Source organism: Oreochromis niloticus, linkage group LG7 (genome assembly GCF_001858045.2).
Source record: "Oreochromis niloticus isolate F11D_XX linkage group LG7, O_niloticus_UMD_NMBU, whole genome shotgun sequence".
NCBI classification, from domain to species: domain Eukaryota; kingdom Metazoa; phylum Chordata; class Actinopteri; order Cichliformes; family Cichlidae; genus Oreochromis; species Oreochromis niloticus.
In genome coordinates this window covers 53,746,148-54,029,588 of record NC_031972.2, presented here as the reverse complement: position 1 = coordinate 54,029,588, position 283,441 = coordinate 53,746,148, and the positions used below count along the sequence as shown (strand labels likewise).

At 39.2% G+C, this 283,441-nt stretch overlaps 1 protein-coding gene and 4 long non-coding RNA genes across 10 annotated transcripts; 2 read left to right on the top strand and 3 right to left on the bottom strand.

The window, feature by feature from the left end:
• Positions 1–3,975: 3,975 nt before the first annotated feature.
• On the bottom strand, positions 3,976–53,993 carry LOC106097876 (uncharacterized). 2 transcript variants are annotated; one of them, XR_003221092.1, is made up of 3 exons: positions 53,800–53,993; positions 53,406–53,559; positions 3,976–4,392 (listed from the first exon to the last, which is right to left on the bottom strand). It is a non-coding gene; the product is annotated as an uncharacterized LOC106097876 (long non-coding RNA). The 2 variants fall into 2 exon arrangements; XR_001223934.1 differs by lacking the exon at positions 3,976–4,392 and having other exon boundaries at positions 53,088–53,559.
• A 12,312-nt stretch (positions 53,994–66,305) lies between these two features.
• Positions 66,306–163,131, top strand: LOC102081862 (uncharacterized). 3 transcript variants are annotated; one of them, XR_003220697.1, is made up of 6 exons: positions 66,306–66,426; positions 67,541–67,621; positions 85,256–85,349; positions 130,047–130,153; positions 161,852–162,051; positions 162,160–163,131. It is a non-coding gene; the product is annotated as an uncharacterized LOC102081862 (long non-coding RNA). The 3 variants fall into 3 exon arrangements; XR_003220698.1 differs by adding an exon at positions 83,855–83,948 and having other exon boundaries at positions 161,852–163,131; XR_002062991.2 differs by having other exon boundaries at positions 161,852–163,131.
• Positions 163,132–182,899: 19,768 nt separating this feature from the next.
• Positions 182,900–193,584, bottom strand: nr2f2 (nuclear receptor subfamily 2, group F, member 2). Of its 3 annotated transcripts, none has more exons than XM_005470779.4 (3): positions 192,471–193,584; positions 187,426–187,953; positions 182,900–185,271 (listed from the first exon to the last, which is right to left on the bottom strand). In XM_005470779.4, the coding sequence occupies exons 1-3, from the start codon at positions 192,508–192,510 to the stop codon at positions 184,997–184,999; spliced, it is 843 nt and encodes a 280-aa protein (XP_005470836.1). In that variant the 5' UTR covers positions 192,511–193,584; the 3' UTR covers positions 182,900–184,996. The 3 variants fall into 3 exon arrangements, with proteins under 3 accessions (XP_005470836.1, XP_003440452.1, XP_003440451.1); XM_003440404.5 differs by lacking the exon at positions 192,471–193,584 and adding an exon at positions 188,965–190,230 and having other exon boundaries at positions 187,426–187,971; XM_003440403.5 differs by lacking the exon at positions 192,471–193,584 and adding an exon at positions 188,965–190,226.
• Positions 191,667–196,345, top strand: LOC106097875 (uncharacterized). The gene is made up of 2 exons (XR_003220818.1): positions 191,667–191,968; positions 192,056–196,345. It is a non-coding gene; the product is annotated as an uncharacterized LOC106097875 (long non-coding RNA).
• LOC112847326 (uncharacterized) lies at positions 195,997–203,332 on the bottom strand. Its single transcript, XR_003220819.1, has 2 exons — positions 200,716–203,332; positions 195,997–198,566 (listed from the first exon to the last, which is right to left on the bottom strand). It is a non-coding gene; the product is annotated as an uncharacterized LOC112847326 (long non-coding RNA).
• Between the last annotated feature and the right edge of the window lie 80,109 nt (positions 203,333–283,441).

Below are 283,441 nucleotides of genomic sequence, written 5' to 3'. Positions count from 1 at the left end.
CTCTACTTATATGCACATATGGTACGCACACACATACACACCTAAGCCCCTCTTCAAAGTGTTGTAATTTAAGGAATTATTTATCAGTATATTTTCTCCTGGGACAGTTACAGATATTTGCAGAGGAAGTCACTGTGCAATATGGTCCCTGAATGCGGTGGGGAAAATCCCTGGATGTTTTACAAGCCTGCTAATGAACATTTCAGCCACACAGCAGTTAACATTGTCTGATCATATTCTTTCTCCAGTAGTAGTTGTTGTTGTGCATGGTGTGGCAGTGATGTCTTCATCAGGCTGTCAAAAAGGAAGTGCCTGCAGCTGTGGCGGATCCCCCCAGAGCCTGTCACACTCCTTGTTTCCATGGCAGTCCTTCAGGCAGCACCACAGGCAGGCTGTGTGCAAGGACCCATACAACCTGTTTTTTCAGCAGCCGCTCTTCTGATGTTCAGCCCTGGAGCGGGCGTCAAACTACCAAGTGCAGAGAGGGAGAGAGAACACTGCACCCTTTGTCGCAGTTCTGTGTTGCTTTACAAGGAGATGCATAGAGAAAAAAACAAAACAGAACACAAAACTCATTTAAATAAGCCAGTGTTCTCAACAAATCCTTAGTAATTGTTACTGTTACAATGCCGTTAAGGTTCTCTGACCTCCCCTCTGACAGACATAATGCGCATGGGAGGAAAAACCAACAAAAGCACCGCTCTTCGTTGACTTACATGTGTTAAAGCTCTTGTGCATGTGTTATTTGGTCTCTTTGTACCACCGGAGAAGCAGGTCATCAGTGGAGATCACTGGCTGCTCTGCAATTCCCAAATGGCCTAAATTATTACGGCAGAGGTTACGATTTGCCTCTAAACAGAACACACCAATGCACCAAATGGAACATGACCTGTTGTGCATCAGCTCAGTTGTAAAACACAATGCAGAACATACTGGGGTTGCTGCAGTTAGCGACTGTTTAGCCCAGTGTATATTAACACGTCTGGATGAGACTGCATTGGGAGTTTTTAAAATGATGCTGTAGCCACCTTGAGCTGTTTTCCTCCAGATTGCGCCTTAACTAGCTGGCACATTTCTTTAGTCTCTCCTGATGAAAGACATAAATTATAGTAACCAGGACTGATGTCGTCTCTGGGAATACGGGCGGCAATGTAAGTGAGATAACAACAGAGAGAAAAATGGTCGCTAATAGCAGCTGTTTGCACTAGCTCCAGTTTACTAATAATTCATTTTGTGGCCCACAGTACACGCTGGTGTTAAGAGATGGCAAAAGCCATAATTCTTTATAGCATCAAGAACTGAAGATGGCCTTTAAGAGCTGAAATTAAATCATTGGCCTTTAAAAGCATCTCTCCAAGGGGCGAGCTGCATTAATAAATTCAACTGATTCTGCTTTAATATTATTCAGAGTGCATTAAAATGAAGACAACAGCTGGGATCATGGCCAGTCTCGAGAGCATTGCTTGGGCCAATGAGTGCCGATGAGATGCAAAGCATGTCTAAGCACAACCTTGCGTTGTGGACGTGGAGGGGGACACAAGGTCTCAGTGCCGTACAGGTGCGGGCCTGACAGTTGCTGTTCCTGGATCAGAGGTTGTGCTATACTGACACTGGTCACAGGACAGCCAGTGCCTGCTTCAAAAAACAATGTCAAGTGAGCCACCCGGCTACCCAGCCAATCAGGCCAGTTGCTGCCAGTATCATGACAGCACTGCTTAGGAGAGCTACAAGGATTTTCACACAATAAACGCTTTGGTTTTACAGTCACTGTTTGGAATAGTTATGGGGTCACTTTGTTATGCTGAAAAATGGAATGGAAGTGTGTGTGAGAAAAAAAAAAGCAGCACTGCAGTTTTGTTAAAAGAAAAAAAATGAGCGGAAATAAGTGTTAAGCTTTCTAACATTTGGTGTTACATCAGTGCTCTATAGTTAGCACGAGCCCGCGCGTCAGGAAACAATACAAAGAATAATTGAACTGCATATTTCATTCTAATTAACAGTGATATAACGCAATGTGACTCTCAGCCTCCTGAGGAAAGAGCACCATATTTTGTTTGATGAATCTGCTCAAGCCACCGCTAGTCTCGCCGCTAACCCCTGGGGAATCAGGTATCATTAGAGATATGAACAGATCTGCTTTTTGTCTTGGAGAAAAAAAAAACGGGGGGAAAACACATTTCCTCAGCGCTGGCACACGGGTGAATGCGAAAATGTTCAATATTAATAGCCTTTCATCAAGGACACAATTAGGACACCTCTATTTGACACATTCTATAGGTTCAGAATGAATATGAATATATGGTCCCAAGGAAGGAGCCACTGGCTGAATAACAAAGTGAAATCATCAGGACACCGAGCAGAATGAAGAACACACAATATGCCAGGTGGGCAGCTGATGTATTTTGATTCAATGTGAATTTAAAAGAAGCAAGAGATTCAAAGTATATCAATATTAGCCTGCTTTCTAATTCATGGCCCAGGGCAAGTTGTATATTTATCTAAATTAGCACACATGCTGCTATACAAACACATGAACGCAACACACATATTAAAGGGACCACATTACATTCTGCTGTACTGAGTCGTAACACTTTGAAAGTACAAGACTTGTGTGTTTCAGTATTTTAGTCCCTTTTCAGAGAACAAAAAAAACTATTAAAACCCAACACTGGTCATGGATCAGTCAGAGGTTCACAGAGAGCACATTTGATTAGTGAGTGCAGTTAAAGATATGTAATTTTCTACACCAGAGGTTCGTGGTGCTGACTGCAAAGTGAAGGTGTGAAGAGGGCTTTGGTGAAGTGAGGAGACTAATCACACGTGCATCACCCCTGAGCACTGTCTCCTCTGAGCTCTGCCACATTATGACACCGTAGAGTCATGTAGCACACAAGCACAGTTAGGCCCATTAACCACAGCAGCTAATTATCGGCTCCTACAAGGTCTTCAAGCTCTCAGGCAATGCATGCTCTCATTTCTGATTAAAAACATAAATGCATTCAGGAAAAAAAAAAAAGAGGATCAATTACATGAGGCAGAAAAGATAACAGCCCTGTACCAGAGTAATTAGGCTGGGTGTTTCATCAGAACCGCTTATTCTGTGATGAAGGTTTAAAGAGTCCAGTGGCAGAAACACCACAACTGTGTTTGTTTTATTTATGATGCTGCAGTGTCACCCACCGGGGCCCAATTAGCCTGCGACTGATGCCTTGGAAAGAATCTGTCTGCTCTGCTTTTGACAGGAAATGAAAGGTTCACTTTGCTCTGTCCTTCTTGTGACCTGTGGGCTTCAACCTGTTTAAGGGCCAACTGGCCAGCAGGGCTGACTTGAACATGTCGTCACAACAAACTTCTTCTCCATTTTTTAGTTCATTTGCCTGCATGTATCATACCACTTCACAATGTCAACAGACGGTGCTGTGGGACTTACTTCGCCAAAAGCATCCGCTTCTCTCCTGGCCGATTTGATAGCGACGTTCGACAATGTATGTAACAGCACTCTCACCGTTCCCTACCCACATGAGGGAGCACCACCATAAGGAATGAGCCTGATTGGCTTGAGCTCCTACACCAGTCTCAAACCGTTTGTCAAAGTAATTTTCTTAATTAACTGTGATGTGCTCTGATTAGGATAGTATTTACCAATTTACATCATATCAGGCAGCACAGGGTTTAAATTGGCTTTCATGAACGCAGTGCATATGTTTTACGGCAGTAGAGTGAAATAAAGCAGTAAATGATCTCGTCAAGCTTTGATAGGGTATTACAAATAGGTTAGTCTGAGATTTCTTTTTTCATTTTGGTGAGCTCGGCTTCTCCTTTCAGTCTTAATAACAATAACAACCATTCTTAAATCTACTGTATTAGCAATGCCTCACATTTTCCTCTTTTCCTCCCTATTAGAACAACACAGCGCTTCATGTAATCCTTGAATAACTGCACACACGCACGCACATATGCAGGCGCACACACAGAGACACACACAGACAGATGTAGTTTATTAGTTTCAATAGGCAAATGAAAAAGAATGTCTATGGTCCTTTAAGCAAGCAGCAAGAGACCAATTAGCAAGTATCTCTATTCAATTTCTCCATATCTCTACTTAGTGAGTGTGAGGGAGAGCGAGGCCTGAGAGGAGGAGTTTGAGCAGCACAGACAGGAAGAGAGAAAACAAAGCCATCATCTCCCAGTGCTTGCCCCCCTCTCCCCTCTCCTCTGCAGCTCCAATTACTGGCTTCTCTCCCTGCCATCAGTATGCAGCAGGGCCGCTCCTCTCCTCCACTCGCCCCAGGCCATTGAATACGTTACCTCTGCTATGGGGCTCGGGGCTCAGGGGCACTGCGCCCCCTAACCCCCTGGATAATTTGGGATTCCTGCTCCTGCCTTGGAGAGCTGAAAACAAATAAAAGACCCAGATAAATATAAAAAATAAGGTTGCCTCACAAATATCCAGAGATCTACTGATTTATTGATTTGTTCATTCCACCACTTATTATTTGTAAATCATTACTGATCTGCAGCCACCCACACCTCCATCTGAAACCTATGCGAGGAGAGAAGACTGCACTTCATTCAGGCACTAGTTGAAGCGGAAGCGGATGAAAATGTGTTTTTTAAAAATGTGTTTTTCTTCCTTTAAAAAAGTCCTGAATAACAACAACAACTGGAATTGTCATTTTGAAGGGCATTACACAATTTCAATTACAGCTGAAAGTACTGTTCATTTATAATTGTTCATTGTTATTGTTCTATTTTGCTAACAAGTGCTTCCAGTAGAAAAACAAAAACTTTCTTAAATTTTCTGCAAAGAAAAAAAAAGCAACCTTTTTGTTTCTATAACAAAAACCAGCACCAGGTGAGAATTACCACTTTCATTCTTTTACACCCCAAAATCTGCCCGGTGCACTTGAGGCGAGTCTGTATAGCTGGTCAAACTAGACTGCCTCTGGCTTAGATTTCTCTTCCATCTCCCCGTCTTTGTCCATGTTTCAGATCGCTCACAGCTACCGACCACAGAACTCCTATTAAAGCGCTTCAGGTTTCATGAGTACTACAGAAAGCCGCGTTTTAAAATCCCTTTTAAACAAAAACTAACAAAAACGGCAAAGTATGACAACCTGCTAGTCTGGCTCCCCAGCATCACTACTTACATCACTATCTCAATGCTCAAGCGAGCCTGAATGTACCAAAAATGCCCACAATCATAAAATGAATAACAAAATGTTTCTCTGCTGATGTAAAACTGTAAAACAGGTTGGGTATTTTTTTGGTCTCGAGCCTTTCATGTTGACAAACACAGCTACACTGTAGTTCTCATGCTGCGGTCTGTGTCCACAGCTGCTCTCTTTCCACTTGTTCTGTGAGCAGATGCATGCTTTGCTCTTTTGCATAGAGCCGCATGACTGAATTGTTTTGGAGATAGGGATAACAATGAAATGCAAAGAAATGGGGTGGAAATTGTACCATGAAAAAGACGCTCTTCCACTTCACTGTACAGCTTGAGGTCGTAAAGGAGAGCAAAAACCCCAACGCGGGCCGTCCGAGTCAGATAGCACTCACATTGCACGGAAACCGCTCCATTCTCCTCGTAGTGACACCAATGCCTGTTTAATATGCTTCTGTTTCTCAAAGAAAACCCCAAAACTGTTGCTGTAAATGATTACTAGATTACTTAATGTAGCGCTGAATCAATTCTCAAATGTGTCTGTCCCTGGTATACGGAGCAAGGCGGGGTGGCGGAGCAGAGTGAGACAGTGAGCATGATCGAGCCATAGGGGAAATTATGAGACTATTAAGGAGACACTGTTGTTACTCTTGGCTTCTTACAGGGTTTTGCCAGTGGCTGTATCTCCATTTTAATACAGCAGTTGGCAGCAACTGGTCATGCAGTAGTGAAGCTGCTAGCCACTTGATTTTAAATTGTGATATTGTCAAATAATGTGTTCACCAAATCAGCTATGATGTAATGTTAGGTGAGGTAATCCACTTACAATGATTAAGATGCCCTGTTTTCTTCTTTCTTCCATTACACTGCAGCAGAAGATTCTAGTTTTAATTCCACTGCTTGTTGAATGTAACCGAGTGCTGCTCCATAATGGCCCATGCATAAGAAATTATGCATTTAAAACAAACCACATACAAGGCGGAATTTGACAAGCTCATAAAGTATCATCTGCTTAAATGCCTTATGACAATGTAAGATTAATGACCGTCCATTCAGTGCTAAGCAGCAGAGGTAGAAGAGGCACCTGCTCCTCAAAGGCCACCTCTAATCGTTCTCATCTGGACTCCCTGCTGACATACTAACCTGCTGTTCTTAGGGAAAGGAGATCTGCCTCCCAGATCCTCAAACACTTTCCTGGGCCCGCCGTATTACTTTCCTAATTCAGCCCAGATGTGACGTCCCCACTCTGCCATCCTGTTTTTTTCCCCCGCTCTGGTTCACCTCATTCCCACCTGCTAGCTGACCCGCGGACCCAAGGCCCAGACTCTCATTTGGTTTGCCTCTCCAAGTAAAGTCATGCTCTTTGAATTGCAGCAATCTTTTTTTCCTCCTTTTCTTTTCTTCCTCAGCCTGGGCGACTGTAGTAAAGTCCAAATAGTGCACACAGGAATCTTCCTGCCATCACATGCTTGCATTCCTATTGTTGACTCTATAAGAATTCCCTTGCTCAATCCACTAACACTTATTAATTTTTCCATATAGATGGCTAATGACCTTCCTATTGACTCCATTGTGTTGGGCTCCAAAGATCACTACTTGAACAACACTTTATGAATAAGCAACTGTGATTTCTGTGTTGCTCTGTTGGGGGTTGTTCCTCTGTTCTTCATACAAACATCTTATGTTGTTGAATATTTTGCAATTGTTATTCCAAAAAAGAAATGTTTTGCTAGTAAGGGACTAAAATGAGATATTATTCAAGCAATGTCACCGGTGGATGATGAACACCATCAGCTAGCACTGACCGCCTGAAAGACTTCTCCTTTAATTGGATTGCAAGGCTTCCCAGGCTGATGGACATGTTTGTCTCTCAGGACCACTGAGCGTCTGCCTCCACTGGATGGGCCCCAGTAAATAATCTCTCTCCCCTAAATGCTTACCGTTAATTGTGTTTTTTTTCCCTCCTTCTTGTTGAGATGCGGTGGTGTGGGGGCGTGGGGTTGGGGAATAATTAAGACAATGCCTTTGCGCTTCACTTTGGAGGCAGGGATCCCACCAGAGCAGAGGCAGGTGCCTCTTACTGGAAGAGACTCGCTGACAAGACCTGCCAATCAAGCCTGTGGAGCTCTCAATTTCTTGAGCTCTTAGGTACTCTATTCCCTTTAGTCCGTTTATTCCAAACACCGTTTTAAAATGCTGGGGATTAAGCAGGTAGCAAACAGGTCCAGTCTGTCAGAGGGAATCAGTGTTCCCCAGCCTACGTGAACATTGTCTTTCTCAGCCCATCTACAGCTGCACTCACAACGAAATGGTTTTTTGTCTTAGAGTTGATTAGACGTCTCATATTTTTAAGGGAAAACTGTTATAGCAGAATTCAAATCTTTGGCAAGAAATTTTTGAGCCTTCATAAACCCAATTGGAAATAACGATATCTTTTGTTTTCAGAGGTTTTATCCATTAACAGAGAACGCCAAACCGAGTCAGTCCTTCGTAAATGCTCAACAATGCTTCTGAACTTTCTCTGCGTTCTTGCAGCTGAGCATTTGCATGGAGAGTAGTACAAAGAGTCTTGAGGAACACAGAAGGAGACTACTTTTTGTTATTCTTATACCTGACCCGGAGGGCATTGTCAAACTGTGCAGAACCGTGTGGACACAGCATATAGTATAATAACATAATCAAGGCAAAAATGTAATGGTACTGAAAAAATGGTGTATCTCTTTAAACTTGCTCCTCATCTAGTAGACAGGCTGGAGAGAGGTGCCAGCAGCTATTCATGATGAGCGGGAAAGCAGGTCATGGAGTCACGGCCACTAAGAGCCGCTGTGCTATAGAGTGCCAGTGACAGGCTTGTACAAGGCCAGGGCCTCATCTGGCTGCAATGCCAAAATTTAGACACTGAATATGGTTTGCTGTGGATACAGCTTTACACACACACGCACACGCACAAAAACAAAGAAAGAACCCTATCTCTGTCACATAACCACATGCAGTTGATTAGAAATAAAAGAAACAAAACCTCACTGAATTTAAAATCACTGTCTATAAACTGTATGTTTGTCTCATTCTCATTTAACTTTTTTTTCCAGTTCATTTTTATTTTTGGAAAATGGGCAGCTGCGCACTTTGCTCAAAATGTGATCTGGAAGTTAAGCAAATGGGAGAATGGTTCTGAATTCCCCGGCAACGATAGCCACTCGTCACACAGACAGGAAATGGACAGCCACTTTGGAGAAATTCAATTCGGTTGTCGGACACTGTGAAAAAAATTGAATCATGCAGACATTTGAGGTGATTTAATGGTGTTAACATGCGCACAGTGGAACTCCACTGCTTGCACTGCACAGGCTGTGGATTATTGAGTTCGGTGTAAAATCAGTCACTTCTCCAGAGTCCATTTGACTAGGAGAAATGGATGGACATTAGCAGGAATTCTGAAAGTGGCTCATTTTTTTGAATAAACTGGTGATGGATCTCTCTTCAGGCACAGTTTTAACAGCTGCTTGAGATTGACTGGATCACACTTCTGTGTTGTCTTACTTCAAATGTATTCATGTTACATTCAGATTTTTTTTAAAGTTACCACTTAATTTCTGATATTTCACAAAAATGGTCAAAAACGATGCCAATATTCTGAAGATCTGGTGTGTTCTGTATATAAATATTGTAGATATTTCTATAGAGCATACTACATATTTTCTACCTGCTATGCAGCAATATGGACCCAAAAACAATCCATGATGTCATCTGGGACTTTCATGTTGTTTATGTATGTAATGCATTTTCTCCTGCCATGCTCTGCATTAACAGTTGTTATGTATCCTTGCTAGAAAAATTATGGCCCAAGACTTCTTGGCTTAAAATGCAGATGATAAATTTTCCTCTAATCAGTACAGCACTTCCTCTGCCACTCTGCTTACCTTAGGCTAAGCAGGGCCAAAGCCCTGCTTTCCAGTGAATGGAAATATTTGTTGGCTGGTTTTAAAACACTTTTGTCTCCTATAGTAATGTGTCAGGCAGATGGACCGTAAGGGGCTGCTAGCAGGATTTTTTTTTCTGCGGTGCTATATCTACATTGTCCAGCCAAAATTTTGTCAAAATTAGAAAATTATGCAAGACAGTTCAATGGAATATGTTTTTTTTCTTATTGTATAGTAATGCATACAATGTGGTTCAAGAATTAGAGCTGGTCTTCCACTAACCCAAAGATTCTGATTGGATCTTGAGCTCTTCCAGTCCACTTGTATCCTTGGGGAACATACCAAACCCCTAAAACTGTCCTCATGTATGTCACTGGTGTGTGTTTGATAGTGAAATTCCTCCAGGAATGTGTGGGTAAACATGACATATAGTGGTTGATAAGACTAGAAAAGTGTTACATGTGGTTTATTTGCCATATATATTTCATATCCACTGTTTATATATGCATAACACACTTGCTCCACTGGTCAGAACTATATAGGAAATAGAGGTCTCTCTATAGATCCAGTTTGGACATTAAAAGACTTCCCAACACTGGCAGCTGAGTGATACTTAATAAAGATATTTTATTTTTCAAATTAAAAAAAAAACATAAATAGTTTCTATTTTTAATACTTAAATCTTCTTCTGCTTTTCACAAGGAGAACTCGCAAACATAGTCCCTCTTTGATCTCATAATCCTGTTTGAACAACATGTTTCTCTTTCATTTTGAATGTCACTGGGACCTCCAGAGTTTTCTCAACAGTGTGCAACCAGATAGTTTGACATGGCGTTTTACTTTGTGCACTTCAGCAAAGAAATATTATTAAACAACAAATGAATTAATTCTTTGTAGTCCCCGCTGGTTATTGTCAGGTTAAGTTTGTCAGGTGTTTGACATTAAGCGTTTTGTCCTCCTCACCAGAGGAGATACGAACAATGTCCATTTCTAAAGACTTCCTCATTAGCTGTGGAGAGCGTGGGAGTGCTGGTATCTGGAAACAAGCTTTAGCTGACTTTTTTCAGACTACAACAACATCCTTCTCCCTATGCTCCATGCACATGTCCTCTCACTCCGTGCATTATAACCCTGATGAGCTGACCACATCCTTGGAACACTTCACAAGATAAATAATTGAACTCTCAATAGCCCTTGATGGACAAAAATTGCTCCTCCAGCTGCCACTTCTTCTTTTGCTTTGTTCTCGAGAGCAACAACAACAAATGGGCCTCTGCAGAATCCCACACTAAGAAAACACATTTCACAATGATAACACATAAGAGCTGGGGTTGCATTACTCTCCTGCTCTGATGATTTGTGCCATTAGAGGTAGCCTATGTGTTGTACAAATAGTAATAAAGAAGCCTTCAAAAGAGATATGTGATCTTAAAAGAGTGTTTTATGCTGGCAGATGACTGATGTCACTATCATCAGTTATCTGTTACCACCTAACTTGTCTTTTCAGCAATCAAGAGAGGAGCCAGACAAAGGTTTCAGAGGCAGAGAGGAGTGCCTCGAACAATAGGTGGCAGTGTGCTACCACAGAAGCCAGCTACAGTATCCTCAAGTTGTTTGAATCCAGTCTTGGCAGAGGAAGGCTTGAGGCTGTTCTGTGGATTTAATTAGACAGAAACAGATACTCACATGTTCATTTCTCAGCTGCCTCCCATCCATTTCTTTACAGTCTGTTGGGGAAAAACGCTTTATGGTCCAATTGTAACTTTAACTGTGAGCACAGAAAGAACCACACATTCACAGTGAAAAGCCAAGTGTTAAGACCTTGTTTCACACTTCCTAGAGGCAACCATTACAGCAGGTAGAGCTGTCAGAATCACAGGCCAACTGTTAAAATACACAAAAGAGAGGGCAAAGACTTTGGACAAAGAAAGTACATTTTTTCCGAAAAGTCTTGAGGTATCCTCCTGAATGAAGACCACACCCATGGCACCCCAAACAAAGACCTCTTAGGCAAGTTTGTAGCATGACTTTAAAACACAGATTAAAAAAATAAAGTAATATTTGATCTTACTTGTATTATTTCAAATTCTAGGATAATGTTGTGATTATTAAATACTTTGCTGAAATAAAAAAACAACAACAACAACAAAAACAATGTCTTCATTTTAATTTGATCTGACAGTTGGGTATGCTAACATAATGCATGGTAACATATGTGACAAACGCAAGCAAAGGAACAAAGCACGCCAAGAAAAGATTAGAGTATAATTGAATGAGAAGGAAAATGCGGCTGTGTTAGCCACAGTGGGGGTACGAGGAGCTGAAAGAACAACATTTAGGCTATTGGTAGTTGAGAAAGTGGCGTGGCCTACCACTAACCTTCACATCTATATTAAAAGCAAGGTGTCACTGCATGCAAATTAGATGTAGCCGGGTAAAGCACTGTTAATGAACCCAGCCATTGAACTCCATACAGCAGGCTTGTCGTTAGATAGGTGCACCATAAATAGTCCATTTGGCCGAGAGCCAGAGGGAGAAGCTAAGGCAGAGTTACTAGCAGTAGGATAGGGCCTTTATTGTGTTATGACAGACAGAGGGGACGATCAGACAGGATAGAGATATGGGCTTTCCTTTCCAGATTAATTAAAGAAAGGATCAATTAACAGTGATGAAAACCATGGCAGCATACTGACTAGCTGATAGGCCAATCAAGCCTTGAAATGCAGAGTAGTTGGCATGTTTTATCTCTCCAAACTTAATTGCAATTTTCCAGGGGGAATGACGTGATCAAAATGGAGGGGTGAAATTAGCTCCACATGAATAAAGTATTTATTTGATGCATTTGTTCTGTGATTTCAGGACTAAGTATGTATTGTGTTCGTATAGGGCACAGGAGTTTCTCTTTCCACAATTTATTCTTCCCCTGCCTGCTCACCTTTATCATGGTAATTGTGAACATGAGTCCAACCTCAACATTAGCTTTTGCTGAGTAGGAAAATGCCTTGGCTAAGGGCTATTTGTCCCGCATTGCCCAATCATGCCAGATGCATGTGGTTATACAATATGGAGCATTCATGAATTCATTTGCATATCAGGAGATGAATTTCATACACCCATCACTACTGCAGATTCGAGGCAATAATGACTTTACAGGAGATGAAAGGAACCAAAATTCGTTGGCTCACTGGTGGGAGCAAAATGGACGCACTATGTGCAAAAAGTTAAAGAAGATGTATACATGAATATAAAGAGGGCTTCTGCTAGGGGTAGTTCGACCACATAAAATGTAGTTTACAGCTAGTGTGTCATCGTCTATCCCAACAAGTCCAAGGTTGATCAAATTCACGTTTAAAAAAGGAACTTAGACACTTAAAATGCCTTAAAACCAAGCTCCACCGCGCCGTTAAAAGCAGTAAATTAACCCAACAAAATCAAGTTCTACTGGTGGTCTTTTGAATGTTACCATTTGATTGTTTTTAATAATTTATCCAGTTATTATAACAATATTAGCTAAGATTAAACACATACACATTGCTCATTACCTTGGGAACACAGCCCACCAAAAGCTCATTTCCTGTTGAGGAAGACTGCCTAACCCCGATTGACCCTCAGATATTCCCATTACCATGGGCCAATGTTTAAGGGAATCTTATTGAGCTACCTCAGCTGGAATACCCACAACTGATTTATGAGCAGAAGACGACTCTGCTTTTAATGATTATCTGTTTATTCTGCCCTCCTCACAAATCAGAATCAGAAACAAGGAATTATTATTCAAATGTGCCTAAAAAAAGAGCATGGGAGAGAGAGAGGGGGGGAAATCAAAGCAATCACACCATTTGAATCTTCATCTTGATGAGGAAAATTAGATTTAAAAATAAAGATGAGCAAAGAGAATTTTTTGAAATTCTCCTAAGGATTTTGCTAATGGGTTTATTTTCAAGTTAGTTTCTCAGCTGGTAACATTTCTAAAATCTGCTTATGTGCTAGCAGTAAGTGAAAAAAAGACAACATGCTTGACTCCTTATACAATCTGTAACTAATTAATCTAATCCCTGTCAGTCTTTAAACAACACCCCGATGGAATATATGCAGTCCACCTGTTCCTGTGATACTTTTTCTTATTAGCGCCAAGCTGTAGATTCAATAACCTCTCGCTTTTTTTTTTTCTGGAGGTTTATGACCATTATGCACAACAAGAATTCTGAGATCTGTGCCGGTAACAGTGCTAGATGGAGGAGAAGCTTAAGTGAGTCTGTCATGGTAATTATGGTGGATAGTTGAGGACTATCAGGTCCTTAGCTCTCTCACTGCCAGTCTGATCTATCCCGAACATAAAGAGTCTCCAGTGTGCCTGGGGGGAAATTGAAAAGATGCACTTATCTACCTAATGGCAATAGCTCAGGCAAATCACATGCATTGTATGGCAAGGAATAACTATGCGAGGCATGAGTGTATTAGCGTGTGCTCTGCGGCCGTGTTGCGCTTCATGTTTGATTATCCATCAGGCTGTGTCTAAATGTGAATACTATTGCAACCAGCTGACTGGGTATTGCCACAGAATTGTCATTCATTTTATAATTTGCTAACTGACAATCCAGGCAGTGTTTGACAGGAAGAGAGTCTGAAAGCAGCAGTCAACATCTCGCAGCACCCATATGAAACAGCAATGCCTGTTTTCTTCTTATTTCTGCATGTCGGGCGACAGCTTTCAGAGCAGCATGATGCCACTGAAACACTGAAAATTAACTTAGCTTGACTGTAGTGGGGAAGGGGGATTCGGGGATTTTGCATTCAGGCTTCAGATGATCAAAAAATGTTTACCTCCATGCTAGTATTGTATGTAGTTAAGAGATGGGGTTTTTTCACTCGTGGTAATGGTTTCGTAGCACATTATCTCAAGTATATAAGTTACTAAAATGAGACAGTGAGACTCTATGAAACCAGAGTAAGCCAGTAAATCTAATGTGTTTGTGCACGGACATCAATGGTGATGCAGAGCCGTTTTACAGTCATTTATCTGAAAATGGCAACATAATGTAATAACATTTGGGAAGCAACTGTTTTGATTGGGATGGGACACCATGCCGAGCTGCAGTTACATGCTGAAAACACAATATTAGTGTCCATCATTTGAGGTAACTAACAGGGTTTCAGTTTCAGGGTTTTTGGGAAATCAAATTAGTCTGCCAGACATCCAATTTGCGTTTTGGTTAAGTCAAATGTAGCCGCTGCTTAATATGCTGGAGGCCACAAGACGAGAGGAGAGTGGCTCATCTGCGTTACATAACACAAAAATGTGCAGCTCTTGCTGTGAAATGGAAACTTTTATTTTGCTAAGAAAAGAAATGACCTATGCTTTATGTACCAAAGACCTTGTAATCAAAAGGTTCAAACGCACACAGCGAGCGGCTCAGCTTCCTTTCTGTGAATAATACATTTCCATTAAAAAGGCTCATTAAAATAATTGTTGGTCAATAAACGAGTGAGAGTAGATGTTAGCCTCCAAACATACAGCAGGATTGTCAAGCGTCTATGGTGAGCACACAGTTCTTCCACAGCTAAATCATATCAGATGGACTATTGACAGCATCCTGTCAATAGCTGAGCCCTTGGAGGGTTAGCTATTTGCACATTGACTGATTGACTGTTTCTTAATAGACACATAATTGGTGACAAAGACCTTCCAATGAAGTGTCATTTGCCAGAGCATTTGTGATAATTCACAGCCTGTCCCATTTTCTGTTGGACACAGTCCCAAAGTAGGGACTGTGATGAGTAACATGAACAACTAGACAGTGTCACACTGACAAGAGAAAATTATAATAAAATATCTGAAGCATGGAAATAGCTGAGAAATATCTGAGCAGCAAACATGACAGACATAAGACAAACAAACCGCTTGCTGGTATAGAATCCATAGATGGGAACGTGGAAAATGCAATATGGCATTTTGAAGCTTTGACCTGATATGGTATTATTCACTGACAGTAATATTACATGCTATTTCCTTTCATTCCAGTCTGTGGACAATGTTGATGGATAGTAATTTTCACATGGCACTTTTGTTTACCTTATTTATCTGCTCCCCTGTCAGCCACAGCCTTCATTGGGGAACCAGAGCACTTATAGATGGCTGTGGGGTTTGCACTGTAGTGCAGACATTTAAAAAAGAAGATTAAAAAAAAATAGAAGAAGAAGAAACGCCCCTCCTGATCCTGCAGCATTTCATGAAGGCATTGCTTTTCAAACCAGCTGCTTGGAGGATTTTTAACATCTATTAATGCAGAATTACTCCAATTACAAGCCTTCTTTGCGCCAAGGCCCCCATCCACTGCTTGTGTTAGATAGTGCACACCTCTGGGAGCCAATCACAGCCTTCACAGCCACTGGCAGCAGATGTAAGCAATTTACTTCTGATTTCTTCATATTCAGTGTGAGACGAGCTCCTGGTGACCCACGACCCTGGAGCCTGCAGGATTCTAACCCTATCAAATTAAAGCTCTCTGCTCACTTATTCCCTAGCGCTCCTCTGGTGCTAAGCAGCCATCTCGCTGCATAGCAACGCCGGTCGGGCGTGCTCGCTCATACGCCCTGCCTCATCAGCTGCTATTAGGGAAAATATACAGTGCTCTAATTGGATGAGATTCAGCTAAGGAAGTGCAGTTAAAGGTCATTTTCCACCGTGTGCCTCCTGCTCTTCAGAATAATTTCTGTGTCCTCCGTCTTTGTGAGCTGTTAAACAATAGGGCCAAAGTTACAATCCTTTCTCTCTTCTCCTGACAGAGTGCCACAGGCCGTGATGAGCAGCAAGTCCTATGAATCATGTAAACAACATGGCCAGACACCGACTGACGTGAGCTATGTCAACTGCACATATCCTTTACTGCCTCCCTTCAAAGTGTCCTGATGCCCATGTCGTAACCTCGTTGTTAGCCAATTGCAGAAATTTGCAAAGGTTGGCAAAGACTACCTACGATTATAATTAGTATACACCTTCTGTAATTTCTCTTCATCTTATCAGGTTTAAAAGCTGCTCTGGTATGTTTCTCTGTTTAATATTTTATATAAAAATGGCAAAAAGGTGAACAAACATTTGCAGTGTTGTTGCTCAGCTAATATCATTCTTTCAGATGTGAAAGTAATAGCTCTGCATTGTCATAGGTGATGTGTTTCCTGTAGACAGAAGCACAGTCGCCAACACAGGCTAAGAAAAGTCACTCGACATTAACAGCGGTTAAACTGCCAAATAATATTTGAGGCAATTTCTAGTTTATGTACAGAAAATAGTTGTTATCTGGACCCTGTAATTACTGTACTTGCATCAGAACTGTTAATGAACAATATCTCAGCATTAGCACATCGAAAGCAATTGCGTCTTAACAGTCAGTTTAAAATCATCTTGAAGTTTGGATTTTATGCTAAAGTTAGTGTTACTTACTAGCAGACAGAGCCTAGAAGGATTTCTGAAGCCACTATAACCAGCTGGTGACCTCTGTTACTTTGTTTAAATGCACATCAACATTTGATGCTATGCACTATAAATCCCTCATAAGATCCACAAGCCTCTTAAGTCACGGGCCACTTCATAAATAAATGATATTCTCTACTGAGGGGCTTGTGGCTCCCGTCTTGTTCAGTTCACCGGCTTGTGATGCAATAATGATGAACACAGACCTCCAGCTCTTTCACTTAGTGCTCTAATTTATAGGGGGACAAACATGAGGATCAGCATGCAGAATCAATGTTTGAGCATTTAAGTGAGCATAAACACAATTGCTTAAAAATAAAAAGGGTTATTTTCAGTGCTATTTAGAAGTATGTACTAGTATTTCATTTAGACTAACAGTAGGTAGTGCTTGATATGTAGATATGTATATATAAAATATAGAGTTGTTTTCTCCCACATGGTCATAAGATTGATGTAAACTAAGAACTCTTTCAGTAATATAATAATGTGGGTGTAAGATGTTATATTTAATTCGAAAACATTTATTTTGTTGCACAACTGAAAACCCATAACTCAATGTGTACGCTTTTCTTTTACCACTGCTCTACATAAAATGTGCAAAAATGTGTTGTTTTTAGCCTCTCCCCGGTGTCTGATTTGGCCTGTGCTGCAGCCTGGTTAGCTCCTTCCAAGTAAATGCTGTAGTTTTGTGTGAACTCACAGTAGTAGGTGATTTTAGAGGCTCCCTGTCTGCCAATTTTACAGCTGGAAGGGCAAAGGCCTTTTGAGCGCCACTGGAAAACTGAGAGACATTCACCGAATGAGAGGGCTGGGCCCTGGGTCCCACAGCTTCTTCCACCTTTTGTCCTGCCTGAAAGGCCTCACTGCCTGAAACGCATCACTTGACGCCCAGTGTTTGCTGTTGGGAAACCTGATTAAAGGGGGTGAGACATACACATACACAGCCTAAGCCTATCAATGACTCTCACAGCCCCCCAAGATACTGTATTTGTCCTTGCAGCTTGGGTGCTCAGAGTGAATGCTGCCGTCCATTGATCTTTGTCTGATAAAGCCGCTGGCGTGGTGTGCATGGTGCCTTAAGGGTTTCATTCCACTCAGGCGAGTCCATTTCAGCGAGCTGTGGTTGAGCTAATGTGGGACATGCTGCGCCAGTCACGGCCTTTGGGATTTGGCCTAAGTGCTGTACGTTGTGATGCTTTGCTCTGAAATTCTTAAGCATAGGAAGCCTTGAAAGTATTTTACACTTCTTTAACAATCCCAAGGAATTTCTCTCAGTCTTCTAGGTGAGTGAAAACAGAGCTAAAAATCGATATGAGATTGATTAGAAGATTCAGTTTTATTATTAAAAAAAAAATTAGTCTCACAGAAAGGAAAGAAATATTTTTTTAGACACTCCAATCTATCATGTAGCATTAAAGAGTATATTCCATCCACAGAGTGTCTCTTTAAAAGAAAGCTGTATATCTGCTGAGCAAACACTTCTGTCCAGGACATCTGACAGATGCTCTTTGAGTTCTATTGGCTTAGATCCTGGTGCCTGTCACCTTTCACATCTCAATGGGCCCAGAGGTGACCTCTCTGTTCCCTTGGAGCTCCATACGTTATTGGTCCTAACACAATCAAATGCACGTTCAGCATTTGGGGGTCGAAGCAATGGCAGCCACTAAGGTGCCCTTATGCACAGAGAGGGCCAACTCATATGACCTCTAGCACCTGAACCATGACCCTCATTTATAAGCAGGTGGCCTCTGCAACAACTACATTTACACGGGGTCAGCTAAGATCCATGTACAGCAAACAGCTCTAAAAAGAGGACAGATCTTAATCGTATAGTGTTTCCTAAGAGCCCAGACATGGCTATACATCTGCGGCATAAGAGAAGAGGGTCACAACTGGGCCTGCAAGTGAAGAGGATTCAACAGCACCATCCTTAAGACAGGACACAAAACATTTTACACCATGCATGTGGACACATACCTGAAGTCAATTATGAAGAGAGTATAGTTTAAAGCTTGAGTTATAAAATGCCACTGTTAATAAAAGCTAAGTGCTAATTGTTGTAATGTCAGCAGCATTTAGATGAACAAACTGAAGGGGAACCGACCACACACCCAACGGAGTTTTATATCACCTTACACGGTTTCTCAACGCAGATTCAACCTTGATGAAAGCACCCGCATGCTGTGTGATGAAATTGTATTTTAATAATGCTGTACGTCTAACAAAACAGACATTGACCATCGAATGTACACATGTTGCAAAACAATATGTAAATATGCTTTGTCGCTAATAAGCGCTAACCATGTTTCAGCCATGAACCATAACCTCCTTTCTTTTACAAACAGCAATGCCTGAAATGTGATGGCACAGAGACGTTCATTGTTTCTCACTGACCAGCCTTGGCATACAGCTGTGGTGAAACAGTACCCTTATTGCTGAGACATCTCAATAAAAGTACAAAAAAGAAAAAGAAAAAAGGGGGGGGTCCTTTTGCTTTGACCTTCTGGCAGCTCTAATAGGCATAAATAGAAATGACATAATGCACCGTTTTATGGTTAATCAAATTCCCAAAGAACAGAGAATCAGGGAGCAGCTTTAGAGTTGACAGATGTAGCTGGACATTGTTCATTCACCTTACACTGAGTGATTAGCAGTGAAGCTTTTTTTTTTTTAATGTATTTTGGTCACATTTATTAAAATCTCCAGCTGGCATTTATTAAGACTAGTCTGAAGTATTAAAGCCATACCTCGTGGTTTCTTAACTGAGAATATTTGGTAAAATAAATGTCTGAATAGAGAAGGAATTTCATTTGATTCACATTCTGCTTAATACTTCACACCCAGAAAGATTCACCTGTCATCTGCTACTCTGCTCATAACACATTTATATAGAGACGGACAAAAGGGAGGGAAAGAAAAGAGGAGGATATGGAGCGAGAGAGAGGGGAAATAAATTGAGAGAGCGACGGAGAGAGGGAGAGAAAGGGAGAGGGAGGTCATAGCGACCGTGTGATGGTCGCTGACACGGGAGTTCAGACTGCGGTCAAGGGAAGCAGTTGAAGATGTAGCAGACACACAGGCAAGGCTCTGTGTGCAGGTGCCCCCTCGCTGCCCCGCTCGCTTTCATCCCCCATCCACTCCCACATTGCCCCGCCAGCCCCGCCTGCTATCCACCAATCAGGGCACAGGGGGGCGGCGGCACAGTGGGGACACATCAAAGCGTTCTCTCGGTGAGAGGCTCAGGGCTGATGCTGGCACAACACAGAGGAGCACAGAAGAAAGCAGGGACGGCCAGTTAGAAAAAAGGAGTCCAAATGGAATGGAAAAAAGGAGTCCAACCAGAACAAAACATTTCATTCTCTTCACAAACCAGCATTATGCCAGCCATGCATCCAAAAACCCAGACACATTTTTCTCACTGCCTTGAGCCAATGGCCCCCTTGAGTATGTGAACAAGGGGGATAATTTAATTAAGAAAATCCAATCTTCCAGTTTGAGGGAACAAAGTTAGATTTGAATGAAAGCAATATGTTCCCTCCTTTCTTTTTTCAAATTAAAATTTCATAGCTGAAATCAAAGCGTTGCTGAGGTGCCCCCCATCTCTATTGAGTGTATGCTTTTAGAACAGATGTGATGATGAGAAAAACTGCTAGTTTTTCTGTGTCCTCAAATCTAATTAAAAAAAATATTTACAACATTCTGCTTCTCCGAAAAAGAATGCAATGGTCTGTAGGTGAATAAAATACCAAAAAAATGAATTTTCAGCCCTAGAAAGAAAGAATGCAAGGTCATACCTTGTATCTTTGAACTGGAAAAATGGATAAACAGCAGCTATGAATAAAAATTAATAGATATATCCAGTCTCCGATCTTGTCATTAAACTGTGAATTTTATAGGATGCTCAAACTCATACCAAGATATAATAATGTCCTCTCTCTGATGTATGACCCTTCATGTTCGCTCAAAACTTATAATGACTTTCTTTGTGAAAGCCCTCAGAAAGAGGAGAGCTTTCTAAATGAGAAGCACCCCCTACAATAATGCTGAGCAGCCCGCACAAACTATGAGCCTCATAATACGAGTGTGTCAAGTCCCTAAGTGAGTATGATGCACAATCCAGCAAGCTTTTGCATATGTTATGAAGGATAATAGGCTCCTATGGGAGAAGAGGCTGAGGCCTAAAAGTGAGTATGACTATAAAAGTGCTGTGAAGGGGATGCACACTACATGGTAAAGTGTAGAAGGAGCCACGATGAACAAACACCACTTTGAATTATGAACTACACTCAGGATTTAAAGCGGCTCTTGTATACACAATAATAACAGTTTAAAGGTTCGGCGTTACCTTCCCTAAGGCGGTGTCAATAATTTGAACAAAATGACACTCAAAATACAAAGAAAGGGAAAAAGAGAAGAAAGGATTCTGATACCCTTGCTCAAAAGGAGATCATTTGATTTACTAAATGCACTCTTTACTCATCTTTTCCCCAATGGAAGCCAAACATGAAGCGCAACATTAAGATCAATACTTAACAAAAACAACAACAACAAAACAACACCCTTGTGACTTTGTTGGATCAAGCTGCAAGGAAGCACGGCTGCTGTTACCATCCCCACATCACTCACGTTCTTAGGCCTGTCAATAAGATGAGCGATGCCTCAAATTCCAAATGTTTGAATTCAACCTTTCTCAGGGAAAAAAAACCCCAAACAAAAAAACCCCGACACATTTAAAACATTAGGTCATTGGATGTGTTACAGCACCTTGATGACTGGAGGCGCTGGATGAAGACAGTGCTTTCATCATCTCTTGCCCTGGGAAGAAACTATAATGCTCTATTGACTGATGGCAACCCCTTGTTGATCATTACAGGAGAGAGGACATACAGGTGTGGAAACATGAAGTCTTATTGATGGAAATATCAAAGCCATAGACAGGCGTCGTTGACCCTTTCATGATGTCAACACTCAGCTCTTGCTGCTGGGCACTGTTTAAGTCATAATATAGACATGGCATCTCAACATAATGAAAACTTATTGATGCCCTGTGCTGCTGCAGCGATGAAACTGACTGACTGCACAGAGCTATTATTTGTACTATTCAGGTCGTTTGACATGTGTCAATGCATCAGAATGAAAGGAAGGTTTTATCTGACTGGTGTCAATCACTTTAAAGCACACTGCACACAGTTTGAAGACAGCAGTGGTGCCGAAGCCCGAACAATGAAAAATGTGGCAGTTGTGACAAATCTCAGGATTTATCACTGAACAATAAAACAGAGCTGCTCAGCAGGAAATGGGACACATTGAACACATGTTCCATGGTGTGTGCAATCTCATGTAAAGACCCAGCTGACATTCTGGCAGCATCCTCCTTTCTGTTTTCACTTGCCGTTCTCTGCTCCTGTGCCAGCTTATCCTGTGTGTGGTCTTTGCTGTGACTTGGCACTGTACCTTCGCGGCTCAGATTACCACATTCACATTCATTTCATTCAACGCTGTAGCTTTTGTGTGTGTGTGTGTGTGTGTGGAGAGAGGGCAAATGCAGGGACACGGACACACAGGCAAGGTCAGATCTGAAAATGCAGTTTAGTAAAGTGAGAGGTATCACTGTGGTGCGGTGGCCACATGGCTCACCGGCATGTATTTGGGATGACCTTCCCATTGTTCATGAGCGGGACTGCCCTGCCCCTGGTCTGGGTTGGGTCTGTGCCCGCAGCCAACCTCATCATACACTCAGCTTCTACCTATCCATCTTCCCTCATTGTGCACAGAGGTGACAGCTGGCATTCAGCTGTTTATAAAAGGCCTTTAAAAAACATGCAGGGACTCCGTACTCGGCTACATTAAAGTAATTAGCTGCCAAGCTAGTAGAAAGCACCCCCCACCAAGTGCCAGCAAGACTGCGGATTGAAGTCGGCATCCTGTTTGACACATCTGGGCAAGGGAGAGTAATGAAAACAGCTGCTTCTGCCCATATGGCATCCAAAGGCTGGCAGCGTGGCGGTGTGCTATGCCAACCTTAGGCAAATTATCCATCATTAATCCCGAGATCTGACCAGCATACGAGTTGCTGCTAATCAAAACATCTGGGGATGGTGGCAGAAGAAGGGGGGGAGGCTTCACTTGAAAGGGGTATATTTTTGTGTGTGGAGTCATTGTAACAAGAGACTATCCATCCATCTATCTATCTATCTATCTACAAAAGCCTGTTGTTTTATAAAATCCTTGCTCTACAAACATTCACCTAGAGAAATCAATTCCCGGCTATTCTTTGATTAGCTGCAAATTGCCCTCACATTTGTTTCTGCGTTTGTCTATTGTGTGTCCTTTCCGTTCATAGGCTGGCCTGTTCAAAACCAGGCTTCAAATTCCCTCAGAAAGTCAGTGACATTAAAATGTCCTTTGATGTGCCTTCCCCAAGCAGGGAGCACTAACAGTAATAGTGATTCTGTCACTTAATGCTTTTCCGGGGATCAATAGCTCTTAAATGCTAAAGTGGGACAATTAAAAATAAATAGGAGGTTGCTCTAGTCTAAATCAGATTATACATTGCTGCCCCTAGCAGGTCCTCAAAAGCACAGTATGCCTCCTCAGCGAGTCATCTGCACAGCACCCTGGTTTGTGACTGATGCATATGTAAGTGAGGATGAATTGGAAAGACACAGCTCATTTTTGTTTTCTTATCCTAACAGACACCCTCTCAGACAATTAACACAAGGAATTAGAGAAGAAAATGACTCATAAAAATGCAATACTATGCACATACCTTAGGCTGAGTAAACACTACAGAAAAAAACATTAACAAAAAGCAATTAATTGGCAAACGACAAAGAATAACATGGCTGAGATTATATTGGCTTTTGAGGATCCGTCAGCCCGAGCCATTGCAGTGAGGTTGCACGTTGGCTTCATCTCCCTTGTGGTTGCTTCCGTAATGTCAACTCTGGCAGTAATACAGCTGTAACTGGAAGCAAAATGTGATGAGAACCCGCTCTTGACAGACATGACCAAACCCAACACAATTAGCTAGCGACAGCAGGTGCTGCCTAACTCCGTTGAGTTAACATGTCTCAGGTTTCCTTGTAATGGCCACAAAGTGATCCTAACTTTCAATTAACACATCCCCAGCCTCCACCGCCATGGCCAGCCAGTCATTTCCACATCCCCGCCATTAGCTGCGTGGGAAGCACTGCTTTGGCACAGGCGAGCTGTGTGCATACTGACTGTGAACAGTTTTCACAAAGACGCTCATGTGCACACACCCCCACCACACACACACATGCCACTCCACTCTTTAGAGTTTTAAACAAACACCATTCTTCAGAGTTTTGCACCACAGATTTGGAGCAAAAGCTAAAGCTTTAGGAGGCTGAATATCAGTCTCTGTCCAACACAAAGGGGAAGTACTGATGTTACCACTCCAGACTAAATCAGGATAAATGGCTGGGTCCTCCAAGGAGAAGACAAGGCAGGGGCGGCACTGCTGAGTGCACAAACACACATAGTGCAGACACCTTCCCATGCACGGGAAGAGGTTGATCTTCACTCAATAGTGCACCATCCATCACTTCACGTGACTCCACAACAAAGGCTTAAAAACCACATAGCTGTCATGGAAGCACCTCTGTGACACAGTGCCAGGGGAATTAAATGGCACAAATGATTACTCGGGTAAGGAGCGGGTTGCTGTCGAACAACAGTATTGTCTTTAACTTGCTCTTTGCTCTCCATCAGTGCAGAAAGAATAAGTGTTCAGCTCTGTCATTTCAGTCTATTGACCTCTAACAGGCTGTACCTGAAACAACAGACTAGAGGTGAGGGGTTTAAGCATAACCTCCAAACCACCATGTACATGCAGCCTGATGAGTGACATCGCTCTATAAAGTGTCATTTGCCATGTCACTCAAAAGATACACCATCCATATGGATGGATAAGCATCCTTTCTAGGTCACACATGCTCCATCTACGGTTTGGGACAAGAGTTTACTTTTCAAGATGGAAATCTTTTTTGAATAGAAATGATGTTTTACTGCAATTAAATATATGAAGCATTTAAGTTATGAGTATAAGATCTGAAACTTACATCCTTTTTCAAAGGAAATTAATGAAGTTTTATTAAATCACCTACAGAGAGACTATGCATAAAAGCATTTTATCACCAAGTAAAGCATTTGCTATACAACAGTTGATTTCTTGTGCGTGATGCCATGAGCCTCTTCTGGTCTCAGAGGTACAGTACCCAGTAGCACTTCAGTCATACTGGCTCTATCACAGTTTTGACCTTGTTTGAGGGGCAATGAGCGTCATCAGGAGCTCCCTTACCTTCCCAGGGACACAGTAAAAATGGCAGGTCCCCGCAGAGTCTGAATAAACATGTGCTTTAGTGAAAGTTATGTGTAATTTGCACTTTGCCATCTTAACTGTAGTTATTACTATTTTAAATGGATACATCTGTCTATGTGAAGTCTTTCATTACCTCCACTCATTACCAGCACATCGCAGTGCTCCCCAAGGACACGCCTTTTACGTGCTCATTCGCTGAAATCTGCTTTAATGTTCTGAATTTGACGCTTGGCTCAAAACAAATTTGTCTGAAGCAATTAAAAAGTATCACCTAACAAACAGCCCCTCCTTAATGGTATGTTTTACATTAGCTTTTCTCTCACTGTCTGGAAAACATGTACAGGACTACATGTTTGACCTCGCTTTAAACCGCATCTCTGGCACGAATAGATTAAAACGCTTACTTTTGATTTCAGGAAAGAAAACGCATAAAGCTTGAAGCCATGTTTTGATTAGTACGCATCCATTATTTATGCCTTCTCTCATCATTTTCAGCTGTCATGATGTCATTGTGCTTTTCTGTTATAGAATGAAGCATATTTTACAACTTAACGCCAGAATTATAAAAGGGAGATACAATTGTTCGAACTTGGACACCTGTATTTTTCTTTTTTAATTATTCCGTTTTTTGCTCAAATGTAGAGCTAAGTTGTTATGGTATGCACCTAATTATACTGTAATTATATTTGCTTTTGTTTCCAATTTAAATAAGTGGGTTAAAAAAGAGGACTGAGGAATACGGACCTGGGAGAATAAAGTCTATAAATGCAGATGGGTCATATTTATTGCTTACATTCAGATCCTCAAGTTGTCTTTTGTGGGGTTACCCATAGTTTTTGTAATCACAGCTGAAACCCAAATGCCGCACAGCACCATGACATCTGATGTCTTAACGTGCGTGTGCATCGCGCCACACTGCCATGCTCAATAAAATCCAGGTCAACATAACACTGGTTGAGACTAAAAGTAGAAAGAAAGGCCTCGGTTTGTGCAAGTGGACAGAAATTTGAGCTTCCCAGGAATGCAAACGTTTTAGAAGTCATGAAGAAAATGCAGCTGTTGCTGATGAAATCAGTTGGTTCCAGGCCTCATTTAAAGGTCAGAGTTGACTGAAATGACAATTTACACAGCATAGGCTGGCGATTCAACATATGCCTGCACTTAACATGATTGCATTTCGAAGGTGGCTTTTAGTTCATATTTACTTTTGGGAGAGTCACTCGAGTACAGTCCAAAGCACCAAATGGCTGTGTTTAAAATTACAAAAGCATGCTGGAAATCATTTGGGTCACAGGATGGGGCTTCAGTTGCAAGCAGTTTAGTCTTTGTGCCTTCATCCCCACCTTACCCTTGATTTTTGAGTGAATTACGGGCTTCCTTTAGAAAATACTTTCCCTGTTTGTTTAATATTGTTTGTACAGCTGTAATACTCAGCTGCACATACCTGATGGCAAACTGGTTTAGCATCTCCTCTAATCCAGTGCCTCATGGAAGTCACTGGCTGTGGCACAACTTTGATCCAAAAAGTAAGACTAATTCCTGCATCACTCAGAGGGGGCTGAGAGGGATTTGAGGGCGGTTGTGTGTCGAGTATACAGCAGCCAAGTAAAGTGCAATTAGTCCAATTCAAAGGTTTGCATATAAGATGATGTTTTATGATTAACATAATGCAGCTTCATAGCCAAATTCAACAGAAATGTGGTCAGTTACTCAACAGGTAAATGCCTATTAAACTGAAAAAGTTATCATATTACTTATATATTATGTACAGTATATTATTAGCTACTTTACATTTGTTGAGTCACAGAAGATGCAAAACTTAACATCCTCAATATCTATATGATTTAACATGTAGCCAGACTCTAGCTTAAACATCCATATCAGATATGTCAAATATAACTGTGAGCACAATATTCATTTAGCACAAAGCCAACAACCTCCTGTCCCTGAACCAAGTTAACATGTAGCATATACTGGGCCATAACAAGACCAAATTAATATGGACCCTCATCAAACTGCATGTAAAAGAGCAATGAAGCACAAGTAATCCTAGAACCTTTAAAAAAAATAGTACAGCATTATTATAATTGATAACTTTTTGGTTGCAACTCCTTACACTAGAATTACTGCAAAGCATCACCACAATAACTTATTTTAACCTGAAGTGAAAGTTTCCTATTAGCGCTCCTGTCGCTTTTATGCTTTTTTTTGTTGTATTTTTGGATTATATGTTTCTTATAAAAACATATCTTTGCAGAATGGGTTTGCAGGGGCTTATGACACACCCACCAGTAACCTCATGCTGTCAGGCAATTGCACCTCATTGGAAAAAGCCTGATGAAATAAATGCTGGCTGCTGACTCCTCCAATTTCATGGCACTCCTCATTGTCACCCCGAGTGCCTTTCCCCAGATTGAGATATTTGCAAACTGTCATCTCCTATAAATAGCTGTCTGGTCTGATGCTGCCTGTGCCCCTCTAACTCTGATTCAGAGCTGCTTTGGTGTAACATTTCCTCATTCTCCTCAGTTTGTCAGTTAGAAGTCAGAATTGTTGCTAAAGAAGAAAAAAAAAGGCAGAGTGACAGTGGCTGACGAGTGATGGAGCAAAAACCCTTTTAAACAACACACTGGTACTCGCATAGCTATGCTCAAACCTTTCCTCACTTCATATCCAGCGCTGTCACTCACTTCCCATGACTCCTTATCTGACATGCTGCAATCTTTGAACTCCATTAGTGGAAGCAAATCCCTCTCCCTGTCTTAGGGATAAAATGGGCTTTGGCATAGTTCCATGCTGAGATTAAAAGTTGTCATGTCTTGTGTGGCCACAGAGGTAGAGTAAGGCTTCATGGCTTAGGATGATATCTGGCAGGTTATTATTTCATGCACATTCTCTTCTATATCAGATGTAAAACAGATAAGAATGATCTAAATTTGTATTTTTTTCACATTGTAATGTCAAATAAATTTAAATATAGTTTCTGTGACTAAAACAAACTTTCATTTCCCATTGTCCAATCACATCAACATTTTTGGGCATGCAAGGTATTTTTTGGATATAGACAAACCAGTGACTTAAATAACTTATAAAACTGCCATTTATTAGCATTATTTATTCGTTCTAGAAAGAAAATACAAAACCACCAGCAACAACTAGATTTAATTCGCTAAAGGGATCTATAGGTTCAAATAGTGTAATTGTTTTTCGTAATATTGTATCTGGACATTTTTTTCCTCCAATTATGGCACTGTGGTGGCTGAGCAGAAATGCATTCCTTTATCAAATATGGAATAAAAGTTTAAAAAAACCAAGGTTCATGAGAACCCATGGAAAATTAAGTGCATAACAGCTGCTTTGGTGACCACCAAAATGGATTCTCTTTTTCTACTTTTCCAGCCAATATCTCACTGTCGTAACAGGAAATGCAGACACGCCGTTAGGCAGCAACACAGGCCTTTATGAGCTTCGTTATTACCACTGCTGGCCCACTTTTAATAGCCATATGATCCACCCAGCACACAATGGGCTGTGCCTGATAATATCATAACCAAGTATTTACCATGGAGCCGTTTAAGATTTCCTAGATAAAGCTGAAACACTAGAGCAGCAAATTTGTTAATATCATTAAAAGATGTTACCAGTAACTGAAGCTGAGAGAATATGATCCCTCAAGGCCCAGGTCTGTGGAAATAATTTATAATGTAACAGCTATAAAACATGTACAAGTTATCAGGTTCAAGACCTGTCCCAGTATCTGAAGGCTCCTGTTACACATGGCACTGCCTTTTATACGAGTGGTAAAACAATTAAGGGAAATGGATTTTCCACTGTCTACATGTCAGAAATCAGCCTCCCAAGTCTGTCATAAAAGCTCCAATCAAAGTAAGTACATTTAGAGTGAGTGACACAACAACTCATAAAAACTTACTTCTTTTTGAGCACAAGCCTTTCCCGCTGTACCTTGGCGATGGTAGCGAAGAACTCGTGTTTTCATATAGATTTGCCACATGCGCCATCTGTTTGTGTCCCTCAACACTTAACGGTACAAACTCACATCTATAATAAGTTGTGAAAAGCTTCATATTTAATTACTTATTAAATCTGTCCTAGACTAAGACATCAAGGTTGCTGTGACAATACAAATGGCTTAAAGTGCATATCTACCAGTGTGTCTAAAGTCTGCAAAAAATGTAGAAACACAAAATAAGGCATATTAGCCGAGCAGAAGAATTAAGAAAGAGATGGTCACTGAAGCTGCCATAGTCTTTAGTATCTCCTTTATTGTATTCATGGTGGTAATATGATATGTCACACTGTTGCTAATACACTTCTGTACGCTGTCATCTGGCTGTAATGCTTATCAGGCCTGTGTTGATGATTTGCCCTCTTGTCAGGGCCAATTATGCGTGGATGTGTCATGGTGGCAGGCTGTTCCACTGCTATTACTGGTGCAGAAGGATGACGTGAGGCAGTTGCAAGCTGGCTGGCCTCTTTACCCCACCCCAGGTCTGCAGGTGCTGCATTCAATTTTCCCTACTGTAGGTCGGTGTAGGCCGAGAACCCATTTTCAGGTTGACGTTAGCATGGGATGTTCTTGCAACGGTAGTGAATTATTGACAAATATAATAATTAATATTTGATCTATTTGGTGTTCATGGTCATGCCTGTAAAGCCAATGAAAGACTGCAAAACAATAGAAAAATCTGAGTATTTATTTATTTGAACTATTTATTACAATAATGTCCATATTCCAGTTGAGTGCAACCCGAAGAATTCTTTTCATAATAAATTCATATGTAAGTTTCAAATATTTTTTTTTTTTAATTTTTATGCATATGGCTTACAGCTCAAGAAAAACAGAAATGAGGTATCTCAGAATATTATAATATTTTCTAAGATTAATCACAAAAAGTCTTTACAACACTGAAATGTTCAAAATCTGAAAAGTGGTAGGATTGTGCCACTGCTGAGGTGTTACTGAAGTATGTAGAATGTAGCTTTGACTGTTTCCTTCGGCTCATCTGTATTTTTGGGTTAGGTGTCAGGAAGTCAGGAAATTCTCATCTGCCTCTCCACAATATCCCTCAGGCCAGGTGAGTTAGCCAGCCACTGAACCACAGTAACATTGTCAGTAAATCATTTGGTAGTAGTTCTTGCACCGTTGGTAGGTGAATTCTAAAATCTAGTGGTAGACAGCTGTGTTGACTCTAGACTTAGTAGGCTAACCAGCATGAATGCCAACAGAAGACAGTCTGACAATCTTCACAGACTCCAGAAACTTTACACTGGACTTCAAACACCTTGGACTTTGGACCACTGAGCAACAGTCCAGTTCTTTTCCTCATTAGCCCAGGGAAGAGACTCCTGACTTTATCTCCGATTCAGGAGGGACTTGGCATTAGGAATGTCACAGTTGTAGCTCATTTCCTGAAGATGTCAGTGTGTGGTGGCTTCTAATGCCCTGACACCGGCATCAGTCCACTGATTGTGAAATTCTCCCAAGTTCTTGAATCGACTTTCCTTGGCAAGTGTCTCAAAACTTCAGTCATCCCTGTATCTTGCCCACCTCTTCCCACCATACTTCATATGTTTCAACAGACCACTTTGCAACAAACCAGCCTTTTTAGCACTGATGTTCTGAGGCTCACCCTCATTGTGGAGGTGTCGATGAAAGTCATCTGGACAACTGTCACGGCAGCAGTCTTCACTGTGATTGCGTTTGTGTGTACTGAGCTAAACAGAGAGACAAGCAGCAACATTAAATGAGTCTAATATTAAATAAATACATCCAGATTTTCTGATTTTCATGAGGTACGAGCCTAAAGGTTAGCCCTTCAGAATAAAATTATGAAATAAGTAAATAAATGACTTTTTTAGTTGTTGAGCTACACCAGCATAGAAACATTCCTTATGGACGAGTACATATAACACTAAATAGTAATATGTATATGGCGTGACTTAATTTTTTTCTTTTAATTTCATGGTTTATGGGAGTGCTAACAATATGCAACATTTTTCCCTAATTAGTCAGTCTGTTAAGAATATAGCCAGTAAAAATGCATCCATTATAATGTATGTATATGCAACGCTCTGTATGAACATGGTTTATCTAAATGATATTGCCAGCTATAATAATACTTGCCATTGGGGGCAAGGATATGGGACATAAGCTGTCAGTTCTACCTTAGAACTTTGCAGGTGTTGAATTGCTTTTAGACCACGATAGTCAATTTCTGGACTAAGACTTTGTAGTGTTTCCCTTTAAGCTTTGTTTGGTTCAGAAACAAGACAGTTTCCCAAAATAAAACTCCTCTCAGTGACCTTCCCTTTCCACCGAGTAGAGCAAATCCCCATTCTCTCTGCCAACAAGGACTCATTACTCCCTGTTTTAAAGAGAGCTTTCTGGTCCAGGAGGCCTCATTACAGCTGAAAAAGACACCCATGGGACATGCAAGGAAAACAGTGAAGACCCCCCCTTGAGTAATAAGCCTGCAAACTTCTACACAAGACTCAGTGAAGAACTTACAAACTGTAAAGCGAGCAGCCCCCTGCTGTTCCATAGGAAAGGTGTCTTTGAGGTGTGCAGATTGTATGGCTCAGTAGTCAGGAGAAGTTCCAAATGCTCACAAACTGATTAGCGCTGCACATCGGTTCAAGACAGCAAAGCAGATACTCTGACACTACTGATGCCTTCACTGTCAGACATTGCAAAGAAGAGTGTACTTTGAAGCATTCCTTTTGGGCAAATGCCACTACTAAAATGCCGTTTCTGTCCTATCCAGTAGTCAGAATAAATCAAGAACTCAGCACTCAGAACTCCGCAAACCAGCTTCAGCAGTTAAACATTCATCTTGGTGAAAACAAAGACTGATATTATTGATAATAAATAAGTACATATGAAATGAGAACATTCGAGCCATTTGAAACTACAACAATTACTGCATCAAGAAATTTTAGAAGGAATTATTTTTAGTCCATGTCTATTGAGTGACCTTGTGGGCAGGACTGAAAACACAGCTGTTCCTTTCTTCGGACAAAAATGTTATCTGAACTAATAAACTTTGGGCAGCAGTTTACTTTAAGAGAAACATTAAGGGACCAAAAAACTCACAATTGAATTTTCCCACAAAGTCTTGCAGACGTTTTTTGTTTCAATATTGCTGCAAGCTGTGATTCCCACGTGAAAGGCAACAACATGCTGCCTCTTCCTGTCACTCACTGCTTAAGAGAGGGAGCCTGGTACGTTTATGTCATGACCCTATGCTCCAGGCAAGTGTATCCACCCACATCCAACTCCATAGTGTCTGTTATACTGTCTGGACTTATTCACTCCAACACTTCTACTTTGGGCCACTCAGCAAAGTAAACATAGCTAGCTACGCAATCTGAGGAACTAAGTCAACAGTTCTTCAAATATTTCTTCCAAATAACTTTGGCTTTCCATTACAAATATTCAAATGAGCGGTGTTGTGTGTGCGTGTTTTTCTGGCTTTTTTACATTAAAAGAACAAGAAAGACAAGAAAAACAAGTTTTCCTATTTTTAAGTTTAAGGTCTGGCCGCTTTTCCAGATGTGATGAGTTTTGGATGACTTCAGTGTCTGCGGAGGTCAACATTCCCAACAGTTAACACAGCAGCAGATGGCAACTGCATAAGATTTAGTAACACATGTCAACCGAGGCTCCCTTAAGGGAGTTACCCGGCCCATTTATAGCATCAACTTCAATCTCATCTGCAACAACAGCGAGGTGACTACAGCTTGCGCGCCTCATGCAAATGCAACATTTCTTTTTTCCCCTTCAACTCTAATGCAGTGTTATTTATAGACTTTTCAGATTTTCAAATATTTGTTTAGTGTTTGTTGTCTTGGGTTTCTAACCACAGGATATATACATGGAAAGATGCTCTAAATCACCATGGTATCATTATAGTAATACATATACATTTGGTTCTTTGTCCTTTATAAAAGAGGTTACATCAGTATAGAAAAGTAGCATGATATCACTTTTTGGAAAGTGTTTGTTTGATGTGTAACTTTTACATGGTTGGACATTGTTGAAGCTTTACAGTAAATGTACAAAGAAGACAGGTAAAGTGAATAATATAGGTGGCTACCGATCAATTCAATACAATACAGTGCTCTGCTGGGAGGTCTTGGGTCCTGAGGTTAATTAAAAAAAAAGATTTTGACTTTTTACTTTATTTGTTGTATTTATCACTGGTAAAACTACACATTCTACCAAAAAAACAAAAAAACAAACAAAACAAAGCTTAAAAACAAACAATAATTTCTACAAAGATGACATGATTTAATCACTCATTTATAATTCTTTCACAACTCTACAAACTATAATAACATGACATTTTTACATCATAAACACTGCAACATGGGATTGCAATGTGGTTGCTATGGCACCTAATAATTAGTTCTGTTTATGGCACTGACTGCATGCAAGTGACTCCGCACATGAGCTAAATCCACATACTTCCACAGGTAGTGTTGTGTCACACGGGACTGTTTATTGACGGGCCTTTAAATGTTCAAGTTGTTTCAATTGATCAGCCCTGTAGCTTGCGAGCTGTGACTCAGAGGGTGCAGAAGAGCTGCAGGGCAGGGGAACTTAAGAGCCATTAGGCACAAGTGAGTGCACAATCGTTGATGTGAACTGATTATTGTGGCTGGTCAAGCTTTAAAAAACACTGATCGCGGTGATTATCTTTTCACTGGGAGCACTCAGAGTGCACTGACACTGGCAAAACATTTAAGAAATGTCCAGGATGAAGTGCAGCTGGAGAGTGTTCCTCTCACCAGCTTGGATCAATGTGCCATGGTCTACTAGGGTAAGTGCCTTGCTGTTGACATGAGGTCATCCTCATTTTCCTAAACATATTAACCCATGAGTTGTGATGCCTACTATGGGCTGAGCTCTAAATTTTAAAGTAATCAGTCCTTTTGCAGAGACTACCTACAGCACATAAAATGTACAATTCCACCTTCCTGTGTGGCGTTGTTAAAATGTTGAATCTCCTAACTTATTGCGAGGCAGGAGATAAAAATATTGAATCAGGAAGGATTTCCACAACTGTCATCCTCACAGTAAGATCCCTTTTAAAGCCTATTTCACCCCAGTCAGAGACACAATATTGCAAGATGGATCTAAAATGCTATATGTTAAAGCATATAGTGTGTTACTTTTACTACACTTTACCACACTTATCAGTTTATAGGTCTAATGGAAGCCACTGTGAGTTATTTCTGTAATAAAAAAGCAGGTTTTTGTTTGCTGTGCTGTCAGACTTTTTGTTTATCAATACACATAGCAAATTCTGTTTGAGTGACAGTGCATTGCAAAATGCCAAAGTTGGAGAGAGCTTTCAAGTGGAGGGAAATTGAGTATGCAAGACTGACACTGACTGATTTAGCAAATGTCAAGCAGTTATCTTGAGCAACAAGAGCCACAATCATAATCGGAGAGGCTCACTTTCAAGTAGCTGTTGAAAGAGAAGATATTTAAAAAAAAAAAAAAGATGTTTCATCTACTTTCCTGTTCTGCTCGAGTCCATAATTCTGAAGATTTCTGCACTTCTGTTTTCATAATGATAGATATAACCTTGATATTCCAGATTCCTTGAATCACATGACTGAGAAAAATATCTGCACAAACTTTGGATGCCACCTAGAAAAATGTGCACAACAACATTCAGTATATTTGAGCTGTCACCGAGTTGTCAGCGTACAGTGATGCTGACAATTGATTCATGTGCAAATGTCTCTGCTCCCCCGATGGCAGTCAGAGTATATAAAACTCACTTTTCTCTCTGTGAGAATGACAGGATGCAGTGAGTCAAGACAACAAAGCTGTCACAAACAGCTGTCTGCACTGACAATTATCAGATTTATTTATTGACAATGATCGGGCAGAACCACTTCATAAAAAGCATCGTCTGAAGACAGGGACATCCTCTCCTGTTAGACAGGATGGACAACTATGATAATACACCACACACTTACACTGATAGGATGTTGTCAATCACCTCCGCTTTGAAAGGCTATAGACTGATGGCTGAAAAATTCTTTGAGGCACTCGTTCATTACCTTTCACCATCCTCTAAGAGGAAAGAGCTCCCAGTCAAGTCAGTGTGAAGCAGCAGATATTGAACTGGGTCACAGAAAAATAATGTTCAGCTAAGTGAATTCAGTGAAAAATAGGCTCAATAATGAAGATCTACTGTGTTAAGCCCATAATGATCAAAAGGCTAACACATTACAGACCCACACTCACCTCAGTGTCATACCTGCTCTCTGAGGACAGCTATACATGCATCTCAAAAAGCACAGAGTGTAGGCCACCACCCTTGAGTGGCTTATGTACTTCTGGTCACAAATGCAGTGCCCTGCGGTTAATTTAATGATCTCTCTATCCAAAACCCCCTCTGAAAGGTGAGAGTAATAACACTTGTAACCCTGCTTGTTTGGTGGAGAGCAGCGAATGCATGTGACTTGGCTGTGGGGGACATGTGTTAATCCGAACAGCCCGACAGCACTCACCTCTATTCAGAGGCAATGGCCCTTCATGTCTCATCATTTCTTTGCTGTGCCCCACTGCTACCCATTACATAAAGAGGCTGCAGTGTTTGTTCACTGCCGTAAGTGTTGGACCTATCTGAGAAAGTTCATTTGTATTAGTGGATGCACACAGCATGCTCTGGCACTCACTCCTTATGGGATGGATGTATACTGAGGGCCACCAGCTGATTTGGGTAACAAGGTTTTTCAAAGAGCAAATATTTGGCTTGAGGTAGCTTCCAAGTGATGCTGAATAAGAAGTATGTGATGAGTTATCCGGTATTAGATTTTGGCTTTGTGTCATCACAAATCCTACAGTACTTGTGCAGATAATGTTAAACACAGTAATATTTACAGTGATGCCCACAACATTTGAATACGCATTTCATTTCTATACTATACAAACTATGCCATATAATATTTTGTCATTCAAGGTACAACTCCCTGGACAATTTACTCTCATTTGCCATCTGTTCCTTTGAAATGCAGTACAAATACTCCTAAAATTAGAGGTTAAATCATTCAAATTATTACCACCGCTTTCTGTCCAATACTAATTCTATTCAAATAATATGGAACAAAGGCAGAGATGTGAGTTTTAATTTCATCATTCAAATCAGAAAGCTGCGTACAGTTGACAAAGCTGTTCTTACCCATCTTGTGTCACAAGGAGTGATCACTATTAAGAATACCAGGGACACATGCATGTGTAGTATAAATACACAGCTGCCGCTCTTTAAAAGTGAATGTTCACTCAGACAGTCCATCATGTGTTGCCCAGCTCTATTTGCAGTGAGAAGACTGAGTTTCTTGAGCAAATGTCAGGAGTGCACTGTTCAATAATGAAAAGCATCAGCCACAGATGCAACGCCAGTGCCTCAGAAGTCAATTAGCCCTCAGGTGCATCTACAGTATCTACAGTACCATGTTTTCACTTGTGTCTTAAGGGCTATCAAGACAGAGCAGATAAAGAGTGCCACCAAAGTTTTGAATGTAGCTGCGTCTCCTACTCAGCAGGAGTGCACGGGCGAGGTCTACACAGCCTGTGAGTATACGGTAATGCTTTGAAGCCCACGTATGAGCAGAAATTATGCCTGTGGTCTGTATATGGGCCATTTTGTGCGTGAATAATCTCGGGTGCTTGGAATGCAAATTTCCCAGTGTTGAAAGTCTAACTGACATTTTTAATGCATATTCCTAGATCACAAGCAGTTGATCCATCCTTACTGTCAACCGCATATTCATCGTGACACTACTGTTTCAAATCTTTCTGTTCCAGCATTCACAGCCCGAGAGGAAGAGAGCTTTTCTTAAAACTGTTAGCTACCATCTCGCACATGCATTCTGTCAAGGCGGAATTTGTAATTATCATAATCATAACATACGGTATTTTTCTCTGAAAGCCACAACTTTAAAAGAGTCACTGTCAACTAACATACTCACTTTATGGATCGTATGAGAGTAAGCCTCACAGCAGTGAGTGGGCCCTTTAAATCCTATCAAACTTTATTTAAACTTTTGGGATTCTTGTCTGACTTTTGTCTTGTGTACTTACGCTAAGAATGCATCTGCACTGAAGAATAAAGAATTGAGGAGTAAATGACATTTAATGAGGCAATCCTGTCCATCTAATGCGCTACAGCATGCTACAGCTAGTATTAATGGTTTTAACGGTTTTCACTGAAGCTCTAATAATACGTAAATACACTGTACATCCATAGAAGACATTTGTTGCCTCAGGCTTTAGTGTATTTCATTTGTCATCTTAACTAATAGTGACACTAAAAAAGGATGAATGTGAACACATTTATAGGCTTGCATCACAGGGGTATGTGATAGTGAACTATTGTGCACATAACCAGGACCCTGAAACTGAAGCAGTTAGATGAAATTAGGTCACCATATAGCCTAATTATCATGGACACCTGGGCTCTTCGTCCTATTGTAATGTGCTCAAATGTCTTCTGCAAAAAAGTTCCGCACTTCCTTTTATGCAGCATTCTTTCCCTTTTGACATCATAGAACTTTTTTTGCAAAAACATTGGATTTTCAGGTAGCTTAGTCAGGATGAAGAGTAGCATCAGCAAGTCTGAGGCTATGATTGTCTCCCATAGGTAACAGATTTTACTAATAGGCTATGAAAGTGGAATGCAACAAATAACTGCATATACATGCATATATATGTAAGACAATATTCGGGCATCTTTTTTTTTTTAGCTGATTTTACCTTTATTAACAGTGTCACAACAGTCCATTCACTGCTTAAGAAAGTTTGTAGTGGCAGAGAAAGGACTTAGTACATCTAATACATTGCACTTCAGTGACTTTCTTCTACAGCTATATGGATTGGTAAACAAATCATTCTCAAATTATGCCGGGATGGCTCATTTTCTTATTGAGTCCCAGGTGCCGTTATTTTAATCATTACCTAATTGTCTGGCTGCTCTATCGACAGCATAGAGGCCTCCCACTCTGATTCTGCTGACACTGGCAGGGCCTCCAAGATCTGGGTTAACCTTTCGATGTCCATTGACGCTACACAGGCTGATGATGATTGATCGAGGTGGCCCTTGCTGTTAGATAATACCTAATCAGCGTTCAGAGTAATTTGTGTAAATGAGACCTCATTATTGATGGTAGGCAACTTTAGGAGCTTTCGTGCACGCTGAATCTAAACAGGGATTGGATCAGCAATAAAACTTTGCTCTGTGCCTTCTGCATCTCCTGCTTGAGATTGAGGGCAGGCGGGCTGGTTGAACTGTTGAATGGCAAATAAGTGGGAGAAGATGAGTTGACAGAGTGCACACAGAGAATGACAATAAACTGCATACCGTACTGAAGGCTTACTACAGTGCTTTGATGTATTGAATGGGCTGACTATTCACACTGTTGCAAACAATAATAGCAATATGGTTATTAGACAAATAATGCCTGTGCTGCCTGCAGTTTTTCTTCACATTTACATATTCCTCTGACTTAGATTTGTTCCTTCTTATCTTAATTGAGCTATCTGTGGTGAACCAGGGGAAAACTATTTTCCTTTCCATAAGATGACTTACTCTCAGAAACCATTCTGTCAGCACCTTGGCAGAATAAGTCCATGCAGGGTATTAAAATGATAATGGAGCGTGTGGGTGCTTGACAAGCCAGCTATCAGAGAGATTATGAAAAGTAACTATTATATTCACTTCTTCACAAATTTCATATCTGGTGAAAATGACCGCCAAAAGACAGACAAAAGTCAGCATCTGGCCAGCAGTCTCCACGAATAACGAGCATACACCAATATAATCGTATACTGTACCAGCAATTAACTCCTGATAAAAACATCTGTCTTATCATCTGGTTGATGTAGCTCTGATTTTATTATTCAGTGATGGTCACGGCAGTATTTGAAAATCAAAGTTAATACTTCTGGTGCTGCTGCTTCTGAGATGTTGATGTTGGAGGATGGATGGTTGCCCCAAGGACATGGCCCCGTCCTGGCCTCTGTAGAGTACGCTGCACCGCGGCAAGGCCCAAGCTTTGACATGACGACACTGGGCCTTGATGATGATTGATCGTGTTGTTTTCTTCATTACTTTAAATCCAATCAGTGCTTGCTGTAATTTGAGTAATGATAGCTCATTATTGGCAATTGCAGAGTTTAAGGGCTTCTTTATTTTGCCCCACCCAGTGGACCCTTTGGGACGGCATTAAAGGATCGATGATTTTCCTCTTTTTGCATACGTCCTGTTTCAACTGTGAAGTTCAAATGAATAGCCTGCTTACGACGAATGCGCCTTCAAAACATTTCAAACAGAAAAAAAGGAGCCGACCTTAGTTAAGTAGAGGCTGAAAATCTGTGTGACATAAAAATAAACTGTTTGCTGCTAGGAAATGAGAGACAAGTGGGGCATCACACTTTAATTTGGTCAATACATTTTAAATGAGAGGGAATAGTTTGAACCTATCAGTAGATAACGATGCATATTTTAAATCTCATTTCGGTGTAATTAAGGTAAAAGGAAGCTAACTAAATATGAAAATACAAAATTCTAAAGACTTTATTTCACAAACTATAATGAGCAACTCATTAAGCATACAACACTTCAATTACGCTGATTACTACAGCAGATGTACTTATTTTTAATAATTTCATTAATTATAGACTTGAAAATCCTGTAAAGGAGTGGTTTAGACTTATATTCCATCATTATGCTCAAACCCGAAGCCACTGGCTTACCTTTTTTTCCTGCATTTGAACACAACTGTTTCATTTTTACATTTTTAAATCTTGTTCTTGTTAACTACTGCCAAACAAACGCTGTGATTTAGATAGATATCTGATCAAAAACAACAGTCCGAAGGTCTGACCGTGGAAAAGAGAACACAAATTGCTCACAGAGCTTCATGTGTTTTGAAGTCCGGCTGAATGCTTATAAGCTTTGACACACATTTTATATTGCTGATGATCTGCTGCCGAGCCTACCCATACAGATTTGACTATAAAAGGCAAATAATCAAATAATGGCGTTGTTGAAAAGGATATGCAAATTACAAAATATGACAGATTAATTAGAATTAGTGTGCTGAATTACAAAGTGACGTGACATCAAGCTATGATAGAGACACATCTGAATGTCAGCATTCATTGAAACAAAAAGATACATTTTTAAAGCTGAGTGCTGAAAATTTTGACATAGTCAATAAAACATATGATAGTAGGTGGTGACAAATTAACATAGATTTCTTGGAACAACTATGTATTTTACTTTAATTTATTTTCATTGATTTAATTTTAGTTTATATGATCTTTGTTTGTTTTATTTATTTGGCAGTGATCCTTACATTTAAGGGGAAAAGTGCATCCAAACCATGGCAGCAAAATGCCCCCAGAAAATAACAGAGCTACCAGATCCCCCACTGTAGGGGGTCAAAGGCTCATGTTTTCCTTTAATTTGTCGCCTGCCTGTATGTCTAAATAAAACTGTTTCTGTGGTAGATTGGTGTCATATATTCTTGGATGAGGAAACCAAGGTGATGTGACCTTTATAATAAGTGCTGTGCGGGTGTTTAACAAAACAATCACAGCACAGAACATTTCCAATTTCACTGTATACCAACAATCAATCATAGGTCCAAAGATGGGACATAGCAATAAAGGCACCTGCGAAACCCTTAATGAGCCTTTTTAGTGCTGGGAGACACAGATGCTGAGAGAGACCAAAGCAAGGGAATTGTAAAGAAAGGTCATGCCACAACTTTACACAGTCCGATCAGAATCAATACAAAATTTGGAGATAGAATATCAGCAATCCTCCAGGAATCAGTGGCAGATAGGGTCATAAATCATGCTAACCCTTTATTATTACTCATGTTGCTCTTAAGGTCGCAGCATGTGCGCATGACAATTTCTCAGCATGTCGCAAAACACATATTAGAATATCAGTGTAAAGTGTGTGTACTAAACTATTGCTGGATCCTTTTTTCCTGTGTTGTTCTTTGCTTTGATGCCACCACAATGACCCTACTATCACACACTGTTATGAAATTTGCTCCATAAAAGAATGCTGTGAGACACATAAAAGAAACTACAGCAGTGAAGTCTGTAACAATTCTTGTTTGTAGCTTTGACAATGTTGATCCTGTGAGGCACTAATGCCCTGAATTAGAGCAGATGAATGGGCCACTCTGCTGGTCTTGACAGGGTTTCACTAGCCATCTAGTCTTTCCCTTTTCATCTTATTCCCTTTGGTGGATCTCTGGTCCAAATGTTGTCCCCTTTCTTCTAGTCTCAATTTCTGTTCATCAAAAGAAAGGTGAACATATGTCCAAATCTTGTGGCCTCAGCCACAACATACTGTGTCATTAGAGCTAAAATGGGAGGGTTTTGCTACCAGACACACACACTCACTCACACACACACACACAGATGCTCACATGTGCACACACGTATACACATAGACTCAAGTGTACCATAATTGTGGATAAAAACACAGAAATGTACAGCACATATAGAGTTACAAGCGTGTTCTCACACACCTGCACGGACAAGAACACATGTCTGACAGACGCCACACGAACACACGCACGCACACACGTACACACACACACACATACAGAGTTATTTGATGTTCCCCCTGTTTGAAGCCAAATTCTTGTTATCAGTGCTAGCTATATACAGTGCTCCATTTCCAAGGTTTCTGAGGAGAGTCCAGGGCTTTCATCTGAGAGTCATCCTCTATACAGAAGCCAACAGTCTTAGAACCAGTGACACACTGACTGATGGTTAACATTTCAAAACCCTCGCCTTATATTAATACATGACAGATACAACTGAAATACCAGGTGAGCCGATACCACACACAGGCACTCGGACGCAGACAAAGACATAAGAATGTACATGCTCACTCTCACAGAAACAAGAAGACTAATGCAAATCGGACTCCCCCTGCCCTTGATCTTTAGATATATTTAGCTTTTAGATGTCATATATCAACGCTTTATTAAGTGTTTCTGCCCCCTACAGCGCACCTCAACTAATAGCACCCCTCTTTTCCCTGCGTTAACACCCACTCCTTGTAGCTGTGTGGAGAACCACTTACAGACGGAGTAGGTAGATATTAGCCATTAAGCTTGGTTGCTGCCATTTCCTGTCTCCTATCAGCAGAAGCTTGGACTTTGAGCACCAAAGACTTGGACTCGGTGATAAAACATCTGGGGCGTGGAAGCGAGCATGTTTTTTCTTGTAGTTAGGATGACTTTTCAGTTTCCTTCATTTATATAAAGTATAGAAGGACTAACATACTGGCTAACATTACGCGCTATATAGTTTTTGTTTTTTAATAAAAGACAATTAAGAAATAAAAAATACTCCAAATGTCTCTTAAATGACTGAAGTAATAAAATATTTTTATATAAACTCACCAGCCATTTCATCAGTTTCGCATTGAAGCAACTCAGTGCATTCATGTAAACAGTTTTCAGTTGTTTTGCTGCCCAACTAGGATTTTCCTATGTAAGTGTCTTTAGGGTTTACAGTCAGCTGTAATTCTCTGTTTAAAAATGTCATATTGACATCAGAAGTCAATAGGAGGCAACAATAACCCAAATAACCACTCATTAAATTTTTTTTTTTAAGTTATACAGAAGGGCATCTTTTAGTATACATGCCAAACCTTGAAGCAGATCGGATACAGCTGCAGAAGAACACAAAACTGAGGCAGCAGCTCACACGGGCTAATAAAATTGGACACTGCCTGGGCTGATGGGTCTCGATTTCTGTTGGTAGAATATTTTAGCACAACAGCAATGGGTCAATGCTGTCCTGTCAGTGTTGCAATTCTCAAGGCAAAAGGGAATCCAAACAAGGTACTAGCAAGGTGTACGTAATAAAATAGTCAATGAGTGTATATCCAACTGCGTAACATATATTAAATTATCCAACATATTTTCCTGTCATTACTTCTGAATTTATAGGACATGTAGAACAACATAATTCTTTTTTTAATTAAAAAGCAATTTATCCTTCATTACATTTAAATATGCCAAATATACTGGATTCAAGTAAAGCAATGCCAGTAAATTAAATCTTTGTGATTTTGTAGAGAATGTGAAAGAAAAATAATCTGTATGTATGTAGAACAATAATCTGTTCAGTTAAACTCAGTGACTTAGTTATCTGTTGCTAACCTTAAATTCAGATGAGTTAAGTCAAAAAGATGTATTCTGCATCAGCAACTCAAAACCATGCTACATTTCTTTTATGAAGGAGATTCCCTGACAGAGGCTCAAATAGGACAGGATATTTAATGCGATAGTTTCATGTCAGAAAACTGTTAAACTATTCAGTCATGCATAAGTCAAAACTGAACTTGATTTCACTTCAGTTTTGCATAAAGTGTTTTTCCATCTCATTAATAGCTTTCATAAAAAGTGTTGTGAACAGACTGCAGCCTTAAATTCACACCACTATCTCTAACTTATCATAACTTCAGCTTATAGATATCGTCTGACAGTTTTTTGGATCGTGAAGACGCCGGGGCCTTTGAGTCAGATGTACTAAATTAAAAGTATATTAGTGTTATGAAATGTGGGCCACATCTCTACTGCCTCTGAAATAATTAAGCTTATATCATTCAGCTGACAGAAGGATTAGGATCATATTTTAAATCCCCCCCAGCATGGAACAATTTGAGTCAGGTTAAAGAAATAGCAAACAAGCCATTTAAAACCTTGTGCCTGACCTCCGAACTTATGTGTAGGAATGCATAAATCAAAGGCTGTGGTAGCACCAACCTGAGCTCTTTTGCCTCCTCTCTGCATTGGGCTGCACTCGGCAACAACAGTTCTTATTATTATCTAGACTTCAACACAAATTCTTTCAATATGTGCATGAAAATGGTGAGTGAAAGACAGAGAGAGAAAGAGGAAGAGAGAGAGGACAGAAGTGGGGGTTGAGGGTGTACTTAACTCTACTGTTCTAAAAATGTTCACTTCCTTTTTGAACACATATTTGATTTACTATTTGGCAGGATTTCAATGCACTTTTACCCTCCATTTTCAACAGAGGAGGAGTTAGCTGACACTCTCAATTCAGAACTCCACCAAAAGCTGAGGGGATCCCTGGAGAATCACTCATTCATTCAGCATTCCCATCAGCCCATTAGACTGGCCATCAGCCAACATAACTGCTTCCTGTTTCTCTAAGACACCTTTTTTCATCCCTACTTTAATTCAGTTGTTTTTCAAAGTTCCAAGAGGGAGACATAATAGATTACTTTAGCCCAAGGATTCGTACATTTAACAAACTGAAACTGAACAAAATACCAGAAGAGTGGTGCATTCATTCCCGCATCTCATTGCCTACTCAAAAGCACGGAGATTGGATTGCGATTTGAATCTATGGCACGAACTACACTGGAGTTCTTGCCGAAGTGCCTCAATACGCAGTGTAAGTGAAAAAGCAAAGGGTCAGGATTTGTAATTGCATTTCACAGATAAAACTATTCCACTGGCTCTCTCTTTGAAAACCAGATCAGTGACTGAAAGTAAGTACCCTGTTGTATCCTACACAGAATTCGTATTTAAATATTTGTCAAATGTGGCGTATATTGACAGAAAACAGGCTTAATCGCAATCATTTACTCAGATTTGTAACCTCACTGTGAATGAGTTTCACATTAATTTTAGTTTACAGTACTCCTCTATTTCCTATATGTGGAAATCGGTGGAAGATTGCCATTTCACACGTACATGTAAAAGTGAAGTGTAGAAGGTGAAAATGTAGACACAGGATAGTGTTTTTATACATGTAGGGCATAAATTATGTCCGATCGTGCAAGCTTGATGCCACCGTTGAACAGCTAGTCAATGGAGAGGGCAGGGAGAAGCAATGGAGCGATGTAATGTGTAATCTTACTACTCAATGGGCTGTGCCCAGCAATGGGCCTCTGAATGCTGGAAGTGTCAGAGAGATAAATAGCAGAGTGTCCCCCTCGAAAAACATGATTAATACCCCGCCTGGTGACGCTGCTGAAGATGAAGTGGGAGCAGCTGGCTCAGGCAGCGTAGGCACGCAGGGAAAGGTGGGAGGGGGGACGGGAGCGAACGCAGCGGAGCAGAGAGGGCAAAGAGTAGGACACACTGGCAACCAGGGGAAAGGAAGGCAAGGCAAGGGCAATCTGGGCCACCATAGGCACTGGGACCTCTTCCTCTCCTTATTTCAAAATGTACACAGCTTTAGTCTTCTTTTTTCATGATGTTTTATCGCTTAACACAAAGCAAAACAAAAAACTTTCTGTTCTTGCTGGTTCATCGTTTCCATGTTGCCCCCTAAAAACTGAAGCCTGTGTCGTTTAAGTAAAAAATCTTACAGGAAATCTGGGATATTAGGAAATTAATCTCAGTTCAGTTAAAAAGCCCAACACTTCATGACATATATAACAAAGTACCCCACTAACACATGACACTCAACTATTTCCATGAGTGTTATTAGCACGAGTGTGTGCAGGGGTGAGGGCTGAATGTGATACTACTACAGCTCACACTGTACATCTTTAATGCAAATTTCAACCACCCTCCCCTAAAAAAAGAAAAAAAAAGCACATTTAGTATTGTTTAGCATCACACATGAGCTCTAAGACAACTCCTGTGCCAGCATACACCTCCTGATTGCTCCTAAACAAAGTTTTCTGTCAGGAAGTGAAGAGTCCAGTTACTGTTAACTACAGTGTCCCCTGCTGAGTGGGACCTGCTTTAGTGGTAACAGTCGAAACTCTCAAAATACGGTACAGAACACATGGAGTTGTTAGGTCCATTCTGTTGTGTAAGTAAACATGTCGAGGGGTGGGCTACTTTTTCATGGTTCAGGGGCCCCAACCCTCCCCTCACACAATTAACATTTCCAGTGTAATGAGATGATTGATATGCTGGAAGTGTGTGCTTTAAGGAGATATTAATCATTCCCTCTGGTAATTTTAATCATGCGTTCCATCATCCCCAGCTGCTGAGGATCACCTTCCTAGCAAACAAAGGGCGGCCACGCCACTTGCATAGTCATTCTGTTCTAGTTTAACTTTATTTTATGCTGGTTCCTCCCATCTGTTCGCACAAGCCTCCACAGCCCACGTTGCACGTTGACAAGCTGGGGAAGCAGTGTGTGGGTGGGTGATTGTATGAGAGTGAGTGTGTGTGTGTGTGCGCATGTATGTGTGTAAACTTTAGAAACACAGGCATCTTTGAAATGGTAAATCTAATCCTCCAGGTCCGTGACTAGTTGGTACACCGCCAACAGCCACCTCCACTAACACATACAGTAATGCATACAAACAGCGGGCACACATACACACAGACTCTTACAGACACAATCCGTGTGACACACATACACACAGAAACATATACACAAGCACATATACCACATGGTGTGGGCAATATGTCAGAGCAAAGCATAATTTGGCATTTGAACTAGTCACTATTATTGGAAGTCTGAAGAAATGCTGCAGGGAAGATTTATTTAGATGACAAACAACTTGGAAACTCTTTTTTTTTTCCCTCGACTGCATGAAAGTCAAAGAGACTTATATATTCCCTAAACACTGATTAGTTCATGTTGAGTGCCTCCATTGTGCTGTACTGTACATCTGAATTGTTGTTCCGTGTTTTTACCAAAGGCTATACAAAATTTGGAAGGGTATTCTACAATCAAAGGCATTTCTCTGATGGTTTTTATTCAGGTGCAGTGCTGCCACAGTCAAGGCCACAGGAGAGCAAGTGGTCACCCTGCAATGCTTTATAAGACATACAGAACAAATGTAGTTATACAAAAGCAAAAAAAGAAAGAAAGAAAGAAAATATAAAAAATTACAGTCTTAGTGGGAAAATACAGAGCCGACGTATTTCTGTGAGGTGAAGCGTAAACTGTGAATAGAATGGGTAATAGTTAAAACTGTGATACTTAATTATAATAAATCTTAAGGAATAAGAGAATTGTCACAGAAAATTTTATGCAGATTCACTCAGAGATATTTTAATATTTTTGACTTCATAATTACACTAACCAGCCTCTGTTTTGCTACATGAAATTGTGAAGAAAACAGAGCTCTGGCTCTAAGAGACTGCAGGAAAAAAAATATGTGCGCTCAAACCTGCCACAGCTCAAAACAACCGCTTGACAAGTGTCCTAAATACACGCTTAATCATGTACAAAATTAATGACATCCAGCTGACAGATATTCCATCATCAATGCAGAAGTTTTTGAAAGTTATTGAAGGGAGCTGTGCACAGATTAGCATTGCTTGCATGCAGTCAGGGGCCAATGCAAAGTAGATAGGTTAATCCCCAGGACGAGTTGATAGGACACATCTCTAAACGCACTGAGCCTCGCTGCGTCTAAAGCCCATTAATTGCACCCAATACGAAACAAGTAATTTAATTTTACATCAAGTCCAGCCTCATCTGTTATCTGTGGCACACTTCTGTAGAGTACATAAAGGTAATAGGGGTTTTCAGGGGCTATTCCCCACTTATTATCTAATAATGATGAATGAATACGCCGGGAAGTGACAGCTGTTTGGATGTTTTGTTGGTGGAAAGGCATCTATTTGTAACTTTCCCGAAAATCTTTTCTGGTTCACTTTGAGGACGAGAAGGAACTTCAGAGCTCTGTCTGTTTTAAATGAAAATGGGTAAAAATTTGGGCATTTAATGTAAGGCTAAAGAGCCAAGTATGAGAAAATGCTAAACAAAGGGATCTTTTATGACTCTGTCAGGTCTGGTATTGTGAAAATAATGTGAACGTTCTTGCAAAAGTTTTACCAAAGTCTTTCTTAAAAATATCTTTATCTACACTATTTAAATGTTGACAGAAGTTTGAGCTTGGCACAGACTGTCTGTGTAACTTTTTTTTGGCAAAAAATGAAAATAAAAATAAAATAATGAAACGTGTTTATTTTTTTTCCTGGTAAAATCTATAAACAAGCTAACAGAGAGTGAGTATGTCAAAGATCAATACTTGAGATTTCTAGGGCCAAAATGAATACGAAGCAGATTGTGTAAGAAACCTTTAACTTGGCAGGTGTGTTTTCATAGGCTACACAGCACCATTATTATTACCAGGGCAATGCTTTATTTAAAACAAGTTTTTCAGCACAGCGCATAAGGAGAATAACTTCCATTCAAAAGCATTTCGCATTTTATTATGACTTCATGCTTATCACCGGTCTAAATGGTGTTGATAGAGTGAAGTACCTGAGAGGAACTGTTATGTGAAAGGTGCTTGTAAAGAAAACATGACGACTGCTGGCTGGCCCTCTTTATTTCCACCTTGCTTTTACCCTGGTACTCCTGCTCCACTGCATGACTAAGAGACAATTAATCCTAATAATCAGGGCCTTAGCCATCATTCCTCATTCTGGCAGGCCTCTTTTTCCATAGGGGCACAGAGGGAGTGCCTGAGCCATGGCTCTCTGCTGCACAGATGAACCTCGTGCAGATGTTGAATGAGCAGCGTGGTTAATAGCTTAGCCTTCTTATGGCCTTCACACATGTACAAAAATGGAAAACTGAAGGTGGCATTTTATCATGTCATGTCTACAACTCAATGAGCGACTGACTGGACTTGACGTACATTTTTGCTCTAGTATTCTAAGCGGTGTCATACTTACTGCAAAAGAAAAAAACAACAACTTAGAAACAGGCAGACATGAATGTGGGCATCTGATAAAGCTTGCTGTAAGCATGGCTTCACCGGCAGTTTTAGCCTCAGTATTCAAAGGTTTAGTTATTCGTGGGAAAAATCAGCAAACATGCATAAATAATAAGTTATTCTTCAAATACATGTAAAAATTGGTTTTATTCTATATTTTATCAACATCAACTTAAGTTTTATTGTGATTTAATATTTCCTTCTGCAGGTCATGGTGGATGTTGAGATTTGCACTGTCCCAATGTAGACTTCCAGGTTCAGTTTGGATCCAGATTTTGTTAAGTATTTAGTGGAATCTGTTCTTCCCTTTGCGGTTTTTCTGTGCCACTGAATACTTTGAATACTTTTTGAGTCTAGCCCAAAGGTTCAATTGAAATGTTCAGTCTGTCCACAGCCCATGTTTCCAAAACCACATTTTTCCAAATATTGCTGACTTGAGTCTGGCTGAAAATGAGGTTGAAGGTAATTTTTTCTTCTAATAACTTTTTAAGGCAAACCCTATTTGTGCACCATTGCTACACAGTGCTACGGTGTAATTGGGTAGGTTGTTTTTTTCTGTCTGTTATGTGGATTTGCAGTTTTATGTAAAAATTTTCTTCTCTTTCAGAACATGTCTTTACTTCCCCCTAGATACCCTTATTAGTAATGGAAACTACGAGTAGAAGAATCGGCTTTGTAAGAGTCATTCAGGTTAATTTACAGCTCCAGTGTCAGACGATTACAAGAGCCTGTGGTTGTGAAAGTTTGAAGAGTAAAATTTATTTAATTTTTTATATTGTAATAATAGTTTTTATCAGTACTGTATAAACTACTTTTCAATAAAAGAAAAAATACTAATCTATATTAGAGCTGGGCGATAGAACGATAACGATATGTATTGCGAAATAACTTTTTCTCGATAGAGAAATTAAACTATTGTGATAGGCTTCATCTCTCTTGCGCTCTTAAAAAAAAAAAGAACAGCCAATCCAAATTAAGTAGCGCAGAGCCGAACCAATCACAGCCGCAGCGTCACGTCACGTGACTTGTTAGGTACAGCACAATTGCCAAGCCGCACGTGTGTATTTGTTTGGGAAGCAGCCAGCCGCCGTGCCGCCCGGGTAATGGAGGAAATGAGTGTGCCGACTAGAGAAAAATCAACCGAGAGCGTGAGCGAAGGTTATCGAAGAGAAAACAGATGATGGTTCCAATTCCGGAGAGATTGTCGAACGGAAAGGCCATAGAAGTTTCGTAGTGTGAAGGCATTTCAGCTATTTCAAGTCTGACAAAAAACAGAGTAGCGCGCACTGTAAATTGTGCCGAAAGCAAGTCTGGAAATACAATAAAGCGGTGCATGCTCAATCTCTGACTGAAAGCGCTAATTCGTCATTCGGCTTTTGTCAGACTAAAGTAACTGTTAAAACTGTTTGAGAAGCTAAGCTATACAACAAGGAGAGATTGAGAATTTCCTTTTAGTTCTCAGTTTATTTGATATTAAGTTAGTCAATTTTGTCTGTTCTTCTGTAAAACAAACTAAGATTTATTTTTTTAGAATTAATATTTTGTTTCTAAGTGGAATTGACAATTTAGCAGTCTGTTTTGTTTGTTCTATTTTGAAACTTAAATGCTTTAGCGGCTGCCCTTTGTGTAGTTTGCAATATTTGCCTTTATTTATCTGAAAAAGTCTCATGTTCCTTAAGTACATCTGCCCTGTTGAACTTATTATGGGAAATAAATATTTAAATCAAAACAAGCTGCTGATTATTTCAAATATAGTTATTTGGCTGATATATATCGTTATCGCCTGAAAATGAAAAAAACATGTCGTGATATGAAAAAATCTTATATCGCCCAGCTCTAATCTATATGCAATGTAAGCCAAGTGGTACACCAGCTTATACAGTACATACCTTTCCACTGAGGAAACTGTATGTGCACATGCCCAGGTGTTCGCGTGCTTTTGTCAACAGTGGCAGAGCACAGCAAGAACTTTTGTGCTTCACAACAGAGAGGCAGTGATGCAATGTTTGACTTAACTGTACGGGGACCTAATCTTCTCAAATTACAGCCAAATTGACTGGTGAGTGCCAAAGTCCCAGTGTGCGGAAGCGAAGGGAGTGCCATGACCGCGGCAGACAGGAGGCCCAGGCAAACAGGCAGGTGCTAAGGGGCTGCTTCAGATGCAGAAGAAGAAGATCCCCTTCACAACACAGCAATTACGCTCGCCTCAAATTCACTAAGCTGGAGCACAGTGTGTTCTAACAGCATCTCAGCAGCACGCACAGCATCCCACACAACAAGCTCATTAGGCCAGCACATCCTCCCTCTGATTCAGGGTGGAAGAATTAATGCAAGAGCACCTGGACTCTGAAAGCCATCCATCCAGCTACATACAGCTGGCCACACTCAGGTTATGCATTATCTTCTTTAAAAATGTGCAATGTGGCCTCCACTTTTAGTTTTAAGCTACACCTCTCTTTTTCCAGAGTGCTATGTGAGGGGAAGGCATATTAATCACACTCAAAGCCACTAATGCTAACAATCAGTCAACACAGTTGGCCAGGCTCTCCATCTCTAGTGACAGGATGGTTTGTCCTGAGACCTGCTGATTTGTCCTGCTATGTCTGCCTCTAGGACAAAATCCACAAAACCTTTTCCTCCAGCAATACCCCTAGATCATATAATACTCTAAACTGGTTAAAAGCTGAAAATGTTATAATATATTTAATGTACAAAGTAATTCTAACTGAAATAAAACACATCTAAGTAATAGAAATACCATTTTAGTGGTTAAAAATATTCATTAAAGTCCAAAAAAACAGTTTATTACAAGAGTAGATGCAATTTGGGGAAACTAATTTGTGTGTGGAGTGATTTTTGACAACATGGATACAACATATGTCAAATAGCCAAGTTTTGAGAAACAAACAGCTGTCTAGTTCAACTGAGAGGAAACTGCCTACTGAGCAAGATGATCTCTCCCTGAGTGTCATCCACCAGCAGCATGAGGCAGAACCAGCATGTTTGGATTCCTACTGTACAACAAGAATATGGCTCTCTTGTCAACTTCAAGCTGACAAGTGTAACACTGACACAAATTAATACAAAAACGAACTGCACAAATAGCTCCAATTTACAGAAAAGAACAATTAAGTTAAGCAGGAGTTCTACTGAATGTGTTGAGCGCACGTACCTGACGTGCACATGCCGTTGAATGTTTGTGTGTGTGTGTGTGCATAGTTGTTTATATAAATCTTGGAGTGTATGTTCTGTTTGTTTTGGGCTTTTTTTCCTCAAACAGCAATGCTAATTATTGGGCTTCAGGTAGCGTAAAATGTACAGCTGTGGTGACTGTCAGTGCTCGGTGGACTATTGAGCTGCTGTACGACATGACAGTGGGTGGTGTTTCTCGCTTTCATCCTAAGAATTGCCCGGTGCTGTTGTTGTCTTTTGCCAATGTCAATCAGCAAGTTTCTTTTGAAGCACGATGCAAAGAAGACTTTATCTGCACACACGCTTTATCTCTGTGATTGTCTGGAAAACTTGTTGACCCCATTCTACCAATGTGTGTCCCAAAAATCAGAATATGCCTTTAATGTGTCAAATATGGTTTTGTAGTTAGCTGAGGTATGACTGAACCTTAATGTTTACATTTTATATAACCTCATATTCACGGGTAATAGCCAGATGGTAGCAACAGTCTGTGCATAACACTTTTAAGTGGGGTCTGCCAGCAACAGCTGCATACTATGTTCCACTGCTCTAGATAACTACATATCATAATTTCTTAATAAAAATATTTCGTTACTCTCATACCAATGTTGAGCCAGATTGCTGGCACTTGAAAACAAACTTTATGGACCAGCTTGATGTCAACTTCGATTACTTCTTTTCTGATGAAATACAGATGTTTGAGTCTCCACTCAAGCAGATTAAAATGTAACATTTGGAGTCATGTTCTGTCAAGGTAGAGTTAACATACACTGAGAGCTTTCGTTAGAAAGATATTTGTAGGTCTATTTTGTATCAATAAATTGCTGCCTTAAAAATAAGCAAACACAAGTTTGTCCAGAGCACAACAATTCTGACTCCCAGGGATGTCAATTATAACTTACTATACAAAACTTTTACAATGTAGCTCATCATAACCGCAACATACAGTAAAAATGTGGTGTGCATTGTTACTGAACGAATGTTAATTGCATTTGCACTCATTATTTTCATTCAGTAGTCCCACCACCAGTTGGGATAGATCTATTCAGCAAGTTGTATGAGTTGTACTGTCACTGACTGTAATGGGCAGCTTGATTTGATTTATGTTTATGTAACATAATCAGACCCACTAGTTGGTCTAGATAAGCTACAAAATAGTGGACCAGTATTTAGATTCGAGAGGTAGGCACCAAAATGTGTGTGATTACCAGGAAATAGCTGGAGGCTTTGACAGTGATTGTAACACTCACTATATTTTGCAATACCGGAGCACAATAAACAACTTAAAAGACGGCATTTACTGCATGCTGAAATAAAACATTGCCATCAGTGGCATATGGTGTAAACCTTAAACTGCAGTAGAAATGTGATTCCAAACAACAAATAAAAACAAAAACAAAAAATGCTACTACAAAGTGGGTATCGGTAGGATTTATGCAAAAAAATAATAATGTGATAGCGTAAAGTATTTAGTCAAATCTTAGAGCAGTTGTTTCTTTGTGGCTGCACCCAATGGTATTAGTCAACAACAGTTTGTGATCTATGTTAGTCCTACCACAGCCGATAACTTCTCCAACAGAAGAGAAGGAATAGGTGGCTTCCTTCTCAGGTAGATGGAAAGGTCAGGTTCACCACCTCCTAGGCAAAGGAGGAAATCCAGGTCCCAACTCCAGGGAGATCCAAAAGGTATCCAAAGACAAAATTCCAGCCTGCATAACAATAACACCCTTATTGCACAGTCATGGCATTACAATCATCTACGACCACATTTCAATGAGAGCCACATTTTTGTTTGCCTCTAAATTTCACAAATTTCTTATATGGCTGTAAGTACACATAACTTCTCATACACACCGAAAAAAATGTATTTAGCCGTAACATCGGCTGTCATGCCAGCACTATAGTTAGCTACATTAGCTTAGCTAAACTCTAACTCGATAATCATTTACCAAGAAGTTCAACTTTATCAAGCGTGTTGGTTGGCGCCTCGGTCACTTCTGCTTTTATTTTTAAACACTTTCAGAGATGCAAAGAGCTTTGTTTTCACTTTGTGAACTTGCTTCTCAGTTCTCTACTGTCCTATGTGGTGTGTCCTCTGCTAGGAGAGGGCGGGCCAAGTTTCCTTCCCTCCAATCAGATCCCGGTAGGCCGTGTAAACCAAGAAATTGAAAACTTTTAAAATTGAACTTAAAGAATAAATAAATTTACCAAATAACTTATAACTTATATCCAAATGTGTAATACACTCATTAATGAAAACAAAACACATAAAATATTGTACTCTGTTTCTACAGGGCTACATTTAGGGGGTTTTTTTTGGAGGGGGGGCATATGGATTATCACATGACTCTCCAAGCTGTATCCAAAATAGATTAACAGATCATCTAAGGGGATTGTTTATTGCTTTAACTGTATGCTGTAAATTCCATAAATATGAATGTAGCCTCAATGACATCACCCATCAGTTTGTGGAACAAACCAACCTTAAATACTTGTGCAACACTCAACTCAATCAAATCACAATGCACACCCATAGAGTATTGACTAAGTCCCTTCTTTATTGCCTGTTTTACAGGATGTAAATGGACAGAGCTTTTGTATTCTGTCTGAGCACTCAACCTCTCTATACAACATCAGAGAACAACTTGGGGTTAGTGTCTCGCCCAAGGATATTTGTCATGCAGATTTAATCAGCTAGAAATTGAACTACAGTTTACTACCAGTCTTCCAATTAGTAGAGGACCTGCTCTACCGCCTGAGCTACAGTTACCTGAGCTAGCAGTCCAGGTTAACTTACAAAAATATTGAATAAGGCTTAAAAATGCCATTTGAGGACACAACTTCAATAAGAGTAGGGTTGTTTTCCAAGGTATCTTCTATATGCATTCTGTGGTTTAGCCATGGTGGAAGTCAAAGATATTTGTCTCTCTAACCAATTTCTGTTATTGGGACAAATGCCCATGGGAATAAAGATCTCCTGAGTCCTCCACTGTCTCCGTAAAGAATGAGGTCAACTGAGACATGCCTTCCCCCGGTGCTCTTTTTCATCCCTAGATGTTTTAAAATGCTCTACATGTGGGAAATCTTTGGCTGAATTATTGAGGTCTAAAGAGCCCTGTAACCAACTTAGGTGCACTGAGGGACAGTTACATAAAGGGAATTGCATGTCTGGTTTATAGGAATTATGAATAGACAAAAAGGCACTAGTCATGTGTCAAAATAGACAAAATCTGCATTAAAAAGACTTTTGTTTCTAACTAATAGTTGGCAAATTTTAAAGCATGACCACAACTGTAAACATTCAGTTGTTATTCAAACCATGATAATGAAGCTCCTCTAACTTTAACAAATTAAACCCAAATCACAACCTGGATTTTGTCCATCCATCTATTCCCTTCTGCTTATCCAACTCAGGGTTGCAGGGAGCTGTCCTAGGTGGGGTACACCCAGGACAGGTCGCAAGTCTGTTGCAGGGCTAACACATTGAGACAGGCAACCATTTGCACTCACATTCACACCTATGGGCATCATCAATTAACCTCACCCCACTAACTGCATGTCTTTGGGCTATGGGAGGAAGCCAGAGTACCTGGAGAGAACCCATGCAAACACAGGGAGAACATGCAATCTCCACACAGAAAGACTGGTGATGGAATTGAACTCAGGACCTTCTTGCTATTTGTAACTACTTTGAAAAGCTCAGACAGATCATGTTGTCCTGCCAACAAGTCCGTGAAAAATACTTCCTGTGTGGTGTCCAGGAGGGCAATTTCTGTGTATTTCATCATTTAATTTGGATGCTTTGCATGAGACATTAGCAGCAAGGATGGGTGTGATGGGGCTTTGGCGTCCAAAACACTATTTGTTACTGTTTTAAATGAGCCAGCCCTCAGTCAGGCGTTTTGCGGAGAGTAACCTTCTAACTTTCTAACTCAGCAATCACAGCCCTCTAATGAGCCACCACTCCACCCATTGCTGAATACATAGTGGATAAAAAGTTGAACAGGGTTGAAAAGGTTCATCTGACAGTGAGAGCCTGACAATTTTAATACGCTGTGATGCAAAGAGCAGTAAGTCTGTAGAGCCCCATTAGTGGTTTCAGCCAATTAGTGGTCTCAGCCAATAATCATAAAACTATAGTTAATAATGGATCAATGGATGCTGGTTGATGTTATTTTGGAGCACTGCAACACACTCATCCATTACATAATGTCTGTGAGCATAGAACTATACTGTACAGTGAAGGTTTTCTTTTTTTGGTGTTTGGGTTTAAAGATCATTTAAGGAATTTTGTTCTACTGTAAGTCACGCGGTCCCATTAATTAATGGATGAGGCAAGTATGTCCAACACAATTATTATTTTCTGCAAAATTCACAGTTCATTCTAAGTCACACTCATAGAGTCAAAGTGCATAACGGGGCGAAATTAAGGGAAAAAATAAGCTTAAAAAGAGGGTAGATGTAAAACAAAGCATATGTAGCCAAGCAGGACTGAAACTCACTTGGATGATTTTGTTGCCCCAGGGAGAGCAAACACTAAAATGCTCTTTGACCATGAAATGGCCCTGCCCGGTAATGGTGGTTAATGGCTGTACGGTGCAGATATGCTGGGTCTAGGCAGGCAGGAGACCTAACAGGGGCATCCTGACTGCTCCAATAGGTCCTGGTAAAGGAAAAGGGTTTTGCTTAAAATTAAAAGAATTCGCTGTGGTGGATTCTGGTCTCTATATGCAGCTGGTAATTTAAATTATTTTATTTTATTTTTTTCTAAAAGGAGAAGAAGAAGCCATAACTTTGGTCCAAATGTGAGAAACACTTCTTGACACATAATGCAGTTTTTCATATCAAACCTGTATTACTCAATATATTTAAGATATTAAATAATTACAAAGTAAAACGCAACATTATTTTCTAAACAACATTTAAGGAGTAAAATTAATGGTTTTAAAGACTTTAAACAACTAAATACTGCCTCATATTGCTTACTTCAACTCCCCTGGAGTTGAAGTAAAAATGACAATTGTACATATGGACTTTCTGTGTATCAGATTAAGCTTGATTGACTTGACCTTTTCAGATTATACCCTGTTTTTTACCCTTTGTCCTTTGACTCTATGACTGTTGAACTGCAGTTAATGTAAGTCATTCCTTGTGTTCAGCAACACAATGACTTAAAATGCTTCTGACTGATATATTGCCCTCATCACCACAAGGTTTCACAAATGTGCCCTCCAGCTGAAATTCCGAAAGAGCACAATCCAAGGCAAGACTTCTGAAAAGCAGTGGCCAGATGAAGTTACTCTTATGAAACCATATGGCTTTATGGCATTTGACAGTAAAAAGGTAACACGCGTATTGTAGCCTAAAAGTGTCTCACTCTATAGGTCAATACAAAACAAAAGACATTATACAACCAGCTTTAAATTTGGTAGTTTCAAATACAGATGTTTCAAAATACATCAGGTTGAAATACTTAATTATTTGACTTAATATGTGATCTTTCAGCACTGAAATGGACCCAGATATATCACAAATGTTATTGATTTGGTAAGCTTGTTTTAATAACAGCTTCTGTTTGCAACACTACGTCTCATTTTCTAGCTGTTTGTCTAACCACAAATTAGACTGTCCTTTTCATTTTGTGCCTGGAGTCCACTATCCTGTGGAAAATATGTATTTAGCAATTAGGTGGTAAAAGGCTTCAGTATGTTCAACATCTGAAGGGTGTACTAGAGAGCTGGGTTTTCTGTGTCTTAGCTGTTTTGACAAAACCTAAAACCCAGAAACTTAAAGTCAGAGATATCAGGCATCAAAACAGTGATTATCAACTTTCTACTGTTAACCTATGGCTTCTTCCTCAAACTCTGTGTATACTCCTAAACCATTCATTTGACTCAACTTCCACACAACATGGACTGAATGGGTCCTGCTTTCTTCAGTCAAACTCAGTGAAATGCTTGAACTTGTGGACTTTAAACTCGTGATGTTTAAATGTGATATTCAAGAAGAACATTTGGATCTGATACGATCCTGTAATGAAAAAGTTGTGGAAATCACACCGGCTTTTATCTAAATCAAAGTAAAATAAACGCTACTTATTGAATAATCTCTATTAAATATGGTACAACAGGCTACTCAGTTTTCAGATCTGTGTTATACAATGCCAGTAGTGTACATTCTCTACCAATTCATTTACCAATTGGAAGGTTGGTGGTTAAATCCCTGGCTGTTCTAACCTGTATGCAAAAGTATCCTTGGGCAAGATACTGAACCTGGATGTGTTTATCAGAGTTTGAAAATTAGATAGAAAACTTAGAAGCAGACAAAAAAAGTCCTTGTGTGAATGAGACATGTTGTATGGAGCGCTTTGAGCCCTCAAGTAGAGTAGGATACCAGTCCATTTACCATAAACAGATTTGACAGCACAGTATTTTATCAAGATTTATAGATGTTCTGTATCACCAGATGAATATATGCAAATTTCAATGGAGACACCAGACATACCGTTTGTTGGTAACTTAACTGCTAGTGTATCAACAGGTTTGCAATTAAAAAACATACTCCCTCAGTTAAGGTTATATTTTGCCATTCGATCAAACTGTCAGTATAAAAGAATTTGTGAAAATATTCCATTTGCTACGTTCTCTTAACACAACCTGCTCCAGAGCAAAGGCATTTACTTTGAAGTGTGATTGATGGTTTAGCAAGGTATGATCAGCTTAAAGCCAGAAATGTTTAGTGTCTCAGTATAACAAAGTGGCTTTCTTTAAACCTTGATTACTACAGTAACTTATGCTCAACACATTCTATCTAATCTAATCTGGAGCCGATTATAAGATAATATAAGATAATATAAGATAAGATAAGATAAGACTTCATTGATCCCACTGCGGGGAAATTTGTGCGATATACAAGAGCGATACACATTCTCAGGTAGGGATGGGTATCGTTTAGGTTTTATCCGATACCGGTGCCAAACCGGTACTTTTGAAACGGTGCCGGTGCTTAAACGGTGCTCAAACCGGTGCTTAAAGAATGGAGAACACAAAATTGGTCCAAAAACCTCTCATGTTCAGCTGTTTTTTTGTAAAAAGATAACAATGTTAGCCTTTTCTGCAGCTATAGGGCATATATGGTATCACTCTTGGCTGGAAGCAGTGCTTAAACAATGGAAAAAACACAAACTTTGTCCAAAAACCTCTCATGTTTAGCTGTTTTCCAATTTTTCTTTGGTCATTTTAGCCTTTTTGGCCAGGGTGAAGGGAGTATCTGCCATCAAACAAGAAGACAGCCGCATGTAACTACAACGGTGTTTGCTAGTTCACCTTACATGCATTAATGTAATAACGCGGTTAGCCTACTCAACGTTACATTACAATTACACACGAACAACATGAAGCTACTCACGCAGAGGAGAACGGCTGCTGCTGCCATCATCATCATCGTCATCATTTCTGCTACACTGGCAGGGCTAGGGGCCAGGACTCTACTCTTCGGGTTTTTGGGGGATGTTGCTAACTCCGGGTCCGATAACAGGCACCACACCCGCAGTAGATGTGCACGGTGTGAGGTCTCGCAGCAAGCTATCAAACACGGCGCATTTCTCGGCTTTAAAAAAAACGCTATGCGTCACCAGGTGTTTCATCGGATTGGAGGTGTTACCTCCTTTGACAGTATCACAGTATCAGCTTAAAGCACTTGTTGCAGGCTGCTGAGTTTGCATCTTTTGCTGTGAAGTACAGCCAGACTTCTGACCGCTTTGCCTTGGGCATTTTTAATCTGTAGCTCTGCTCTAAAAGAACGTGCGTACCTGGGCCCGCCTACTATCCTCGGAAACGTAAAATGATTGGCTAGAATTGGCTCAGGAAAAAAAAAAACCACCGAAATGTGCGCTGCTTTTCGGTCTGGTTACTACCGTTTATGTCAGAACCGGTGCCATCATGGCACCGGACACCGGTACCCATCCCTATTCTCAGGGAATACAGTTTATATATACAACCTGCTGAGCTGTACATTTGTAATAACACGTAATGAAGCAATGCAGTAGCTTATAGTTATAGTAGCACCGACTATTCATTAGCTCATTGTATTTAGCAGTCAGATTGGTAATATTGTACACTAATTGTGCAGTCATGTCAAGTTAAAAGCACACCCCTTTGTTTATGATTTAGGCTACCATATTGTTTCAGGCATATAAAAGGAAACAATGGCTCAACAACACCTTACTAGCCTATTGCATCTTCATAGCTCAAACCTAATCACACAAAACTAACTTAGCTGCCCTACAAAAAGAGTCTGGCACTCTGTGCTGAGTTGTGCTGTACCAAATAATGCAAAGACTCCTATACACTGAGTACACATTATTCTGTTCAAATGGATTGGCTGTTAAAACAAAACAATGACTGGAAAGACTCAGTTGAGTATTGGGGAAAAAGTAGCACTGGATGATAACATAGTCTTGGTTTATAACTGTTAATGGCCTAAACAAATGGTGTAACATTGTTACTGGTTAGACATGCTATGAGGAACCAATAAAACTATGAATTTATAAATGTCATGATTAACCAAACAGTTAAACAATCTTATACTTGGATAATATTATGGAAAGTAATAATACTTATTGTCATCAAGTGAAGAATAGATTCACAATTCTTCAAAATTACTCATAATCCTCTTTGCTATTCTGTAATAAAAAAGATATTTAAACAACAGACAAAGATTTGGTTAGATTAATGAACCTTTTACCAGCTCTAATTTCTTGTCTTGATTTTCAGTATTTGCTTCATTACTGTGTTAAAAAGTGCGGGATTATATTGTCTATAATATCGGATTTGTGAAATCAGTGCCTTTGTTTTCAACACACAGACATACACTTGCATATGTCTTAAATCCCTGAGTTTTGCAGCACTGTAAAGGAAATCCAGTTTTAATCAGATTTGACAGTGAGTCACGATAAGTAACAGAGTCATCAGCTGAGGCGCGTGAGGGAAAACGAAGACAACTGAGGGTTAAGCTGCAAGCCTCTTCACACAAACCTTGTCCGAGAAATCTTTAGTGGACACAGTGACAAGTGAAATATGGGGTCAACTATCAGTCATTCATCAATGAACCCATCCTGTCATGATTTGAATTTTGAGTACTAGCCAATATTAACCTTCATAACCCCAAGTCGCATTGGACAGCTTGGCAATGCCTCTGACTGACAGGCACAGTATCAAAGTAACTGTTTGGTGTCAGTATAATAAATGCTTTCAGTCACATAAAGCTATGGATGAAATGGTACCGGCATGATGATATTAGCTCGAAGAGCTCCTCATAAAAGTCTTATCCTCATTACTGGGGCTTTGGCTGTACTGTAGCTTTACAACACCAACATAAAAATAAATACCTTTTATTAAGGATATTCAATCCATACATGCATACAACTTCCTTAGCGTTAGGTATATAGGGGTGTGGTGTACCCTGGACAGGTTGCCAGGAAGGATATTCTGAAAAAGTAAAAAATTGTTACAAAGTTTTGCCTCATAGGCTGTATTTCCTTTGTGTTCTCACAGACAAGCCAAGCTACTGAAAGCTATGCTGAAGCTCAAGACTATTTAATGTAATCCATTTGGACAGAATCATGTGTACTCAGTGTATAGGGGTTTCCTCTGTGACCTCTGCTGACCTGAGAGTTCACTGACCTTAAGTAAGTCTGAGATAAAGTTACATCTAGTGGGAGCTGGGTATCCTCTTACTGCCATCGCCTTGTGGGAAATGACTGTGGTTGACACAAGGAACCATGACATCTAACACTATATACTGCGAGATACATGATCATCAGGCTCCAAATGTAAATGATAGTTTTATCGTGTTTTTCATCTTTGTACAATAATAACTTCAGATAAGTTTTTCCCTGCTGAAGTTGAAAATGGCTGATCTCCTTTCCTGCATTTAGCTGGACATTATTCTCTGTTGGTAAATTACTCCCTTTGGAGAGTGAAATTAACCTAGATTTCCATATCAAAGAATTATGAATTAAGCCATTTTCTCTGCCCTCCCATTTTGCTGAAAAGAGAAAGTGGAGGGAGTATGCAGAAGTGGCCTGCAGTGATATGCGGGCCATACAGAGTTCCTTTCTTACAGGAGCAACACTGTAACAGAGAGAATCAGCAGCTTTCAACTGAAGCGAAGAATGAGATCACTGGGCTTTTTGTGCAAGGTCAACTTCGAAGCAAGACACATCGTGTTTAAAATTCAGTCGTATCCTCACCAAGCACTTGAAACACACTGTGCCAGCCAGGGAACCTGCTTGCCATTATGCAAAGAGGCGGCAGGCTTAAAGTAAATACGTAATCTTAATGAATGCTGAGATCTGTGGAGGTGGGAGTGAGGGGAGCCCAAGTCAAGTAGAGAAGGGTCAGAAACACAGGGTGAATAATCCTGTGTCAACAAGACACAACTAGCTCTCTCCATCCCAATGTGTAGCCATGTTTACAGTGAGCAGAATTCAAACGTTTTCTGACATCTGACATTGTTGTTCAACAATAAACCAAGCAAGTGACTGCAGGAAAAAATCTCAGAATTTACGTTTTCATCTAAAAAAGATGTTACTGAACACCAGGCGTTATTTGGAGTGTAAAAAGGGGAAAAACATAATTCGAATTACTGATTGAGATAAGACATGTTTATGAAAAATCAACAGATGCTAATGGATACTAATAACGGGAAGTAATCATTTTTCTATCTGTTAACAATGTGGTATTTTACTGTTAATATTTGACTATAAAATGTTAACAATATGTTTATTTGGGTCATTAAAGAGCCTTCTTACATTTACTTATTTGTCTTGTACATCGTGACCTTTGTCACTGGCCCCAACTTATCTCAGATGCATGGATTTAAAAGAGGAAGACAGCCATTAGATGACATGTCACACAATATAGGGGTCTTCTTCTGGCCCTGTGCCTGCTGGCTGTGTCCTTTGCTTTGCCCACTTTGCTCTGCAAGACTGCCAGGACATTGAGCCTGACACATCAGAACTGCTGCTCTCTTGGTGCCCTCTTTCATTCGCACTATCACAGAGTCAAAGCCTGCAGAGACGAAGCTGTCCAGAGACTGAGCCCTGCTGGGTTTGACTGGGCCAAGATCCGATCAAGCCTCGAGGAGAGGGTCATCCTCTTCCCTGACTTCTACTTGCTATGATCTCTGAACCAATTCTAAAAAGGCCTCTGACTTGATTTGAGCAGACAGTCCCCCTTGAAAGCTGCCTTTGGTTTGGCTTCTGTAGCCTGGAACGGGAAGAGCAGGGTCAGGCTACACACAGGCAGGAGAAGGCTCAAGCAAAAGCAGTGTGAGGGGGAAAAAAAGAGCTGATAGCCATGCTCCAGGTGCAGATGGCACACTGTTTTATGTGTGGCCCCAGCGGATTATGTCAGCGAAGCTACTGGAGGCATATAACATGCAGAGATCACACAAAAACATTGTCAACCAAAATTCAAAGATTCATTAACAAAGGTCATTTCCATGACAGCAAATACCTAATAGACAGCCAAGACTTTTGAAGCCACAATGAGGATATTATAAACAGGCTGAATGAAAAAAACCTTGAAACGAGGATCAAAATTATAATTTTGCAGTCCTACTGGGTTGTAAAAATCATTATACCGCTGTTCAGAAATTTGTTAACAGCAGTTGCAATGGTAACATAAAATCCTTTATCACATCACACCGACATATCGAATTTATGATACATTTAAACAAAAAGAAATAATTAAAATGGCAGTGAGACTATTTTACATAAAGTACAAATTATTAGCTAGTAGTGATACTATTTCTACATATTGGGTTGATATGATCGAGGCGGACACTGCCCCTAAGGAGCTGGGGTTGCAGCAACCCTTAAAACCAATAACGGTCAGAGGTCAGGATAGGGGAAGCAAAGATCCAAGTCCCATCCTATTGTGTGACATGTTTCCTTCGCCTGCTCGCCCCAAAGGCGTAGTGTCAGGGTTAACACTTCAAACACTCAATATCTTCCCAAAACACAAAGGACACAACTGCTTGCCATTCACATCATTTCTTCCAGGAACAGAGATATGGATCCATCCCAAAGGTCACTGCCAGCTGAAGTTTTAATGATTAAGCAAAGCTTTGTTGTCTGACTTTTTTCCTGTAGCAAATCTACTTTTAGGTGCAAATTGAGTAGTTTGTTCACTATTATGGTATAAAATTGAGGCACATTTTATATGTCAGCTTTAAATTTGAATAGATGTCATTTGTGGCCGACCACAATTTTATAATTTGAAGGTAGATGATAAAATCAAATGTCAAAGGGGAATATATATATATATATATATATATATATATATATATATATGTTACCAGATAAAAGAACACATCATCTCCACAGAAACAACTTTTTTTTGTTACCATAATGCCCTAATGCATATCTACATATATAGTATTATTGGTGCTTGCCAAGTAGAATAATCCAGGAATGACTCAAACAGTAATAATGTATAAATGTGCAGAGGGCAAATTGAGTGGGTGACTATAACACACCTACATATGTTCTTGAGTTCTTTTTTGCTAGTAAGTGTTACAGCTTTCTCGGGAACTTTCCTCATTCTGCCACTCCTAACTCATGAATATTCTGCCGGCAAACATTTCAGAGCGCTATGCTGCTATCTAACTCTCGTGAATCAGTCAAAGAGAGAGACAACTGTCCACAGTAGAGTCTGTTACACATTCATGAAATCATGCACCATAACACAGATTAATCTCACAAGACTGAGATAGGATTTAAAGAAGGCAGAGGTGATTCAGGTATCAATCTGGTTAGCTTTTATTTATTCATAATTTTTTTAGCCTGCTGCTGTTTACTCTGGATGTAACTCAAAGGAAGCTCCTCTTTCCCTAGAATGTGTTTCTGCTCCTGAGGTGGTGATAAAACACCTTATTCTAAGGGTTGGTGAATACTCACTGTCCCTGGTGTGGGTGCTGATACCGATAGCTGCAAGCCCAAAACTAAAGGAAACTCCATATATACAGTTTACTTGCACCCCCCCATTTTCTGTACAACCAAGTGGATAAAAAAATAAAGAAATAAAAAAAATCTCACAAGTGTGGTGGATAAATATATAATTGTTTGTTCAAGTGTGTTTTGCACAGTATGAGACCTTCCGATTGCTGCACCAAGTAGAATGCACTGCAGGCAGTCTCTTGAGGGAAGGTCTCATTTTCTGCCTCCTGCCGTGAAATATTCAGTCCGGCCTGAAATAATATGGGACTCGTTTCAAGGCTTAGCACTTTTCAAATATGCTGGCAATAATGGACAGGGCATCAAATGAAGCACAGCCTCTCACAGAAAGGGGAAAGAAGGTTTTGAATCCACAGCCAGGGTTTCACATAACACCATAGACAGCTGAAGTGCTCTCTACATATACAGTGTAGTGATTAATTATTGGGGGGGGGTGAGCCTATAATTTCTAGTCAACACAGGAAATTCGGTCAGTTAGTAGCAGTATTATTTGGTTTTCAAATATAAACACTGTAAATGTATATTGCAGTTTTATTTTTAAATGCCAGCCCAGCTTCAAATTATATTTCCATATTTCTCTTCTGCTTTTTGCATATCATCAAGGAATCTGAATTTCATTCGGCCTTAAAAAGAAAAAGGAGCAAAATCAAGGGTGCGCCATAAATGCACAGAAATGGAGTGCGGAAGAATGTTATAGGAGGGGGCGCTTTAGTGAAAGGATTCAAGAATTTAACAATCCCACATCCTCTCAGCTTGTCCTTCATCTCTAATAATCAAGCTTGGCCACAGAATATCCCTCTGGATGGGAAAAAAACATGTTCCCTGTCCGCCTCTCACTCATCTTTAGACTGCCAGTCTTGGGTCTTTTCTCTTGAAGTCTTCTGTCACATTTATGACTTCAAACACTAAGCACAGCCTTTTTTTTAAACTGACTGCCATGTCTTTAAAGCTGGATATCTTTTTTGCACTACATTAGCATGAGATGAAGGGGACTGTGTCTGATGCAAAGGGAGCCCTGAGAAGGCTAGACCACAGACACTGTGAACTGTTATTTGTTACCGTACACCATACACCAAAGGCCACCTAAACAAGCTCTACCTAGTTTCAGCTCAGGTGAAGGCTAAAATGTAGGTCCATAGTATTCCCAATACTCTTGTGCAATGTAAGACAGAAAGCAACGCTTGCATTTGTTATGCATAGCTTATGTGTCTGTATGTAGGTCCAACTATTACTTATTATTAATTGTCTTCAATAGAAGTATTAAAGAAGGTTTTGCTATCTATCTATCTATGTATGGTTTAAAAACTGGAGAAGCACTTTGTATCGTTCACGCACAGCAGACTGCAGTGACTGAGACCCCACGGTGAAGCTGGAGCTCTTGAAACCGGAGCGTCCACTGAGTGGCGCCGCAGCCCGCAACTTCCACAACACAGGCAGGCAGCCTGCTCTTCCCCCCCGCTACACGCTGCGGGCTAATCCGCTCACTCACTCCGTGTTGGGTTACAGTGACAAGGGCCCTGTCTGAACCACGACTTTTAGAAAGATAATATTACAGGTAGGTGCAAGCCACGGACCGTGTCACTATCGATAGACAAATTAAGCATTGAAAAACAAGACCATGACCCAGAAATTCTCGCTTTAATCGGGTCACCGTGCTCGTTTTCATCACTGAGTGATAATGGCACCTCTCACTGTCCTTACCATTTGAAGTCCCCTAACCGCAACCTGTAGCTTTTGGGGCAGAGAAAATTGTCCAGCTGGACGCCTTGTATTGGTGCCTTTGTGTGTGTTTTGAGCCATTCCTGCCTGCTGATAGCTTTATTTTTTTATTATTTTTTTTTCTCATCAAGTTGAAGGTCGGTCCCTTCTATCTAATAAGCTGCAGTAAGGAGAACAGCTATAATCAAGGATGTAGCCTCTAATGTAACTTGAATGAAAATAGATGCGTTTAAAGAAATTCGAATAAACCCGTTGTCGGCTAATGTAACCAGCTTGTTTGCAGGCAGTTTTCCTCTCACTATATAAACTCATAGTTACTGCTGTTGAGGTGCAGGAATATTCGACTTATTTGAGTCAAATTTAAAGTTGCGCTGGAACAAGGTTAAATTTTTGCGCTTGCGTCTTTGTGTTTTTTTGTGTTTTTTGTTTTGTTTTTTTTACATTGGAAACAACTTGGAAAAGTCAGGTGCTGAAATCCTGGGATGCAAGCTGAAATCTCCCTCTGAAATAGGCCGAACAGAAAGTCTAGCTCCTACAGGGTTTTGTTCAGGGTTTCACGGAGAAAGCCCAATGCAAAGTGGGCCTACAGCCAACTGGGATGAATTCTAGGGTGGAACCTAAACAGATGGGAAATGGTATAAAGGTGAATACCAGGTCAATCTGAGCTTCACTGATAATGCTGTGGGCACTGCTCGTAGCAGTGTTTTAAAAGTTGACTTAAGAAAACAGATTGTATGGTCAGAATAAACTCTTAAGACCATATTGGAGCATTTTTTTCCAGGCTTCTTTTGTCTAGATTGCCACAGGCGGAAGCAGCAGACACCAAATGGTCAAAAAATTGTTATCATTATGTTTGTCTGGAAAATCAGCAGAATGGGGGTGTTGATTTCCAGCGGGTGGGTTTTCCTTTGTCCCTTTTTTGTTCTAACCCAGATTTTCATATTTAACAGGCTCACAGCTGATCCATCCTTCAGCACAAAACAGAGACAGTGAAGGTTAAAGCACTCTGCATGCATGGGACCATACTGCAGGTAATTAATATGTCAGCTCAATGAGGAGCTTCGTCAATACATCTATCACCATATGAACTTCTGACTGGAGTAGCTCATATGGCATGCCGCATAGAGCACAGACTGGGAGTACATTTGTCCATTAGTAAACACTTCATAGAGTGTGTTGTGACTGGGGAGGTAGCGCGGCTCCTCTCTGTCCAGTTGCAGTCATTTTCGCCTGTCACCTCCTCATCGCTGTAAAAACACTTGCTGTGGCTTGGTAGATTAACAGAGAGCCCCCTAATGGAGTAATTACACTGAGCCAAACATCTATTTTTCACCTGTGCTCTGCCATTATTCTCTGTCCCCTATCCACTCCATTGGAAGTCACTTACTCTCCTTACAATGAGTTATCATTGACTGCCATTTAGACGTTCTGGAGCAATTTGTCTTACTGAGGCCACGCGCTAGCCTCATTGCAAAGAACAATCATTCTCCCTCCAATATATAAAACATTCATGGGAAAAAAGGAAGAGAAAATGCCCCACAAACAGATAGTAGAGAGTGGCTAATAGATACTATAAAGGTGACAGACAAGGAAAATAATGTAGGCGATTACTGGAGCAGCACCACCAGTACAAAAGCTTCAGGGACTCTACCACTGGAAAAAAAAATCCTTTACGAGACAAATGTGTTAAATCGGTAGTATGCCAGATATTGGCGGTGGTAATTGTTCTTGGTGAGAACAAAGTATAAGTCCCAAACTAAATTCAATTTCTAAACATTTACCATTATAATGTTATCTTTCACTTACTGCCATATTTAGTTTGTGTTCTTCAATGGGGTTATGAATGTAATATTTACTGTAAAATTATGAAATTTCCTTTTTTGTTTATGTATCTTTGACTGACTGGCTGTTATTAACTTTAAGGAACTAGATGTTGTCCCATTAGTTTTTCTTTTTTCTTATGCAGTATTATAAAAACAAACCTTTTTTCCTCTGTAGGTCACTGTCTCCTACACAATAAAAGTGTGATTATAGTCCAAAATAAAGTGAATAATGTAGAAAATGTTAAGCTCAGTATGGAAGCCAGAGTAACTATAGTTGCTATAGCACAAACTGCTCATGGATAATGCACCTCTGAGTCAGATTGACACAGCTCTTACAAAGACAAGCATTTATTTTAGACACTGGGCTTCACTGTTGGGCACAATCCAACTCACATCCCACTCAGCTTCACTAGAAAGGGTTAATGGTGTTCTTAACTCGGTGTTTTGTTAGATTAGTCTCTCCCACTGCTTAACACAATGACAAATAACCATTATTCTTTTTCTTGCACTGATAATCAGGACAACTTAAACATTTCTTACTAGCAGAAGTGAAACCATTAATCCTCAGTGATACTGCTGATAAGTGGTGACTTTGGAGTAATGGCCCTGTCACCTTAGAAAAAAGAGAGAAAATTTGAACAATTAAAACAAGATGCCTATTACATTTTGTGCATCCCATCTATTTGTGTCATCAGGAGGCATCAGCCAGTGCTAATAGATTAAATAATAAAATGAAATTTTGTTCATTATTATAAAGGAAGATATCTTTCATGCTGAAAAATAATGTTTGAATGCAGTAATTGGCTTTTTCAGGGTGGAGTAAATAGAAAATATAGCAGTAAGTTTGTCTTTTTCTATTGTCTATATTGGCTATATTGCTTGGGTCAGCTTAAAAAATGAAACAATGAAGATTCCTGTTGAGAAAGCGTTAACCTTTCCTGACTTAAACCCAGGATGTAAAGTTATATGATATTCAACACAATCTTCAAAACTATTTACCTTTGTTTGCGTTTCATGCATATTAATAATAAATGAAATGTGTTTTTTCTTTATATCATGGGCATTATTAGTCAATTAATCTCTAAATGTTATTTTCAAGTTATAATGCCCCAAACTGATTAGTTTAGCTTCACTATTATGATAGTTATACTGTTTTTTTGTCTTATACTAAATTAAACCTCTGGTTTGCACTGTTTGTTAGGAAAAAAACAAAATTTGTTGCTTAATTTTGGGCTCTACAGCGTTTTAGACCAAAGCATTTGATGAAATCATTTGATAGCAACATAATCAAAGAAGCAAATTATTTAAGGTAAGTTGGAAAATTAATGAAAACCAAATTTATAGCATTGTTATGTGGCGTTACATACCAAACAGTGACTTAATCCTCAGCTAGGGTAGAAAACAATGAGGCAAAGATTCATTTGTAGACACTAATCTTTTTTTTTTAAATCTTTGCCTGCAGTACTCTGGGTGTAACAAACCATAACTGCGCCTCTCTCAGATGTGCAACATATGTTGTGGCTTATACTGCAGTTGTATGTTCCTAAGTTGGAGTAGTATAAAGTCTATATGAAAGTACTAGACACTACATCATTCACTATGGACCTTTTGAAAACATTCGTAATGGACTGTGAAACACAGTGATAACTGTTTAAATATGAGCTAACCACCAGTGCCATAAGGAAATATTCAAAGACTTACATAGGCTAATTGAAATTCTCACAATGCAATTATCTTCTCCATCATATATTCCATTTGCCAATATGGTTTTCTCCCAGACTAATCTGTTGTTGTTGTTGATACCCAGAGGTGTTGCACTGAAGGATGCTAATAATCACATAAAATTACGTTTTCTTTTTTTTATTAAGTGCAGTTTGACATTATATGCATTTCTTTTTTCATTTAACAACTTCAGATATCTTACATATAATATATATTCCCTTCATGACATTCTTTTCCTTAAATTAAGAAAAAAGACATCAATTTCACTGTACATTTGTTGATACTATATTGTTAGCCTCATTGACAGTTTCGTGATAACCGACACAGTCACATTCTCTTGGGTGTAATTGATTTAATATTAGAATAATATGAAAACATGCCTGCTTAATTGCTCAGGGCTGTTCAAGATGGGAAAATCTGTTCAAGTTTGAGTTTCAGTCATTTTTATTCTTGTTTATTTCATTAAGTACACTGGCATTCACTGAGAGTCAAAGTAGAACTAATTAGCCAGTTGAATATTTGTGAGTTAGCCCATACCACCCTTAAAACAGATGGGGAAGAAAAATCTGCTTACCACCTGATTAATCTTTATGTGTAATTAGTTTTATATATAAAGAAAGAAATCTTGTCTAAAATCATATCTAAAAGTGATGATTGATAATAAAAGTGAAATATAAAACATCTAAACAAATATACTAGGTTCAACAGCATCCCTTGCATCTTTCCTGTTTGAAAATATAGCAGCTTTGGAAGCCATTATAGAACCTGTTTTGAAAATCTACCTACCATTACATACAAAACTTGTATTTTCATACTTCTTAATGTCTTTTTATTATATAATAATATTTGTGACATATCCAGCACATATTTTGTACCTTCGTATTCAACAAGCCAAACTCATGATTCTTTGCTACCAGCACAGTTCCATGCACTCGATACTTAGTATTTCTATAGCGGTAGCTATGTTTTGATCAAAGGGGTTCAGGGGCCTGAGTTTCAAATCCCCCAAAGCCCATTTTGGCTACTCTTTGTTTAGCCCATTGGCACTCTGACCCCATGCTTCTCAGACTTTGAACTCAAAGCTTGGAAAAGCCGTATCGCTTCTTTAAACACATTATCAGTGGGCTAGGTTTTAAGAATATCACTAATCATCTTAAGGTTTTAGTGCAGTGTAGCAGTATAGTTAAGAGACGGGATCCATTTACTGGCATGGGCACTGTAAGGAATTTCCAATGAAATCCATGATAACGTAATGGCAGCAAGTGGTTTGTAAGTTTATGTATTCAGATTAAAGTAGCAGTGTGGGTGCAATTTTGTGGAAAATACAGCATATGAATATCATGGGGCATGACTGTATCTGCTTAGCATCTTCCAAGTAGCATCTTAACACATGGTGCCCAGCATTTTTTTCTTCTTAATTTCACTTACTTTCCTCTGAAATGGATCCAGTAGCCTTCAAAGTACAACACTAGAACTTTGCCCTTATCCAAATCACATAGAGTGTTTTCTTGCATATTTCCCATTTCATCTTCCATCTCCAAAACTAAAAAAATCAGTGTACTGAAACCAGATTCACTAATGCAAAAACAGTCATTAAGACAAAATTTAACATTTAGCATACTTTGTGTAACAGGTTAATATCGCTTCCTACACATCAGAGAACTTGGCTTGGATTTTAATGCCAGGCCAAGTTTGAAGTTTAATATTTTTTGTATAACTGTCAAGAATTTGACATGGACCTTTTGAAAGGGTATCCTTCACATATTTAGATAATATACTGCAAGCTAATTGACCTATTTTTTAAATCTAATTTGTGAATTTAGAGTTTACTTTTTATCTCTGGATGTAGAGTATAACGTTTTCCTCTCAGCAGTCTAAATTTTATATTTTCTTTTGACTAAAAATGTATTTTTCTACTTCTATTAACTGTTCCATAACTTTTTAAAAAATGACAATGGGGAGGTTTGTTTTGAATTTTTTTTTATTTACAAATCAACTATAATTTTAGCATTTCTCTGGTCATTTTTCTAGTGTGTCATCTACTCATAATAACAGTTTTTAGTGTCTATATTCATTTTTTTTTTTTAAATTTCCTTTTAACCTAAAGTGGGACCATACTATGCTTTTTCAAAAGTCTAGCGACATGTTACATTTCTAGTTTTTACCAGTTGTCCTAGGTTAATGCAAAGCCTTGTTTTAACCCTCTCCTGTTTGCCATGTTAACTATTTCTTTCTGCAGTTGTGGGTGTTGTCTGAGTCTTGATTAAAATGTCAGCAGCTTGAGTATCTCGGCATGGATTTAACAATTAGGAGAGCATCATTCTGAAGACAACTTTGTATGCTAGCACAGGGCTTGTCACTAAACAGTATATATGGAAAGTGTGTAAAGTGCGAATAGTCCCCTAAGATGGTGCCTTCAAACTGGATTTTATTGTGATAGCCAGCAGGCACGAGTTGCTGCATAAAGTCAAATAGCCATACTTTGTTCGTGATAATAGTCGCAAGAAGTCAGTGAGAAAATGAAAATAACCATCAATTTATTTGTGACCTCAGTAAACAGTTTTCTGAGGTGTTTTCATTATATGTGAATATTTGAATTATGCTTCCATTCCCACTCGTCATGCCTGGCTGCAAAGGACCAACCAAAATGACAAACCTGAAGTTTCAGGGTTTTTTTGCAATTTGTATCATCAGACAAGCAACCCACTGCACTTATGGTGTCACAGCTTCACTAATCTAACAGGAATGTAAATAAAGAACAGCACACAAAACTGAATTGTACAGATGGTGGAAAAAACATGAAGAATTTAGCATGACAGACTAGGCATAACAGTGTATAAACCCGGCTCAATCCCGAAATGTCTCTGACAAGCCCACATGGGAAACAACAGTATAAAGTCTACACTTCCTGCAACCCTTCCTAGTAATTAAAAGCCTTGCCATTTGAGTTAAAATGTTTTGTCTTAATTCACTGTTATACTGAAGCAAAGTAAAAACAGAATTATTGTTTGCTGTGTAGTTGTATCTAATACGATTGGTTAGGGGTATGTGAATATATCATGTTAAAGAAATGTCATGTGATTTGTCTGTGAAGGTTCTCAGGTCATGTGATTTGAAAAAAAGGCAGATTAAAACAAAACTAGATATAGTAATTTTGAGATACTCTCTTAAACTTTTAAATTTCATATCACAGGCTTGATTATCCTACATTTACATCCACTCACATTATTTTTTTCACTGAAACAGATGATGGTCTTTGTGCACTTAAAAAAAAATGCGTACATGAACGTACGATTACATGCAAGTCTCTCTTGGCCCTTTCACTCGACTCACACCTCTTGAGTCTCAACAGGCCCTATGATTAAGATTTGGCACCTTGAATTACATTGTCTTCATCTAGAAATATTTCAACTGCATTTCTGCTGCTCTAAAGGGAGCTGAAGATAAAGGAGAAGAAGGTAAAAACACATCCTGTTGTGTGAATCCTAGAGAAGGCCTTGAACCCTGCCATTCATCCCTTTCACTTCATCAGCTGAGTCTAATTGCCAGAGAGGACAGGATACCCAGGACCCAATTGTTCTTTATCCTCTTTGGAGCCTCTGAGGCATGAAAAGCGAAAGGCCTGCTTTTGATCTTTTTTTTTGTTAGTTTTTTTCTGTCATCCCCTACTATCCTTTCCCTTAGAATGAGACACTCCTTTCACACTGTGCCCCCTTCTTCATCCACGCAAAATAATTATCAAGCTCTGCTTCATCAAATAATGGTGGATATTGGAGGTCATGATTGGGAGGGCCAGAGGTCTGCAGGGTGGCCCTACGATGTGGTGAAGCGTCCATCTAATCTTAGAGGCAGGATCCTTAACTGTGGCTACCTTTATATACCTTGACCCTCGGTTTTCGTTTGTCTGTCCTAATGAGACCCTCTCATGCAGCCAGTGCTATAGAGGTCTTGCAATGGCAGGGTTGGGAGGCCAAAGTACAATGAGACGTAGGGCTGGGCTGAGACAAGGGCACATCTGTGCTATCTTATTAAGCCTTGGAAAAGAGCTCATGCGTTTCAACGGCCCATGGGCTCTGAGAGCAGATCTATTGACACCTACTTGTCCTCTGCGGTTAACACCTTTCTGTGACGAAGGAGGCACACCCAAGTTTTTGTTAGAAGCAGTTGCTGGCATAGCATTTAGTATGGCAAATTATTTAACAGGCTTTGGACGACCGTATGTATAGATGAAAGATGAAAAAAAGCAATTTAGCAATAATAAGACAACCCTTCGATCTAGAGAAATGACAAAGATGTAAGAGCCAAATTTTGCAAAAAGAAATAGTTTTCATAGCTGAAAATTGTGGATGCCAAAATATGTCTGAATACACAATTTTGCTTGTTTGTTTGTTAATTCAGAAGCATATTTAAAATATTTGTATTTGTTACTTAAGGACTAGTTGCTATCCATGTCCTAAGCATTTGTAGAAATCTTGCAGAAATTTGACAGAATAAAATGCTTACTAAAAGTCTAGCTGAAAAAAAAATCATATCTTGACGTACTTTGTGAAAAAAACAATAACAAAAAAAAATAATGGGACATAGGATAACAACCCTAACGATCTGTCTACATTGCAAAAGGGACAGCAGGATATACTATAAGTAGACAAATGACAAACAAAAACACAAGTAGGCAAACAAAAACCTTTAAGCAATCATGTTAAGCATGCCTAACATCTGAGCACTGTGTGAGAACAAAGCAGGGCTCCTGTCAGTGCATCGATCCACTCCTGAAGGCACACATCCATAGCTCTCTGATTGCTCCCTGCCTCTTGCGTCTATCTCTCTCCCCCGCGCCTCTAACTCTCTGCTCTGGCTCCTTTCTGAGAGTGGGCTTATTGATCTAGCCTACTTCGTTGGAGTTAACTCACTGATAAAGCCTGACCAAGGGCTTCCAATGGCCTAAAAGAGTTTGGAGAGCTGGCGAGAAAGGTCATCGGAAAGAAAAGTCTTTATATTAACAAAAATATTTTGTCCTCATGTTCATTCAAGTTGGTTTATTAACTGTACAGACTCAGGTTTTTCCAGTTGTAATGAATTCTTGTCTTCCTATGTTGACGAGGCTTTTAATTGTTGGCAGCTTAACAAAAAGATAAAATGAAACAGTATAGTTACTCATCTTAAGCCATTAACCCTTATTAGATTTGATTAACCTTTCGTATTATAGTTCTTATGGAAGAGTTAGGGTTACTGATTTGAAAAGTGTTATAATGCCAAGTAGACTGGTTAGAATCTTAAAATTTAGCATGATTTGGGGATCTTGAACTTGATAAAGTTATTTATTTTTAAAACATGTTTTAGTTGAGTTGGTAGTAGGAAATCAAATAAATATATAGTATGAATAGAAACCATAATTATTTGGTTCACCTGCTTACTATTTACATTTCATCCATGACTGTACTGATGCGATTGCATTATGTATGCATCTAATCAAGTGGTTAAATCTACCTTCTGAATGCACTGTACTGACTCTTGCAATGGTTTTGGCATCGTTGTGCAAGGCATTTGTCATTCTCTCGTTCCAGATAACTCACACACATCATACAACAGGACTTTTACAGTGAATATATTGAGCAGATTTCACACTGTAGTAAATCAGTAGCTTCAGTGATTCATTCATTCATTTGTAAGTGCAGCTGAAGTAGTTTGGCACAATGCAGGAGTTACACTCCTTATGTAAAAAAAGAACTTGGATCTATAAAGGACTGTGTTTGCTATAATAAAGTAGAGGAATGCTATTGTAATTCAGCTTTGGTCAGTGACCAGACCAGGCTGGTAAAAATAGCATTTGCAGATGAGTTATTGAGGCTTTTCATTTTAATCAGTGGTTTATTCTACTATAAGCCACCTCTGGTATGATTCACTAGAAATGAGGAAATAATTCATGATAAAATAAAGATTTAGAAATATTCTTACAACTATTTTTAAGTGTATTGCAGTCCTCAAAATAATAAAAAATTGTCTACAATTTTCTCCAGAAAGCTTACACAATGATCTCAAAAATCAGTGTTTCTTAAAAAATGTGACTCATGTTTTGTGTGTCAGTATGTGTAATCGTGTCTCCAGAGTGTGATTACATTGTATGTCAGTTTGTGTATATTTTTGCAAGTGTGTTGTGCTGTCATGTTTGTGGCATTCCATGTGGGAGGGTCTGTTGATAAGTAAGCCATCTGTAGTGTTCTGCCGAACGACATGTTGTAAAGCGCGATTTGAGAGTGTGGAGAGACTTGACTTGACAAATCTTGGCACATAATGAGACAGAAGGGAGTAAAGGCAGAAGTCTGTCCAGAGATAAACAATTAGATTTGTCCCTGAGGTAAAGGCCATGCAATGCAAGGACTCTCAGACTAACAAAATCAATATGGCTTCCAGTAAGAACACTCAGGGGGTAGAGTGATGAAGAGGTTATCATTCATTTCTCAGATTAGGACACACATACAGAATGAAGAACAGTCTCGCTTTAAAAATCAATATGATCACTGGCATGAAAGCTGCTTGTCAGTGATGGATAGATTTGAAAGTATGCATCTGCTATTCAACTGTCTGTCAGATATAGTCGGTGTAATGAGACGTGATAACATAGATCAACAGGGGATACTGAACTGAGCTAGTCAAGCCAGTTTTCGTCAGCAGCCAATTGTGAGAGGCTCTTAAAGGAGACAGCACTGGGGAATCATATTTTCACACCCCCATATAAAACCATAATGGAGCATGAGCCAAAGACGGAATGGGCAGTCCCTTCACATTGCATCCCCTCTTAGGCCCTGCCCAGACTTGCAGGTCTAATCTAACATCTCACCACTGTTCCCAGCAGGGCTCACAAGGGTAGCACTGCCAGGGCAAGGAGGGTTGGACTGTTAGAGGAAGGGTGTCCCATGTTGCGCATGGACTGGCTTTAAAAACGACAACAAAAAGAGACAATGAATGGTTTTGGGGTGGGAGTGGGGGCAACCGCAACTTGTGTGCAACTGCTGTTAGACAGGGAAGTCTCCTCAGAGACGCTGAGTCGCTGACCATAAAGGTGTGAGTCTGCGCCGCGGCCAGCCTGTCACCTCATCTCCATGGAAACAGTGACGTGGTACCCCAGTGGGCTTGTTTCTGCTGTGGCCTGGAGGAGCAAGATCACTTGGGGATGTAGCCTGGCCCTCACCTGGGCTTCGGGGGGCCGGGAGGCATAGCTTTGATGACCTTCAACAACCTGCCAGTCTGTCATCGCGGTCTGGGGAATAACGTGAAAAAAAAAAATCAGCTAGGGATTTGTGTAAAGACATTGTTCACTGGGCCATTTTAGCTTTGGATGAGGTTCTTTGTTCCAATGGGAATCAAAGCTAGTGAAGTATACTTTTCACGCCATTTCTTTCCCCTGTATTACGTTTGCCATAAGATTTTATATAAGATTTTTATATATGAAAATTTAATAAACTTAAATTCTTGGCGATTTATGATTAAACATTTTGATTGAAAATTCAATTCAATTTTTTATATTTAAACTGCAATATAAAACAAATTCCAATAGAATGCACGTCTGGACACAGTACAACCAAACAGTTTAGTCTGCAACATTTTTATTATACGAAATCTATCATCATCAAAATACTAGGGCACTCTCAAAATGTAATAGATAAATCAGTTTTTCTTAGTGGAGATGGAGCTTTAACTTCACTGTTGATTAAAAATGCTGATCTTATTATTTATATATTAACTGTTTAAAAAGTGAATTCTAGAATCTATTGATATTGTTGATTATTTGTTTTCTTAGACCAGAAAACTCAATAATACACTAATTTCCATGAAAATTCAAACAAAAGAAACCCCACACACATTGTCCACATTCACAATTGAAAAGCTGGATTTTGTAACTTTAGGCATTATTTATTTAAAAATGAATGATATGATAAACCAGTTTTTATATGTGTTGCAAAATTTATATATAATTGTCTTTTAAATTGATCATTGCTTTTTAACTTTTGCCACTCTATTTAAGAAATATATTTTGGTTCCTTTTTGTGGTTTATAGAATAAAACATCACAAAAGAGGAATGCATAATAGAGAAACTTGCTATCTTCTTCTGTTTCAGGGATGTGTACACCACAGTAGTAAAAAAAATTCAGCATGATTAGATACATAATCAGGAACATCAGAGTAATTTCAGTGTAGTGTTATAGACTATTGTTGGTATCACTGTGATAAATTATTGCCAAATGGAATCTCAAATCTTCTTCATTTGAGTGTAAAGCAGCGCCATCCAAACCATTCCCTGGAGACACTTGTGTTGTATTATCTGACAAACCAGTACAGGAGATTCTGTGGAAAAATCTGTGCTTTCTTCCTTTCAGCCAAAAAGAAAGAGGGTTTTGAATGGAGTGGTGATTCTTTATGCAGAGCTGAGACGCGACACCTACCAGACGGTGAGAGATGGCAAGCCCTAATAATACAGAGCTGTACAATGGTTCTGACAGGCGAGCAATAAAGCAATCAGGGTCCCAGGCATTCCAAATCTCTTTACCGCCCACCCTCTAACAGACTGAGAGATGGGCGGATGACCTGTGAGCTGTCAATCATGGGGGATACCTGCTGGAGCCTGATCAGGGAGAACTGAGGGCACCAGTCCATCAGATCTGTTTTCACACTCCAGACACTAACATTGCAAGCATAACCACAGACACAAAAAAGCTGCACCGCCTCGCTCTTAATTAGGAGATGTGTGTGTGCGTGTGTTGTTTGGGGGTGGACTTGTTTGGTTTAAATGGGTATGGGAGTGTCTTAGATATAGGGGGGATAGTAAGTGGAATCCCAGTGAGACAGAAAATAACCTTTTCCCTTGATTTAGGAATCAGGCATTGATCTGTCATGCTGTTTTGTACAAGTAAGAGCTCTCTCAGCATTGCTTCTCTGTGTGTATATGCAGTGTGTGTATGCATGTGTGTTATCGGGGGGGTGGGGGGCTTGTTCATTAGCTATCTGTAGCCCATTCCAGCAAATAGATCACCATAATTCTGTGGTTAGTTAATGGCTTTCTGGTGTTTCCTCTAGAGTCTTCCTGTCTGAGGGCTGACTGCTAAAACTCCTCCACGTTTTTTTTTCTCTTTTTTCCAAGTGGGGAGTCTTGTGTTCTGCTGCCTAACTCAGAAAATTGGCTTCAGCCAGTGGCCAAGTCTGCGAGCAGTCTGGCCACATGGATTCACATTAGAGAAGTAAAAGCAACATCACAAAAAACATGCTGATCTGACATACTGTCTCTCTGACTGGAATCATATTGGATCTCCACATTGAAAACCTGTCAGTAAAAGGATATTTTCTCACAATAAGAGTTTATTTTTCATTGTTCTCTTTCTCCCTGGAAGACTTTGAATTTTAAATTTAACAAATTTAACAAGTTCGACATTAAATACATAAAAGTGAGACGTTATATGAATTTGGTCTTATTTATAGTTTTTGTTTATTGTCTTTCCTTGGATGGAACTAATTGCAATACTTTTTTCAGATTCAGTATAAATCACTGACACTCCATCAGGCATTAGTATAAAATGGTCTGAAAATACTTGTCAAACTATTTGGAAGAATGTTTAATCATAAAATGGGTCGATGGCAACATTAACATGAAATGTTATTTATTTGGAGGAGAAACCAGAGCTCCCAAAGAAAACCCACAAAAACTTTTGAAATCCACACATGTCAGCATCTGGGCTGTCATCAAGTATTAATAAATCTGTAAATGCTTTGACAGGTCACAATTGCATCTTGATTGATTTTGTTTTTTGTAAACTTTTTCCCTAGAAGAGCATTTTTAGACTTTTGTGTCCTGCGCTTGTGTAGTGTGGGTTTGACTTTGAAAAGCAATGCCAAATTCTATATTTCAAGCGATGCCTTTTTCTTTTGATGTTTGCCAAAAAAACTTAAATCAAATGAAATTGATTTAATTTGAATGTAAGCCACAGAAAATCATCATCTAATTTAATGGCTCACTTCATTATTAGTTTGTTTTAGCTAGGTTTGTTATGGCTGCCCATATAGACTGATAGCATATTGATCCCAGTGTCTTCATTGATTTTGGTTATAGGTCCAATTCTTTATTGATTGATTTATTTATTCTTGGTCATTTTTCTGTTTGAAAAATACAAACCTACACATGTTTTCAGTGTCAGCATGACTATTGTATTACCTGAAGTCAGAACACTGTGAAGAAACAGAAAAACAAAACGAAACATATAATTCATTCAGATTTCCAAACGCTGTTTGCAGGTTCCAAGTGCTGTTTGAAGAACCTGCCGGTATTTATTTAGAAATGTATACACAATTTGTTACTGCTTTTTAGCTAAAACTGGATCTTGAGTCCCATCTATTGTTATCCCCACCCAAGGACTGGTGATTGCTAAGAAAGGCATTATGTTTTTGGGCTCTGTCCATCCCATTTGTGTGAATGCAATATCCCAGGAATGCTTGGGATAATGAAATGAGGAAATCTCTTTAAATTTGGCCACAAGTGTCCAAGGGCTCAAGGATGAACTGATTAGAATTTAATCATAAATTGTCTACTAGAAAAAAAAAGAGTGATGAATGGAAATAATAAAATATTCTATCCAAAAGACCAGAGGCCATCCAAAAAAGAGACCAGTCACAACAGAGTCGGTAACATCTTTCACATTTGGGTGGTTATTTAATTTATAACAATAGTACTAGGTGTCTACCTTGAAGCTTTATTGATTGTGGATATCTTATAAAATATAAAACATATGATGTATTTTAGAATTTTGTGTTTCTTTATAAAGAACAACGACTTCATGTACAGCTTTGTTGGCCAGGCAAACACATAAATGGAAGGTTTTTTGTTTTTGTTTTACTCAGCAAATAGACACACTGCTATATACAGACACACATATACATTACATATGCAGATGCATTATATGTACAGAAACACAAAATAGAAGCATACAACCCCAAGCAAATAATTGTTTGCTCTGCACATACTTAATTGTTTCCTCTTTTGACTTTCCTTTACTTCATATCAACTATACTCGGCTGTTTCTGCCAGCAAGTCTACATAAAGCAACTGTGCATTATGCGTTCAAAGAAAAATATCATGAATCACGTTTTTAATTGTCCATGCTAGGTAAATGGGCCTAGGTCTAGTATTTAGAAGGCTATAATAAAATACTGCATAGAATAAGTGTTGTATTATATGTTGCCAAAATAAGGAGTGCAATGTCAGTGATCTTGTTTTAATTCTACAAACTCATTAATTACTACTGATTTAATTCCACATCAAATCATTTTCTGACTGAAGATTTCAAGGTTGCTGATGTCAGCATCACCACAGCTGGCTGTGACAGCTGTGATGCCACTGACATTATACATTTACATCACTGCCACACAAAATCCACTGAAGTCTGAAAAGCCTAATTTGTAAAAGTGAAGGTTGCTAGTTAAGTTCATCAGTTGTTGAGAACCAAGATGGCTGTAATAGGAGTTGTCTTCTTGCTTTTGCTTGTTGACAGATTGCCTTTTGATTTGTCTTTAGCTAACTTTAGGTGTGAAGTTACTTTGAGATACAAAGCTGATTTCCTGGTTATGAATGCAATATATCTGGTTAAGCTAATATCCTGTGGGACTGGTGGCGGCTAACCAACCGGACGCAGTGGTGGTAGACAAACAGAAGAAAACGGGCGTAGTGATAGATGTAGTGATTCTGAATGACAGCAACATCAGGAAAGAACACGGGAAGCTTGAGAAGTACCAAGGCCTCAGAGAAACGCTCAAGAAGATGTGGAGGGTGAAGGTAACAGTGGTCCAAGTGGTAATTGGAGCAGATCCCAGGAACAACATCAGAGATCAAGGTCCAGAAGAGTGCAGTCTGTTACAATAAATGCAGGCAGTTTGTGCTATGGTAACGTTACTGCAAGACTCGCTTTCAGTGTTACTCATATGTCCAGTAGGTTGTGTAACCTGTTATACATGGTACCTTGAGAGCCTGGACCTTCCTTGGAGCATGTCGTTGGGAAAAGAATGAGTGAAAATATGTTGATTCTAGACAACTACTGTACCTTTGTCCAGAGCAAAAGTACAGCATTCTGCAAAAGACTCAAGACACCTCTCATTTCTTTAAGTGGTCTTAAACAATTTGTCTCCAGGCTTTCTGGGGCTTTCTTTCAAAGTTTTCCTTTGTACATTGGCTGCTTTTTCACTAATTTTCAGTCTAGTCATGTAGTGTGACCATTTTTAGAGGAATGTTTTTCATTCATTTAACATTGGCCTATGAATCATCAAACCATGAAAAAGCACCTCACTCATGGATGAATATGTTTGGTGTCTGCACACAACAGGCAACTTAGCAAAGAGCCAGTTTCAAACTGTACTTTATCTTTAGTTACTTTGATTACCTAAAAAGATTTGTTTCAATTTCTTTAGTTCAATCTATGAAAAATGCCAGTGGTAACACAGTTTGACAGGCATAAAATATTTTTGCCCAACAAGTGGTTCCCCCAAAATTGACAGTGTGTACTGTAAGTAGAAAACTGGCAAAAACTAGAAACTCTGGACAAAAGAAGCGGTGGCAGGACTAAAGACTGCCTAAAGCAGATGAACAGTACCTGAAAGTCATATCTTTAATAAATGAAGCCTTGTCAGAAAGGGTCTTAGTGAAATGATGACTGTCAAGAAGTTATTTTAAAGTAAGTAAAACAGGGAGAAGTGTGCCAAATAACACAAGACATTGATGGAAAATGGGTAGCATGAGGTCTTAGAGAGTGATGAAACTACATTTCTCCCGGCCTCCTTTGTAAAACTTTTTTATGAAAACACAGTTGAGTCACTGTCATAGTTTGGGGCTGCATTTCAGCCAATGGTGTTGGGGATCTTGTCAAAACTGATTGATTAATGAACACAGAAAAGTATCGTGTGATTTTTCCCCCCATGTAACACCATCTGGAAAGGGTTGATTTGCAGCAACTTTATTTTACAGCTTAACAATGATCTCAAACATTCTGCCAGTGCAGTAAAAACATATCTGGATTTGAAAAAGAAACACAAACAAACAATACCAGTTATGGATTGGCCTCCTTTAAGACTACTGAAAGAAATGACAAGAAAGCTTACCTAAAGAGGCAACACTGAAAACTCTGTCAGACTCTACTTACCTTCTTAACTCATTAATGTTGCTTACACGCTTCTGTTCCTCTGCAGAGAGCTGCTGTTTAATACAAACTGTTAAAGAATTAAGAGTAGACACTAACTTCAGCTACTGCACTGAAAAGATGATAGATATCCATTTTTGGGAAACTGCGGGTAACAAACATATGCTGAAGCAATGAAAGATTGAGGAAGACAAATGCATTACATGTTTATCACTTTTGTGCATGTCACATTGTTGCTATGAAATGCATTGGTGCATATAAATACCAGATCATATTAACATTATATCCTATGTGAACAGTTGACCTAAAAAATTCTGCCTGCATTGTATCTCAGCCATTTTTGACAGTGGATGATTAGTTGTGCAGAAGTCTGTACTTAAAATGTCCCAAAGGTTTGCTTTCAGTTCTCCTTCACCTCCTTCTGTCTGGGAAACTACATGACTTCTAAAGTCTGATGTCCAAGTTTACCATGCAAAGAAAGGCTGGTCTTTTTCCTTCCAGTTTTCTGATGTCATCCTGTTCTGAGAACCTGTATTTGATCTTCTGCAGCTGGCAGACCAGCTGATATGCATTTTATATGCCAGTGAAAAGGAGACTTTACTGGACCATTTACCATCTGACATCACGCTGAAGTCTGGTTGAGGTACATCTGTCCATTGACAGCAATGTTTAAAAGCACAGCAAGTTTTTCACATTTTTAAGTCATGCTATATAACTAAACTTATATGTCTGCATATAATGATTTTACCTGATCTCCAGACTTTCTTTAGTTTACTGCCAATTTATATGGTTATTTTTAAAAATACAGTGATTGCTACTTTATTGCTAAGTGATTCTGCATATTTTTCTAGGGTTTCACAAAATGTTCTTTGTTAAATGTTGGAATGCATTCCAATATGTAGAGGGGTTGAACAATTAATGATAACTTTGTAATGAATTATAATTGTACCCAAGTCAACTACTCTGATTAAAGGCTCTAGTGAGCCAACATGGACAAAGCAGAGAAAAAAAGACAAAAAAACAAAACCAGTAAATATCTGGGGGAAAAAAAAAGTAGTTTATGAACTGGTCCTGGCTGTTCTCTTGATATAGGTCATTGTCATCATTTTTCCATTTCTTAAGTTCAGCGTGAACACACAGCAAAACAAATAAACTTGAATGAGTTTCCCAACAACAGCATCTCTTTATTGGCAGCTGATACATGAATAAGAGGTTGTCTTGGCTGGAAAAAAAAAAAGGAAGTGCTGAGGCGTTGCTGGACCTCCAGACCTTTTTGACCAGTGGCGTGTCATCCCTCACTTTGTCATGTTTAAGTAAAACCAATGCCCATTTAAAGCAGCATCCATCAGTGTTAGTTGAGAACAATGACAGATTGCCTTTCTGCTACAATCAAAGCATCTGGATCTGTTCTCTACTCCCCCTCTTTTATTTATGGTAAACAGCCTGAATAACAGCTGGGCAATGGGATTTTACAAGTTAATCAATTGTTTGTTTGGAGCCACTGCGATGCCCCATATCCAACCATCTGCGAGTTAATGTTAATTTACCATGCTAATTTTTCCAGAGGCAACTGCATATCTATTGATTACTTCTTAAAAGATTTGTCTACACTTAGCATTATGAAATACTTAATTTAGAAAATTGCACTTTTTAAGTATCTACATTGCAAGTGTGAGTATGTTTAATTTTGTTTCTAAGATATCAATTTTTAAGCCATCGGCGCAACTAAAAACACAGGAAAGAGAATCCATCTGGTGCTAATAAACTTATACAAATGGTCCAGAACAACCACAGAAGTACAAAAGCATCCCATCCACATTTTAAACAGCACTGGGATGTCCTGAGGGTCATGTTAAGTTTCACTCACTGGTGGTGCATGCAGGTATGCACTGTTTATCCTGGACACTGTGAATCCTGTTGAAGTGAAGCTGTCTTTGTCTCTCCTCCCAGGTATTTATGCCTTTGGCAGGGTCTTGGTCTTTTGTTTCGCCCTGCTCCTCTTCAGCTCCACAAGGCGGCCCATGTGAACACAGGCCCCTCAAAGGTCAGTCATGAGTATCCCCTAACATGTATTCACATTATTGGTCTTGTACAAAGTAGTCATATTAACACAATTAATAATAAAAAATAACTTTTTAATTTCTAATAATTTATTTAAGTTTTACAATATTGTATTTTAAAAATATTTTGAAATACAAAAAATAAAAAGCACAGATAGCGTGAACATGTTTAGGATCCTGTTTATTTAGTGTAAACCATTTTGGTTTTAAATGTGCTACAGACATAAAATTTGCTTACTTATTTAGCTTTTTACTCACCAGAACAACATCAGCACAACAGAAGAAGAATGTAGAAACATAAGCATCCAGTTCCTTCCATGTGCAACCGTTGCTAAGAAATATTGTTTAGGATAGCAGACAATGATGATCGCAAACACAGTCGTGCTGTAGAAAACTCATACATAAACAATTGAAAAGCAAAACCTTAACTTAAATTTAACAGTATTATTTTATTTGACCATGTTGTCTTGGCAGCCTTGAGCCAATGTTCGGATAGGGCACCATTTACAACTGTGCTGTGAGCACTTGTATTCACCTTTCCTGTTTTCCGGCTGCAGCACAGAATCCACACGCTACTTTATTTATAATCCAGCCAACCTCAATGTGTAACTCTTGCCCCATACTCTTGCTCGCATCACACAGTGAGGTCACTTCCCTCTGCACCTCCAACACTGCTCTTGCATTCCAACATGGCTCTAGGACAGCAGCCCAGCAAAGCTCTATACTCCTCAAATCACAAAGAGGCCCAGATCAGAGCAATGCTGGATGTGAGCCAGAATCCAGGCCCTCACAGCCCAGGCAGCTGGGGGCAGCCTATAATAAGTGGGAGACAATGAGAACTAGCACACCTCCCACGCTTTGCATGTGGATGTCGACTCGGAATTGAAATTAAATGGTTTTATAGGTTTTCCATAGGCCACCCTAATTACGAAAAGATATAAAAACCACTAGCGGGTTTAGCAAATGTATAGTTTAACACTGTTATTATAAGAGATTATTTATAGTACAATTTAAGAAAATATGCGTTATTCATTTCTCTATACTGAGTTTTAAAAGGGCAAAATTGAGGGCATTGATTAAAAACAATACACATAAAGACAAAAAAAAGTTTGTTTTTTTTTTAACTTTTTTTTTTAATTCCAAGGGCATTTTTAGTATTTTATGCATCAGACTTGCTTTACTGTAAAACCTGGCAGCTGAATATTTTCTATTCTCCAGCATTTATATGGGCGTGTGTGTTTTTTTTTTCCACATGGGAAACTAGACATATTAAAGGTATTCTGTTTTAATGAATAATAATGAACAGTTCACTGTGATGTAGATGCTGGTGGTGCTTTAATGGTCCCTTGTAGCCTCTTAAGCCTTTGGTGATAAATCTTACGCAGGCTCACTCGTATAACTAAAACCCAAACCTCATTCAACTTCACATCCATCAGTGTTTGGCTCAAAGCGATGACAAAGCACTTTCAATTACACCAGTAACTGACTCTGGAAACAGTTCATAGCAGGGTCCAGCCTCGAAGACTAGGGGGAAAACACAAGGGGGAGGGCAGAATGGCTGGTAGGGCATCCGTTTGACTCGCTCCCAAATAATAAAAAGGGTTGTGTGACTTGGGGACACAAGGGATGCCGCCAGCATTGGGAACCCAAGGACAATTCACCTATTTTGTGTGCTGTCACCCCTGTAGTCTGATTTATGGTCGGGACATCCTTCCTATGACCCATTCTTCCATCAGCTTGGTGCTATAAGGATACTCTGGTGATTAAAGGCTGAAGTATCAAAGCGTCCTCAGTCAGGGCCCTTGTCTAGTACCAGAGGGGCCTTGCGCTGCTGAATGGGGAGCGTGGCGATTGGGAGGGAGAGCGTTGCAGCAGCAGAGGAGTGCCATTCTTAACCCAGAGCACCAGAGGATAGAAGAGCCTTTTGAGAATCCATCAACTGTAAATGCTTCATTCCATAATGTTGGTGTTTTCTTTTCCATTTTTCCATCCCAATTTGTAATTATATTATGTCGAGTGTGTGCTCTCTAAAAGTTAACATGGCACTGTTTAATTGGAGTGATTTTACTCATAATTGCATGATCCTCTCTACCACTTTTGGCTTCCACTTTGTTTGAATAAGCAGGCTAATTTCAGAATCCATCCTCAAAATTAATCAGTATAGCATACTTAATATTGAAGTTCACAAATGAAATAATTGAGAAAATGTAAATCTGCTTTGAATAATGGGAGCCTTAATCGTCAACAAAAACAGTATCCTAAACAATGACAGCACCACTCCGGGATAAGGCATCAACAGATAAGTGATGCTAATTTCTCTCTTTCTCTCTTTAAAATGCCTTTATTACATAAATAAAAACAGAGTCTGATTCTCCAGAGTGCCTGATCTTTTTAAAGCACCTCTGACTCCAACCCCCCTGATGAAAGGCCCACACTAACATCAGGAGTCCAGAGCCTTTACTCTCTAACTTCAGGCAATTATGACACAGAGGAGATCTTTGCCTTCTGCACTCCAAAAGAAGAAGAAAAAAGGCATCCCTTTTTTCTAAGCTTAGTTGTAAAAATAAGCTTGCTCTCCTCAATTGCAGTCACCCCGTGCCCTTTGCAATAGCAGCAAGGATGTATCGGAACAAGCCATGGGGCAAAACAAATCACTTGTGATTTACAGAATTATAAAGATTTTAATAGCTGCAATGTTTCTCTCTCAGATTGGTCTTTATTTCCAGGAGTCAAAGTTTCCTGGGTGCCGCAGGCTTTTGAAAAGCAGTAATTGGCCAACAGAGAGACTTAGGATCTCCCTGAGTGATTGAGGGTATTTGTTGCTATGAACTTGAGGCTATCACTCTAAAGATCACAGGTTCAGGTTCTTAGAGACTGCAACTTGTCAAGCGCAATTCATTTTGCAGCTGTGGAAGTCAGGATACTTTTCCGCGCAGTTTTGTTTAAAGTTTTAACCTTTCTCTGGAACTTGATGGGGGTTCTCTTGCTGATTAGTAATGTTTGCAAATAATTCAGAGTAAAAATATGGTCCTTGGGTTTGTGACCTAAAGACCTTTCTGAATTAAAGCAGAGTAGCTATTATAAGGAGAAAAATGAGTATAATTCTGTTGTGTACGAAAAGAGCATCCTGAAGGAACAAAAGACAGATTTTTGAAGTATAATTAAAAATCGTTTTTTATTTTATTTTTTGTTACACTGTAAATGAAGCAGCCCACCAGTTTTACCATAATTATACACTACATACAGTTGAATTTAAAAGCCATGCATAACTACATACATAACTAAACAAGGAAACTAACGCTGTCGCATAAAATAAATACAGAATTAGGCAAAATTGACAACTATTAAAAATTCAACAATTTAGAAAATATATCAAAATATATTTAAAAAAATACTGTTTTCATCATATAGAGATTACATAGAGATTTACACACTTTTTAAATCAGTTAATCTAATTCATTGGAGAAATGTATTTGTTACTCTTTTTAGATAAACCGATAAATGATACCTCACACATCTGCAGAACAATCCCTTAATGTTGTTCTGTTAGGAAAACAAGTCTGGCAGTAGCTTAGCTATATTAAGGAAAACCACCAGGGAGGCATAATCGAGTTTGACTCTCTACCGGTGGTCTCCTTGTTAGTGTTGCGAGTGTCAGAACTGACAGTGCAGGTAGCTCAAATGCCACTTAAGGTTTTAGCTTCAGTGGCTTTTGGAAAGAAATGACCGTGACCTGTGTAGCTTGAGCCCACATCCCACACCCTTTCTGCCTGACAGCCGCTCAATGGCAAGTGTCTGCCAGCATGCCGAGGGGAACGCTGCCAAGCAGCCGGAGATAGAGATGATTACCACATCCCTCTCTCCCTCTCAGCCTGTTCACTGAAAACTGATACCTACTAACAAACTGCTGTCAACATGTTAGTGAGGCAGAGAGAGTGAGAGCAGTAGTATGTGAAGACAGAGAAAAAAAAGGGGAGAAAAAGAGATGTGTGGGAGAGTCAATGTGAGGAGTCCAAACAAGTTAGGATTAATGACATTGAAACAAGTTTTTTTTTTTTCACTCTTTCAGAGCTAACACTGTTGTGGCAGACTTGAAGAATGCAATCAACACCATAAAGAAAAGTTGGGTTCGGTAGGCATTTACCTACAGGGTGATGATCAAATGATGAATGTCAGACAGTGTAGTCGTAAGGTCACAATTTGTCAGGCTGCTGTGCTCATCATACAAATGCAGTCATAAATTCAAAGTTAGGAGAAATTATTTCTCATGTAAAACTTTTACCTTTTTTTTTTTACTACTCTAACAATTATAATTTCAACACAATGAATACTACATTGTCATCGAGTTTCTGTGGTGTTGTGCAGATATGCAAAACGCTTCAGACCTTTAGTCCAGTCACTTAAAACTTCGTCTTTCCCGCTGAGTGGAGAATAAATGCAGTTCTTCCAAGGAGGAGTTGTAAATGTCATTGTTTTTGAATAAATCCCCCACTGCGCCACTTTGGAGTCTCACATTTAAGTGAAATAAAGGAAAAATCACAGCTGACATATATTTTTCTAATTGTTGCAGAAGGGTTGGGGGGCAGAAGCAGCATGGAGTAGCTTGAATCATTGGTAATTATAATATTGCTTGCTAATTACAAAAGATTTTGATTGTCTGATTTTGAGCAGAAGGCCTATTTTAGCCACTGTCTTAATACACATTTGTTTTTGAAGATTGGAAATGACAATTATGATAATGTGCGTCGCAGCATGAAATACCTTTGTCAAAGACTGGAAAGGAGGACATGTTAAGTCCACATATTTCTTACAGAGATTCTGTGAAAATGCTATATAAAGACATTTCAACAGTCTATTCTTTTTATATCATTTAAAAATCAAGGTATTTTATTCTAGGCATGTTTTTAGGACTCTATAGATTTGTTGGAGACTAGTGTGACAGGTTCCTTAAAAAAACAAAAGGCACTTTTTGATATGGCATCCAAAGGGTTTCAAGTTTTCTGCTCTTAAAAAACATGTAGATTGCATTAGAAAGCCCTGCTTTGTTTTCAAAGGATCGTGCAGTTCAACTTTATTCTGCAGTTTGGCCCTGCAGAAATGTCTGATATTCGTATTTTTTTAATTCAGTTATTATGTTGGATGAGAAAAATAGAGGACAAGAAAGAAAAAAAACTGTCTGCATTAATTCACTCTGGAACTTTGTTGAGCAACAAGATAAGTATTTCTCTAAAAATCAATTTTCGAGAAGAGACGATGGAAACAAACCTAAGTGCTAGTTTGAACCAACCCCATAAGGCTTCCAGGGAAACCACCAAGCCTAAGAAGCACTTTATTAGCCAGCGGGGGGTGGGGTTGGGGGGGGTCAGGAGGACCAGCCCTATCATTGATTGAGGTTGGAGGATGCATCCACAGCTGCACTTTCTCTAAATTTCTAAGAGTAAATATGCACCTTTTGAAGTGGGGGGTGCCTAGGAGCACTCCTCTGCACAGATTGTGTGGGTTTCTGTGGGGAGCTGTAGTTACGGGAAAGATCAATGGACAGGGCATTAGGGGGAAGAGTACACTACACTGTCCAACCCTCAAGCCTGCAGAACAACTCAGCAGCGCCTACATGGTCAGAATTATTGAGCTCAAGGCAGTTTAATTCTGTACAGTGTTTTGTGAGGCTGAACGTTTTCAACCAGTTACTAAATATATGGGAGAAAACTATGAAATATACTCTGAACTTGACATACAACTTACATTTGGTTCATATTGTTTTGCTTCCACTTTTTTTTTGTGGTCGCGATGTTGAGAAAATCCTTCAAGTCTGGAGAATGAAATGGTCTTTGAATACTTTCACAGTGGCCCTGCATGCTCATGCTTGTAAGGTCATTTGGATTCCTGCTATATGCGTAGTTGTACATTTGTTTTCAGTGTTAGTTTTACAGACATTGTAATTTTTTCGTTTTGTGTAAGTAGAGATACTCCTAATCAATTCTACAACTTTTACAGCAAAAATTGCGCAATATTTTTGACTGGAATAGTATTGTGTGTGTATAATTACTAACTGGAAAATGCCTTGGCCCATTTTGTGAAAGCATGGAAAAACCCATATCCTGCGCATTGTGTGGGTGAATATGTGTACTTGTGGCAGGCTTTAAGTGCATTAGACTTGTGCTGATTACACAGCTTCCATATTGTGGTTTGTAAAGACTTTGGAAAAGCCTTTTGGGGTAACCACACTTCCAGATGAGGCTAATCTGTTTGTGGTTGGTACAGAGTGATAAGTGAGCAAAGTTTGTTTTTAAGCCTTTTTCTCCCCCACTTATAACTCAGAATAAGCCTCAAACTCAAAATTAAAATATTAAAGCCGAACTAAGTAAACATTCACATTTAAGTCGGTGCAATTAAAACGTCTTTTCAATTGTTATTTCATTCTCATTTAATTTTAATGCTTGTCCCTAGGTGAGAATGAGAGTACCAAAATATAATTTCCTTACAGTGTCAAAAGTGTTTGCGCTCCCAGATGTCGCCAAGATTTGGCTCCACCAGGCTCGGAGATGTAGCCAGAGAGAGTTCGCTTTTACAACCCCTGTCACAGTCCACAAAACACTGTGTCACTCAAGCACAGCCTGTGTGGCAGCTCTGGCATTAATGGAGACGTTGACATCTTCCGACAGAGTGTTTATCTAATACTAATGCTAAGCAACCAGAGCCAGTCACCCCCACACGGAGCCATCCAACCCTGCTGCAGTTCTCAGCGTCTGGCAATCACACTAGTTTTCCCATTCATCCCTCAAGACTCTTTGAATTCATAACAATGATGTTGCCGCTCCTCTGTGTCATGTTTTCTTTTCTTTTTTCTTTTTTATCTTTAGCCAGATATCTTACCATCACCCACTAGACAGCCTGACTGCATCACGGGTGCTTAAAGCAAATATCTGATATTACAGAAAACATTACCTGTGAATGCTGGCTTGAATCTCCAGCTCAGGGCCTCCAACTAAAGTTGTTTACATATTTCTGCTGCGGTGTTATTCTCGGCCGTTTTTCTCTTCACCAACCCCCTCACACATGCAGACTCTCACAAAGGCAGATTCAAAGTCGTGTTAGCAATAAACACAAAATCTGCAAATTGTATCGACACTTCACGAAGGCATATTTAAGGAATATAGTTTTGCTTGGAATTCATTCATATACTTCATTATATACTGTAGTGCATGCTGCATATCATAAGTTCTGTTAAAAACAAGGAAAACTAAAGTTCTTAAGAAAATGTGAGCTGAAATAGTACATAACAGCAAGCAGTAGGTGTTTTGAGACACACGTACTGTGCAGTATACACTGCACAAAAGGCCACACAAATTCCTATATGTTACTATATGTATCAGAGACTGATGATGGGTTCATGAAGTGTATGGAGCTATCTTTAGAGGATTGATTTCCCATACTGCCACGCAGTTGGCTGCATTTATATTCCATGCCTGTGGCTCCGTGACCCCTGGTTCTCCTTTGATGTGGCAGGGAGAAGCATAAACCAGGATGAGGCAGAGAGAAAGAAGGCTGAGGGATAGCAATAGGTGAAGCAGTGTACAATAGGAGGGAGGGATAGAGATTTTTCTTGAGGTGCAGGTTTCTTGGAGGGCTGGGAGGAAGGAAGGAGGGAGTGTAAAAAGACCGGTATGAGTTTGCAGAGAGCCATGCGAACCAATGAAGCCATCATCTGACAGATCTGTGAGAGTTTGCACTAAGGGCAGGTTGGTGGTGGGTGGGCAGAAAGGAAGCTGGGCTGAGGGAATGGGATCGGTGAATGGTAGGGGGTTGGGAGAGGGCATGACAGTGGCGTGAGCTGATAGAGACGTCAGCGCTGCTTCAGTAATCTCAAGACGGCTGGCCGCAGCGAGGGGCCATCGAGGGGCCCACGAGAGCAGAGTCATGATAGAGTAGACCACCCCGACAACACTAGCAGGGGGCCCGGCAGTATGGACAAATCAAAGCAGGAAGAAGTAATTTTTGAGAAATTACAGAAATCTCCATGGAAATTAGCATGAAACACTTTCTAATCTCTTGCTTTTCACCATGGACGATAGGGGTCAGTGCCTCAAGTTCTCCAGCCCTTGCTTTCTCTTTTTCCCTCGCCCCATCCCTAATTTCATTATTCCCTCTTGATTTTTTTTTCTCTCTCTCCTGCTTTTTATGTATACTCATTTTACAGCCTGACACTCAGAAATAGCCCCTCCCTCCGCTCATATTCTTCAACCATTCATTTGCTTGAACCCTTTTCATTGACCACAATTAAACGTTTAGATTTCAAAAGCAAATCAAGGGAGAGCCAAGCCATGCCCTCAGAGTGACACAGGATCAAGCTGTTGGGCGCTTTGGAGTCTCAGATGGGGTGAATCCCCCAAGATGTGTCCTCTGCACCCTTCCTTTCGTTCTTGTGGTGTCTGTCAGAGCTCAGAACACTGTTCAAATGAATGGGCGGAGTGAGGCACCCTTGGTTGTGACCATGTGGTTATTGGTAATCAACAGCATTTACAGCAATACAATGAGTCCCTAAGCCATAATTCTTCTCATCACAATTGCGCTCGATTTCAATAATACAAGACAAAACGCACGTTAAGAAAATGGCTGCGGAGCCGTATTGTAGACATGCATACCCGATTTTCAAATTGTTCTGCAGTTTGTTTGGGTCCTTTCATACTTTTGCTGGCGTTAAATTAGTTTTGGTTTGATTTGCATTGAGCCTTTGCATTACAAATTTGTGCGTGTGAGTTTTCACAAGAGCATAGCAACACCTTATTTTCATGTTTGAATACAATGCAAAAAAGACTGCAGTCTAACTGACTTAGGAGAATATATTAATTATTATATTGTCATTACTATTGTTTAGAAACATGTATTATTATGCTTATTTCTATTTTCTTGTTAAATATTGCAGCGCAGAGTGTCATGACTATGGTCACGTCCATGATTTATTCTTTGTTGTTGTGCTTTGCAAATTGTTCTTCCTAATGTGTTCATTTCAAGGACAGAATATGGCATTTATTTAGGGAACATAAAATGGGAAAATCCTATTTTGATAGGACAAAAAAATATTAAGAAGGCAATATAGCTACATCTATGTCATTTGAAAGGTGAAAGAGTTTTTCGATTAATTGTTGGATAATAAATTTGAAAGATTTTGCTCTTGGCAAAAAGAATTAGTTCGTTTAAGAGCTATTCAAGGCATATCTAAAAGAGAGAAAAGAGACTAGTACAGAGAAGGGAAAAAAGTGCCATCTTCCTTTACTGTTATATGAAAATATAGAAGCAATTATGCAAATAATTGCATTCAATAACCATAATTACTATTTTTTTAATTCAACTAAGCAATTTTATGCACTTTTCTTGGGAATTCTTGTTTTTATAAAAAAAAAGAATCTTTTGGTTCATAGTCATGTTTAGTAATTCCGTCTTGTCACTGTCATCCTGACATGTTGGTAAACGATTTCCCCAATCTCACAATATGAAATTACTTCCACACGTCTCCCCTTTATTAAATAAAGATGCACGCAAATTGACAAATAAGTACATCAGGCAAAATAGAAATAATGAGCATTAGGGCTCAAAGTAAAATAAGGGCATTTGAGTTGCATTACACTGTATGCTGATTCATGAGGAGTAGCTGCAGTGTAACTTTGGTGAAGACTTAATTAGAGTGCTTGCTGAGTTGGACATTGCAATGACAAGTGGTAGAAATGTGTGTAAGATATAGAAACCTTTCTAACCTCTAGTTAAACCTTCGCTACTGCTCTAACAGTTTGCCCTCTAATTAAGCTCCAAGTTGGACTGCCTAGTTATTTCTTTAGAACTAGTCACAATTTTGCTAATTGCAATTGTAGAAAATGACAGTATTCTCCAAAATCATAATGTATGGTATTGTCCAACATATGTCACAAAGTAGCTGCAAAAATGATCCGCTATGGATAAAGAGAAAAAAACCCTTCTCTTTTGTAAATCTTTGATCTGTTTCTAAAATTAGTTTTAATAACAGACTCAGCTGTAGATAAAATATAGATCAGTTCTGAATCATATTTGTTTGCACAATCAGATGTTAAAATGTTTTGAGCCTTATATGTTATAGTATAAACTTTTTTAATAATTAAATGTTGTAGTTGAAATTTTCTGTGAAATTACTGCTATTTTTTCCCTGAGTTTTTATAAAAAGAAAAAGAAGATATAAAGCATTTAACCCAGAAAGTACAAACATTTGGCAGGGCCTGAGACACCTGCTCTTAGTTGCGGTTCTAGCATTAATAGATAGATGGCACTGCATGCAAGGTAGAGCAAAGGGCCAGAGACTTCTCTCAACCACCTTTCAGGGTCTCATTATCCGTCCGAAAATTAACCTGTCAATTTATCAATCAACGCCATCTTGAGTTTTCTGCCTCCTGTTTGGCGACTAGCATTACAACGACGCTGACACACTGATAACCAGGAGCTATGCGTTTGTTAGTGTAGTGAATGAGTGCATTATCACTTAAATGACTGCTATGAATCACAATTGCTGCCTGGCTGTTGATAAGAGGTAAATACACAAGCAATTTGATTTTAAACTATATATCTGTTTATGTATTCTTTTATGTGTCAAGAAAATAATGTCAGGGCCAGATGGACAGTATGTCTGCTTTGTTGCACACTGCTTTCTCTAAAAGTCTCACACAATCAATCTAAGGCGAGGTCGTATTGTCGACACTGAATTTTCCAGTTTACAACCGTTGCCACCACGCTGAAAAGGCAGATGTTTAGACTAAATGACAAGCTTAAATTTAATTTGCAGGAATTGCAGAAAGGAATACCAAATTAAATTTAAATTTAGAGAATCCTAATTGATCTCTGATATCAATATAATAATAATAATGATATTAATAATAATAATAACAGTTAAAAAAAATAAATAATCCTAAAGGATCTAATTTCTTTAGTCATCTTTAACACTGCTATTTTATTTAATATTAGGAGCTTAACACTCTTAGATATTGTATTTGTATTTATATATATTAAACAATACTGCAAGTCATTATTTACATCATTATTATGCATCAAAATTGTAATTTAACAATATTTCAAGGGCATTGTACACATAGCCTAATTCTTCTCTATTGACTTTGGAGTTAATGTTACATCTGCTCTTAGAAATATCTAAAAGGAAAGCGGATTGAAATATGTGTTTGCACGCTCAGCATGCTACACAGTTATAATAAGAACTGGGACATGTCTTTATCTCTGAATGGGTTTTAATGTGATAAGCTAAACTAGACCCTCAAAAATCCCTACCAAGTGCAACTGCGGGTGGGGGACCTCAGTTGCTTCGCTTCATTCTTCTTCTTCGCTGCTCTCAGGTCATTAGCCGCTACATGACTGGATCGCCCGAAAATGGAAGGACGTGAACAGAACCAGATAGGGGTTGTGAATAGCGGGAGGGACGCTTCTTTTTTCCAATTGTTGTTATTTGCAAATGGCCTTATTGTGCAGAGGTGTTAGAGAGGTGGGGGCGCTAGTGAGGAAAAACAGAGGAGAGTATTTTAAAATGCTGACAAAAAGACGACAGAAAAAAGAACACAACATCTGGTAATTTGTTTCAGCAAGCTTAGCCTAATGATGTAAGCAGATTACTTTCCAAGAGAGTGGAAAAAGGGGCATAGAGGGGTTTTTTTTTTCGGTTCCCTTTTTTTCTCGTGCCCCTTAATAGGTCTGCCCCATTAAAGGCTGAGGCAGAAGCCACCCCTATACCATCCAGTTTGTTCACGTTGGTGACTCTATATATGCTATTTGCTGCCATTTGATAATTCACATACGCAAGAAGTGGATTTTGACCAGATCAGAAAATTGCTTGGCACCCAGTAGGAGCTCGGGTTTGTTTTGAAGTCTTTTTTTATTGCCTTGAAAGGGGAAACTCCCTGACTATTGGAGGTGGGATGTAAGCCACGCGATGCTGTGGGTGCTCTGGGCCTGATTTGCTCCTTCTCCACAGAGAGCAGAGATCAGTGGTATGCCCAGATTGAAAGGGAGGGCAGGAACCTGGCGTGATGAAGGACACTGGCTTCCAGTCAATGTGTGGAGGAGACTGGAGGATGAAACACACCATTAAGACCAATTTAGAGTGTTGCTCTAAATTTCAGCAGGACTGATCGATCCTGACAGGAGGGCATCGTACTGCCTGCCAGATCACTTAAACCACTGCCCCTTGTCTCACGTTGCTTAATGTCATGTCATTGGCTATCATTCCCAGTCGAACACTGAGCTTCTGGATTTCGTTTCAATTACTACTTGTAGGATTACCTTTTATTTTTACACATCAGTAATCAATGAGGATTTTGATAATGTCATAATGCAATTTCAGCATTGCATTCTGCTCTCTTTTTTTCCTCTATTCTTAATCCAAAGTGAATTCCTCTGAGACTAGCTGTCCTGTTGGTTTATTGATTTTCCTACCTTGCTCTGTGAGCATTGGACAGATACTCGAGAGCCATGTAAGAAAAGAGACTATACCTTACTTAAGGGTTTAGCCATCACGCAACGGAGGCAGTTTGCATGATAATAACAACAGCCGAAAATGAAGCAGTGTATTCATAGAGTACTTTTTTCAACGCAGATCAGTTCTTCACAGAATCAAATAAGACATATAACCTAAAATGGCACACACACAAAAAAAAAATTCTACATTTTAGTAGCAAGGGAAGAATAAGACCTTGAAACGTTAACTACAAATGACACAACGCAAATATAATGAAATATAAATTAAGAAAGAAAAAAGCTGCACAATAAATAAATGGCATTTATTAAGCTTTCATTATTAACACTAGTGCCTTTTGCAGTTTATAAAGAAATATTTTCTCCTGTATAGGAGCTCTGTATTGTTGTTATTATTGCAGTGCAACTATCTGTCAGTGCTGCGCTGACATTTTATATGCCATCTATTTATTAGTCGGGCTGTTCATTGAGGCAGCTCAGGTTAAGTATCTTGCTCAGTGTCTGACTGGAGATATTGAACCTGTAGCCCTCTTGTCCCAAGTTCAGTTCCCTAACCACAACCAGTTTGCCCCTTTGAAGGATGAGGTCTCAGGAAGAGTGGTGCTATGTATACCACACAGACAGTGATCTATTCTGTGTCTGATATCATGTTGCTCCATGTCACTGACTGATGTTACCTCCATCCCCCCACCCAACCCCACCCCACCCTTGATGATTAGATCCATGACTGTGCCTACTGTCCTCTTATAAAATCAGCCTGTTTCTTTTAACCCACAAGATGCCAAATCCTTTGTCAGAGGGAAAAGGGTGAGCAAGTGAATGAGTGAGGAGAAAGGGGAAAACGTGAAGTTATTTTAAAGGATGTTATTGCTTCAGTGCGCGCTGTCTTTCCGTCCTTGACAAATGTTCTTCATCTGAGCTGGTGACATGTCCCACTGTATAAGTGGGTTATGAGCTAGAATATAAGTTATGTAAGTCACAATGCTTTGAGACATCTGCTAAGCACATTCATATGTAATGAAACATAATGTAATAAAAATAATGGCAGGAGCATAGAAGATTTATTTCCCATTATAGGCATCCTTGCTATGCTTTATTGCAAGCTTCCAAGAAACAACACAAGGATTTTTTTTTATGGAAAGCTGGTCTGCACACACTCACCGTAAAACTTCAAAAAAAAAAAATCATGTCTTTTTTTTTGACATGGCCTTAAGTTTGCATCTGCACATGCAATACAGTGATAATGTCCACATGGCAACATAGAGCATCACAAATGTTGGATATTGAACCTTATAACAGCTATAAGAAGTAAGTAACACAAATCAAATATCATTTTAACAAAACTGCACAAATATTCAGATACTGAGCCTGAATTTCGGTTTGGTCCATGATGAGGGAGGTGAACTAGTAGCTCAGTGTACCTTTAATGATTCGCCTGGTGCGGATCTTCGGGGGCTGTCTATGCCACCAGCTGAGGCGTTAATACAAATATAGCAGATAATTTGTGAGCTAACCTGTTTTTAAGTGGCTTTCTCCAAAAGTGTGACTGGCAGGTGGGGAAACATGGAAGAAGTAATTAGATATTTGCTGGTGCTGAACCATCCTGAGAATTCAGATTTTTCAGATGATACAACTTTCATGTCAAAAGATTTTGACAGTGGAGTAGTTTAATTGTCGTTCATTCATTTATTGAGCATCTTTTCATCGATCGGTCTGTTACAGTTGTTATTTCTTAAATAAAATACAAGTCATTCTACACAAAGAAGATCTCGTTAAATAATCTCATTAACTTTAGCTGTTTTCTTCTAAAAAAGAAATAGTAGGGCAATTGATAAAGTCTTAGCTCCACCTTCGCCGCTTCTCCATTTTGTAATCACAGGCAGTTTGGCAGCACAATGTAATTAGTTTGCACGCCAGATTTCCCATGAGCCCGAACCCAGCTAAAAGCCAATCCCTTCCTCATCAGCAGCCCAGAGACTAAACACCTACTTTATCTGGTTCCCCCAAGGCTGTCCATCCATGGGGAGTCAGGGTGCCCTCAAAAACATTTCCACTGAGGGCTCCAATGCCTCAGGCTGATATGGGTGAAACTTCAGATGGCAGATGGCACAGGGAAGGAAGAAGACTATATTTTTAAGTTAGAACTGCCAAACAAAAGTGGAACATCATATATCCTAGAGCTTTGTGTCCCAGGGCTGGGATTAAAGCATGAAATATATGTTTAGAGAAGCCACAAATGTCTTCATTTCGACTGGAACTTTAAATGATCAAAGTGCCTGATGTGTAGAGGCATGCTGCAGGGTGTTTTATTTATTTATTTATTTTACATTTTTACCAGTTGACAATAACCAAGAGAGTGTTTCACAGTTGGTTCAAATGTCATTATTGATTAACGGGTGAGCTATAGTTGGAGCTATTGGTTGTATGTGCAGTGCTTTATATTATATGTACGTCAGTATCACAGCATAATGTCTGCATAGCCTAACAGTCTTTGTAACTGAGTTTGGAAGGATGGAATCATGAAGGCCAGTCTTTTTTTTTTTCTTCTAGTTTACTCTTTTCATTGTAAGTATTTGTAGATATGCATACATCTGAATTACCTCTGCCAGTCAACAAGAAGTAATCGGGTAGTTTTTAATACCACTAGGCCCATCTGGGAGAAGGACCCTTTTCATTCGACATACTTGGCTGCCTGTCGCCTCACCATAATGGGCACACTGAACGAGCTCTGAAGCAATAGCCAATTAAATGCCTTGAAGGGGATGCCTCGAGGCCCTGCATGAAAGGCTTCAGGTGTGAAATGCTTGTTTTTCAAGAGTGCTGCAAATGTTGGCTGCTTTCAAGTTTGCTATTGCCCTGCTGGCTTCCCCTTCCAGCCCACCCCAGCAGCCCTTCTCATGTGGAGGAGGGTAGAGGGTAGAGGTGATGGGCAAGAGAAGACCACTTAAGTACAATTTTCTATTCAACGTTCCAAACCTGTGCACTCTCATGTTTTTCACCGCTGCCTCGTAACAGCGAACAGAGTTTCAGGTGATGCAGACAATAGCTTTTTAGCGCACAATGGAGAGAAGAGGAGAAGCTGAAGGGCAGACGGGGGGAGATATGGATGAGACAGAAAGTCTGCGCATGAATCCAAACTAAAGGCGGCAGTGGTTGGGTGATGGCAGGGTTGGATGGGAGGGGGCTTAAAAGGAGATGGATTGTTTGCTAATTGTGGTCATTTCTGACCAGAACACGATGGTTCAATGACTACTTTAATGCGTTATTGAATACAACAGAAACTTGAAATGTAATTGCGAGAGAAGCTTCTGTTTTAGAAATTTGTTTTCAGCTCTTCCACTGGAGGGAAGAATGTTCATTCACAGCTCAAGTGTAAGAATAGACTGCCTTGTCTCCGCGCAATAAACTGTTGTTAGCGCCATCATTTACATCTGAAGTGTTACAATCAGCATGAATTGAAGTATTTACCCAAACAGTTATATTTCTAGTGTCAATTCACCCAACATAGAAAAAACCCCCCATCTTAGATCATTTAGGAGGCACATTAAAGGATGCCCAAAGGCACTAAGAGGGAATAAATCCAGGGGATATTAATCTTATTAGGATCATACATCACCATGGTGTCAGGTGAGGAGACAAATGAATGGGCGCCTGTTTATCTAAGCTAAGCTATGTGGTTTACCTAGCCATTGCTCAGGACACATATTGCCACTAATAAATTGGTTAAGCCTGAACAGAATGATTGTAAGGAAGTTAAGGGACTGGCTTGTCTGAGCTCTTGCCACTATAGGCAGCCATTCTCACATCCCCCTTTTTATCAGTCCAGATTGGGAGTGCCCTTTCGATAAGATGAAGAGAGGAGAAATCAAAATAAATGGAGTCCATTAAAAACCTAATGCATCAACTGCTTGATGAAGTGATTAATACACAGGCTGGGATCGTGATTGATTAAAGCATTTAATCAAACGGTTAAAAAAGCTCAATTGGCAGTAGTGCATAAATGTTTTGCATTGCTTGAATGTATAAAGCGCTGCATAACATTTTTTTTTTCCTCTTGCAAATTGCAAAGCAGTGCTGATCTGTAACATTTAAATGAGTTATTTTGGGGGGTAAAAAGAAACATTTCTACATAAATCACAAATCAGAGCACAAGCATTCTCTGATTTGTGGGAAATGTGGCTTGCTCAAATTGTGACACAATTCTCCCCCATTAAAAAAAGAGCAGTGATTGACTTAAGTGGTAACATGAACTCATTAAAGATCTTTTAAATATCCCCGAGTACACTTGCAGGAGGCTTTCACTTAGTAATCGATGACTAAAATCACTTGCAAATTCTAAGCTGGTGGATGAGTGGGCAGTGACAGGCTGGTAGCAACATTTGTGAGACTTAAATGTCATTCAAATTCACTAATGCAAAGGGAAATACATAGAGCAGATTGACACGTCAAGCTCTGTAAAGTTCAAGCTTGATGTATAGCACATCGAGACAGGAAATTACAGATGTTGTAATTATCAGCAATGAGTGACCTCATGTGCTAAATGGTGGTGGGTTAAAGTACTTCTGCTGTGCTTTTAAGATGTGTACCACAAGGAAAGATTGGCATGTATCTGCAAATGGCATGCTTTTATTAAAATTAAATGGCGAAAATTGTGACAAAGTAATGCTAAGAATAATTTCCAGGCAGAATAAATTTAGCTTTTCATTCACCTTTATGAGAAAGAGAGTTGAGAAGAGGGCACGTTTATTCTGCTAATTGTTTTCTTGCTTGGAAATAATCAGTCACGTTTATTGTGTATAAAAAATGCACTGTTGCTGACCAAAGGTGGCACTGTGCTCCAAATTCAAACAGAGATAAATGCAACTGTTGTATAACACTTTGTTTATTTATAGACCTCAAACCTGCATGTACTAAGCTTCATGTGGCTTGTTGATGTTCATGGAGCTTTTTCTGTAATGGCCTACAGCAGTGTGAAAGAGGTAAACCACCAGAGTTGACTATAAGATGTATGGCGAGGCTATATTATAGGGATATCCTTGAATCAAATAGCGCTTCTAAATTATGTGTGCAATTTTCTGGATTTGAACCTAACTGAAAGTGTTTTATAAAAAAATAGGAATAAAAAAATGAGTCACGGAAAGGTACTGAAAGGAACTAAATACTGCACTTTTTTACTACACTAGATTTATGTTATAACTGTAGGTCCGGGGTACTTTCTGGATTTTTTTAATCCGAAATGTCAGATACATACTGTGCTGTATAAAGTAGTTAATATATCTTCATGTCAACCATCCCATCAGAAATATTAAGTAGATATGATTATTCATAAGAAAACCCCCAAAACAAAACAATATTAAACAACTTTTCCATAATGTGCACCTTTTCCTAACTTTTAAGTACCCATTTGAGTGCAATATCTTTGAGTTATTTTTGTGTCATATTGCTGTTAATAAAGTGGACCTGAATATTTTGAGGTTTCCTTGCTCTGTTCTGTGTAACCAGACATTTCTGTGTGTGACAGTGCCCCTTCTGCCAGTGGGCATTTTGAAATCCATCGACTTCTAAAGGACCACCGTCTTTGATCCTGCGTTCCCTTGTCCGTATAAAGACATTTCCAAAGACGCACAGAAATGCACATAACAAACATACAATACGATGTTCTGTGCTGTTTTTTCTACGTCTGTCTTTATCGTTTATCCTGAAGTGGATGGACACATCATTGATAGAGTTGTTTAACTAATAAAGACTAATTTGTGTTTCTAGAGTAATAATCATGTGACACTCAGTCGAAATTACCAGATTCAGTGCATGCTATTTAATCTGAAGTCTCCTAGAAATGAATAGAAGTCATATGAATGACACATGAATGACTTGTTAATTATGCAAATAGAGTGCTGCAGGAACCTGGTAAGTTGCAGGAACTCTGTCATCTAAAAGGGTATGGTGAGCGTGATAATGTAGCGGCTTGGCACGGCTCTCTTGATGTAATGACAGGTCAATTTGACTGGCTTTATGCTTTGCTCCCTGCTTCTTTTCTGTGGACGTGGTTAGGTTCCCCTGCCGCTTCCCCAACCCCCTTTTCTCGTGTCCCTTGGACTTTGATTTCTCCTTTGTTCCGCTGGCTCCTCTACTGACACTTCCCAAGAATAAGAGATGCCACACAACCATGACCCTTTCACACCGCACCGATGACCTCTGTCTCTTCCATGCATGACCCCTCACCTAGAAGCTGACAGCTTGATTAATTGAAGAATGTTATGATTTATGAGTATCTTCACAGCATGATTAACAAGACAACAGGTGGCACAACTAAACAGCTAGCAAGAACATTTCTTAAAGGCGAGAAAACAATGGAGGATTATATTTAGAAACTATGTTTTGTCCAACAGTGACTGTCAATTTGGTGAAGCCATATATCATTTTGACTTTTTTGTCTACCACTGCAGTTAGGATATTTTCACAGAAAGGTTTCTTTTGTGTCCATCTTGTCAGCCCAGTCAGACACGTGAAGATATGTCATATCCTCACAATGTGGTAAATTAAAATGCTTATTCAGTGCTCTGACTATCAGCCTAGCACATGTTTGGTCCAAAGGAAAGTCAAAAATAGAAACCTGAAAATTCACAATCGAATACATAGTAGGTTGTTTTGTTGTCTTTAAAACAGTGACCTCATGGACATACATAGATATCAGTATTGCATCTCTTAATGGCTCCTACACCACAAGATTACAGATGACATTGTGCTAATGCTTGACTCTGCACAGCAAAAAGTGTCATTTACAGAGCAGCATGTAAGCGAGAACAGTGTCATTCGTGACACAGGGCCAAGTCCAATTGTCTACCCAAAGCTTTGCGAGTTAACTCAGCTGACAGCTTCCTAGATAAATCTGTCTTGTAGTCGAGACACTTAACTGCGTAATGGAAGTTGGTGGTCCAACTCAGGTGACAAAAGGGATAGGGGTGTTGAAGAGGTCATATGAGACCTTCTCATTGACTAAGTCAGTCACAGAGAAGGACTATAGAGTAGGATAGCAGTCTCTTGACATAGTGTCACCAGCAGACTGTCCAGCTGAGCAAAAGCGCATGGTAAGATATGGCCTTTTGTGTTGACATGGATTTCTTCTGACCTTAGCTTCAGGCTGTGACAACTGATGGATGATTGATGGTACTGTTTCAGCTGTGTTGGGAGAAAAGCAAGGAACCTCTTAGAAAGCATTACTTTGACCCAGAGTGACCTGGCTTTAACTTAACTTGGACAACAAATGACAGTCAGCGGCATCTTTTACACTTTTGTCCCCATCGAAATTTCTGCTCCTGATAATTGTTAAGAAACTTCTTTGTTCCCATTAGGATCAAAGACAACTGTGAAAAAAAAGTGTGGCTTTTACACTTCTGTGCACGGTTTACTCATTTTAGTCTTCTAATATATTCTGTCTAAACCATCACAAGCTGTGAAAACATATAGTAAGTCTCAGATAAATTTTCGCACTATAATGGCAGAACAACTGAGCAACAGCCTGCGCAACTCTGTGTAAAAAAATGTTGGTGTGTTGTGTTTACAAAGAGTTGCCATCACTGAAAAATTAATTATCTGAGAGTCAGCAAAGGTTAATTTTGGTCAGACACCTTTCGATCCAGAGGAGCTGATCCCAGCAGTGCTGGTCATTGCACTCGTGCCTAGCTGAGGTGACACATGCATTGACCTGTGACATGGGCAGTGACAGCAGAGTAAACTGGGCTGCGCTCCCCTGCCTCACTGTACTTGGAGAGCTTATAGGGCTCCCAGCTGAGAGGAGCAGGTTAAAGCACAGTGCTACCCTCGTGTCATCAGCCCAGCCCGTGATCAGTAGTTTCGTCCTCGACAAATACTCTCCGGTCCTGCCACCCACCTCTGTTGTCTCCTAGAGATAGTACTACCCACCGCTGGTTGCCCCATATGTTTGGGCTGCACACAAGGTGGTTTCTCGGATACTGTGGTTGCTAATTATAAATTTAATTTGCATTTTAATTAGAATGGTGGAAAATTAAAGCCTGCCAGCTGGAGAATTACAAAATGCTTTTCCCTCCCTCCTTTTTTTCTCTCCCAGTTTAGACTGAGCATGACTCTGTCCTGTACTCATTTGTATGAGCACAGCAGTGGCACCAGGACCCTCCTAGCGTGGGACACGCAAGTGATTTTATATACTAACTTTCTATATGTGTGGTGAAAACAGGCATATTGTTTACGAAATAATTCATGTCTTCTTTGACACCACTCATAATAAAGTTAGGCATAATAAAATCACAGATTCATTTATTAATTCTAAGAACTTATTGAATATCTTCTTCTCTGGCAGTTTGATTGATAAAAGAAATCCCTCTCATGGTGCTCAGTTGATTCACTTTCCACTTGTTGGAGAAGTAAGTGATCTGCATGTGTGGGCTGGTAATATCATTCAGTTTCGGTCATTATTTTCCAATCTCCATAATTCGTCCCTTTCCCCGTGTTGTTCCCCCATGGTCATACTCATTCCCTCTCCCTCCTCCCACGGGCGTCCTTGCTCAATAATTGTCATTAATTGATTGACAGCTCTGATAGACCCAACTAACCCCAGTTCTGCTCTCATGTCTATGTTTTAAATGAGAGCTTGTACATCCAGTGACCTTGTCTGCCCATCAGCTCTCAGCAAATGTGAAGCCAATCCAGAGGGTGTCTCACCTTAGCAAACTAGACCATCCTGAATGATTGTAATTGGTTTCTCAATCCATCTTTGATTCTTCTGCATTGTGCATTGGTAAAAGTTTTATTGAAACTCTCGTCATATTGCCAGCTATTCTGCTCTCTCCTTTAATTTATGACCATTTTGTAAATTCTCTTGTGGAAAGGCTTTTTACATATTTCCATTTGTTATTTATTTTGATATTTAGCTTTGCAAAACAAAGGCTTGCATTTTCGATGAACATTAACAGTTTTCCTAGAGAGAGCTCCACCTTTTTTATGACAGCTGAGCCTCTGTTAATATAGGCTTTATAATTTCTTTCTCTACAATAATCCATGCATGTACTATATCCTAGGCACATGTAATGTCTGACATTCTTCCAGGTTGTTTTGGTTTGGGAGGCTGCCAGCTCCAGTTTTGCACCTCTTTGCAGGCCCAGTTTGATGTGGTGTGAATAACATTCAGACATACACACACGCCCTCATTAGCATTCATTCGGGGAAGCAATGCAGGACACCCTCTCTGCTCTGAGGGTGGCATTTGGCAAGGGCCAAATACACCTGGCAAAAAGTCTCCATCTTTTCCTAGCCCATCATGCTCATTACATTTATTTTCTCCATCACGCACACAAAAACAGTCTTTGTTTTACCCAAAACACATTATACAAAAACTGCACACTTGTAATAATCACAAATTATTTTTTGTACCAAAATAAGACATCATTGCAAGTCAGTACTGTCAAATTGCATTTAAATGCAGTCGACAATACTTTTTAACATATATTTATAATGTGAAATAATGCAGATTTTTTTTGTTGTAAAGCTGCCTTAGACTAATGATTACAATTTAAAAAAGAAAGCACAAGGGAACAGTCCAGTTCACATCCATGCCCTAGAGGGAGCTTCAGTAGCCATGTGAAAAAGGCTTGGCAAGACGATCCACCACATTCTCCAGATCTAAACGTGTGCTACTCTGTTTAACAATCCCACCATCTCTTTATGTAAGACACATCCAGTGTGCTGCTTGATCTTTAATATTATTGTTCTAGATGCCATTGATGGCAAAGCTCCATTTCAATCTTGGCATCACTGTATAAGGTGATAGAAACTATTTCTTTGTTTTGCCCTGGTTAGCCCACAGTAATAAAGTTTGTGGAAAGTCGGTCAACATTTGAAAGACTGCATGACAATCTTTTTTTTTCCCATTCCCAACTCATCTGTTCAATAATATTCCTTTAGCTGAAAAATATCTTGGCAACTGGCTTTTGAAGACTCCTTTTAGGTTTATCTTTGTGAATTGTCAAATATTTGAGTGTATGAAGTGGTGTGATGAGGTGCAGAGACAGATATTTGAAGGGATTTTAACTCATTTGAGCAATTACATGCTTAACTGGCCCAAGATAATCTGTCATCCAAAGCTTCTGTCTCGGGCTCTCCCTCTCTTTTCCGATCCTCCACTCTCTCATACCCTCCTACGTGGCACAAGAGAAGCTCAGAATAGTAGGATTTAGAGCACAAAAGCTTACCCTGAATGGAATGAAGGCCTTGGAGAAATTAATTGCTTCTAACAAACAGCATGACTGCTAGCATGTTTTGTGTCCCATTCTTATCAGCCTCAGAGGTAGAGGGGTGGGCGATAGGTCTGGAAAGGATGAACCTAAAAATGAGGGAGGAAGCTTACAGGAATATGTGCTTAGTGTTTACTTACTTACTTTTATTTAATGCTGTCCATGAGCTAAGGGAACAAGCATTGGTATGGTTTATTTAGACTTTATAATGGTCTCAACTGCTGCATCTGAATATAGCCCTTAATTTTTTAATGAAGGAAAAAATAGAAATTTTGACATTTGAAACTTTAGGAAAGCATCTTAATAAATCTACAGCATATTCAGCTGTCAGTATAGGGACATGAAATGAACAGAAAAAATGCTCAGGTGGTGTTTATATGAATGTTTTTATGAAACTCAATATTTTGGCCAGAGAGTGCAATTTTCCCAAAGGGTTTCAATTCATTATACAAGAGACAAATGTTTGGCTTAATGATGTGTGTATAATGCCATAAGGGCATTTATTTCACTTTAAATCTTAACATAAAGTTGATATCAATATTATTGTATTTCGAAAAACACCCATAACCTGCCTGTAAACCATGTTTTTTCCCCCCATTAATAGAAAAATAGCTGAAACAGTTAATTAACTGTATGAAGCTGGAGAACATTCAAGGAAGCATTAGAAAGGGCGGGTATGGGATTTACTCATGTGAGGGTGTGTGGCATATTTGCCCCAGTTCTGTTCTGTGCTTGCTCCCACTCCCACATGTCACCATTCTGTCTACCACCACCAGTGTGGCATCCATCATCCACCACAGACGCCGCAGCACCCCACAAAAGGAAGCTGTAGCATGCACAAAGACATTAGCATTTTTGCATCTCATTACGGTTATAATTGCATGCCAGTGTAAGCAGCTCGCTCTCCATTATCTTGCGTAATTTTATCAGTGACGTTTGAAATGTGTGTTTAAATGTCAATTATTGACTACAAAAAAGGAGTGACCTTTGTGGAGTCATTGCTTTTTCTCTCTCCTCTATCGCCTGTTAAGCCTTCTCTCTCCCTCTCTCTCTCTCTCTCTTGCTCCCCCTGCTCTCTGTGGTGTCATCTATTTCTTACATCTTACTCCTGTCCTTGTTTTGCAGGTGACATGTCGACCAACTTAGCCAACAGTAGGTTGTCACGTTGGGCAACAACAGTTGGTTGACATGCGTGATGTTAATATACTCCCTGTCAGGAACTTTTCTGATGATCTCATTAAAACCGCAGTATAATAAAGAAGGCATTTACAACACTGACAAAACACATAATGAGAAAACAGTTATGAACTCATAACACCAATTTTACTTAGCATACTGTATATATGATGGTATCTCAGTAACACAGTGGATCTACACACCACAGCATTCTATCAGCCAGTCACTGATAGTTAATGTAACCAGCTAAAATAATGGAGTATTTCCACCATCTTTAATAACATTTACATAGGTGTATAATAGTTTGGCATTATGTTTATCATGAATAAAATGTACTTACTTTTTCTCTGATACAATATCAGAATAGAGAATACAGTATTGAAGCTAAAAGCAGCTAACACACAAGAGATACTATAGGATATAATAAACAGATATACATATAATATTATTTTAAAATGTGGTGCTACTCTTGAAAAGAAAAAATTAATAGCACTTGAAAGAAGAGATAATGTGTAAAAAACCTTTTAGTGTTTAAAAACCTGTTAAATTATGGTCATATAGAGAATCCCTTTTCCGTAAAAGCTCGTGAAACTAATACCTTTATTATTTATTGGATGACCTGTCCTGTCATATGTAGCCTTCAGCCTTCAGTTTATTTTCTCAAATTATTATACTTTACAACATACTTGCTAAAAATCACCACACTTGATGTTTTGATGACATACTATCAACTTAGGTTTCACTTTTCAGTTCCTCTTTCTCTTAATTTCTTGTCCAACAACATCATCAAATAGAGAATTATTTATATATTTCTGAATAATAAAGGCCTTCATTGTTTTTTTTAAAGTATTGTTTTCTTTGCATAGCTAATGATGCAAAAATACAGTGGTTCTTTCATCTGAAATGTCTTGTATTTCTCCAAAAGCCTTTGAGTGTCACTGGTGTTTAGTTTCCTCCTGTTTAGAACCCTCTTTAATCTCTTCATTATATGAAAGGTCAGGCCTTGTTTTTCACCTTAAAACTGAATAATAAATGAATAGAAGATCCAGCACTCTTCATTATCTAAGACTTCTTATTTGAATTATTTCTGATAAATTAGGATTGATTTTCTTTAGCCGTACAATAACTGCACCGCACAGTATTGTTATTGCATTGTAGTGTAACATATGGAAACGAAATATGAACTGCATAGTGTTTCAGCAGAATGAGCAGGCATGTAATTAGCTGACAACCAGAGGAACCACAATCTTTAAGAGTTTATCAAACTACTTGCACTTCTAATTAAAGAAAGCACAACCCACCAGGATATAGTTTCATTTGATCTGATCTGGAGCAGAAAATCTTCCTATTCGCATCCTCCTCCCCATGAATATGACAGTAATTGCAGTCTCACTCTGTTCCTGTTGTCCTTCTCTAGTTGAACACATTTAGCAAATTTACCTCGTACTGTAGGTTATTATTGTGCCATACAGTCTGGGGAATCAAATAAATCACTTAGGTTATCTTATTAATTAAGTCAAAATAAATGTGCTAGAGCTAATTTATTCCATCCAAATACCATGGGATCTCCCACTGCAACTAATGGCATAGTCTGACATTTCATAGTCTTAACAAATAACCTGGAGTAATTCATTTAGATTTTTTCCAATTAGAGATTATTTCGTTGTGGTTGTAAGACAGTATACATACGTATAAATTTGCATTGTAAGTTATGCACTTGGTTTTGTTGCATTTTCTTTTGAAGTCCTGCTAGTGCTGTATTAATTAGGGACTGTCTTACCTTACATAAAATAGTTTTTCCTGAAAATTGCATCAAAACATCAGGCACAAGTGTAGTCTAACAGTCTAACAGTTATCTCATAACCTTATATCGCTCATTTGCATTGCTCAGGCAGAGACCTGTCATTTTCTGCAGTTAGTAATTTATCAAGCACTTCCCAAAAATAATACAAAGCAAGCAAAGAGACAGTGCTACTGTATGAACCTTGCACATTTCTCCTGCCCTCACCCGCCTCTCTGGCCCTCAGTGGAATAACACTTGATCCATAGCTCTTGAGTCTTTGTCCACGCCTCCCTTTTATGGCCTGTGGGCTTGTGAAGACCCCAAGCCAACCATGCTTATCTGACCCTAACCTTGGCGTATGGTGACCTTGACCTGCACCTCACCCCTTCCTCGTCCTCAGGGCTACATCTGTTCCTTTCCCTAGGACACCCAAGTAGTTAGTGATATTGAAACATCACCTTGGGGCTCCATTTGTTTTCTCTGGAGAGGTCAGTGAAAGGTTGTCATTAGGACTGAACTTGATCCTCTGCTTCCCCTTAAATTGGTCCATCCATGCGAGAAGTGAGCACACTGTAAATAATGAGCGTATAACGCAGAACATGAAATAGAATCGCAAAACTGACACCCTATACTTTTCCTTTTTATATTACAGAGATCCACTTGGGCACAGTGATATGTGCCATAGTCACAAAGTACTTCTATAAACCCAGAGACACATCTAGCACAAAAATTTAGCATGTAAGGCAGACAGTGTTTCATAGTGGAACAAGTGATCTCACCCAACACTTTTTTTTAATACCCATAGCTAAAAGAATGCACAGCAGTTATTCTTCTTGTCTCTTTTTCTCAGCAAGCACTTTCAGGAGCCTCAACTGTCAGCCTTACGTTTGTCTTGGCTGTAATCATTTCAACTCACTGGCTTGTCCCAGAATGATATGTTGATTGCGATGCCCTTTATTATTTTGCTTAGTGTTTCAGCGTTTCTGTGAATTGGCTGACCTTTGTGGGAATCTTCCTGTTATTCTCTCCAGACGAAACAGTCATCCCTGCCACGCTATACCATGGGATACAAAGTTCATATTAATATTAATGAAGATACACCTGACAGTGTCAGGTTTTAAAGGATACTTTACTTTAAAGGCGCCAAACATCACTCAATGCGTGATTTCATTTTTGGGAGGAATTATTTTTGATAAATCACAAGAGAGACTGAAAGAGTTTATTCTTTCCTGTTATCCAGATCAAATTCACACAAGACAAGATAAAGGGAAGATGTGTTTGGGAAATTAGGGGGGGAAAAAGAAGCCCTCACAATGGTATCATGTTCGCTAAGTACGTGAAAATGTATTTTCTACCTCTATCAGTCTCATGGTATCATATCACACAGAAGTCAAGGGGGAGGCTAAAGGTTACATCTCTGAAACATGGCATTGATCCTAACACCTGACAGCATCTCTCTTTGTTTCTCGTTCTGTTTTGTTCTTTGTAATTATAACAGTGCCATTTACTGCTTTCAGTGCTCTTATTTTCAGTGTGATACAAAGAAAAATCACAAGAAAAACAAGAGGCAAGAAATGCTACATTATTGTTAGATGTACTGTATACCCAACGTGTTATCAAAGACAGTAGTTTAGGACAAATTATTCAATTTTCTTATTCTCTCTATTACATCGACCCAGACGTAAGGCTGAAACCAAAGCTGTTGTCGAGCTCTGCATATCATAAATCAGACCTAACTGACATTTTTTTTAAAGAGAATGAATATCCACCCACTCTCTGTGGAAGGGCCATGGTATTTGTATGGCCAATGTGACCTTTCTCTATACCCTCTCAGATTAGGTGTACGACAGAAAATTGCGCTCTTGCTGCAGTCCATAAATCATACCAGGCTATTTTTTTCTTTAAAGAGGTATGTAAATACCAGTGTACTAGCTAGGTAAACAACACTAACCCTGATACAAATGGCTTGAAAATTGAAGAAAAGCACCTTATTTTTCAGCTGAAATTGCTTTTGAAACCCAGTTCTGGCACATGGGATGAAGGAGCCATGAAATGATTTGTGCTGGGGGAATAGAAATGGGCTGATGATAACCACACTCGACACAGTTCCTGTGTTGGGGAGTTCTAGCAATGATCAAAGATATCATTGTTGCACATTATTTCCCCCCATGCAGACCCCAAATGCATCTGTATCTGAAGTGACATCCACCCACATGCACTCAGAGTGTATTTAGTTTTAGGGGACAAAGGCCCTCCGCTACAGTACAGCAAGGGTCGAGCTTAACCAGTCGGTCCTGCTGCTGGCCTGATGAGCCTCAAGAGAACTTTTATTAAAAAGTGGTGAGTGCAGTAATATTAATGTCATGCATTTGTAGCATTTAAACAGTGAGACATGAAATTCTGTTACAAATTCACTTACTAATCCAAAGAGTTTATTTCAGTCCACAATCGCAATAGCGAAAGCATAAGGTGTACAACAGAAGCATTATGTCCTGGGGTTTATTTACAACCTCTTTGTCAGATAGCAATGTAAGTGGGAACTAATTTACCTCATTCAATAAAGTGTTCATGTACAGCAATTCAAGCTTTGCAGCATCTGCAGCAGCTATGGATACTCATTATAACACCTTTGAGTTTGCTTCAATGAGTAGCAGGACTTAGCATCAGATGTAGACAAAACAATTTTTATTTTGTCACTTAGCATATCTGTGTCTTTGCCTTAAAAGCCCAAAAAACATGGTCACTACAGGATGCTGGCAGACTTGTCTCACTATAGTTACCCTTTCCTTTAAACCTAAGTATCTTTTCATGCCTCTTTTGGCAACTCATCAACACCCGGAGTCCTGTGAGTCTCAAGGAGAGCTGCAGGGCACAACCCATAACAGCAACGGTGACAGCCAATTCCCAACATCTGGTACGAGGTGGTGTTATCCATAGCATCGCCGTGATCGTGGTTTCGCTGTGGTGAACGCTGCTTGGCAGCTTGTGGCATCAGACTGCTGAAGAATTACCCCCATCGTGTTCTAAGCAGGAACGGGCGGACGGGCACACTGTTTCATTTCAGCACAGTGGACCATTGATGCCTGCAGTAGATCCCCTGTTATCTAATCAAACAGCACTGGTCAGTTATGATGCCAACTCCTAAATCCACAGCCGTCTGTAAAGCCGTGGGGGAAGATTAACCGCTACAGCGCCAATGTCCTACATTCAAAGACTTCCTCTTAAGATCTTTTTTTCCTAGAAAGTACAGTTACCCATACAAGAAAACACAGACAGAGACACACAGATATACAGCCTAAAGTAAGAGTCCTTCATGGTGTAATGGGGCTATCACAAAGACCACACAGCTTGCATTTTGGAAGAAGACTTGATGCTTTCAAATGCTCTTTGTGACCACTGAAATATCTCAAAGAGGCTTGAGCCTGTACCATTTTAGAGGATTGCAGGATGTGTTATTTTACCATGTAGGTGTTTCATTGTGTGAGTAAAAGGTAAAGAAAAACAAAGACATACAGTCTAAGACATTATACTCTCTGTCTTGTGGTCTACAGAAGCCCTAATAAGAACATGCGTTCTACGGTTACCCTGCTGCGTGGCTGCACTTCATTATAACCCAAAAAGCAGAAGCGCTCGCATAGCAAGCAAAGAGCTCTGGGCACTTTTTTAATATTTATATCACAGTCTGGTGTGGCAGTAATGATATTAGGGAGCTGACGGAATTCTCCACCCAGCTGGACATGTTAATTGAGAAGCCAGGATTTAAAGGCAAAGTTCACATTTGTGCAGATGGTGGGACAATGCAAGATGGCAGACCCAGGTCAGAGTCATTTCCAAGCTATACCTTAATGGCAGCATTTTTTTCTTTCTTTTTTCCCCTCATATTTGACACATACTGGTCCCACAGGTCCATAGCAGTCTTTGGGGCTGGTCCCTGTACTACGGTGCCCTTGACGGAGAACTATATTTTATAGTTGATTTATTCACAAAATATTCTGTCAGCGTTAGTGTGTGTGCATGTGTAGTATGAATATCTAATTGTGTTAGTTTACTGAGCATAAAAAATATAGATTTGTAATGAAATTGAATGTTAATATTGTTAATGAAAATCTTTAGAAAATCTTTAATGTTTTTATACTTGTTTATGTATAAATTGTACATATAGCTTCCCTTGATAAAGTATGAGCCGTATAAAAGAAAATAAGTGTTTAGAATGAGACAAAAATTGGGAGAAAAGTGCCTGAAAGTTGTAAATTTGTATATATCACATGAACATGATGTCATTTACTGGTGCTGCTCTAAGTTTATGTCCTTATAAATTATATGCAATATCGTTTGGTGATAATGTGGCCTTAAATCAATAGTGTTTTCATGAGTTTGAACAATAATGCTACATTTAAAACAGATTATCAAGGCTAATTAATATTTTAAGTGATATTAACCAGTATAAACAGTAAAATGATTACACTGCGCACAGGCATCGGTGGAAGCTACACTGCAGGGAAGTCTAACAGATGGGATTATCTTTAGTGAGATTTATACTGTCGCAACACGCATCTACATCAAATTAGAGTGCCCAGAATGAGTTCTTCCCCCACTCTGACCATACACCGGAAAGCAGGTGTCTGCTTAATAATTTGGTCAAAGATCAGTGAGTTAAAGGTTGAGGCCAGGGGCAGAGAGGACCAGGGTCATCCTGGTGGTAGGGTGGTGGTGAGACATGATCTCCTCAAGTCTGGAACAGCCAAACCCCAAGGTCATCCATTAGTGCTCTAGCCCATTGGTACTGGTAGACCCACAATAAATTTACTGTGCACCCTTAACCCTTTTAATACTCACCGTGACCCAGATGAGGAGATCAGCTCCCTTAGGGAGGGGCGCATTACATTATTAGCACTGTGTATCCATCGACAGCTATTATATTCTAACAGTGTATTATGGGTGACTTCATACTGTAAATACTTCAACACAAAAATGCCAGGCAATAATGTGCATCAGCGTCATTCCTTTAACAATTTTGTTTAGTTGTACTTTAGTGTATTTCAATCAGTTAGTTTGCCTGAAGTCTCCTTATGAGTTGCATTAATATTACGGTGAGATTGCATCTTTAATTTAAATTACTGCGAGTTATTTTAATATCTAAAATCCCTCCGCTGGCCATCTGTGATCATTTCTAACATGCAGATGATAGTGCCGGTGTCTGGCCAAATTTTCAAAGAACATCTGAGTTATGACTGATCATTATCTGGGCTTTCAAACAATGAACAACTTATCTACCTTTCACGCGATGCGTTTTTCTATTCTTACATGAAAAAGGTGAGGCCACAAGGAAGAACAAGAATGAAATGTCAACAGTGTCAACCACTCCCTTTAAATAGGAGTCTCCTATGATCCCTTGCTACCATGCTCGGTCAAACCTTTCCAGGTGTCAAGACTGGGCGTCAGAAAAAGAAATTAAAGTGACACAGTGTTGACAGGAAGAAAAGACATTCCAGTTTTCACCCCTCTCAGGACAATGAGGGAGCCATCACCTCAACTCAGATACAGGCACTAATGAATCAAGCAACACCTTAACTTCTCCAGTGTAGGAGACTTTTGGCTGGGGGCAACCATATAGTGTCATTGATAATGGGATCCTGTATTGGACTGCTGTTGATTTGATGTCTACAGCAACCTCTACCATGGCCTGCCATTTTGACACGGTTTAATTTTGCCCCTTGCTCATAAAGACATCCTGTTGGAAGGTGTTGCACAAGTGTTAGGTCTTTATCTTCCATGGTTATGTCTCTTCTCTCTGAGCATTAAGACCTAGCAGGGTTTTATTTAAGCCAAGACAGCTCAACCAAATTTATTTTACCCATGTGGAATGTTTTAATGTAGGATTGGGGGTAGTGGGAGAACTTCTTTGATTACTCCAAACAGCAGGACTGCAACAGTATGCAAAATCACATATTATATATACATTATTCAGGACATTGGAGAAAACAAACGATACAGTTTTTCCAGTACACAGTCATTTAAACTGAGCTGCTGTTCATTCCTGCTAATATTGTTTCAAATTTACTGGAAAGTTTGAATGCTTTTAAAGAGGAATTTTAATTATATCAGAGACTTTTGTGCTCTGGCTTCATCCTAGGTGCATAGTGTAAGCTGCAATGAATATATTATTATTGTCCTGCTGCAGTTTTAATATGTGCAAAATGCAGTTTGCCGTCTTACTGCTAAGATAAACAAGGTCTTATCTGAAAAAAGACTTAAATGTTCCTCAAAAATATGTCTAAATGTCATTTAGCAATAATGGTGCCTTTACATATATCTTTTTACTTTACCTTAGACCATCTAAAATGAGCTTGGGCCCAGAGAAGACAACACTGGTTATAGATTACATTCTTTAATGCTTTTTTTCTTCTTCTTGCTTTGTGGATGCAAAGACTGGCAGTGATCTTTGGAATTGTTTCCACACAGAGCTTTCCAGTAATAAATCGTATGTGTTTTTAATGCAGTACCAACTGAGGCCCTCAGGATCACTGCCATTTAATATTGGCTTTCAGTCTTGTCCCTTGTGTGCAGAGATTTCTCTGCATTTTCTGCATTGAGTGTCTTGTACATGGTGCAACTATGCCCACACACCTTTTCAGAAAATGGTAAACCCCTTTCCCACGTTTACTTCTGAAACACCCAGTCTTCGCTTGTATTCTCCTTTTAGATACAAATTTAGTACTGACCTGTTGCCACTTAACCTAATTATCCTAAGATATTCTACCAGGTGTGTTATTTAGGTGTGTTATTTTAATTTGTATTTACTATTCTTTTGTCTTTTGATGCCGCTGTACCATTTTCATTTAAATGTGCTGTTGGCATCAAATTTAAGCGTATATTTTTCCAACCAGTAATTTTCTCTGGTTCACCGTTTCACAGCAAACTTTGTCTTTCTTCTTTTTCAGTTAAATATCAGCTTTATGGTTTATAAATCATAGCACTTAACTTTCTTTTAGAAACTGGTATTTTATGATGTTACATAAAGAAAGTGTGCTTCAGGCACAATCTCCCAGGTAGATTTATTATGCCTGAGCAACATTACAGTATGATGGAAGTGTCTTTGAAACAACTACTAAAATAAATAAATAAAAACATCTTAATGAGTTTCTCACTCTGAGTAGATTTTCTGTACGCCCTCCCCCTCTTACATGTCTTCACTTTTCCGTCGTAAGCTGTCTTCCATTTTCCTCCCCCAGCAGTCGCACACCATACACCCCCAGCTATCCCCCACGTACAAGGTTGGTGGCTGCTTTGTGTGACCTCTGCTCACACTGTTCCATCTCCACATCACGCAGCCAGCCTTTCACAGCGACAATTCAACAGCAACAATCGCACACTCATCCCTCAAAAAAAAAAAGACCTCTTGCTCCCTTTGCCAACCAATTAAGAGCCATCTGGGCTCGCATGCTGTAAGAAAGCTATTACAATATCATAACTGTTTTTATTTGCCAAGTTATGTTTTTGATGTGGAGATTCCACAATATTTAAAAACAAAGTCACTCCTTTGACAATAGCTTTGTTTTCTCAAAAATGAAGAATTGTTAAACAAAGAAAATGCACTTATCAGTATTTTTGTTTCGTGAATTTGCACAGAGGCAGCGGAGGGCACAACACAGTTTAAAAAACATGACAGAGCCAGCCAGTGCTTTTGATGCTGCCACGCAAGTGTGTGATTCCTGATGAACTTGAGGTCAGAGATTCCCAGTGGCTGCGTAAGGCAGGGAATGGAGAGCAGCAGGGTTCAAGCCTTGGGTCACTGGAGCTTCAGAAGTGGCCAGCCAGCTTTGTCCCAGGAGAGATGATGGTGACGGATTCAGTGGTGTTTTCTCAAGGTCCACTGAACCCTATAGCAAGGACTCTAACTTAGAGCCTGCAGGAAGAGGGAGCACTCCTCTCATCTCCAGTTCACAGAACTCCAAAAGAGGGCCAGTCTGGACGGGCTCCAGGTTGCCTCGAGATACACAAAATCCAGCCATAACCTCACGGTGGCACTGCCAAACCTCATTTCATTCTTTTCCTAATAATAATGCAGAGTACACATAAGGCCCCTGACATGCACCGCAATGGTTCATTTCACCATTTTAGGGAAGTGTTGAACCACTGTGTTGTCAACTAGGCTTTATAAGGAAAGGGGATATGAATAGAAACTCCACCCTGTGTTTTTTCTTTTTTTTCCTTTCAATCTAACCACGTTAAAAGGCTTACTTACCCCTAATCAAAATGGCAGGCCCACGGGCATGGTATGTCCCAGCTGTGGCCCTGGCGCAGTATTTCTCTTCTCCCCGTACAATGTTTTGGGCAGCACATCCAAGCGCTCTTGCTGTGCTTGTACTTAACTGAGGTCAAAGTTGCCATTATCTGAGTCTTGTTGGCACTAAGGCCTCCACTGATGATAGGACTCAATTTCAAACCTGCAGCTTTTAGCACACCCGAAGAGTTAACCTCTGTGAAGACCAGGCAATCGACCACCTACAAATCTAGCCCAGGGCTGGGACTGCTTAAAGGAGCGTGCTTTATGACATTCTGCCACATGTGTGCTGTTTGTCCCAACCTGGCCCTCTGACTTTTGCCTTTTTTTTTCTTTGGGAGGTGATTATTAAAGTCTGCACGTACATACCTTGTTGCCTCATTCAAACTCAGTAGTGAGAACACTTTGCACACTATGTGTGTGTTTTTGTTTTTTTTTTGTCTGTAGTATTTTCCGTCATATCACGATAGCTTGCACAACATTCAGCCATATTGGAAAATTGACACTGACAGAGGTTTTTCTTTTCTTTTTCCACAGATTGAGGAAAAAACACAACAGGGGATGAGTGTTTGTGGAGGTTTAGGTTTTATTTCTAAAGCTAAGCCTCGTCATCTCCATTTTAGCGACACTTCCTCATTCATGTCAGCCCCATGGTGTTGCTCAGTCAGGAATTATTTTTCAGGATATACTAAATTTTGAAAAGCCATCTCTTCCCCCTGTGCCTCTCCTGTTTGCTCATTCTTTTGCGCTCCCTCTCTGTTTTTCTCTGTGTCTTGAAAACACACACAGACACACTCACACAGAGGCACACACATTGCAACATGCATACAACCAGACATGCACAACCACTCTTAAAACTGGTTCTCCCCCCATAGCAATTTTGTCAGAAGTTGACAATGTCTTGATTTAGTTGTCTGGCTGTTCCGGCCAGTTTTCCCTGCTGCGCTAATGTGAACAGGACATCCCGCTGGGCACCAAAGAATACCACTTCACGGCAGCCGCATAGCTGGCAGCTTTTATTTATGGCGCTACCGAAATGAATGGGTATTAGTGTCCAAACATTTCACCATGCTCCTGCAGCCACACACAAAAGCCACTGATTTCCAGCAAATCTGCACTTATTTTATTCAAGAAAACCAAAGCTAGGGAGAGGGAGAGAGGGAGACAGACAGATAGAAATGGAGGGAGAGAGAAAACATTTATAATGACTCAAAAGACCTCAAAAGAAGAATGGGAATTGCGTTTGAAAAGGATTTACGAGACAGAAATCGAAAAGAAAAAAATGGCCACCCTATTTCGCTGCATTTTTGTCAAGAGTCGAAAATGGAAAATATCTATATCCATAAAATGGCTCAACTTTAAGTGCTTATATTCACAAAAAAACTGCACTTCCTCCGCAATCACTCACTTTTCAGTCGCTGTGTTTTGCCTGGTATTACAAAGCATTGTGTTTTATAGGACTGCACTAAGAATGAAAAAGTAATTTTATCATTGCTAAAATTGTCAATTTAAAGTGTTTCCACAAATCGCTCCTGCTGCCATTTTTGCAATCCAGGGTGCCTACTGTCTTGTTAACCTGTGAATTTTAAGTGGATGGTTCCCATTAGATACCAGTAGCACTGCTGACTCCTCTTGGCTTTTCTGTAGGGAGCAGGCTGAGGCAGAATGCTCTGTTGGCCTGGTGATGCACTTTGCCTGGTCTCTGTGTCCAGGACCTCATCAGCACAGAGTCTGCCTGTCCTTGTGTCCCTGCCACTCACCTCCCTGCTCTTCATCTGTCATTCCTGCCCTACTGCAAACACACTCCACTGACATTTTGAAAAACTCTGGCATTCACCCTCAATATGGATTCTTGTTGATTATAGCTTTCTGCCTGTGAAGATTGCACGTATTATTGACTTTGCAATCCCCATGACTATTTGCACAGCTTTTTCTTCCCCTCTGCATCTCAGAGAAGTCCGGCAATAATATTCCCTCGATTTTTCATAACCTCTTTTCATTATCCCTTCTTTTTACTTTATTTTTTTTCAGTTTTTCCATATATTTCACTAATCCCCTCTGGCCATGACCCTTTCTTTATGCCACCAGAGATCAGAGTTTCTGCAAAGCTTCGGTCACTGATGTCATTAAGATTGGGATCTGATACACTAGATGTCCATTGGTTAAATGCCCCTGGCCTGAACTCCCCATTGTCCCTTAATTCCAAGCGGCAGCTCTATTTCACTTGCCACATAATAGCCCATAGGTTAAAGTTCTACTGCTTTTGCTTTGAATTTACATCTTTCACAGGCTCCACTCTCCTGTTCCGAGCTGGCATTTTCTTTTCCTTCTTTCATTTCTAGTGAGCCGCACTGCCTGCAGGCAGCATGGCTGTTTGTGCTGTAGCTTTACTGACAATCTTCCACATCCAGGCATCTTTTGGTAGGTCAGAGGAGAACAACTTGACTTAACAGGTCAACGTAAGTGGGCTCCACCCTTCTTCAGAGGGGAAGCCATGGAGCCCTCCATTAGGAGCTGACCTCCACGTTGCACTGGTCTGGCCCTAGCCAGGGTATCACATGGTTCCGCCTGAGACAGGCTGCTCATTAAAGCCTGCTGCCCATAGTAGGATTAGGCCTTTTCATGGTTTATCCTCTTCTCTGACAACTGACAATAGGCAAGGCTAGCTGCTTCAAATGGATTGCGCATATGAATCATGGAATTATAATTGCTCTTTCATGATGAGAATATTGGGAAAATCTAGCCACATGCACGTTGCAAAGAATTAATTGGGGACTGTTTTCAAGGGCACATAGCTACACTATATGAGCCTAAGAAAATGGGAAGGGTAGTAATGAGGCATTTTCAATACGGCACAGCATCTTTTGCAGTGCCTCTGCACGCAGACTGCTGTTTGCACAAACATATCTTCTGCCTGTAACCTTTACCCATCATGATTCTTTTAGTCAAACTTTCACTGCACTTAATACACAATGGAGTGCCCTGTTTACTTGTGTTGTGATGTTTTCAAAGAGCAACCCTATTAACAGTGGTGGCCCGTTCCTCATGACCTAGTGTTAGCTTCCTAGTGGCGTCCAGGTTATGAAGGGCTGCAGTTTGGACACTGAGAAGGAAACTAAGATGACTCTACCTCTTGAGCTGTGTGGGAGGGAAAAGGATGCTGATAGCAAAGGCACAGAGCCGCTATCTGCAACACAGTTATTCTTCCTATTAACAACACAACTCTGTCTGTTTTCATTATTCATATTTCATGCAGTATCATGGCATGAAAGAGAGTTATTTCCTTCATGGTGCAGTGCAGGTTATGGCTTGCTCTCAGGTTGGATGGCTCATAACAAGTTGGGTCAGGGATGGTTTTTCTGGATTTATACATCAAAACAGCCAGCAATGATAGAAAAGCAATATTTCCCCTGAGATATAATGCCCGGTCCCCAGGAGTTGTCCAGAACATGTAGGTTAACATCAATCCGAGTGGTGAAAACCTCACTATGAAAATATAAAGGTAAAAATTTCAGTTTTTAAACATTGCCTTTAGTTGTGTAACGGTGAAAAGAAATTTGCTAATTAAAAGTGTGAACAACAGCAATGTCATTTACATACATAGTGAAGCTTTTTCACACTCGTGTGTAATAAACACAATGTGATAAGGACCAGGTATATTTAAAAGGTGTTAATGAACTGCTGTTTTAATACTCTCTTTTCTGTTTGATAATATTACCCAATCAATAACCACCTGTCATCTTAAAAAATAATAAGCAATGCAGTGCATCTTTAAATTTGTGTTGCTTTAAGATGAATTGGCATTTGAGTCACTTTTTATTCAATTTCAATTTTACCTTTGAGGAGATGTAAAAAATATATAGTTTACGAATTATGATTTTTTTAAAAGTTGGAATAAATTTAAGAATAATGAGTGTTTTTTCTATTTTTTAGAATCTGCTTTTAGATGATTATAGTCTTTTAAATGATCATTTGAGTAGTTTTTTAAATTTAATTTTATCTATCTATTTATTTAATTTGTTTGGGTTTTTTTTGTTGTCAACGGCTACAAATGTGTACAATATTAATTTTGTTTTGTGAGCAACACAGAAATTCTTTTGGGGAGCTGTCCAAAACAAAAAGAGGGCAGAGAAAGGAAGAACTGAAACTCTGTGAGCAACACAATTAAACTCTGGTAATGAGGTCAGACATCAGATCCAGTGCAAGTGATATCATTACACAGGCTGAACGGATGGGCTGTTACAGCTGCCATGCTCTTGCTGTGGGATTAGACTCACTGTCCTGAGGGCGGCACTTTTACTGGGCTGACCCCTGCCTGCCACTGGGGCACCAGCCGCCCCTTGGGTTCCTGGGGGGCTTCAGCCCCCAGACCTGGTGCCAGTAGGACCAACAGTACTGCAGAGAAGTGAACTGTGCTGCCACGTGGGATGACAGGACTTCTACTCTAATAGGAAGCACAGAGACAAGTAGGCACCACCACACAATCCATTCCAAGTTGCCAACTACAAATTACAGAGTTCCTCTATTTCTGTCAGCTCATTTGTAAAAAAACAGCTAACAATGACAAGGTGATAAAAGGACATTGTATCAGTGGTTAGGGTGCTGCATTGGAACCTGTTGATAGTTAAGATATGGCTCACAAATATGGCATGGCTCTGTGTAGTGTGCCTGGGAAAAAGAAATCCATTCTGGTGAATTTAAATCATGGTTCATAGTTGCAAACAAGATTGAAATAATGAAACATACAGATTGGTAGCAGTCTAATTTTCTTTCTCCATTGTCTAAGGCCTCGTTTGCAAAGTCCCTAGCAGGAGTCGGCTTAATTTGTCTTTTCATATTTGGTCTGCTTGTGTTTTTTGTGCTGTTCTCTTTTTGTCTCACATGATTACTTTGAGGATATCGTTATGACATTCAGCAGCAACAATAATTCTTCTGTTCTAATTCATATCAATTAGTAGGGAATGGTAATTCAAACTGACGGCACAGTATATCTTGAAAGGCATGCGAGGATGTTGTGGCGGCAGCATCACTGTGCAGCCAAAAGCCACCCTCCTTTCCCCTTTTTTCCCCTTTCCGTCTTTCAGTCCACAACAAGGGGCTCCAAGCAAAGAGGACAATACGAGTCGGAGCCAGTACTTTGATAATTAGTTATTGATTGAGAACAATGGCACGGCGTACACTGCCGTATTAGCTAGACGCCAGTAGGTCGCGACACCAAGAGCAGCCATCAAGAAACGAGGGCCAAAACATGCCTGACTTCCCTAATAAGATATTCCCTCATGTTTTTCTCTTTCATTTCCCTCCTCTTTTTCCTTCCTCAGGCATGTTAGTGTTCAGGCTACATGGGGTCAAAAGTATTAATGCTTGTGCACAAACGAGCGCCTGATGAAGGAGAATTTAATTAGAGAATACCCACTCAAGCTTTTCATACCACATTGCTCCGTGTGGTTTTTTTTTCTTATTATTTATTTGTGTCGGGGAATATTTTATTGAATGGAAGGAACAAATATTTTAAAATATCGTGAGTTCTTTTGGCACTAACGTGGTTTTCTTTACTTACAAAAATAGTGGTTGCCAAATAAAACATGCCTACCAACGTTGTGAAGCAGTGTTACATATCAAAGACCACCTATTCATGAGGCATATGTTTGCGTGAATTACACCTCTTGGCAGTTTTCTATAGGCCCGATCTTTGCCAGGGTATAAATCTGAAAAAAGGAAATAATAATATTAAACAGTATCTGGTATTATTTTATGCATGTGATTGACCCGAGCTCTCTGTATCACACTCTGTTTAACAATGCTGTAGTGTGGAGTGACAACAGATGCGCTTCACCACACATATTGACGGCAGTATCGTTACAGTGGGCGACGCGTATAAGAGATTGTGTCTTTTCGTGAAAGTTTGGCGTTTAACCAAACTGCGCTAACAAGTAAAAACGAATGTCCTCAAATAACCGGTAGGTCGCCATGCTAAAGAGGGATGTGTCAGGCTTGGTGTCAGAGTGAAAGAAGCTCCCCAACTCACTTCACCTGATCTGTGGCCTGTAAAGATGCACCTGGCATTAAACAGACAGGGCAGCGGCGTCAACTGAACAATGGAGGACTGTCAGGACCGACAGCGGGGCACGGCTCTACCATCACTGCTCTGACAGGGAGGGCCTCAGAGGGTAAACTGCTTTGCTGGAACTAATTAAACAGATGAAGTTATGACATGAATATGCAGATGTTGTTTACATATTACCATATGGTATTATTTCAGGTAATAATGCACAGGAGAGACTTCCCACTCATTAATGTGAAGGGATGGAGTGAAAACACTGTCTATCAAGAGACACTCGGAGCGTGTTCGAGAAATGTGATCAGACTGACACTCGGATGTTGAAATCTATTTCAAGCCACTCAATTAACATTCATGTTGATAGCTATTACAGTTTGATTAAAATTGTTAATGTACTTGATATCGGACAGGCGATTCCTCGTTGAAAGTGGAAATGATCAGTTTTATTCAAATCCGTATGAATGCTGTTCTCGTTTAAAATGCAAAATAAATATCACAACACCGCCAGTGTTTTTTTTTTTTTAATCTACATACGCTAACGTCTCACAATGTCATATTGGCGCTTGATTTCAATCCAGTCACTCATGCAGTTAAATTATTCTTCAGCGCTGCGGTGTGTAGATTCAGACACTCAGATGTCAGTCTCCGCACACTTGCCATAAACCTCGTTTAATTCTCAATGCACAACCTCCAGTTAACTCAACTTCTCCACGCTTTTTTTTTTTTCAAGTGTTAAAAGTAGTAGAACTGTCTGAGTTTTTCCCAGTTCTGTGTGCAGCCTTACCATTCCCCTGGAGCGGGTGCTGAGAGGTTAAGAGGGAAAGGGCCAATGGAGTCGCGTTTAGTAAGAAGTGTGGGATCACGGGGGCCAGCTGGTGGGGTGATGGGGAACGTAATTGTGCCCGCTGTGTGGATAGGGTGGGGGGTGAAAGGATGGGGTGAGAAACCCTGGAAAAAAAGGGAGGGGAGGGGACACCTCAATTACCTGTGCTCCCTCTGACCCCTCTCTCCCTCTGTCTCTCTACGGACAGACCCACTGTCTGAGAGGCGGGGCGCATTTCCACAGGCAGATGCACATCCCCCTCCTTTGTTCAACATAGCAATTGCTCCTTTTCGTGAAATGCAGAAACTTAATTGCAACATTTTTTTTTCCCTCTAATGCATTTCTCCCATTTTATGTCACTGTCAAAAAAAATCCCTTTTAAAAGAAAATCAAAGCTTTTCTTTCCTGTTGTGTGTGTTTATGTTTGATCACAGAACTTGGCCAGAAGATATCAGATTAAAGATGTACAACAAAATAAAGCGCAATTTTCCCTGAACTGAGCAGTTCTCGCAAACATATTCAGCAGGTTACATGCAGCTGTCATAGTTTATTTTGGCGCTCCTGCATTGTCTAATACAGTAAGTGACAGAGACCGGTGTAAAATCAATACTTCACAGGAGTGTGATGTCTTAATAAACTCTCTGTGTTGTTCAGACAGGAAAGCTAGACATGTACGAGAAGGACTACAGCGCAGGCCATTGTGGAGCTGTCAAGTCTAACCCTCAAAAGCAGATGAAGCTGTCAGATTATTAATATATTTATACTGACAGGCCCCAAGTCCACCCCTAAAACCCTCCCCTCTTTCAGTGTCTCTCAAAAAATATGCTCAGCTTCAAAGACACAGGCCACAGGGTTGGATGCAAGGTCAAAGGCCAAATACATTTTGAAAGCAAATTCTCTTCCTTTTGCAACCTGTTTTTATTGCTGTCGCTCCCCTTCTCTGTAGCGACCATTCAGCTGAAACTTAGGCTGAATTGGCAGCAGCTTTCAAAGCGCTTGGCAGCCTGGTGATCCTCAGGAGCTCTCAGCTGACATCTCTCTGGGCTAGTCTATGCTCTGGGGTCAGTGTGAGCCCTGACTCCCAGGACCCACTCACTCAGGCGCTACCATGAGTCAGTCCCGCAGACTGAAATTAAAATGTGAAAAGCTGTGCGACTGAAGGCATTCCTCACCCCCCATGGCATTTTCCTTTCTCTGTGACAGCTCCTCTGAGACTGCTTTTTCTTTCATGTTTCTTTTTTCCCTTTAGATTATTTAACAACATGCGAACAGAGCTGTCAACGAAAGACATGCTTGATCGACAGAGCAAGGGAGCGTCTTAGTCAACATGGGGTTAAATTCGATTTTCTGCATGTTCAGTACGCCAGACTCAAGCCAGTTATTGCTTTAGCTTGATGTTTTTTGATGGATCAATTATCCGTTATAACATGTTGCGATGCCAAACACAACGGCAACTATGACACCTGTCACAATCTTCTATTAGAGTAAGGAAATTGAAATAATTTAATGACAGCTAATTTAGTCTTTGTTTTGAATCTCATTATGGCTGCAGTAATTGTGTTCTAAAAAAAAATGAATGTGAAATATCGCCACATGCTGAAAGCACCTAGACTGCAGCTATTAATTTGATATCTCTCAATGAAAACTGAAGTGAATAAATTGTGCTTTATCTGATTGAGACAAACATAAGCTTGAGAAGAATAGGAGAACTTGGAGATTTTTGTTTCTTCTTTAATATTAGATTCAAATATAGGAAGAAAGCAAGAAAAACATTTTGCATGATTCCTAAATGAAGTATAATTATTTGTAATTTGTATATATATTTATACATATATATGTGTGTCTATACATGAAAAAAAAAACAGATAAAAACTACTATTGCATGCCAAAAATATTTTCCTTTGCAGTTTGAATTCTTGAAATCCTAATGATAATTTACAACATTTTTTATTTTAGCTGCTCGCTGCCAAATAAATCCAAGACACTGCTTCACTTTGAGACAAAGCACCAAATAGCAGAGTAGAATTGACGAATGCTTTTCAATACCACGTGTGTGAGAAAGCTGTGTGGGAGCGTCTTATCGGTACATGTGTGCATATACTTGAATTTGCAAGTAAAGAGCCTTATTGGGATTACCCACGGTACATTCTATTTGGTATCATAAAGAGAAAGAGGGAGTAGATGTGTGTCTCCTTTTTTTCAGGGATTCGGTAAGCTCTCTGTCAATGGTTTGGAGTTGAATTGCCTTGGATAGCTCCCCTCATTCCATGGAATGATCTCAGACCTAATTTACAGGGCAGCTCAGGATCCAAAGTATACAAGGCTCTCTTCTGCATAGAATGTGTGAGATAGATAGAGCAGCCATCCCTCAGATGTGCTGAAGTAATCTTCAGCCAGAGCTAGTCCAGCAGGCCTCACCCCTAAAGGGATTGATGCAGTGTCAAAACCTTTGGCTCCGGGGTCATCCTCTCTTCTTGCCTCCTCCATCTGACAAAAGCTGAATTTCTATCCCTCACTATTCGTTTCTCTTTTTTCTCCTATTGAATTCATCAGCAAGGGAGGCATGAGATGTGAGATGTGAATGAAACATTTTCATTAGAAGGGAGGAGAATCCTCGGTCAGAGACAAGGCCGGAGCTGATCTCTCTTTTTTTTGTCCTTCTTACTTTCCCTAGCTGTCACTCTCTGCGGTATGTGGCAAGCTGATTGAAATCAGCACTGTGTCAGGGCCGTCATATCGCAGAAAGACATAAAACATGCAGAAACATCAATAAGCAACAGGCCGCTGACAGCTCTCAGGCACCGGTGCCGGCGAGGAGAGATGAGGGGAAGGTTAAGACTCTGGGGGGATGCTGCGCAGTTGAAGTGTCTTCTTCAGGCTTCAGTGAAATCCAGGAAAGACAAGATAAAGTCTATCAGGTTATCGCCTAGTTCAAGTTGCTTCTCGGACAGCAAGGCCACTGGGACACTGGATGTCAGAAGATCTGTGTGTGTGCGTGTGTGCATCTTCTTTGTGTGTACAGTAAGCATGTGTTTCTGTGGGTCCGTGTATGTGCTCACGCAGGTGTACAGAGCTGGAGGAAAGAGCTCAGAAAGACGCTGCACTTGTTAGTAGCTTGACTTGAATTTCCATGATCAAAGCTGAGAGAAAGCAATTTTCCACTGCAAGGAAAAGCATTGTGCCATAAATTCAGTGTGAATTATGTGATGTGTTCAAGCTGTCAAATGACTACTTTGAATTATGTTTCCTGCATTTATTACATGTCTGAAAAATACTTTCCTCTTTAATTTATCAAATAAGAATAAACAAGAAAAAAATAGGGTGGATAATGTGCTAGTTATAGGCACTAGTGATGGGCAAGAGTTACTTTAGGATTTTCATTGTGTGTTTAATTGACTAATGCGAGGTAAAGGTGATAGTATTTTAGATTGCTGCCTGACACTGTCTCTTACCACTTCTAATTAGGCAAGTTTTTTAGCCCAGCAAAACTGCTGAATCTCATTTCTCTCACCCGATATTGGCCGTCATGCTGCCCTAACCCTACATGGCCAGAATTATTATATGGGACCAATAATCACCCTATCAGGATTCTGACTTTGAAGGGGTAAATTTGCCAGTAATTAGTATGACACACAAGCCGATGGTGGGAGCAGAGTTTTGGATGAAGTTGAAGTTTCTCCCTAAGTTGAAGCTTGTTATTTTTCCATTGATGGGTTAATGTTGTGGACAGGCGCCCATCTGCATATCAAATGTGACTCCTATTATTTTATGTTCCTCTCTGCTAACAGCGCCTCCCAGCACTCCTCCATGTTCTCCTCCATCTGCCTCCTGTCCATTGATCAGCCTTCCAGGGCATCAGTCTGCCTAACATCTGCTACAAGTTCCAGCAGCTCAGGTAACTATCTAGCTGCTCTCCACCGCCTATTGATCTTCACGTCCACCTGCAGGAACATCTGTTTCGGCATGTCGCTTGTCAACACAAGCGGCTACTTTGTTTCACTTCACATCTTGTCCACTTTCACTCACTCTCACGAAGCAGTACTACTCCTAAATGCTTGCTAAATTGCTGTTTACATTGTTGTAATAATAACAGCAACTGAGACATTCTTCATAGCTTGGCAGATAAACAAGTGTCTATATTTAATTCAAAATTAGTTTGCAATTTTATTTTGCTTTAATGATAAATTTACACTGAAGCATTCTTGATTTTTCCTCTATTTTGAAACCTTCTTTTGGAAGAACTAATAATTTTGGCAGATGTTTTAATCAAACAGACATGCAGAAATAAAACTAAAAAAAACCCACAATATTTTATTTTAATTACATCCTAATTCTTCACACTCAAGAAAATTATTTATATAATGTTTTAGGAATTGTACTTTCAAAATGTGCCAGTGTTAGCAACTTTAAAAAAAAAAAAAACAGGTGGAAAACTCGTTTTTGTTGTTGTTGTTGTTTTCAATACGATGCTGGACGTGAGGCACGAGACAAAGTCAAGGGCCGAGAAGAGCTTGGATCTTTGAATTTGTCCCCTTCACAGGCTTCTAGTGCTCGGAGGAACCACCGTGGCACAGTTTAATTTGCTCTTTTGTAATGATGGGGCGTAGGTTAGTTCATTTCAATTTTTGATTTCGAAAGCTATCAAATACAGCTCAGATGAGAAATCAATTTTCCCAGCTGCCTTGGCTTTGTGGTAAATAGAACCGCCGCTATTGGTGAACACCCAGTCACATGACTGAGTCAGGGATTAGTTCAGTAGGCCTGTGTTGCCACCACCTCAATTACGGGCTGCCTTTTGTCATTTACCTCTATAACATCTCATTCTCAGGCACAACTCATATTTAATTCATGAAAGCCTCCACAAGAGCAGTTGTACTCGGGTAGTTTGTTACAGAAAATTTGACCACAACTTTGCATGATAGCAGGAGTGATTGTGACATGGGATAAACAATGACAGTAAACAGTGAAAGCCTCATTCAGGCCTACAAAAAAATTTACTATCAAAAGTATAGATTTAAAAAATACATGCAACTTCATCAAACAGCATTATGAGTGTGCTTTAAAAAATGATTTATTGTGCGAAAAGGCAATGATAATTTTAACTGGAAAGATAGCGACCTATTTCATATCATAGACAATGACAATAATCAGTGCCATTATTAGTCATGTCATGTTAGCAACTGTATGAAAAGTGACTCTGGGCGGTTCCACTGACAGTAAGTACTTGCCTGAATAAATCCTGTTCAGTTTTGCTTGAGTGTGGACTGTCTGTAATCCTGATTGATCTACAATAAATACAAGTCACACACACACACACACATATATATATATTTAAATATATATAGTCTGTCTGTTACAGATGTTAAGTGAAGGCCTATTTGTTCAAGGCTCTCAATTCACAGTTTAAACCGATTTACATCCCGACTAAAAATAAATGTCAGGAATTATTTTTTTATAAATGTGACTAATTACTGACACTAGGAAAACCTCAAAGCCTTTCCGACTCTGTGTGAGTATATTTCCCATCTTTATGAAGCGTCAGTTTGGAAATTGAACCCAATCCAGCATTTTCTTTTTCTCAAATGAGCCCTCTTTTCATTTTTGCGCAACACAAATTGACAATTTGTTCAGTAATCAAAGAATCTCCTTTTCATATGGAGCGATTCATGAACACAAAGTAGAGATGAGGCAATTTCTGGACATATCATGAGATTATATCCATTTGACAGTTATTCTATGTAGTTTCCATGACAACTGTTTGGGTGAGGCCCCCAATAAAACCAACCTCAGCTGTCATCTCTTCACCTAAAAGCTTTGTAATTGCTCTCATTTGCATACTACAATTAAGTGTGTTAGCTCACAGCAAGAACAATCAACCTCCACTAAGGACTGGGGATAGTATAATTATTATATCAGTGGATTTGTATAAAACATTACTGACGAGCCTTTGTTTGACGTCTACATCGTACTGTCAGGCTAGTTTCACCGCTTATTTTCATAAATATACATATTCCACAGATGGTGATGGCTAATGCATACAACTTTAAATGTAATCACTAGTGTCTGTATTTCCTTATGATCAGATATACCCAATCAAATGGTATTGTATATTTGAGTATAGTGATGATAACAATTATTCTGATGGAACCATATGAGTTATGTATCAGAATTGTGCTGTAGCTTCCTGCGTGTCGGGCAATACAATACAAAGATATTTTTATCCAGTTTTGATGGGAGGCTTTTTGACTCAGTGCTACACTTGACTCGGTAGAAACAGAATGATTTGCAGTTGCGGGACACAGTTTGAACTGCTGATTGAATGGAAAGGTTATGTGCAGTGGGCTCTGAGCATTGTTTCTCTTTCTCTCAGATGCGCAGAGACTGTAATGAAGAGCTCTTGAACTCTCAGTCAGAGAAGCTGTGACAGGAGTTCAGGAGGATGCCACTTTGCTTTTGCTGGACATATTACACACATACACACCTGTATGCGCACACATGCTCATCCGCGCGTGCACCCAGGGCAAACAGCTAACACGGAATTAAAAATGAAGCCATCACTCATTTATTTTTATTTTTATTTTTATTTTTTAAGCATTAAAGTGAACAATGTCTGGTCTCTCTGTTTATATTGGGAAAATAAAAAAAATCCAGCATTAGTATGTCTTTACCTTCTTTTCCGCTTTTTATTTATTTTAGAAATTAGAAACTTTATCTGTTTTACAACTCCTTGTAAAACTCAAGTTGGTGAGATGTAAACGCTGCCATATTTCCAGCCTTCAGAGTTTTATTATCGCGTCTGTGATGCTGCAGCACATCTTTCGGGCAGGTACATTTTATTTTTTGCCTTCAGGCCCTGAATTGAAATGGAAGACCAAATGGCACAAATGGCAAGTGCACCATTCCTAGCTCTCTGCAGCCTCCCAACACAAACTGGTCAAGCAGAAATGAGACCTGCATCAATTTTAATTTGTATTTATCCTGCTGATGACCCGCTCCTTTCAGTCTGCCGTTGGAGGCACAAATTACACCCATCATAACTCTGATTTTTACCGGCCCACGGTGTGCTATCAGAAAATTAACATGGTTATATACCACTGGTGGGTTCAAGGTGTCACAACACAATTATACAATCATCCAACCTGACGAGCTCTGACTGGTCGCCGGTGTATGACAACTAAGCTGGAGGGCTACACTGTCTGTCACATCCAGGCGTGCAAGATAAGTTCACTGAAGAGTAGACTGTGCCTCAGTGTTTGCGCTTCTCTATCTAAATCAGTTAAATATCTCAAGGCTGCTGCAGCACAATTTTTTTCTCTTCTTTTTTCTTTTTTTTTTGGAGGGAGGGAGAGACTCAGATCTGAACTGATCTTTGACTTGGCAGGCTTTTATTTGGCCCGGCACATTGAGCCTGTGGAATTTGTTGAAACATAAATGAAAGTGAAATGAAGTGGGATGCCTGTGTATCCTTAAAGAATGTAAATTATCAATGAGGCAAATTTCACGAAAAGCCTTGTAACAGTGCAGTCCTATGCAAGCAGCTCACTCTGACTTTCAATCAACCCTAATCCTTGTCTCTCATAAAACTTGGACCAAAAAAATGAGGGGAAGCTCCCCTGCCTGGATCCCCAGTGTGCTCCGTGTCAAGCCATTAGGCTGTGTGAAATGAGGTGCCACTCATGAGTTATAATGCTGCATATCTATAGATGCAATGGTTAGAATATAGCCCTTCAATGCTCAGCTCTCTGTAGGACTTCGGGGAATAATTCTGCTCTGATAGTGGTCGATCCAGCAATATCCCAATTCAAAGTCACAAAGATACGAAGAGGGATGTTGGATGAATTCAAAATAATCCACTTCAGGATGGCTGGGAGATTAATGGAAAAATGTGCGTGTGTTTCTCATGTGCGTGTCTGCGTGAGAGCAATGAGTGATGAATAAAATATATATTAAAAAAGGGCAGCAAAAAAAATTACTTTCATATAGTGTACAATGATGTTACTAATAAGATTATCAGCCTTGGCAGTGGAATGAAATGACATGCACAGGAATAATGAAACTGACATCAATGTTTTCTCTCCTGTAAGAAAAGAAATGCCCAAACTATTCCTTAAGATCCGACAGAAGTGGATGTGTACTTTCAGAAAATCTATTTGTGGTCTAACTTCCATTGTTCATTGTGTCCATTGTGGAAACACATCAATAGAAGACACACATTTCTACAACCAGCTGTTAAAGATCTGCTCCATGAAAGTTAGTGACTACTGCTATACTTAGAGGCACACAGCAGCACGTAACAAAAGCAAGCTAGCAGCAGTCTGCTCTTCAGAAATATTTACCCAGAGGTACTGTAGATGTAACAATGATAAGGAAATAAAGCTAATAAGTGTCACTTTGATGTGACAACAAATTATACATGGCTCTATCAGATCTCATTTCCATTCCACAACACAGAAACAGAGAATACCCTGAAGCATGGCTGTTAATGGGAGGCTGTATCAGCCATCATGGAAAGCTTGCCTCATTACTCACTCCAGCACAACTGTGCCCAGGGTGGTCGATTTCCCCAACGGACACCGGTTCACAGACCAGAGAGGCACTGTGAGGCGTACGACTTGTTTTTCAATGCACAGGGCACAGATGCCGTCATGCTGCAAGTGTGTGAAATTGTAGTATCAGGGAAATTCATTTAAGCTAAACGTAAAACAGAGAATCAAAAAGAAAAGGAATTCAGAATGGGACTTTAACATTTTTCTTAAAGCTTTAAGTTGTATCTCAAGACTCGTAATTATTGGTTTGATCAACTTCTAATTGATTCTCTTCAAGGCTTTGGAAAATTACTCTGTGTCGCCATAACCAGCAACCGCTCGTCTTCATTTTCATTATGCGTCTGATTCTGTACGACCTGATTGTTATTCAGAGAGAATTTTCCATTTGGGAGGGCGCCAAATACTCACATAACCTTCTATCCCTTCCAACCTATGCAATGAATATTTTAAAACCTTAATGTATATTGGCAGTCTTAGTCTTTCCTTTGTCCATACATGATATCTTAAGGGCCCTTTTCCTGCTAAAGGAACACTGGCACTCCATTATTTTTTCCCTCTTCACATTTCGCAGTCGCTACTGCTCACTGGTTTTACTCTCTCTACCCCCGTTTCTATCCTTCCTGACAAAGTCAATAGGGGGCATCCCTCATCTGTCAAAAACAAACATCAGAATATGTCTCCTGCTTTTTCCCCCCTTTTCTCATTTCCTCTTTTTGTGTAGTGTGGCTGCCTGCTAGACTTACTGTGGATTCTCAGTTTGTCAGTCTTTGCAGATTATAATGTCATTAGTGAGGCTGCTTGGTGACTCTAATCAACATATGCACGTAAGAGCAGTCAAAACATATAAGGGAGAAAGTCCTGGAGAAGTAGCTGACCCTCTGGTGACTCTCTCACCCAGAGGGGTGGCAGCAGCACTTGCTGTGTGTGTTTCAGTGCAATCTGTGGAGCAGATGGCTGGAGTCCTGGGCAGAGAGCAGCAGGTCTCAGTCTGCATGTCACCAGGATGACGGGAGCTGGCTCCCTCTGAGCTTTAGTTAATACCTTCCTGTATGACAGACTTGTTAAAGGTTTGGGTGAAACTCAACTGACTCTTTACAAAAGAACAATACTCTCTCTCTCCGTGTCGCTCTCTCTCGCTCTCTCTCTGTGTCACTGTGTTTTGCGCTCTCTCCCCGTGTCGCCTGTTCTGGGTGGTAGTAAATATTTACTGGTAAGTACTGCCCTCAGCCTCTCTCCCTCTCTTTGGCAGTGGGAGTGTATTATATTTAGTATATAGTTTATTAATCTTGCTGAGTGTTTAGAAAACATTTGTATGTGTATATGCTCTCTGGATTTTTTCCTGTTTAGATAAATCATTAAATAACTTATAGACACAGACATTTTTATCACATTATGAATAAATATTTGTATAAAACATATCTCCCTATATATACATCGGATTATATATGCGATTTGATTATTTCCCACAGACTTACTGTGAGATGTTTCTGCAGAGGCTTTTCGTGATGAAATCATTAAAGCAAAATCAGCAGTGGGGTAAATAAACATTTGCTTATTTTTGTTCATTTCATTACTCGCTCTCTCGGGCACTTAGACTTTAATCTTGGTTGCTGGCAGGTAGAGCAGGCTAGGCCATGGCTTTTGAGGTGCAAGTGTTGTTGCCTCTCCTCCTCTCTTTCCTTCTCTCCCTCCTCATATTATATAAAGAGTGGCAGCAGGCAGAGTGACAGACTGCCCCAAGAGATGACACCTGTCACTGAGGGGAGTGCTGCTAATCTACAAGCCTCATTTTGTTTGAACTCTTTGTCACCTTGCCGTCAAATCCTCATCTTCTCAGTCACTGCCAGCTTCCCTCCCCTCTGTTTTTCTACTTGCTCTGCTTTGCCCAGTTTCTCCACAATATATAGTACCTTCGCCATCACACAATACAAATCAATCTTCTCTGGTGAACCATCTTCCTGCTAACGTTTATTTACTAAATGAGTGTTATATATGTTAGCGTTTCCGTATGTCATTTCTGTGTTTCGTTATTTCTATGTAAAGACAAAGCGAGTACTTTTTGAGAAAGTTGAACTTAGTGGGGGTTTCTTTACAGAGTGTTTAAAATTGCTTACATCCCGCCAGTGTATGAGAAGATGAGGCGTCGTTGTTCAAATGTTTTTATTTCCTGAACAAAGCCTCATTCATTGATATTGAGATTTGTCTAAGTTAAAGTGATCTGAATAGAAATGCGGTCTGGAGTGGCTCAGTCTCTGTGGAGCAGCACACTCCACCCCCTGGCCAGATATCTATATTGTCCACTTCTACAGACTGTGCTTTGTAATTATAATATAATTCATTATGTCTATGCAGCATGTGTCACAAAGGAGGAGTCCTCCCCAAAATCGTCCTGCGCTGTTCAAGCTGACCGAACACATTCTTGTTCCCATTTTAAAGCCTGCAGCATGGAAATATCTGCTCACACCCCCCTAAACAATAGACTTTCCTTTTTTTCTCTTTTTTCTTAATTGAGATATCACCAGGAAATCTGACAGTTAACACCAGCCCCTATCGCAGAGTGGGAAAAATCTATAAATTGACAGAGGGTGGTAAATAAAGGAGCTATAAAGATAAATAAGTGACAAAGAATGTACTAATCCATATCATACTTAATGAAATAATAATAAAAATAGTTAATAATAACAAGGCAGAAATTGTGGTAAACATTTATGTTAATGCTGAGTTTTTGCCCTTAATATAATTTATGATGGCACAAAGAACAGAAAAACACACACACAGACACACACACACAATGTAATCCAAGTTTCAGCAGATGCATCAGCCAACTTCTTTAAATGCTTCCATTAAGTGGAATTATCTTTTCCAGACACATTTTGTATGAATGCATCCAAAAATCCCTATTTCATTTGGATTGCATGGGTTTTAATTTAATCCTTTTCCTTATTAAAAAAATAAGATGCAGCATCTTGAACAATAGTAAGGCCTGTCTGCATCGAACACAATGGCTAAGGTTAAATTGAGGGTTGTGTATACCCTTTGCTGTATTAGAAGCATTCATATTCAAATAAAAGCAGACTGAAGGCACTGATTCATACAGCATCGCAATGTGAAATCTCACAGTTGCACTCATAAACCAAAAATGCAATGCAGTTACAATTTCTGATGTTAAAAAAAACATTGATAGCACATGTTTAATTTTGCAACTGCTTAACTGTTTAAGCATGAACTGCAGCTTGTTTCTTTTTTTTGTTTGTATATTTCTTAATCCTACTACTAAAGTATACAATACTATACAGCTATCATAAATACATTTTTTGCTTACAAAACTGTCATTTTTCTATGTATTTTGATTTTTGTGGATTTTGGGGAAGTTGTAAATCAGTGAAAAAAGTCAAGCCTCTTTTTAATTCAGTGTTTCATCATAAACATATGTTTATTACTGCAACCACTGTGAAATCCCCCTTCCAAGGGCTACAGATATCTTAAAAATTAATAAGACTTTGTTTACCCATTGCAGACATGCTATAGGTAACAGAACCAGGTAATTTAAGCTCTTGAATTCTGTTTTGCCTGTACTTATTTTAGTAATTTTTCATTTGTAATTCCATAGAAATTTAGGAACATTAGTCATGATTAACAAATATATAATCCACAACTATTTACTGTGATAACTCGGATATGTTCTTGGTGTTTAATTAAACCACTGTCCAATAGCTCAGTAGCTCACACCTGACAGAATAGGTTGCGTTATGCTATAAAGGACTTTTCAACATGTGGTTGTCACAAGCAGTATATCCCAATATCATATACTGACTAGTTGTAATTTCACAGACAACTTTTGGAGGCAAATTGGGAAGTTTATGAAATACTGTTATATCAGAAAATCTAAGAGAAACTAATGGTACGTGGACTGAAGGATAAACCGATTGCCAGGTTGTGATATTGAATTTGCTTTTGTAGTTCAGCGCAGCTTCCTGCTGTGTTCACCTAGAATACAGGATTTGATAAATGATGACAAGTTTCTTATTTCTTTACTTTAAATCAAGGCCAATAGACTAATCATTATAAAACAACATCAACCAGAGTGATTACAAACAGAAAGCGCCTTGATTAGACCAAAGGAATTTTTTTCCAGTATACGTTCCTATCGATTACAAAGAGGTTTAGCACATATATGAAGGAAGTGACAGTGATGTGAACCATTTTCTTTTAAAGATTTCTCTCGAGACATGCATAAGCTATACAAACAAAAAGAAAACAAAAAAGAAAAAGAAAAATATAGCACAAATGTTTTGCTAAACCAATATTAGCTTAAGAAAAGAGTTAACTTCAATAAGTATGCTAATTCGTTTTGGCTTAAACACTTTTTTATTTATTTGTTACTACATTGTCAAATATAATACAGCCACCAACTTGCCATTAACAAGTGGCAAAATAGCCAGTCTTTTGTCTTCTACATAAATGATTGCAAAACAGCCTGTGGATAATACAATAATACTCTCAAATTTAATAAAGTTCTCGTTACGGACACCACAAATGCATTTATTGACCAACTAATCACAAATTAGTGCCTCACAAGCGTTTCTGACTGTATCCTTGCAGTATTGTGTTCGGCGGACAAATCTCACTTCCTGAGTGCTTTTATAATTTACTTCTTATTTCTGTACAGAAATAATTGCACTCGCACACTCTTACCAAATAATATCAGTGCTCAGGTTCTACTGGGTGATGCATTGTCTTTCCCATCCCCCTGTCTTTGTCTGAGCAAAGTCACATGACAGTCATGAAACAAATAATTTCATTGGCTATATTCAGAGCATGCCTACGAAGAGAACAACAGCTTGTCTTGGGAGTCAAGAACTAGGTACAATGTCTTCTGCGATGGGATGGCCAACACAAATGGGCTGGCGCACCTATCCAATTAACACTCTGCCTGCCAATCCCTGTCAGGTCACACGCTGACTCCCATGGCATGCTCTACCTGTCTCTGCTGCTCTCAACACATGCCCAGCTCCAATATAGAATTAACGCCACTTTTCACCTGGTCACGCTGACATGCCATAGATTAGACTGGTGCAGCATGGAGATATGCTAGGCGCTCCAAATGAGGGCACCTGGGGTTAAGATTTCAAATGCAGTGGGGCTATTGTTTTGCCACTTCTTTAATATTAATTAAACTCTGAGGTGAAAATGTTCTTTACCAAAGTACTGCTTAATTCCTCCACAAGTGAGCACCTGATAAGAGATTTTATTTAATGATCACCTGGATGTTACAACTAAGACCTTAACAAAACCAATAAGCAACTGGGACTAAATCCTTCTTTATTAATGAAACAAAATTCTGAAGCAATTATCTAATATTTAAGGCAAAGACGGATTTTTTTTATATATTTATTTTGCTACTGCCATAATATCTAAAAACAAAAACTACGTTTACATGTACAGATTATATAATCAGTATACTGCAGTATATTTGCAATATTCCTAAGAGATATTTACAGCAAATCATAGCGAATGTCTTCACACGTTTCCACATGTGTGTTTATTTATATAATAAATGATATAAATAAAAAAATGAGTTCAGGAGAGTAGGTTTCTTGGACTTGTGCTGTAGTGAACTTCCACATTTCCAGATGAAATTGCATGACAACATTTTCACCATTTGAAGAAAATAGAAATTAAATATAGTTAGAAGCTAAATGATTCAGCCACATCTAATATTTCGAAGGGCAAAACAAAAGTACACAAAGAAGAGTGGACTTCACATAATAGTAAGGGCACTTATAGTTTGTGTCCTGCCAGCTAGTTTTTAAGCTTCTTATCCTTATCTAAGTAGTAACTACACCACAAGATCTTATCATCGCTCTCCCAAAGTAGCCTCTCTTCAGGCAGCATGGCTGTCTACACCCTCTTGCTTTGTCTTGTTCATGTTACTCAGAGTGTCTCCTTATGTTGAGTTGTTGAGAGAGGTTCCTAAATATAGCAGGAAAAGGACTTAGCAGAAAAGATGAAGACTATCTTGTTGAAGAAGAAGTGGTGACATGCTGCTCCTTTGAGTCACCCCATAGTTTTAAAGAAATCAGTCCAACTTTTTTGTTAGGCTTTTATTTTAGTTAACTGTCTAACAAACCTCTTGCAGTTTTGAATTTCTCCAAGTGTGTCCTGAGCCAAGATAGGCAACCTTAATCTGTTGTCTGTTTGGTGGCCAAAGAAACAGGAGATCCCAGAAAAAACCTGTGCAAGCACAAGGAGCGGGACCCTCTTGCTGTGACTGACCCTCCATTCTGCCATATAATAACAGTTTTTCCACTAGGGAGCAAAATAATTCCAAAACAAGCTGACAGATACACTGACATGGCTGATATTATGACATACAGCTCCCTGAAAAATGTGGAAATACCTGGATCTTGGATTGCAGGATGTTTGACTTTCTTCACCAAAACGCTGCTAACTTTGTGATGTGGGTTCAGTTTTTGTTATTTTTAAAAACTACCATTTCCTTCTAAATAGCAGTTAAGAAGCGTCGTGTTTGAAATGTCCAAGCTGTGAAACACAAGTAATAAACTTAACTTACTTCCTTATGTACTTATTTAGACTTCAGGATGATAATTTTTGTGGGCTTATGACTCTGCTGAATCAATAGATTGTGTTCATTTTATTCCAGTGTGAAAATGACATTGCCTAATGCAGGTTTAAATAGATTATAATAGAAGTATTATCTGTCCCAAAAACTGTTACAAACATCACCGCAGTGTTCTCACAGTTAAAAATAAAATGGAATATTTTTATATATAATATTACTATAAAGATTTTAGTCTATATGTACCCTATCTTCTGCTTAATAGGTGGACCAATCTGAATGAAACTTTGCATAAACATCATCACACATACAGCAATTATTAATATCTCTATATTAAAAAACATTTATTATCATTCCCAGTTCTTTTGATTTTTAAATATATCATGTTCTTTTCATCATCAGACCTGTTCTTGTAATGTTACATTCTCCATTGCTTTTGTTTTGGGAGTCATGTTCAACATACACCGTCCATACGTAACTCAATGGTCATCAAAAGCCTGGCAAAAACCACCCAGGCAGGTTTCTTTGTGCTTTCTTTGTGGGTACACAACATTTTTGACACTTTTGACTGCTAAATCAAAAACAGAAACAGTTATATGCAAAAGATGTGGTTTGCTTTATGCAAGTGATAAGATTTTCTTATTTTAAATTAGACATTAAATAAGTAATGTTAAAAACAGTTAATTAAAACTTTGTTTAGATGTTACTTTTTGCTTTGTGAAGTGAATAAAAAAACGCAAACCTTAACTTTATTATGATGTCAGTTACGTAATGCGTTCAAAAAAGATTGTGGCTAAGAAGCTTTAAATTTGGCCACTAACCCAACTGAAGTAATAAACCTGTGCTTTAATATAGCATCCCCAGCACTTCTGCCAACCTTGGAGCTTTCCCTGGAAAGTTCCTTTTAGTATCAGCAAAATAAATTGACATTGCTCTGTCAAAAAGGACAACCCTTCAACTTGAATTTCATTATGGGAAGAAAGAAGAAGTTGCAGGAGGCAGCTTGGGATCATAAACCCAAGTACATATTAAATGCTGAGATTTTTTGCACTGTATTGCTGCATATTATTTTTTTTTCATGTCATTAAACATCATAAAATGACACACTAGATGCGTACAATGTCTGCATATGGTACATAAAATTTTCTGGATGTACGAACCCATGATATACTTTTGCAGGGAGTTCAGCAGGTATTTAAGGTGAGTGGGAAGTCCCTTCCACTGGGGGTCATGTTCTCTAACACACACCTCAGGGGATGTTAAAGTAGACCTTGACAGACCAGGGGAAATATTTACAGTACAAAACCCAAATGAATGACAGCAAATGGGCTTTCTCCTTGCTGTCCTCCTGACATAACTCCTCAGTGTTGTAGACTGGTAGCACATCCACTGCAAAGGCTGTTGTTTAGATTAGTAGCTGCCAATAAAGCGAATGCCTTGTTAGTCATCAGTCAGTGAAGAAATGGAAACTACATACACTATATTCTCTTCAAAATCAAGAGCAGAAAGTCCCCTAGCAGGCTTTACAAGATGTGAGATATACAAAAGTAGTGAATTACAATAGCTTAGTGTAAGTTTGGATATGGAATAGTTTGAAATACAAACTTGTGAATAAATGTGCCAGCGTTTTATAAATCCGTTTCCTGCAGGGGTTGCATTTACTTACTGAAAACCATTAAAGTATGTCATTTAACACCTCAAATATTTGTCAGTAACAGATTCTTTCAGAGACACAGCTGATGTTGGTGTTGTGAGTTGCCAGATGCTCTGTTTTTCATGTTGTCACCTTTCGGGGATAACTGAACTTTTGTCTGTTTTGTCTTTTCATTAATTATCTTCCAATATGTGTTGAGTGGATGTGGATTGCTTTCACAAGTTAAAAGCATTTTAATATGTTCATAACTACAGTATGAGTAATTTCCACCAGTGACAAGTTAATTTGTCACCTCATGTTATGTTTGCTTCTTTAAAAATGGTACACGAAGCTTTCAACAGTTTACTGTATCATCGAGCATATTTGTGCTGTTTGTTGAATAAAATACTGTAGGACAACATTTATTCACATAACCTTATAAACTCTGGCTAAATAATAACAAATTATATATGTAAATCATTAAAGAAAGAGCGGTATACAGTTTGACCATTGCATGTTTGTCTTTGTGTTTTCTAAAGTCTTTTTGGCGAGCAGGCAGAAATGGCTGCAGATGATCACTGATGACTGTAGATATTTAATTAGCAAACTTTTGCTAGTCCACTGGCTCCATCTTTCTTTGGAGGTAAAGAAAAGAAAAATGTAAGCACACTCTTTCTGTCAAAGGCTAACAAAACAGGTAAAACGTGGCTTTATGGACACATGAGAATCAGCCAAGTGGGGGGTTGGTCAGTCCAAAACTTGTATCTATGCGCAGTTATCTTAACAGTCGATCGATATTTTGAAATTAAATTTGCTAAGCAAATTCACATCCTCCTGGAGATTGATTATAATCACTTTCATCATGCTCATACTTTTCATCTAGTTTTCTTGTTTTAAGAAATAAATACATTGGTCAGAAGAATTAAGGGAGCACTTAAATCACACATCAGACCTTGTTAAATATTGAAGTTCAAAACCTTACTGACACTTATTGTATAATTTGATTACAACAATATAATGTGACAGCAGTTAGCAAAAGCAGTGTTAGATGATGTTGGTGGGATTATAAGTTTTCTTGAGAAACTTTCACATCTGTCACATGTACTAAGTGTGAACACTACTGAGGTCATTTTGTAGGGCTGGAGTGATGCCCTTATACGGTACCGTCCAGCTACCCCAACTGATTTCTTCTCCATACTCCATATACTCCATATACTGTGATGGTCATGTGTTCCCATAATGTTCTTGAGGAGTATAAGAAGTATAAACCAATGTGTTGCTTTATTGGTTCCTGTATTTAGTACAGTATTAGTACAGCTGTGCCCAAGTTTAGCTCTAGTGCACATTTAGTCTTGTGTGATGGTAAGAGCCAGATTAACACAGTAAATAAATGTTATTTTTACTGACCTCAGTGGTCTCACATCTCACCATATATCAATGACACAGTTTACACTGGATGTGTTATGGTACCGTGTTATAGCCATTATATGCGGTTAGAAGATTGCAGAATTCCAATGGGAACTGAACTGAGCTTAATACAAAGCTAGACTTGCTGCTGTCTAAAAACTATTTGCAACACTATTAAAGCAATGTTTCTATATTACAATGGTTACCATAGTTAACATCCATCCATCTATTCTCGTCCCCTTACCGGGGTGGTGTTTGGCCTGTAGTCTATTCCAGCTACCATAACACGAGATGCACGCCCTGGACAGGTCGCCAACCATAGTAACAGTGACCACTTTTTCAGTGTCCAGAGACTAGGTTCCTTAAGGAAAAGTTCATTGTGCATACGCAGACATGCATTCATGTTAACAGTGTTTTGCTAGTGTAGTGTTGTTTGTCAAGTAATGTTTTGTTTTTGTTTTTTTGCCTTGGACTAAAGTGCTTTGATAAATGTATCTGATACATGTGAATAAATTCCAGCTTCTGCATTATTAGTGCATTAGTCCATAAAGTCACATTAACTATAGCACATAATTACCATGGAATTCTTAGGACTGGCTTCAGCTGGGCCACCAGTTTCCTGCATTTCTGTTTTGAGTGTCTGGCTAGCAGTTGATTAAAGTTAGTCTCTCAGGATTTGCATCCACAGTTCTATACATGCATTACATGGCAAAAATTCCTCTGGTGGTCCATCCATCCATCCAGCCACAATTTTCCTCTTTATTGAAAGTTTTGTTGCAGTGTCAGCAGGCTAAGCAGGATATTCCAAATATTCAGGTATATACCCAGATATTCTCCCAAGAAATACTTTCCAGTTCCTCCTGGGGGATCCCAAGACTTTCCCAGGCTAGATGAGATGCATAATCTCTCTAATGGGTTTTGGGTATAGCCCAGGGTCTCCTCCCAGTTTGCCATGCCCAGAAAACCTCCATGGCATTCAGGAGAGATGCTTACCAGATGCACTAACCACCTCAGCTGCCACTCCTTTTGAAATGGCTTTGAGATTTCTCTGGATGTCTGAGTTCGTCACCCTGTGTGTGTGCTGAGCCCAGCCACCCTTCAGAAAAAAACTCATTTCGGCGACTTGTATTCAGGGCCTTGATCTCAGGACCATAGGTGAGGGTTGGAACGCAGATGGCTCAGTGTCTTTCTTCACTACAACAGTTTGATACCATTCCTGCATTACTACTGATGCCTCACCAGTCTGCCGATTGAACTCACGCTCCACTTTCTCATTACTTGTGCATAAGATCCCAAGATACTATGACTCCTTCAATTAGGGTGACCTCTCTCTCAAGCAGAGAACCATGGCTTCAGACTTGCAGGTGTGATTCCCATTCTAGCTGTTTAACACTTGGCTGCAAACCACTTCATTGCATGCTGAAGTTCATACTGTCATGAAGTAGCAGAATCACATCATCTGCAAAAGGAAGGGGTTCTATCCTGAGGTTCCCAAAATGGAAATCCTCCTTATCCTCATCACAAAGGATTAGAACCAAGGAGCTACTCTGAAGTCCAACATTCACTGAACATGAGGACCTAATGGACTGTGATAATCGACCTGGAATTCCATACTACTACAGCACACCTCACAGTTCAGACTAGTTCAAACTAGTTCAAAGTCAGTTTTACCTTCATCCTACTGACTGCAAACTCCAGAGGTATATTTTTTGTCAAATCTCACAGATTTGACAAAATGATCTTGTCCTGCTTTTTGCAGATGACGTGCTTCTTTTGGCTCCATGAGGCAGTGGCTCCTAGATTACACTGAGGTGGTTTGTAGCTGGGTTGAGAATAAGCACATCCAAATCTGAGGCCATGGTTCTCAGCTAGAAAAGGGTGGAGTACTGATGCCTGGTCATGGATAAATACGTTCCTGCCCAAAGTGGAGAAGTTCAAGTATCCCGAGGTTTTGTTCACAAGTGAGGGTAGAGTGCAACAAGAAATTGACAGGCACATTGGTTTGGATGGTGTAACAGTTTGTTGTGGTGAAGAAAGAGGTGGGTATAAATTTAAAAGCTGTCAAGTTAAAGTTTAATCTGTGTGCCTACACTCACCTATGGTTGACTGTGAATACTGACTGAAAGAAGCAACAGAAATGAGTTTTCTCCAAAGGGTCTCTGAGCTCAGCCTTAGAGATGGTGTGGATCTTGGTCCCGCAGGACGTGCTAAGAGCAGAGCCAGTACTCTTCTTCATCGAAAGGTGCCAGCTGAGGTGGTATGGATATCTGAACAGGACGCTTCTTCGTTGCCTCCTAAGAGAAGGGTTTCGGTTTTTGATTAAAAAAAAATCTGTTGATGATTTAACATAACTAATAAATGTATTATAGCTAATAATACTATTACATCTTATAGATGCTTCGTTTAAAGTTTTCATACACTACAAGCATGAAAGCCATTTTGTATAATGTTTGCTTTCTAAATTGGTATTTCTTTCCAAATAAAGAAAATACTCTTTTCTTGCTTCAATGAATATATCATTCTAAAGAAGCTGTGACAGAGGATTAAAAAAAGTTTGTCTAAGAAACTGACATTAAACACTATATTTTCTCGTTTCTGCTTTTTATGACAGGTGCCAAAATGCACTTTGAAACTCCTTGAGGAAAAACTATAAATCTGTAGCCAGAAGAGGATCAAAAGTGGTTACCAGTGGTTGCCAAACTAATAGTACAAAAAGAAACACAGCGATTTCAGCAAAAGCATACATACAGGCTTACTGAGCATGTGAGTAGATTCTGTGATCATTACATTCGAAGCTGGATAAATGGGTTAAATTAGATTTTGCAACCACAGACAGCATTCAGCTGAATGGATATTAGTAACTGAATCAGGACACCCTGCAAATGATTCTTGTGCCAGATCCTACTGCCAGGACATTTACTGTGGGGAAACTCACAACATGTTGGTTGCAAAGATCATTTTTACACAACCCACTCACCAGACAGGCCGCTGATATTGGATGATTTCTCGGAAACCCAGATTACGCTCGTGACAACATTTTTGAGCATTTGCTGCCAACATTTTCCACTTGATTATTCCTACAACATCTGCTTATGACAAGTACAGTATGGTTAAGGTTTGGTTAGGTTTAGACAACCAAAGCTACTTGGTTTAGGTTATGGAGAGGAAGTGCTAAAAAAATAACTACATGGATAAGGTTAGTCAGCTGAAACATGCGGTAGTGGTTAACAAATAAAATCTTCAAACAACCCACCAAAATGTCTGCATATGGGATGGAATTAAGTAAAACTTCCACTTGGCGATAGTTGAAACACAATGCACCATTTTTGAGTAGATTATCCTCATATTACCAGTTGTCATCTTCCCCTTTAAATACTTACAGGTTACTGGTAGTGTGTTTTGAGTAGCAGTTTGTCATGATATTGTATCTATTCGACAGCTGTTCCTTCTTTTAAAAAAAAAAAGTTGCTATAGTAATAAGAAACAATGTTACTAATCACACTAATCACATGTTTAATGGCTGTACCAACCAGTTTGTCACAATTATTTAATAGAACAAAGTTGCAAGTAACATATCATAAATGAAATAATTGTCATTAACACATAAATTAGCAAAGGAATATTATCTCATATATGGCTCTGACAAATGTTCAAGCCCTTTGTTTCTCTTTATTTGTCAACCAGTGTAAATGTTAACCAACAAATAGGTATGGTGGGTTTTCTTGACCCCCAACACTCCACCCCCAAGCAGTAAGAAAACCCTCAGGTGTACTTTTGTGCAGTTAAGAGTCGAAACAATGTGATACATGACTCCCTGTATGCAGGTGTGAAAATTCAATAGTACTTTAACCATGGATTTTCTCTTTGTCAACTTGAGCAAGGGAAATATCATTAGGCCAGGTTTTCCAGAGATAAATTTAGCTATCATGGGATGTTATAAACCATTAACATCAAGCAAAGACGTATCACTTTCCAGGACTGAGTATTGTATGTGAAAGGCTACACTAACCCCAGTGGATCCCAGTGGATATTAAGCTAACAGTTCTGGACTCCGGTGGGCATCTTAGCAAAGAGATCCTCTTTATTATACTGTAAGTCAGTGGCACAAATATGAGCTGGGTGATGTGAAGCTTTTTAGGAAACTCAACCCAGCAGCTTTGTAGGAAGGGGTACAGCTTGTCTACACTGCATGTAATTTGCAGATTCTTTACACTGTATTGTGTATGCTGACAGGTTTGTGATTTGTTTGCACTTCATGGGTGTCTAATTGATTAAGATTAAAGGAGAATGGTTTGTCTGGCTGTCGAAGAAAATTCCTGGCTGATTTGTATTTGCTGTGCCCCTCCTTTTTAAGTGCGAGTAAACCCTCCAACTACACACCTAACATGAGCCAACACAGGCCACATGCTGGTCTGCATGCTGGTTCACATGCACTGCATGACACAGCAGCTGAATAAAGCCATCACTTACTTACTAAACAACTGAGCTAGTGGCACTGCTCTCAGTTCCAGGGAGCTTTGCCAGTCATGCATATATTCAAGAACTCACACTTGCACACATTCTGCTCTTGTTGTTGTTAAGAAAATGCAATTTAATAGAAAAAAAGACAGTCTTTACATATATGTTACATTCATCATCCCTGTTTTCAAAAGGGAAATTAAGTGATAATCAGACTTAGATTATTCTTCAAATATGGCATAAAATTCAAAAATGACATACTGCAGAGTTCAATAAAAATCAAAGTTATTGTATGTCTTGATATTTTTTCATATTTGCAGTGAGGGTTCTGTGATGAAATTATAATTGGAATGGACAAAATCCCTTAAAGTGTCTCTTGTTTTAATTAAATCATAAATTTAAAAGGTAGAATTAAAGTAGGTTCAATAACAAAGAGAAAATATTATGTCAAAGTCAGAGAAGTGGATTTATTTTCACTGCAAACTAAAGCTATACTACAAAGTACAAGAACTGAATCCTGTTCTACTCCACTTTCTTTGATAGTGGACCACCATGTTATAAATAATGTATTAAAGGATTTACAATGCAGAGAAAGAGAGCTGCTTTCAGAAGAATGAAAGTTCCTTTACTATAGCGCCTGAAAAAAGCGTGTTAACTCTTTGCAGCCCAGACCCAGTCTGAGTTATAAAAGACTTCATATATTTTCTTTTGTATTGTCCAGGTTAAGAGAGTGTTTGGTTTCCTTTTTACAGTTTGTGGTAGCTTATTTTTTCTGCCAAAAGGTGTTTGAGGCCTACTGGGACCACTTAAAAGTTTATGCAGAGCACTAGCCAAGCTGGACAAAAAAGCCTTGAAGTATGCACACACTGGCCCCTTTCTCAGAACCTCTCAGCTCTGGCTTGGGGGAGTGTTGTTGGTTTATGAGAGGGAAAATAGCCCCAGCCTTCTGCAAAAGTGAAATGGGATTAAGGCCTTTGTCCGGCCCACAATGGTAAGGGGAATTAGCAATAGTTGTAGGCACTTAGAAGAGCTCTCACACAGAAGCTTATCCCAGATTTTGCACAATAATCATTTGAATATCAACAGTGTTTTGCAACTACAGCGCTAATGTATAAACCTCTCTCTTTTAGATATCGAAATCCCCAAAAGGATTTTTACCACTGGCTACATCACAAATATTCACGCTTTTTATTGAGAATCATATTGCCACTGCGTTTTACGTCGTATTAAACCACAGATTGAAAGTGGTGCGAAAAGCCTAAAGTTTGTGGTATTTATTTATATTATCTTTATATTTGTTGACTTGTAAACAAGTGATGAAACAGCTGAAAAACTATGTCTAATATCAAACAGTGTAATGATAAATGCATGTCTATTTGGGCAGTCAAGCCACTTCTATTTGTGAAAAAAAAAAGGTTCATTAAATGCTGTATTTTGTATTATAATGTTATACAAAGACTAACATTATAAATAAAATTTTACAGGGAGGATTTTGTATTTAGATGTTTTGCTGAAATTCTGTCAAATTCTATATAAAATAAAAAAGAAAATATTAGCTTTAAAATGAGAAACTTTCAGGAGAGCAGCAAATTGTTTAAATTTGAATCTTTACGTTCAATCACAAGTTATGTGTTAATTGTGTGTTTTGGGGTTTGTTTGTTTTTACCACATTAGTATGGAAACCGAGAATCCCATGCTCTATCTGACCACAGCGTTAGACAGAGATAACTCTCACAGAGGAGGAAGAATTGAGACCTTCTGCCTCAGTTGAGTCTCACAAGACTGGCTTCAAGAAGTGTGATGGCCTCAGCATTTTTGCCCACACAGTGAAAAACGTATTGTCCAAATCACAAAACATTGAGTGAGATCAGCAGACTTGTCAAGAGGCCCTGGCTTGAATATGAATGATGAGAGAAAAGCAGGGTGGTCCTGGTGCTGTTTTGGTGTTAGGCAGGTGAACATAAGCTCAACTGTCCCTGCCAGCTGTCTGTCCAGAGTTTACCAATTTAAAAAAAGAGAGAAAAAAATAGCTGTTTAGCACTTTCATGTAAATTAGCACCAGTAACGGAGAGAAATCATCTGCAGACACTGGTGTAATTGCCAGAATGTATTTAAATTTCTTGGCATGATTGCATATTTTAAGTGCTAAAATGTCATCTTAACACATCTTCCTAAAAATCTGATACCTCAGGTATGCTCCAAGCACTCACACTGAAATGAAACGGCTGAAGGTGGCTTTTCAAAGTGAACCCACGCATGAATTTTCTGTCAAAATGAAGAAATTAAGACATAACACCTCCCCTTCTTTCCTGTCCTTAACACATGCACGCTTGCTAGTTCAATTCACTCAAGTGTCTGCATAGTATCTGCATTCAACTGGATACAATGATGCACAAGATGAATAAAGTTATCTCTGCAGCTGAATGGGATGTTGCTTGTGGGAGGGAATGGGGAGGTTCCCTATATGCCTGAGCTGAAAAGAGCTCGGCTTTGAGGGCCAGTGCTGCAGAGGTCAGGGCCCAGCTGCTTTTAGGGGTGAAAGGGACACCGGCAGGCTGGACTGGCGCAAGAGACCTAACAAAACCAATCGTGTCAAATAAAGACATCTCAGATTGGCCGTTGACAGATCCCTTCCCAAAGTTGCTGAACATGCTTCATTCAAACTTTGCTCTGGTTTGTATCACATTTCACAGTCAGAGTCCCATTTCACTTGTTAAGAACCTAACATACAGTATAAACCTTTATTTTCGTTTCCTTTGGTTTTGATTTGATTTGGAAATCAACATTTCTACACAGGTAGGATACTTTTAATCATTTCATAGTTCCAGAATTTTATGTTAAAGTAACACTTGCACCTTACCTTTAACCTATATAAAACATTTAATTGGCTTGAATATTTTATCTCAGATGTAGAGGTGCGTTCTTTTCAGATACCAGATGGATATGATGGATTTTTGTATTCTGGAAAATGTGTTGAAGTGTGTTAGTAAAACCACCAAGCACTTTTCTAAAAGTGTTTAGTTGATGAGGTTATTTTAGTTTGAAATTGCAGTGTTGATGGTGCTTCAATTTTAATGTTTTTTTTCCCAAAAAAGAGCAAGAAGACACAAGGTCTTCTCTTTTTCTGAGTTTGCAGATTTTATAGGGTGCAGAAATTTGCAAAGTTTAAATTTGTGGGGGGTAAGTAGGATAATAATCAGGCCACATTATAAAGAATTGATGGTTCATTTTCCCTGTCAGCAGTACCAGAGCTTTGCCCAAAGATGTGCCGACCTGTGCAGATGGGGTTCAAAGCCAATTTCCATGTTAAAAACTCTGCACGCTCCAGAAATCCCTCACACTGACTCTCGTTGATCAGAGTATATGACAAGCCTGTCTCTTAAAACAAGTCTGCTCATGTAAGTAAATGGCAGTTTACAACTGCACAACAAACAGTCTAGCCAGGTTTGAGTGTAGTAATAGTCTTGTTTTCATGCATACCCAGAGGCAGTGACATAAAGACAAAAGATGGCTATAGAGTGTGCTGTCAAAATGGAAAATATGCCCCATTATATGTCATACAGTAATTACACAAACTGTAAAAAGTAGTCCTATCATTTTTATTTTTTTTTAGTCTTACTCTTCCTTTTATCCAGTCTGTGTCAAGTGTCGTTACAAAGCTTTAATTCTTGCCAGAAAATCAGTTCAGCCATTCATCATCAGCTCACATTTAAATTCATTTTCCTTCAGGCTGCTTTTTTTTTTTTATCCTCCTGTGTGCCGAGTTTACTAAGAGACAGAAAATCTGTGAGAAGAATAAAGAGATCACTGGGATGGTGGAAATTTGTTTGATGAGTTATGAGATGAACAAATTTTAAAAAGGAGAAAAATACATCTGCCAAGTATCATCCTCAGTATCCTGAGGACAGCGTTTACGTCACTCTTTATCTTGTTGTCGACTGCAACCCGAATTCTGTGTGTTTGCACACATGCACAGACACAAACTGCATTGTGCAGAAAGGGAGAATTATACTTGTAAGTTGTGCGTGTAATTAGCCCATCCCAGAATTTGCCTTTTTTTTTTTTTTTTTTTTGGTAAAGCTATCTATCTTAATTGCAATCACATATTCTTCAAGAAGAGAAGCAACTGGAGAACAGTCTCATTTTTTAGACTTTGTTCTTTGTTCACTGTTATCACACGACTCTGTGTAATGGTGTCTGTGCTATAAGGTGCTAGCTTTCTCCACCGCGCTGGATGTATTATATCCATTGAAATGCCCGCTAGCTGCAGAGTATTAAGTATGGTGAAAACACAATCTTGGTGGGGTCCGCGCGACTAACAATAGATAGAGGCATGATGACTTATTAAACACAGCCAAACTGCAGCATGGCTTTTCTCATTACCTTTTCAATTCCCAGCCTATAAAGCCTATGAGTCTGGTGACAAAACTCTTGCCATGTAATTCTCTCCCAGGCTTCTTTCATCAGCCGATTTCGCAGAGAAATATGAAGCTGATTTTATCGCACTCTATAAATTCACAAAAGGCCTTCAAGTTGCCCCCATGGAAGACATACCTCATCTCAGTGATGTGCCACCACTATTGCTGATCCCGAGCATTCGATAACAGTGCCTCTCCTTTTTAATGATTTGACAGACATCAGACATGAGCCCTATAGACACGGCATTTTTAATACACTTTTCTTTGCTTGTTTTCACCAGGCTCCTCAGATGAAAAAACCATATCTATCACATCTCTCCCTCTCTCTCAATAAGTGATATATATATATATGTTAAAATATTAAAACCTCCAGCAGCTTTCAGTACTTTTGTTTTTGTAGAGAGATTTTTCAAACCTTGATGCTTGTTTCTTTTCATAAACATATTTATAATTCTTACCTATAATTCTCCAAATGTCTTTGTTCCGGTAAAAATAGTTTCTTTAATACACAGCACAGGTAAATAATAACAATTCACAGCTGTCAAGTCACTTAAAAAATAGCAGAATGACATCTTACGCAAACTACAAATTAGTTGGTGGGGAACCAGACAAAAATAAGCAATAATAAGACACTTACTGTCATATATTGTTAAATTCAGTGTGTTTGAATTTGCCTATGTGTTACCCAGTTGTGTTCACTTTCCTCTCATCTAATTCTCTCATGTGGTTTCTGGCATATTTGCAGTATGCTGGCATACAGCAGGGATTGTTTTCTTTGAAATGTTTTGACTATGGTGTCATTTATTAAAACTTTCATCATGCATGGCTACCTAATCAATTGAAATGCAGCTGCTTTAGCCCCAAGCCTAGGTGTAGCTTAGACCAGCTTTCATCAGCTCAGCCTTTTAAAAATAGAAATCCTGCTATGATGAAAATTTCAGTTTGAAATGGATATTCAGCTTCCCCACTGGGCTGTAATCGTATTTAAAGTGAGACTGTTTTACAAGCATTTCCACAAATGTATATAATTAGCACTATGTGTGATTGTCAGAATGTTTAAAAATTAGCAATGTTTGCTGCTTATTATATCTCTATATATAAACATTTGTGAGTCAGTCAGCACTTTTCCGAGTCTGGTTTTGAACAGCAACGTCCCTCCTTAGTACTAATTAGATTTCCTCCATTATAATGTTTGATAATGCCTCAAGGTTTGGTCCCTTCTATCAGAACATTTCTGCAAACATTCCCTCCTGTTAACTCTTTGTGGACCTGCATGACTTTTTTTTTTCATATTTGCTATCTTCACCTCCATAGGGAAAATATTATCTGCAATAATCATTGTCATCATCATAATTCTCTTCGTGGTCTGTTGGCTCCAAATAAGTAATTTAGTTGTAAAGCAGCTTCATTTATTTTGCCTATTCATTTTTCTTCCTATCATATATCTAAATACAAATCTTCATTTTATAACTGACAGCTTATTACCTCTGAGCACATGCTGATAAATTTAATTCCAATGAGTTAGCTTCCATTTTCGGATCCTATTATCCACTAATATGGCAGCGGCGCGTGGGAGGAGAAAACTTACAGGACAAGAACTCAAAAATAAAATATATGTTCTTATATATAAATAAAAAAATAAATTATTATTATAATTATTGTTATTAATATTATTATTATTGCAGTTGTTTGTAGTACTTGTAGAATTATTAGTTATTAGAATTATGCAGTGTTGCTGCATAATTACACTGAACATTTATTTGTTCTTTGTCTATTTTTTTTGTCATAAGCATAATGCATTTGTTTTGGAGGTTTTTTTTTATAAAAGAAAGTAAAAACGAATAAATAAATAAATTAAAACAAACTATTGAAAACTTTTAAGGCAGTGACAGGTTTCAAATGCAAAAGCTGTAAATTTTAAATGAACTTTTTTGTGTGTTCGTTTTTTCTTTTTTTCAGTCAAACTGAAGCAGCTTTGTTATATAAAACCTCCACAAAAGGCTCAGCATTCTGTGTCTGTGTGTGTGTGAAGTGTGAAGGGAGACTTTTAATGATGAGTGGCCCTTTTTTTTGTTTTGTTTTTCCAGTTTATTCATAAATATATGTCCCTTTATGAACATATAGCTTCCAAGAGAGCAGCATTATGCTACAGTTGGGTCCATTTTAGTGAAGTAAGTAAGTAAGTAAACAATTATTATTAGCTTTGATGTTGGCCTGAATAGCACTCAATTAACAATGTGGCTAATGAGCCCATTAAGGATGAAAGTGTTCTCAACAGGTATGAGAGGATACTGCTGTTTTTGGAGTCTCAGTTCTCAGCACTGAATGCAGCATGAATAACGGTGCTCTTTCTCAATCGCTTCAAAGGCCAAACCTCTACTGCCCAGAGAGCAGAGTTAAATAAAGGTTTGCCTGCAATTGAAAAAAAAAAACATATTAATATTTTAAACATATTTCAGAACAACAAAAATCTATGGATAAATATCAGAACAGCAAGTTAAGCCATGATAATTCTGTGAATAAATAAATTCCCCTCCCATATGTTTAGATTTGGAAAAATAAATGTTCTTTTTCTCCTTACTGCCCGAAAAAGCCCTAAATCAGTTTGTGTATTTTTAAAATTTCAACAAATTTTTGCTGTAATTACATCTTAGTTAAAGTAAACATGAGCTTGCCTATGTCTAATAGTAATTATCCCGCAGTACAAATAAGCCTTGTCTGCTGCAAAGAAAGAAAAGTGAAAGAAAGAGAGAATGTGAGGCTTTCTGCAGCCCCAGTGTTTCCTCTGAAGGACTTCCCACTGAAACGCACTGAAAGCCTGATGCGTGGATTATTTCCACATTATTTGCTGCTGGATTCCAAAAAGTTCTTGTTAACTAGCAACAGCAATTCTTTTATACTGACCGCCTTGTTTGACTGTTTGTTTTCTCTACAAGAAACAATTTTGCTCTTCTCTCACTTTACCCAACAAAATAAAGATCAACTTTAAAAAATATATTTAATAAAGTGTTATTATTATCAAAAGTAAAACAACAAGATGACCTTACAAAAAGTTCTTTCTGTGTTCTGTTAACTTTGTAAATTGTTTTATTTGTGTGATCAAGCAATAATTAAATATTTAAAAGAGCTTTTATTTATATGCAGGTGGAAGGAAAAGAATAATTCCTAAAAAAAAAAAAAACCCCACTAAAGAAATAAAGGGCAAAATGGTATTTAAAAACAGTTATTGTCCACCAAAAAATAACAATAAGTAAATATACGATATAGCAGTGTGCTGAATGAATTTATCTATTTGTAAAACCTGCTTGTCTGCAGAACTTTCAGAATGTTATCAGTAGTTTCAGCTCAAGAATACCTTGAGGTGTTTTGAGTGTAAATCCGTCTAAAGCTGCCAGCACTGACATACACAGCATATGCTAAATACAGATAAGAGTATTTTTAATAGATCGGCAAAAAGTCTCCCCACATAGCTCAATGGATGTGCTTTGAATGTAGTTGATAAGTTGGCTTAAGCTGAATGCTGTATCCCAATGCAACATTGTGCTACTGGGTGAGCCCATCACAAACTAGCCTTCCAGTAAAGACCACTTCCAGGGGAGGGATTATAGAAAAGCCTCGAGATCAGCTTCATGTCTTACTAGAGTTTCTGATTATTAATAGTGCGATGTTACAGAAAAAAAAATAGGCGTTGGCAAGGATCATATGGAGAAAATATCTTTAAGCTATTTATTTACCTACAATGTCAAAAAGAAGGAATGGTATGTGGAACATACTTTTCCAATTTTCATTTAAAACTAATTATATATTCTTTAATTTAGCCATCCATTTAAATAATTTAAATATTTTACAATGTGTGTTTATTCTTTATTTTAATTTTGATAAAACACAAGTAATACCCGTAAGCTATTTTAATAGTAAACATGTGGGAGGGTGTAAATTAAAGAATTCATATATATAAATATATATAAGTGAATTGATTTCAGTTATCATAACCGCACAGTTGTGTTTTCAGACTGGTGAATTTGTGTATGTCTTCATGCCAGGAAGGGTGAACTTAGGTCATGAGCTTTGCCTTCTTGTTATTTAAATGTGACGTTGCTTTATTTTTGGACAATTTGTCTGTTTGAAATGAAATACAAAAAGAAACTGAAGAAATTGAAACTTTTTGACATTTTGAAAATAATAGATAGATAGATAGATAGATAGATAGATAGATAGATAGATAGATAGATAGATAGATAGATAGATAGATAGATAGAGTTTTGACTGGCTTTGTTTCTCTTTAGATCTCCTCAGGTCATCTGATTGTGTGGCAGAAGAAATGAGAGGGGCAGATAAGCCTCTTTTATGCTTCCAAGCCACTTAAAGAGCTGAAGCACCAGCTTCTGTTGCTACTCTGCGAGGGACGAAAACAAGTCATTTGTGTACAACAAAATGGCTTCTTTCTAAAATGTGTTCCCTCAAATCCTGAATATGCTATAAGAGTTACCACTGCTCAGATAAGCTATCTGAGCTTTAAAATATAAAACTCGCGTTTCACAGCACAATCACAGCACTTTCGTGAAACATTAACATTTAAAAATGATCCATTTCGGGTGTAACGTTACTATACTTGGTGCCTTTTAGTTTTTATCCCATACTTGATTTCAGTTTTATTTTGAGTTATCAGACTGTTTGTACTTTAGGGAAATAATCCTTTGTTATATTTGTATTTTTTTCTAAATTGTGAAAAGCAGAGGTTTTTTTTTTCTTGACTTGTAATATGGAAATGTCCTCAGTTCCTGCTATATGTCACAAGGGCATCTCTTCTCTGCCTCCTTAATAAGGTAGTTCTGCAGGCCTCTACTGTAATATATTTCACCAATAAAGCAATTCCAAAGCCAGGCTGGCCTTTTGACCACCACTGAGAATGTGGAAAGCAGCAGGCTGCCTTTGCTAACTAGGCTTACTCTCTAATATTAGATACCTGTCCCTTGGCTTTTCAGAGGGGGGCTTAGCAGTTGATATTTTCATTTGGTCCTGCCAAGATGCGACACCCCCGCTTTAATCTTGTGTTTGACGCTAAGCGCTCTGTTCATGAAAAGTCTCAGTGAACTTCAACCTTAGGGTGGTGCTGTCATACAAAAATGATGTGGTGGGGGAGTGAAGCTGGTTGGTCTATCCTTGACCTCTCCCATTGGCCTGCCAAAGTCTTTCCCCTGCCCTTCTTAATCAGGTGGGACCCTTCTCTTTTAGAGTAGAACATAGTATATTCTCTGCATCCAGCTGTGACTTTTATACTAACTGGCACCGATAAAGACATAGAGTATTATTTTTATTTTTTAAAAAGGCAACAGTTTTGTTTTTTAGCAGAAAAAAGCAAATTATCTGAGGTCCAAAAAAGAAATCTGTGGATTAGTGAATATATTAAAAATTACTCATAAAATTCAATATTAAAAATATCTCTTTAGTAGTTTATTTTATCACCAGTAATAGACTTGAAACATAGCTTATTAACAAGGATTACTAAATTCGGTGTTGTAGGCTTTAAAAAAAATCATTGATATGCATGATTAATGGTCTGAAATGAAAACTGAGATCACGCCTTTGTTGCTGGTAGCCACTTTTTAGCATTTTATCTAAGCTGGGGAACATCAGTACACATTTTAAGGTATTAAACATTGCTTGACAATATCAGAGGAAGGACCTGGGAAAAGTAGGGGTTGACTAATGAATTTCTTATGATGAGTAACTGCCCCTGCTTTCAGCTGCAGATATTGTGCACCGCTTCGTGTTAGCATTTATCGCGATGTTGAGGACAAACAAGCCACTTCTCTGCAATCGTTAAGGCGAGTTTCCCTACTGATTGATGTGTGGAATCAATTGCTCCCCATAGCATCCATGTCAGTCTATTACCACACTGCCTGGTAATGATAGGCTGTTCTCTACAAGATTATAGAGCACTGTCACAAAGCAACAAAGACTTGCTTCCCTGTGTCTGACCTGGTGTGCTATAATTGAGAATAGCTTTATTTTTACGCTGCAGGTAAACAGAAAAAGTACGTTTACGGAAGGATGTCTTTATTATATTTAAAATACAGGTGCTTTATGTTGTAATGCAATGAATTATTAATATGGACCGAACGACTGAATATAAAGTCTGTTTTTAGTGGTGTGAGCCTGAAAAAATGATGTATGCGGTCACATTTTTACCATCAAAATTGTGTTTGAAATGTGTTAAACTCTTCAAGAATAAAGTTTTTGTTTTCTTTTTTGCTGAGAGATTGTTGTTCAAGTTGTGTAAAAGAAATAAAATTTAAAAGAAGAGGCGGGGGGGCTGGGGGATCACATTAAAAACACATATCTGATCAGAATGCTAACGTATTCAAAGTCACCAAAACAACAGGTGTTTTCCCCCCAAAATGTCCCTCTGTGTAACTGTGCTTTTTTTTATCATGTGAATACACTGCAGCTCTGTGACTGCCAAGCTGACTGCCATCCAAAGCAGTAAGTGCCAGCAGCATTGCAACTCATTTAGTTTGTGGCCCAGGGATGCATCACACAGCCCTGATCCTGATTACACATGATCAAAGATGAGTTCTTCAACAATTTGATTATGTTTTTGAGCTTGACTAAAATCGACATCCAGTGTTCCTCAGAAATGACTAATTGAAAAGACTTTCGAGTGTTATATTGGTTTAATACAACAATTGCCATTTCCTTCAGGTTGACCTCAATCATTGCAGGAGGACTACAGTATGTGCTGCATTTAATTACCTACAGTGAATTTGATTATCAGAAAATATGGTGCATATCAAGTGATTTCTTCGGCTAAGTAATATTATTCTGTATAGTTAGAACTGGAAAAAGATGACATGAGAACTTCAGTCAAAACAAAAGGCAGAAGCTAATGAGACTGGTTAGTGATTCAAATTTATGGAAATTTTATTAATTACAGACACCTATCTTTTATCTGTACCATTTGGTGGTGAAGTAATTAAAACCAACAATGACAGTCCCAGCAGTGGAGAAAGCAAACAAGATCAAAGAAAGTGGAGCAGTCAGGAGAAAGTCCCGTATACCCTGGACTGGGCCTGGCCATGGGCAACGTGGCCTCATTAAAGTCAGACTATGTTGATCATCAATTAACCTGCTTTGTTGTGCTTCTGATTTGAAACTTGCATAACACCACTTTTCCTCGGGCTCTTCAGTGATTAAGGTTTGTGCATAATGTTGGCTGGAGGTGACCAAGATACATCACAAGTGTTGCCCCGTGTCATGGAGGGACAACTTTTGATTAGTTGATTGAAAAGGAAGACTGAATATTAATTGTCTTTGATGCATAATAATTAACACAACATTTAAATAGCCTTCATCTTCATCGCCATTATCTGCTGTTCCTGTTATTGAATTAAAGTAAATGGGAATTGGAAGAAAATCTAGAAAACTTGAGTGATTTCTTTTCTGCTGAAACATTTTTGCTACTCCAGTAAATTGATGTTTGATGAAATTTAGGACATTATTACAAATTGCGATTCTCATTACCTATATGAAGTGTTTTGAAAGAATTTAAACCTGCAAAAGTTACATTTATGAGAGTTGATTAAATTTTCTTTTTGAGTTTGAAGATGGACTCTTTCAGACCTCTAATGCTGTATGTTTAGCAAACCCTTAATTTGTTTGGTGTGTTTTAATTTAAAAAAAAGTATGCAAAAGTTAACCCATGATCATTTTCATAAGCATTTCCACATGCCAAGCTTTTATTTAAAGCTTTTTAAAGCTTCTCTTAAATGAGTTTTAGTACATCAAAAAAAAGAATGTTGAAAAAAATCAAATCTTAACTCAAAGCTGTTATACGCCATTTACATATAATTAATTCAGAGCAGCTACTAATCAAGATGTTTTAAGTTGGTTTAATTGACTCAAACTCTAAAGTGAAGATTAACTCAAACTCCTGGAATAGATCACAAAATCTCACCACTGACAAAAAAGCCAGGGGACCATGCTGTATGAACAACAAATGCATGGCCATCCTTAACTTTTATTATGTGCAGCGGAGGTCATATTTCAAATGAGAGATTAGCTGCTCATCACAATATTGGTGGATTATCAACTACCTGCAATGAAAGCAACCCCTGGCTGTGGGTCGATAAGAGTTTGACTGCATTTCGAATTAATTTTCTTGAGCTTAGAGAGCCGGGCTCCTATCTTGTTATTGATCACAGCGTTAATCCATAACCAAGCTCATCCTTTCCCCATGGAATGAGCAGGAAAATATAAAAAGATCACTGTGGGGGGGAACTCTTGACTCCTTTTAAAAACTGGAACAGCCTTAAGAGTTATTTAAGAATACGTTCTCTGATTATTTTTTCACCCGTCAGTTCGTCTTTTATTGATCTGCATGTGTTTATTGTTCTTTTTACAACGCTAAACACTTTTTGTACCAACATTTAGGCAGGTCTGTAGTCCTTTGGTGTTCCTTTTTGTGTTTATACATGACGATTGATTGATTTCCCCGACACCAGGAACACTTCACACCTCAGCTGTTTTCTCTGTTTGTCTTTTCCAACAGAGGGACCTCCACTGTGGATGAAATTTAGCCCCAACCTCTGACCTTTGGGGTTCAGCGTTTGTCTCCAGTCCAGTGACCACAAACAACTCCTGGATTGCTGTAAATGTCAGTGCAGCAGTGTCCCCGCCCTCTCCCCTGTGAACCACAGAGCTGCACTCAACCTGCACTAACAGGACACTTTCATGAGAGCTCCATTATCAGTTATGCTGCATTTGATAGCTCAGATTTCATGATGACCATTTCATAAATTAAACAGCAGTCATCAAACAAAGAGCTAATAATCATTTTTGTTTTGTTTTGTTTTTCAGATTCGGCTCTGCCAGTCTGGAATTTCATAGCTTAAGCAACTTGATGTATTGAAAATATGAATGACTTTCATCATTTAAACTTCTGTAAATGTAAGATTTTAGAGCAGTAAAATTAATGTGACCCATTTAGCACACAAAATAGCCTCCATCATCCATCATAAACCTCGGTTTTAATAGATTGTAATTCATGTTCCGAAGACGTCGCTTGTAATGCATCCCATTTTGAAGCACTTTGGCTTTCCCTTCCCCCACCCATAAACACACACTCTCCCTTTTTCTCCTCCCTGGGCCTCCTGAGGTTGGTGTCTCTGCGTTAGGACTCTATTGTTGCCTACTGCTGGATAATGCCCTTATTAATTGTACCTCTTTGTAAGGTGTCAGCTGTAGCCTCAGATTGAGATGGATGGATCTCTGGAGCCTGCTCCCTGGCCCTCCACAGACTCTCTATCTCTGCACAGCACACAGATGCAACAGTGAGTGCTGCCACACTATGACTAAAACCTGAGATAAAGCAGTCATTTTAATTATTGCACCAGAGGAAAAAAGAAAGAAAAGAAAAGAAAAGAAACATTTCCAAACTGAAAAGCCTGTTTTTTCACAAGGTGAGGTAGCATTTCATGCGTTTCAGGTATCTGTATCCATGGTAGTGATGAAATTTCTTTTTTTTTCATTATTGATTATTTTAGTGTGTTACAGAAATACTGGTTAATTAGGTGGATTGAAGCCTCTGCGAGATCAACAGCATTAACATCAAATCCGTTCCCTCTCATTAAAGGAAACAGAGTCAATTTAATTAATGCATATTAATCCCCTGTGATGCTCATTTTAGCTTTAAAAAAGTGTGGCAGAGTCTATGTTAGATTTGTCTATTTCTAAGGCTTGATCGTTTTCTGAATCAAAATGAGACCTCAGTTTGAAAGAAACTGAGGTCTCATTTTTTCTGAATTTGTAGATTTGTTTATGAAATAGTTATTGATGGGATAATCTGTCTTACAGGATTACCAATATTTTTGTTTTTGTTGCTTTTTTTGTTGCTTGTTAGTTGGTTTCTATAGATGGTAAAAAGGACAACAAATAATTTTTCATATATCTAAACCTTTGACCCCTACGCTGAGGAGATCTGGTGGCTCTGATATGCTGCTGGGGGCCTTTTGCAGGCATGATTTTGGTCCACTTGCCCCCGTAGAGAGGACGGTCACTGGAAATCAATACAAAGTTGTTCCGAGTGATCACCTTTACGCTGCGATGAAACATTTCTATCATGATGGGAGGGGTCTCTTCTAATGTAACAATGCACCCATCCATAGGGCATTAGGGGTCACTGAATGGTTTGATGAGTATGAAAATGATGTGACTCGTATGGCCTTCATAGTGACCACATCTCAACTTAACTGAACACCTATGGGAACAGCGAGTTAGAAATTTGTCTGCACCACCATCATCAAAAACAGCAAATGAAGGAATGTCCTTCGAATGAATAGTACTCATTCCTGGCTCGACGTTTTACAGAGACAGGTTCTTTCAGTATGCTTTAAAAATGATCAGCAACAACATAGATTTAGTCCACATCCGCATACTTGGTCACCAACAAAGAGTCCTGCACAAGTTTTAAGATATCCATTTTTCTTCTCCTGTATAACCTCGCAAGTGTTTAATTACTCTAGCTTCAATTTTATCCTTATGTTTACATTTCAAACACTCTTATTAAACTAGGCAGCTTCCTTTTCCTGCCACTGCTGGTACCTGTGATTTCCTGAGCAGGGCACACCACCCTTACACGTCATGTCAATAGTGCTTTTTGTTATCTCGTCATTTTTTTTTTCAGTGTTCAAACTTTACCAGAGGAATTTATCTTTTTTATCTAGAGTTGGAAAATGCTTTTTTTTGTCGTTGTTTTGCTTTTTATTGTCAATGCTTTTTTCCAGATATTTGAAGCGATAAAAGAACATTTTTGTAAAAAAGAAGAAAAAAAAAGAAAAGGAATGTATGTATCTTTTCGTGTCCTTCTTGATTACCAGTTTCCTTGACTCACTGCAATTCATTTAAAGCTGTTTGCCCACAGTTCTGCTCAGAAACAATGCTGCAGCGGTGCAGGCAGGAGACTGAAGTAGGAGAGAGGAAAAGAAAAAAAAAACAGACCAGAAAATGGAGATCCATTCCCTTCAGATCCCATTTAGAGAGGCCCTGCACATTTTTAAAGTGTCAATTGTTTTTGTCTCTTGAAGTGTAGATGGAATGTTTGAATTCCAGTATTAACTGTAGTGCCTGCTGAGTTAAATTATGGTCCCTGGGCTGTGGGTTGGGAGTAATCAATAAGAATACACGAGGCAGTGTGTAATGTGTCTGCTCCTAGCAGCAGGGACACTGTCCCCCTTACCCTGTCCCCCAGCAGGTTAGATAAATATGATACTGAAACAGGGCACACTGGATTATATGATATCAATGTAGAATCAGGGAAGTGCTATTACACTCCCCTAGCCCACTGTGAGTACTATTGACAAGGTTGGCTTTGAACACAGTAGTGTATTGGACTCTCTCTCTCTCCGTTTCCTCTCTTTTTTCCTCTCTCTCTCTCCCTCCCACTCTCTTTCGGTCTGTATCTCTGCATAATGTGAAGAACCCCAGGAGGAGAGGGATCTATATTTCACTTAGCTTTGATTAAAATGGCTATTTTATGCTTGCGCCTTGAAGTTGTGTTCATTGCTCCCTCAAGTTAATCTGTGAAGAGCTGGCTGTGATCATAATTTCTGAATTTCCAAAAGTGTTTATTCCGTGCGTAAAGACCAAACATTATAACGTACAATCAATGCACAATGGATTTGATTTGAAGCGCTCCATGACAGAACCCCCCAAAACATTTCCCTATTGATAAGTGAATCTGTATTTCTTTCTCATGTTGACCCCATTAAATGTCCAGCCAATTAAGCCATGTGCAGATGCTGTCGCCTGCTTACTAGTTGCTCATACAGTAACCTCATATCACTGCTCACTCCGATTATTGATTTACTCTCTCTTTTGAGTGGTGAAAGATCAAACCTGGCATGTCTAAAAGGCCATTATCAGTGTCCACTTCAGATAAAATGCTCCAACCTGATACAGCCCCTTTTCGCAGGTCGCAACCTATTTGCCCTGTCCGACCACCTCCACCCGCCTCCCCGCCCTCAGCATCATTATCATTCTTGTGTTAAATGACTTACAGGTCAAGAAAACCATGCAGTATTGATGTGTCACGTGTGAATAATCCATGTCGCTTCAAGACGCCACCTGCAAAATCTCCTGGTTCATCAGGTAGCTTTAGGAAGAAAGGTAAATAACAAATGTTTACAGGACAGTTTAATGCAGCCAGTTAAATTTAATATGCAGGAGATGTAGCTGAAATTTTTTTTGCACTGGGCAATTTTGGAAAACATGTCAGCTCTTGAATATCCCTTCCCAGAGCATTATTTCTAAAGGGGAAGAAAGCCTTTGATTCTACACAGAGCAATTCAAGTAAAGGTTCATAGCAGCCCTCATCCTTCTTTTGTACTCTTCATTTAGACCCCATTAAAACCCCAACAAGTGCGCCTGGGTCTTTATTTATTGCACTGCTCCACTTTCCAAAGTGCATTTTGCATTCTAAGAGGAGTCTAGATATTAAAGCATTTTTAGGCCAGGTAGCTGTGACACCGCGGTTGCTTTCACACAAAAGATTTGGCAGAAGCTAATTTGCATATAAGGTCAGAGTCAAGCTCCTGATGGAAGTTGTGCAGCATCCCTGTCTCTTAGCAACACTCTTTCTCTCTTCGTGTCTGTGTTGAATTGACTGCTCCCTGGCACTCATCTTTCACCAAGGAAATTCATAATGAAATGCCACCCGACAACCTGCATCCATCTCTAACACCGACACTCTTCACTTCTCTCTTGGGTTGCAATACTTTTACACTGAAATTAATAAATCGCCACATTGTTTAATGACAAGGCGGAGGAGAATGTCAGTGCTATTGTCAGTGTGCACTCAGATTTTCAGCAACTTTTGTTTTATGGGGGGGATAAACATGTTTATTAAGAATCGTGCCAAGATTAGTGGCAAATTAGCAGGTAATTGGAGACACCTGCAAAACAAAGGGGAGGCTGGAGAGGTGGTAGCGTGGAGAGTGTTAAAGGAAGAGCTTCTGGGCTGGCCTCCACCAATTTATTGGTGGGGGAGGCATTTAAAAAGAGGGGATTTGGTATGTTGAGAAAATGACTTTTGTCTTCTTCCATGGTGACAGAATCCAGATTCTGCCAAGAGATGTTAATAGAGGGTCAAATTTTGGACAATAGTATCCGTCATTGCTTTCACAACTGCCTCCATCCTCCAAGCTGAACGCTTTCTCCGCTTAAAAGAAGAGGTGTGCTCCAATTACTGTTTTTGGCAAAGGCAGCCAGCCATAAACTATACTATAATTACCGCTCTGATGATGATTTCTATCATCTTGGCCACCTTGGTCACACGTGGTCTTGGCCCAGCACATTTAAACTTTCTGTGAAAGGTCGGATCCATACACATTTATCTCTCACTCCTTCACATCTTCCCGCGTCCCTTTTTTTTTGTCACTCAGATCTTCTTCTTGTTCCACCTCCTGCTCGTCAACAACATCCAAGTCATGACAGGTGCTGGGCGGACATTAAACCTGCTGTTTTCTGCTTCCAAGTACGCCGCGTTTCAAAACTCGTTTCCAGACAGAATCTGGCTCCGTTTAAGAACCGCGTGAGGATTTAAAAAATATATAAAGAAATGAATAATCTCCGTGCGCTGGGAATTATTTCATTATTATTTGTTCTTTTATTTTATTTCAAATGAAAAATTAAAACAAAATATAAAAAAGTAGGGCAATTATTATTTATCATCATTCTTCTTCTTATCATTATTATTATTATTAGTAGTAGTAATAGTAGTAGTATTTAATTCGATCCAGGCTGTACATTTCTAAACGCGAAGAGGGAATAAATGAGAGATTATTCATTAACATCGCGGTGATGCACCTGCGTAAAATGTTTATGTGCGCACGCTCGTCACAGCTTTAAATGGTGACGCATCCAAAAGTTAAATGACCAGGGAGGTAACTACTGAGAGCCTGATGAGGGATTGTTTAAACGATAGAAATTAATGCTGCTTTGTCTACAAGTATCTAGTCTTTCAGTGTCTTTTTATATATTTAGATTATTGTCATCACACAATGAAAAATCAACAGAATGCGCTTTTGAAAGTTTTTTTTCTTCCACTATTTTAACGGATTTTTTTTTTATCCATTTGGAGTGCCGGTCCCAAAACTCACGGGACACGGTTCTTTTACCAGCCCTGTGTAACATCATAGGCTCGGTGCTTTGACGCTCTCTGTAGCCGACAACATCAGCATCCCAAGTGAACAAGCGGGGCTCTCCTCTCTGTCGCCCCTTCATTCCCCACTCTGCTGTTTTCCGCTGCCAGAGGTCGTGCTGCTCTGTCGTGCGGCTTTAGTGACTTCAGCATAACCAAACGACTAATTGTCACCCTTTAATTGCGATTCACTTTGCCCCCTCTGGCTTTTGCAATGCCGTGTAAAATTGTACCAGCATAAAGTGATGTAAATAACAAACCTTTTTCTGAAGCTTATCGACTGACGCGCATGTAAGTGTGTGTGTCCGTGTGTGTGTGTTTGAAAGAGAGAGAGAGAGACAGAGGGGAAAACACCTGCTCTATCTGTCCATCTCGGGATCATGAACACACCAAGTAGGTCTAATTTCTGGGACATTCAGCTGGGATATGTCTCAATTGGGACTGAGATCAGAGGCTGTGATTGTCCATTGGTTTAGATTGGGTTGCTCAGTGCAATTCTGGGAACTTTTATTGCAATCTACAGATTGCAATGATGGAGAGCCCTCGTTGTGGCAGCACTGATTACATCAGCCAGTCTCTGTGTCTACCTTTCATCTCAGGTATTTATTCGTTCTGTACGATCCCTAAATAGCTGCAGCTTCTATATGTATTTGTCATTGTCCATACAGGGACGCCTTCTCCATAACTGCCGTTAAGATTAACACCATGCCAGCTTCATTTCATCCATTTATTCTTTCATTTGCTGATCTCAGTGCTTGATTAGGACTCAGATGAAGTTGGCGTTAAGATACAGATGAGTTTATTAGATGTGCCTTAAAAACATAGTTATTCTTTGAGCTGTACTGTAATGAGCCATGTACTTTTTTGTTGTTGTTTTTCAGAGTGGAGTTAAGCAAATGCGTCTGTGAAAAGTTACTTCAGTTGTGGAAGAAGTAGCCTATTCACTGAAAACAAGTACAAATACTGAACTGTAAAAATAAATAAATAATTGAATAAAAGTCTGATAAAATGTTTTATTACTGTATACACTGTCATTATAATATTGTTGCAGCTACAATGTTTTATTATATTATGCATGGATAATATTCAAATCTATAAAATCTATAAATATTATCTAAATCTATAAATCAACGAAGATAAAATAAGTGTAATATTAATAATAACATACTATAAGTAGCAATAATAAGTTTAAGGTATCATGCAATAAATGCTTTCTATAAGAAGAGGGTGAAAGCATTAATATCTAAATGTTCATGAAGTTACTGTTACCAAACAATATATTTACACTGGAATAGATTGACACTAAAGTTGCCTTTTGGTATTCAAATTAGCCATTATATATAAATAAATAAATAATGTCAGATCCATGTTAATTCTTTAATAATAATGGTAATAATGGGATTATGTTTCTTATAAATTTTAAGTCATTTAGAGTGAAATTTGAAAATACAGGCTGTATATGCTGACTAGTTGAACCTGTAAAAATGCAATATTGCTATATCAAATCCTAATCTTTAGCTATTAATTGCCAATTAAAAATAAGCTGCACTGTAGCGTCCAAATACAGTACTCAAATGCAGCAACTGAGTAAATGCACTGTGTTACTTTATACCTCTACAGCTGACAATAAAACCTCACTCATCTCTCTGCAGGCTGTGATCATTATCAGCATGCGATTTCCAGCATGTTCTTATGAGCACCAGTTCTGTGACATATGGAGATGCTTCCTCCCACAGCCACACCTGACTGTCTGCACAGATGATATCACACAGCTAACTGCCACAAGATTCCCAAAAGGCCCTCCTTTACAGTGAAACATGTCATCTGACCATGTCACCCGGCTAAACCCAAATATTGTGCATTGTTGGTAAAGAGAGGTCAGGCAACTTGCAAGTCGGTTATTTCAGGCTGTGTGCTCTAATTAAGTATTCATGAAACAGCAGTGGGAGGAAAGTATAGGTTTACACGACAGTGGTGGTTGTCGACTACACCACCACCACCACCACCCCCTGGCAGATAGGCCATCATTCCTAGTGTACTTCCAGCAATGATATCAAAAAGGTTTTTTTTTTTTTTTTGGTCAAGCCAAAGAGAGGTCACTCTAATAATACCCAAGGTCAGTGGTGGGAGCCAGCGAGTCTCCCAGTCATTATTCATTTGTTCACAGAGTTAATGACAGTTGCAGGGGGAATTTAGAGCCAGTAGCCATGTGATGTCACCAACACATGCCAAGGGATTAGGAGGGCAGGCAGGGGACAAGAAGTGAGGATTATACAGAAAAGACAACAACCTTTACTGCTACAGCACCCAACTCTACATGTTTACTGCTGGAGTTATGACAAGTGATATCACTAAATGAGATAACGCTAGCATATAAAACAAAGCGAGCAAAAAAGAAAGAAGGAGAGAAACGATGGCTTTAACGTGCACCTTTGGACGTTTTCTTTTTTCTTCATGGAAATATCTGATATGTTTAATGACCTCAGTTTGATAAGGGAACATGTTTTTAAACCAAACGCCATCATTCATTTACAGCCTTTCGGTAAATGACAAAATATTGTGAACGTTTCCGTGGTGGGAGGTGATGTCAGTTTCTCTCATTTATGTCCCCTTTAAAAAAAATTTACAGTATTTTATAGTCACCAGATTATTTGCTGTGTGATAGTTAAGCGCAGTAACAACACTGGCGTAAAACTGGAGCCTGTGGCTATCGCACAGAGAGAATGAACAATGAACACACCTTATTCAGTCATTGGGCAGGCAGCACACAGTGAACAATGAACCCCTCCCTTCTGTCTAGCACCATGTCTGATAATGACCACATCCAGCAACACTGATAGCGCTCTTCTATTATGACCTACATGAGCATAAATATAGCTCAGATAAAAACATTTCAGGAGGAATATTGAGAATATTATCAGCTGTGAATGTTCAGCAACAGACACTGTGTTTTTCATGTTTTTTTGTTTCCATTGTGTTAAGTGAAAGGTGAAAAAATATGGACTATGGATTGCTCATGCACCTGCTGTTCTCCTAATACATGAAGTACAAAGATGTAGTTTTGCTGCTTAGCCTAAAAGGCACAGTTATTTTGTTTTGCCAAAACTACAAGTGTTATCATCTTCTTTTCGCCGGATAGTTAGTGAGGAAATCATATGAATTTTGACTTTTCTTTTCTTTTCTTTGTCCCCCCCCCCCCCCCCCCATTTTGGCCTTTGTCTTAGCACCCAACATGCAGATACAGTAGATTCCCTGTTTGAGCATAAGGTCAGAGAATAAATATGAACTGCGTTTTGCATTACTTTCAGATGAGTGAAGCTGTCAGACCAATAATATGAGCTTTCAGTCCTACTTTCTGCCACTTATCCCCCATTCTAGGACCAAGGGGTCATGTGAAAATTGAAAGTGACAGTCAAACCAGCATGTTGAACAGGCTGATTGGACTAAGCTGTCATGGCCCAGATCAGAGCTCTTTAACACCAGGCCAATCAGAGGTCTTTCAGTCAAAACCGCCGGATCCCGATTCAGGACAGCCTTTAAAGAAAGAGAAAAAGCAGTACCAGTATGCCAACTGTTCAAGGGAAAAATCACATTGAAGAATTGGTAAGTGTTTGTTTAGTTTAAAAAAAAAAAAGAAAGTAAGAAAACTATCTCTGGGGAAAAATCAAACTTCAGAGTTCACTGAAAGGCTTTTCTGTCAGGCGCCAGGACTCTGCTCTCATTTCCACTTTCAGCCCACTTTCAGGGGGCTTTTCCTATGGTCGCCTGAATGAAAATGTTTGTTTGCAAATGATTTAATGAGCACACAACGCTGTCACATGAAAGATTTTTTTTTTTCACTTCATCGTAAGCATCCCCCCGTCAATTTATATTTTGTTCCATATGCAGCATTGCATGAAGCTCCGTCGAAACCAATCAGCTCACCGTCATCCATTCAGATGATAATAAATCACGTCATTATCACATTTACTTGGGTCCATCTTTGAAACGGAGGGAAAAAGAAATATTTTTGTCAGGTGGAAGAATAACTTATGATCCTTTTATGTCCTGCTGAGAACCCTTGAAAATAATAATACACCACAGCAGAAGCACATACAACTGAAAGGCGCAGAGTGTTATAAATCTGATGGGATTTGCATATTTTGCCTTCCTCAAGGAGCAGGGAAAAGAAATCACATGGCATATTTAAAAAAAAAACAAGTGGTTAGAAAACACAGTCAGGAGTTAGGGTTCACGTTAAGACAGACATGTTCCTCCAGAACTCACTTGTGATTGAAAATGTGAGGACTTCAAGGGAAAAGCTTCTTCAAGAACAGTTTTTTAAACTCTTCTGTCTGAAAGACTCAAAGTCAAGAAGATTATTAATCAAATAATCAGTCATAATGTGCTTACTTGAACTTTGTTCCCTTTCTCTGTCACCATAGCAGTTTCCCTCTGGTTCATTTCTCTTTTGTTTCATCTTTAAACAGATTTACTTTATACTGTGTCAAAAAAGGGGAGAAAAAAGCTTTACCAGCCTCAAAATACACTTAAAACTTGGCTGTCAAATAATGTTAGTCCTTGCTTAGGGAGCAGTGTCATACAATGTAAGAATCAAAGTGCTAAATCTCGTCTTCTTCGCTATGTGAGGAGTTTAAACATCAGGCTGGTGGGTTTGTCACATGTTTAAAGAACAAGTTGGCATATTTGTCAGATTTCTGATGCTAGTATTAAGCAGGATATTAGTGTTGTATCATATAGAGGAAGAAGGCAGAAACTTTAAAAAGATATAAATCCAAATATAGTAGTTTAGAGATCTTTTAAAATCTTGTCACTAAACAAAACTCTCTAAAAGGTCAACAGCTTTTAACGAGGCTTTGTGTCAAAAGTTCTGTTGTAAATAAAAACTTTGCCCTTATTTAAGAACATTGCTCTGTGCAGGAGTCTGAGGTGAAAGGAAAATTCACACTGTTGGATTTTGTAGTGAGAGTAGTGATTGGCTGAAATAGCTTGACTCAACACTTTGGCAAAATTTACTACAACTGCCTACTGGGGGTTTGCTTTGGAGCACACTCTGCTCTGATGCAGAGCACGCTCGCTTTGTGTGCATATGTGTGTGTGTGTGTAAGTGTGTGTTTGTCTAAGAGAGACAGAGAGAGATAAATGCTGCTTAAAAGTAGGTTAAAAGTCATAATCAATAACCTTTATGACATATTTTCTTTTAAATTTTATTTGCAACCCGGACCTCAAAGTCCTGAAATTAAATTGTGTGTATTCAGTTACATTTTCTTGGCTTCACAGTTGTTGAGACACTGCTGCACCTCCACTCTATTAGCAAACACATGGGGAATAACGATTCTCTGTTGTTGTTTTTATGACTTCTTAATACCATAAAAACTCACCTTCTTTCCTTAAGAGCTTAACTTCATCTCTTCAGAATATGTTTTGTGTCTGTGGAATCCTCTGAACTCTTGTAGGAAAAAAAAAAGTTTGATCATTCAAGAAAAGACCTAAAATTAGTAAGTGATCACCACAAAATATCAGCCAGGAAAGAGCAAGAAAGGTTCCTGCTTGGCTCAGGATTTAGAAAAGTTGCTCAAAAAGCACAACAAAGTAACAGTAAATATGGCGAATTATATCCTTGAAATAATGAATAATGTGTGAAACAATCTCAGTGTAATTTATTTGGTTTCTTGTTCCTGAACAGTGCCAAAAAGATTCTACATTGAAAAAGGGGGGTGCTCCACATTTTAACTATAAAGGTTCTCAAGCAGCAACAAACTGAATATGTGAGTGAATCATAAAACACTTCAGAGTTCAGAGTTGTTTTCCGTCACTCCTTCTTTGTCGACACACACACAGCAAATTAGAGGAGTGTGTAGAGCACGTTTTGTACATTACATTTCCTTTGCACACACACACACACACACACACACGCACGCCCACAGACATTAAAGACACTGTTGCTTTAACTGAGTAATACATGTTTTAATGTCAGAACAAAAAAAAGAAAGGAAAAAAAACATGGGTTCTCCTCTTCTCTCTAAAGGATCAGGTAAAAGACTTGTCTCCTGCCTTCCAAAAGCACTCGTCCGGTGTCCATCCCAACATCAGAATTCTCCAACCCATGTTCTCCCTTTTTTTTCTGATTCCACTGATCTGAGCTTGAAATGCGAAGACAGCAAAGTACTAAGCCTTCAAACGTGTGATTTTTTCAAAAGATCTCTAGAAGCAATCTCTGCCTGACTGACCCCTGACAGCTGCAGATCTCTTTATTTCTCTCTCTGCTGGCACTTCATTTGGTAGAAAAGCTCTCAGATTCACACCTCTGTCAGGCAGCACAAGTGTTTATTATGTGCATACACACAGAATATCCCGTATACTGCACACCTCAAAGACATGCAGTCTGCAGTCTTTTAATAAACAGGCTGAAAATTAGACAAAAAAACCATATACATGTAAATATTGCATCCATTTTTTAAATTTTATTTTATTTCATTCTGCTTTTTTACATATTTATTGGAAATAATCTAAAAAAAAAAAAGTGAATAAGTGTTGCCATGATTTGTGTTCATAGAAACATAGGTTGTATTTAGATATTTTTTAGACCCCTGGTGTGAAGAAAACCGGTGTGATGAACAATATAACAATGAACCTGCTCTTCAGAGCAGACACATTCTGCAAAGGGTTTGACTTTCTCCTCCTGTCTGCCTTTTCTTTATTCTTTCTTTTAAAGTCATTTTAAAAGTCAAAAGCAAAAGATTTCACACATTAAAAAAATTCCAGAGCTTCACAAAAAACAGAACAGTGGATTCAAAAAGATACAAAAGGCAAAAAAAGGAAAAAGAGATGAATGTGGAAAAAACACATACTGTAAGTGGCAGTTACATTTAAATACAGTCTTTTATTTTGCTAGATTATAAATATCCATACCAAAACAAAATTACCTGAACAATAGCATGTGTTCTTATGTGCACTTGTCTTGGTTTTATTATGGCAGCTTTTCCACCGTCACTCGGAGTGTAGGGTTTGCTGGTGTCTCCCTCTCTGGAAATGAGACTGCAGGCTCTATCATTAGATCGGATAGCAAGTCTTTATGCAAAGTGTTTTGCATAATTACATACCAAAGCCAGAATAGCCACCCTCAAATTTTATGGGTCACAAAGCATCAACAATTCCCGCATTATTGTCCACCAAAGTCCAGCCCCAGCAATGACAAGGGACGAAGGAAGAAGAAGAAGAAGAAGAGAGTGAGAGTAAAAGAAAGAAACTGCGTAATCTAAGCTTGGGAGATTGAATTTTCCTTCCAATAAAAAGTAAGAAAGATTATTCCCAAACTGACACCTTGTTTACATATAGTTGTATAGTTCAGAGGACTGGCCAAAGCTTCAGGGAGCTTGATGACTGAGTCCACAACGTCAGCATCACGAAATGGCTCAATTTAGGTCGTTCAGTTATCGCCTTACCTACATTCAGATGCAAAAGCGAACTTTTTAAAACAATTTAAAGAAGTAGAAAGTGTGATTTTTTTTTGTTAATTGTATCTATTTTTTCGCAGATACACAAGTAAATTACACGTGTGCGTACGTACAATGCAGTGGCTTTAGTAATGATAACTAATACTGTTATTCATTACTGAGACGACTTGAGGCTGCGGGGGGCGTTTGTTTCACTATCTTTTATTTCAGTGTGTTGACGCTGGAGTTTAACGTTTTTAGGTCAGTGTTTCAATTCATAATTTTAAAATAAAATCAGCTAAAAGACAAAATTTCATAAAATCGATTTAGTTCAGTTCCCACCGCTCTTTGAAGTGCAGAGGAGTAAAAACTGAAAACAAATAAATCATTAAATAAATAAATAAAGAGCTGAAGGAAGCTTAAGCGAAAATTTATCTGTTTTCAGTCATTCAAACAGAGAGAATACAACCGGATGAGAAATGATATCGAATGAACTATCACATGGTGTTATTTTACAGTTTGTTATATCAGGAACGCCGCTCGTTCACAGGCCGCTGGAAGCACCCCCGATCCAACAAACAAACAGAATCGCAATAAAAAATCATAATCAATATTTTACCATAAATTGTAATAATAATTACGAAGAAAATGAACAACAGAGAGAGATACAAGAGACTAGTGCCAGCAGGCCCAGAGCGCTTTTAAGTTCAAATTGAAAAAGGTTAAAAATAAATAAATAAATAAAATAAAATAAAAAATCCAGAGTGTAGAAAAAAATAAGGTCATATATCGATTATATTATTATGTTATAAATTCTTTTCAGTGCTCATCAAATGTGTTCTGGGCACTTAAAGCAGATTTATTTGAAATGTAACACAATGTTCGATAAACGGGACACAAAAAGCATAACACAGATCAGATTTCAACATAAAGCAGTTGTCAAAAAAATAAACACAAAATATCGAAACTGCACCGATCATCGCGAATTTGGAGCCTGCGGGGAAGAGGCGTAATGAGCTTATAGCGCAACACTATGTGAAACCTGATCTTCACTGTTTCTTTGACAAACAGTATGTGGCAGGGTTTGTTACCCACCATGCTTTCTATACAAAACACGGCCTTCTTTTTTTTCGTAATTAGACATTTAGTTAATAAGAAGCATTTTTTTTCTTCAGAAATGTGCATACATTTAAGCATAAATATGAACAAAACATCTGGAATTCCATGCTTAACCCGTCCGACTGGAGTCTGTCGATTATTTAGCCTTTAATATCTGTATTTAGTTTCATTCGGCGTATTTTGCAGGGAAATCAAAGGTGGCCAGGTAGACATGGAGCATTTCACAGGCACAGAGAGAACTGGAGCGCAGCTGATGCTAAACATGCAGAATAGCGCCATCTCGCTGTTGCAGGCAGATACTCCTTCACATTTCCCCCCCTTTCCGCGGAGACCCTCGGTGAAGATTTGTCCCCTCATAAGGTTGACCGATTTCTGTGTGCATAGCCAGCTATGACAACAGCCTGCATGCTGCTGTCTTTTGGCGGCCACCAGTTATACTGTTATCGCTGTTCATTAGTGCAGGGGGTCCCGGAGCGCGTCCCGGGACCAGCGGGGGTCACCGAAGGAGGGGGTGAAGTCGTCCTCAGCAATCTGAGAAGTGCTGTCATTTCACTGTAATCTAATTCAACAAAAAATGATCACAGTCCGACATATACACTGGTTCCCAAACTGGGGTCCCGTGAGCTATACTGGTTCGCTGAGGGAGATAAAATGGGGTCCTCGGAAATCAGAGAAATAATTTAATTTCTCTCGTGAGTCACGTTCAGCTTCTAGTTGCACATTTACAGGATGTATGTATACATCCTGCGTGGATGTTGATCCTGGATTTCAGCTTCCCTGCTGCTATCTGCTAGTCTACAGCACATGGAGACTGTGTTAAAAAAAAAAAAAATCCTATCAAGCCTCAGAAAATGTCAGACGTGGGTCCCCGTGACAACATCTTATCAAGCGGGGATCCGGGGGCTGTAAGTCGTAACTGCGTCGGGTGTTCTTGACACGAAAAGGTGTGGGAGCCCATGAATTGGTAGCGAAAGAGCCCGAATATTGTGGCAAGAGAAGACTTGTTCACACACGCACAGTGTTTATGTCGGAATATTGTTTGGGTGAGCTGAGTATAAAGAGAATGCTACTTTAAAAAGTTAAGGAAAAAAGAGGCGACTTTAAATTTAAGCGCAACAGCTTTGAAAATTTAGGATGATTTTTAAAAAAAAGGGAACAGGAAGGATACACGAACCATTAAGGATTTCTTGAGGATCCGAGAAACCATCAGTACGTGAATGTAAACATAACATCGTTTATTTGTTTATTTATTTATTTAACCATTCATTTTAGATTTATTTTGTTTCTATATTCGTGTTTTTAAGAAACACTTGAATAAGAAAGAATCCGATATCTGCCGCTATTATGGCCTACAGGTCAAATAAATGCCGCGGGAGACTCAGTCTAATATATGAGTAAATGTTTGGCCGTTTAGAGTTTGTGTTTATTTTTATTATTTTTTATTTGTATTTTTTATGTTGTTTTTTTTACACGAGTTGAAATACGCAAAGTCCGTCCTACAGAAACACTTCAAACGACCTCTTTCCCGTGGCTGTTTACACAGAGGGACAGAGCAACATATAGCCTGGACGATGAAAGAAATGACATAAAATAAAATAATATTAATAATGATAATAATAAAGAAAATGTTATCAGTTCCTGTTTTTGGTTAAATGAGTACAAAAAAGTAGAATTCACGTTCTTGAAGCTGAAGTTCTCGAGGATTTCCACAGCAGAGGTGAGTCTACAAATTTACATTTTTGGAGGATTTTTGTTTGGCTTATTTTTTTCACCTGTGGAATTTGTGAACGTGTAGGCTGCTGATCACTGTGTTGGTGGTGGAAATGGTGATGATAATAACAGTGATAATGATGACGATGATGAAGATGAAGGCTGGACAAGAGATAACGCCCAGGGTGTGAGATTTATTGTTAAAGCACCTTCAGTCTACCACCAGCATCGACCAGAATTACGCCAAATTAATTTCACAGTTTGAGAGAGCTTTGCCAAGTGCGCGTTTGAAGTTTCGGCAAACACACGCACCCACACACAGAGGGATAGACGCTCACTCACACACACACACACACACACACACACACACACACACACACTAAGAACTCTCTCTCTCTCTCTCTCTCTCTCTCTCTCTCTCACACACACACACACACACACACACACACACACACATGGTGTTCCGTGGTGAGGGAGGTTTACAGGGAGGAAAACAGAAAACATCCCCATCACCGACGGGTAAGACAGGCAGAGCTGCGTGTGGAGTGACACGAGCGAGGCATGGCAGGCCTGTCCGTCAAATTAATGCAGAATTGATTAAACATTTAGCTTCTATCTGAGCAATTTATGCAAAATTTTACGTCCAGCGTCTTCCATACACGCTAATCACTGCGGCAGGTATCGCCATCCTCCTCCTCATCATCATCATCGTCTTTTGGCTTAAGTCGGACACCACTGTTTGCGCAATAGTGCGATTTAAGTCAACAAACCTGGTTAACTGACATCGCCAATTACGCAGCCCTAATCAGCCACTTTGTAGTTACACGCACAAGCACGCGCACCTCCAAGGACCTCCGAAACGCACGCACGGGAACCCCCAGGTTAACGTGTGGGCTGTAGGCACATTCAGGGTCCCGCGCCAAACGATTTCAGAGTGAAGAGTGTGTAACATTAATACTGCGACCCCTGGAAGACTGACAACCGCTGCGGTGCACCTAATGGGAATCTTAATAAAGTATCTATGTACCCCGAGTAACAAATCAATGCAAGATGTAGGCCTATATCGATCAATACCTATGAAGTACTCATGATGAAGTAATGCGTTAGGGTTTGGGGAGGCTGAGGGGGGGCTGTCTAATATCCAGCAGAGTGTTTGCGGTCTCTTCAAATCATCCCTCTGGCTCACCGCTCTTCTAAGTCCTCCCCTCTGTGTGTGATCGTCTATATTAAGACAAATTACAACGTGCGCTTTAAAAAGGTGCCGGTCTCCCCGCTTTGTAGTCTCGGGCGCACAGTATTGTGACAGAAACCCAGCAGCATGCTTCTCTTAAAAAAGAACGAAAAGTTTTGTTCTCTCTCGGCCGTAAATACATTTTAATATTGTAAACGGTCTTCATGCTAAACTTGGTGGCCAAATATCAGCTTGCATTCTGATCCATTTGGCACGTAAATATTCAAACTACCGCAGGGAATGTTTCGCTGGCACCGAGATGGACTAGCTGTGAGCGCGTTTGGGCTAAAAGAAAACTCAAATAGCCTTCTCGAAATGGGCGTAAATTCAGCACGGGGTATATTCATACTCCTGGACTACATCAGCTGCAATTGTCTTTACCTCCCCTATTTAACGGCCACAAAGCGCTGCACCCCTTTTGAAAGTCTAGCAGTGTTTTCTTTTCCCCCCTTCCCTTTTTTTTCTCTTTCTTTTTTTCAAGTGAACTTTGTCTTGGTGGTGTTGCCTGGCCCTTCTTTCAGCACGTCCCCTTCTTTCTCTCTCCTTTCGGTCCGAACACTTGTGAAAACTTAATGAAAGGAACCGCTCTGTTTAAGTTAAGCGGAACAAAACTCAGTACTATCGATTAATATCGGCGTAAATATAGAAACGGCGTGCTGCAAACAAATCTTCATAAAAGTAAATAAACCCAGGAGGTCTACAGTTGTGCGGGAAATATGTTCTGCATGTTCTATAATATGTTCTATAGATGCTAAATGACAAGGAACAAAATTCGCTGATGTAGTCAACAGCAGAAGAAGGTTCTTTATAGGCGTAAATTACAACCGTGGGTCTCAAGAATTTCAAAAAAGAAAAAAGAAAAAAAAGGCTTATCCCCAACTACGATATTTTACCCCCCCCCCCCCCCCCAAATAGTTTGTGTTTATCCCTGCTCATGCGCTCATGATCATGTGAATTTGGACTCTCCGGCAAAGAGATGCCCAGTGGCCGTATACTATCTTCTCCATTCACACAGACTGACGCAGTGGGATACAGAGTGGATGACAGGTGCTTAAAACACACATTACTTGTAAAGTTACAGCCTAATAGCAGCCGGCAGCTCCTGTCATGGACGCGCGAGGAGGCGCCTGCATGTGCAGCGCTGACCGCCTTTCCGTTTGTGTTAAAGTGAGTCGAGGTCTCCGAGGTCTTGGGAAGCTACAGTTCCAGGGACAGCGGGTAGATGGCACAATTTTCTTACATTTATGGACAGAGTGCAGGGAAGGCGCTTGCTTTAAGGAGAAGTGAAAGGCAATTTATTTTAATGGCGAAAGACAAAGTGGAGAAATGACCGCAAAATAAAACATTTAAAATAAAGAAAACTGCTACAGAATGTGAAAAAACAGTCTTGCATCTGCTGATTGAGCTTTCATCACCACTTTATAGTCAATGTGTAATATTAATAAAAGTAATATTAGTAATAATAATAATAATAATAATTCTTTTTTCTCTGTCTTCAAAGCCCGTGCGTTAACATAAGAGGCAGGTGCCCCAAACTGCTAAGCCTTTGACTTGTAGGCTACATTGTAAATGAGCTGCAGTGCCTGAACCTATATGGAATAAAGCGCATGCAGTATGGGATAATTTGTCATAGTGATAGTGCCAAGGGGCAAATAATGTGCATATGTGCATTTGTGGCTTAACTGCGCAGACATGTACTTGTGTGCTTTCGTGTGAAGTAGACAGTGGAAGAGCAAGGGAATGCAAACCATATCCTTATCTTATTAAACAAATAGCGCCACTAATAGCCCGTGAGCCCTAAATAAGTTCTAAGCTTCTGTGTGTAAAACCCCAACAAACTAACCGAGCAGTAAAGACTCTGTATACATGCCACAGCCTCGTAGCATCCTCCGCAGGCAGCAGGATTTTTTTTTGCTTATAGGCAAAACCAGCTCGCGTGTCAAACAGTTGTCACGTCACGCAGACGTAAATAAAAGTGACGTCGCAGCAAGTTACACCTTGTTAGTTTCCCCCCCTGTATAATGGTAATAAATGGACAGAAGTCGAAATTATGGAGTCCAACATAGATCTAATAAGTCATAAAAAAAATTCTGTCACCTCAAATCAATCCGGTCAGTGTCGAAATCCAACCGGTCAAGACGCACTCGAAAGCTTTACTTTGACATACGTGGGTGAATTCTGCATCCCTCAAAGTGTTCACCCCCTGCTAACACTGTGAATGGTAAAAGTTTTTTCTTTCTTTTTTTTGAGTGGCCGGGGTTGCTCTACTTTAAACACTCTGTCCAATTAACTGATGATCGCGTGTAGCGAGATGTCCACCTTTAATTATCAATATGGGCTTAGTTTGGCCTCAGTGTAGGCTATACCTCAGGGACAGCTTGGTTGGACAAACAGCGGAAGCACCACTGTATGGATAAATAGCGCTTTCAGCAAGAAGCCAGTGATGAAAGACCATCAGCGCCACATTATAATCATCATTTTCTTCATTATCAACAGCAACACAACCACACAGGCGCACTCACAGATACACATCAGCAGCAGCGGCAGGGAAAAAAATGTGGTGAAGTTGGCTTTCATACCGATCCTGATAAAGCTTCTGCACAACAAGGCTAATTCTACTTCAGACTTAACTTCCAACTAAGCCAATACTAATAATAATTATAGGGCAAACGATTTTAGCGTCAGAGTAGAGTGCGTGTAAATAGCTGGCACTGTAAACCTTTACATCCACTTCTCGAGTTTCTCACACACATAACAGCAACGATAACGATGATGTGGATTATGCCGCCTATAGTTCAGGAAGTTCTGGTAGTGTTGATGAAGCCCAGTGAATCGGTTGGAAGTAAAAATAAAAAGCAGAGCATAATAACCTAAACGACTGCCAGCGATAGAAAGCAATTCTATATTCATGAAATCATTCAAAGCGGTTTCCCTTTCAATACGACTTATCTTATTTTGATACTATGCACGATGTACAGGCTCCTATATAAATTCCGCCCATTAATATTTATGCGAGCGTACAAAGGTGAAACTTTATTCCGCAGATAAAGCGGTGGGAAGGCAGGGTTTGGTATTTCCTGCACTATGGTCGCCGTCCCGTGTGAGGGCGGGCTACTGTTATGAAATGTTATTATCTGTTGAGGCACTGCGCCTTATTACAAGTGGTATCCCATTTCTGGGCTTTAACAGACAGCAACCTTGAATCCATCATTTTCCAAACAGTTTGGTAATTTAGAGATCGGGATTTAGGAAATATAACCTTGTAGGAAAATTAAAAATTAAAATAAAAAAAAAAGGGGGGGGGGGGCGGTTAAGGTACTGAGCGGGCCTGTTGCCGGATTGATTAATTATTTTGTAATTCATTAATCACTTTCAAAGGGCAAAAGGGCAACATCCTGCTACAGCAAATTGACTCCAGTCACCGCCCCCCCCCTTTCCCCCTCCACCACCAGCGCCACCTTCAACCGACCACACACACCCCACGCGCACGCACGCGCGCACGCACGCACACCCATACAAGGACAAGTTCACACATAAAGTTTGGGAGGTTAAAAAAAAGAAACCATGAAAAACTGGTGTTTTCAAATTCATAAATTATAATTTAATACCAAGAACAAATTTACAGCAGAATGCTTGTTTACAATAAGCTAACACAAACAAACAAGAATTGTGTTCAACTATAAACTTTCACACACACTCACATATATCACTTGCAATTAATAATAATAATAATAATAATGATAAAAAAAGTATCTATACGTTATCAATACCCTGCAGTCATATATTTTTATATATTTATATAAAAACGTGGGTCAGTTTAAACTGTTCATAATTACAATCATGTATCATTCTCTGGTCCATATGTGGCTCCGAACAGCCAAAGATCAGTGTTCAATCAGTGATCCCTTTTAATTCAACCACAACATGGTGTTTTTTTGTGTGTTTTTTTTGTATGTGTGTGTTGAAGAAAAGCCTCAAAACAAGGACAAAATTGCTAGCTTCCAAACGCACACACACGCGCACGCACACACACACGTTCTCGCACACGCGCATGCACACCACGGCACCTGTCAGAGACCAAAAGGAGCCATAACACTAAAGTTAAAATATCAGCTCCTTTTTTTTTTCAGATTTTTTTAAAATTTTTTTGTCCCCAAACCTGCTCACCCTGTTTAAGTCTGTAGCCTAATAATGAACGTCGTTTCTTTTCTTTTTCTTTTTCTGTTGCTTTAAATACAAGGGCTAGTGTACTGAATGCACAGATTATATCTATACAGTCCAAAAAAAAGAGTGAAAGAAAGAGAGAGAAAAACATTTACATTTATATATCAAAGGTAAAATAGGTTAGCGACCTGTGGCCATGCATTCACAGTCTAAATATACATGAAAAAGAAAACATTTGTAGTAATATGTATATACATTAAAAACATAACTTTCAGTGCTACTAGCTAAGTCTGCCACTCAATTTTGAAGACGTTGTATTACCGAGAAGAAAAAAAAATGGCAACCACAGATTTTTCTTAATCACATATACTTTGTATGAAGGAAAAAACTCGTTGAAATGAATTGACCTATATTTACAAGAATACTGCCTCTAATCAGTTTTTTCAAGTGAAATACATGACTGAAGTTTCATATCTAATTGTGTTCCCCCCCCCAAAATGTTGTAGGCCTACTTTAACAACGTTTTGATTAGAAATCACACCATGCTTGTCAGGCACTTAATGCTTGAAGTGAATAAAGGGTGACATTTCAGGGACGCTGTAATAATACTGCTATTAAACACTACTCTGGCTAGGCTTCAAACTTTTATGACCCTTGACCTCTCCAACTTTTTTTTTTCTTCAAGCAAGCCAACTATGCTTTCAGTACAGTTTTCAGCTTCTGCAAAAGCTCTTAAATGCGCATGTACTGCATTTAGAGCAACCTATTTTACATACCTTTTATAACAGCAGGTCTAGGCAACTTGTAAAAATTTCTTTTTTAAGAAAAAATATTATTACTATTGTATCCAATTGGGGGACTGAAGCCAAATATTCAGAGCTTGATGAAACTGGGAAGATTATTCGCCAAATAATTAAAATCGTGTAAAGCCCTCGTGTCTGTCAGCGTCAAACTAATTAATTTAAAAATTTAAGAGAGCTTATGCAGCTTTAGTTAAAAGCAGGAGTGGAAAACAAAAGTGGATCCTGTAACTTCATAGTAATAAAGAGCGAAGTGTTTCCGCTGGGTCATAAAGTTTAACATGAACTCCAAGAAAGAAAAAAAAAAAAGAAGAAGAAGAAAAAAACTCCCTTTTGTCCAGATTGGTCATCCTAACAACATAAGTGCGCTTGCAGCATTAAGCCTAGATCATAAGCCTATTCTCCTATTGCTGTGGTTTTAATTCTTTTTAGAACTTTTTTTTCTTTTTTTTCATTATTTCACCTTTTTCAAAATAAACCATTGTCTTAGAAAATAACACCACCTGTACTACAGAAATCACATAGGCCGGTTTGGAACCAGAAAGGAGGAACAAAGAAAGTACAAAACACAGCTATACATGGACACAGGACAAGTCATCTGAGAAAAGAAAATTCACGTTTCGTATTTTCCCTTTCTCCAGTTTCTCTTTTAACCCAAATTTTCATTTTTAAATGCACTTAATACTTAAAATTTCCTCACACGGATCAACAGAATCCCCTTTCCCTTTTTTTCTCATTTTCTTCTTTCATTAAAAAAAAGGATCGAAGCAGGTTGTTCTGCATGAACACTGGGAGCATGTATCTGCCATTTTGAAAGTTCAGTGGATGTCTCAATTTTTTTTTTTTTTTTTTTTTTTTTTTTTTTTTTGGAGTAGGGGGGGAATTCACAGTCATTTACGTCAATGTCTTTCTTCATGAAAGCCAGCCCCGTGTAACAGCCGGTTGTTTTTTTTTTTATTCCTTCCACAAAAGCAGCTATAATCATTGTAGTCTCGCAGCCCCCCAACCCCACCTTTTGTTTGTTCGTCTCCTTCTTGGTTTACTGAATTGGCATGTAAGGCCAGTTAAAACTGCTCCCCGAAAGCAACATATCCCTGATGAGAGTTTCAATGGGGGTTTTACCTACCAATCGGACGAAAAATAATTGTTCTATGACCGAGGAAGAGACTGTGCGGAGGGAAGGCAAGCGGAGTAACAACTTCCCAAACCGTGTTGGCTGGTTGGGATACTGGCTCCGGACATATTCCTCCAGGGCGCACTGGGACTTCTCCTGCAAACTTTCCACATGGGCCACATCTGAGAGGCCACAAGCATCTGAGAGGGGGGGGGAAGCAAATAAACATTAATAAAGTGTAACCTAAAGTGTTTCTCTCACTAGGAGCTTTTTCCCACTGTGGTGATACACTACAGCGAAAATTGATAGCCTGTCACATTAAAAAAAAAAAAAAAAATCAATTATTTGCAGGAAAAAAACCTCAACATTACATGTAAAAGTGTAGTTGAATGGTCTCAAGGCTTGATTTAATAAATATCGATTTAAAAAATAAAAACAAATTATTATATGACAACAATGCAATAACCATAGCATTACGCTAAGCAAATAATGTAAGGCACCATTAACCAAAATACGCTTCCACATTTATTTTGTTTAAACCATTTACTTTGATTTTTCTTTTCTTATTTGCGTGTGTTTATTTTATGAAAAAAAAAGGGGGGAGGAAAAACTTGCCATCTTACAGGGGCAGATAAAAATGAGAGCCTTGCTTCCCTCGTCATATTAATTCTGTGTTTCTCCTTTCGTCGCTATTATTATCTGTTTTTCCCCCGATAAAACCATTTAAAAGTGAACTAAATAATTAAGCATATTCATAGTTAAAGACTGTGTTTCAGATGGGCCTGTGTCTTTCACAGTCAGAGGCAGTGCGAGGTAGAGAGGGGTGGGGGTGAGGGAGGAGAGAGGGAAAGACAGGGAGACCTACTGACCTTTAGTGAGCAGAGATTTAGCTCGCGAGAAAAAAAAAAGGGCCCATAGCCTACGGAGCTGCCGTCATACTATACCATCGGAGACGCAGAATCACTATCTATGCTGCTGCATGTGGGCGGCAGCTGATAATGTGCCAAAAACGCTTGTACGCACATTGGGTAAGTTTGTAAAGTTGATGCATGACAACAACCAAACCACCAAAGTAGCAAAGGCGTGTCACTCAGGCTACAACACACAGCTCACGTTCAAGCCTCCGGGACTCAGGTATGGAGGAGACAAATTAAGCCATCGTGGACGTAAAAAGCCTTGACAGTAAAATTCAATGACATGAACTGTGATTTTATTTCAGAAAGGGCTAACTAACCAGCCACCATGAGCTCACTTGAAGATTACCACAGCTAAATGAAATACAAAGACTGATGGCTTGCAGGTATATCATTTCAAAGACATGCATTCAGTCGTCGGTGAAACCTTGTAAATCTCTTCCCTACTTTTTTTTTTCTTTTAATTTTTTTTCTTCCCCTTTAACGGTGTAGCTAATGTAACAAAATAGCCGGGAAGTTTTGGGTTATGTTTAGGTCATGACCCAGTTCTGGAGCGAGTCCAGAGACGCCCTGAATCTTACAAGGCGGAGAGAATATTTCTGCAAATAAAAATTAAAGCCGCCCCTCTTGTCACTGCGCAATATCACACAGTGCTGTTAGACTCTCTCATTTTTGCAAATATAGGGGTGTCCATGTTTTTTATTTATTTATTTATTTGTGTATTTTTTTTTATGGTAGCACATGTATGCCACCTAAATGACAAGGAAGCGTTGAAACCTGGGCAGTGCTTTTACTGTGTGCAAATGGGACATTAGGCTTGTCTTTCTTTTTCTATTCCCCTCCCCCTCGTAGCCTGACATCATTTATATCTGTCATTTCCTACAAACAAGACGTGGGGTATACACACAATGATAAATGGCCGAAAAGCCCAAGTGTAGAAATTCATCTGCAGGCTATTTGAGTCTCCAAAAGAGTTCTAATATCTCGATTTTATGATGCCTGAAGCAATTATTGCGGAGTTATCAGTTTTATTTAACTCGAGCTTAATTTGCAGTGGGTTTTGTGTGTGTGTGTGTGTGTGTGTGTGTGTGTGTGTGTGTGTGTGTGTCTGGGCACACTTTCCTCTGCTTTGTTGTTCATTTAAACCAAGATAAATCTGGTGTGGTCATGCCAACATTTTCATTTTATCCTTACGCATGTGTCTGATAAATTAGTTGATCAATCGAGTGATTTTATAATTGAGTAGCCTAGGGTCTGTCTGAAAGCCCTTGGCCATGAAGGCAGCATAGGTGAACGTTTAAGTACAGCGTTCATCTAATACAAGCAACAGCCTCTGGCCAGTGCTGATATATTTAGGTCAGCGTTGATTTAGCTGATGTCAGTGTGCAGGTTAGTGACATTCACACACACTGAACTTGAGTGTGCAGTCTATTGTCTTACCTGTGGTGAAGAGCACAATTGCCTTTAAGCAGCTATATTCAGCAGAGTCAACGTGCAAAGCTTTGAGCTTTTCCACTTGTTCTTGGAAGATCCTAATGTGGTCCATAAAGGCCACCACTCTGTCCGCAGACATGGGGGAGGCGTGAAGGCCAGCCGCCGCTAGGAGAGGAGCCACATGCAGGGGCATGGAGCACTGCGCAGCGTTGAGCACAAATAACTCACTCCACGTCAACCTCAGCAGAGCCACCTGGTCTGTGATCTGAAGGTCTGGAAAGAAGGGAATATTCCTGGCCCACTCCACGGCACTGAAGAGCATCCTGGCTGCTAGTTCACAAATGTTCTCGATACCCATTATGTTGTTGGGTTGCATGCACTGACTGCCATACCGGGACGTCGGGTAGGGCTCCGCTCTCAACAGAAGAGAGATATATCCGGATAAGTAGGAATGGCAGTGGAGTGGGTCTCCATTTGTCAAGGCGAACTGACCGTGGTGTGGCTGTGTGGGTGGCACCCGTCCCCTTTGCACGGCTGCAGTAAAAAGAGAAACTACAGATATTGAAGCCTGAATTCTACAAATGATCACAGACATTCTGAGCATTAAGGGTGGCTGTTAAACAGTACATTATTTTAAAGTGCAGAAAACTGAAATCTGAACGCCAAGCTGTAAATGTTTACTAGCCTGTACAGGATCAAAACACACACACACACACACACACACATTATTGCCCGAGTTGAAAAAGAGAAAAGACAGTGCCTTGATAATAAAGAGGCTGTAGTGTGAGAAACCGTACACTGAATATACATATATATAAATTAAAAAAAAAAAACAGGGATGCGCTTTAAACACAATTAAGACTAGCCTCGCACATGTCTAGCTTTAAATTGTTGTTATTCAGCAACAGCAACATGAGCTGGCTGTGAAGGAACACAAAGAGGGCAAGGGAGACCTTGCATGTTTAACCCTTAACCTACTTAGCAATTCATCTCGTTTTACCCCATACACGAAGGCCTATTTTAGACTAAAATTCAGATAATTTCTCCGGGTTAGACGGAGCGCTGTCGTTCTTTTTTTAAACGCACAGTGTCACGCTAATGTCCAGCTTAAGACACAGAGAACAAGGCAAGCGGCAAGATGTGGAGATGTAGCCAGAACACGCTATCTCTTAATTCGCCACTCGCCATAATAGCGCAGAGGGCTATTGTATCATAAATTCAACACAGATGTATCTCTACGGCAGTCACGGTATCACATTATATTCGGCAGCTTCAGTTTGGCTACGGGTGGGCTCGTATTTGTCAAATGCAGAGCTATAACGCACTGGCGCTAGACACTGTAATGCATGGCTAAAAGGAATATCCGGAGAGCCCCGTCTCGACCACAGGCAGAGAGCGGCTCCATTGCGTGCTCCAGCCGCACAACCTTGGAGGGAATAGTCGGGAGAGGAAACATGCTGTGGGGGCGACATGATATGGTTCGATGTCTAAAACCTACAAACGCACAAACACACACATGGATAAGAGAACAAAAAATCCCAATACCTTCCCGTCTCATGCCGACTTTAAGGCATTTTTTGAGGCGGCAGTACTGACACTGATTGCGGTGGTGTTGGTCGATTGGACAATTCCTGTTGGCACGGCATGTGTAAGTGAGGTTCCGTCGTACGCTCCGTTTGAAGAAGCTCTTGCACCCCTCGCAAGTAAACTGGCCATAGTGTTTGCCACTAGATTTATCCCCACAGACCACGCATTCAATGTGCTGTGGCTGTTTCTCCGACTGCTGCGACGTCTGGTTCGTCGGCGTGGACTGTGTGTTGTTCGGGGGTCCTTGGACCGGAGTCTGAGGGGTCGGAGGGGCGACCTGAGAGGCTGTCAAATTCAACTGGCCTGCTTGAGGTGTGGGAAGAGATAGTCCTCCTTGGGTTTGCGAGGAAAGGGTGCCTTGGGTGTCAGCCACATCGTCCTGGGAGCCTCTCCACACTACCATTGCCATATCTATCAGTCAACGTAAAGAAACTTTTTGTCTGCCGTTTTGGTGTCGCGGTGAATAATGTCTCAAGGAAACGCGGTAAACTGTGATTAACAGTCGGACACACAAAATGCCAGATCTAGCCTACGCTGAATCCAGTCTGAATCTCCCGAAAACTGTCGATTTATTGCTGTTGGAGACGTTGCCGAAGCACGTTTTCAAAACTGATGCGATGGCGAGCTGAGTCGCTGCCTTGCGCTTAAAGGCCAAGTCCAGGGGCGCTTACAGTCAGCCATCCAGTACACCCATCAATGGGAAAAGGTGGGTTAAATATTCAAAAATAACCAACCGAGGTAGCATGGGCTAGTCAGTGGATGATGGAGCAGGTTGATAAGACCGTGCTCGCAGCAGCATAAAACAATTAGTGAGCACACTGTAGCAGCTACTATCAAGTTCCAGCACAAGTCTTGGAGAAAATCACCAACTGGGTAAAAAAAAAGAAAAGAAAAAAACTGCGTCTTCTTCCTTTTCTCCTTGTGAGGTAGCGCCAGCAAGCGCGCAGCTGAAGCCAATGTTTTGAGAGCTTGGAATATGAAGACAACTCTCCCCCCAAAAAGCGAAAGCACTAAAACAAAAAACATAAAAAAACAAGGATCACAACCTACAAACCTCCTCCGTGCACTGAAAAATAATAGGAAAAAGGAGAAGAGAATCAAAGTGATCAAATATGTTAAAAAGGCGGAGGTTAGGAAGTGATTTGCGATTGGTAGGAGCCGGGCTGGCAGAATGCTTTCTCTCTGATCAGCTCACTGAGCTCTCTATATAGTGAACTTTGACACGACTGCTGCAACTTAGCACACGTTACCATGGAGATCTGCTGCCATATAAGGAAGGAGAGTGTGTTTGACTGGTCAGAGCTCAGGGACCTCCCCCTGAACCCCATTGGCTAGTCGGCACTTGTGCTACTTGGTACCTTGCCAGAGCCAGCATGGAGGTCGAGAGGGCCGCTTGGTCCTAAAAAGAGACGCTTTTCGGAGAGAGTATTCACTGATAGTCACTCAAATCACCCAGACTAAGGTATACTCACATGCAGCCTGGTAAAGCTTTAGCAATTTCAAGGGGGGAAAAAAGGAAAATATCAATAATTCAATGCACTGCATCATGTCGCGCTACAGTATATCCGGTAACCCTATAACAAGCTGAAATATACAAGAAGATAGGATTTTTTTCTTTTCTTTTTTTCTTTTTTTATCCCTGAGACACAGATGCACCTTCTTGGCATGATCTGTGTTCATTACAGTCTTGATCCTTTAGGTATGTGGATATAAAGACAGACTCCACTGCTGAATGAATGAAAAAACAACACACAAAAGAAACAAAAAAGGCTTTCGCGCTGTGTGATGGGCTACGTTAATTTTAGACTGGTGATACTGTTATCTAGACCAAATAACATGTTTTTTTATTTATTATTGATAATAAATGCACATAAAAAATCTAAACAAGTGTAGGCTTCGATTTGTCTTTCCATGCACACTGTAGAACCAGACACTGAATAAGGTCGCTCCCCATTTAAAGAAGAAGAGAAGAAAACGCCACCTGGATTTCTTTATTTGCCATTTAAACAAACCTCTATATTTCTACCAGGCTAATAGTACTTATAAGTGCTTTCTAATCGCACCAGGTGCTACACATCACAATCCACATCTCTCGTGAAATCGTCGCTATCGCCTAGTGAAATCATCCCACAGCTCGCCGCTGCCTAACAAAAAAATCCCGCAAGCCACAAATATTAATCATCTGCGTGGTCAGGAGGTCCAAAAGCATGATTTCTCCAAAGACAGTTTTGTCTGTATATGTGGTCAGAGCTTGAGACGACTACAGCTTTAAATGCGAAGCACAATTAAAATGTCACTCGAGGTCAAAGGCCATGCCCCTCACTTTAAGGCTAGGGTGAAAGTAGAGTCCCGGTATTGACATACAACACAAAAACGATACCTTAATACTTGTCGGATTTTTGCTCACTAAAATAAATAAAATGAAAACATGTTCTTTTAATGACGATAAGGAACAAAGTAAACGATGCTGTGTTTGTAACAAGGGGGAGAATGGCTGTGCCCACATGGTTAATAATAATAATAATATATTATATTGATATTTCTGTGTATTTAAACGGGGCTGATTCACTTTCACCGTGGCCTGAGGCTATCAAACTTGAACTGCAGGTAAAACTTTACAGAGCCCTCCAGATGAACCTACAGCCCGGTCACTGTGTTAGCCTGTAGAGAGAGCAGCAGCAGCAGCAGCAGCAGCATGCATGCATTGTCCCAGGATCTATTACAGTATATGGGTGCCCCCTAGCGTATGAATTTTTTTTGCTTCAAATAAGATTCAATTTAGAGGAGCCGTCGGACACGGAAACCGATTCAGTCTGCTCTCTCGCATCGACCAAACTAACGAGCACCATTTTAAACTGATGACTGTTTGTTTAAATTCTGTTTTACATGACTTGGACGGCAAACCTTTGAGAGTTGCCAAAGTTGGATTTACTTTTTGCCACTTCAGGCAGTCCCAGCGGTGGTATATAGACCAATTGTGTCTTTATTCTAGAACAAATTAGCCGATTATATTTTGTCTGCATTACTATTTTGTCGGTTTTATTTACAGATCCCGTGAACATGGAAAGTCTGTAAATAAAATACTCCGCAAGGTACTGGCTTATCGAGGACCCAGTTTTGCTTCAAATGGTAAGTATGCGATTTGTATGCTTTGTTATGATAAATCAGCAATGTTGCAATGCTTTATCCTTCTGCTCACAATTAAATCTCATATTAAATAAGCTCATCTCTTGAAATAAAAGACGTGTGCTGCAGACGGAGCATAACGTAGACTACATATATACGATGCTTCTACAATGCGCATTGACTACGGACGACTCCGTCAGTCATCTCTGCCTATTATCGCAGCGTTAATTTATATGACGAATCGCATCAAGCCCAACTAGTTTGCAAACACCCATTCATAAAGTTACCCGATAGTGATAGTGAGGCAGGAGGCTGTATTCTTATAGTAACAAACCTACCAAATGCATATGTTGCTGATTCGTCCGTAGCGGGATGCATCTTCTCTCTTATTCAGAATATATTTAGTCTTCTCTTTTTCGACACAGTGCTCAGACTGAAGCTGGCAAAGCTTCCTCTCCAACAGACGGGATCAGACACAAAAAGCACGCTGTTTATTGGAAAATTGCAATGTCTGATCATGCAAAAACTTTGGAGAGCCAAAACAAACAACTGATTCACGTCATGTGTTGTTAGGCGAGAGACTGGAAATATAAGTTGACGTGTCGTCCGAGCAGAATATCATTTGATTGCCTCTGGAAATGATAAGTAAGCTTTACAGCAGGCAGAGAGAGAGAGAGATCCTGTGCGCCTTTTTCTCTCCTACAGTAATATGGCCAAAACGCGCTCGTACGCCGCTGCTTTGTGTGGGCTATTGAGGAGAGAGGGAGGGGGTGAAGTCAGAACAGACACCTGTCTTTAAGTATGGCGAGCAAGCTTTATGAGATTTTGCATATTAGGAAATATATGGAGAGAGCAAGCCAACACGCAATATGAGCCAAGCTCTTATTAAATACGTAAAAATTAATTTACCATAAATAATTTAATAAATGCTCTAACTTTATCCTACAAAATGTTAATACATGAATTATTATTGTTATTGTTATTGTTATTATTATTATTAAGAAATATGGTTTGCGTCAGTAATGACATAAGAGGATAATTAACCTTTTAGCAGATACTCCTGTAGCATGTATGCATTAGGCAGATAGTAGGAAGGCCTATATATAAATTATGACTGCCCAATGAACCACGCGTAAATATGCATAGAAATTTGCGCACTATTTTCTTAAAGCATAAACGTTCCCACAGCAGCACAACTGCTTAACTATTAGACCCCCCACTTCAAAACTCTTGTCCTGCAGTTTTTCTTAATTCGCGGATTTAAAAGTTTCCTGTGTGATTTGTACTGGTTCTCCTTTTCAAGCAGAGGATAAAAGCAGTATATGCTCAGCAAGCCGGCTTGCACATAACAATTGCGCTGCCCAACGGGATCAGTATCGATTAAGAGGAGACAGAGGATGTCGCCTGCACTAAATATTTACTGATCACAGACAAATAGCTGGATCTTTAACGATTTCCCATGCTCTGGCAGGGAGAAAGGACTAAATCACTTTATTATTGTTAGTAAAACAAAGCACAGTCTCTGGAACACGGGACTGGAGATGTGCCGATTGGAATGATTGCAGTTAAATTAATCGATAGCGAGATAGACAATTCTTGAGATTTACGGGCGTGCGAAGGAAAAGCTTTCCCTCCAGTATCAGGTTAAACTGGGAAGTGCGCTCCGACGTGATTATATTCAGCAAAACGCTATAGACATATACTAAAAACCCAATTCAGTTAAAAAAATAATGTAATTCCTACAAATATGCTTTTAAAACGCACCAAGATCTAAAAAAGAAAATTGAACTGCTGACGGCCAAAGAGCTCTCTCACACTTGTGCTAAAAGTCAAAAATGAAAAAAAAAAGAGTTGACTTTAATCTTCCTCCACCAAGTCCTTCATGCAGATAGAGGGATACTGACCCGGAGGTCTCCAAGTTCCCGGCCTGATTAACCCTTCCAGACCCGAGCAGGAGCAAAGGTTAACCAGGCTAATCAACTTCAAGAGTCTGATTGAATTAGATGACTGTGTGGAATCAAGACAGAAACTAAACTGTGCCACTTAAAAACACCCCGAAGAGAGATATTGGTCATGTTTTTGCCCACTGACGCAATTTAAATCAAAATATCATAAATGAAGAAAGAATTTCAGATAACTTATAAGCTGATTATTTTCTAGTTAAAAAGGCAGCAGGTCAAAAAAGATTACAAGCAAAGCACACACATTAGTATAAAAAACAAAACAAAGAGCAGAATAAATAAATAAATAAATAAATAAAAAAAAAAAATCAAAAGACTTAACACCCCTAAATTGTTTCTCCTTCATTTGATTATGGTGGATGTGTCCCATATTTCATGGGACTTTCATCTGTTGCATTGAATATCAATCAGCACCTTTTACCTCTGGTAAAGGTTGACTCTTTGTAATGGTACGTCTTTGTGATATTATGGGTAGGGAAAAAAGAAACAAACCAAATATTAATTTTTTAAATTTTATTTAATTTTTTTTTTTACCCACATTATTACAGGACCAAAGAACAAAAAGGAAGCATAAGAAAAGTAGCATGATGTAGGGATATTTTAATGTTTACATTTTTATGATAAATAAACAAACTTAACTTAATTACATGATTAATATAGAATTCTTTTTTTTTTTTCCTATGGCTTTTATCCTGACCAGTCGTACACTGTAGTTTATTTTGATATGAATATTTTAATGGTTATATTGCTCTAAACAGGGATTTTGTAAGGTTTAAAGACTACTGTGCTTGTTTTTCTGATGTAAATGTAATTTTAATTTAGTCACAAAAAACTGCATTCTACTACCTCCAGTAACAGCCCTTTATTATAAATGTGGTATGTGTGCAAGCAAGTTGACGGCATACGCGTGCAGGCAGTATAAAAGCATTTAGTTATGTGGAGTGTGAGGAAAAAGGTGTGTTTTAAAGTGTGTTCGTATAAGCAGACATGCATGTTTCAATTGAAAACCTTACATAGAGTTCATTCAGCGGCGTGGATCACTTTCTCTCTGTCTGCTTGCCCCAAGGGCCACTATCTAAAAAGGCAATAGATCCCAGATAGCTCACTGTGTTCAATTTGCCAATGACAGATTATAGTGCCAGTTTAAACAGATAGGGATCAATTTGTCTCAATGAATTCTTTAGGCTGACTGCCAGCATGCTCTTAATGTATTTGTAAATGCTTTTGGTTTGAATCATTGCTGTTAGGTTTAAAGTGATCAAAACTGTAGCGAGAGAAAGATGAGTGTTGTAAGCGATGTGTTGTTTTGGCTGCTAAAGACTGCATAGATGGAGCATGCATGATGATTACTTCAGGCAGCAGCATTGTAGCAGCAATGACCAGAGGGTCAATGGTTTAACTCCAAGGACTCGCTGGGAAAGTCTGGGTAGGGGAATTGTGTGATAAGTGCTCTCTAACCTCCAGAAACTGCTGCTGAAGTGCCCATCGGCCAAGCAGATTAAATCCCATCTGTCCCAGTGGAGCTGTACGGTGACCATCAGTACAACAGTGCAGTTGTACCAGGCACTTGTGATATGTGTCTCTTTGAGCCCCTCACTTTTCTTTTTTGAAAGAGAAGAGAGGGCAGTCCGCTTGCTTCACACTTTTTTTTTTCATGCACTCAGAGAGAAAAAGTTTGGGAGAAGACAGAAGAGAGAAAGCCGTAGCAGCATTCAGTCTCGAGCCAGACGTGGCTCACATGTGGCCCCAAAGGCAGCAGACAGTGTATTGAATTACTGTAACTCAAGGTGTAATGTGGTAGCAGTGGGGGATATGTAAAAACTACACAAACGGATGTAGTGGAGGCTTACTTCAGCTTCAGCTTACCGTTACAGCTATTCAGTGTTAAAGTGTGTTGTTTCTGTTCTTGAAGGTCATTTACAGTCATTTATAGCTATAACAGCAGCTTACATTCTCAAATGATATTTGATTAACCACTTATTTCAAACTGCTTCTGTTTTAAAAGCCTTGTATCTCCAGTTTAGTGATTTTCGTATATGTTCCTTCCTTACTTAATAACTTTAATGTTTGTAGCATGAGCTCTCGCATTTGTGAGATCTATACACAGTTTTTATGTGATGGTCTACCACGTAAAGTTATGAGATAACCAGTTAAGCATTAATGTTTTATATGTTAGTCAAGAAGCTAATTAAATAGTATTCTGTATAATAACAATTTGCCACATTTGCCACTAATAAAGTTTTAAGATATGAGCTGTGTTTTGACTGCTTTTCTCTTTATAGCACCTACTGTATCATACATGTTAAGAATTAAGTTTTCCAGTTTTACTGTGATTGTTTGCCTTAAATCTATGAGCTATCAGTGTCTTGCTCTAGTAATTTTGCAGGATGCTTGGTCTTTTGGCACTTTTAAGGTGCTAACGATGCTCACTGAAATTAAGATAATAAAGTCCTATTCATTTTATATTTGAATTATATTCCTTTGGCGTTATTGTAAAAAAATTACAATATCCTATATGCATCTCTTGTAATTTAATGATTAGGAGTAAAGTACAAATTAAGGAACGTCTTGATTATCCAACTACAGCTTCTGCAGTTTTACCGTAAGTTTCAAAACTGAGAAGCATTTGTCAGTTTTGAGATTTATGTGACTTACGGGGGTTTAACACAGTCGCACATAAGCTGTAGCTGTGCAATATAACTTGAACCAATTCTGAACCCAAGAAATGCAGACTGAGAAATCAATCCAGAGTAAATGTTCTGTCATCAAAATGTATGTCATTGTAAAAGCACTGCAGTCATTGATACTGTAACTATGACCCAAACCAGCAGTCCATGAATATCGACAATTTTAACTACATCTCCACAGACACTTTTTCAGCATTTGTTATCAGAACATGTTCTATAATAGCAAATATTGCAATGCCATTTTTTAAGTCACATTTAATCCACATTTAATCAGTGGTCTATGAGGCAGGGAATAAACGGAAGATGGAACGTGAATTGGATCTGGAAAGACCTCCACATCCGTAATGACTCGACATAAGAAGAAGAAAATTTCATGACTTCGAGAGTGAAAGCCATTTGAAACCAAAAATCACGCATTGTTTATCTCAGTTACGTTATCTTCACGTGAGGACATACAGGAGTTACTTGTAGCTTTATTTTAGAACGTGAGCCGCAACAGTTACAGAGTTGAATATTAGACTTGTTTTTCTTACAATAAATTGAGAGGGGAGTTGTAAAAATGTTGTGATAATGCGCAGAAGTTGAAAAAAGATAATGTCTTTTTGTGATCTGAATTATTATTTTGAACAGTGTGTATTTGATATACAAAGTTTTCAGATCAGTGTGTAGCAACTATATTTCGCTACCACACTTCTTATCCGCTAATGAATGAGGGTTGGGATTAGCATTTTGTTATTAATGCAAACTCTCGAACATACTACTAGAAGTCACAAAACAGTAAATGAATTCAGTATGTAGTACTTCAAGCTGTGCTGTAGCGGGATTATAGCCCAAAGGTAAAAGTGCATCTTCTAAATGTGAACTGTGAAAATAAACGAGCAAACAACTGTAATGTTAAACAAACTTGTACATAAATGCTCTAAATGCCTGAAGATATCACAAATTCTATTCATGTCTTTTTGTTTTGTTTGTAATTGTCCATGAGTAATCTGTCCTTTTGTATGTAAAAGTATAAGAACACGGAGAGGAGGTGTAACTATTGTTGCTTTCTGGCATGTTTTAGTGTGACAAAATTAAACACCTGATGCTGACACATGACAGCATTGTCTTTTACATCCCTCAGTTATATATTTTTTAAACAAGTAAGATAATTTAATTCATTGTATTTTTTTAATACCAAGATGGCTTTTGGTTATATCATGGTAACTAGGCTACCCTAATTATCAGACCCTCAAATTAAGCGGCACCACAGACAATAGCGTTGCTTCAGCAGCATCCCCCCTAAATTATAATGATTTATGAGAGAATCATTTAGATAACTGCCACTGTGAAACCTTGATTATTTTGTATCCTTAGGCTAAGACAGTCCTGTGTTTCATTATTTTGATTGTATTCAAACAGCATAAGTGCATTTTTATACTTTATATATCCACAGATAGCTTATTCAACAATTTGTAATTTTACAAATTACAATACCGAAAAGCAACAAGTAACCACTACAGATTCATAGTATTAAGACCTTGGTGTATTTCACAGTCTGAAATGTGACTTATGTTTAATTCATCAATATTCAACAGGTACAGGAAATAATTATAGAAATAAAACACAGCTCTGAAACCAAGATGCTGGTGAACCCACACAAAACACTTGTGACTTAATCAGCTTTGGTGAATCACAGTCAGAGATACATCTGTTTGCGGATCAATCGACGGGCGTAACAGAGCTGTAAACAACAATGGTGGCTGCAGAGCGGGTCTGTGCAGCCATAACGTCTGGCACACAGGAACTGGAAAGCAAGAAAGCAAACAGAGAACAAAAATGAACTTATTAGCTAAGTGTAAATACCAAAAAGACGAGAGCTACTGCGTGATCACCACTGTCTTTATACCAAAAACAAATGTTATAAACTGGTGTAATTTCCATGACAACAGCTGGCACTGGAGTGTGTGTCCTCAGGCAAAACAGTAGAAAAAAAAAACAAAAAAGAAAAGCGGTGGCCACACATGTTTTGTGCTGTATGTGTGGGGAAGCCTCATCTGGCTTGCAAAGGAGAAGTATCAGCAGGAAAAAAACAACAACACAAATATGTCTTGAAGCCAACAACAAAAACCTTCAGCTGGTGCCCATTAAATTACTAATTGAGTAAAGAAAGGCTCAGGGCAGTGCTGTACTGGTACTGAGGTGGTAACTTAAGTTCATAGTTAGCAGTAGGAAATCATCACAGTGTTGAGTCGAACCCTTCTTTCTTTTGAATTTACAATTCTCTCATCTCACAGCTTTAAAAATTCATCTCTGAATCCTACGCATTTCTCATGTTACTACAATATTCCAGCTTCTGTGATTTCAAGAGGAATTTCCAAATTTTACTTGGCTTTACCTCATTAGTAAAGCAGATGAAAAGACCAGGCAACCAAATACAGTTTATCCATATTGTGCAGTTAATGGCAGTCAGCTTGGTACTGTACAGTGGTGCTTTAGCACCGTGCCTAGCGGCAACAATCCTTCTGGCTGTTTGGCCTTGGATAATATAATAACTTACTTTTGAAATAGATTCTTCAATTGAACAAGCTTTTAGTAGCTTTCAATTAACACAATAACTTATATCCATTCACTTTTTTGAACAGGTGTGCACTATGAACTATGCTTTTGTATGCTTATTTTTTTAATTCACTGTTTAAAAGATAAAGCCCTAACAAACAGCGGTACATCTCATAGCTACGTGCTCTTTGGCACACACCGCCTCACATATTTACTTGTTTAGTCTCTACAATACAATCAGGTATATTCTGATGCTTCAGTAATTTCCAGTCTCCCATTCACTCTTTTTTTAGCCATAGTGCCATTAACTATAATGGTGTTGGTAATAATCTTTTACACAGAGGATTTTTAGCTTCTCAGACAGACTGCTCTACAATGTTAACTAATACTAACTCTTGGCTCCGTTTTTGATCCAGATTTCCCCGCATGAATGAAACAGTAGTAAAGCTTAGCTTGTTAAAAAGAGTGTGACTGATCTCTTCCAGGAAACATACAGTAGGGGGACAAATCTGTACAGTCAGGTTGAATAACTGGCATGGCAATGAGCCCACAATGCAAGGATTAGATCCTTTAAAAGGAAAACTCTGAAGCAAAATGACATCATTGTGTAAATTGGCTGGAATTTGTTTCACGTATGAGAAAAAGCTATTTTTTGGGGGGTTTGAATAGAACAACTATAGGCAATGTACACATCAGTAAATTTTGCTTTTCTATATAAAAAAACTATGTGGGGGAAAAATAAGTATGTATTTTCACTGTACATACTGTAAGTCTTTTTCTTTATATGCCTCATATGTTATTTACACTCCCTTTGCAGATTCTCAGCCAGGATTAAAACTATGGTGTGATATTTGTCACCTTTATCACATGATACACATGATATAAACACCTCGCTTTACTTCTGAACTTGCTCTGCCCGTATTAAACTGCAGTGATAAAACAGTGGTGTACAAGAAAAATGCCAGTTTATTTAAATACCATATTGTTTGCAGTGCAAGGTGAAAATAATACCATAAACTATAAGGCTGCCCATAATAATATGGGTTCACACAGCCAGGCTGCGAGGGGGGAAAAAAGAGAAAAAAAAGTAAGGCTTGTTTCATCAAGCTAATTGCCTGTTTGTGAGCAAGAGCAAACTTTTCTACCACCACTCTATTATGGAAGCTCTTTCTTAATCATAAATAGAGCCCTTGTATCCCAGAGGGACTTGCTATTCTAATTTACAATTGAACTAAAGACCAAAGCTATCAATCTTTCACAGACACTTTATTTCTGCCCCCCTTTCTCTCTTGTAATTGTGGTGACATAACCATAAACAACAGAGAAAATGCTGCTGTGACTGATCTGTGGAAACGACAGCATTAACACACGAGTTGCACATAAGCACAGCCACTCACCACATGCATGGTTTTGAGCGCACACACCAAGGTGCAGTCAGCAGTTAGTGCATGCAGTGGATAGCGACACACACTTTATCCAGAACCTCCCACTAGCTCGTGAAGATCAAACTGGCTTGGATGGGGAAATTTGGACATGTTAAACAAAGCATTGATACCACTTTATAACAAGGAAATCTTGATACATTTTTTACTGTAATTAAAGAAATTATTTAATTAGAAACTGCTTATAAAGTTATATTATTGGAAATTTATCATTGCAAGGTTGTGAAAAATCACGTTTTCCAGTATTTACACAATTTATAAAACAATACTATTATTGGTGAGGTCCCCGAGAAGCTATAAAAGTCTAAAGATGCTAATCATACTATATCATTATAGCCACATTCGTACATTTCTTACAGCCATAAAAACTGTTAAAGCTGTTTATAAACTCACTGTGTCCAGCAAACATTTTTTCCCCAACCCAAACACTGCTCTCATTGTCTTACAGCAGACATTATTAAATGAATTATTAAACAACATTGAGAAAACAATTAGCCACAATTTCTAAACACGTTATATAAGGTTCCTTATCAGAAAGGGACGCTGAGGTGTAACATATCATGTTAAATACATGATTTAAATGTAGTGTGGGCAAGTGTGGGCTGTGGTGAAGGCAACAAAGGAAACTTGATATTATAGCTTTACATCTACAACAAAAGCACAAGAAGTTCTCATGCTGTCATCGTGCTAGTGTAGAGTCTCGGACACATTCCTGCTGACAGTGGCAATGCAGTGTCACCACCGCCGCACCGTGCCCCGTGATGCCTTTAATGATGAGTCTTTTCATTAATGAGTTAATACAAAAACTCTCAATGTCATCAGCAAAGATAAGAGGGAAGAAAGCGCTGCATTGTACACATAATGACAGGCTCCCTGCCTGCCCCTGAGATGTCACGGGTCAGCCATGTTAAGAATGTGTGTGCCCAATCATCCACTGATCTTTATCTGGTGGGCCTGCAGCTAACCATGACATGGGCCCAATCAGGGGTGCTGATGAATGGACAAAGAGGCCCTTGAATTGTTGAAGCTGCCACATGACTGCTTCTCTACTAAATCACGATGACATTAGCAATCAATATAGCAATTACTGAACAAGATATTAAACATGTTCTGTAAAGCAATGATCTATACAAACTATACTGTACACTTTAAGAAGTTTTAAAGTTTGTGTAAATTATAACGTTATTGGCATACGCTTTGGTAATTTGCAAGTTTATATACTGGCACTTGGGTTCAAAATGACAGATTTAAAGGCAGAAAAAAAGGAAAACGCCACAAATAACTGATCCAACTTTGGGATTACACCGTGCCTCTTAACACAGTTCTCAGCTAACGACATACAAAGTGACAAATTAGTACCTTAGATGGCTTTGGATGTCATAATGAGGTGGAATATAAAAGGCTGAAGAGATAAATTCCAGACATCACTGACATCATAAAACCTGACAAATTGTAATAACAGACTGTGTAATCCACACCACTGCCATTCTCATCTCTTCAAGCTCTCCCTGACACTGTCATAGTCTCAGATTCAAGTCTGCAGCCAGGTTTAGACAAAAAACCTATCCGGTCCAGTGACATTTGTCTCATACTACATTATCTGAAATCAAACGCTCTATTCCACTCCCACCGTTCCATATAGAACAATCAGTCCGGCCCTAATGTGGGAATGTCTGTAATCCTCACAAAAGGACGCTGACATTTATACCCAGCAGAAATGAATTAGACAGGGCCTGGATTCCTCCAGTGGCTTTGTGCATGCTACACTAGACTGGGTGGATAGATAATAACACTTTATTAGAGGGTCATTATGGCAGGTAGCTCTCATTGATGAAAAGGCAGATCTAGTCAACACAGGCAGCTGTGAGACAGGTGACCCGGCATGTTAACAAATATGGCAAATGGGCATTATAGGAATAATGAATTCAAAAGAAGCTCTGGGGACAGATAAACAATAATAGCAGGAGTCATCTAAGGATTGCCAGGAAAGATACACATCTTATGACTGGTTTAAAGAAGTATTCTCAACTATTATGGCCTTGCTTTCCCACAGGTTTGGAAGGTGAGAAGGGGATCAACGAACCTTCATAACTACTATTCTAAGTTTAGGGAAATTATTTACATATATGCTCTGTTTGCTACTAGTAAATCCAATACTCTGAGTTCTGAGGAAATCTGTCAAATTCACTGCAAGTCCATTAGATTTTTGCAGTTTATTAAAACAATAAAGTAAAGCAGACAAATTACTGTTTTAGACCCCTTATAATTGTCAGCAGAAAAAAAGTAACTCAGTTCAGTGTCAGTGCACCTATTTCACTCAAGGATGTGTGATGAGAAAATCACTGATCGCAGTGCAGTCGCGACCATCACTCCAGCCCTTGTTGAGTAATTGTCAAAAAAATCATTAAAGCTTGTTACTTCACAAAAAGTTATTGTTACAGTTACTGTCATTAGAGACAGTGTGAGAAATAAAAAAATGCATATTTCCTTATTTTATTGGAAGAAAGACCGGCTGCTCTGCCCCATTTCCAGTCGTTTAACAAAACGAAACTCATTACTTTCTAGTTTTAGATCCATAATCATTGCATAGACATGAGCGTGATGTTAATCTCATTGTTTAACTTGCAGAAAAGGATGTAAGAAGTGTTTCTTTGATCTATTAAATGTCTTGTTAAAAATAAAAGTGTCGTATCTGACTTTGGTTCTAGATACTTAATGCTATTTAGATACACTCCATTAAGAGCTCTCTTTTTACTAAGCAAGAATAGGGTGTTATTGATTTCTTTTTGCTTTTTTGTTTGGTTTGGTTTTAGTTAATACCAACACTGAATATTTTCCTCTTCAATTGCTTTTCCCGAGTTTTCTCCTGTATTTTTTTCTTCATCTGAATCAAGGGTTTAGGGCAGAGGGTGTCTTAGCTAACTTGAAAGCATGTTTTTCACTACATAAACAGAACTGACTTGACTGAACTTGATTTTAGTGCACATATTAATCCAGTGCAATAAATCAACAAAACCCCATAACAGCCTTTAAACTGAATTTATTGATCATGGTCACTGCTGAAAATGACATCGGGCCAAGAAAGAAGTCATCAATATGAACTCAAGTAATGATAACACTATGCCAAACTCGAGTCTAGTGCTGCTCTGAAGGGTTTGGGATCACTTCATCTTTCAGTCTGTACAATCCATCTAACTCCTGATAATTTATGAGGCGGGTGTCTGGACCAAATTGGCAGTTATACTCAGATAAGACTTTTCCCCACTGCAAATAGTTGGCTTTTGAAGTTTATGTTTAACCACTGGATAACAGTGGATGAGGTTTTCACATTTTTATCAAAAATATGAAATTGGCCACAACAGGCATGCCGCAAGGCTTAAGAAAACAAACAAACCAATAAAAAAGAACTTGTTTTTTCACAGTTCAAACTCCAGCCTGAAGTGAAAAGTAAAGCTGGCCACATCTGCATTGGCTCTACTCCTGCCAGTCACAGGGTCAGGTTGCTGCTGGTTTATGGATTCTGCTTACTGAACTTGGATGTTCATCCTGTTCTTTTGTCACTGTGCCAAACGTTTACCCAATGAGATCAGTCTAGGTGGCTGCAAATCCTATAACATGAGATTAGCTCTTTTGACTCCACAGACAAGATAATGGCATTAGCTAATGTATGAACAATAGAATACCACTGTGTGCATTCTGGTATCTCACAGAGACACACACAAGCACTTTTGTTCTGGATTCAACCATTTGTTGTGAAATCTTTGTCCCCACCTGGTCAAGTAAAAGCACTCATGAGCTTTCCATCTACACAACCTTTTTTTTCAACAAAATAAATAAACAAATAATCTCCAACTGATTGTCTTCTGCACCGTGTCCATGGCTGAGCAACCTACGCTCTAGTGTGAATCTCTTAAATGTGCTCATCACATCAAGTGATTCTCATCACGTACAGCATGTGCTATTACTAAGTCATAGTTGATGCGCAAGTGTTTTAGCACTGTAACCTGTAACTAAAGGTCAACCTGACAATGGCAAGCCTAATCAAATGCTGGAAGCTCTTTCACCAAGTAAAACTCAATGTTTTCTCTCATAAGCCTAAATAGCTTCAAGATGTTGCTGTCATGTGACATGCTGAACACTTTGAAAGAAGTAAGTGGCAAGTGGTCAAACGCAAGATTTGATGTGACAGCTTCCCACCATGGACAGACTATATGAGCCAGTGGTGGCATATATTATACCGCGTGCACCTCTCACATGGTAAAAAGTGTCGACAGAAATAGGCATGTAAACAGACTTTATTGTTCATTTCACCCACATTTTTCAAGGAGCTGCACTTGAAGTCAAAATGCATTTGATTCAGAATGACATCTTTTGGGCTTATGGCTACAAAGAGCTCGAGAAGCAACTAATTATTTTTCTCCCAGTGAAAACAAACAAAAATGAGAGCCGTTACACATTATAACCCGAGTGAAAGTCCCTCAGCCAGTGAACTTTGTGACCTGTGAGCTTTCCATGTGACCCCCACCAACAAGAAATGCCTTAGGTAATTCAGATCAAGTTAAGGTGTGTCACTTTCAAACAGACTCGGTTGAACAGGCCTGCTGGAGAAGTGCACTGCTCCCCCTGTCCAGATGTGCGGGGCTTTTTTTCTTTCCTTTTTTTCTTTTTTAAAACTTATATATTAAAGAAGGAGAAGCTGATAGTTGCAGGTGCAAGACTGACACGAGGGCCAGCTTTGGAGGCCTTCATAAAGGGGATATCCATTGCCTGTGTTTAATCAGAGCCAGTGGGACGGGATGGGATTCATTGCTCTCTGATGGAGAGCACTGTTATGAAGATGGACAGTCACTTTGCTCTCTAAGTGAAACCATCGTTTAGCCTCAATTCCCAGAGAAAAGGGCCATTTGTTATCCACAGGGGAGTGCAGCAGGGGTGGTTATGCTAGGTGGAGGCTGCATGCATTTTCCACACAATTACCGTGCATAGGCATACATTTATGGTCAGAGAAAACTGACTCTGCTAAAGCCAAACTGACGTACAATATAGAGTTTGAATATCCTTCACTCTATTGCCAAGAGAGGAGGAGTAAAACTGCCGCACGCACACACAGACAAACACAGACACACCTGGTAGGATCTATAAGCGTGCCTGTGCATATGCGCTCCCTGAAAAGCAGTTTTATGTCATGTTACAGCAATTTTACATCAAGTTATCCGGCACCATGTCGGGAACAACATCTCTGCAAAACTTCAGAATAAGAATCCGCTTTGTTTTTGTATTTTCAGTCCAGAGTCTTTTAAATCTGTTTCTTTTGACAGTAGGTTTAAGGAACAATTATGGTTACAACATTTAAATAATTATTATGGTGTGATTAAATTTGGGGAATTAGATTTTTTGCTTAGGATTAGGGAATAATGCAGTGAATAATGGGGTAAAAAGGTGAACATTATTTGCAGGTGTTTGAGTTCATGTCTCATACTCATAGTTTTCACCACCTGCATGAAAGCCAGACATGGTATATGCACAAATACCCCACAAAAACAAGCACTGATTCTATCTCGTCGGGTGTGAAATCATCCGGTACAATAGATAGATAGATGTAGAGTTAATTTCAGACCATTTTCTAAACCCAAAAAGCAGGTCTGATGGCTTCAAACAGTTGGCTCTATTTACTCGCTGCCCAGCGTTGCACTGCTGACCTCTGTAGGTCTGTTAAGATTCATTTCAGGACAGGTTTATCAAACGACTTCTTCAGCAACAGAAGAAGAATGAGACTTGTCAAAAGGATTGGCATGATGAAAGAGACAAGTCTATGTGTTGCCAGTCCAAGAAGATGACTGTTGCGTCATGTATCATTCGAAGGCAGAAGCTCAGCTCACCTTGTTCATGAATTTGGACTCCGATGTTTAATATGCTAAGTGGGCGAGTGTCTGAAAGGTTAATATATAGGAATAAAGGCCTTTGATGAGTTATTGCTAATGATAATGGCTAATCAAATTAATGAGAATTAATTTGCTAAATTAAATATTGTGTCGCCGGCCTGCACGCCGTACACACATACTAAACACACAAGCGCCGTCAAAATGTCATCTTGTCTGACATGTTCCTAATTTTCTAAGTCTGGCACCATGCCACAGTATCCTTTCCTTAGCTGTTAGTGATTTTAAATCTCTCTGCTGTATCCACTTTCAGGAATTTTCCAGATCCATTGTTTTGTTTCTAAATAACCAGACTTGACAGGCTCGCCTTAGACCAGTGCTTTATAGTATCAGTGTATCTGTGCCTTTTCAGCCACATGTTGTATTTCACACTTGCATTGCCCTGTCTCAGCTATCATGCCTTTGTTGTATTTAATAGTATCTCCAGCCTTGGACCACTGATACCAGCCAAGCGGTCAGAGTGTTAGCACTCCTCAATATCTATTACAATTAGTTTTTGATTAAGGAACCCTGTGCGGCTGTTTGAAGCCTTTAATGTTGTGTCAACTGGATGATGATGGAGAGAGCAGTATGGACGCCTCCCAGTAACAAAGCGGCCAGTAAAAGGCTCAGAGTGAACCATTTTATCTTCTTAATGGAAACCAGATGACCTTTCTTTTTTTTCCCCCTCCCTTTTTAGTGTTGAAGTTTTTCTTGAGGTGATATTGACTCAGAGTATTCTTTCACTTATGTAATCTATGCCAGGGGTTTTGGCAGCTTCATTTCATCTTACCTATTTTGGCTTTTACCACTGATTTTGACACTGTGTAAACCTTCAAACAAAGCACACGTATCAGCGCCGATCTACAACAAATCACATACCGTAAGGATTGTGTGCTAATCAAAATAATGTTTTAGCTTATTTGAGAACTCAAGAAAAGCCCCAGCTCCATATCATCTGAATATTCTGAGATATGAATTGCTGAAGAGGCACTTTTCAGTGGTTTTCATATGGCCGTTATAAGGATTTGAAAAACTCCGAAAAGTAATCTTCACAAGTTAAGCATCTTTTGAAAAGACTGTGTGGTTTAAGAACTGAGGAGCACTTGATCACAACTTTCTTACTCATTTAAACAAGTTCCCAACTCCCATTTTTACACATAACTTCCAATGTGTTCATTTTGTTACCACTGAGGGCTATGTTAGAGTAAAGATCAGGTTCCTGTTCACAACATTTAAGTTTGGATAAGCTATTTTTGAAGTTGAGAACTAAAGAAATGCATCGATGACAGGTACTTACATCCGACAGTTTCACCGACTATTTTATAAGGAGACACAAAGTATAGTTAAAAGTTACTGTATTTAAAATCTAAAAATGTATGCATCATTTCTGCATTTTCCATAGTTGTCAAAGTTACATTTTCAAAGTGATTCAAAGACTAACATAAAATGATAATCCCAGGGCAAACACATAAAAACAAACCACAGATTTCTGTAACTACGTTCCATCGGTTATTCAGTAGTATATTATCTTTAAAAACGCCAGATAATTTATTTATGATGGATAATTTTGACCACTCTTCGAAACATTTTATTCAGCAACCGCCATTATTAAGTTCGAAAAGTTGTTCTCTAAACAATGACTACTGAGAGATTTCAAAGGAGTCAAAAGATTTCATAAATAAACATGTCAAGAAGAAGTCTAAAGGTCAAACAACCACTGACTTTCTGTATTTTAAAAAGCTGCAAAATATTCAGGATACATGTTTCATGTGCCCTGGTGGATTTGAGTGACCACACGATGAAGTGATTCACGGGAAAATAAGTTCTCCAAAAGTACTCTGGTACTCTTGGTTAGCGGAGGAATGTGAGAAAGCAATAAAAATAGTTTTCTGCATTTCATCAAAATAAACAAAATAATCCTCATGAAAGCTTCAGTGAAGTTCTGTTGAGACAGAGCATTAAAGAGCTATTTCCTGCATGACCAAAGCTGTTCACTGTACTGATTCTCACACAGACTAACTAAGTGGATGTCAACATTATCTCTTTTAGCAAAAAGGAAAAAAAAAAAGAAGATAAATCAAGTAGATAATCAATCACTGATTAAGTTAGAAAAAATCTTGCCACTGCTCTGACTGATGCAGTTTTCCCCACGATCTATTTAATCCAGTTATCTTCTTTTTTTATTATTATTATTGGGAAAGAATAGAAATCTTTGCATACTGAAGGTCTTTCCAATGTTTGACGCTGCCGAGGACTGTGAGCCCTCTCTGTCGCACTCACAAACATGAGAAGGAGATAAAATAAAGTCCTGGCATGCAAGCAGTCTGATAAGTTGCAGCTTGTGTAGTTTTGTTTAGTTTACTTAATCCTTGAGCTGGAAATGACCCTGTGAACTTAAGTTGGGCTGAATGTTTTTTTCTGCTTCTTCTTTTCTCTTTTCATTTCCCTCAGTCAGCACCTAACGCTCTGTACAATACCTGCATAACAATTTGGATAGTTTTCAACTATGTAGATCTCTGGGGTGTAGTGTACCTGTCATCAGGCAACTGTATGCTTCTGCTATTTGACAAAAGCGATTCAGAGGTTTATTAAGTGCATTCGCACATAACAGGTCAAAGATCGCTGTCCTGGAACAATTACATTTAGTCCTTAGCACCTGTTTGAACCTGCTTTCGTCCAACACGCGTTTGTGTACACATGGCCTATAACCTTGCCAACCTTGGCTTAATCATTACCATGACCTGTTTATCAGATTGTCATGGAGGTAACCATTAATAAGTATTTACTTAACGATGACCTCAGAAATGTGCCTGCCCCCTTGGCCTACAAGCGTTAGCCCTATCAGAGAAGGTGCCCTGTATCGTGTCTGTACTTATAGCACCTGATAATTTGAGAAGTGTGTGAAGAAAGGAGAAAAGAAAGAAATGAATCTGGCTGAGAATTATATTGGCTTTGTGAAATCCTGCCATTTTCCTGTGACCAGCCGCGTTGTCCATCTTGTGTTTAGCTGATGCAGAATGATAACTCACCAGTTGTCTTCCTCAGTGAGATGGGTAATATATAGCTGAGAGGTGTACTGACATAGTTATATCTGTTGGTGTCCTCGAGAAGACAAGGAGAGTCAATTACAATGGCAGAGCAGAACGCCTGTGCGAATGTCAACTCCCTGCGCAGACGGCTGTGATAAATAACACCTGACCTCACACCAGGCGGTGGTTTCTCTGCAGGGCTCGAGACAGACCTGCACGAGGAAATGTGAAATCAAGGCAGAATGTGGGGCACTTTTGGAGAAGGGTGTAGGGCATAGCACAAGAGGACAGGGGACGTCTGAATGAGCAGCAAGACATGTCAAGAAACATGGTGCAATTGCACTACTGGTGTTTATTTTATGGCAATGCTGAGAAGATATGAAACACTCGGGGGTGTTGTGGCAGGCCCTGCTGTTATTCATACCTGTTTCTGACAAGAAAAACAAAGCTCCGACTCGTCCTGCACATACTCTATTTGTCCGCATGAGACATAAAGCAGCAGGTTGGTCTGCCCGGGACTCCCATTGCGCTCGTCTGAGTGTAATCTTTGTTGACAGAAAGCAAGTGTGGGTATCAGGTCACTTTCTATGGCTTCCAGTAATGCACCACCACAGTGTTCTGAATCCAACAGAGACAGCGTGCAGATTGTTGATGCTCTAAGTGCAGAGACCTCTGTGCTTGGTCGTGAACAGACTGGATTATTTGGGGCCCAGTAAAAATGACAGCGGCAAGGTGAGGGTAGCATCATGCAACGCAACAGTGAGTGCAGAATATTGTTATCCTAGGTCTGCATGTACTTTGGTGAGTGTGTATATATGTATGTATATGTATGTGTGTGTGTGTGTGTGTGTGTGTGTGTGTGTGTGTGTGTGTGTGTGTGCGCACGAGCATGTGAGGGGCAGAGCAGGGCAAGTGGGGGAGTCCCAGGTCCCACGGGAGACACACTGGCTGAAAGAAAGGAGGAATGAGCAACAGGCAGACACAAGGGCACAGGCAGATGTGTGGAAAGATAAATGAGGAGATAAATCACAGAGTGTCTGGGCCCAAGGCATTTGCATTCCTGAAATGAAACTCCAAGGAGAAACACTGCTGCGTACTGAGCTTCAGTGACTTTAAATAAAATGTGTACAGTGCATGTACATGTGACGTGTGTTCGCGTGTTGGGGAAAGGGAGAGAGAGAGTGGATATTTTTCTTCCTAGCAGCTATACAGTAGTCTGTATCATATTACTTCGTCAAACAGCATTCAGAGAGGACTACATTTCCTTTGTGGAGCTCTAATGAAGTCAGACAACTGTTACCAAGTGGCAACAGCTACTGGTGGGTTTTAGCATTTAGCACAGTGTATTTAAATAAAACTATCAGCTGAAGAAATTGGAAGTAATCTTGATAATAGCAAGTTCGAAGCTTTGCATGCTAAAATAAAGGTTGGACAGGGTCACCTACACATGGCTTATTTTACGCAGGACATGTTTGATCTATGGAGTCCTGGGTTGTCTCAATGCCTCAATGAAGGACACTCCCCTTCTGGGATCACAACACTTTACATCTGATTTTCATGTCCATAGAACAGACAGTAAAACAAGAGTGCGGCTGACGGGGGGGTTGAGCAATTTATTATATTTCCAAATCCTGATCTGAATTTTCCTGCCTTAAGCAACACTTTGGAAAAACAGTGGATGAAAACTGCAATGAAACTGGAATGTTTTTACAGAAAGAATTTTGTAATATAATCTGAAAATTAAAATGTGTATTTATAATTGCATTTTCAGCAGCAGAAGAATGACGGCCGATTTACTGATTTCAGCTCGGAAACTCCATCTGAGTTATGTGAATATAAAACACTGAAACAAAAATTTTCTGTTCCTGCATAATCATTCACCCTGGTCATAACACTACCAGCACTGGGACTTTCCCATGAACAGGGGAGACAGAGGACTGAGAAAACTCATGGTGGGAGGCTCTGGCAGTGTGGGAGGGAGCATGAAGGAGAGACTGTCATCACTAATTCCTTGCCAGGCAGCCCAAGAAGTGTTGACTAACTAATGACCGTGTTTAACAAGTGAAGTGTATCATGCTTGAGGAAACACAGCTGGATATGGGTCCTGTGCATTGAGTGACTCTGAGAAAACAATTCATTGTCTTAAATACTATCCACCCACAAACAGTTTTCTCAAAGTGAGGAGAATACCGGCTCATGAATGAAGGAGAGGGAGTTAAAGTGGCAGAGGGGAAACAGCTGGATTTTTAGAGGAGTGCGGTTGGCGGCTGGGTCACAAAGGCATATCTCAGTGGTACTGTGGTGGGAGTGGAGGATGAAACAGTAGTCTAGGGGTGGTAAATGAAGGATAGAAGGATTAGGAGTGCAAAGAAAAGGAATGCGACTTATCTTAAAGATGCTGGTGGAAAAAGAATTAGAGAAATGTTTTACTCTGTAAACTGTGATCTCTCAGCTTGTGAAACAGTCAACAACAGCTCATTTAGAAGAAATATGTCATCTTTGACAGTCTAAGTTCAAAAGTATTATGTGGTAAGGATATGAGCCACATAAATTAGAGTAGGGAAAATTAAATCACCTTTCTCTAACAGCATATACCTCAAAATTACATGGGATTTAAGCATATGTTATCAACTTGTCTGACAATTATTTCGACTGAAATTTGGCATTTGGCAGCCCCGCTAACATGTGCTGGGATGATGCAGTGGAGCCAAGTAAATGTTTTATATTATAACTACAGCACTCCTGGCCAGACTAAGGCACATGCTGTTTTGTATTCCTCTCAAGAGTGTGTTCATAACTCATTTCACATGCCAAGATTCTGTTTGCCTATAATGAGGCAGAAAAAAGGAATTCCATTTTACAGCAGTGCTTTAGCTGAACGGTGAACTAGTGTTTCACTAAAATTTCCCTCTAATGAGCATTTTTGCTCACTATCATTTATGACCAGGCTGTAGTAGTTGCCTTTTGACCACGCAATCTGAAAAAATCATTCCTGTTTATGGTGTCTCCATTACCTGATTACCTACTCTATACAGTATATGCTAAGTCAGCAGATTGTACTGATTTTATTTGTAGGAATATACACTTCTAACTCAGCTCTGTCACCTGCATATTATGTATCATGTTACGTATATAGGATATATGATGGATTCTACTGGATTCCCATGACAGATTCTATTTCCTTGAAAAATAAATTATTAGAACTTTAATGAGCCAGTTATTCAACGTGTTCATTGCAAAATCAAAAATGTTAACACGCTAAAACAGGATGGTGAAGATAATAAATGTTATCCCTGCTAAGCATCGGCATTGTTAGCATCCTGCTTTGAGCATTAAGCCAGAAGCGCAGTGCTAAATGAAAAAAAGGCATGATGTGCATGCGAGCTAAGAGTGTTCATACCTTTAGTGTCTCCATGGACAGCAGCCTAGACTGTACAGAAATTTCAGTTTCACCTTGGTTACATCTGATGAACATTCAATGTGTATGTCCATACAAAACTGAGTTGGATATTCTGACATTATCTCACTGTTAGCCTGCTGGGAGTTCTTGATGATTTAGGTAACACACAATTTAGCAATAGCAATGGCGTCATAGCAATATTTCAACAGTTCATCTACTGGAAGAAGATTCCTCTGTGGCAAAACACGACAAACCCGCTATCTATGAACATCAGGTGCTCCTCTTTATAGCGAGGAAGGGAGAGGAAAGGTGGTAAACTGACCTCAGGGAACTGAGGCACCTGGTTAGCAATATTTCCATCATCAATAGCCTACTGAGTTTTGGTCAGAGAGCAGAGGACTCTGCTTCACTTAGATGCCTGCCACAGATAGCACTGCAGAAATACTTGTGAACTGATGAAGGTAAAGGGCAAGCTTGCTTCACCAAGATGGCAGATCAAGAGTTGCACCCAATAAGCAACTCTCAGTCCCCTGGTGGGAACTGTGCAAAACTCGGAAGGGAACACAATTGCTTTTGAACCTGGTTGTGTAAAGGACAGACCATAGTTGGATGCAGTCAGACTCTGATTTCAGAGAAGGGGGCAGAGTTGCAGAGATAGAAAAACTATCTGACCCTGAAGCCTGGCACTATATTGACTCCACAACCAATCCCACAGATGAGATCACAAGAGGGAAGAAAGTGCCTCAGCTTGCTGCAAAGATGGAGTCAACAGCCAATATTGGTGCCTTTTGGCCAAACCACCAGCCTTATTTTTTGTTAAATAGGAATCTGATCGGGAACTTTTACTGTGACATCCATTCATACGTTGCACATCTGATATGCTTATTTTGTACTTATGCAAACATTTCTACCCTGTAGCTCCCCATGCTAGCTGCCTCTCTGCCATCTATTCTGCATTACTAATCATTCTGTACTGCTGCGGTTGCTCTTACAGAACCACACAACCATTGAACTTGTGCATTTTTATAAAAATCACATATTGCATTACTTAGATGTCCATAATTTAAAGTATGGACAACTTAAATTTGAGTTCTGAACTCTGCGTCACCTTTTTTTAAAAAAATTCCCAGTAGGACACCCAAATATTTTTCTGAACTCAAACTCTGGAGAGATTGCTGCCTATATATTCACTCACATTCTCTCACACAGTAATAATATTTAAACAAGATATCAACAAAAGTGTTTTCTATTGCCAGAACCTCGTGAAAGTAGCGGAACTCCCAAACTCACTCAGGAAAACAAATTACTGAAATTTGACTGCAATTTCTGCAAATATAGAACAGAGCATTTACACATTTTCTGTAAGTTGGGGTTATATAGTACATGTCAACAACCCAATGAGTAAATTAAATAAGTACACTGATAAATTTCAGTTTCACAAGAGTTTAGTCAAACCCCCACATGCCAACTCCAGCTAGCCACACACAAACACACACACACACACACCCAACAACATTCTGTGAAGGAAGAAGCTGTCCTAAGCCACTTAAATCTGTGCTATTTGATAGTGTTTGTGAAACGTTTACTTGTGACCTGCACTCTCAAACCCTTTAAGCCAACCACATGACTGAGGGAAGTGAAGGGCCTTTTAAGGCCCTAAGTATTGCCAGAGTCCTCCTTATATTACTGATGATATCTGTCCTGAGGAGTTTGCTGACAAGAGCCCAGGGATCAGAAATAGCCATAAAGCAGATGGGAAATTACATCTTATCCAACACATACTGAAATGGCCTGTCTGTTGATAGAAAAGGCTCACTACGGTGTCTTTAAGCAGGGATTTAGCCTTTGACCCATCCTCCTCAAGCACATGGACACTACTACATCATGACTCAGTTGCCTCAGATAGCTTTACACAGTAGTTCAACAAATGCTGTAATACTGGTACGTCTGAGTGCTAAACAGGAGTCAGGGAAATCCTTAAGCAAGCCATCTGGCAGAAATATGTATTATGTGCTTGTACAGAGTTCAGCAAATAGATGTGTATTGTTAAACTACAGTGATATGACATGTTTGTACAGAGTGTGCTGAATGAGTTCACCCAGCACACAATTTGATTGAATATTAGAGAGAATGAGTGAGAGCGGGAAGCAACATTAATCCGTTAAGCCCTTCAATGATGGCCTCTGACCGGGCCATATGAGATCCACTACCCTCTACTAATCTGCTCCAAACAATGATGAACCCAGAAAATGGCTCTTGCGTTGTACAAACTGTTGACAGCTGGATTATCCAGTTTGTGGCAATGCAAACCCCAGAAAAGTGCATATATTAATGTGCATTTTAATTGCTAAATTTGATTTATAACATAAATGAGTATCAACCTTCATAACTGCATGCCTAAAGTTTATAAGGACATGTAACAACACTCACTTATTTTAAGTCTTTTTTTCTGGTGTTACTGCTTAGCAAACTGCTAATTGAAGGAGCAGCACACAAAGGTAAGTATGATTTCTTTCTAGATGCTTACCCAGGTGCAAACATTTTAAGTCGGCAGCATTGCAAGCATGTTGAGACTTTTCATTAATATTTTTCCACCATTATCATTGAAACGTTTTACATCTCAGCAAAAAGAAAATAGCACATCGCCCAACTCCAAATGCTATCACGCTTTCATTAACACTGAAAAAAATGCAGACTGGAAATATTTTGTTCATACTGCAGACAAAGTAAGTGGGAGTTCTACTGCTTGCACACTACAACAGAATTAAATATAGTTTATTTAAGCGATCCAGGTGGAAAGGTGGTGCAGTGGTTAGCACTGCTGCCACACAGCAAGATGTTCTTGGCTTTAATCCAGTCATGGAATTTGTATGTTCTCCTGTATCTGCGTGGGTACTCCAGTTTCCTCCCACAGTCCAAAGACATCCAGTAACTGGGGTTAGGTTAACTGGTGATTCTAAATTGACTGTAGGTGTAAATGTGAAAGTGAATGGCTATCTCTCTCTCTGTATTATCCCCGTGACAGACTGGCAAACTGTTGATGGTGTACCCTGCTTCTCACCCCATTAAGCTAGGCTCCAGCAACCCTGAATTGGATAAGTGGAAGAAAATGTATAGATGGCTATTCAAGGGCTCTTTAAATTGATATCACATTTGCTGACATTGCAATGTTGCAGATGGATTTAAGATGACCATCTCCAAACTCATCTTCAAATGCACACATAAAAATAGAGAAAGAAAAAAAATCAACTTTTTGCAGAACAGAAATGTTCTTCTGTTTTTTAAGACACAGCCACAATTTATAACTCAGGGAGATCAGGAAGATTAAATAATATATAGAAAAAAATCGGTGACACAGTGGTTCATCTGCAATTTTTTCTTGAAATCTGTTAATATGAATAAAGACACAACTTGATCATCCGATTCATTATTTTTCAAACTATTCATCTGATTAAAACCTTTAAGATTTGATTGACATACCCGCATTCATCGTCTGTTGATTAAGATACGTGAAGCACACAAAGTTATCTCGTAGAGGTTAAAGTAGGTTCTTGTTTTTGAAAAGAAACAAAGAGCGCCTGCAAGGTAAAAATCGAACAAAATAACTTACCTCACAGCATTTGCTGGCCGGCTTCTGACCTTGAACCCACAGCCAGAAACAGTACAAAACAGATTCAAGTGTTACACTTACACAGTAATTAGTTGGGTTATATGTGACAAGTTTGGAGACCCATCGTCCCAACAAATCAAACAAACAAACAAAAACCATTTTTAGTTAATACCACCGATAATCATAAGTATGAGTATGTTTGATAAAAAACAGACCTCATCCTGTGAACTCTGTTCTATTTTTTTTAATTAAAAAATCTATCCACACACTTATGTTTAAGTATTATAGACATACATTCATGACACTGGTGTGCACTGGAGCTGGTATGCATGTCAGAGATGCAGCTTATGATTGAGGATCTTCCAGAAAGGGAATGTGGGTGTTGTTTTTGACACACAGGAAATCGGCCCCAGCACCTCAACAGTAGTTTAACGCAAGCTTAGTGGAAACCTGACCGATTCACACATGGGCTAACTTTAAGACAGCAAAACAAAAAGTAGGAAGATTCAAGTTAAAATGCTGAAGGACTGCATTGTGTTAATGCAACTTTTTTAACCAAAATCACTACATAATCTTGTTTTTGAAAAATCATTGTTTATTTCTAAAACAGGGGTCCGGTGAAGGAGAGTATATGACATGTGGAGAGCAGCAGAAGAGGGAATTATCAGTCGTGGCTGTCAGACAACCGCTAGTATGAATGTAGCAAATAATGGCTCAGTGTGGGGGGTGCTCAAAACTCTGCTATTCCTACCCCAGCTTGTTGAGACAGTCGATTCTCTATGGCAGTGCCTCAGTGTTGAGTATGATGCTGTCCATGGAGCTTTACTGTAATGAAAACATGGCCAAGCGTGGCTCTAACTGTCCCAGACTACACCCATCATAGTACTGCACTCTGTATCAGATTTGAAGCTGTAATTTCGTCCCCGCCCCCCCGTGGCTCTAGTACCCAGAGTAGGTGCAGTGACTAAGCTGACTCTGGGAGATCCCTTTGCGTAATGAGCCGGGATAAAACTTGTGGTTAAAGGCCCCATTCTCAATTTTGTGTTTGGAGCATAGAGTTGCTGATGACAGTGGCCTGTCACAAAATTGTTTGGCAGTCATCAGAGACCAAATCTAGGCCCAGGCAGTGAGCAGGAGGCATAATCCCATTTTTACCCATGCTGGCAGCTTAAAGGAAAGTGGGGTCCACCATTTGGATTCGCAGATGATGGAGCTGTCTTCCCAGCTGGCCTCTAATCTAGCACTGCAACGTAGCTATGCTGCTACTCTCCATAATATGCAGTCATCCTGACATGCAGTAAGTGGATGAGCTGATAAATGTAATGTTACCAGAGATATTCCCACCCACTGCCATAAGGCAGGCTCTTTAGCAGCATGCAGACATGTTAATGGACAGTTTAACAGAAGCAGAGGCACATACTGACTGTGTACACTATCTGCTGGTTGTGGCAAGCCATTTTTGACACTATATGTCTTGGACTGATGAGCCACAGTGCTAAAAGAAAGTGTTGTGCCTTCTGACCCAGACCCACCCTGGTAAAAAATTTTACACGTTTTTCAAGGTGCCCACAAAGTAAGGCGACTCCTGTTGGAGACAGCAACCCATTTAGCAGACACATCTGTTTGTTTATGGCATTTTAACCATTTCCTTCAGCTTTTGTAGGTCTTCTTCTCAGCTATTTGGAGCATCTTTGGTCTTGGTAGATACGTTTATCTAAACTGACTTTGTTAAAGAACAAAATTTACTTTGTCTTTGAAAGAAATCCATTGTGTCACTTTCACTGAAATTCCCTTATTTGTTTAGGTTTTTTGTGCTATAAATGCCACCTCTTTTCGGCTTTTTCAGTTTATGTAACACAGACAACACGATGTATGGGTGTATGTAGTCCAAAGACAATAAGCCTAGTATAATACATCATGTGGTTCTGACAAACAAAACAACAAACAGAAACATTTCTCGCAAGAAGGAAAACAGTGAAACTGTAATTTACTCACTTTCACAAAAGAAAAATGTAAAGCAAAAAAAACCAAAGTAAATTATTAGACTGTATTGCAAGAACTTAAATATTATCTTTATTATACTATACTGCAAAGGCAGGGAGATTTATACACACACACACACACAGACACACACACACACATTCCCCAGTGTTCTCCGGTTGGCTAGGAATCAGACTTTTCTGAAAGAAAAATCCCTCCTACTCCCATCTTGATAGAGTCCATTGAAACGAAGACCCCACACCAAGACTAATAGCAATGGGAATCAGCTGAAAATATGTGACATAATCACATTAGTGTCTTAAAGAACACAAAGCACATAGTCAACTTCCCTTGATCAAGGCGCATCTGGAGGAGTAGGGGACTTGAAACACAGTCCTGCCTTTCCCCTACCGAAATGAAAACAAGCTGTTTCACTATGCTTCCAGGCCAAAGAAGAACAAGAACTTTGACACAGTAATGGATTGCTCCAGCAACCACACAGCTTAAAGCAGAGATGCCAGAAAAAAGGGAAAAGGGAAGATCTTGAAAGATTTCAGAATAACGCCCACTGCTTTCCCAGTGCATTTGAACTCTGACCTGAAAGACTGAACACACAAAGCTACAATTTTTGCTTGATCTCCTTTGAAAGCGACTGTACAGCGATGTGTTGTTGTCCCATCTGCGTTAACAGTGCTCTTCGATTGTTCTTCTGCTGATATCTTTCATCCGTTTGATATTTACATTTTTAAAAAACTGTACAGCGGTAACAGATTCCAAGTAAAGGAAAACAGCGTCAAACCCCCCCCCAACAATTTTAAAACAATACTTTGCGAACTCTTGGAAAATATTTCAAAGGAAGAATAATGAGTGCCGAAATTGTTAGTTGCCAAAGAGTTTCCAGCTGAGCACATATAGAGAAGTGACAGTCATTATAAGGGCCTTGTGCTTTAGTCCAAGTGTTCTTTTAAAATATGAATGCCAGTTAATATTTTCCAGAGGTCCTTCAACACACGTTTAATGCTCACGTTTTGTCTTCTCCCTATCCAAGGAACAAAGACTGTTTTCTGTTTCTGCTCTCAGCCTGCTGTGCGAGTAAGGGCCTGGCCAGCCCATTAACACCCACCTCAACATGTTCCATTCCAGCATTGGGAGCTAATTACAAACACTGGCTAGGCTTAAAAACCTCTTATAGACAGCAAAGAAAGAAAGAAAGGCAAAGAGTGAGGCGTTTGAGGGCGTTGGAGAGAGAGAGAAAGAAAGAAAGCAAGAAATAGAGAGAGAGCTGGTGGGGACCAAAGAGGGGGGCAAAGAGGATAATGAATCCATAGGCAACGCCATGGCTCTGCTACAGCGTAAATAGTTGTTCACTGCTTTTGTCGCTCATCAAATTCCTCAAGAGCACAGGCGCTGAAAGGTGTGGCTGTGTTTTATTCTCCTTGTGCCTAACTCTTTCTTTTCACTCTTTCAGCATCTATTCCTGTGCAGTGTGAAGCGGGGGCGGGTGGGTGGCGGCGCAGCAATGGCCATGACCCCAAAATGAAGCCGTTTGAATCTGTACGTGTGTATTTGTGTGAATGTGTGGTACAGAGAGCAAATGTTAATGAAAAAAAATTGTTGTAATCATCGAGGAATGCTGATTTGATTTGAAGAATTATTAATTAGAAAAAAAAAAAACTTTTCTAAAAGTGTTTCCAAAAAGCCACGTTCAGGAAAAATAGAAGAAAGAAAAAAGAAAATAAAATTCTTGTGTTCACAGCTACAACGTACCAGTAGATTTTAAAATTTTATTTTTTCTAAAGTTTTAGACAACTTCTGAACGTATAATGAGAAAATTAAGAATTTAAGCCTAAATGTGGGGATTTCCTTATATTTCTCCCTGTGCTACATACATTTCAAATGAGAAAAAAATATACTTTTGTGCTCCTTTTATATCTATATCTTACTCTATATATCATGTGAAAATGATGTCAACTTTACTGAATGTATTGGTGAAAAACTTGATGGATTGCAGAAATGGATGAAAAGGATTTGAATCTTTAAATCTCAAATCCAAGATCCTAAAAAAGCAGAGACAAGACAAAGCTAAAATAAGACAATCTTACCTTTGTAGCTGCAACTACAAAGATACTGCTTTTTTATATATATATATATATACACTGCAAATCTCACCTCAATATATCTTCGCGAAAGACATGTGACATGCATGTGGCTGACTATCGCTCCGAGTTGTGGTTAGCGCAGTAGTTCCCACATGTAACTGTCTCTAATCAAGTCCTGTGCCTCGAAGCCCGAGGCACAAAGATCAGACAGATCTCAAAGTGTGCCATCAACCACAAATTACAGCCCTTGATTTGAGGTTAACTGAGAGCCACTCCTCCAAGAATAACAGAGACAGCTGTAATACCTAGATTGGCAGGAACCTGTGACAGAGCTTAGAAGTAACACTTGGTATCAAATTTGGCATGAAATCAGGTATTGTTACAAAAAAGCAGGGGTAGGGATCAGGAGTATTCATTCCCCTTGGATACTGAGTAGATTATTGTTTGGTGGGTTTCACAGAGAAAAGAAAAAAGGTAAACTATCAGTGTATTGAGATCCAGTTGAACAGTGAACTCTCTTTTTTAATTATTTCTTTTATTATCTTCTATATTCTTTTATTTATTTATTTTTGTATTTATTTTGGTTACAAAAGGAACTGTTCTGGACGCCAGGCCCAACACCTCTTCTTGATAGTCTGTTTTTTTTCCACATACAATTCAAATTCTGTGTTTTCTTTTTTTTTTTTTTCTGGAAAACTAAAGCCCTCGTGCCAAAAACCTTCTAAGAGAACTTGTAAAAATTAAGAGTCAAGACTGCTTAACTTCATGTCGAAAGGAGGCTTTTATCATGTGTACTTTCTGGCACGTAAGTAAACAGAGCGGGGGCTGAGTGGTAGCCTCATAAGGAGCAGCACAGTGACATTTTGGGTGCCAGAGTTTCACTTTTTTTATGTCTAGGCTTAGTTTGCAGTCACCTTATGGAGTGCCTTTAGTTACCACATCATAAAGCTGAGGCAGACATTTTCCCCTGCTTCTGTCACCTCTTGCTCCTAAATCTGCTTTTCAAGAATGCTTGAACTCATTTGTTAAGATGCGAGCCAAAGTAAAGCAAAAACATTTGTCATTAGTTGGCTGTGGACGAGGGGTGCCCCAGATGTAGTCCTTGTGCTGGCTTAAATGCAGTGTGTGCATGCGTATGTGTGTATGTGAGTGTGTGTGTGCTAACCAGCCCAGCTCATGTGGCTCATAGGCAAGCAGCCAAGAGAAAACGGCCTCCTACTGTTTAATGACAATAAATTTACTGCCCCACTCTGCATTGCTCTTGTATTTTGTAAACAAGGATAATGCTCTTTTTAATTGAGCACCTGGTGACAGAATATGACCTTGCCCACGGTGACTCTTACCTAAACGACACCACTCGGCCACAGGTTAACAGAAAAATCATAATGCGTAAGAATCTGCTGCTTCATCGTTTACATTGTCTTTGGTGAATTGTGTTTGCCAGGTAGCAATAATAATCTTTAAAGCCTGTATTTCTAGGCACGCTGCTATCATAACAATGTTAAGCAAAAAAATCAATTCAGCTAAAAAGCAAACCAAAAAATAACTTTCTTTAAAAAATAAGAATTATGTATTTCATATTTCACCTCACTAAATGTGGCTCATTTTCTATAAGTAAAAACTTAAACCCCTTTATTATCACCTCAAAAGAGGGATTATGGCTAATTGAGCATTGTAGCCAGATAATTGGGCCCGAGGACCTATCCACATGGAGAGAATAACCCTCCTAGTCTGATTCTGAAAAAGAGACAAAGCCAGGGGGAGGAGTAATGTGAGTTGAGGGATTCTCACCAGCTCTTGTGAGAGCTTGTTTCACATACACAGCTCAAAGTGGAGCTAATAACTTAACGCTAGTGTGTTTTCACTCTTGAGGGGTCTTTCTCCTTGGAACTTAGAACATTCTCCCAGATCCTTTGGTAAGGACTCTTGAGGGATTTTATTGAGCTTGCCAAATTCTTTACAAAGACTTTCCCTCTCTTTATCTGCCTCTGTGTCTCGCTCTCTCACAGACACACATTAACGCTCTTGGTGTGTGCCACAGAAAACAACTCATAATTATAAAGGATTAAACAGCATAAAGCTTAAGTGAGCTAGATAGACACTAAATATCTGATCCTGTTCCTGCACTCTGCATTTCAAAATGGAGGCAGAAACAGGGAAAAACCACTCTTAAACCTTTTTTTTACTTCTGTATGTCAGTCTTGTGATATTGCTATGTTTTTTGTTCAGTAGGCAGAATAATAAGTGTAGCTTTCCTAATTGAGAAAATACTCAATAACTGATATTTTGCTAAAGACATAAAGCACTTTTTTCTTTTTCTGAACAGAGGATCATATTATAAGTGTTGTCTAAAAATGTCTGTGAAGTAATGATTTTAATTTCACCATATAAATAAAAACAAACTAGTAACCTGGTACCATTCAATCGAATAAGCTCTGCACTCCAGACTGAAACATGTTTTTGGCAAGTTAAATATTTACTTAACTGGATTTAATAATAGAGAAGTCTGTTAACGTGTGAAGTGTTAGTTAAAACATTGTACAAGGTAAATAAAATTGACATTGCTGTACAGCATACATTCTTCCTCACATGCCCGAGTCTTTCTCTACAAAAAAAACATTTTTTACGATGTCATAAATCTATATTTGGTCACCTGGAACTTGTAATACATATACAGTAAGCACATAAATAGACATTAATCGGGTTTTAGCGTGCTTAAAAGCCAAAAGTCAATAAGATCATCCAGAAAATTGCTCTTTAAGCTAGAAGCAAAGTTAGTAGAAGTATGTTAAACACTGCTAATGGGGTCTGAATCCTCTTGCAGTGACCCTTATCCCTGCACATCCTCTTTAAGACAAACAGTTATAGACTCTTCTCAGCTTCTCTTCTAGTGCTACATCTCAGTGACTCTGGTTTTTCTTAGGGTGACTCATTGTAAACAGTTGTTCATCAAGCCACAAGTATAAAGTTTCTCTTGATTAGTATGAAGAAAGAAAACTCAACACCTCCAACAGGAGGTTGACCCATCCATCCATCCATCCATCCATCCATCCATCCATCCATCCATCCATCCATCCATCCATCCATCCACTTAACTGCTTATACAGCTGGGATGTGGTTAACCTGGAGCCTTTCACAGCTGACACTGATCGGAGGTGGGGTTGAGAAAGTGCACATTAGCGTATTAGTTTTGTATAATTACCCGTGTTCCCAAGTAGCAAGTAGCACCTTCCAGACAGAAATTAAATGCTTGATCATTCCAAATTTAAAAACAAAAGTATTTCACTGCATTTTCTCTGTAGTTACCCTTAACCGTACGTTTTAATCAAGTAAAGAAAGGCTACTTATGAGTCAGGATTTCAATCACATTTTGCTGCCTGTATAACCTGCTGAAAGTATTGAAAGAGTGGATTAGGCACAAAATCAAAGGTTTTTAAGAGAAACACTAAAAAACTCAATAAAACTATTAGAAAGACTGTTGCTATGACAGAAGAAAAAAGTAGAAATTGTGAATTACAGTGCTGTTTTTTTTATAGTAGTAGATGTACAGTTGTAGTCACAATCATTGCCAGGTTTCAGATTAAATCATGGGTAAGGATATGATAGTAAAAGGTCACAGGGAAATGTATGGGGAATAATCGCTAAAGGAGCGTCACAACACGGTATGTTGCCTTCTGTTAATATCATATAGCATTCTACTGATGGTGAACTGTGTGGCAACCCCTGGGACCAAACCCAAATAATTCTAGAAAGGTCAAAGATTTACTTTGTCTAAAATGTTCTCTAAATCTGACTCATAAACAAACAGTTTACAGCTGCTTTGTGCTTGAGGGAATGAAAAAAGAATCATTGCCTACCATCAGTGGCAGTGACCCTGGGGAATGATACAGTATTCGATTCATGGAATAAGCTAAGAAGAGATACTTACACTAATTTTTCACCAGAATTTAAAAAAAAAAAGAGAAAAAAAAAAGCTATTAACAAACTACCTACTTGTGCTGATATTGCATTAGCGTTGCATCATTTTGACAAACTGGATTTGAGTGATTGCTTACACTGGAAAGCACTTTTGCGCATGAGAATGTTTTATGGAAAATCTCAAATTCCCTTCCCACTGACCTTTCAACTGAACACAAATGCTTGAGATCTTTGCTACTACATATCTTAAACCACAAACATTCTTCGGTTTGCAGAACCTGCATCAGCTGACTGAGTCAAGAATCAACCAAAAAGTTGTTTCCGTATATAAAAACTCAGACAAATGAAAGAAAAACCCATTTGACGTCTGTTACTAAGGTGTTGAGCCACCAACACTTTCCGTGGCATAACAGAGCCATCGGATCCCTTGGCTGTAGGATTAAGGGTTCAGTTTTTTACTTTGATTTTCAAACCATCTGCAGATAAAGCGTTCAAATTTATTTCCTATTAACCCAAACACGAGCGCGCAGTTTGTAAGAAAATAGCTCAAGCTAATTTGATTAGATAACAGCAGCATTTCTTATGCTGTGGTTAAAGGCTTCAGCACTGTACAAAGGGGCCAGTGGAAGCAGTAAGCAGTTAAACCACAGTAGCAGAAAGGTTAATACACTCAGCACATGTTGCCTCTTACAACAGGTGGTGCAGCACCATCGGCGGCTCCCAGCATTCCAGCTTTTCCATGCTGGTGGCCCCTGGTATTCTGGGATTTACGCGGCCTCCCCTCCTTTCAACCACAGAGGCCTGACTGACAAGCTAATCGTTGGGCTGGGATCCCCTCAGCTATTGATTCCACTGCAACACAACACCTCCCAGTCAATGAAACTGCAATATAATGCTTGAGCTGCAAAGAAAAGGGGAGTATTAGCGTGTTGAGCAACTGGAAGAAATTTGCTGCTGCTGCCTCCACTGCTTGCTACTCGCTGCAGCTGCTGGTAGGTAGAAACAGAGCGGCACAAATAAAGTAGGGAAAAATGTGTCTCAGGGGGTAGAAGCTTGAAGGGGTAGGTTATTAAAAGCCACAAAGTGGAGCCCATGCTGGGCATAGAGAAATAGCCACAGCATGGTAGAGGCACAATAGAAAAGAAGGGGGTCTGCTTTCTAAATTGTTCTAATCCTTTGAGTGTTTTATTTCATTTGGTTTTGTAGTTTAAAAACACTGCTTTGGACTGTGCACATGCTTTTGGCTTGACTACAAGACATCTAAAACGGCAGCGTTTGTTAAACCATCCATATGTATTTGTAAGACAACAAGGCATTTTTATATATGTTTTTAAGGTGTACAAATGTATAAAATAAAAATAAAAAGCTACGTTTACCAAAGTAAAACAATGTATTAAAAATTCTCACAAGCCTCCTTACATGTTACTGTGGAAACCCATAAGCACTAATTTTCACCACGTTATTTGATCACTCCTTTTACTTTTAAGAATTCAATACCAACCTACTCTAAATATTGATCTGTGAGGCACAATGGCTCCAACAGTAACCACAATTAGTCGTATTACTGTTGGTTCCAGTCATTTAGTCAAGTATCCAATTTCCATGCTGTGTGAACACTTAATTAAAACAAATGTGTTACAAATATATATTGGGGATCAGCAGCCTTCAAAAAGTCTCTTGTGGCTCAGCAAGTCAATGCAACAAGGAGGATAGCAAATCAATGACACTGGTCAGTTATGCTACAGGGATTTAATCAAATGTGAATACTGACAATAACACCCAGAGAGGACAGTAAAATTATGGCTAATAGCCTCTCTGGGAAAAAGACCAAACATGCTGTTTGTATCCAGTAAGAATCAAAAAAACAACTGTCAACCATTCTTCATTGCAGACTAAATTAAAAACGTTGAAGGGCTTTTCAAAAGCATACAGCACTCAAACATTAAAGAGAGTTGGCACGGGCGCTCATATCAGCGTTTGATGGGTGGTCATGCTTTCCAGTGATTTCATGAGTGTCCTTTTGAATTTCCATTTGAGTAACAATGTACTTACTGTACTGTCAGCGTGACCTCTTCTGATATTTGTGGCCTGTTTATATTTGGTCTTAAACATGTCAAGATAATGGAGCGGATCATATTTGGACACAGTCAGAGGCCTGTGTTATTTGTCTCCCAGTATGACATGCAAATGAGTTATTGGTCAAAGCAGTGACTGCTGTATAGCATATAAGCAAAGGTCAGGAAGGTTCTTCCACATATACAAGGACAAACAAGCAAACATATAGAATTGCTAAACATGGAAGAGGCAACAGGAACAGGAAGTGGCAAACTACAGCTTAAAGAGTCAAAGTTATACACTTGTTATTTGCAATAATCAACTCCGACCTCCAAAAAGGTGCAAAGCAAATAATGCTTTTGTTGCTGTCTTCTGCAAATACTATTCAAAAGTGCTTAATAAAACTGAGCAAGACATACAATAATGTTAAACAAAAATTTGATTGTGATTTTTGGGAGATTTTTCCATTGTGCTTGTTGTCTGTGATTAGAATAAGGGATAATGACAATTCTTAAAACCTTTACATTTAAAAGATGTAAACACATAAGATGTGTTGCACTCTGTGCCAGTTGAGGGGTCCACTCAAAAACTGACATCCAGCGTGTCAGTATGTAAGTATGGCACTCAGTTAGACACACTATTTTTAATATACAGCAACAGGGAATGTATATTTAGCCCATCCCTAACCAGTCATTTAACCAGTCAATCAATGAAAATTGATTAATTTTAACACCATGTTCAAGGTTGCTAAGCAAAGTAAGGTACACCTAGCTCTTAAAATCCTACAGGGATCTAAGAGAGCCTCATTTAGGAACCCATCTTAAAGCATCTGTGTCACTCAGTAAAGGGTAGAAGTGAGATGCTCAAATGGAACGTCTCTCTAACAAAAACGTGATTTAAATCCAACTTAATAGTCATTGCTGACTTTAAATAAACAATTTCTGATCACATGTGCCCAGCCCCAGCAAAGGTATGGCTCTCTCTTTTTATTGTCTTCAAGATAATGAAGGAATCAGTAGCAGATGGTTAGTGCGCCATAAATAGCACGGATAATTAGATAACCTGTCAAAATAGAAATCTGCTGTTTGTTCAGGTATAGGGAACTAAAATAACCAATCCTATATGCGATGGCCCTAGTTTTCTCAGGGGTGCTACGCGGAATTCCTCAAAGAGCCGAACAGGTGATTAGACCGTCTTTATAAGTCTAATTACTGGTTACTTGCTGTTTAAGAATGTTTCCCAATGCCAGATGTGTTAGTCGACTTTGTGCCAGATGTGCGAGTGTTATCGTGCATCAGAAAATGAAACACACGTGTAAATATCAAATGCCTGTGCTCTGTACAACACAGAGCTTCTCTTCTGATTACCTTTACAGTGTATCAAAAACGATTGGCCTTTATACTTTGCAGGACGATTTCGAAATGACATTTCAAGATTATGGAAACAACATGATAATAACCTGTTGAAAAAGAGGAAGTCAGCCTTATTTTTATATGTGAGTCTCCATGGACCACTTTCTCTGTGAACCTGAACAGGCAGTGATGGGCTGAAAGTTCCTCTAAGATGTATTCCTTACGTTGTGTTACAGCTAATGATCTTATAACTCAAGTTTATGGACATTTTATAATGGACCAGTCTGTGATTTATCACAGTGTAATGCACTTTTAACAAAAAGAAAAGCACTAATAGAACAAAAGTACTTGAAGGTACTCTGTGCATGTTTGAGCTTAATCCAAATTTTAACAAGTAAATAAACATGTATGTAGTGCCGCATGATTCATAGTTTAAATATGACGGCAGCTATCATTACTCTTGGGTTTGTTTTCTCAAATTGTTTTAATTGGATATGAGAATCTAGGTTACTGTTTTTCAGGTCATTCTCAGGGAAACATGAGCCAAAATATCTTGAAGTAAAAGAGGGCCAAACGGTTTTCCGAACATTCCCTCTCCCCTAAAAATGAGCTTGTGCTCTGCATAAACAGTGTTGCTCCGACCACATTTTTCAGTCCTCAGCCATTTCTAGGGCAAGTCTGGACCCCTGGGAGTTTACAGAAATATCCACAATATCAGAGTGGCTGGCTTTTTCCGAGGATCACCTTTGTTGTTTCCAAAGGCCTCAAAAGTATACTGGAGCTGCTTGACATGTGACAACAAATGGTATTAAATCCCTCAAAGTCACAGGATTGTGGAATTGCCAGCACTTTGCAATTTCTTTTAAAGAAAATACACAATATGTTGTACTTATTTCAAGGCAAAATCATGACCTGCTTTCAAACTACACTGTAATGCACCGCGAGTACACACATGTAAAAGTAGATGTCAGATGTCACAGAATTAGGAGCATTTACTTAAAGTTTTAAATCTTCCTCACAGTCACAATAAAGCTGTCTCTCACACAATTTTTCACATGAACGACATAAAGGTTTGAGTATAAATACACGATCTGGTTGTGATCGATGAAATGCCTTACTAAAATTGTAGATTGCAACTTTCAGAATGTGATGAACAAGCGTACGATGTGGTTTCCCTGGGTTTCATTTAAGGGTCCATAAAAACTAAATTAGATTTGCCTGTGTGTTCTTAATTTATTTACAGAAGTCATCTGAACAATTTACAGCATAACTTACAATAGGTTTCATTGGTTTTAAATATTTCATGACAAATTAAGTTTTCTGGTCAGTTTGCTAAGTCAAAGGGGAAAAAGAAAATTCCTAAGTACCCTTGGTCATTGTTACACGTTCTAGTGTTTTTACAGCAATGCTTTTTGGAGATTTATAGCAGACGTACTTTACAGGACCACACTCTAACTTTCTTTTTCTCTCAACTTTTGTCCAGTTATCCCCTTTTCACCATAGTTTCCTCCTGTTGTGAACTAGGAAGAACAGTTGGTCATGTTACATTAAAAAGTAAAATTTCCACAACCTATCTTAACTGGTATATTGTAATTTTTCACAGACTTACAATCCTATTGTCTTGAAGTAATAATTTTTACACCAATATACATAAAACAAACAAACAAGCTAACTAATTTCTGCTGATAATCTAACCAGCTAATGGGCCTAATGAGACAGAAATCTATGAGTTTAGATTTGTAGGAACAGAATGTTATCTACTGCGTACAAACCCTTCGACAGGTTGATTAGTAGAGCATCAATACTTCACATCAATTGCATCTGCAATATCAATTTTTGTAGGTTTAGTTGTACCATACCATACTATCAGAAAGATTATTTTAAATGTCTCATTGGTCTTTAAGGATCAGCAGTGCCAGAATTGTGTTTAACTAACACAATTCTCCTTTTATTTTCTCATGAATATTTATGCTTTTAGAAATAAAGACAAAAAGACCAAAAAAATATTGATTGTCTGTGCAGACAATCAGCAGTAATTCTGAGAAACGCTTACAGTCCTGCAGCATGTAACTCCGAACACTCGAAATGTCAGGCATAGCACAGCAAATTACTAATTTCCTGTCTGTGTGTATGGCAGCAGGAAGTTAGGGATACATCCTCCCCTCTGGCCGAAGGGAAGGAAACAGTGTGAATGGACAGGAGATGTCACTGACCTCTCTGAAGCGAGTCAAGGCTTGACCTTGAAGTCTAGCTGACTAAACAGAGGACTTAAATTACTCAGGCTGAACAGAGATATCACCACTAAAGTTCTCTCTTGACTTGTTTTTGTTATTGTAATAATTATTTTTTATAAAAGCTGAAAGAAAAACTGCATACAGACTGCTGACATGAGCACTGTAATATCTCCTTAAACTGTACATTACTTTGAGTTTTCTCAGATAAAGCACATCAGTCGGTATGCTCTGTTTACAAGCCCTCCTTTAACTGTAATGCACTGCATGCTGATACAGATGAAACAGTGATTATTATCTGAATCTACATTAGCTTAATACTTTCAAGTGATCCCACTGCCCATCCCACAAAAAACTAACATGCTACATGTGTTAGATCATAAAGGTAAGAGGCAACTTCCTGGATTTATGAGCCTACAACACGGGATGAAACCATTTGGTTTTTATTATTCCATTTACTCTTAGCCGGACCACAAAGTGGTTCTGAGAGCTGTTTTATGTATTCAGCTGCCTTCCCCTCAACAAGCATGTGGAGCCGCTTAAATAAACCATCAACCAGAGCACAGCTGCAACAACAACCGATCGATCGGAGGCAGGTTACCGTCTGAACATTGCGCCGCCAGCACGCTGGCTTCAGCAGGTGGGGTGGGAGTTGTAATTTGCTGCTGAAGGGCTTTTGTGCCTGCCTGACTCCAGAAAAACTGTAACTTGTGCCTCCCTTGATAGATAGCCATGAAGGCTGATAGAATGTGTGTGTTTGGAAGAGATTCGCCGCTGTATAAACAATCGACTCCCCACCTTCCACAACATCTGGGAACTCTCAAGTATTGAGGCAGAAACAAATAACCAGGGACTTGTTAGTTTTTGATTAGATTTTAAACAACTCATCATGGCTCATAGAGTTCCCCTCACTGCGCCGCAAGGGCAGTCACACAGAAATACACAAGAAAAAAAACCCAAAAAGCACATAATGGCAAGACTAAAAACAAATAAACATAGAGCGCTCATCATCATTCAGACATGTTGTGTTTTAAAGAAATGTAAACAACATTTTTTATTTAAAGAAGCCAGCAACAGAGTTTTTAACCAGTGCTAAGTAAAGCCTTTTTATAGTTACAATATGGGAAACAGTGCAACTAGTTCTGAAGACGGTGGCCTCACGGGGCTCGACAAACACGTCTCAGTGGTATTTATCTCACTGAATTCTGTTCTCACTTTCCTTAATCTCATCCTTCAAACAAACAAGCAGCATCGGATTCTTCTCCCTATCAGTCAGCTCAGTCATGTTTGCCAGTTCTTCTTGAATGAAAGCTGTCCACATTATCAGTAATCCTCTTGTCTCGTTTAGTTCAAAGTCTAAATGAGTACTCTGAGTAAAGTCTGGACCTTTCTTTGGCATAGAAAAACAAGGGAATTCATTTTTCTTTTTTTCTGCAAGGTGGAAAGCAGTGCTGCATATAAGTTTATTGGTTTGCAGGGAAAAAACAAAAGCATGCATCTGTGGCCATCGATAATAACTGACTCATAAGAAATCACTTACGATGCTTCACTGGATTAAGCATTAATCCATTACATTTATAGAATCGCATAGTTGTAGCCTTTAAAAATTGCTCTTGTTTTCACTGTTTTTATTGCCATTTCTACAACATTCTGCAGTGTAGTGCACAGTGTCAAACAAACTAAATCACTCTCACATGTTTTCATGTGTTACTACATATCTGCTGTCTGTCCATGTGTTTGACTTATGTTTACACATTGTCTCTTTTTCTCTCTCTCTCTTACACACACACACACACATACACACACACACACACACAAACACACACACACATATAAGATCACACAATCCTGCCGACTGCAGCTGAACTTTTGCACTGCAGAATGGTGCAGGTTCTGCCCTTGCAAATCCGGTTGCTAGACAATCTAAGCCAATTACAGTATGAGGGCAAACGGTTAACCTCCATAATATACATTTCCCAGCCTCCTTCTCTGAGCTTTGCTTGTCATCCCAGGAGCAGAGTTATGCACCAGGCCCATGTGTCCCAAGCGACCCAGTTTGAATTGGCTCAATTCATTAAGCCAGGACCCGTGCACAAGCCCGAGTTCACACGGCGAAGACACTTGCAACAAACAGCTGCTGCACATTCCTGATGGGAGGGCCAGGCAGATGTCCAAGGAAAATCAAAGGGAGAGACAGGGGAAAGTTTACGAGCCAGCGTTTGCCAACCTCAATGAGAAGCTCTTCATCCCCTCCTCAAAGACAGGGTGCAGCTGGCGGAACTCGCCGCCCTGTCCTGTTTGGGGCTCCCCTGGTTCTCCCTCTCCCACTCAAAACACTGCAAGGACTCAACATGCTGACAATATCAGTTGTCTCCTCTGTCCTCTCCATTTGAACAACAACAACTTTGGCCTTTAGCAGAGGTGGTCTGGGGTTCATTACATTTTATTCCCTTGACATTGTTAAAGTGAACTAATTCAGATTTTTTTTTTTAAAAAGAGAGTTGCAAATGCATGACTATAAAAGACAAAAAAAACAAGTGTGTGTACAGTTAATGGCATACATTTAATAAAGTTAAGTCAAGCAGGGGATGGTTCTGGTTTTTAAAGGCACTCTCTTTAATTTGTAAAAATACATTTTCATAGGTTATTGACTGTTTTTGAAATTTCTTTTTGTGTTTGTCAGATGGATTTAAGTGCAAAGATTTCTACATTTTATCAAAGTGCTCACAAAAATGTTAACAACTGCTCATGTTGGTTTTTGCATGTGATCTTTCTATGATTTTCTTTGCAAGTAACGCTAAGTCAGGATGTGTAGCTCAATATATTTCAGGTCCTTGAAAAAGAGGCATTGGTATATAATAAATAATAGTACAAGAGTTTGTGTCATTTATTATGTGTGCTCAGCTTGCTGTGATTGGAAACATGCCTGCTACACAGCTGCATTTACAAAAAGCACTAACGAATTGTTACGGAAACAACCTGAAAGCAACATTGTTGTGGATTTTGGTGGTGGGACTATTGTTGCTCAACATATTTCTTTTACATCAGCTATCAAATACCACCTCCACCACGGCACCGTCCTCTCATCCATCACTTCACAAACCAGGACAGGAGCATGGTCATGCTTATACGTCTCTCTCTGTGATACTTTTCCTTTGTCCTGAATGCCACCTCGTGACCCACTACTGTCACAGCTCTATCCCCCTCCGTCACCCCCACTCATCTCCACCCCTGCTCCACTGCACACAGACACAGCGTGATGCCAGCTGTAATCACTGTTGGACACAATTTCAGGGACAATTTGAAGACTATTTATTATCCTTGGTCAATAAAAAAACAGAGGGCAAGCATTTTCTGGATGTTCATTTGAGGCCTATTGGCAGGCTTATAGATGGATCACTGAGATAGCAATTACTGAACATGTACAGTCTTTGTGTGTGTTTACATTCTAATTAATTTAATTCTTTCTGGATGATGACATTTACAAGTCTTCACACTGTGTTGACTCAAATGCAACGATAATTTTTCATGTCAGCGAAATATGTGCTCGTAACAACACAAAGCATTGGAGAATATTACCTCAAACAAATAATAAAAGTAAAACTAGTGTGCAGTCTGCAATGGTGAGTAAGCTCCTGTCTGGTTACTAAATTGAATATGATACCCGAGAGAGCTCCCCTGAGGAAAAGAGTGATAAAACTCCCGGTAAATGGTGCTATATTCATTCGTGGCCTCTTCGGATTAGGTGGATGGGACAAACTTCCCTCCAGGGAAAAGTTCCTCAGCATGGCTCCAGGTAACACAAACCTCTTAATCACACATGACCTGCCAGCTAAGAGAGAGTTAAGCAGCAGCATGGGGCCTCCCATAGTGTTCCCTCCCTTCCTACAACATCATTAGCGCAAGCACATGGTCTGTCTGCATCCATCCCGGTGTTTACAAACACCATAATTGCAGGAAAAATGGTGGTTTACTTTAGAAAGTTCCTTAGGATGAATTTGAAATTTATATCATTTGTTTTTGTGCAAGATCACATTGCAAAGATCTCTCCCGCACCGCAGTGTCAGTGGGGCACAAGTCTCGGGTTCATTTATCAAAGTGAACTTTTAAGGGGAAAAACATCCTGAACAGCAGCTGAAGGCTTATATGTCATCAGCTATTAGAGCGACCCAGGGTGATGTTCAAGTTGGAGGAATAGTGTGTGTGCCCTTGGAAAAAGCTGACAGTGGGTGCACATATTTCAGTCTATAAATAAACAGAACATATGTAGTGTACATTGGTGGCAGGCGTGGGCTCTGCATTGCACTCTGGGGCTAACATAAAAGTTTTATCATTCGTGATTCACACCTTGTATTTTTTAATCAGAAGTATTTGGACGAAATTAAAGAAACAAAGATGCTTTGTGCCACTTTTACGTAAAAACAAGAAAAACAGGAGGGCACAAGGGTGAAAGTTTTAACTTTTTAAGGGTGACCTCTGCAGTAAAGTCCAGCAGCAGAGGTTTAATGGCTTTGCAGTATATAGTTTATAATGATCACATACATAGTTGCCTGATGAGGATGTCTTTACCAGCTAATGATATTTATCATGCATATCACAGCTACATGGAGATAATACAAAATTGCAGATTCTTTTAAAACTTGAAGTTTAACTTGGCTGTGATGCAATTTGTAAATTTCAGAGTCCATTGCTCTGGCAACAAGTTTTGCAAGGGCCAAAGGCTACAGGAGGTCTTTAAGACCTGGGGCAGTTGATCCATGTGCTGGAATGCAGAGGGAGGCTTGTAAATTAGAGACCTAATGAAAACTCTCTGGTGTCCAACTGAAGCAATCATCTGGTTAGAATCAACCAGTTATTCCACTAATTTCCCTACCAAGCCCTTCAATGCCTAATTTAGAAGAAAAGTGCATGTTCCATTTTACACACCTGCAGTTTGAACTCAGGACTGTGATACTTTCTGCAAACTTTTACCGCCACTTATTGTGAAAAAGTGGGTAATAACGGTAAACTAATTTGACGTAGGCCCATATATGTGTAGTCATCCACATCCCATAAAAACATCTAATCGCAACTGAGCAAATATTTTGCAAGTAACCATTTTAAATAACTTTGAATACAAAGGTTACAACACCTAAAATTCAGATTTTTAATAATTAAGCAGCTGTGGTACTGGCCCACAGCAAGGTCTAAAACATCTCCCATGAGGCTTGGTCACTACCTTCCTTGGAGTTATTCAACCTTTCACCTACTGCCCCCCCTCAAATCTGACCTTTAACCAGATGCCATTTGCTTAAAATCTTGCTGCCAGTTTCAACCTCTGGAATCTGCAACACATTATAAGAGGAGAATGGAACAAAGCAGGAGCTTTGAAACCAGCTTGGTTATTAGTTGGCTGATTCGGTTTACAGGGGCCAAAAGCAAACATAGGGTAAACAAGTTGATAAAGGAAAGGTGTTGAAGAAGCTAAAAGAGATGTATGAATTGCGGCACCATAAGGAAATGTTTTTTTCCAAAAGGGGAAAACAGCCCATCTTTTACTTAGTTGGAACGGTACGTTAGTGCACCAAAGGTGGTTATGGAAATGATAAAGTGTACCTCAACATCTGCAAGTTTGAAGTTTTATATGTTCAGAGCAATTTCTGTTTCGTGCCTGCGTTTTATCTTTTTACCATTTCAATGCCAAATGTGGACTGAATATCAAATGATCCATTTTCTCCGGTCTTCACTTCTCGTCTTTGCTCGCTTTCAATGTCTCTGTGGATTTTGCTCCTCCTCAATCTCATATTATCTCAGTTAGAAAGTGTGTTTTTACCAGGGAGACAGCAGTGAGTGGAGGTGCTGATGTATTGAGCGAAGTTGCTTGTCTTTGCTGAAAGCTTTTGTTTCCTGGGGCTCTCTATTCATCACAAAGCCTTTGGTGGGAAGAGACATAAAGACAGGCTCTGACCCTGGTGTGAGCCCTCTGACCTCTGTGAACCCAAGGGGACAGATTTTCAGCAACTGTGCAATCACTATTAGTTGACCGCAGGGTCTGTAGTAGAAAATGACTGGAGCCAGACAAAATGAATGGAGGGACTTGGTGGGAAAATCTGGTAATTTATAGAAGTTGAGAGTCTATTTCAAAAGAAGTGATGGTAGATCAGCTGACATGTGGGGTCAAAGGTGATGTTTAGGCATGATTTCCTGCCTGTGTTACTGTAACATCTGTGTGTTAAGAGACGCCTGGGACTAAAGTATTTTGACCCCTAGGGGCATAATCTGGAAGGAAAAAGCAAAAGAAAGTGATTACTGCTAATGTCAGTGATTATGTTTGGAATAAAGCCTTTTGGAAAATGCATTTTACCTTGAATTATTACAGTGCGTTTAAACATTAAATTACTTAATGATCATTAAATGAGAGCAAACAATTGCTAAATAGCTTGCCAAGCGAACTTTAAATAGACCACTTCATTAAATTTACTTTTAAAGACAAAAGAGTCCCCACTAAAATGGCTCCGGTCATGCTTCTTCTAAGAGACCAGCTGTGATAAAATGGATCATTTTGGCTCTTGCACTGTCATCTACAAGTGTCCAAGTAAAAGAAATACTGGGAGTCCCCAGCCCCAAGGCTAGCCATTAAGTAAATTGGCCTCTCTAGACCTATAGCTGTGTCACTGTCCGTGATGAGCTGCCACCTACTTGACCCAGGGACAGGAGTCCAGTGCTGACCAGCAGCTGTTCTGAGGGCTCGTCTTTCCAAGCCTGGGAAGTGGTTCCTAATTAGCCTCCCACACCCATAAACGTGTCCAGTAGGTCAGTCACTCAACACTCATTGATCGCACTGATGTGTTCCATGCTGAGGTTTAACTTAAGCTCTGTCATCAAAAAGAATGAGCGGATGACACTGGCAGCCTGCATGTGTCAGTAAGACCCACAGAGGTAAACTTATTACTGGGGTAAAAAAAAAAAGAAAAGAAAGAAAGACAGAAAGCAAGAAAAAAAGTTGTGATGTTGTGCAAAAATAGATATGACAATAATTTTAAAACTATATTAAATTTATAGTTTTATATTTATTACATTTAAAATAGAGCAGATATTTTTTTTGCAATATTTTTTTTACTGAAATGGCTTTTGAATGCAATAACTTACACTGCACTGAATTTAATAAGGGTGCACCGGGCACATTTTCATTTGTTTTGCATCACTGTAATCAGTTATGAATTAAAGAGATTAATTGCTGTAGGTTTTTTCAAGAAACATTTTTTTTCTTGATAAATGATTTCAGCTGTGCAACAGCTGCAACACACCTTTGTTGTGCTTTCTGTTTCATAATGCACCAAACTGACTGTTTTACTTCTGAATCATGAGACTGGAATGTGTACAGAATTTGTCTTGGGCATTGTCTTGCTGAAATAAGCAAAGCATCTTCTTAAAAGAGTGCACCAAGCGCTCATTAGGTGGGAGCAGGCTGTCTATTAATCAGAAAGTCAGTGGTTCAATCCCCTGCGTGTCCTTGGATAAGATGCTGAACCTCCCAGGTTCATTCATTGGTGTGTGAGTATGTGATAACAGACAAAAGTACTATAAGCATATAAAGTGCTATATGAATACACAAAAGAGTGCTTTGAGTGCTAAGAAAGACCAGCCGAATAAGACTTTGGTTGGATGCATATATCATTCAGGATCTTTGAGTCCCTTCACAAAGCGTGTGGTTTGTGTGTGCTGATAACTAGTTGGATGGTCCTGCTCGTCTTTAACCTCAAGGAAGGCAGGTTTTTGATTTCCAGGAAGATTATGAAATTTTCATTCATCCAACCACAGAGCAATATTTCTTTGCATCATTAGGTTTTAACTTGTATTTGTGAATGCAATGATAAACACTGTTCACAGAGAATGACTTTTCGAGGTCCCATGCAATAATTTCCACTACCTGAGGGTTTTTGTGTTTTGCATACAAAGATTTCTACACATCAATAAGTGGTGAACCACTACTTCACTTCTGAAAGACAGCCTCATTTGATACTCAGTCATACTATGAAAATAAGCTAATTTGATAATAGTTTTCCAATCTTTTACAGATGCTTTATGATTACACACATGTTCCAGACTCCCCATTCGCAAAATGTGTGTTCTATAGTCTCTGTCATCACTGGTGTTCTCTTCAGATTTATCTCTAATGACCTATTACACACATTGGGCCCAGGTCAATACTTCAGCAGTAACAACCACTGGTTATGACGGTAATGATAAATGGATGGAGCTATACTCGGCCCGAGCTCAATATCATCTCTGGCATGTCAGACACAAGGTTCTCTTTTATCGAAGTCGCAGGAAACAAGTCTTGAGGCTCTGCCCTCTACAATGATTCCTCCAGTTATTTTTCTCGTCCTTCTCTACCCTCCATGAGTTGTTTTTCTTTCATTTAGCTGGACTCCACCAATAAAAATGCAAGCCAATTTTCCAGCGCATTAACCCAAGAGATCTTTAATACACAAGAGTTTTGGTGCAAAGGGGACGGCAAGGCCTCATGGAAAGATGGATGGGCCTGCCGACTAAGAGTGGGCAGTTTTCCCACTGCCCTGGTCTCAGCCTAGGACAAAGGCCTCATTGAGTGTGATGCTTGACATCAGCATCATAAACTAGTCATTGCTACAAAGACTCTGACACTTTAAAGTACCAGCTACTGCCGCTTTCTTTTCACTTCTTGTTACAGCATTGCTTAGGCTAATCACGTCACTTGCAGTTGTTCCTTCTTACTCAAGATGGAAAAGGTTCAAAAGTAGCAAAGAGGAATCAGGAGAGTTTTCAGTTTTAAATGTGCCGTGTTTGCAATTATACGTTAAACAGACGACTAAACAGAAAAGGTCAAGTTTCTTTTAGACTTTTTGGTGATTAGAAGTCATCATCACCGTTATCATTAGACAACACAATATGTTTTTGAGAAAGTTAAGAGTATCAATCACTTTAAATAACAGAGAATGATCTTTTTCTGTGGTGAGTACAAGGTCATTGTGTATAATATGCCCTAGCTACATGAAAAGCATTCCGTCATTATTATTATTAGCGTGATCATCCTCAGTTGCACGAACCCGTGTGAGAACTACGTGTTAGGGAATTAAGTTTTATCTCCTTCTTGTAATTTACATTATTGTATCTATGTATTTACAATCATGAGCTTGATTGCAGTGGAGCGCATGTAATTTTCTGACTGCATTTAGCTCCAAACCTTTTTAGCACCATCACTGATAAAACACAATAGATAATTGCCTTGGCAAACATTTGCAGAATATTACCTCTACTTTGACTACTGTATGCAATAAATACAAGCTCGTGTTCTGGTGTAGGGCAGCGGCGTCTCAATGTTACCACTCAACTGTTAACAGTACCAGTGTTATTTTAACAGAGAGAGATTTTTTTTTTTTTTAAAAACCAGCAAACAGCAACAACAGTTCAATAACTGTAAAGTCATGCCATCAATAAGACAGGATGATATAAATATGCCTGTGTCAATGGAAGTCTGATGCTCAAACATGATGTCCGCTCAAAGCCAGTTTTCAGATTCTCAATGTCAGGGAAAAAAAAGGCAAGGGTGCACTTTAATAGATTAAACATCGAGAGCCAGACAACCACGCTGCCAGGGAGGTGCTGATGGATGCAGTCGCATTTAATATGAATTCATGCTGGATTGCAACAGAAAATAAAAACCACACAGTGTGAAACACAATGTAGCAAAACACATTAAACATATTTAGCACAAAGAACCACTATAAGAGGTGTTATTATGGTTATTGTTACATCTATATTGGAATGTAACCATAAACGGATGTAAACTGATTGAATAAATGGATAGATAAGCCATAACTACCTTCTAAGATATGGGTTTCATCCTAACATTTCAGTTCCCTTCACTCTTTTACATTTATAAACACTCTTCAATGACCGGGCCATAATTACGTCTGACTGAAGCCATTTTTCTCTAGTGGCCATACGTCAGCAAACAACGCATTCTGATTGAAAAGAGGATGTAAGCATGGGTTTCTATCTGTGTGAGTAAGAAGTAGAGGGAGAAAGGAAAAAGGGGAGTGGGGCGTTGTTGTAGGGAGAAGCACAGACTGAATACATATACAGGGAAACAGCTGCTTCACATTGCTAACCCCTGGAACAATGTGAAGATAGTATGTTTAGACAGGTTTGGGCAAGAATAGAGGTCACCAAATCTTTAGGGGAGATGTCAGTCCTAGCTGTCAGACACTGGAAACACGGTGAAAAAATATTAGTCCTTGCTGCCATCTACTGCAGTTTTACTCTGCTCTAATCCTGCAGGTTAATATAAGAAAGATCTGGAGAAATGACAATTTCCTCCCTGTGACTGCTGTTAATTTCCTCAGTGAGTTTGTTACAGAGATCCAATTCACTCCGGAGGGGGCAGGAAACCTGTCAGTGATGTAACTTGCATGGAAATGCAGAAATAAAGGTCTGATCACAGGTCTTAAATATCCTCCTGAGACCTGAGAGCTTGTTTGGGATGCATTTTTAATTTCTTCTAGCTATTTGGGATGAACTATGAGTCATTACTTTGTTATGTACGTTTTGTTTGCTTGTTTTACAAAATTCATTTCCTCATTTTGGTTCAGTGGGTGTATAAAAGCATACTTTAAGGCCTTAAGATTACCATGCTATACATCACAGGTGTTTAATATCTATATCTGTAGACATTAAAAAACATGTATACATAGGTAGCAGAAGCCTAAGCATACTGCACAAACTGTGTGTGCTCCCACTCTCAAATTGTACATGTGTTTCTGTTTCTCATTATCTGACATATTAAATGACTTTTTGGCCAAGTTTCACTTTTCAATTCGTTGCTCGGCTTAACAAAGTCTGCTTGGACCCCAGCATCCAAGCAGCCTTTTGAATGACGGTGGCATTATGCTGTTAATAGTTATCTGTCCTCAAGTCCTTGACCTCCTCGAAATGTAAACAGGTTTTTTACACCACTCTCAGCACTCTTTGACCATGGCAGTTTTGTCGACAGTGGGGCCCGGAGATAAGAGAGCAAGGGCTGAACCTGTTCCGGCCTGCACTGCCCTCTGCAGCACCTCTGCTCCAAACTCAAGTCAGATTTCTCCTAGCACTGCCAGATCACATGGGTTAATCTCTCCTGACCCCGACTCCTCAAAAGCACAAGCCTGGCTCTTTTGGATTCAGTCCCGGTGCGAGTGCAACACAGTGCCACGGAAGCAGACCCCACACACATCCCCCATGTTCACTGGCACCAGTTTGCAGACTTCAGAATAGTGAAGATAAGGTACAAGAATGTCAGGAAGTCCGACACCAATGAGCGGTATGGTAAACAAACAGTTGCAGACGTCTGCCCGCATCCCCTGCCTCTTAACGACCTTCAATTCCACCCTTTTAAATGTCAAGCTCTGAAATATGGTGATTTGGTAGAACTATTTGTGAAAAAAAAAATACAAAAATAAATAAATAATGCTGCATTAACAGACAAAATTATTAGTGAATGATGCTTTCAAACAAACATGGATTAATATTAGTGAGGTAAGTGTTTCTACAGGCTACTGTAATTTTGAAAACAAAACATAAAAAACATTTAATCATATGGGAGACTGAAATAATACCAAAGATATAATAACTGCAGAGCAATATAAGAGAGTTATTTCAACTCTAGCTTAGCTGCTATGAAAAGTTATTGCAGCATTTGTCATTAAAAAGGGCAAGTATTGATTATATCTTGCAAAGCTATAGTAGGTCTACACCTAGAACTCATTTATATACGTGCTGCATGCTTAGTCAAACAGTCCCACTGCAGAGCCCTGCCAAGCTAGCTAAGTACATATCACACAATATTGTGTGTGACATGTCCACAGAGGTTGTAGGCAGTGCTGAGGTGGAACACTGACAATTATATATGCATGGAAGGTAAAAGGAACAGAGCTGGATTTCTACTGGGAGACTAACGCTCTGATATCCTTCCAGGGTACTTTGATCCCTGTGGTGTAGTGAAGCAAAAAGCCAATCATTCTTAACCACATAAAAGTTAACAGAGCATGGCCTGGTATTTAGCTTTATGTTTATCTGTGTTATTAATGTGGGCAAGAGGAGCGTGGCCTGTCACTGCGGGTCAGACTGGCAGGTGCTGAGCTCTTCTGATGCTGTGATTTCACAGCCTCTTTGCTCTCTGCTTCAGGTGAGTGAAATGATGCTTGCTTTAATAGGGGACTTGAGACTGGCATGTGTAGGAGTAGCATATGCCTCCACGACAACAATTGCCACGTCGGAATCGGTGCTTTATACTTCCTGCATTCCCCCCACAGAGAATAAAGCTTTGATAAATTGTAATTAGTGTGCTGAGGTTTGAAATAAAAAAAGAGAGGAAGATAATTTGTTGATGTGCTAAATAATAGACAGTGCTTTGAGAAGAGATAGCATCTGGGGGACAAGTGAGTGGCAGCGGCAGAGTGGCAGATAAAGAAATGTGAGCACATTTTTACACATTGTCCGAAACCACAGGCAATCCTGATGAAGATGATAGAGGGAGTCTCTGATTAACCATCCGGTAAGCAGGATGTATGTCCCTGCCAAGGCAGACAAATGGAACTATTGTAATGCTATGACAGTCTTTGATCATTTCTGTGTTCAGGGAGATATCTTCATCAGAAGTGCTCCTTGTTAAAGCTGTCACACACTAGCAGGCATAAATATTTGCGCTGTATTAGATTCCATGTGCTATCAATATAGAATAATTGCACCGAACATATGAGCATCCTCAGGCAATGATTGGCATTAAAGCGCATGATTTGTCTTTCTATTTGATTAGATTTAGTTTTATTAAGCTTTTTAAGATCCAGTGAGGGGTGTTTAAATATAATTTGAATGTAAATGGCACATTAGGAGAATAATTTGCTATATCACTCAAAGTAACATTATTTTAGATGTGTGTTAATCTAACTTATCTGCAGTATGTATATCACTGCGATGTTGAAGTGTAGACTGTTTGACCTATAGCAGAGATCAGAAAACTTTTCACAGCCAGAAGCCCATCTGTATGGTTCCACTGAATATGCATGGGGCTAAATATGGTGTAGCCTGAGCCATTAATAATCTTGTCATCATAGTTCTCCAGTACATTCAGTTATTGTCTAACTTACTTCCCTCCGAATTCTGCCAACTTCCCATTGCTACAAATGTCAGAGTCTAAGTTAAGAAAAAAAAACCGGAAACCTGCTGAAAGGAAAGCAGTGGTTTACTTTTCTTTTGTGGGATTAAACATTTAGAGACTTGGCAAGAGACGTACCCACATACATACAAAGCAACTCCTGGCTGTGTACAGAGAAGACACTTTTGGTATGTGACTGTGCGTGCATGTGCGAGCTGGTCTGGCCCTGTAGCAAGCAACTATTAGAAGTGAGAAAATGGGGGGTAAGAAGACTGACGCAAGGTAGCATTTGCAATTGGGAGGTTTTGGTTTCAGACTCTCTAGTCATCAATCATCCCAGGCCTATTCTGTTCTTTGACAGCTCACTACAAGGCTTGACATTTAACACTCACGACCCTGGACAAGGCTTTGCTCGAGACCAGAGACTTCAGAAACACAAAAATTGAATAGAATGACACTTTTCCCCTCTTCAGTAAGTGGTAAAAGTGAGGCAAAGCAGATACAAATTAATAATTCCCATCTGCATTACACTTCAGGCTGGTGAAATTACTGCTTAAGGCCCCATGTTACCCTTTTGCCCCTTACTTTGACATACACAAAACAGCTAAATGAGAAAGCCAAGAGGTCTCTAGGCCTATTAGACTAAATGCTAGTATGTTTTTTTTTTTGAATGTGTGGATGGACTCTATGAACTTTATCCGAGGCAAACTTGAAACTACAACGCATGAAATCATTAGCAATCTTTAGGAAATGGTAAAGCACATATATTTTCATAGCTTAATGTTTCAGTTAGCAATGCAGTCTGATGGAATTCGGATTAATTGTACACTTTCAAATTACGAGGGAACGTTTCTCTGCCCTTAAGCTTCCTCTGATATTACACTCATTCAAATTTCCGAGGGGAAATGAGCTTATGCTTTGTGACCACATTTGGTTTTCTGCCTTTTTGGGTCAGTAGGTCGCTATAAACAGTAATAATAATGACAAAACACCGCCTAGATAATAACCGACATGACCTGACATCAACTGGATAACACAGCACCATGGCCTATAAAATACCAGATTTACTAAATTTGAACAGGTTTTTTTTCCAATGTGCACATCTGTCAGTCCAGGGATGTCACTATGTGACCTTCCCAAAACTAGACACATTATATAACAAACACCTCTCACTTTTCAGACACATACACACATCCCTGACACATGATAACTTGGCAACAAGCACGATTTTCATTTACACAGTTTTCTCTAAGGCTAGATGAGCAGAAACCTCACTGTCTTGCTTCCTTCGTGGATTTAGTATGTGTGTGTCGATAGCATCGCCTGAACACCAGCGATATCCATTCACTCTTATGTCAGGGAATTGATAGCTTGTTTTGGATTGTGTGAACCACAGAAAATCTCTTCCATCTTTGTGTGTGATACGCTCTGCTTGCTGCATACTAAACATGTTGCCAGACAACTGGTCATGTCTTAACTGTGAAACTGGCAACTATTGTTCGCGCTGCTATTGAACATGCCTCTAATGACTCCAAGGGCAACCTTTCATCTTGCACAAGGTACCAGGACTTTAAAAATATTTAGTATATTTTAAAGTTTTTAAAGTTACAACAAATATAAATGTATAAATATATGGTTACATGAAAAATCAATTAAAATATTTATTTATATTTTAAACCACATAGCGTAAATAAATGCATTGCAACTTATTCACATTAAGTACTTAGTAAGTACTTAGTAATAAACATGTCTCTTAAGGTTTTCTGTCACTCATCTTAATTTGTCACTTTCACTGTGTGCTGAGAGTACACAACATACACAGTATGTAAGTTGCACACATGTGCATACACATGTCAACACACACACACACACACACACACACACACACACACACACACACACACACACACACACACTGAGATAATATACACACACAAACACACCAGGGCAGATAGCTATCCAGGCGATTGGTTGTGATGTCATCATGGAAAACCTCTTTTCTGTGAAAGATTCATCAGATTATGACCAAAGCCGAGCCTTTCTTGCAACACTCCACTAGCTGCACCATATGGTGGGTCCTAAAGCCACGGGTGGAGGGTTTAATGACAGAGCGGATGTGCAGTGCACATGCCGAGGGATGTTGGGGGATGGGCTAAAAAAACACTCATCAAGTCTTTGGCCTGGAAAGGCTGCACAAGGTCAGCTGTGCAGCGGGGGCAGGTTGAGGGAACCAGACACATGTCTACAACAAAAGGCAGGTGACCAGAGTGCAACTTTGTTATGGAAAACACAAGAGTGAACAATAAAATATTTTATCAGCAAGTTTCCCATACTTACTATGTCAGCTTTAAAAATCGCAGTGCTGACCCATTTAGCGATTAATAATAACATCTTTTCTCAAATACACAAGGTCGATAGTAAAGGCATATCTTCAAAATAGTGACATGGAGATCCAATCCTCTTGGCAAATATGCACAGCTGCCAGAGTGGGGTGTGGGGATGAGTAAACAAAGATGGACTCATAATTAATGTTTACTAAGGCTGATGCAACTGCATGACATTTCTAGTGCTGCACGCCTTGTCCACTGACCACAAATGATCTCTATAAACACTTTCTTAGTCTGACATCTCTCCTTTAGAGCCGAAAGCATGTTTAAACATAGATTCTTAATTCTCTCACCAACTCTGGGTGCCTAATTCTTCAACAGCCAGTTTGACACGATGAAGGGAAAAGGATGTAATGCGATACTAAATTCAATTTGATTGCCTCTGATTCTTTGCCTTTTGAACATTTGTATATTTTAAACCCCAAAGTTTTGGAAGGATTTATTTCTTTATTTTATTTTTTGGGTGCATACCATCACAGCCACAGCTTTAGATAATATTAGCCCAGCATTGGTGAGGTGGGACATGGGTCAGGCTGAAGAGTAAGACAGCAGGGCAAATGATTGATGGAGTTGTGGTTGGTCTATAAAGGTCTGGAAAGAGTGCTCGGAGATAATCAGAGAGAGGGTGTCTGCGGGCCTCATAACCCCAACGCACACAAACATGCACACACCCACATACGCTGACTCAAGAGAGAGATGAGACGGGAGCTTCCGAATTATTAAGCAGACAGAAGCACTGATGATGAAATTCTGAAGGTCGGGCGTAACAAGAGGCACCTTACAAGGGTCACAACCTCTTCCTTGCTGGGTGTTTTGTTCTTTGTGCCCCCCTCACAACATCACCTTCCCACCTTCGTGTTCACTGGGGGGCAGGTGAGTGGGGGAGTTGTGTTACATCCCTGTTTATCTGTTCATGACCTCTAGCCGGCAATTCTGCACTTGATAAGAGGAGGGCTCGCCTCATAATGTGCGCGGCAGCTGATATCAGCCCTGTATCCTTGTGAAATTGATTACCAAGGCCCAGGGAGCGTGCAGAATATAATAAATAGAGATGACACATAAGGCACACATGGACTTGTAGGCTGATGGGTAACACCGCCTCAGCAATTACCTGCTACCCACTTAAAACAGGGGTCATGCAGGGCAGGTTGGCAGTGGAAGGAGTTATGGTTATTTCTTATTTTCTCTGCAGGGTGAGACACTTGGTGAAACATTTCTCTCCCTCTCCCTCTGTGTATAGGTGTGTGTGTGTGTGTGCAAGCAGGTGTGTGTATGTCATGCAGGGCACAGAGGTTCAGTTGTGTGAGGTTTGGGTGTAAAGGCTTTGGCCAGGATTTTTACTCCCTTGCGGGTGCATACACAGATAGCTGCAGACAGGTGCGAACACTACAGACATGTAGTTATCTTATTGCTTTCTAGATGACCTGGAGGGTACATTCAGATCATAAACGGCACGTTAGTGACTACAAAAACATGAATTCTCTTAAGTCCAAAGTCTGTCTATTTTCTCTTCCCCAATTATTGCACAGTTGATTGTTAATTGATCTGATCTTAACAGATGTGGGTGGCAGCCTCGCTTTAATGCCCCTGACCATTTTGGTTATTTAGCGCATGCGCAGTTTGTGCATTTGTAGTGTAGTGGGCTACACACAAGTCCACAGGGTCAAAACAAATTAGAGGGTACAAGGACATCAGAACAGAGCCCCATGTATACCCTCTGGTGAGGAAATTCAAGTCACTTGGACCCTAGTGGACCATTGCATACAAATGGAGAAAGTATAACCCTAGCCTCAGAAAGGTTAAGTCCAAACACATTCTTTCATTAATAATTAATGTCCAAACTATGACTGTCAAACACAAGAGAAATCATTACTATAATGCTAAAGGTAAACAGCTGACAATTTAAATTTTCATGCAGATATTTTTAAATGATATAAAAAAAACCCAACTCATTTTTGGATTACAATTATATATTTTTTGTAATAAAACTGGTACAGTATAATGTGGTATTTTCTGTCCTATCTATAAAAAGAACGATAAAATATAAAACTAAATACCAGGAAGACATCCTTGTGTGACTGAACAGGTGCTACCGAGAAGTTATAAACAAGCTTTCAACAAAAGCTTCGGCCCTTTTCTTTCACGTCATCCCAACACCAAGCGTAGAGCAATTAAATATCTGCTATTTTACATCTTTTATACGATACACTTGGTGTGCTTATGTAGGAGCTGTATATCACAACACTGTGGAAAACCTAGCGTTCTCCACATATACTGTATTTTCCTGTAGCCTCAATTAAGATAATTATAGAGAGGAAAACCATCATTATGTAACCAGACATCATAGTTATAATCATCACTGTAAAAATATAACAGCCCTCAATATCTCAGAATCATCTCATAACATTTACAGATGACACATTTTCTTAATCATCTTTAATCTGCATGCCCTTTATTGTCCCACCAACCATCTTTCCCCAGCCGCTCAGAGACCATAATCACTCATCAGTCTCGGGAGCTGTTTTTCTTGGTGTCAAGGATTGCTAATAATGTAGTTGTGTTCCACTTGCATCACAACTCGGAAACAAAACGAATTGCACAGCATTAACATTTTTGCATCATATGACGTTGATTCAGGCCACACGATATATGTGTCATAATAATACTTTTGCAGATTCTTTCAAAAGTTTTAATACAACAAGTTAGATTGGAGCTTAAAACCAAAATGGGCCTGAATCTGAATGTACCTTTCAAAAATTATAAGAAAACAATGTTTATTGTCTTTCATCGATTCTTCAAATGTAACACCAGATGTTACTTCAGATAACAAACAAAGAAAATAAACACAGAAAAACAGGCAAATCTGTAACGTTAACAAATTTTATGATAATTTAAAGCAAGAAGTATATTTTTTTCATTAATTTTTTTTTAATTGATTGCTAAAGCAAATTTAAGCAAATGAAGATTTGGTCCTAGTTAAACCAAACCAAGATTCTAAAAGAAAAGCCTGACTGGCTAATGTCGCAATAGCACACGGTGCTTTCAGCCTGTTGTTTCTTCTAAAAGAGAAATCATCAGCATTATACTTGATTGTGCACTGCACTTTTAATTGGCCCAAAAGTAAATGTGTCTGTTCATGTTCTTAAAGTTTCCACCTGAGACGTCTTAGTGAGTGCAGTCCGTAATGTAGGGTTCATTTCAAAAACAGGCTCTCCAGTTCCTTAATGTTGGCATAAAGCAGGCCATGTAGATGTGGTGCTTGCCGTTTCAATGAAGAAATCTGAATGGCTGTAAGCTGCCAGGCAAACCTTTATATCTATTTGTTCCACTTGTCTGGCTCTCAATGAGTTTAATCAGCTGAGAAGAAGCCGCGAGGGGGGTGTTGCCTTACCCGCCCATACATTAGAGAGCCCCCCTTGCACCACACACTCACACTCAAATACACACAACCCCACAGCCCCATTCTGTGTGCATCGATGTGAGAGTTGAGGGTCTCCCTCTCCCCTGTTGCCTTACGGATTATCAAGTACACTTCAATTACTGCCGATCGATACACTTCTGGCTGCAAAAGGGAGTGTGAGGGAAATTAGACAGACTTTGGGTATGGCCGTGACTACAAAGCAATGGATTAACACTGATATGCATCTCTTCATTTACATCAGGAATGGGCCCATTCTCCATCAGCATACTGCACTCTCCTCTGAACGGACGCACATTCACATAGGCTTTAAGGGGGACTTTTTGAAAGATTGCTTCTTTAAGTGCTGGGCAAGGTGAGGGCAAGCCTGTCATATACTGTAGGAGGATTAAAACATACTGTAGTCACAACGGGGAAAGGGCCGCTGTAACCGGGCTTTCAAACTAAATACAAGAAAAGAAAGTCTTGTATGGAACCATTAATGTCATCGTGATAATACTGTGTCTTTGTAGAGGTGTCTTGTCTGTGGGTGTATACGTGTGTGTTGTGCTCCAAATTGGCCAACCCTCAATAAATGATTAAAGACATGCTAATCCCGGAGCACTTCACAACTACATTTACAATCAAGCCAGGTTCAAATATTTGCTGTAGAAGAGAAGAAAGGAGCATTTCCACTCTTAGAAAATGCTTGTCAGCAGATAATACAATGGCTGGCGTTGGTAGGAAATAATGCCGGCGTAGCCGTCCTCCTAAACTGAGAGGAAAGGGAAATGAAAGCAGTACTGTGGAAGAGGATAAAAAAGAAGTAAAAGTGTAGGAAGAGATAAGCAGTGGCTGTATCCCCCTGAGGCAGGCTGTGAAGGTCTCCTAAGCACAGCCCCTGTGTCTGAACCCCCTCCAGGTCATCTGCCCTTGCTCTCCCACCCTTCCTCTCTACAGAGGCAGTAAAAACACTCCAACACCTGGGTTCCCCCTGTGCTCTGTGCAAGCTACAGTACAACACACCTCGGACTTCATTTTTTTCCCTCTCTCTCTCCGCAGACAACACACAAAGAAAGGGGGCTTAATGATCAGGTCTTGACATAAAAACAAAACCGCGTTTCTGATAGGTTATTGTGAAGGCCAGCCTTGTCCTATAATGACTCCCATTACAACATCTGTAAAGAGATTATTATTGACTGACCTTCAAACATTCCAGAAATATGATGTAATTCATGGCTTTAATTTGAAGACCACGAGGCTACGGGGCTTTAATCTAAACTTTTAGAAATGATTTACATCCTTTTATCCATCTCCAATTAATTAGGGTTGCAAATATTGCCACGTTCATGCCATTGTGAATCAAACAGTTTGTTTTGGTCACTATAATTTAGACGTGTCTGTCACCGAGGCCTGCGTTTACAAGACCCACTGAACCACATCCACTTCTCTCATCTCAGGGTGAGTGTCACATTACACATTACTGCCCATAGTGGGAGTTCAGTTTTGTGTCTAAAATGCCTCCCTCTCCAAATAAAGATGCCTCTCCATTGAAAGCTCCTCACTCTACCATGAATTTTGGCCCCCCCACCTCCCTCCGTCCCTCTATCCCTCCTTCCCTCCCACTGCAATCTGTCCTGCCAGCTCCCACGGTTTGTCTTTGGAAGTGATCCGTCCCTGAGCGTTGAGCAGAGCCACTTCATGTTCACATCGGCCCCAGAGGCATTCCTTCCTGCCCACTACTCTTGCTTTCTTTTGTCAGCCAAATGGATACCAATTAAATCAACTGTTCTCCAATTAGAATTTGGAAGAATCCATCTTGTTCAGTGTTCTAAATCCCACTGCTTGACTTCTTTCTCTCATGTAGCTCCTTTCCTGGAATCAGTTACAGAGAAAATGAGACTAGTTATTTCCTGCAATAGGATACTCCTGGGTTTCTTTGTCTTTTTTTCTGTTTGTTCAATATGTTAATAGAGTATTTAGTCAAATGTTTATAGGACTGCACACGAGGGACGTTATTATGGTGCAAGTTAGGCTGAGGGCAATGGTCGCTTGTGCAAAAATGAATCGGGACTTTTTATGGAAAAAACAACAACAACAAAAAACCCTCCTAAACCGAGGTAATCATTAGCAGCAACAATTTACTGTTAATGTCTTTCAGTTGCACAATTTTAAATGAGTATTTTCTGTTTTCCTCTCTGGTTAAAATCAAGAAAAATTTCTTCAGAAACATGTACTCACATACTGCCCTCACACAGAGGCCACTATTTGATTAATACATGGAGGGGCATATCTTAATCTGCAGACACGGACAGCAAATGGCTTGGACTTGAGCCACGTCATTATTGCCTAATGGTCGTGTTCAGAAAGTATGCCCCATTGTGTTTCATATGATCAGCCCCTCCTGCCACTCGAAATCACATCCAGCTAAACAAACCAGCCAGCCTGCTTCCTGTGGAGCAGCAATTCATATCCCAGGCACTAGTTTAGACGTCTGCACCCTGCAGCCTGCCACCATCCACATGTGGACTCCCCACCCCCACCGCCACCCCACCCTACCCCCACTCCTCCTCCACGTACAATTGAAAATACTGTAAGAATATCTAGTTGTGCGGTTTACATCACTTACTTTGTTTTACATTAGCCACTTGTTAGCTTTGGAGCACTGCTGGCAATCAGCCCCCTGTAGCGTTTCAGTAATAGAAATACCAATCCAGCCAATTGCAACTCCTCATGCAATGTAAAGACAATAAAGTGAGTAACTTAACGAGGCAAATGTGCGCACCCTGATTTGCTTGTGATTTATTGAAACATAAATAGTCCTGATGGAAACGTAGAGCTCTACCAACAAGCAGCTAATCCTGACATGGTCATTTAATACTTTCATAACAAAATGAGGAGATGAACACTTCAGTCCAAACATTCAGTCCTTGCTTCCATTGCTAAGCTGTTCCATTACTATTATTATTTTTTTAAATTATTTTAATTTGCAATAATACAGCATCACAAAAGGGTAAATCCAAGTAACTGTCAGAAGACCACTTTAATCAATACAACTTATTCAGCTGTCCTCTGTATGAGAATGGCTAATATGCAAATAGTGTCACTTGGACACTTCTGGTATTGGACGTTTGACGGCCCCCTACTTTTACTTTGTTATGCTTATCTGCTTTAAGAAAGGCGGCTTATTGTGCTTGAACAATGGAAGCCTTCTTATGTCCATCAGTGAGAAAAGATGGTAACTGACATTGTGCAACAGCTCAGCAAACAAACTATTTTCCAAAGTCTTTACAGGTTTGATATCATCTTCTGCATTTGTGATTTCTTCACAAACAAGCCCAATTTTTAAACTTAAAATCTGCTTATTATTATTATAAACAATATTTTGTATTTATGTGTAACAAAAGGCTTAAAACCACATTTTATTGTCAGTTCACAAACAAATGGCCCTGAGCTATTTCACCATGTGATGCCAGTTTTCCTCCGGTTTTTGTAACCGCTAATTGTGTCAATATTGCGCTGCCTTTTCTTTGCAGATACGCATCAATTCTTCACCCCTACACGCTATAAGAGGTAACATTTAACTAAACTGAACCAAAACCAGCCTGCAGTGCAGTAGACAAGAGCAGATTAAAATTAAATTCACTTACTTGCAATTTATTATGAATGCCATTAATACCATAATGTTTACAAACACCCATCTAAATGCAGTGTTGACAATAATTAATAATATTTTAGCCTTTCTCTGGATAAAAATTGCATCCAGGTTTCTAGATGTATGTGCTCCTTTTTTAGTACTCTCCCGCCCTCAACCCCAGAGCTGAACTTCCAAATGCCTCCAGTCAGGAAATCATCTGAGTGAGCTCTTAATGAACACCAAAATACAGCACTTGTTATTCCAGCTGTTGATACAGAGAGGTTACTGAGTGCATAAACAAAGGCAGTACATAATTTTCACTCTTCAAAGTAGCTTGATTTATATCATACAAAACAGAATTAATATGCATAATTTGTATCACATGCAGAAAATTTCCAAACATTAGTGCTAGAGTTACCTTGGAGTATTATTTTATTGAGTTTCCCATTTAAGCAGTTGCTGCCACCCACAGTTTAAATCCTTACTCACTGTAAAGTAAATAAAGGAACAATCACAGATTTTTTTCCCAGTGACTAATTCCAGAAGAAGAAGAAGAAGACGAAAAAAAAAAAGAAAAACAATTAAAAGTCCCTTCCCCTTCCCATCCCGGCTATTCCCACGCATTTTTTTGGCAGAGCTCTGCTGATGATCTCCAGAGGCTTTGCTTCTCGAGGAACTTGTCAGGAAAAGATCTACATTTCCCAGGGATGAGTGTGGGTGAAAGTGAGAAGGAAACTGAAAGACAGAGCAGAAGTTTGAGTACAAGCCAGAAAGCGCGAGTTAAAAGTGAAAAGAAGAGTCCGTGTATTGACAGGGGGAAGACATGAGGTTAAGAATTTGAAGACCGGGCTCAGGGTGCAGGGGATTTGTGATATTCACAGAGAAGGGAAAGAAAAGGCTAAAGTGAATAGAAAAATGGCACCTATCTGTCAGGGGTGTCGAGCAGACTTTTGTATGATAAGAGAAGTGATGGCATTAGGGAACCAAGAGAGAAATATAGATCCTTTAATGTCACTTTTGTTCTTCAAACTGTGACCCACTGAACACAAGTGCATTGCTAATCAGTTTAACCCTGTTATACTGGTTCAGCTTTGCAGTTTCACATGATGTGTGCTTGACAGCAGTGCCAGGCCCACTCTAGAGTCAGTGTGGCCTGGAGCCCAGGCAGGGGCAAAAGCCCCGACCTCAGAAGCATACTGACCTGGTAGGGGCACACCTCTCATGGCATTTTGACATCAGGTTCAGCTACAATAGAAATCTCTCCAACAGAATCTTATAGACTACTCAGCCTTCCACTATTATGATATTATCCTTATTCAAATGAGGGTTCATTTCTTTTGTTTTTTTATTTGTCTTTGGTGACATTTTGTTGATGGACTGGGTCAGTCCGATGAGTAGTGGGTCACAAGCTGACAAAAAAGTCAAAACTGGTTTTCTTGGCTTTTCAGAGGTAAACACACAGCATGCCTGTTTGCTTAATCTAAGAGACAGATGAGTGACCGAAATGCTCAAATTTGATATGGCTTTATATCTAGGTTGTGTTTCCTAGGCATAACACTAATATACAAACTTGCTGATGTCTCATAGACGACATGCTTAGTGCAAACATTACTTAGCGTTATAAAAGCTGTGGTTGAATAAAAAGAAAATACACCAGAAATATTAATTTCAGCACTGAATTAAACACGGTTTTAGTCCTTCCCTTTGTCTAATAGTCTAAGCCAAGGATTACTATCTTGTTTTCTTTCATTCAGTCTTGTACAAATTCATCTCGGGGGATCTGGAAACCTCATAAGCTCAACAGGAAGTCACTACCGTCACACCCGTTAGGTCAATAAGCATTCATACATCACGGGAGGTCCTACCGTTAGCTGCGGATACATTTACTGTATAAAATGCTGACACAGTTCTTCTCTCAGCTTCTTATGTTCCTTATCTTATTTAGTGCTTTGAAACAACAGCAGTTTTAAAGTTTCATGCACTAATGTCTGTCTTCAGTGGAGCTTTGCAGGGATAAGGATTTGTTTTTCTTAGTTTTTCAGCTTGTTGTGCTTGGGAATACAGCGAAGCGTTTAGCATCACATCACCAAGCTAGAAGAATGTCACAATGGTAAAGCCTATCTCTGCTAGCAAAACCCATCACCATCTATCTTCCTAGGCTGGATTTAGGTATGTAGACCTCAGGCTCTTGTCAGCATCTCACCACTGGATCTTATCGCAGACGACTTCACATTAGAGACAGATGAAGCTTTATTCATTCATTCTGTTCTTTTAAAGCCTCATGGCATTCATGCGAGGCAAAGAAAGAGTGATTTCTGAATGTTATATCATTTAAAAATGAAAAACACTGTCCAGTCAAAACAAAATAAGAATTTTAGAATAACTGTGATTTCAGATAATTTATATGGGCATGAAAATTGACTGAGTTAAAATGAAATTAAATGAAAACGATTTAAAAGCTTTGATTACCTTCAAATGAGGCACATGGTCTGCCTAAAGACAAATAAGTTATGACCTACTAAATAAAGTGAAAGCCTGGCATTTGATTAACTAATGTTTATATGGCATTGAGGATATGTGTTTTTTTCATTGAGATTTGTGACCATTTGTTTATACATAACTCTGTTACAGTCCCACCACAGCATTGCTGCTGTGCTTGGGATCACTGTTCTGTTGCATGACCCAGTTTTGGAGAGATGGCCTTACTTGAGTCTTGAATACTTTGGTATACAGAGGAGTTCATGGTCAAGTAAATGATTGCAAGATGCTGCAAAGTCCTGCAAAGCAAATCCAAATCTTCACCCTGCCACCACTGTACTTGACAGTTGTTGTAGGGTGTGTTTGGTTTTCGCCAGATGTGGCACAGTGACTTCTAACCAGACATCTCCAGTTGTTTCATGACTCTTGTGGTTTTTTCAGATTCAGTGTTGCAACATTTAATATCCTAAGTGACCGGTAGCATCTGAGATAGCGCTTGGGTGTTTTTTGTGTGTTTTTTCTCAGAACTAAGGAAGACTTTTGAGTGCTCTTTCTCACTGACAGACTTCGTTCTGTTTGGAAATGGTCATAGAATCCTTCCAAGACAGATGTACAACAACAATTAGTTAGAACATGCATACAAAGATAAAACATCTTAAAATGGAAACTAGCAAACAAACTTCCTGTTTGCTTCTAACACTGTTAATGGTGTTTGTTTGTCACTCGCAACTTTGGTTAGTAAGCTACATCCATAAACTGTACTGCAGCAACTCAAAAACATACATATCTATTAAATAAGAGTTCTAGACTAAATGGCCTGTATTTGTATAGCGCTTTTACTAGCCCCACCTAAGGACCCCAAAGCGCTTTACATACCCAGTCATCCACACAGTCACACACTGGTGGAGGCAAGCTACAGTTGTAGCCACAGCTGCCCTGGGGCAGACTGACAGAAGCGAGGCTGCCATATCGCGCCATCGGCCCTTCTGGCCAACACCAGTAGGCGGTAGGTGAAGTGTCTTGCCCAAGGACACAACGACCGAGACTGTCCGAGCCGGGGCTCGAACCGGCAACCTTCCGATTACAAGGCGGACTCCAAACTCTTGAGCCACGATCGCCCCCAGAATCTCACTTTTCATAATCATCATCGACTAGAATCTCACTTTTCATAATCTATGACCAGTGTAACACACAAATTACCCACAAGGCCATGTTCCTTAAAGGCAAAGTCCCACCTGGAATCCCTGCCCTTAATCTCCTGCTTCTTTCATCAGTTAACACTAAGCACAGCGCTTGTTGTCAAATGGATAAACAAATGCTCAACTTGAGGCATCTGAGTAGAATCAGGGATCTTCGACTGATACTTCGACTTTCGGGGGGCAGCCCATGTGTTATCCCATTGCTGTACATGATATGGGTCTTATGTCTCAACTTGGTCACAGGCTACCCAAGTGTCAGTTTGTCTTTATTAAGCAACAAGCAAGTTTAATCAATGCTAGGGAAACTATATGCTTTCTTCTCTCTAATGTGCCATTAAGAGCCATTCAGAGTGACTGAACAGTTGTCACAGAAAGTGGAGAAACACTGAGTAATCAATGATAGTTAAGAACTGTAATTTATCACCTTGCCACCACTGAGGGTTTGCGAAATGAGCCCTCCTGCTTGTAGGAGAGAATGTGCTGGGGGAAGCTTGGGTGATACGGTGGCCGAGGCACACAAGGGTCAGGGCCCAATTACTCTTCATCTACTGCTCCTCATCACCACTGGCAGAGGCACAGTTCAATTGCTGCATTATCTAAGCATATCAATAGTGCAGAATTAAAAGTCATTGATTTTTTGCAAGTTTTTGGGTTTGGATTTTTTTTTTGCCTCTAGTGAATAGAAGGTAGCAGGAGAGCAGGAGCTGTACTCAACTAATGTCTTTAAATGAATAAATGCAAGGTGAGATTGAAAAAGAGAATTCTGTTTTAAAATATACTAAAATAAGTGCAATGTAAGCTGTATCAGTAGTGTAATACATAAATTAGAAAAATAGAAGTGTCATCATTAAATTTATGCCAATACTTTAGAAATTGAATTTCAAAAAGACCACCCTGTTAGAGCCTCATACATCTGGCCATTAAGAGTTCACAGTAAGCTAGAGTCTTTATAATGGCCAGACTTTCCTGTGAAAATGACCTAATAAACATAAATAAAGACACTAGTGACCACACATCAGTCACTCTGTGCATGAACAGTCAGAATGACCATAGCAGGAAAGAGTTGAAAAGGCCAAAAAAGAGAGAGAGAAAAATTTCAATTTCAAGAGCATTATTATTTTCATTAATCATAGCCCTGCCATCAACCTATCCTTATGCCTTAGTGAGAGATCTATTATACGCTCCATTTAGCCTCAGCCATATTACCTCATATGTTTTCCTGGCTGACCAAATAAGACTTAAGAGATAAAACAATTTACTGTTCATTATGATCCATGTCACTGGAATCAATCTATTAACCTGTGTTAACTGGGATGGCTGGCGAGATCCCATGGACTGTATTGAAGTAAAGAAAATGGATATTTATGTTTTGTATGTCTACCATCATAAAATGACCAGGCATTTAATTTGCCCCCTCCAACTCCTTGGATGGCTTTATTTTTCCGGTGGCCAAGGCGCCCTCCTCGCCTTTAAGCAGCCTCTGACCTGTGAAAGATTCTAACAAATTAGCTTCTATTGTGAAGCCAAAGGTGCCATCAATGAAGAGACGCTCCACTGCGCCTAAAGTATGATGGCAGAGGCAAGCAACAGAGCAGAGAACCTTGACATGATTGAATTAACCCTTTGTAGGAAATGTGCTGATAAGGATGGTGGTGGAAGGTGGGGTGAAGGGCTGTATTGCCTCGTATTCACCTCGTCTGACGAGAATCAGACGCTCAACCTGAATGCCGCTTCCTAAATACAGTGATTTGGGGCAGATATTGTAATGACCTGTGTGATACTTTAAGTATGCCATTCGCTATTCAGCTTCAAGTTTCAGGGACAGCTTCAGATACTTCTGTTATGCACGAAACTTTGGCAAAGTGGCTAAAATTTTCTACACGTTAACATTTAGAACTCGCAAAAAATTGTGTAGAATGCAGAAAAATTAAATTGCAATACGGCACAACATGAACCATGCAGGTTCATGCCTTAATTAATGGCCATCGACCTAATGGGGAGGAAAGGAGGAGGACCTGGAAGTTAGTGTTTGTTTTTCCTAAAAACTACATTTTGGGAACAATTTTAATTATCTAAAAGTTGAGACATTAAGTTGCACTTAAGCCCAGATATTATTCGCATTTTAATAGTTTTCCATTGCTGTCAGTGAGCCACAGACTGATTGACAGCAGTGGAGCTGCTTCAGTCCAGCACTAAGCAGCTCCAATTTACAAATATGGAGTAATTGTTGTTCATGTAGACAGCTCCAACAATTACAATTTAAACAGACCTACTCTCTCAAGTATCCCCAAGACAGTCAAAAACACATCTTTTATAGATCATCTATCAGATTAGAAAGACCTATAGTCTGTTGCATCTTCTAACTTACCTTAAAAGAGATATTTAGTCAGTGAAAACAATGACTAATCCCCCTTTTATAAACAGAAAACTAAAAGAAAAAACATGCTTTAAACTTACAAAAAGGGTAACAAATTGCTTCCAGGTAGCAACTTATTAATTAACCAACTGAACTACTAGATTAGCAATATGTAATTTTGGCATTAATAAAACTTATGGTCAAGATGATCGATTAGATACTTAAAGCAAGTTTTAAGCCACTGCAATATTTTACTTATAGTACAGAAATCAATGGGGAAAAAATGACAGTCTATATGTTGTGAAAGAAAACAATATACTGCTACATTTAAAAAAATAAAAACGAGTGCAGTGCACAGCAGTGATAAAGAGGTCAAGCAGTCCAGCAGGGCACAGACATCATGGCATAAAAACATGGCTTTTATTGCCCAACAAGGATTTGAAGTGAAACTCTGGATGCAGATTTGAGAGGAGGGAAAAGGTGTCACTCATTCTGGCTCCATATGAATCCCTTATTCAAAGTTTGGCCCGCAGATATGGCATTATTTTTGTGCCACTATTCTGAGCGCACGTAAAAAAAAGTTTGCAGGTGCAAGTGTTCCATTTTGAGGAGAAATTTATTTTGAGCGAAGAAAAGCTAAATTTGAGTGAACAAAACTCATCGCTGCGTGCAAAAAATGTATTTCAGTGTTTGCTATTATCCACACACACACACAATAGCAGCCCCTCTCGCTCAGTTTTTGCATTTGCGCTCGCTCGCAATGTGTTGCTTGCGCTCTCAACATTTCTGCCCGTGCGCACTCAACTCGTTCTGTACACCGTTACATTTGTGCCACAAAACCAGCCAATCACAGACTTGGATGCAAAAAAATCTGATTGGCTGTTTTCGTCTCCAATCAGATCGAAATGACGAAATGCAATATCCCAGAATCCATTTCGTCCAAAACTCAAAGAGGACATTGGCGGAGGAACACAGAGTGGCGGAGTTTGAAACATTACTCTTTCTGGGTCACAAAATAAACTTTTAAGATATTTTCATGCGAGAATGGTGCTGTGTAAACTTCAAATATCTGCTCGATTTATCGAGACATCACATATTTGCAGAAGTGCTCTAATGTTTTCGGAGATGCCTGTTACCCACCAGCTGAGCGGGTGGTCACTCGGGTTAATAAGGCTGAACTGACAAAAAGATCGTCCGACAACACCACCAGGTATTATAGGAAAAATATAAAGCCTTTGAACTAAAACAAACGCTGTTGTGACAGTGATGTACACTGTCTTGTTGGTATATATGTATGATTTGTATCACCTTCATGTTTTCCTCTCACCACATATCCAAACCGATATCATGACCAGCAGCTTTTACAGCTGTGGCTCCAGCAAACATCAGCTGATACTAGAAAGTAATATTAAATTAATTCTAACAACAGCTGATCAAGCTTGGACGTGCTGCTGTTGTTTAGCGCTTCATCAGCTGGTTTCCTCTTTCCGGTGCAAAGTGGGCGATAAACAAACAAGAGAGACGATCAGCTGATCATTGATCAGTTTCATAACTGAAGTAGCAACAGGAGAGGGAGGGGAGAGAATGAGAGAAGAACAGGCAGCTGACAGCGTAAAGACAGAACAACTCCAGCTCTGTGTCTTTTTTTCATTGTAGCTGAAGTACGGGACGAATAGCGTTCCTTTTCCCCTCAATACGGATGTATTGTAATTGGTCCAGCCCAGAGTTGATCATGACCAATTGGCTAATCCACCACCTTTCATTGTTTATACCGTCACAAAAACAAACAAACATAAAAATGAAAAATCACCATCGGCCCACCGGGCCAGTCCAGCTATGCGGTCAACTGGTGGGTAATGAGCATCTCCGAAAACATTAGAGCACTTCTGCAAATATGTGATGTCTCGATAAATCGAGCAGATATTTGAGGTTTACACAGCACCATTCTCGCATGAAAATATCTTAAAAGTTTATTTTGTGACCCAGAAAGAGTAATATTTCAAACTCCGCCACTCTGTGTTCCTCCGCCACTGCCTCTGTGAGTTTTGGACGAAATGGATTCTGGGATATTGCATTTCGTTATTTCGAGCTGATTGGAGACGAAAACAGCCAATCAGATTTTTTTTCATCCAAGTCTGTGATTGGCTGGTTTTGTGGCACAAATGTAACGGTGTACAGAAAGAGTTGAGCGCGCACGGGCAGAAATGTTGAGAGCGCGAGCAACACATTGCGAGCAAGCACAAATGCAAAAACTGAGCGAGAGGGGCTGCTATTGTGTGTGTGTATGGATAATAGCAAACACTGAAATACATTTTTTGCACGCAGCAATGAGTTTTGTTCACTCAAATTTAGCTTTTCTTCGCTCGAAATAAATTTCTCCTCAAAATGCAACACTTGCACCTGCAAACTTTTTTTTACATGCGCTCAAATTTTTTTTACGTGCGCTCAGAATAGTGGCACAAAAATAACGCCATACGCAGACCTTCATTAAGATCAATGTCCCAATAAAACTAAGGCATCAGTATGAGAGGACACACTGAGGGAATACAGCTGGTGGAAATTAGATAGTAATGTTCCACCCACTGGGCTGACAAACAAACACAGTGGCAATATACACTGGCTACTTTGTTAGGTACACCTGTTCAACGGCTTGTTAACATAAATATATCATCAGACAGTCACATGTAACTCAGTGCATTTCAGAATGTAGACGTGGTAGACGTGGACAAGACAAGATGCTGTAGCTCAAAACGAGTATCAGAATATGGAAGAAAGGTGATTTAGGGGCTAGTTTGAATTTAAATAAACTACTGATACACTGAGATTTCCCCACACAATGATCTCTTACGTTTACAGAGAATGATCTGAAATAGAAAAAAATAAAATATAATATAGTGAAGGGCAGTCACTGCATTTTCACTGGCTGACAATGTCTTGCCAATGCCAGATGTCAGAGAAGAATAGGCAGACTGCTTTGCTCATTACATCCGAACTGTGCAGAAGAGCATCTTAGAATGCAAAACATGTTGAACCTTGAAGCAGACTGACTACAGCAGCAGAAGACCACACCAGATTAAAGTCAGTTAATAATAGGAAACACTGAGGCTACAATTTACACAGACTCACCAAATTAGACAATAGAAGAGTGGAAAAATGTTACCTGGTCTGATGAGTCTCGATTTGCAATATTCAGATGGTAGGATCAGAAGTTGGTGAAAACAACGTGAAAGTACAAATCCATTTTGCCTTGTATCAACATTTACAAGCTGGTGCTAGTGGTGTAACCATGTTCGGATATTAAAAAACAGTTTCCCACGGTGTGTGGTCGAGGCCTGGGAGATTGAGGGTTCGGCACAGTATTGTTGCTGTTCCAAAGACTGCGCTCTTCTGCACAGAGATCTTGGATGTTGTTCCTGGGATTTGCTGGAGTGCTGGAGAAAGTCACCCAGCTTGGGGGTCACTGCCCCAAGAGCTCTCTCTCTCTCTGTCTATCTATAAACACACACACACATTTTTTTTTACTAAAATATATTCTAAAAATCTTTATAAACTCTTCAATATTAATTACATTTCATACTGTTATATCATTAAGCTCTTAATGAATATCATAAAAAGACTTCATACATTTTAAAACATATATCTGACATATGCAGTGTTTATAGTGAGAAGATAATTGCATTTGACTGTAACAGGTTCATAAAATTGCTCATAAAGATTTTTGATTCTGTAAGGATTCTATTTTTCCATTTCATTGCATTGTAAAAAGACTTTTGAACAAGGATACTGACATTATCATATTTTTAATCAGACCCCAACACCTGTGACACTTTCCATCAAGAAAAGACAGGGTGCCACCTATGAATATATGTTTGGATAGAAAATTAAGGTCACAGGTTACCGGCATGATCTGCTGTCAAACACAGAGTGAAAAAGTGCTTATTTGTTTTCTAAGTCAAGACTGATTTCATTAAGACGGAGAAAGGCCAGTGTGTCATCAAAGAGAAATTCAGCTTATGTGGTGAGATTAAACCAAACATAACTGAGAGGAAGCCACTTGTCTACCCCAGACGGTAGATTGCAGAGGAATTTGGGTATACTTTTTTACACCTATTTATAAGTCACTTACCTTAAACTGCAAGGTAGGAACAGTTTCTTTAAGTGATACTTCAAAAAAAAAAAAAGATTTGTTTATATATCAAAAAATATGTTCATTAATATGGAGATTCAAACCAAGAACGTGTCCATCTGATTATTAACCTATCAGGATAGGTAAACACCTTTTAAAATCAAAATGTTGGCTGACACTAGACCTAAATGTCGAGTGGTTTACCCAAGGAAATGTATGTACCTTATGCCTTTAGCAGAAGCCACACAAAGGGAAAAAAATAAATAAAGGGAATAAAGGATCCCATACCACTGTATTGCCTTTAGGGGACTAGGAGTGTGGAGAGGACAATGGGGTCAGAGCAACTTGATTTGTATCTTATGTCCTATGGGACAAGAGAATACACCAGTCAAATCCAAGTTACCTGGCCTTTGGCTACCCTGTGGCTCCTAAACAATAAGCTAGGATACTGCTAGATGTCTAGGTGAAGAGTAGAATGGAAACTGCGAGTAAGAGACAGAAGGGGAGAGCGGTGGGTGGGGCACAGAAAAAGTCTTTAAGAGGTGTTATAACTAAACCTTATGAAGCTAGTTTCTGCACCAAAAATGATTTCAACCACTGGAAAAAAAATGTAACCCACATATCAATTATGTGAAAACAAAATAAACATATTAGCCATATGGCACATATGATGATTTCTTCTTATAATTATTATTTCTAAAATGTCTATACACGAGTTTCAATGACGAGCACATGAAAACATACTTCGTGCCATACTGTTGTGCTCTGTGAAGAGGCTCAGTATAACTGTGAGGTAGTCATCATCATGAGCACTTCTCATCAGTATTATACACAGTGAAGTGTTTTTGCAATCCGAACATTTCACTCGTCCACAAAACATGCATTTCACAGTATTCAGAATAACAATATGCTGCCATTGTACAGATAATTGTAGATCTAATTAACTGAATGAGCAGAGAAACAGAGGAACAGAGAAACTGTTCAAGGGTAAACGGCATACATCCCAGTGTTTATCATGCATTTCAAGCGTACATAACAGAATGAAAACACATTTTCCCATATAATCCAGGCTCAACAGCCAAATAAAAAATAAATATATAAACCAATGAGGTAAAAATTTGTCCTAAAACACAGAGCAAATCTAGGCCAGGCTTGGTGAATGGTGATTTAACACATAAGCTCCTTGTAAGACATACTCTCCAATATGCAACCAAATATTTCATTGCTTATGTTTCTTAATCATTATCAGGTACAGTAATCTGGCCCTAGAATATAGTGATTCAGCTGCACTGCCACTCTTAACCCAGCACCATAGATCTGTAAGAATGTGATTTTTTGGATAAATCAGTCATTTACATACATCAATAATTAATATGTCAAGAAATCATTAGACTAATGTAACTGCAGCAATAACAAAAATCAAGTTTGGACAACCGTAAAAGTTACATTAGAACAAGATTGCAATCTCGGCTGCATTTTGGTAGGCACCACTTAATAAATAGAAACTTAATGACTTTTAAAGAATGTAGGTCTGAAGCAACGATTTGTGGTATTATGAACAATTCAATAATAATAATGATCTCTACTCACAGACAGCTGGAGAGCTCCCAGTACTGCTTGACTGCTTTCACAAATGGCCATGGGAGTTCTTAAAACCTTGCTTCCCTCTATTTTGGGCTGTTTTTTATTTTATCTATAATGTGCTTACATCCCTTATTAGCATTGGAATATCTGATGATATTCATTAATACCAGTCTTTTTTTCCCTTGTTTTTTTTTTTTTTTTTTTGTTACATAACACTGACATTCCAAGAAAGAGCCAAGCGATAATGATTAGGTCTTAATGACACAAGGCCTCTCCAGGGCTGTTTATGGCTTCCCTCAGATTTAGTGGGTTTTAGTGCTGAAAAACAGAGTACATGTTGAGTTTAAGTGAATAGCAGAATCTTATGTTACAGTCAAACTAGGGGAAAACAGTGGTTGGAGACCACAGCATGATCAAAGTTATTGCAACGGTGTACAATAAACTTGCAAACCTGTTCCCTGTGAAATGTTTGCTTCAATGACAGGAAGTAGGTCTGCAGCCACTTGCACTCAGTTGCTTGTCTTCAAAGCAACTTTGGTGCATCAAGATGGTAACAGCAATTATATCGAGTCAGTCTGCTACCACTGCTGATAATGCAAACATCTAACCACTGTCGAATCTATAGTTAGCATCCATTAGCTACTTAAAGATGATGTATTTCGATGTGAATGCGGCTGAAAACTCACATAAAGAGAAAATAACGTGACTTACTAGAAACTGAATAATTTAGCTCCGTGCCTGCTGGAAATGTCAGCAACTTAACATACTGTAGTAAAAAGACAACAAAAATAGTGATTTAATTAAAGATTGCTTAAATCATGAATATTGTACTCCAGTATGTTATGTTGTAAGTAAAATTTCAAAGAAATCACACGCAGCAGTGATTCTGTAATGCTGCTCATCAGCTGAACCCCATAGACAATCAAGTCAGCTTGAACTGAGGTTGTCTTCACACTACACTAACCCATACAGATGAAATGGCTCTGGTACCCTATTATCAAGCTATGATATGACATGCCTCACATAAATAACATCCACAACTTATCCTTTCTTTGCCTTCCTCTGTGATATGAGTTTGTCAGGTGTGTATTGACACGTTTTGGCTTCCAATGAAAGCATCACTGCAAGAAAGGTGGAAAATCAATACAAAAAATATTACCTAGTTTAGATGAGGTTGTAAGGTTACTCTAGTATTAACACATGAGCAACAAACCTCAGCTTATATCACCTATAGGTTGTAGGATAGAAACATGGCAACGAGAGAGATTATTAAAGGGAAACACACACAATGCACACCTGATCATGTAATGTATATCAAATGCTAATGAGATGACTGCAATATAAATTCAAATAACACACTGATATGTTCATAAATTAACAATTTATTCAGAGGTGGATCATTATATTACAGTGAAACACCACATCATCTCACTTGTAATCTTATTTTTCACTGTTTCCAAACCAGTTCCACTTGAATGGGAATTTATTTACTCATGCCAAATTGAATTAAAGATATCTTACTTCTTATTCAAACTATTCCTGTGATGTTTATTTGTACAATTCAATTTTTTCCCCTAGCATACTGTATCTATTAAAATTTAGGTACTGTACATTATCTTACATTTCACCCTTCCAAATTGCATGCTATTCCTTCCACTTTAACTGGTCATTCGGTGACTGACTTTCTATTTTTGCTTGGGTTTATTCAAAAGTAAATTAGTAGGGCAGTAACCAGCACTGGACTCACCTATTTGTGTGTTTAATTGGCCATGTTGTCGCTGGAGTTAATTGGTTCTCTGAGTCCAGGTAGTTACTAAATGTTTGGCAGCATTAGAACCTCAGCACTTTTCCATTAATGGTGCGTGAAATGAAATGTTTGATACTGCAAATAAAATCAGTGATATTCAAGGATGTTATGGTTGGTAATGTGTTGAAACTGCCATTTAATGGGTCCTGGAAGATTGGGGTAGTGTCAGCCGGAACCGCCTGGGCCCTCTCCTGACATTGCTAGTTGCCTCTCCATTCCCTTAACGACTGTCTACACTGATTACACAGACCCCCCAAAAGCTTAAAGCTGGGGAAACAGTCTCTATTAGTAGTCCAATTAGAGTCATTAGCATATTCTACTTCATTTTGATGCAATGATTATGCTCCACAAAATATAAACCTTATATGGAGGAAAATTACAGTCAATGAGAGCGTCTGAGGAGGGAAAAAAAATCTGGTCTGTTGAGAAAATGGTGAACAATTCTGCAGAAATAAAAAACAACTAAACTGTTTTGTTTTTATTAAATAATGACAGGTGTAAATGGTGTATTAAATTATGTTTCCAAGGGACAAGTGCTGTCATGTAAGTTTTCTGAAAGTAGTTGCTATTAAATGCAAGATCTCTTATTAGACCAACTGTAGAAAGACTGAGAAAACACAATTAAGTACTTTGATCAAAATGACAATCATGAACATACAGATGCTTCCTTTCTATTAAATTAATACATTTTGTTAAGTCAACAAAGACTGACTATGGTTAGACCAATAGGCCTATCCAAGAAATACTAGTATCAGTATACACATAAAAAAGAACATAAACCATAAAAAACAGATTTGTAGAATAGTGGAAGCCAATGTTGGCTCTGGTCATTTGGATAAACTTGCCCTTCAAAGAGCCCAGTGCGAGTGACACCCTCCCTTATGTCCCACAACACAAAAGAAACAGCATTAATTAATTAATAATTTGCCTGTTGCTAGGTTTTAATGTTTAGAGAGGTTAGCCTTTATGATAAACAGGGGTTGAAGTGGGCTGAACAATCCAGATCAGTCTTCCAACAACTTCATTTAATGAGCAATTAAATATGATAGACAGGTTAATTAATCTTTCTGTCAAATGAGTTAACTTTTCACGTGCTGAGGCCTGGAATTCCCTTCGGTGATGGCAGGAAGTACTTTGCTCAGTCACTCTCCTGCCTTCCGGTACAGATTTAAATAAAGTTACGGTCACGAGACTTTAGCATCTAGCTAAGTCGTCAGAAGACGAAAAAGCAGGAAGAGATTAAGTTTGTTTGTTTTGTTTGGTAATTTCAAATGCACCTTTTTAAAAGACTAAACAAATATGACCAACTGTTTCTGTGCAGCTTATCGGAAAATGTGTTCCCTAGCTAAACAGGTAGCTGCTCTGTTTCTCAGGGAGATAAAACAATATCACAGATGAAGAAAGACGTCCAAGACAGGAGAACATACTATTTTCAAAGGTAAGGATTGCTGAATGAGTTAAATTTGAATTATACATATAATGTCCGAAGGTTTTCTGCAACCCCAGTTTAAATGTTGCATTGGCTAAAATACTGGAAATATAATCACCCTGGATTTATTTTAGGTTCTACTGAAAACAACTTTTAGTGATGTGTTTGAAGGTACTTACTACATATTAATAAGCTACTACTTTGCCACAATACTGTGGAACAGAAATTAAGAGTCGTTGGACCAATTCAATACAATTACTATATTGTGTTTGTTTACTTGTGTTTGATTACTTTGGAGCACCTTCACTTTACTTGTCTTGGCCAGTAACAGATTAGCGTTAAAAAAAAGTGCATTAAAATAAAATAAGTACCCTGAAGCAGACTGTCCTGCACTGTAAAATCTAATTAGTTCCCAGAACTCAAAAAAATTATGGAAACTTGTTGCGTCAAAAAAAAATTGAGTAAAGCTTAGCTAAAAATGACTAAATTGGGACAACTTGTTTATTTTGAGTACGCTGTACAAGCTCATTTGTTCCCAGAACGCAAAAAAATTGGATCAAGTTTACGTAAGATGACCAAGTTAGGGCAACTTACTCATTTTGAGTACACTGTACAGCCTTGTTAGTTCCCTTGAACATCCCACGGAGCACTGTTCAAGCGATCATTCAGAAATGGAAGGAGTATGGCACAACTGTAAACCTACCAAGACAAGGCCGTCCACCTAAACTCACAGGCCGAACAAGGAGAGCGCTGATCAGAAATGCAGCCAAGAGGCCCATGGTGACTCTGGACGAGCTGCAGAGATCTACAGCTCAGGTGGGGGAATCTGTCCATAGGACAACTATTAGTCGTGCACTGCACAAAGTTGGCCTTTATGGAAGAGTGGCAAGAAGAAAGCCATTGTTAACAGAAAACCATAAGAAGTCCCGTTTGCAGTTTGCCACAAGCCATGTGGGGGACACAGCAAACATGTGGAAGAAGGTGCTCTGGTCAGATGAGACCAAAATGAAGAATGAATGAAGAAAACCTCTTGGAGTCTGCAAAAGACCTGAGACTGGGGCGGAGGTTCACCTTCCAGCAGGACAACGACCCTAAACATAAAGCCAGAGCAACAATGAAATGGTTTAAAACAAAACATATCCATGTGTTAGAATGGCCCAGTCAAAGTCCAGATCTAAATCCAATCGAGAATCTGTGGCAAGATCTGAAAACTGCTGTTCACAAACGCTGTCCATCTCATCTGACTGAGCTGGAGCTGTTTTACAAAGAAGAATGGGCAAGGATTTCAGTCTCTACATGTGCAAAGCTGGTAGAGACATACCCTAAAAAAACTGGCAGCTGTAATTGCAGCAAAAGGTGGTTCTACAAAGTATTGACTCAGGGGGCTGAATAATTACGCACACCCCACTTTGCAGTTATTTATTTGTAAAAAATGTTTGGAATCATGTATGATTTTCGTTCCACTTCTCACATGTACACCACTTTGTATTGGTCTTTCACCTGGAATTCCAATAAAATTGATTCATGTTTGTGGCTGTAATGTGACAAAATGTGGAAAGGTTCAAGGGGGCCGAATACTTTTGCAAGCCACTGTAAATTTACAATGCAAGCAATGGAGTCTTTCCAAAAATAATACTGTAACCTGGTAATAATTTAATTTGATCTTTTTTTATATGTGTCTATTTTGACCTCCCTCTTCTATCTCAAAAAATAGAGAAGCAGCAGCCTCCTTTGCCTCTGATAGTTTTGTACTATGCATGTAGATTACCTTCTATGTGGGCAACATTAGCACTTTAATGTCTTGAGCCTCAATAGAAGGAGAAATTACTCTGTAAACCCAGATGTGTATTTGTTTCTGTTAAACTTTTATGCTTTCATTACTTTGTAAATTTATCAATAAGCCGAGAAACCGGGAACTATAGCATATGGAACCCATTGCACATAAACAATGCAGCAGCTCAGTATTTTCGCTTAAATGTCTTTCTTTTTTTTCAAATACTGATGGATCACAATTGAAATAACAGCGCATACTGTTTTACTCTTGCAAATCACAAACAATTATAATGATTAAATAAATTATTAATTGCAGTGCCAGTCATTTAGAGATGTTCTAATTCTAATGACAATGCTAGCAATGAGAAATCATGAACAAAATACACAGCTGTTTGTTTGTTAGAGAGCAAGTTGACAGATAAGTTTTAATGAGTGCAGCAGTGCAACAGTATCAGGTAATAAAGGAAATTAGACCTCAATCCATCTTTGGAAAGTTTGTGTCACTGAGTCATAAGAACAAACAACCAGACAGTATTTTGAAATGTAAGTGATTTCCTCCTTTTCTGCACTAAATGTACATGTTGGGTGGCATGTTGCCATCTTCAGCTCTTTTTTAGTTTCATCTGAAAGTCTTTTCCCATTATTTAGATTCTTAATCTCTAACTGGATACTAAAAAAGTGTTTTAAAAGATCTGACCGAATTGAGAATAATTAGAGGTAAACATTCACCGTTTCCCAGATACTATTTCACAGTTATATAGACTCTTAAGCAGAACTAGATACTTCAATCTGTAGGTGAAGGTGTGGTATGAGCTGTAACAAAAGTAAGAAAGGGTCGGCGTCAGTGCAGAATACATTTGGCTTGTAAACTGAATATCTTTCTTGCTTACAGGATCTTTGCTATACAAACAGGGTCCAAATAACAGCTGATATTTGTTGAGAAAAAGACCTCTAACTTGTGTATAAACTGGTAAACATGCAGGTGGGAACACAAGTCTGTTCTTTGTGATAAATATTCAGTTGCTGATGACTGAACAAGATAACCAGCGTGTCTTCAGAGGTTATCAGGGAGGCTGCCACATTTGGATATATTTTATCAGTTTATCTGTTATCTTTTTGGCTAGTGGCTAGCACAGAAATAAAAACAGGGGAGATTTTGAATCAAAATGAGATTGTACTTAGTGAAATCAATATATTTCTCTACATAACCTTTTGTGTAATGCATGGACAAAGATGCTACATTTTCATTTGCTTTTAAATGTTAATAGAGCATTTTGTAAATGGCTTAAAAGTAGTAATCAGTGTTCATCTCACTAAAATGTCTGGCTTATTTGTATTAAGGAAATGTCAATTATCCCATACAAAACAGTGTCATCAACGTCAATGTAATGTATTATATATCAATCAAATACATACATAAGATCCAAAAGGTTGACCACAAGAGAATGAGATTACCAACATTATATTTAATAAAAGCCATCGGTAAAGCCCTGCTGATTTGGCTGATGAAAAACACAATTGATCTGTTTCTTTTTGTAAATTAGAGGCTGAAGTAGATACAAATTTTATTTCCTATCACCTACATTTGGTGAGAGAATAAAATTGTAATTAATAAAACACCTAAGAGCCAACATCTGAGAATTATTCTATACCTCTTTGCCAATTAGGCCTTTGAAGGTGGGACCTCTTTTGAAAGAGGCTTTTAGATTAATCATATTATCTGCAGGTTCTGAAACAAGAATGGTTCTTGACCTCGTCTTCCATAAGAATCCATTATCTTAAACTATCACAGTAATCCTGGCTTTGGGTGGGGAGAGAAGGAAGCAAGAATCAAGCCTAATAGATAGCAAATAAGATTAATCTATGATCTAAGTGCCGATTACACTTGGACCTGCCCTTGAACACTCAGGTGTAACCTTGAGAGCTGCATCCACTCTTAGCCAGCAATTGGATTGAAAGTCCCTTAAGGGCTTCAGGTGGTGGAGGGGCACTTTGCCAAGACCTTACCCCTGAGAGATCAAAGGCCAAGCAGTTTAACCCTTACAAAACTGAAGGTGTTAAATATAAGGTCTGTAATAGGTGATGGATGTATGCGCCTCGATATTATATAGTACCACATGAAGCAGATTTTGAATTAAGAGGTATATGCTAGATAAACAGTTAAACATGAAAATAAATAAATACATATAACAATATGCTAATTTTGCTAATTCTATACAGTTGATATTTAAATAAGAATTCAAACACATTAAATTTATATTAACACCATTAATTATATTTTGATCAATCTCAAACATGCAGCTTGTATGTAGTCTATTATTTGCAGAAAGAGCCATTTGCCTCTGCTCTGAATAATGGCTTTGTGATAGACTGTACATGTTTAACATATGGAGATCAATATGCAAGGCTTTCACTCAAGGTTCAGATCAGCAACACGAATGAGCCGTAGACAAACACAGACTTGTGGATCGATGCTCCCCTCGGTTTGACTCTGAAGCTGACTATTTGATTAATCTGGTGGGGCAGCCAGGGAAGAGAGACCAGGCATACAACAGCTGATAGTTTCATGCCATTAGGATGGCTAGAGTAATGAAATTTCATTTAATTTGTCAGGAAGAGAGTGCTAATGTTAAAAAGCTTTTGGGTAATAAAAAAAAAGTCTTGAGAGATGTGAAGGAAAGCCTTAAGTAATTACTCTGTGTATCTTGGGTCCTCATGATGGAATATTTACATTACTGTCATGGAGGTCCTAAGAGTAATTAAATTAGTGAGGTGGATAAGCTCTTTATTCCCACATTTTTCTGGCCTTTTGTGAAAGAAAAGACTAATATGTGGACGAAGCCACTTTTCCTCATGATGGAATTGCTTTGCAGTTCAACCACAGCATGGAGGCTTAGTGAATGACTGTTATTTTATAGCATATTAAGCGTATGCCACCTTTACTCTTTTGAACTTGAATGTGTATAGTAGCTCAAACCTTTGCCAGTGCGAAATATTCTTCAGTAAACCTATTAAGGCATTCCTCAAGATATGAGACACCATGGTGCTTGTGTATGCATCATTTCTTTTATGCCATTTTGATGTTGTCTAAGAATTCAAACATACCAGCAAAGGGTCGTTTGTTAAACCTCGTAATTGAATGGCATATGGCAAAAGCGCTGCTGTCGCCGTAGGTAGCACCTCTTTGCAAGGTGCAACAGACAACTGCAGAAGTTAAGAAAATGAATTGCAAGATAAAATAATGAAAGATATGTATTGGAGTGGGAACAAGGTTAAGCGTAATGCTATTCCAGTTTACATTCCAAGGGTACAGGCCCTATGATGGTGTTAAAAAAGGTCTTCACAAGAAAATAACCATAAATCCAGCAAGCTGTGTGTTGCATCTGACATCTCTATCCGGGTATATCAGCATCCTTTCTCACTCTATACGACTCTTACCAAGACAGATGTGTGAAAGGGCCTGGAAATGTATCTGACCGCTGGCTTACTATAATGAATAACTTCCACTTTAGGTCTTGCAATGTAAGCAGAAAATCCACCTTGCAGACGCTGGAGCTCCGTCATGAATCTAACCCGACAGCCGACATAATATAAAGGCGACAACACTTGTATGACTTCCATTTTCTTTGCTTTCTATTGATTTTCAGTTAATAACGGAGGGAAATACTAAACGTCCATGCTGAGTACCTAATAAATCCTGTCTGAGCTTTTTTATTGAGGCGAATTTAATAAAAGCACTGGGCTAGGTATGGGGATTTGTCTCAGTGAGAGCAGACAAAAAATAGAGATGAGTGGGGAAGGGTAAATCCAGATGCTAAACACTCACTCAAGTCTCATAACAACTGAAATTTATCTTAACTCCAAACTCTTTAGTTATGAAAAAAATATGTTTTTTAACATCTCGATTAGGGATTCTTATAGTAATTTGACAAAGGTAGTTCAGGTTAACTTCAGACTCTATGGCCTGAGTGGTAAAAATGTATTCTAACATGTGATGTGTCCTTAAAGTCCTGGAGGCGTTAGCAATAAATGATACGTTGTTCACAATAAGTAACTAATGGCATTGTTGTAAATAGTATCTAAATGGTAAAAAACATCTCCCCTAAGGGTAAAATTCATCAACCAAAGCATAATTTGTTGCTCACAAACATCAAAATGATTTCATAAAATTAGATATCTGTGTTTGAAATGAAAAAAAAAGGAAAAGATATAATGTCTGTTTGATTTATATCAAGGTAAGAAGACTACACCGCTGCTCCTGATTCACCCTCGAGTCAAAAGAAATAGACAGCCCAGATATATTAAATGAAGGTAAAAGATCAGCTATGTGGCCATGATGTCAATCGGCTAAGGCAGGGAGCTCACTGAGTCAAAAGTCTCCATGAGAGCTAATTATGTGCCTTTGAGGAATAATTTAGAGTACAGAACATCAGTCCTTCCACAGAACAAAAATAACATGTTAAATTAGCGTTGATAAAATTTTTCAGTTTCACATTCAGGTTAATTACTACTGCTTATGTCAATGTCAATGACTTTTTGACCATGTCATGTATTCCTATTATATTTGTAAGTGTAGCAACCACCCCTGTATTCAGTCTCATTATCTCATCTGAGACACGGAGTTTTGAAAGTATTTGAATTTATGAATGTAGCCCTTATTGCTTCATTATTCTATGACTAAAGTGGGCTGAATGTTAATATCATGAATTAGTTAGACTACAACAAAAAAGAAGAGAGGAGGGGGAAAAAAGACAAAGCGGTTTTTTTTTTCATCACATTCGAGGCTAAGAAACACAAAACAATATTACTTTGTGCACCATTGGATCAACACTGACAAGCACAGCAATTAAAGAAAACTAAACCTTTATCTCTGTGGCAGTTCCCCATTAGGCCAGCTTCAACATGCATTTTAGCATTGTGAACAGTGCCATCGCCAATTCACCTAAGAAAAGTATTTAGCTTCACCTAAACTATGGGTTTCATGTTATAGGAGAAAATAAGCAGCATTTTAAGATGTGTTTTACACATCAGCTACAACCAGCTAATTAGCCAATGTCTCTAGCCTATTTCCCTATTATCTTTTTCTACACACATAAAAGACATCTAGATTTTTTTAAGTTAAAAGGAACCAAGCTTGTTATGACTTAATACCATTTTACCAGTTGAGCTTAGCTGTGTCTTTATGCTAATTGATGCTCAAGGGTAGGCTAAATTATTTATAATTGTATGTGAATGAGGCTCATGCTGGTACAATCTATGCAACACCAAGACAACAGGATGATTGAAATAGAGATGAGACTGTCGATCCCAACTGCACAAACGAACCCAAACTTTATCTATGGCATCGTGACATCACATACCACAGTGTTTAATCACTGTTGATTTAAAGTTAGAGAACACAAACCAATTCTGGGGAAAATGGTTATGCACAGGTGATGTACAGCAGTTAGAGTCTTGACAGGTAACGCCTACAGTATTGTCTGTAAATGTTTGCTTGCATTTTCAACTTTGACACTAGAGGACTGATACTGAGTGGAGTGTTCCTTTTAACTAGCTACGAACTCAGTAATTTTGCGCCACGATAAATCAGTTAGCCCAGGTCAGTGTGATTGTGTTGATGTGCAATTTGCAACTATTGTTTGGTTGTCTACAGTAAATGTTGTCTCCAAAATCAACCAGCAGCCAACATGTCCAACAAGAGCTTTCTGCAAATGATAGATTACCACTAGTGGCTTTTACTGCTTCTAGTCCTGAAATCCCTGATGTAGCAGACTGGAACAATAATAGTCTCTCTTTTTTCACTTGTTATCCCTCTGTGTAAATAAATCAAGGGAGATAGCAGATATAGTACAGTACAAAAGTCTTAAGTTGCCGCTGATTTCTTTATGTTTTACTTCTTGTAATTTTTAAAGTGACCTTGAACAATAATTCTCCAGACTTTGTGCAGGTTTTTCATCATTTTTTGTTTGATTTTTTTTAATTTATTTTTTTGTTTTGTTATGTTAAGCCACCTAAATTGACCCAAGAGTCATTAAAACAAAGCCTAACTCAAAGATGAACCAGACAACTTAGCAGAACCAATTTTAAATGGTATATTTAGGCACTTTGTTACTAGATGGCAGTAGCAAAAAAACCCTCATTTGTTCCAATTCTTTTTAAACAAATCTGTGAAAAATTTGGTAATCACCTTTTTCGTAATTCCTAAAGAGCTTGGCATATCTCGACATGGTGTGCACTCTGTCCTTAAAAAAATTGAGGAAACTGGACAAGTGGTGTACAAAAGAAGAAGTGGTGGGCCTAAGAAACTACAGATCAAAAACAGTATCCAAACAAAGACCTGACACAGATGCATCTGGCCCCTCACCACACAGCAGAATCCCCTCCCAATCATGGATTGGTCTCTCCAAAGCCCAGACCCAGATCATTTTGACAGAGAACAGAATAAAAGGCAGCCAACATCCAAAGAATAGCCTTATATACTGTATTTCCACGTTCCAATAAACTGCTGCTCCAATAAATTAGACTTTTGCACATACTATATACATGCATATATGTATATATCTATATATCTATCTATATATATATACACACACACACACACACACACACACACACACACACACACACACACACACAAAGTAAATGGAGTAGGATAGTGACTTGGGATCTACTTAATTGATCCTATAAGATGTGCATGACTATAAAGATGAAATGCATCACTTACAGTTTACTGTTTATTGGTATTAATGCTGCATTATTAAATTGCTGTAGAAAAACAAACAGGCAATTTGACAGCTTTCCAGACATTATTCTATAAATCCTGCAAATGGAAAACAGTGGAAGTGTTGCTTTTTAAAAGGCACTGTACCAGAGAGTTCTCAGCATGCACTCCTCTTCGATTTCCTTACCACCCTTTTGTCTGCATGAGAAAAAGCCACTCAAGGTCAAGCCATTAAAGGACTACCTCTGCTGTAGCTAAATTTTCTCACAATTGTAACCTACAGCAAGAGATTAAAAGACAATTGATTCAGGGGAAGAGGGAAACCAGGTATACAGACATGATAACCTGTACAGGTCAAGTATCCACATCAGTGGCGATTATCATTATCTGCTATGCCAAGTGAAAAAGTAGTGTTTATACATTACTTTACTATAGTTAAGACTAAAACAAAACCAAAGAAATACACTGCTGAATACACTTTGACGTTTTTTGTAAATAAATTTCTTTCAGCATGATGAATTTGTCCCTTATCAGCCGTTCTCACCCTCCTGGGTTAAGGCACGCAAGCATACTCGGAAAACTTTTGGAGAAAAAAAAAAAGGTACGCTAACTTTTTGATGGGATGACCTTAAGGCACGCAAGCATGCTCGGGAAACTTATGGAAAAAAACATCTAAGGCACACCAACGTTTTGACTCTGATGAAGGCCACAAGCTGAAACACATTGGTTTAACAATAAACTTGTTCTCTATACTTCAAGTGCTGCTGCAGCTTTGACCTCTTCTCACTTTTTCCTCTCCCTGATACACACTGGAAGTATGCAAAGTTGTGCCATAAACTTGTACTTTGCTTTTACACCCACTTTTTTTTCTAGGAATTACTGTAACACTGTTATTAACAACACCAACAAACACAAATCAGCCAATAAATGTAAATTAGCTAGGCCTTCTTGCTATTCACAATTGATAGAGGAAACCAGGGTAAACCCCAAGTTTTCTTTTCAGCTCTGTAACCAAGGTGACAAAGAGTCAGATTACTACGTGAGCTAAGTAGTAATAACTACATGAATTTCTTCACTAATAAATTGCTCACAGCCTTTCTGGAAATGCATCAAGTACAGAATTTTTAATAACTGCTGATATTTCTTTAGACTCTTTCTCTCCAATTATTATTTCCAAACTAGATTCAACAATTCATTCCTATAAATATTTCTTCATCAGCATGCTAGTTAAACCCCTTTCCTACAAGACTATTAAAAGAAGTCTAACCACTAATAAATACTACAATTTTAAACACAATCAGTTTATCACTATTAGCAGGATAAGTACCACAGGCTTTCAAGGTGGGTGTAATTGAACCAATGCTTAAAAAACATGTCTTAGCTAATAATAGACCAATTGTGAGCCATCCTCAAAATTTTTTATAGAGCAGTTGCTGGGTTGTAATTTGGAGAGGAGTGGTCTATCTAAAGAATTTGAATCAGGTTTCCAGAATTTATCATAGCACTGAAACAGACTATGAATTACCTTCTTATGGCCTCTGACAGTGGACTCACCTCTGTGCCTGTGCTGTTAGTACTCAGTCTAACATTCAATACTGTTGATCACAATACTTTACTACAGAGATTATAACACACTATTGGTATTAAAGGAGCTGTGCTGTAGTGGTTTGAGTTGTATCTAACTGATAGATTCCAATTAGTTCATGTAAATGCAGACTCCTCTTCACACACACACACACACACACACACACACACACACACACACACACACACACACACACACACACACGACAGTTTCACAGGTTCTGCAGTAGGACCAATACTTTTTGCATTACACATGCTTCTCTTAGCCAATGATATTAGAAAACACTTCATATCTATGAAGTTAAACTACAGGCATATCATGGAAACAAAGGCCTTAATGTCCCATAATTCTTTCCTCTTAAATTCAGACAAAACTGGGGTTATTATATTTGGCCCCCATTGTGTTCAGTTCCTTTCAGTTTCACCCTAATTATTCTCATTGCCTTTCTTTGTCCTTCAGTAACACTGTGAACAATCTGAGTCATTTTGATATATCCTTCAATGTGTATTGAGCAAACATGTAGGACTGCTTTTTTTGTTTATGTGCACAATAACTCTAAAATTTGAAATATTCAGTCTCAGAGTAATGCTAAAAAACTAGCCCATGCATTCATTACTTCTAGGTTGGACTATTGTAATTTATTATTATCTAGTAAAGCTTACTGTTAAGGCTAGACCAGGAGACAATCAACCACGGCTTCATTGTGCTATTATATGCTCAGACTGCTCTGAGTACTCGCACGTTGTTTATAGACTGCTGCAGCATTCATTAAATAAGTCTGTTTCTCCCAATGCTCTGTTTTCTCTTCTTTTCTCTTTCCCCTTAACCCCAACCAGTCATGGCACACGACTCTGCCTCCTGGAGCCTGGTTCTGCTGGAAGTTTCTTCCTTTGAAAAGAGAGTTTTTCCTTCCTACTGTCACTAAGTGCTTGCTCATAGTGGGTTGTTTGATTTTTGGGGTTTTCTATATTACTACTATAGAGACTTCACCTTACAGTCCAAAGTACCTCAATGCTACTGAATTGAATTAAACAGTTCCATATAGCCAAATCCGGCAGTGGTTTGAAATCAGTTAGTTTCCCAAGTGAAGGAAACTAATTCGGGGAACCCCAATCAAAAGCAGAGAACATGAAAACTCTCCATTAAAAAGTAAGGAAATACTTCTTGCTGTCGTGCAATGAGGACATCTCCTTAACTAATTACATGTACCATAAAATATAAAACAAACCCTTAAATGCCACATGTAAGATTCAGTGAATACTTATCCAGAGTCTTAGTTTTGTTAAAAAGTTATGCATTCTTTACACCTTAAAGAGATACTAGTGGCATATTTTTCAGACAGAAAGCAGGTTAGCAGGCCAAGTGTTGATCTGCTAAGAGAGCAGAGTCTCAAGTAATTCAGTGGAGACATTTTATTAATCCAAGTTATAAACATCAAGTACATCAGCTTATGGGACTCCCAAACATATGGTAATTAGCTTTTACTACACTAATATAATATATTAACACCCCAGTCCCTCCTGAAGACATGCATGTTCACACACACACACAAACACACATGCACACTCTCATTACCATATTGCATGAGAGGAATCATTTGCTTGATTGGACATAGCTTTTAAATAGTCAAGAGGTCCAGCAACCCAGAATGGGGTCTTAAATTTTCATCATGAATGACCTACAAACTACTGTCTATGAAAGAGTCACAACATGTTTCCTACTCAAGCAACAGAAGTGTCAACTTGAAATATTAAAAATCAGTAGTCACTGGTGTGTAGATGTAGATTTAAAGAGAATAGTCCAATGTTTCTAGGACATTTTAACAAATGAAGTAGTAATTAAATAAGCTTAATCAAATATGTGCAGTAACCCTGTTTATTCCAGGTTAATTCATTTACTCTTCCCAAATTGATAATCTGTCCACCAGATTGTATTCATGTTGTTATCTTAAAAACAATAACTCATTTCAATTAAATCAGCTGTAGTTTTTTTTTTTTTGAGCTATCACATATATTAGTATCAGCAAAAGTAAGGTATAGTACTGTGTAAGTCAAGTGTCACTCCTCCTTCTTTATACTTTTAAAGTGCTCCTGGTTAATCATTTTCCAGACATATCTGGACAGAAAAATATACAGTAAAACATTATCAGTGATGAATTGGTCTTCCTAAAACCCAGACCTCAACATTATTGACGCAGTGTGGCATCATCTAGAGAGGGAATAAAATAAAAGGCAGCCAACATCCAAAGAAGAGCTTTGAATGTATTTCGAGAAGCCTAGAAAGCTATTCCTAGGCCCTGTTTAAACTAAGCTTACCTAAACGTTCACGCTCTGCTGAAGAATAAGCTGGTCATACCAAACATTGACTTTCAAGCTCATGAGAATTGTACAAACTCTATTTTTTCACCTTATAAAGTCCCTATCAAAGGTTTAAGACCACTTTAAAAATGGCAACAAAAAAAAAATCATATTTTGCATGGTTGGATCTTAACAAGCTTCCAAGTAGAGCTTCAACCTGCAACAAGAAGAAATGGGAGTGAGACAAAACATTTTTTGAGCATGCAATTTATTGAAAACAAGGCTTAAACTAAAACAGGCTGTTTTACAGCTGATCAAACATTTAAGACGACATGCCTTTAAAAGGCCAAATCTGTGCAAAAATGTGGATTCATTGTCATTTCCTGTCAGGTAGTCACATTGTCATGACATTCTGATGGAAAAGGCAAAAAAAACTTTCCGTTTATGAACGTAGTCGCTTTGTTGAACTGCATAAGCAGGGTTTCTCGCAGTGCGCTACTGCTGCTGAGGTGGGACGCACTATCACAGTCATTCGGAATTTCTTAGATGATCCTAAGGGGTTATGGAACAAAATAGTCCAGCGGAAGGACCCAAAAAAACTGTCACCAGCACTAAGCCAGAGGATCCAATTGGCTGTCCGTCAAGACACTGGATGATCCTCGACCCCAATTAGGGACGTTACTGGTGCCGACTGTGCCCCATAACCATCAGACGGCATCAGAGAGTGAAGGGCTTCAAAAACAAAAAATGTCTTCAAAGGCCTCGTCTCCTTGAACACTACAGAACTGCTCGTTTGGACTCTTCAAGAGAGCACCAAACATGGGACGTTGAATGGTGGAAGAAAATTTTATTCTCTGACCTTGATGGTCCTGATGGTTTCCAACATTAGTGGCATGACAAGCAGATCCCACCGAAGATGTTTGGACGCGCCACAGTGGAGGGGGCGCCATAATGGTCTGGGGTGCTTTTTCCTTCAGTGCAACAACGGAGCTTCAGGAGGTGCAGGGATGTCAAATGACTGCTGGCTATGTCCAGATGTTGTAGAGAGCATCCCTCATGACTGAGGGCCCTCGTCTGTGTGGTAATGACTGGGTTTTTCAACAGGACAACGCTACAATACACAATGCCTGCAGGACAAGGGACTTCTTCCAGGACAATAACATCACTCTTTTGGACCATCCTGCATGTTCCCCTGTGAACCTTTGGGGATGGATGGCAAGGGAGGTTTACAAAAATGGACAACAGTTCCAAACAGTAGATGCCCTTCCTGCTGCTGTCTTCACCACTTGGAGAAATGTTCCCACTCACCTCATGGAAACGCTTGCATCAAGCATGCCGCAACGAATTTTTGAAGTGATCAACAATAACGGTGGAGCTACTCATTACTGAGTTCATGTTTGGAACTTTGATTTCTCTTTTGGAGGCGGTTATGGGTTTTTTTTGGAAGTGTGGTCCTAAACTTTTGATCAGCTGTAAACAGCTTGATTCAGTTTAAGCATTGCTTTCAATAAATTGCATGGTCAAACAATGCTTTGTCTCACTCCCATTTCTTCTTGTTGCATGTTGAAGCTCTACTTGGAACCTTGTTAAGATCCAAACATGAAAAATATGATTTTTTGCCATTTTTCAAGTGGTCTTAAACTTTTGTTCAGGACTGTATATTGTATTTCCATTCATGTTTACATGTTTCAATAAATCATTGCAACCATTTCTCATTTTTAGGACAATTTAAACACATGAGAGATGGCTCTAAACTTTTGAACAGCAGTGCATCGTAGTCAGTGGAGCTTCATTTATACACTAGTAGAATCACCAATCAAGCATGAGTTTCCAATAATATGATAACAATATCACTTGTAGATTTACAAATTATTCACACAAAGAAGAATCTAAAATCAGTTGACAGCTCACTTAAATAGAAGATATTTCAGATAAATGAGAGATTACTGTAAACTTTGAATCATGTACATTTGCTTTAGTTGAGTCAAAGAATCAAGATATGTACCTAATAATGAGCCTAATAGGCCCTCTTTAAGCCCCCAACCATATATATAGTGTAAGGTGAATCTGTTAAATAGCTATAGAAAAAAAATAAAGAACCCACATTATTTATTATTGAGCTGAGTTTACTCAAGTCACTCAGTAGCTAAGGAATGTGGAATTCTTTGTTTTTGCATGTCATACTGGTCTTTGAGAAAAAAATGTACCAGATTTACCAAGTAAAAGCCATTACCAAAAGATCTTTGTATTTATCTCTAATTTGAAAAGTTGAATTATTAAACTTTGAGACTCCAAACTGAAAGACTTTCTGCTCTTGACTTTCACATTTTAGAAAAACATAGCACGCAGTACTTTGTCATGCTTATAGACTTCATCTCTTAAAGCTTTCATTCAATTCATTTATTGGTTCACTTTGAAATTGTTTGGAGAAGTAAACATGTCATATGTCATGATCAGCAGAATACTTAGCAGCAAATGTGAGATTGTAAGATTTCATTAGTGATTAGAACTGCTTGCAAAAACCGTGATTTTGTTTTAAGGAGTGTGTCTGTTCACTTTTAATAAGCAGGCAGGCTGCACAACAGTTTCCTGTGTTTTAAAGCTTGTAGTACCAGACCTTCTCCATCTACTCAGCTGCTATTATTCTGTCAAGAGCTGCTGTGTTTTTGTCAAGAAAGGAAGTTATTTCATTTCCACCTTTTGTCTATATCTGAATGTGAGCGACGCTCTTTCAGCAATATTCACTCCCCTCTCCATCCTAACAAAAACATACAACCTTTCTTTGGCCAGCAACGCTTGTTGGTTGCAGAAAAATAGGAATTTCCTCGATTGGTGTAAATCCCCACACCAGAGTTCAGCTGTTGTTTTTTTTTCCCCTTTCCCCCCAGCTTCAGTGGATTACAGTGTTTCCATCAACCAAACAGACAGCCCCTAGAGTGCGAGATGATATCATCAACAATGTTGAGTAAATAGTCATAAAAACCTTGTTTCTTCCACTACAAGTCCATTCTGATCAGCAGCATTAAGAAATAATTAATTAAACTGACGAGAATGCATGTTAACAAACACACCCATTCAGAAATATAACCAAGCCTTCACTGTTGCAGTCGCTGTCCTTAATATTGAAACCAACAATGCTTTCATTGGTCTGATA

Bases quoted from the DNA above. Each gene is read 5' to 3' on its own strand.
- nr2f2 (XM_003440404.5), bottom strand. From the start codon at position 189,415: ATGGCAATGGTAGTGTGGAGAGGCTCCCAGGACGATGTGGCTGACACC. The intron at 187,972-188,964 runs GTATTGGGATTT...CAATATCTGTAG, and splicing joins AGTCGGCATGAGACGGGAAG to TTTCTCTTTTTACTGCAGCC. The intron at 185,272-187,425 runs GTAAGACAATAG...CCCCCCTCTCAG, and splicing joins AATTGTGCTCTTCACCACAG to ATGCTTGTGGCCTCTCAGAT.